Source organism: Lemur catta, chromosome 10 (genome assembly GCF_020740605.2).
Source record: "Lemur catta isolate mLemCat1 chromosome 10, mLemCat1.pri, whole genome shotgun sequence".
NCBI lineage: Eukaryota > Metazoa > Chordata > Mammalia > Primates > Lemuridae > Lemur > Lemur catta.
The window spans coordinates 63768333-63978583 of record NC_059137.1 but is presented as its reverse complement, the minus strand read 5'-3'; the positions used below and the strand labels follow the sequence as shown (position 1 = coordinate 63978583).

General features: G+C 42.3%; 2 protein-coding genes across 2 annotated transcripts; both read left to right on the top strand.

Moving 5' to 3' along the window:
• The first annotated feature begins 71894 nt into the window (after positions 1 to 71894).
• Positions 71895 to 175552, top strand: DMRT1 (doublesex and mab-3 related transcription factor 1). Its single transcript, XM_045562292.1, has 5 exons — positions 71895 to 72378; positions 76498 to 76678; positions 112060 to 112343; positions 131506 to 131650; positions 174433 to 175552. The coding sequence occupies exons 1-5, from the start codon at positions 72046 to 72048 to the stop codon at positions 174585 to 174587; spliced, it is 1098 nt and encodes a 365-aa protein (XP_045418248.1). The 5' UTR covers positions 71895 to 72045; the 3' UTR covers positions 174588 to 175552.
• A 7792-nt stretch (positions 175553 to 183344) lies between these two features.
• Positions 183345 to 197683, top strand: DMRT3 (doublesex and mab-3 related transcription factor 3). Its single transcript, XM_045562333.1, has 2 exons — positions 183345 to 184170; positions 195994 to 197683. The coding sequence occupies exons 1-2, from the start codon at positions 183708 to 183710 to the stop codon at positions 196956 to 196958; spliced, it is 1428 nt and encodes a 475-aa protein (XP_045418289.1). The 5' UTR covers positions 183345 to 183707; the 3' UTR covers positions 196959 to 197683.
• The last annotated feature ends 12568 nt before the right edge of the window (positions 197684 to 210251 follow it).

Here is a 210251-nt window from a genome sequence, read left to right as displayed (position 1 = left end):
CTGTGACAGGAGGCTTGGGCAAGGTCCCCAAGTGAGGCTGGTATAGGGCTGGGGACTCCTGATCTTATTTTCCAGCTTAATAGAAGGCTGAGCCTTGAGGTGACAGTGAGCCAATTTCCCAGAAACCTTGCCCTGGAAGTTGAGCAGGAGAAGGCTGGAATCCACCCCAAGACAACAGGAATGGAGCAGTGGGACCTTTGAGAGTGTGATGTTCAGAAAGCAAAACCAACAACTTGCCTTGCCACTATTACAACTAAACTGAAGACTAAACCTCTCAACCTTTCACTTACACAGGTGGGGAGTTGAGGGAGATGCTCCTGGAGAAATTCACTGGAAACCCTCTACCTAACACTGGTCCCAAAATAAATGAAGTGTTGAGCCCTTTCCTATAAGTTATCAATACTCTGAAGACAGTTTTATCCCTGATGTTTGTAATACTGAAATACTGCAGATACATGACAATCCCTGCAGATGGAATCAGGTAAGAAAACTGCTATTTCTCCCTCAAAAGGAAATAATGAACGACCAGCCATAACCTTTCTCTGAACCCTGGTATGTCCTTTTTTGGAGAGCCTGCTGCAAGTAGAAATACTTTTATGGTGCTTTTGTGCAAGCTTCTCCCTTCACAGCATTTGTAAGAACTTTGAAAGGGCTAGGGGAAATGCAAATTTCAAGGCTGCCCTGAGGATTCTGATTCTTTACCTCTGGGGACCTTGCACGGTTAACAAGCATCTCAGATGTTTCTCAATGTGTCCTTTGGTCCACACTGAGGAGTTGTTACTCCCAAATTATGAGACAATATACATTCTGTTTTTTTTCTAAACAAGTAGGCAGGATGAAGGAACGGTCTCAAAACAAGAAATATTATATATTATCTCTAATGTATCAGGAGCTTGTCTTTTGCTGTTGATCAAGACACTAAATTCTGACCTACAGAGAACAGGAAAAAGAAGATACCACACAGTCTTTGTGTGTTGTTTATCCATGTTCAGTGGCATTTCTGGATATCCTGAAGTACTTTCTAGAAGGCTAGGATCCATTTTACTGTGCTTATAGGGAACAGAGGGGCAGCTTAGTACAAGTTGACAGCAGCTGAGCAGGCAGGGGGCTCTTGGAGTATTTTCCCAAGTTAATCTTCCTTCCCCACTTCCTCGTGGAGCTGGACTGTTAATGCTCAGGAAAAAGGCCATGAACCATTGCTTTGGCTTTGGAATAAAGATAGTTTTCCATTTTCTTTTTTACAAAAAGCATAATTTTTTTAAAGCCCTGGGCCTTAGCCAGTAACTATTTAATTCTACTTTCTGCATAAGGAAATTACTAATCATATGTTTACTCTGCTCTTACTCAGCATGGCTATAATTTAAAAGCCAGCTGACTATAAAAGCATAGTTAAGGTACACTTTGTTGAATATTATTACCACAAAAGGATGTGGCTGACCCACTGGCTGTGATGTTCCAAAGCTGCAACACTCAAGCTCCCAGCTCGCTCAGGCCACTGGCTATTCCCTAGGGGTGGAACTGCACAACTGCACTCAGCCCTCAAAGTGTGAAAGACAGAATTAAAGCTTATAACAGCATCCTTGAGTACCTATCCTGAAATCTGGTAAGGATTTTACAAAGAAGCTAGAAAACAAAATACCATTTTTTTAAAGTGGGTGCATGCCTATCAAGAAATGTCTGTATTAGAGGATATCTGAGGAGGAACTGGCATCTTAGGAACCCTACTGCCTCTCCGGTAAGACCTTTGATGGTTTAATAGCCCAGAGGACAGGAAATCTATCCCTCGTTTTCAGGTAGTGGAAGCTGCATACAAAATATTCCTGTTCCTAAGACCAAACACCATAATATTAAAAGTTTTACACTTGTTCCCCATTCCCCAACCAAGAAGGAACCAGTTTACCTACCCTTAGAACCACCTGGAGGGGTGAGGCTCTGTGATTGAGAGGAAGAGAAAATACCTGAGCTGCAGATGGCCAGAAGCTGCTCTGCCTCTAGTGGTGCCAGGCAGCTTCCTGCTGTGTAAAGGCGAGTGGTAGGAGAGCAAGTGCCAGCTGGGCAGGCCACTTATTTCTCATGTCAGGTAGCAGAGAGGCTCCACCATGGTCCAGTCTACTCTGGTAGGAAGTACTGCATGTGCTTAAATAAAACAGGAAATAAAATATTCATTAACTAGGTTGAGTCCCTGGGAGTTCAGAGAGCTCACCCACCCCCAACCCTGCCTAAAATATGTCACCCTCCAGAAAAAGCTTCCTGTCACAAGTCAGGATCAAACTAGGATCAAATTTTGTGCTTGAGTTTGTAACACCATCTGCCAGGACAGAGAAGTTCCGGTGCCTGGCTGATAAATACTGGTTGAATGGATGAGTGTAACAAAATAACTGAAGTATGGAGTTGGAAGTCAGGAGAGTGTTCCCCTGAGGGTGGGGGAAGAGAGATTTGGGAGGAGGCCAAAGGGCTGGTGAGCTCCTGGTCATGGCCGATTTCTTGGCCTATGGGGTAGGTGCACTGTGACATTCATTCTGTGACCATTCACTAGGCCATACACTCATGATCTGTGTGCTTTTCCGTATGTATATTAACTTCAACTTTTTTAACTTTAAAAAAGTAGAAAAAGTTTGATCAAGAAAGATCTTGGGGCTGGGTGCAATGGCTTACGCCTGTAATCCCAGCATTTGGGAGGCCAAGGAGGGAGGATCGCTCGAGGCCAGGAGTTCCAGACCAGCCTGTGCAACATAGCAAAACCCCACCTACATAATGTATTTTAAAATTAGCCAGTCCAAGAGCAAGGTGCCAGTGGAGGGGGAGGGTGGTAATTAGCCGGGCATGCACCTGTAGTCCCAGCTACTCAGGACACTGAGGAAGGAGGATCACTTTAGCCTGGAGTTCAAAGCTGCAGTGAGCTGTGAGCTGTGATCAAGCCACTACACTCTAGCCTAGGTGACAGAGCAAGACCCTGTTTCTAAAAAAAAAAAAAAAAAAAACTCTCGGGAGGGAGGGTATGGATCAAACAGATAAGGAATGAATATAAAAACTGAAGATTCCAGGCTCTGTTTTCTGAATGTTAATACACAGGTTTGCACATGATGACAAACTCATAACCTTGACTAGTAGTTATCAGGGCTGTTCTCAGATACCCCAGTTCTTTTTCTGGGCACAAGACAGGATGTACTTCTTGCCCACTTTTGAAGTTAGATTTGGCCACGTGACTTGTTTCTCCATGAAATATTAGTGGAAGTGATGTGTCAGTTGCACACAATGACAGTGGTCATTCTGCATGCTCATGCCAAGGTCTGAGAGACAGAGGCATCTGTGAGGGAAAGCCACAGGGGCCCACAGGACCAGGATCCTCCTGCCTAAAGGCACATAGAGTATGTCCACAGCTCTGAGGTCAGAGGCTGAGCTGACATGAATAAAAATAGGGAGAAGACATTGGTGTTTCTCTGGGAAAGGCAGCAACTTGTTTGTATTATCTCTTGTCTATAAATCAATCTCTGAGAGACAAGACTCACTTTCAGTAAGTGCCCTGGCTGAGACTGATTGATGGAAGGCCTTGAATGACCAAAGGCACATTAATGAAGTTCCTCAGATGCTTCATTCAATCATTGTCAGAATGTATGGCCACATATATTAATATAACCAAATAACCAAAAGCTTGCTGTCTGTCTTATAAACCATGCCATAGATTCTGGTCTGTATAGTATTTTAAAAGGTAGAATACTTTTACTTACCCTTATGTGTCAGAGTTTAGGGACTGAGGAGGATAATCATGTTACAAGTGATAAGAGCACAACAGTCTTGGATTCAGGAATTTTTTTTGGCAGATTCCTGTCTGCTTCTAATCCATTCTAAAATTAGGGGAGCCAAACATTGCCATTTCCCACCAGTAAGTCTTCTAAAGATTATCTTCCAATGATCTGTACATACAATTACTCTACATGTAGAGGAGTTTTATCCAGATATCAACATGATGAATGTTAACTGTTACAGATGATTCACCCCATCTGGGTGGGTAGATAGGGTATTATCCAAAGCCTATGGAAATATACGTAGTCACTCTTCTTGACTTTGCTTCACCCTCCTGTTCATTTGATGCCTAATAAAGAACGACTTTCACTTCTTCTTGTGCTCATTCTCTGGTTTCTACCAAGATATTAAACACATTTTGTATCACTGAAGACCAATGACAGATATTCAGCTTGGGGCAATGCAAGTGAAGAAAGTATCTGCAGGGACTTACTTTATCTGAAGGTGAAAGTTGCTTCTAATAATTCTCCAAGGAGTGCATCTTTCTAAATGGGCATGTCAGTTATTTATGGCCACAGTAGTGCTACGTAACAAACAGCTCTCGGAGCCTCAGTGGCATGCAGCAATAAGCATTTATTGCTCACGTGTCTGGGTGCCCATCAAAGTGGCTCTGTTGACCTTGGCCAGCCCGACTCGCAGAAGTCAGCTCATCTAGGCTGACTTTGGTCAGGCCCCTGACTGAGGTGACTGAGCTCTCTGTTCCACATGACTCTAATCTTCCAGTGGGACAGCCCAAGCATGGTCTCATGGCCATAACAAAGATGTGAGAAAGCAAGTAGACAAGGATTTTTGAGGCTTGGGCTCAGAACTGTCACCCTGTCATTTCCTTGGCATTCTATCGGCCCAAGCAAGTCACAAGACCAGCCCAGATAAAGGAGATTGAGAAATGAATCCCTCAGTAGGAGGAACTGCAAAGCCACATCCAGAGCGTTTGGCTATAGAAGTAAAGGACTTGGAGGCATGAAATGCAATAAATCTATCATAGCGGGATTTTCCCTCAGTAATAGTTCTGGCCAGGATTTTGGAATTGCTCAAGAGACATACCTCTATTAACTCATGTTAACACCTGTAGGAAAGGGTGGGTACGGTAAACCTGGTCCCCCGTGAGGTTACCTGATGTTTGCAGAGCGTTTTCCATGGTGGACGGCTTAGGCACATTCTCGGCCACACCGCGATCATGGCTGTGACTGTCGCCATAGGGAGCCTGACTGGAGCATCTGCCGCAAAGCATCCAATGACTACAAACATAAGTGGGAGATAGAAAATGGTAGCTTATTGGAAATTACAGAGGCAGTAACCCAAAAACAGCCGTAAGAGAAAGCTGTCATAAAACAGTCTTGAGAGCCAGTTTCAAATGATGTTTTTGAGGAGGATGGGGTGAGTCCTGGCTGAGGGAAGAACTGGCTGTCTCCAGCCTGTTTTCACCAAGGAGCGTGAAGCCCAGAGCACTGGGGAAACTTGATCTCCACAGAGAGGGGACTGGCATGAGTCACGTTAGCGTCCTCTTGAGCTCTTAGCTGGTGAGCATTATTTTCACCACAAGCCATGCTACTTCCTGTGGCCAATAGGGAAAGGCTCCACAATTGTTTCTAAATTCTCGTCCGTGAAATTGCTATGAGGCAGTCTCACCAAGTAATTCTGGCTCAGTCTCTGGGCAGTTACCCAAAGATATTGCCTTTATCCTTTAAAACAAATCATTATGGATACATAATAGGTGCATCACACTTCCCCTTTGATGGCCGACCCCAGCCCAACCTGTCACAAGGGGGTTGGACACTGGCTGTGCACCTGAGTCACGGCTGGAGTGGAGAAGCTGGCAGAGAGGAGAGCTTTACCGCTCACTGACAAAGTTAAGGGAGATTTTCACTGCGTAAGGACATTCAACTCTTCTGGCTTGCTCTGGATTATACGCTGTATCCTGAATCTGCTACTCAAAAAACACTGAGGCATGTATTCCCTGGTCCCACGGGAAAGGTAGCACGTACTGCAGTCCTCACTTTGGTCAAGCATGAGAAGTGGCTTTTCAGGAGAACAGGTGGAACTGACAAGGACAGCAAGGACAAGAATTATGCTGCTTATCAGGCACTTTCTGACGCCTGCGGCCTGACCCTCCTTGTGCTCACAGAAGGAGGCTAAAACACCTGTGCTTTCTCCTTGCAGTCACTGAGACCAAGAGAGATGACTTCTCTCATCTGCTTTAGAAAAAGAGCCCAGGGCGGGAAAGGGGTCCCCACTGCAGCCAGCTCCCAATGCCATGGAGGTTGTCTTCTCTGTGCACAGGTTCCAGAATCACCAGGGCCAGGCTCATTGCTCCTTCGACACCCTTCTAGGGACACCATTTTCCCAACAACCAAAATGGCAAGCAGGACCAGCCTCATCTGCTGAGGTTGAGCGGTGGGTGCCTGACACAGTGGGGGTTGGAGCCTGTCCAGGAAGGTAAATTCTGCAGGTGGTTCACGGCAGGTTTCAGGGCAGTCACACAGCGGAAGGGCAGCTGTGCAGAAAGGGAGGAGACGAGTTCTGTGCTTCTCCAGGAGGAAGAGGGTCCAAGTGCTGAGGCCAAAACCCAACAGCTAGCACACAGCAGCATGAAAGGTTTAGTCAACTAAACAGATGTTCACTCAACTAAACAAACTCGGAATGAGCCCCACCGGTCCCCCTGTAGGGGCCTTGTTAGGGGGTGTGAGAGGGTGGGTGGGCAGCCTTCCCCCAGCCGCACCGAGCCCACTTCTGCCTCCAACCCTGCAGACCCCCTTCATTCCTCACTGTGGTCCAACCCAGGGGCTCCCCCTCTCGGCCAGTGGCGGGCACACCCAAGTGAGCCTGTCGCCTAATAACAAGGACATAATGGGTTACAAAAATCAGTGTAACTGAGTATTTAAAAAAAAAAAATGAATAAATCCAAAATCTTGATTGTATCACATATAGTAATAGTATCATTCCATGAAGCTGCAAGTATGTGTGTGTATGTACATATGTTCTGGGCCACAGAGTCCGCTGTATTTGTTACAGGGAGCAGGGCAGAAGTTTGCAATGTTTGCAAAGCCCAGGCCTAGAGCACACTGCCAGCAGATCCTCCAAAGTCCTCACCGCAAGGAACACTGGAAGGAGTCATCTTCAAGCACCCATTTTGACTCATTTTGAGTCAGGGACTTGGCGGAGGGGGAGGCACAAACGCAGGAAAAGATCCAGCCCCTGCCCATAAGGGGCTAATGAGAGGGTGACAAATAAGCCACGTGAGTAAAGAATAGCTAGTTACAGCACCGCAGGCCCCTGAGGCAGGCAGAGTCGGGGCGGTAGAAGTGCCATGGGGACAGACAGGGGCCTGGGAAGAAGGATCTCAAGCTTTGTCCAAAGGCTACAACAGCCACAAAAGTGCTGGAGAGGAGCAGGGGTGACCTCACAGCAGGCTGGGGCTGGACAGGACCTGTGGGCTAATGTTGTCACCACTTCATTTTTTTTTTTTTTTCCTGGTAGCCCCATGGCCTATAAAAGTTTCAAAGTTGGTAGCAAGTGACTCCCTTTGAAAGTTAGCCCACTTCTCTCTTTTTTCAATACTCCTTTTTAATTATGTTTGATTTTGCATGTGGTAAAATATATATATAACACGAACTTTGTCATTTTATTTATTTTAAATGTACAATTTAGTGGCATGAAGTACATCCACAATGTTGTATCTCACCGCTATCCATGTCCAAAAGTTTTTCATCACCCAAAAAAGAAACTCCATAACCATTAAGCAACGACTTTCCATTTCCCCCACCGCCAGCCCCACAATGGTAGCCTCAATTCTCCTTATTGTCTCCATGCATTTGCCTATTCTAGATCCCTCATGTAAGTGGAATCGTGCAATAGTTGCCTTTTTGTGTTTTGTCTGTGCTTTATTTCACTTAACATAATGTCTTCAAGGTTCATCCCCATCGTAGAATGTGTCAGAACTTCCTTCTTATGGCTGAATATTGCATTGTATCTATACGCCACCTTTCATTTATCTAGTCATCTGTTGATGGGCATTTGGGTTATCACTTTGTCATTTCACAATGAAGGAAATGAGGCTCTGACTGGCTCAGAATTAGCTCACTACTTAGTGGGAAGTATGATCAGAGAGACCAGGCCTCCTGCCTCCTAGGCCAAGACTACTGAGAGTAGTCTTAGCTTTGCCTTGACATCCTTTTATTAATATTTCACATTCTGGGCTCAGTGCGGGGGCTCATGCCTATAATCCCAACACTTTGGGCAGCTGAGGCAAGAAGACTGCATGAGCCCAGTAGTTCAAGACCAGCCTGGACAACAAAGTGAGATCCCATATCTACAAAATTTTTTTTAAAAATTACCTGGGTGTAGTGGTACATACCTGTAGTCCCAGCTACTCAGGAGGCTGAGGCAGGAGGATCGCTTAAGCCCAGGGTTAGAGGCTGCAGTGAGCTACAATGACGCCACTCCTTGTAGCCTGGGTGACACAGCAAGACCCTGTCTTTAATAAATAAATAAATAGCAAATAAATAAATAAATCACACTCTGCTCTGGTGAAAAATAACAACAAACTCTTATATAGAACTTAACTTCATGCCAGGCATTGTTCTGAGTGCTTTATATACATGGTAATTCATTTTCTCTTTGCCACAAACCTACAAAGTAGTTGCCATTACTATCCCCCTTTTGTAGATGAGGAAACAGAAGCATAGAGAGGTTAAGTAACCTGACCAAGGTCACACGGCTATTAAGTAACAAAGCCAAGCCTATCTGGCTCCAGAGTCCCTGCACTTAATCACTTCACCACACTGCCCTTCTTGTAGAAAGAAAAGCATTCTTTGCCAACATCATATTTTTAGTGGTAAGCAACTCAAATTCCAGATAGGAAATAAACTAAGGTACCCTTTACTTGGGATTAACTCAGAAAGGCATGTTTATTCCAGGGGAAAGGCTGCAAGTTGAGTTATACCTGCCTTTCACACAAACATCCACGGCCCCAAATTCTGCATGATGCTCGTGAGACAGTCTTTCCTCTGACCATGATGATACAGGAACAACAGAACACATGAAAATCCTTCAGGCCCAGAGTTAGTCCCCTGACACATTCTAGACCCTGCTTAACTAAAGACACTGATGGGGGATGCCCTTGCTTCTTAAAGCACAATCACTCAGTGTTCTGTGTGCCACTAGTCCCACACTCTGGCCTGCCATGACAACTATAAGTTACGGGTCAGCCAGTACCCTGCAAAACCCAGACGCGTCACGCAAGCACCCAAGAAGCCTGCCCTAATTACATTTAGGTCATGTGATGCATTGAATAGAAAGATGGAAACTTCTAGAGCTAAAGCCATAGAGAATCCACAGCTGCTTTCTCCAAGGCTGTTATACTTGGAAATGCAAGTGGTGAGGACATCCCTCCCACCCTAAGCAAGGGGAAAAGAGGAGGGAGGCCTCCGTCTCCTGTAAAACAAACAAGGACGCTTAATTTCCAGGCACTGTGGAGGAAATATATTATTAGAAAGTCTGAGCTAAGGGACTCCGCGTCCTTGCAGGGTGGCTGTCTGAGTTCTCCAGGTTGTGGTTTTAGCCAGCAAGTCTATAAGGACTTCAGTTGATCAGTCAACAAGAACAGAACTTATTTACCTGCCACGGGACCTCAGGCTGTAGCTTTGATAAGACCCTCTCAAGGTGCCCTTCCAAAGCAACCAGCTCACTTGTTTCTGCTGTTTCCTTTTATTTGGGAAAGGCTCGGACTGCTAAAACAGTAGGCAAGGTTCAAATGCACTGCTATTTTAATTTTCTCCTCAACCAGACCCATCAGTATTAACCGACATCTCCCACATGAGAAGGAAGGCACCACAGGACTGAGGGTGAGACACAGCGTGGGGTGGGGGTGGGGGTAGGGACTGTTCTCCCTGCCACAGATTGGAGACTTGCAGTTCCAGAACCATTCTCTGGTACTGAATAAGACACCTTCCAACCTCGGCTCTGTACGTAATACCTAGGATACCCCTTGTATTAGGTTCTTCAGAACAGAACCAACAGGGTATTTACAGGTATATGGAAAGTAATTTATTATGAGGGATTGGCTTATGCAATTAGTAAGGCCAGGAAGTCCCATGCTCTGCCATCTGTGAGCTGGAGAGCCATGAAAGCCAACAGTGTAGTTTTAGTCGAAACCCAAAGGCCTAGGAACCAGGGGTGCCAATGTCTGAGGGCAGGAGAAGATGGAGGTCCCAGTTCAAGCAGAGAGGAAATCCGCCCTTCCTGCACACTTTCGTTCTATCCAGGCCTGCTGCAGACTAGACGATGCTCGCCCACATTGGTGAGGGTGATCTTTGCTCAGTCTACCAGTTCAAATGCCAATCCCTTTCAGAAACACCCTCACAGATACACACAGAAATAATGTTTTAGCAGCTGAGCATCCCTTAGCCCAGTGAAGTTGACACAGAAAATTAACCATCACACTCCTCTTGCCTAGAAGTCTTCAGAGATGAGTGTCCTTAAGCACTAATGAAGCCTGGGAACCTGTCCAGAGCTAAGGCAAGAAAGGATCCATGCAAGTAGGAAACCAGCAAAACCCGCAGGCTACAGTACCCTGCAGACCCCAGCACAGTCACACCAACAAGCACCCAACAACCCTATCCTAGTTACACTCAGGTCATGTGGATCATTGACCAGGAAGAAAGAAACATCTAGAACAAAAGCCAGAGAGTATCACACAGCTGCTTTCTCCACGCCTATTATAGTTGGAAAAGCAAATGATGAGGAAATCACATGAGCTCACATGTGTGAAAGCACCTTGTAAACTTGCACAGGTACTGCGGAAGTATTAATGTTAGCTATTTTGCTAAGGGTAAGGTGACTGTTTCCTTGTGTTTAGGTTGTCCATTCCCAGTTTCACTCACTGGCATCCCTCCTCACAGCACACACACAGAAACAAGTGTCTTCCAAGTTACCTGTGAGCGTGAACAACAGCTGGGCCAATGGGTGACCAATTATGCTGTCGATGTTGATGTTCAGAATCGACTGTCCACTGCAGCACTGAGCCCGGGCAGGCTGCTCTGATGCGGAACAAAGGGGAGAAGGTTTTTCTGAGGAATCTGTAAGCTGTCTTTGTGGGTTGTGGAGATTAGGATCTGCCGTGAGGCGGCACCACCTGCTCCTCTCAAAGCTGGACTAACGGATCCCACCGCCCCTCTGGGTGGGCTGTATGATGTTCAAGGCTCATTCTCAGGACACACACTAGCTAGGTGGTTGCCAAGTCCTTGGTCCTCCCTCCTTAACAGCGACTGTGTCCACCCCCTTCTCCCACTGCTTCTACCTTACTTCAATGCACCGCCAGCCATCTCTTTCCTGGATTGCTGCAAGTTTGTCCAAACTGGTTTCCTCACCACCAGCCTTGTCCCCCTTCAGTGTGGTCATATTATTCCGTCAAACACCACTTGGCTCTGCTCACTTCCTCCTGGGTCCGGTATGACAAAGCTTCCTCCTTAATCTGGGGTCAGCCCCATCACACTCCTCCCACACCTCCCACTGAGCCAAACCGAACTGCCACAGGAATTCTTGACTTTAAGCCCTCATGTCACACAGTTTGTTACTCAGAACTTCTCCCCAGTATGTTCAACAAAGAGCTGAGGCTCCTTGCGTCCTCACATTTTTGAACATCAAACACTGGTCTCCTTTGCCAAGGAAATTCGTCTGCATGATTCAGAGAAGCACAGCCCCTACAGGGCTTACAGCAGATGGATGGCTTTATCCACACCTGTGGGTATACTGGTAGACAATTGGGATTGATCAGGACAATATACTCCTAACATATCCATCCATTTGGAAGAAGGGCGATCAATATGGAAATTAAATCCAGTTTAACACAGGACTAAAGAGGCAAAACACCAGCCTTCTCTGGAAGGTTCTGAGTTTTAGGGCAGGAAGGTGGTCTATTCTTGGCTTGGTGACCCCTCTTTCCCATTCTGTGGCTCACAGCCTCACTCTCTTTCTCATTTCTCTTTTGACCAAAAGCTTGACTCATGCTCTGCTGTTTCTTTTCACTAATGAAGCTTAAATGACCAGCAGTCATGGCACGAAAAATAGAATGCTTCAGGTTGGCTCCATGGCTCATGTAGCAATCCCAGCACTTTGGGAGGTGGAGGTGGGAGGGCTGCTGGAGACCAGAAGTTTGAGAACAGCCTGGGCAACAGAGCAAGACCCTGTATCTATGAAAAATAGAAAAATCAGCCAGGCGTGGTGGCATGTGCCTGTACTCCTAGCTACTGGGGAAGCTGAGACAAGAGGATCATTTGAGCTCAGGAGTTTGAGATTGCAGTGAGCTCTGATGATGCCACTGTACTCTAGCCAGGGTGAGAGAGACCCTGTCTCCAAAAAAAAAAAAAAAATACTTCAGACTTCATATGGTTATGATTAAAGTGAAAGATTCTTCATTTTTTGAAAGCATGTTCCAGACTACTTTGGAAATAGCAAGTGAGCCATGGTGACTCAGGTTGCAGTGAGCTGTGACGATGCCAGTGCAGCCTGGTGACAGAGACCCTGTCTCAAAAAAAAAAAAAAAAAAAAAAAAAAGAATACTTCAGACTTCATATGGTTATGATTAAAGTGAAAGATTCTTCATTTTTTGAAAGCATGTTCCAGACTACTTTGGAAATAGCAAGTGAGCAATGGTGACTCAGGTTGCAGTGAGCTGTGACGATGCCAGTGCAGCCTGGTGACAGAGACCCTGTCTCCAAAAAAAAAAAAAAAAAAAAAAGAATACTTCAGACTTCATATGGTTATGATTAAAGTGAAAGATTCTTCATTTTTTGAAAGCATGTTCCAGACTACTTTGGAAATAGCAAGTGAGCAATGGTGACTCAGGTTGCAGTGATGATGCCAGTGCAGCCTGGTGACAGAGCAAGACCTTGTATCTTTTTTTTTTTTTGAGACAGAGTCTCTCTGTTGCCCTATGTCTTAAAAAAAAAAAAAAACCAATTTAATGAAGTCTTTGCTTTTTGCACAATTGATACATATATCACTGCTCTTTTTCCCTTTCCATTTTTTTCATTCTTTAATTCCTCCTTCATGTTTTGCAGTAAAGTATAAAACATTTATAGTTTGTGTATATATTTAATAGTTGCACATATCTAATGTAAAAGACTGCAGGATCCTTATCAGTACATACCCTTTTCTTAATTTAAAAGAATGAAGGAAGCAAGAAGTGAAAACCATACTCAGCAGATCCAGGCCAGGAGAACGGTCTGCCCTGTGGCACTCTGCCACCTAGTGTCTACATCTGGATACTGCACTCTCCTTGGTATCCCATAGTGTGTGAGAGGGATGGAGCCCTTCCTCTTTTCCACCATATGGCCACTACCATTATGATTGACCCCAAAGCTCTGCAATGGAGAACAAGCACCACCATGCTACTCGGGGGGGAAATCCAGGAGCTCTGGAACCAGACAAACCTAACTTAGACTCCTAGCTTCCTCCGTTTACTAGCTGAGACTTTGGGCAAGTGACTTTACCTTTTTAAGCCTTCGTTTCTACATCTGTAGAATGTGGATAATAATGATGCTTGCCTCTGGATTCATGATCACTGAACTTCTAGAAAGCCAATAGATTAAATGAAATATCATAAAGTGCCTGCAAATCATAGATCAATGAATGCCTCATGAACAAATGAAAGAGTGGAATTAACTGACTGAATACACTTGGAAAGCATCTTAGGCCATTAGTTCAACTTCCTTCCCAATGCCTAAGTCTCCTCTTCTGAGGAGCCCAGTACGGTGAGAAGCAGGAATAGTGGTTGCTAAGGTGAGGCTATCTTTCCGGAGTTGCAGGTCAACATTCACAAAGATAAGAAATTGATTAGCTTAGCTGAGTTTGGGGTGGCCTCTGTCCAGACAACTGACCAGGGGTCTGCTATGTGAGTTAAGGGGACCAAGAAGAGGTTGGTCCTCGTGAACTGGATTGACATTCTGGGAGGTGTTTATTACACCACATGAGGGCCTGAACCAAGTAGCAGTGGCAACAGGCTGTTGATGGGAGAAACCCTTCTGTGCCATAGAATTAGGTCTTAGAAGTGAACTGCTGTGAGGGCTAAGAATGCCCCTATCTCTAGATTCTAGACATTGAACTTCGAGAAAGCCAAATGGATGTGGACTGATTTATCTCATCCATTTGCCTCTAAAGAATCAACTGGTGCAAGTATCTCTTTTATTCCCACTTTAAATATGAGAAAATTTGGCCGGGCACGGTGGCTCACGCCTGTAATCCTAGCACTCTGGGAGGCCGAGGTGGGCGGATCGCTGGAGCTCAGGAGTTCGAGACCAGCCTGAGCAAGAGTGAGACCCCGTCTCTACTAAAAGTAGAAAGAAATTATCTGGCCAACTAAAAAAATATATAGAAAAAATTAGCTGGGCATGGTGGCGCATCCCTGTAGTCCCAGCTACTCAGGAGGCTGAGGCAGGAGGATCGCTTAAGCCCAGGAGTTTGAGGTTGCTGTGAGCTAGGCTGACGCCATGGCACTCACTCTAGCCAGGCATTCATACATACATACATAAATGAATAAAGTAATGAATGAAAATGAATAAATTAATGAATTAATAAATGAATAAATTAATAAATGAACAAATGAATGATTAAATAAATGAATAAATTAATAAATGAATGAATAAATTAATTAATTAATCAACAAATTAATAGATTAATAAATGAACGAATAAACGAATAAATTAATAAATTATTTAATAAATGAATAAATACAAAAATGGATGAACACATGAATAAAGTAATAAATGAATACATGAATTAATAAATGCATAAATTAATAAATGAATTAATGCATGAATGCATAAATTAATTAATTAATGCATAAATGCATAAATTAATAAATGAATAAATGCATAAGTGAATAAATACATAAATGAATATGCAAATGAATGAATATGGAAATAAATGAACGGATATATAAATTAATAAATGATTGAATACATAAATACACACAAATGAATAAATACATAAATGATCAAATACATGAATACATAAAACATGAATAAATTAATAAATGAATGAATACATGAATTAACAAATGAATAAATACATAAATGGATAAATGAATGAATGAACAAATAAATGAATGAATGAATGAATGAATACATGAATGAATGAATACATGAATAATAAAACCAAAACCCAGAGAAGTTAGATTCCTTGGCGGATGTTGCAGAACTACTTTGCTCTGAGCCAGAACCCAGGTCGTCCACGCTCTGGTTGAGGTGTGCTTCCACGACAGCACCATAGCCAGGCAAAAGGCAGCCTCCAGGGGAAACCTGGCTTCCAGGACAACCCTGTGAAGGCCTGACGGTCTGGCCAGGAGGCATCTTCCAGAGACGACCCCTTAGGCAGTGAGTGTGTGTTTCTCTGCTCTCTAATCCTTGATGACTGCACCCCCACCCTTTTTAAAAAAAAATTGTCTTCTCTTTCCTATTAGCTTTTCGAACACATTTTAACTATAGGAAACACAATTAGAACAAAGCCTAACTTAAAAATTCTTTTCACAAAGAAATGAATACCTCATAGGGTCATTTATAATCTTTTTCTCTGTTTTTTAAAGTTTTTAAAAAGCAATACAACATTTTAAAAATAGTACATTATTATAGAAGCTATATGTGCCCTGTAAATTATTATCAGAAAATCAGTGTGGCAGACAGACTCCATGGTTATTCCCATCATCTGGGCCCTTTGGTGTTCATGCCTTTGTGATGGCTTCTACCGATACAACACGGCGAAGGTGATAGCATGCAATCATGTTACATAAGATTGTAACACCTGTCTTACGAGGAGACTTCCTTGTTGGCTTTGAGGAAATAAGTGGTCATACTGGGAAGACCACAGGCAAGGAGATGAGGGTGGCTTCTGGCTGACAGCCAGCAAGAAAGAGGCCTTCAGTCTGACAACCCACAAAAACCCAGTGCTGCTAACAACCGTATGAGCAAGGCACTGGGATCCTTCCCTGCTCCAGCCCAGGTGAGCCACAGCCCCAATCACCACCTTGATTGCGGCCTTGAGCAGATACAGCTGAGCTGTGCCTAGACCTACAGAAACTGTAGGATAATAAATGTGTGTTGTTTTAAGCCACGATGTTTATGGTGATATTGTTATGTTACAATAGATAACTAATCCAATTAGATAATATTATAAAATACAAAAAAATTTTATATTCTCACTACCCAGAGAATACCATGGTTAACAGCTTCGTGCATATCCTTCTGGGTAAAGTTAGTATGTTGTCATTGAAAAAATAATAGTTAAATGGAAGCACATAGGTCAAAAAAGGAAAGTTCCTCCCTCTCCTCCTTTACCTTGTCCTCTCCTCCCACTCCCCCTGGGAAAACCACTGTTAACAATTTGGTGTGTTTTTCTAATTTTCATAGAAATGTGTGTATACCTATAACAATATAGATAATACATAAACTACACATTTGTAGTATACATATACAGAATGCACACATGTAGAAGTACACTTTACATATTTTTAAGTACACATGCATAGTTTAAAAAAAATTGGATCACTTTATTTTATTACATACCAGCTACTCGTATGAAAAACCTAGAAGTCACCTCTGTTTTTGTCTTTCTCTTACCCCCTACATCAAAGTCACCAGTAAATTCCATTGTCTCCGTCTTTGAAACAACACAAGCCTGCCTAACCACTTGTCACCACTCTCTACTATTTCCATAAGCCATGCTACCAACCCCTCTCGCCTGTAGCATCGGGCTCTTCTCCTGTCCTAAGTGGTCTCCTGCTTTGTCCTTACCCCCTGCAGCCTCTTCTCCACACAGCAGCCAAGCCTAATACGTTAAGACCTGGGTCAGACCACGTCACTCCCCAGCTTAGAACCCACCAAGGGTTCCTACCCCATGTGAAATAAAAATTATAGGTCTTCCCACCCCTGCCAAACCTTCACTTCCATTGGATGATTTAAGAACAGTCAATAAAAGTACCAAAGTTCACAATGAATGGTGAGGTTGAAGGATATATTTAAAAAAAGAAAAGTCAAATTGGTACTAACTGATCAACACTATGGTGCTCACACGGCAATAATATTCTCCAGGGATTAGGGAGTTTGGGGAGGGGGGTAAACTCACAACTAATGGTCAGAGACACGGTGAGCATTGTAGATGGGAAGGGCATGACTCTAAACCTCACTTGGGTGAGGCAAAGACATAAAATGTAACCAGAAGATATTTGCACTTCAGTGTTTATTGCAGCATTATTCACAACGGCTAAAATATGGAATCAGCTTAAGTGTTTATCAAGAGACAAATGGACAAAAAAGATGTGGTGTATGTACACAATGGAATAGTATTTAGCCAGTAAAAAGAAGGAAATTTTGTCATTTGCAGAAACATGGATCCATCTGGAGGAAATTATTTTAAGCGAAATAAACCAGGCACAGAAAGACAAATATTACATGTTTACACTCATATATGGGACCTAAAAAAAATTGATCTCAAGGAGGTAGTGAATAGAATGGTGGCTACTAGAGATTGGTAAGGGTGGTGGGAAGGGGTAATGAAGAGGTGTTGGTGAAGGGGTAATTCTGTTAAACAGAAGGAAAAAGTTCTAGTATTCAATAGTGCAATAGGGCAACTATAGTTAACAATAATTTTTTATATTTCAGAATAGCTAGAAGTTTTCAAATGTTCCCAACATAAGGCAATGATAAATGTTTCTGGTGAATCATGTCCCAATTACCTTGATTTGATCATTATATGCTATATGCTTGTATCAAAATATAACAGGTACTCCATGAATATGTACAATTATTATATATCAATAAAAAATTTTAAAAAAAAAAGAAAAGATGGAACTATTTTAAAGTGAGAGTTTTCAAACATGTTGAGCCTTCTAGCTCCCTGTACTCCAAACAGATACCAGCATCTGCGGTATGGCTGGGCCTTGACTTGTATTCTCTTTATTAACATTTGGATGCTGATTACAGCTGCATACATAGGGGAAAACTGCTGAAAGCCTGACGTTAGCCAGAATATCTGATCACTTTTACTTTGTACCACCCCAGAAGACTTTTTTCTAATCTCTTAAGAGTTTATTGAAACCCACGAAGACTTTCTTTATCAGGAGGTCTATACCTACACCGTGGGCATTCTCGCTGTCTAAGGGTGGAATGTCCTTCGTAAGACTACCAGTCATGGCTGCCTGGATTAGAATCCTTCCATGGCCCATAAAATGAAGTTTAATCTCCTGGCCGTGGCATACGTAGCCCTCGATATTCACCTGCCTACGCAGCCTTATTTTCCTTTGTTACTCACTCACCACTTCCCCCCGCTATGCCCTCCTCGCAGCCTTTGCACAGGCCCTTCCCTCTCCTTTTTACATATTCAAATTCTACTTACTACCTCAAAACCATTCACATCCTAACCCAAATATTCACCATGTGCTATACTTTGACTATGTGCCTCCCCAAAATTCTTTTTTTTTTTTTTTTGACACTTAGGTCTCTGATCCCTTGGAATTAATTTTTGTGTATGGTATAAGGAAGGGGTCCAACTTCATTCATTTGCGTATGAATATCCAGTTGTCTCAGCACTATTTGTCCCACATCTTTTATTTATTTATATTTATTTTTAATTTATTGATTTATTTTTTTAGAGACAGGGTCTTGCTCTGTCGCCAAGGCTAGAATACAGCAGTAGGATCATAGGTCCCTGCAGCCTTGAACTCCTGGGCTCAAGCAATCCTCCCACTTCAGCCTCCTGAGTAGCTGGGACTACAGGTGCATGTCACCATACCTGGCTAATTTTTAATTTTTTTTAAGAGATGGAGTCTCACTATGTTGCCCAGACTGGTAACTCCTAGCCTCAAGCGATCTTCCCACCTCAGCCTCCCAAAGTGCTGGAATTACAGCATGAGCCACCACACCCAGCCTCCCCGCCACGTTCTCTGGCTGGAAACTTAATCCTCAATGCTACAGTGTTGAGAGGTAGGACCCTTAAGAGGTGACTGGGTCATGAGGGGGATTAATGTTCTTATCATGGGACTGGGTTTGTTACTGTGGGAGTGGATTCCTCATAAAAGGATGAGTTCAGCCCCTTCCTTTCTTGCATGTGCATGCTCTCTTGCCTTTCTGCCTTCCACCATGGGATGATGCAGCAACAAGGCTCTGGCCAGAAACAGGCCCCTTGACCTTGGACTTTCCACCCTCCAAAACTATAACAGATAAATCTCTGATCTTCCCAAATTTCCCAGTCTCAGGTATTTTGTTATAGTAGCACAAAATGGACTAAAACACCAGTCTACCACTAACCAACCGGAAAAAAAAAAGATCCAATTTGAATTTCACTTTAAACATGAACCCTCAATAATGAAGTAACCCCTCTGTCCCAGAACAATTTCACTTCTGTCTAGGATCACTTTTTCCTTTTTATTTGAGTTACTTCTGTAATACACTTATCCTTTTTACTGTTAACTACAATGTCATATAGACTGGGTATGATCTCTGAAATATTTCCATTAAAACAGTTTTATAGAAAAATAAATCCATCCTAGTACATATATCCATATTCCAGGTGGACTGTACTCTCTTGTTGGCCAAGGAGCAGTTATATTGCAAATGCTTTCAACTGACAAGAGCTCACATTGTACTATGAGATGAGAATGCTTTGCAATGTATGTTATGTCCTCTGCTGAAGTCTCTTTCTGGCAATTACTTATATTTTGGCAACTAGCTTTGGCCCATCAAGACTGAGAAACCGTTTGCAATTATAGTACTGAATCTGCTACAAAGAAACAAAGAAAATCAATCTGAATGTTCAAATGTAAATTTGACAGTGACTCTAGTTGTATATATATATAGAAATGGTTGAGAAAACAGGGGAAGGAGACCAACAGGCAATTATGGATTTCAGGCATTTTTAAGTGAATGGACAAGGCCCTACCAGTGTGCAATGCTGAGCTTTGATCTCCTCAAAGACTAGGCTATATAGACCACTTACAGGCTGATTTAAACAGCATTCCCAGATCCAGGAACACATCCTTCATGCAAAAGACTAATGCATATAAACTTTCATTTCTGTTTTGTTTCATTTTCCTTTATCAAATTATAAATTTCTTAAGATATGAATCTATTCTTGATTCACATACTGCCTTGAACACAACAGACAATGAGAAACAGTTTTTTGAACAATTGAATTCTACTAAATTACCTAGACAGAGCTCTTGCTATGGGTATGGTAGATGTTTAGGCACAGCTTTCTTTAAAAGCTTTCTCTTACTCACCCAGAATAATTCCCACAGCTTTTTTGTGTTATAACTACGGTCACAGTATAGCATACATATCTGTCTGTCTGTCTGTCTTCTTCACTGGTCTGATAGGGCAGAGCTGTGGACCAGTCAGAGTCCCTGGAGCAAACAGACGCCACATTCAAATCGGGAAATTCCAGAAAAACCTAATAAGGGACAACTCATAAACACAAAGGCTAGGTGTTGGAAAACCACAAGGAATCCTCCAGTACCCAGAGTTAATGAAGCCAAAAAGAGAGAGGCATCTGGAAAGAGCCTTCTTCCTTTGAAGGGCACAGGTAGCCAAAGACAATTATGCAGGGACAGAGCCAGGGGGATCAGTACCCTAATCTCACTCTCCTCTCACCCTCCAATCTCTGCCAGGGCTCCCTACTGGGAGTCAGAGGGCAAGGAGCCCATGGATGTGGTCCATACACTCACCTATGTGGGCAGAGGGCAGGGTGGACAGAGTGAAGAATGATCTGGACTGACAAATGGGAGCTATGCAGCGCAGTGTGTCCTACCCAATATTTATGTCCCTCATGCCTAGAACACTCCTCACTTAAGATTTATATCTAGTGCCCAGGAAAATCCTTGATATTAAGGGGAGGAAATGTAGTTATGCTTCATCCATATTGCCAGGTACTAGAAGATATAAACACAAATGTTAATAACCTTTTGGCTGGAAGGAGAGCATGAAGGATGAAAAGAGGAGGAAGAAGGAAAACTTTTTTGAGATAGGCATGTCTGATTAAGGAGACGTGTTTGCAGGGCTCCAAACCTCCTCTCTGGGGACTGAGTCAGGTGCTCCAAAGGTGAGGGTTGGTTTGGGTAACTCATCCTTCCTCAACCTTTCCTCAACTATCCTTGCATATCAAGATAAAGTGAATTTTGTTGGTTCCTGCATGCTAACCTAATTAATGGCAGTATCTGTCAGGATAGGATCATTTATGCTCTAGAAACAAAAATATAAAAATGTCAGTGGCATCTTCTGGGTATATAGTGAAAACGATTCAAATCAGGATCTGGAAGACATATTTGTATACTCATGTTCATAGCAGCATTATTTATAGTAGCCAAAGGTAAAAGCAATCCAAATGTCTATCAATAGAGGAATGGATAAACAAAATGTGGTATACACATAAATAGAGCATTATTCAACCTTAAAAAGGAAGCAATATACAGACACACACTACAATATGAATGAATTCTGAGGGTACTATGGTTAAGTGAAATAACCCAATCACAAAAAGACAAATACTACATGATTCCATTTATATGAGGTACCTAGAGTAGACAAATTCATAAATACATGAAGTAGAATGATGGTTGCCAGGGGCTAAGAAGAGTAGATATGGCAGAGTTATTGTTTAATAGGCACAGAGTTTCATTCTGCAAGTTGAAAACAGTTTTAGAGAATGATTGCACAAACCTGGGCACAGTGGCTCACACCGGTAATCCTAGCACTCTGGGAGGCCAAGGTGGGAGGATCACTTGAGCTCAGGAGTACGAGACCAGCCTGAGTGAGAGGGAGACCCCATCTCTGTAAAAAAATAGAAAAACTAACCAGGCATCATGGTGTACACCTGTAGTCCCAGCTACTCAGAGGTTGAGGGAGGAGGATCACTTGAGCCCAGGAGTTTGAGGTTGCAGTGTGCTACAATGATGCCACTACACTCTAGCTGTGGTGGCAAAGCCAGACTCTGTCTCAAAAAAAAAAAAAAGGAAAAAGAAAAAAAAAAAAAGAGAGAATGGTTGTACAACAATATGAATGTATTTAACACTACTGAACTGTACACTTAAAAATGGTTACGATAAATTTTATATTATGTGTATTGTGTATTTTACTGCAATTAAAATTTTTTTTTTTTTTTTTTTTTTAGAGACAAGGTCTCACTCTGTCACCCAAGCTGGAGTGCAGTGGCATCATGATCATAGCTCACTGCAACCTTGAATGCCTGGCTTTGGCAATTCTCTTGCCTCAGCCTCCTGAGTAGCTGAGACTACAGGCACACAGCATCACACCCAGCTAAATATTTTATTTTTTGTAGAGATGGGATCTTGCTATGTTGGCGGGCTGGTCTCAAACTCCTGGCCTCCAGTGATCCTTCCGCCTCAGCCTCCCAAAGTGCTGCGATTACAGGTGTGAGCCACTGCACCTGGCCTAAATTTTTTTAATTAAAAAAATTCAGTCACTTAAACCACAACAGTTTACTTCTTACTCCCCCTATATTTTCATTAAGGCTTGGCCAGGAGCTCTGCTCCTTATTAGCACTGTCCTCCCTCTGGACCCAGCTGATAGAGCAACTACCTTCAGGAACACTGCTGGTTACCGTGGCTGAGGAAACAGACGAAAGGTGAGCCTTTCCCACCTAAACCTGATAAGCTCAAGGTACCCACATGGACACGAGGTCAGAGACATGGGGGCAAGAAAACCAAGAACTAATGCAAATTTAAGAAGTCCAGAAAAAAATATGGGTATGGTTACTGGCACAAGAAGCTGACTAGAGAGGGGAGTGACATCAGTGGCCAATGATATTCATCTCCTCCCAAAAAGGGACCATGACAACAAATAAACAACTATATTTTAACTAGAGTGATTGAAGAAGTATACTGGAGAGCAGTGGAACAGAGAAATCCCTGGGGAGCATGGGTGCCCAGGACAGCACCATAGAGAAGAGAGTGAGGCATCCTGCATCTGCCACACCGTCTCCCCCACTGGGATTGGCTCAGAGCCAGGGGAACCTCTTATTATGGGAAAAGGGTAAGCTAGAGACCCTTGGTGTTTCCTATCACAGCAGTCATTGCTACAGCAGGGTCTCCCAGTGGAGACAGTTGTCAGGAGTCTGTGTGGCTGTACTGCCCCAGAGCAAGAATCCTCGTCGCAATCCCCCAACCTGGCAACCTACACTACTATAGCATGGCAACTCTTAAAACCCTAGATGCGGAGTATGTCCTTTCCTGAGGGCCAGAAGTCACTGACCCCCTCCATCCCTGAGGCCCTGCCATCATTCCACTATGTTCACACAGGTGCCTGTAGCACCAATACCCCAAATTCAGTGCCTGAAGCCTAGGTCCCAAGGAATGATGAAAATTCCAATGTCTGAACCCATGAAACACTTTACTTTTAGGGAAGCAGGAAGACCTGCATAGTGGGGAAGCCAAGTGCCTCAACAGCCCAGCCTATGGGTACCTACTCCTAGCACGACAGCTGGCTTGGAGGCCGACCCATCTTCCCAGAGAGAGCCTTACACAGCTGCCCAACTTGCATGCACCAGCCCCCAGCCCAATAGCCAGCCCAGAGGAAGTGACCTCGCCCCCCTAGAGAAAGCCCCACTGCACCCACATACACCTGACCCAAAAACCAACCTAGCACCCCCACCTCCAGCAAAACTGCACCACCATCATCATAAACTTCCATAGCCTAGCCCACTGAGACAACTGCAAACATCACAGATGAGGATTACAGCTGAAGAATCTGTGCAAACACCACATTACTGAGTCCACAAACAACCAAAGCCAATGCACCATTCCTAACCAACATCCTAGACTCCATTTACAGGGAATAGTCTCTTCCTACAAAAGCTACTTCATAAAACTGGAAAAAGTGACTGTTCCACTAGATATGTAGATATCAACATAGGGACATAAGAAACACGAAAAACCAAGAAAACATGATACACCCAAAGGAACACAATAAGACTCCAGTAACAGACCCCAAAGAAAAATATATTTACAAAATGCCTCAAAAGGAATTCCAAATAATGAGCTTAAAGAAACTCATCAAGATACAAGAGAATACAGACAAACAATTCAATGAAGCCAGGAAAACAATTTATGATCTGAATGAGAAATTCAACAAAGAGATAGGTACCCTAAAAAAGAACCAAAAGAAATCATGGAAGCTGAAGAATTTGATGAGTGAGATAAGACAACTGAGAGCTTCAACAGCAGCCTAGGTCAAGCACAAGAAGGAATTTCTGATCTTGAAGACAAGTCTTTTGAAATAACCCAATCAATGGGAAAAAAAGAAAAAGAAAAAAGAATGAAGAAAGCATAAGGGATTTACGGGATACCATTAAGTAAACAAATATTTGCATTATAGAAATCTCAGAGGGAGAGAAAAATGGAGAAAGGCCATAAAACCTATTTAAGAAAATAATAGTCAAAAACTTCTGAAGTCTTGGGAGAGTTATAGACATCTAGATTCAGGGAGCTCTAAAGTCCCCAATGAGATTCAACCCCCAAAAATCCTTTCTGAGGCAAATTATAATCAAACTGTCAAAAGTCAAACACAAAGGGAGGATTCTAAAAGCTGTAAGAGAAAAATGTCAAGTCATATATAGGAGAATCTCTGTTACACTACTGGCAGATTTTTCAGCAGAAACCTTGAAGACAAAGAGAATGGGATAATATATTCAAAATGCTGAAAAAGAAAAGAAAAAAAAAAAAGAAAAACTGTCAGCCAAGAATACTATGTCCAGCAAAACTATCCTTCAGAAATGAAGGCAGCATTGAGATCTTCCCAGACAAAAACTGAGAGAATTCACCACCATTAGGCTGGTCTTACAAGAAAATGCTTAAGTGAGTACTACAACTAGAAACAAAAGGACAATAACTACTTTCATGAAAACATATGAAAGTATAAAAATTATCAGTGTAGAAAATTCCATAATCATACTCAGAATACCTCAGTGTTGTAGTGGTGTTTCATAAATGTTTCAATCCTCTAGTATGAGGGTTTAAAGTCAAAAAGATAAAAAATGTCAACAGCTATAATTAGTCCCTAAGGATCATACAAAAGATAAATATGTAAATTAAGGCAACCAAAATACAAATTGTGTGTGTAGTGGTGGATTTCTCTCCAACCAAAGTTAAGTTGTTATCAGCTTAAAATAGTTTACTATAACTACAAGACTCTTTATGTTAGCCCCATGGTAACCACAAAGAAAGAAATTACAGCATAGGTACAACTGGGAATGAGAAAGGAAACAAAGCTTAGCACTATGGAAAATCATCAAACCACATAGGAAATCAAGAAATAAAGGAATAAAGGATCTCTAAAACACCCAGAAAACAATTAATAAAATGGTAGGAATAAGTCCTTACCTATCAATGATAATCCTGAAGGAAAATTGATTAAAATTCTATTAAAAGATACAGAGTGGCTGAGTAGATTTTAAAAAACAAGACCCAACTGTATGCTACCTACAAGAGACTCACCTCACTGTTAAAGACAAACAGACTGAAAGTGAAGGGATGGAAAAAGATATTCCATGCAAACAGAAACCAAAAGTGAGCAAGAGTAGCAATACTTGTATCAGATAAAATGGACTTTAAGTCAAAAACTGCAAAAATAGACAAAGAAGGCCATTTTATAATGATAAAGGGATCAATTCAACAAGAGGATATAAAAATTATAAATATATATGTACCCAACACCAAAGCATTCAAATATATAAAGCAAATATTATTAGACCTAAAGGAGAGACAGACTACAATACAATAGTAAGGAACTTCAACATGCCACTTTAAAGAATGTACAGATCATCCAGACAGAAAATCAACAACAACAACAAAAAAAATAGGACTTAAACTACACCATAGACTGAAAGAACCTAGCAGACATTTACAGAACATTCAATCCAGCAGCTGCAGAGTACACACTCTTCTCAAATGCATATGCAACATTCTCCAGGATAGATCATGTTATGCCACAAAACAAGTGTTAACAAATTCAAGAAGAGAGATCATATCAAGTATCTTTTTGAACCACAATGGTATAAAACTATAAATGAACAACAAGGAAAACTTCAGAAACGCTACAAATAAATGGAAATTAAGCAACATTCTCCTAAATAACCAATGGGCCAATGAAGTAATTAAAAGGGAAATTTAAAATTCTTTGAGACAAATGAGAATGGAAACACATCATACCAAAACCTATGGGACACAGTAAAAACAGTACTAAGAGAGGGAAGATCATAGCAATAAGTTCATATATCAAAAAAGGAGAAAGATTCTAATAAGTGACCTAACTAGACACCTCAAGGAACTAGAAAACAAGAAAAAGCTAAACCCAAAATTGGTAGAAGGAAATAATGGAACTCAGAGAAGAAACAAACAAAATGTAGACTAAAAAAACAATTCTAGGCCAGGCATGGTGGCTCACACCTGTAATCCCAGCACTTTGGGAGGCCAAAGTGGGAGAATTGCTTGAAATCAGGAGTTTGAGACCAGCCTGGGCAACATAGCAAGACTCTATCCCTAAAAAAAATTTAAAAATTAGCAGAGCAAGACCCTGTCCCCCACTCCGCAAAAAAAACATGAACAGACCAATAATTACTGAGGAAATCTGAAGTCATCTGTCAAAAAAAAAAAAAAAAAAGGAAAGAAGGAGGGGAAGGGAAGGGAGAGGAGGGAGAAGGAGAGGGGAAAGGGAGGAGAAGGAGAAGAAAAGTCCAGGACCCGATGGCTTCACGGCTGAATTCTACTGTACATTTAAAGGAGAATTAATAACAATTCTCCTCAAACTATTCCAAAAATTTGAAGAGGGGGGAGTACTTCCAAACTCATTTTACAAGGTCAGTGTTACCATGATTCCAAAACAGACAAGGACAAAACAAAAAAGAAAACTACAGGCCAATATCCCTGATGAACATAGATGCAAAAATTCTCAACAAGATACTAGCAAATGGAATTCAATAGTACCATAAAAAGATCAATCACTGTGACCAAGTGAGATTAATCCCAGGGATGCAAGATGGTTCAACATACTCAAATCAGTAAATGTGATACATCACATTAATAAAAAGACAAAAATCATATGATCACTTCAACAAAGAAATAGCATTTGATAAAATCTGCCATCCCTTCATGTTAAAAACTCTCAAAAAATTAGGTATAGAAGGTATGTACCTCAAAACAATAAAGGCTGTATGTAATAAACCCATAGCTAACATCATACTGAATAGGGAAAAGATGAAAGTTTTTCCTCTAAAATCAGGAACAAGACAAGGATGCTCACTTTTATCACTTCCAGCCAATATAGTACTGGAAGTCCTAACCAGAGCAATTAGACAAGAGAAAGAAATAAAATGCATACAAACTGGAAAGGGCGAATTAAAATGTTCCCTGTTAGTAGATGACATGATCTTATGTATAAAAAATCCTAGACTCCACCAAAAGCTGTTACAACAAACAAATTCAGTAAAGTTATAGGATACAAAATCCAATGTACAAAAATCAGTAGCATTTCTATATGCCAGTTAGTGAACTATCTCCAAAAGAAATCAAGAAAACAATTCTATTTACAACACCTACAAAAAAAGATTCCTAAGAATAAACTTAATCAAGGTGAAACATTTCTACACTGAAAACTATAAAACACTGATGAAAGAAATGGAAGATGACACAAATAAATTGAAAGATATCCCATATTCATGGATTAGAATAATTCATATTGTTAAAATGGCCACACTACCCAAAGTCATCTTCAGATTCAATGCAATATCTATCAAAATATCAATTATATTCTTCACAGAAATAGAAAAAAACAATCTTAAAATTCACATGGAGCCACAAAAGACCCCAAGTAGCCAAAGTGATCCTGAGCAAAAATAACACAGCTAGAGGTTTCACGTTACTTCAAATTATACTACAAAGCTATAGTGACTAAAACACAGCACAGTGCTAGCATAAAAACAGACACATACAACAGTGGAACAGAATAGAGAGCCCAGAAATAATTTCACACACCTACAGCCTGTTGATTTTTGACAAAGGTGTCAAGAACACACATTGAGGAAAAGACAGTCTCTTCAATATATGGTGCTGGGAAAATTGGACATCTGTATGCAGAAGAATGAAACTAGACCCCTACCTCTCACCTTATACTAAAATCAACTCAAAATGGATTGAAGACGTAAGTCTAAAACACAACCCTGTAAAACTACTAGAAGAAAACATATGGGACATGCCTTACAAACTTCAGGTAGGCAAGGATTTTTTAAAAGCACAGGCAACAAAGGCAAAAATAGACAAATTGGATTACATTAAACTAAAAAGCTTCTACAAAGCAAACAATTAACAGAGTGAAGAGACAACCTACTGAATGGAATAAATATTTACAAAAATCTACATTTGGCAAGGAATTAATATCCATAATATATAAGGAACTTAAATAGCTCAATAGCAAAAAATCTCAAATAAGCTGATTAAAAAAAATAGGCAAAAGACCTTAGTAGATATTTCTCAATAAAAGACAAATGACCTAATGAGTGCGCTGTGCATCGTCTGGGGAATGGACACACTTGAAGCTCTGACTCAGGGGGGTAGGGGGCACGGGCAATATACATAACCTAAACTTTTGTACCCCCATAATATGCTGAAATAAAAAAAAAAAAAAAGAGGCAAAGACCAGAGATATGCAGCCACAAGCCAAGAAACCCTTGAGGCTACCAGAAGCTGGAAAAGGAAAGGACAGATTCTTATTTAAAGCCTTTGGAAAGAGGAGAGGTGGCCTGCCACACCTTGATTTCATACTTCTGGCCTCCAGAACTGTGAGAGAATAAATTTGTGTTGTTTTAAGTCATTAAAAAAAAAAAAAAAAAAAAAACACCAAGCAAGCAAAACAAAATACAATCAATCCTCAATTAAAAAAAAAAAAGACAAATAACCGAAGGCACGTGAAAAAATGTTCAACATCACTAACCAACATGGAAATGCAAATCAAAACCACAATGATACCAACTCACTCCAATTAGAATGGCTATTAACAAAAAGGCAAAAGAAAACAGGTGTCAGCAAGTGTCTCACGATTTTACAGGTATTCTAGTGGGTTGGGAAAAGTGGGAAGAGGACTTAAGACAGTAGTGATGGCTCCACAATAACCAAGGATTCCAAAGAAATTAGGCAAGGTAGATGCATCAGTATAGCCATTATCTTGACCCAGAAAGACAACTTCACTCTCTTCAAAGGTCACGCTGGCTCTTCCCCTTCGGAAGGTGCCCTGGAATCTGCCATGGAATTAGAAGAGAAAAGGTCTTTGTAATCAGGAAGCAAAAGACCTTAGTAGATCCCAGAAAGAGGCAGCTAGCTTTCTGGATAGATGTACTTCTTCCACTCAAGTGAATTTGATCAATGAGGCTGTAAGTTTGATGTGATTCTTGAAACACAATAAATACTTGGCTTTGCATCCCTGAGTTCCTCCAATCACACTCTGCTGACAAGTCTGTCTCCTTCTCCATCTCTGGATTTCTCTATCTGGAATGCCTGCCTCTCATTTGGCTACTCTATCGTGCTTTCTGAAGCAGATCTTACTCCAGATGTGATGTCACCACTTAGTAAGTACTCAGTAGATATGTAGTGGGCAAATAAATGGATGAACAGACACTGTGAGGGGCTGCAGTCCAGCCAGGATGCTAAGGTAGGTGTACCTGCTCCCTGGCTCATTGCACACACTCTGCAGGCCAGGGCACAGGGCCTAATGCGGGAAGGCTGCTGAGACTGGCATCTTGGCACCACACTGCATGATGCTGGCTTCTCACTTGTTTTCTGTTGCTGAGCATTTTGCACAGTAAAAAGCCTAATACCACAGTGCTATCCTGACCCCTAAAAGTCACAGGGAAAGCAGTTGTCAGTGCTGTTACTGCTGCTGCAAGACTTTTCTGAGTCCAAGAGTAATTAACACAATTTCTATTGTCCTTCTCAATCTGCTCTCACGCCTAACAACCTGATAAGGTATCAGCTGAAGCCCATTTTTCAAAATCCTAAATCTTGTTCTCCTAATCTCATTCACGTTATAATTCAAGGATTTAGCTGAAGGCAGGGAATAAGGCCCACTCAATACAGTGTGGTCTCTCCTAAGTGACTGTTTTAGTTTGCTAGGGCTGTTGTAACACATTACCATAAACCAAGTGGTTTAAAACAACAGACATTTATTTCTATTTAGTTCTAGAGGCCAGAAATCTGAAATCAAAGTGTTGGCAGGACCACGCTTTCTGTGAAGACTCTAGAGGAGGATTCCTTTTCCTTCTATCTTCCAGTGGTTGCCAGCAATCCTTGGCATTTCTCGTTTGTAGATGCATCACTCCATCTGTGCCTCCATCTTTACCTGGCTGTCTTCTCTCTGCATCTGGGTCTTCATACGGCCTTCTCTTTGTGTGTGTATGTGCGTGTGTGTGTGTGTGTGTGTGTGTGTGTCCACATTTCTCTCTTCTTATAAGGGTATCAGGCATTGAATAAGAGCCCTCTCTAATTCAGTATGACTTCACTTTAATTTGACTAATTGCCATTGCAAAGACCCTATTTCCAAACTAGGCCACATTCTGAGGTTCCAGGTAAACATGAATTTTAGGGGTGCACCAGTCAACCCAGGACACTGTGGGAGTTGGGGACATGTTCCAAAGTGGCTGGCCTCTCTGAGCATACCTTCTGCTTAGCCTCTGGTCAGTAATGATAATAGTTGAGCACTTACTCTGGGCCAGGCGTTATGCAGTTTTACACGCAGTAGCTCACTGCAGTGTCACAAAAATCCTAAAAGGCTGTACTCTCATCATCCTCATCTGACAAAGGACACTAAAGGCTCTGAGAAATGAACTACAGAGGGCCTTCCCAGAGGTGAACCAGACCACCTCTGACCCACAGTTTTGTCTGTTTTTGTTGTTTTTAGAGACAGGATATCGCTCTGTTGCCCAGGCTAGAGTGCAGTGGTGTGATCATAGCTCACAACAACCTCAAACTCCTGGGTCCAAGTGATCCTCCTGCCCCAGCCTCCCAAGTAGCTGGGACTACAGGTGTAGCCTGGCTAATTTTTTAAATTTTTTTTTGTAGAGACAGGGGTCTCACTCTGTTGCCCAGGCTGGTCTTGAACTCCTGGCCTCAAGTGATCCTTCTGCCTCAGCCTCCCAAAATGTTGGGATTACAAATGGGAGCCATGATGCCTGGCCTGTGCCTATATTTTTAACCTGAATGCTCTGCTGCTTGCAGGGTAGACTAGGATATTGGAGCATTTAGGGCTGGACAAGGTTTGCCTTTTTCTGCTTATTTTGCTTTGTGTATTTTTAAGAAATGTAAAATTGGCCGGGAGCAGTGGCTCACACCTGTAATCCTAGCACTCTGGGAGGCTGAGGCGGGTGGATCCTTTGAGCTAAGGAGTTCAAGACCAGCCTGAGCAAGAGTCAAACCCTGTCTCTACTAAAAACAGAAAGAAATTATATGGACAACTAAAAATATATATAGAAAAAATTAGCCGGGCATGGTGGCACATGCTTGTAGTCCCAGCTATTCGGGAGGCTGAGGCAGGAGGATTGCTTCAGCCCAGGAGTTTGACATGGCACTCTAGCCTGGGCAACAGAGTGAGATACTGTCTCAAAAAAAAAAAAAAAAAAAAGAAATGTAAAATTATGGTATATGGGGAAACACTACATTAATGTCCACATTTTTTAAAATAATAAAACAAAAATATTTGAAAAGCAAATTAACCAGGATAATTTTAACTGTGTAGCAATGAGAAAACAAAAGCGTACCTATAAATAACAGTACAAATCTCTTTAAATCAGTCACACACAGAAAATGTAAACCAAGTCCCAAGGTTAGATAAGATTTGGGTTTTTTTCCCAAAAGCAATGAGCACCATGTAGAGAACACACCAGATCTACCTTTTCCTCAATTGTGAGAGCAGCCAACCTCTGATTTCTGCTTTCAGGAGCAGTCAGGAGGAACCAACAATCCTGGCACAAACAAAATCCTGTCCAACTGTGAGCGTCTGAGATGCCTCTTCCATGGGGTGCTTCCCTCCCAGCTGCGCCCTGTGGGCCTGCTCAAGTTCTACCCAGAGAGAATGAACAGCTGGGTATTTTAAAGGAACCACATTCCCTATTATCACTTCTCTCTCACCTGCAGGGTAAGCTATAGCTTCCTACCACACTCTAGGGACAATGGCACTTTGGCCCTGGGGCCAGCCAAACTCAGCTGTAGTCATTCATTCCATAATATTTACTGAGGGCCTACTAAGCACTGGATAAGGATGGCATGGAGGCCCCACAGTGAACAAAACGGACAAGTCCCCCTCTTCATGGAGTTTATGTTCCATCGGGGAGACAGATATTAAACACATGAGCTGACTTCAGACAGCGCTAAGTACCAAGAAGCTGGTGATACAGGATGACGCGACAGACGATGACCTCTGGGTGGGCAACTCAAGTTGGGTGGTCAAGATGAGCCTCTTTAAGGAGATGGTGTTGGAGCTGAATTATAAGAAGGTAAGCCTTTGTGAGGCTGAAGCAGGGCCTTAAGAGACACAAAACTGAGTTCATGGATCCTTCTGGCCTGCCCAGACCTTGGGGCCGGACAGATCCTGGCAAGTAAATGGACTTCTACTGCTAGTAATCAATGCCCTGCTATACCTCACAATCAATATGGTTAAAGCAATGTTCTTTGACAGAAGTGTCAATTAAATACAAAGATTTATTTATAAAGATCTTGCTCTGACTGTAGAATAAATGTGTGCAAATAGTTGGATGTAATTTTAATTGTTCAATATTGGGAAACAATGCACTTCATCAAGGCAGGGGAGGTACATTCCTTTGGGAACAACTTCTACCTCAATTTACAATTTAAAAAGGGAGCTAGGAAGGTTATTTTATTTAAGCCACAGGCCACTTCTGTCATTCTTCTGCGATGGTTACAGTAAGCCCATTAAACTATATCAAATGATAATATTAAACACTTTAGTATCATTTCAGATATGTTTCAAAGAAAAAGTCTTAAAGTACTATCTTCAATTAAATTATATTTCCTCATAGGAATATATTTTATATAACTATCAATCTTGGCAACCAAATCATTCCCATTTTCATCCTATATGTGATAATTATTTGCATAAATATATAATTTTTGAATTAAATTGAATATTTAATTTTTATTATTTGCAAAAGTGTATTTAAAGAATAACTACGTCTCTCTATCATATAGTCCATCTGAGTTAAGCTCCCCCCCCCCCCGCAGCCTGGGGAAAGTCTTCGGGTTCCAGGCAGTGGCTGAGCAGAGTTCACACAGCTGGGGTACCCGTGGGGTGATGTCTGTCCTGTGTTGTGTTGGGGTAGGGATGGGTGACCCACCCCTTCTGCAAAAGGCTGGCTTACGTGTGGACTCGCTGGACATCACAGGGGACATCACCAATGGCAGATACAGAGGTTGGCTCTGTCAACATCCATTCTGATCACCTTCTAGCTTCCTTCTGAACTATGGAGTCTGGAAAGCTAAATTCCTTGCTTAGCGTCCTCTGCAGCCAGGATACAGGCATGTAATGTGGTTCTGGGTGCTCCCTGGAGGATGTCCTCCAGGAGTCCTGAGCTGGAAGTGAGCAACGCGAGGCAGCAGCCATATATACACAGGGGAGTGAGATCTTCTGGCAGACACACTGGCTGTCACAGCTGGTCCTTCTGCAGCAGCTGTGGCAGAGTCTTGGGCATCCAGTCCCTAATTTCACCAGTGCCAAAAAGTGGGAAGCAGCAGCAGTGTTTCCACTAGAATCATAAGGCAGTGGTTTACAAACTTCACTGTATATCAGAATCACCTGGAAAACGTGTTAAAACAGATTGCTGGGCCCCACCCCCAGAGTCTCTCATTCAGGTCTGCGGTATGGCCTAAGAATTTGCACCACTACACGCTCCCAGGTGGTGCTGATGCTGCTGGTCGAGGAACACACTTTGGGAACTACACTTTTCTCCTGGCTCCACTGTTTGTGGCTGCACTGTTCTTCTGTGTAACTTTGGTAAGCCCCTTTCTGCTTAAACTAACTTGAGTGAATTCTACTGTCTGCAATTAAGAACCTTGGTCTGATCCACATAAGATCCTTGGTCTTATGTACTGATGCTCTCTACTCATCCTTGTCATTCTCTACTAAATCTTCCTCTTGTCTTTAATGGGATCCCCATGCCAGTGCCCTATCCCTGGCCTTGTTTCTTAGAGGAGTCACATAACTCATGCTGACACAAACCCTGTCCTACCAGATGTTCTTCCATTTCACAATCATATCTAAATAATCCCCCCTGCCCCCTGCTTTGCAACAACAGGGCTAGGGTCTATTGCCATAAAGGCAAAATTGTCTTGGATTTAGTACTGAAGTAGCATCACAGAAGAAACAGCGAAAAAGCCTCTTTACCTACCAAAGGTGGGGCGGGGGGGAGTCAGGTGCCAGATGCCTCCTTCCTACCAGTTTTTAAAGATTTAATCCTTTCTTTTTCCTTTTTTGGTAAAATACCTTAATGTGAAATTTAAAATCAAAATGATCCAAAAGAGCCCTCTTTGAAGGTTATGAGAGTGTATCAGATTGATAAAATGACATCTTGCTAGACATGCCTTATTTAAAAAAACTGGTTTAAAGATATTATTTACCCAATGAACCATAAGGGCTCAAAAGAAAAAAACCCAAACACAATAACAGTCCCTCAGGTAAATGCTCCTTCAGACAGTTTTTAAAATGTGTATCATTTACTTGATAAAGCATAGCAGCCTATTGAGAAAGGAGTTATGGTCTGCTGCATAAATAGGCATTTGGACAGCTTTAAAAATGCACACTCTTTACACCCAAATGTCGAGTGAAAATCCCAATGGAAAGTGGCTATTATAAGCAAAGAGCAACCACTTTTCAAAACCAAGAGGTGAACTGGCCAAATGGTTCTTTAAAACTTTCCTTCTCCAAGAGCTGCATAAACATCTACTTATCTACTTATTTAAATGACCACTTGTCACTTCTGGGTGGGGTCACTGCCCAGTAAGAGGGAATGACCCCCCAGAGCTCAGAACAGCTCAGCCTTCTCAGCCTCCTCCGCTCCTCAGAATCACGTGGGGAGCCTTTCCAGGCCCTGCTCAGAGGGGCTGGGACAGTGATTGCTTTAAAAGCCGCCCAGGTGATTCTGATGTGTAGTCAGGGATGAGGCTAGAGAATGTGAAGCCCAGAAAGGCCAAGTGACTTGCCCAAGATCACACAGTAACCCTGAGGGAGAAGCCAGGTGTCAGGACCCCCTGTTTCCACTTTTACCGCTATGCCACCTTCTCTCCTTTCCTTTCAGAGTTGCTTTTATGGATTTTCTTTTAATACAATTTCATGCTTCCTTTCATTGTATCTATATTTAAAGTATGTTAATAGTTTACAGTAGTTATACATTACCAAACATTTAGAAAACACAAGCAGAAAAAACGTATTTCCATTCCCTAAATACCAGTTCAATTAGGACTTTTTTATATTCCCTGAGATCCTGTTTTCTTCTATACATATCTTCCCTATTTATGAGCTTATATATTTTTAAATTTTATGCCAAGTTTCTACTTTATTATAAAGTCTCTGTTGGGTTTATATTAATTTTAAAAGTAATAGATGTTTGCTGAAATTTCAAGGAATGCAGAGATGCATGGGATTTGAAATGAAAGGTCCTAAACTCCCCCCATTCCAGTTTCTAGGGGAAATTTCTTTTCTATACGTATTTTGAAATGGGATTGTATGATTGGTGCAGTTCTGCAGAATTTTTTCCTTTTTCTACTTAAAAGAATGCCCTGAGCATCTTTCTGTGTCAGTACATACTGATTTACCTCACTCATAGTATGGCACTGAATGGATAATCCATACTTCATAAACATTTAGAAGACTTTTCTATCACAAACAAATATATGAACAACCAACCAACCAAGTAAGTCTCTGGGCTTGTTAGCTCAGGCTACGATCCAGTCCCTGCTGCCCTGAGAGGGGTGCCTCCCTAATGCCAGCCTCCTAGTGCACACTCTGTACTCTGAAGACGACAGGGATAGGGAGGAATCCTGTCATTGACTCCCCGACCCAGCGTAAAAAAAACAGCCCACAGAGAGCGACACTGATAATTCACCTCATATCCAAGGCAACTCAAAGAACAGGGAGGCCAAGTCCAGGACGCGCCTGATCTAAATGTGCTTTTTGAAATCCCCAAAGCTGCCATAATTCAAGGACTTCAGGTCTGCTGTGCAGACTAACCTTTGTTTCCCTGGTTCCCTGCTCCTGCTGCCAGCTCAGGAATGGGAGGCAAAATGTAGATAGAGCCATTCTGCTATAGCAACACAGGTGTTTTGTTTTGTTTTTAAACAAGAAGGAAGAAAAGGAAATGGAAGGTCATTGCCAGAAGAGTGAATTTTGCAAAAAGCAGTTTAGCAATGTTTCAGGAGCCTTAGGTATGTTCTTGAACCTTGGACCCAGAGATGCTATCTTAGGCAACATAGCCCAAGAAAATAATCAGATTTGCCTGGAGGCAAACCACCAGGGTGTGAATCCTGAATCCACTGTTTACTAGCCTGTGACTGTGGACAAGTTACCTTTCAGTGCCTATTTCTTCATCTCTAAAATGAGAATAATACCTAGACCTCCACATTGGGCTGTTGTGAAGACTGAGTGAATTAATCAATGTCAGCCACTTGGAAAAGAACCTGGAAAGCTTTGTAAACGCTGGCTATTACCATTTGCAACAGCAAAAATTGAGAGGGAACTGGTCAAATAAATGATGGGATGCTATTGTGGCCATGAAAAATCATCATGGGAAAATTATTAGATATTCCTGGAACTGCAAGATTATGAGCATTTTTATATTTTTACATATTTTATGAGGTTTCATACAATAAGGATCAATTACTTTTATAATCAGGAATAGTTTAGTTTGTCATAAAAACAAGTATCTTGGGATATATATGTACCTTTGGTTCTCCGTATCTATGGGTTCCAAATCAGTGGATTCAACCAACTGCAGATTGAAAATATTCAGGGGGAAAAAAAGAATAGTTGCGTCTGTTCTTGTCATTATTCCCTAAAAAACAGTGTTACAACTATTTACATAGCATTTATGTTATATTAGGTATTATATATGTAGATATGTTATATTAGGTATTATAAGTAATCTAGAGATGATTTAAAGTATATGGAATGATGTATGTACGTTATATGCAAATACTACACCCTTTTATATCAGCGACTTGAGCATCCATGGATTTTGTATCCTAGGCCTGGAACCAATCCCCATGCATACTGAGGGATGACTACTACTTCCTTTCACGCTAATCTTTTTCTCCCCACAAGTCAATGTCATCCCAGTCAAGGGTTATAGTTGTTTCTGGCTCTCTGGGTCTTTCCAGATGTGTTCCCCCATCACTGCTGCCCCCACCTCTCCATTCTTAACTCCTCTCCTCTCCCCTATATGTGGCTTCTTCTCAGGATAGGATTCTGTGCACTTAATATGGCTGAACTGTAAAAGGCTGTTATGGCATAAAGCAGTATGCTTGCCACTAGTATATGTGTTTTACCAGGGAACAAAGACAAAGGATGGAATTCCTAACACTGGCATTTTAGGTAACAAGACAATGGAGGAAGCTGTGGAATAACCAGGAAAGAAAATGGTTTCCTGATGCCCCTGAAATCAAAGCCTGTTGGTTCATTAGGTTGATTCATTCATTCTGGCTCAGCTAAAAAACCACTCACAGTTCAAAGTGAGAAAATCCTTGTCTTCTGAAAGGTAGAAACCTTGATAAAATGAATAGAAATGAATAAACCAAGTCGGAGGCAGGGTAGAAGAGGGTTGTAGAAAGAGCTAGTTCATCCAGGAGAGAGTTTCACTCTTTGTCATATAAGATAGGTTTTCAACGAGCCTTTAGGGTGCCAAGAAGGAGTCCCAGAGGAATGTGCCAATTCCTTAGTGAGGGTGAGAAAAACCAATAATGACCTCCAAGAACTAGACACGCCTGACTTTCTGCCCACCATGGGTAGAAGAAAAAAATGAATGTCCTTCTGAGTTCAGAGGGCGCTGTTCAGGGAAAAGGAAATGATTAGAATTTACATCTGAGCCCAGGTTTGTAACAAAGAAATTGCTTCATAATTTAAAAATTATTCATTCCCGCCTATGCTGTGGGCTCATCCTAGGAAGTAGCAAGTCAACTGTATCCAATGAAGGATTAAAGATAATAAATAAAAGAGTAGCAATTAATTGTGCATCCTGATTTAACAGCCTGGGGTGCCTGGGTCATGCTAGAGTGGCTTATCAAATTTAGCTCCATTATGACTGTCTTATATTTCAATTGATGTTTGTGCTCCCATCTGAAGGCACTTGTACCACAAGGCTTTTCAGAGAGAAAAGAATTTAAACATATAGATTGTTATAGGATTCTATCATTCTTATAGCGTGAGGCAAAAGTGTTGAAAATGGCAGTTTAATGAGTCATGCAAAGCGGCTCAGTATTCAGAGTCACTGATTCAATTATTTTTCCCCTACCAGAGGCCATTCCAGGCAGAGAGATATGGCTCTTTTCTAGATGTTTTGGTTCTGACTCACCCTTTTTATACTTCTTGCCCATTTTCTGGCTTTTTAAAAAAGCAAAGGCAACGCAGCGGCCAAAACCTGAGGCCTCTGATAACCAGAATCATTGTCAGAGCCAAACAAGAAAAATAAATAAATGACGACGGTGAAGGGATGGGCACGGGGGACCTTAAATGCAGTGCCCACACGAATGCACCCCTTCATACTCTGATTGCCAGGGCAGAATCTGGAGGGGGGTGCTGGAAAGGGCCCTCGCTGAAATGCGGTAAGAATCTACTCCTTTCTGGCCTTGTCTTTGTCCTTGGCCCAAGACCTTTGAAGGTGCCCTCAACAGCCCCAGCAGGCAAAGGTTTCTCTGCTCGGACGACAAATCTAATTTTAACAGTGCACTAATTCTTTCATTTGCTGCCCTACATGTTTTCATCCTCAGGCCATAATTTTACCTGCCAACTCGGGTAATAGCCTTTAATAGGAAAAAGGCTTTGAAAGGTTATACTGTACTGGATTTTGTGCTGAGACTTTGTACTTTCACTGTTGAGTCCTCAGAAGGGAGATTTTATCATGCCAGCCAAGTGTCAGTCACCCCAAAGGGGCACCTCCTTACAGTGCTTTGGGAGGGAAGGGTCGTTGTATCTGACCAACAAACTGCTTGACCACTGCTCCTCAGGCGATGCTTTCTTCCCTCCGGGTGTGAGTGGGCCAGAAGGGCTGGAGAATGTCTCCCTTGTGTCTGCCTCTCATCTCCCTCTGTAACATCACTGCAAACTGTTATGCAGGAATATTAGACCTAAGCCAGGCATAGTGGCTCACACCTGTAAGCCCACCTAGTACTTTGAGAGGCTGAGGTGGGAGGATTGCATGAGGCCAGGAATTCGAGACCAGCCTAGGCAACACATGAGACCCTGCCTCTTAAAAAGAAAAAAAAATTAAGAAATAAAAATATAGCATAAAATTGAACCAGAATATGACTTTTCCCATAATGCAAAGGTATAGCTTTCAAGAAAGAAAAGGAACAAAATTTAAAGTAACTGCTATGTATTGTACCACATAAAAGTCAGATGAAAAAATGAAAAACCTCTAAAAATACAAACATGCTTAAATTCAGTTCTAACTCCCTCCAGCAGCATTACATGGGGTAGCACAATCTGTCTATAACACACCATGGTTGGGCAAGGCCAGGCAATTCAAGGTCTCCAGAAACTCCATGAGCTTTAATAACTGGATTTTAGGAAACCTTTGTAATTTGTAGTTTGGCAATTTTTGGCACTCAAGCCCACAACCACAAATTGGTTTCATATTGATATCATGCATTTGTGTGCTTAATTTTCTTCATATTTCCAAAGGCACAGTCACATATTTTTGGGCTCCCTAATTCATTAGATATACAGCAGGCATAGATATTGTATTAGTTTGCTAAGGCTTCATACAGACTGGGTGCCTTACACAACAGAAACTTATTGTCTCACAGTTCTGGAGGCTAGAAGTCCAAGATCAAGGTGTCATCAGGGTTGGTTCCTTCTGAGGGCTGTGAGGGAAGGAAGGAACTGTTCCAGGCCTCTCCCCTAGCTTCTAATGGTTTGCTGGCCGTCTTTGCTGTTCCTTGATTTGTAGAAGTGTCACTCTGATCTTCGCTTTCATCTTCACATGGTGTTCTCCCTGTGTGCATGTCTGTGCCCAAATTTTCCCTTGTTTATAAGGACACCAGGCATATTGGATTGGGGCTCCACCCTACTCCAATATGACCTCATCTTAACTAACTATAGCTACAAGGACCCCACTTCCAAATATGGTCACTTTCAGAGGCACTGGGGGTTAGGACTTCAAAACATAAATTCTTGCAGGATAAAATTCAACCAATAAAGAAAAAACGTTTTCTCTTTATTTTAGGGAAAAATGGTTAGGTGTCTCATTGAGGTGTGCCTACATGAACCTGGCCTTTGTCAAACACAAAACTAATTTATAAATAAAGAAAAATAATATTGGACTTGTTTAAAAAAAAACACCAAAAAACTCTAAATACTAACTAGCTGAGTGACCTTGGGTGAATCACTTGTCTGGGTTCTGTTTTCTTACCTATAAAAATGAAAGATTTGGGATAATCTCTAAAGTCTTTTCTAGTATTAAAAATTAAAGGCCAAACAGCACAGAGGAGAATTTATATTAACAATAAAATGCAAAATATAGTTTTACAGTGGGCTTATGGTCATATAATAAAGGCATATCCAAAAGGGTAAAAAATAACTGCTGAGACAAACAGACCTGCGTCTGCAGGTATCATTCACACACAGTTACTCAGCAAGTAATCTTAAGTAGTCAAGGACTTCTGGTGCACACAATTACTCAGTGAGTAATCCTAAATATTCGAGGACTTCTGGTTCCTATGATGGACACATTTGCTCCCCTGCACTCTTTGACATTGCTACCATGTGGGTTAAGCAGCCCCAGGGTGACCATGGTCAGAAATAACAACTAAATCAAAGTTAATCATAAATACATAGGTGATTTCTCAAGATAGGCAGTCAGCTCTCTCACAGGGTGTAAATACTAAATATTTATGTATTCCACTGCTGAAAACCACATTTTCTTATAAGTCACAAAATGAGTTCCCCAATAAAATTGTTCTCTAAAACAATACTATTCACAGGACCACAAAAATATCAGCACCTCCAGCAGCATTATTTTAATCACCTAACAGATTATGGGCAGACTGCAGAAACCACTCCTTACTGCACCCTTTCATTTTTTAAGAAAAGCACTGTGAGATTGCCTTGGTTTCCTTAGTTTTCAATGCTGAGTACAGATCAATGCTCACTAGCTTCAGAGTGTTATTCTTCCTGCCTCTGTGACAATAGTGTTCTAGATTTTAGCCTTTTATAAATAAATATAATCTCAGATGGGGAGAAACATAAAGACTAGATTCCTATGAATTTCTTGCAAAGTTAGAGAATTTCTCTAACTTTGCTGCTCATTTACGTCATTAAAATGCCAACAAGCCAAATCCTCCAGCTACAAATGAACTTTTTAAAGAGGAACAAAGTCTATCTCAACTAAATCAAATCAATAACAGTTGGAGCCAGTAACAGTCAAGTCACTTGTTTAACACGTTAACTGCCATGTGAGTTGTATTTAACTCACGCTAGTTTTGAGCCCAGGGCCTCATGAAGTATATGTAACTCACATATCCCTACCTTGGGAGCCTTGTGAACTATTTTTCAAGTTGCATATAACTCACCAACAGAAAATGATAAAAAAAAAAAAAACCCAAAATTTTCATTAAATTAGAAGGGATCATTTTGCTTTCTAAATTTTTATTCTACTTTCATAATATAACACTGTGGCCCCAAGAAAAAAAATTTTTTTCCTAGTGTGGCAGTTAATGTGTTTATAGAAGACAGTTTCACAATAAGCACATATTGCCATTTGGGGATGTTTGTTAAGAGGACATACTTTTCATAGGGAAAATGGTTAAGTAAATTATTGAAGATCCACTTGATGGAACTGTACATATTCATTTTAAATGATGGCTTTGAATTCTACATAATGACACAAATGAAGTCTATTAATAATGTCAAGGAAAAAAAGCAGAATGATAAATGTGTTCTTAAAAATTTATGTATAACGATTAACAACAAAGTCCCACACTTTTGCCAGGCCTGCATGATCTGGCCCTCTATCCAGCTCTCTGACCACATCTCCGCCCTCCTTCCTGGTCTCCCAGTGTGCCTTAGCCACCCAAGACCTCTTTTAGTGCTGCATACACACCCAGCTTGTTTGTACCACAGGGCCTTTGCACTGAAATGGCCTTCTCTCTCTCTTCACATTCTAGCTCCTTCCTAGCAGTTTGAGTCACAATTCAACATTACGTCCTCACGAGGCTTTCCCTGAGTGCCTGATCTAAAGACCTCAAGCCTCCTTATCACTTTGTTCAATTTTCTCCACAGTGCTAGTGAATGGCTGAAATTATCCTTATTTCACTTATCTATTCATTTGTTTTCTTGTTTGCTCTATGATATCAGGAGCTTTGATAATTGTTTACTATTAGATCTCCAGATCCCAAAATAAAAGTTGGTAAGTTAATACCTGTTCTATGAATAAATTAAAATATGTGTAAGAAAAAAGAAGGCAATACATCAAACTGCCAGCACTTTCTACAAAGGTACTGGGGTTAAGGGTGAATTTTTTTCTTTTTTATTTCCTATGCTTTCTATAATACTATTCTCTTTTATAATGGAAAAAAAAAAAGAAATTGTTGACTTTCTAAAATGCCCATATGAACATAAAAAGGACAGTCCTACTGTATACTCTATGAAAAATTCACAATTTGCTAATTTGGTCAACCAACTCCATAGATCCCAAAGAAAGTAAGAATGTTTGCATCTGCTTTTTAAAACTCTAGATCTAATTCAAAGATAAATTGATCACATTAAGTATTCAGGAGTATTTTATTTTTTCTCTTTCTTCTGGATAACAGTACAATAAAAGTTGAGTTTAGATGGTTCATGCAATATGAATCAATCTTTCTGTAAATACCATAGTGCTATGGTCTGAATGTTGCCCAAAATTCATGCATTGAAGCTTAATTGCCAATGTGACAGTATTAAGAGGTGGGGCTTTTATTAATAGGAGGTAATTAAGTCATGAGGACAGAGTCCTCATGGGTGGGATTAGAGCCCTAATAAAGGGCTTGGGGGAGAGGTTTCATTTTCTTCCACCTTTCCACAATGTGAAGACATAGCATACTTTCACTTATTCATAGAACCGATATTAACTGACCCTTGTCAAACACTAAACCTGCCAGTGTCTTAATCTTGGACTTACCAGGCTCCAGAAGTGTGAGAAATAAATTTCTTTTGTTTATAAATTACCCAGTCTGTGATTTTATATTTTATTGTAGCAGCACAAGTAAGCTAAGACACATGGGTTCATACCTGCAAAGCATTCAAGCTTTTTTCTTGAAAAGTGCTTAGTTAGCATATCAGTTGTAAATAGTTTGCTTTGATTTAAAAGCAAATCTAACCTCATTAAATAAAGATCACATAAAAGTGCTAACCACAATGTAGGTGAAATGAGTGCATATATTTGGTAAAATGGACTGCAGATATACATAGAAATGTCTGGAATCCATAAACTTTGGCCAGAAAATGCTGGCTGGGTTGGAAGATAAGAAGAAAAAAAATGTATTTAAATATTCAATGGATCTTTTGATAAGGATTTTCCTGGTTTTGTAGTTAAACTGGGGGGGGGGGGTATGGAAAGGAAAGAACAGAACAGAAAGAAAGAAACAAAGAACAGAAAGTCCTCAAATCCAAAAAAGACTATGACAAATGGAAGTCCCTCAAAATGAATGACCTGTTTATGCCACCTACTGGATCCTTGCTGCACTGCTTAGTCATGTGGGAATCTCCTCTGACAATCCACAAATCCCCCAGTCCTTTTTTTTTTTTTTTTGAGACAGTCTCACTCTGTTGCCCAGGCTAGAGTGAGTGCCATGGCGTCAGCCTAGCTCACAGCAACCTCAAACTCCTGGACTCAAGCAATCCTCCTGCCTCAGCCTCCCGAGTAGCTGGGACTACAGGCATGTGCCACCATGCCCGGCTAATTTTTTCTACATATATTTTTAGCTGTCCATATAATTTCTTTCTGTTTTTAGTAGAGACAGGGTCTTGCTCTTGCTCAGGCTGGTCTCGAACTCCTGAGCTCAAACAATCCGCCGGCCTCGGCCTCCCAGAGTGCTAGGATTACAGGCGTGAGCCACCACGCCCGGCCCCCCCAGTCCTTTTAATCTCCAACTGGACTTCCTTTCTTCCTTAAAGGTATGGAACTATAATATTAACTGATGTTCACTGGGCACAGATTCTGGTTTTATTAGTAAAAAGGACCTTCTGAGAACCAAATCATTCTGCAAGTCTGTGCTCAAGGCTCCTCCTCTGCAAAGTCCTACCGGACCGTACCCAGGCACAGGATCAGCCCCTCCTGCTTCTTGGTTGACAGCACACTCAACCTTGTGATGTGAGGGCTGGTGTGTCTGTCTTCCCCCTAGTGTGTAAGTACCTGGGGGCACAATGCTTCCTCCCACCTGCTTTGTACCTGGAGTGTCCTGAGGATGGTCCTAATTCAGCCAGACCTTGTTCAAGTGCTATAACTCATTTTATCCTCATAATAACCCTATGAGTAGATGTTATCAACCCTATTTCAGAGATGAGGAGACCAAGGCATGGAAAGGTGACTTGTCCAAGGCCACCAAGGTAGGAAGTGGCAGACCAGTCTTCAAACGAAGTAATGTAGCTCCATGGCCTGTGTCCTTTGTTGCTATTCTTTTAGCCACACAATGAAAACTGAGGTGTCTTATGTGCTTCATTTGTTAAACTGACTCCGTGTTCACTTGTCATAGAAGGCCATCATGCTGGCTGGGCTTTAGCACTGCCCTCCAGGTCCCCTGTCCCTCTTCTCTGCTCTGGGTCCTGGGAGTCTGGCCTCTGTGGACCACATCAAAAGGCCCTTGCCCTCTGGCTTCAGTTTGGGTATGGTCAATGGGAGGTGCCCCTACAAGTCGGAGGGCAGGAAAAGAACAAGGAAGGGATACTTCTTTCCCTGGTTTTCTCCTTGCTGGGTGGCCAGAGGTTGGCTGCAGGTCTCTCCTAAAGCCACAGCCTCTTCCAGGAGGCTCTCTCCAAAGCTTCAGCTCCTCTTTTGGGTTCCTCTGACTGTTCCTCCCCTTGCACCTATAGGTGTAGCGTGGTAACGGCTATGTTGCCAGCTTCACGGTGCTTCACCATCCCATACTGGTTTCCCTTAACCCTCCTCATACCTCTGTAAATTGTCCCTTTATTAAATTCCCTGTTACCCACTTGAGGGTACCATCTACCTCCTGTCAGTAGCCTGACTGATAGAGCCTCCAAATACTTTACCTACCTGCTGAAACTCCTCTTCCCTGATGAAATCCCACCATTCAGTTTTTGGGGGTTATGGTTATGCGTTTCCAGGTATCCTCTGTTGAAAGGCAAATGCTAGGAATCCCAATAATAACAAGTATTCATCAGATTGCCTTCCAACCCTGATCCAAAACAAATAAGTATTATAGTGAGGAATAGGAACAAGGGAGTGGGCCAGGATGTGGAAGGGGGGAATGAAAGATGAGATGGCCCCAAGGACAAACTTTGCAGAGATACTAAGGAAAGTGTCAGAGAAAGCTATCTCCTGCGGTGGCTATAGTTTGGGTACTGGGTGGGGGACAGAGATGAGTAGGACTCACAGCTCTGCTACTTAACAGCTGAGAGCACTTAACCTCTCAGAGCCTCTTAATTTATAAAAGGTGAACTATAATAGTATATGCTTCACAGGGTTGTCATGAGGAGTAAATGAACAATGCAAGCCAAATGCTTATCGCACTGTCAGGCAATGTTCAGTAAACATTAGCAGTTATGGATACCATCAGGGAAGAGTTTGTGTTCCCAGGGTTTTGTGAGGCTTAGCTGAAACTACTCTGCAATCAGTGAGCCATGGGAGGGCCACTGAGGGAAGGCAAGCGGGGCCTGGAAAGCAGGGGCTCTGAAGTCAGTGAGGCCTGGATTTAGATCTTGGTTCTGTCAATTCATAGTTACATGACCTTAGGCTAAGTTTTACTTAAAGTTTCCTCATCCATGAAATGGAGGTGACTGCACTATCTCACAGCATTTTTATGACGTTAAATGAGATAGCAGAATGACCATGGCATAAGAGATACTCAATTTTATTTTTTTAAACCAAGATGATGTTAGACAGTAATAGATACACAGATAGACAGGGATATCTATATACATGGAGAGAGAAATGGAGAGAGAGAGAGGGAGATTGACTTATTTTAAAATTTGGCTAATGCAACGGTGGGGGCTGGCAAGTCTTACATCTGTAGGACAGGCTGACAAGGCTGGAAACTCAGGCAGGATTTCTTTGTTAGAGTCCTTAGGCAGAATTCCTTCTTCTGGAAACCTTATTTGCTCTTAAGGCCTTCAACTGACTGGATGAGACCCACTCACATTATTGGGGGTAATCTACTTAAAATAAACTGATGGTAAATATTAGCGGCATCTACAAAAACCTTCATGGCAACATCTAGGTTAGTGTTTGACCAAACAACAGGGCACCATAGCCTAGCCAGACTGACACATAAAATTAACCATCACCATGACAATTTGGGTTCCATTTAGTACAGTCCTTTAAAGACTGTAAGATAATGCAGCGCTACAGTTTGTGTATCTGTTTTCTTTCTTTGTTTTTCCTTTAGGCCATGAATTCTCAACAGGATGAAAAGTAAAATTTGGTTCCTGGGGGCCAAAAAATCCTACATATTACAATGGTGTGTGGCCCTCCAAAGTTAAATCCTACCTGACAAAATCTTGTTCTTTAATATTAAATTTCTCTCATTAGGGAGAAATCAAATAATATATATATTATACATTTCATAATATTTTATTTAACCTTAATTAATTAGTTTAAATGTATTAAATTAACACATTTTCTCCTGAGGGGATGTGTTATAGACCACACATTTGTCTCCCCTCAAAATTCACATGTTAAAATCCTAAACTAGGAGTGGGAAACCTGAGGCCTTAAGCCCACATGTGGTTCTTAAGTGCAGCCTTTTGACTGAATCTAAATTTTACAGAAGAAATCCTTTTATTTTTATTAATATTTTTGTTCTTTTATGTTTTTATTTTTAACATGAATGTATTTAAAATACCAATGAATAAAAGTAAATTTCAAAGAAATAATCCTCCCAGAATGATGGGCACAATTAGAGCATCAGTAAGCCATAAGGGCTAAATTGACAGCTGCTCCTCTCATGATTTAGTTCAAACTTCCCCTGCCTGACTGGCACCACCACCGCACAAGGCTGGCTGGCGAGAGTTTATGGGGGTCGAGTATGCCAGTGTGTTATCAGCTTTTGAAACTGGTGCACTGTGTTTCTGTTTGAAGCAGAATTTGTGAAAAGTTGCACAGCTTGACGGTATTTTTTAATCCTGTCTGCTTAACAACCCATCGTAAGACAAAAGACCAAGAGAATGCTGAAGGAAGAAAACAGATTTTTTAATGAGGATTGGGAATTGCAATATTATCTTGTTAGTGCTAAAGATAAGATGATTTGCTTGCTTTGTGATACTGCAATATCAACATTAAAGAAATTCAATGCTCATCAGCATTATAACACCCATAAGGACCATAAATATTTTAAATTAGAGGGAGAGGCATGAAAGGTTGTACTACAGAAATTAAAAGATGAAAAGCAAAAGCAAAGACAATCCTTTCAAGCAGCAATAAGACCTGGAAATAATGCCACTGAAGCAACTTATAAAGTAGCTTATACACTTGGGAAAAAAAGGGAAGCCCTTCAATGATGTAGAAATTGTGAAAGAATGCACTGTTGAATTTATAGGATGCTTACTTAGACCCCAATAACGTTTCAAAGTATGAACAACTGCCTCTTTCAAGGAGAACCATAACTGATTGGCAGCATGAATTAGCCAACTTAACAGAACTGCAGGCAATACTTCAAAAGGAAAATACATATTATTCAATAGCTTTGGATGAATCGACTGACACTACTGACTCAGTGCAGGTTCTATACTTCAGTTAGGTCATAAAAGATTTTCTTTGCCATGAAGAGTTACTCGCTTTGGGCACTCTTGCGAACAGAACTTTCAAGATAAATGTTGTGAACTGAATTTGGTCACTTTAGTGAGTGTATGTACAGACGGTGCACCTTCTATGACACGAAAACATGAAGGGTTTATTGCACAGACTAAAAAAGTCTTAACAAATCCAGATGCTCTCATTTTTTTTCACTGTATTGTGCATCAGCAAAATCTCTGTGCTAAAGCTATTTTAAGTGATACTTTGCAACAAGTTATAAGTATTGCACCAATGCAACAGGGTCGTCAGTTTCCTTAACATGCTAAAGTTGAACATTCAGGGTGGGTTATTGGTATCATTCTAAAGTATATTGGCTATGGCAGGAACAGGTGTTTGCCAAACTTCTCTCTCTGCAAGAACAGATAAATTTTGTGAAGAACAGAATCAACAATGTGAATTACTGAAAGAAGATTTCTACAGGAATGTAGCATTTCTGTGTGATATCATGTCAAATCAAAATGACTTGAATATTTCTTTGCAAGGTAAAACTAAGTCTATGTATGATATGTGTCAAAAAATACAAGCATTTTGAAAAAAAACCTGTGTTTTTTCAAAACACTTCTTCAAAAGCAAATTTCAGATGAATATTTTCCCCAGTTAGTAAAGATCATTGGCGAGCAGGGCAATATATGTGAATCATCTAAAGAATACCCAGTTGTTATAGATCTATTAATTGGAGATTACAATGAAAGGTTCACTGACATTGAGAATCATGACATCACACTCAAATTAGCATTTCTGCCTCACCTAGTTGATATCACCAAGGCACCTAAAGAACTACAGATGGAATTGATCGAGCTCTCAGTAGATGACATTTTAAAGTCATTGTTTGATGCTAAGAAAGATCCAAGTGAAATATGGAAAAATGAAGTAGAATACTCACGACTTTGGCAACATGCCCGAAAAATGCTTTCTTGCTTTTCAACCACTTATTGCTGTGAATCTACATTCTCCTACCTAACCCAAATCAAGACACCCTTAAGGTCACAAATGACTGATACCCAGCTAGAGCATCAACTGAAAGTGCAGACTTCCATGCTGTAACCAAATATTCAAATGCTTTCCAAGAAAAAGCAGACTTAACAAAGTCATTAAAAGGTTAGTTAACTTTAAAATTAACACATAGTTTTCATTTTTTGAAATTTAGTACATAGTTAGATTTTTTTCCAAATGTACATTTTTAAGCATATATAATTGAAGTTTCTTAAATGCAGCCTTCTTTGATTACAGTTAAATTAATGTGGCCTTCCAACATGAAAAGGTTCCCCACTCCTGTCCTAAACCTTACAAAAAAGATGAGAAACACTGCTTTAGGGCCTCTTGCAGAACGTATTTAAACTATCTCTAGCAACAAAAGGAAAGGTACAGCATACTGTTTTTCATTGTCTATGCTGGTTTTTCAATGCTATTTGCTGTTCCACCTTTAATTTTATGAATGATGAGAGGAGTTAGTGTTCTTTGATTTAGCCAGTCTTCAAAAAAATGTGTCCATTAAGTTGTAGTAACTCAATATTAAAAGTAATTTCCGTAGAAATTTGTTCTGTTGTCAATAGCTGTAGCACTAACACTACATTACTCAATTTCTGACAGCAAAACCAACACACTCCACAGCAGCACCTTAGTTCATTCCACCCAGAAGAACCTTATTACAGTTCCCAAGCCTCTGTCCTATTCAAAATGCCATTTATTTTGAGAGACTGTTAGTTATTTCTGTTAGGTGTCCAACAAGCTGCCAGACTGCTGCCTGAAATAAAACTACTCGTTTCTGGGGACCTTTCAAAGTTTCCTTTTAAACACAATTTACTTAAACAACCTCCATCGCTATTGCTCTTTAAAATGTGACCTGGGCAGGGAAACTCAGAGCCTTGGCATCTTTATCCTGAAAGTGGGAATAATGATGCCAGCCTGCCCAACTCCAGGAAAACAACCAGAAAGCCACAAAATGCCACCAAGTATTACTATAATGAAACAAAAGCTTCAGTATTTTCTGCAAGTAAGTTTATTACTAATGAGAAACTTCACACAGGCTGTTCCCTCAGCTGTTTGTTCCTCTGCACACTCTTGGCCTGACTAACGTGGGCCCAACCTTCAGGTCTCTGCACAGAGCTCCTTCCTCAGAGAAACCTTCTCTGATGCTCTCTGATCCCGTTTACTATCAACCTCTGGTTATAATCTCTTACCACACTCTTTAATGAACTTTCATTCCTAACAATCCTCACAATCTGTACGTATAAATTTATTTCTGTGATTATTTGTAAAATGTCTCTGCTCCTGGAATGGAAGCTCCATAGGGCCAGGCCCTCCTCCCATGCCCATCGCTGTAGCCCTGGTGTCCAGCACAGGGCCTGACACTCAGTAGGTGATCAACAAATAGTTATTAAAAGTGAATAATTATGTCTGTCCCTTCTAAGACTTAACCACCCTCAAATTTGAAGAGAAAAATCATTGATTTATTTTCTGTTCCTAATTTCCCCCAAAGACTCTTTTTTCTTTAAAAAAAAAAATTGAGGAAAGCAAACTGCAGCAAGTTCACACATTGCTGCATCTTCCGATCAAACTTTTAGAGACTTAAATCAGTGGAAAAGTGATACTCAAGAAACTGCCCTCCACATAATAATTTGCAAATGTTGGGACAGAGTTTCTGGAAGCCCCTCCCTTGAATGACACTTGAGTGACCTGCCTCCTGACAACCTGTCCCTTTCTCTGGGCCTGCAGAGGAACCCACCTGGGCATGGGTTTCCTGAGCATCTCTTCCTGTTGTTTTTTGTTTGTTGTTTCGTTTTTTAAGAGACAGGGTCTCTCTCTGTCACCCATGCTAGAGTGCAGCGGCCTCATCATAGCTCACTGCAACCCTGAACTCCTCAAGCAATCCTCCTGCCTCAGCCTCCTGACTAACTGGGACTACAGGCATGCACCACCATTCCCAGCTAATTTTTCTATAATTTGTAGAGACAGGATCTCACGATTTTGCCACACAGATCTTGAACTCCTGACCTTAAGAAAAATCTCCCACCTCAGCCTCCCCAAATGCTGGGATTATAGGAATGAGACACTGCACCCAACCTTCTTCTTGTTCTTGAATCTTGCTGGTCCTCCATTTCTTCCCTATTCTGTATTAAAGCTCTCCTATCTTAGGTATGCTGTATCTCACAGGGGAATGAATTTGGCATCAGTGCAAAATTAAAATATGATAATCAAATCCATTTTCATGTGATATGTTATCCCTTGGGAAAAGCATGGACATTCATTCAATCATTATTTATGATTAAGCAATCAATCTGCATACAATATGATGGCTATTGAAGAAAATGTAAACCACACCAGACCAATCTGGCTCACCTTTTATGTAACAAAGTTATGAGTTGTTTTTCAGTTGCCATGGACTCCCAGGTTGAAGGTCAAGTAACCTGAGCATGCCCAGATGAAGCAGGCATGCCACCATGGGTGGAACCTAAGTGCTCAAACTAAGGAGCAGTGGCTAAATTAAGAGGCAGACACCTCATGGCAGTATCCATGGTCCAATCAGACTGAGCTCTGACATCACTCCCCAGCAGGATCCATTCAGATCATGCCTCTCAGCATCACCTCACTGCAAGATCCAATCAGATCATGCCTCATAAAACCCTATTCTTAGAGTACCGTATGCTTATGAAACCCAAGCCAGCCCGCAGCTTAGAAAGACAGATCTGAGCATTTTTCTCCTGTCTCCTTGCCAGTCCACTCAGAATAAAACTGTTCTTTCCTCAAAAGTTGGTGCCATAGTATTGGCTTCTATGTGCATCAAGCAACAAGCCCAATGATTGCTTGGTTACCCAAAGACTTATAAAAATGTGGTTTCTGGTTGATTTCCATTTCCAACAAAATGGCAGGATACACTGAACGACTTTCCACAACAAAAGATCTGGAAATTATAGCTAAATATTATAAATATCCTATAAATACATAGTTGGTCTCATAAGAAGATAAGGGAAATGCCCAGAGGCCAAAAACAAAGACACAGCTTAAAAACTGAAGGTAAGAGAATGCGCACTTTGGGTACCCTAGTGTGGGTTACACCCGTTTTAGTGACCAAAGGGTTTGAGTTTTAAGGGCCTCACAGGGCCAGGAGACAAAGCCTTTGACTTCTAAAAACTGAGTTAGAAGTGACTACCAACACAAAGCTGGGGCTTTCAAAGGGATACATCCTACTTGAAAGAGTTAACTAGAAAATCATACCCATTGGCCAAGAAAGATAAAAAAGAAGCTTGTCTGTGTGGGCCTCAGCTTTGGATGCACGGGACAGGACATGGGGAAGACATCTTCCATGAGAATTTGTAAACATAAATCAGTCCTCACATAGTTCTGGGGTTGGAAGTTACACTACCTGTGAGCATTGGGATCCCCCATGCAGAGATAGTAACATCAAAAGGTGGTTCTGGCTGTTAACACCCTTGGGGGTGGCTGGCAGACACAAATGCAAAACATTTCTGAAGGGATATATACACAACCCAGGTTGCTCTTCCCACAGATAAAGCCCCACAGACTGTGAGCCCAGAAGCCCAAATTTCAAAATGCATGCCAAAGTAAGACATGATTCCAGCCATCTTGGAGTTTATAATCATTTAGAAAGACAAGGCACACATTCACATCCAATGAAATGTTATGCTAAGATGAATTTCACCAAGGTCTTTGCAAAGCTAATGCTTCATCCCAAAACATATGACTCTCAAAGGCAGAAATTTCATGTACCATAGAGAGTTGGTGAAGAAAATTTCTGTATAGACAAGAGCTTCTCTATGCCCCTAAAAATCACTTCAAACTTGCGATCCCACAACCAGCTCCCAGTGACTAGCTAAGAATCAGCAGGCTTGTGCTTAAGCAATCAGATGAGGCTCACAGAATTCTGGAGCCAGATGTTTAAGTATAACCCACCATGGAGTAAGTCTATCAGAGCGACTGAGCATGGGATCTTGATTCAGACTGCCTGGTTATAATACTTACTTCACCACTTTGCATAGCCTCTCAGTGCCTCAATTTATCTGTCTTTAACACAATGATAGTAACAGTGCATACTTCACAGGTTGGGTGTGATGATTATGCAAGATTCATTCATTTAAACAGTTTAGGCTAGGCATGGTGGCTTATGCCTGTAATCCTAACACTTTGGGAGGCTGAGATGGGAGGATCCCTTGAGGCCTGGAGTTTGAGACCAATCTGAGCAAGACCCTATTTCTACAAGAAGTAGAAAAATTAGCTGGGTGTAGTGGTATGCACCTGTAGTTCTTGCTGAAGTGGGAGGATTGCTTGAGGCTGGAACATTGCAGCGATCTCTGATTATACCACTGCATTCTAGCCTGGGCAACAGAGACAGACCCTGTCTCAAAACAAACAAACAAACAAACAAGACCAACAATTCAGCCAAGTGCCAATCCAATAAATGTTAGCTACTATTATTCTCATTATAAACTGATTACCAGATTTGAATTATTTCTCATCAGATAATACACACAAGTATTACCTCAAAAACCATTCTGAAAGCTAGTTCTAAAACAACAACACATAAATGTTGCCTCCTAAAGGAAGCAACTTACCTTCCTCTCTACAACTGTACATCTGGCAAAACAAGGTCTTTCCCTGGGTTAGGCAAAGAGTTCCTGGCTATAATATCCCAAAACATAATATATAACAGAAGAAACTGGATAAATTAGACTTGATCAAAATTCAAAACTTTTACATTTCCAAAGATATTAAGAAAATGAAAAGACAAGCCACAGACTGGGAGAAAATATTTGCAAATCATGTGTCTGACAAAGCTGTGATCCCCAACCCCCAGGCCACAGCCTGGTACCGCTCTGTGGCCTGTTAGGAAATAGGCCACACATTACCGCTTGAGCTCTGTATCCCCCACCCGGGGCTATGGGAGAAATTGTCTTCCATGAAACTGGTCCCTGGTGCCAAAAAGGCTGGGGACTGCTGTGATAAAGGACTTACGTCCAGAATAAGAACTCTTAAAGCTCAATAATAAAGAAGATAACACCATTTTAAAATGAGCAAATGATTTAAATAGATATTTTACCAAAGAAGGTATAGCAATAATAAGCACATAAAAAGATGTTCAACATCATTAGTCAATAGGCAAATGCTCAATTAAAAGCACAATGAGATACACTTCACAACCACTTGGATCACTGTAATAAAAAAACACAGGAAATAATAAGTGTTGTGGAGGATGTAGAGAAACCAGATCCCTCATACATTGCTGGTGGGAATGTAAAATGGTGTAGCCATTTTGGAAAACAATTTGGTAGTTTCTTAAAAATTAAACATAAAATTACCATATAAGCTAGCCACTCCAAAGTATCCATCCAAGAGAAATGAAAACATATGCCTTTAAAAAGACTTGTACATGAATTTTCGTAGCCGCATCATTCATAATAAAAGGTAGAGGCAATCCAAATGTCTACTGACAGGTTAATAAATAAACAAAATGTGGTATTCCACATTAGAATGGATGAACCACAAAACGATTATATTAAGTGAAAGAAAGCAGGTTCAAAAGACTCCATATTGCATGATTCCATTTTTATGAAATGTCCAAGACAGATAAATCTATAGAAATCTACAGAGACAGAAAGTAGATTAGTGGCTGCCTTAGGCTGGTGGTAGATATGATCAGTGACTATAAATGGACATAAGGGATCTGTCTGGGGTGATGAAAATGTTCTAAGACTGGACTACAGGGATGCTTGTACAACTTCTATGTTTACTAACAATTATTCAAGTGTATGCTTGAAACAGGTGAATTTTATGATTTATAAATTACATCTTAATAAAGTTATTTTTAAAAATTGCCCTGTTAGCCTGGGCATGGTGGCTTATGCCTGTAATCCCAGCACCGTGGGAGGCTGGGATGGGAGGATCACTTGAGCCCAGGAGTTTGAGGTTGCAGTGAGCTATGATCATGCCACTACACTCCAGCCTGGGTGACAGAAAGGGACCCGGCCTCTCAAAAAAAAAAAAAAAAAAAATTGCCATGTTAGCTTGTGAATTTTTGCCTGGGTTTTTAACAATTAAAGCAAATTTAAAAATCCTGTGTTTTTTGATGATGGTTCACTTTGCATTGTAAAATACAGAGGAAACCTTGTCTGTGGAAAATGGGAAAAACAAAATCAAGTATAAAAAATATTGATCTAGACAAAATAAAATTCAAGGAAAAATCATTAAAAGTGATGAGAGACATTTCACTGAAAAAATATAATCATGAGTCTTTATGACCCCAATAGCAGGACTTCAAATCATATAGGTCAAAACCCAGTTAATACAAGAGATGAAATTAACAGATCTGTGTTCATGGGGACACTTTAACATGCTTGTCTCAGAAATCAAACAATCAAGTAGGTATAAAGTCAAGATGTGAAGCATCTGAAAACACAATGAGCCTGACCATTTATATCTGTGTACAAATAAAACCAAACCTACCAGAGACAACAGTCTTTTTAAACTGCCATAGACAATACTCCCAAATTGATCGTGTCTTAAGTCACATAGAAAAACTCAAAAAATTCTAAATATCAGAATTTATTCTTAGGAAAATAAAACTATATGCATTTTGCTGTTGCCAGAAAGTCCACAGAATTCACTTGGAAAATCCCCTGCCTCAAGTCTCCATGGTTTTGATTTGCCAAATAAAGTCAGTACTTATGTGTGTGATTACATTTAGTCCCCACTTCTGCTAAGAAAGCTAAGAATTTAAAATCTCAATGTACTACTTACTTTCCCTTTCTTCAGTTTTTAGATTCTATTTTACCTCATTCCTGTACAGTTAGGAAAAAGGTTTTTTCACTTATATTCCCTGGGCAATTCTGCCCCATTCCAAGTGTTTCTCTTACCCTTTTTTTTTTTTTTTAAATTTCTCTTAAGCTTTATTTCCTTCTTTTCCTACCTATGCCCGTTAATTACCAATATTAGTGAAGTTTCACTCTGAATACATGACCATCTCCCTAGGGACCTTCCTCCTTGACTCCTATTCTTCCTGGCTTGGCTATTTTCACCAGTCAGGAAATGGACCTAGCTGGTTCCTCTGTCCTTTGCTTACTGGTTCTTGACTGTTTACCATGTGCCAGGCACTTGCGTTAGGCTCTAAGGAGACAGTGGTGAATAAAACACACTGGCTTTTACAGGGCTTTAGGTGAAGGTAAGAAATGCTAACAGCCAACTTGCAGGTAGAAAAGTTGGAGTTGAAGATCCACGGGGGGGGGGGGGTTGGTTTGTTTTTGCCTTCTTGTGGATTTCCTGAATTGAACTGTGTAATCTCTCCCTCTCTAGGATTGATATGATCCTTCTCCAGTTTTTCCTTCTTCAAATGTCCCTTGTTATCTATTTTCCTAGTTTCCTGTTGGCTTGTTTCTTAGTCTGATGAATCATACTCTAACGCCTACGCTTCTTCCTTCACCCCCAACCAGCCCAGGTTTAAACACTGAAAAGAAAAACAAAAACCACAGGCTAATGCTATTGATTTTTTTTTTTAGCTTTCAGCTTCTGCTACAGAATGATAAAGAGGGCTAAGATGTTGTTTTTGAATCTAGCTACAGAACCAGCAAATATTTTAAAGTCATTGATGGGGCTTAGGTGTAGATGCCTTACCCAGCAAAATAACTGGCAGGGAGTAGAACATGTATTCTGCACTCTGTTAGCAGAAGGGTTGTCACCATTGCCCAATCTATGGTGAGAATTTAGTCTACATTCCAATGAGAATTTTTCAATCCAGGAACTGTCCCTGGGATGTGCAACAGGGGTATCCCGTCGGGCTGGAGGAGAGCAGATCTGCAGAGCAGCGTGTTCGCTGTGCTAGCACAGTGCCTTCCTGCCCAAGTACATCGGAACTGGGACTTTTAGGAATGAAACATTGAGATACTGACTATGCAATCTGCAAAACCACCTAAACTGCTTGCAAAAGAACGATGTTTTGTTTTTTTATTTTTTTCCCCAAGCAAAGCCTTAAATATGGCAGAAACAAACTTAAAATTTTATTGATGAGAAAGAGCCTTCTGGAGTGCTATAAATGGTTTATATCATAATCTGGGTGGCAGTTTCATGGGCACATACAAATGTAAAAACTCATGGAGGTGAATACTTGAGATTCTTGCACTTTGTGTTAAACTTCATTATAAAAATGTTAAAATAGAGGTGGATGGTGGTGATGGTTGTACAACCATGTGAATGTATTTCATACCACTTAAAAATGGTTAAAATGGAAATTTTTGTGTATATTTTACCACAATAAAAAACTAAAATGCACATACTTGAATATAGCTCACTACCATATATTAAGGGATGCTACTTAACTAACCCTAATGATGGAAATATATTCTTATAAGCAGATTGAAAAGCCACCTCTCTGCCTGGAGAATCTGCTTTGGCTCTTCACTCATTTTTCCAAGTTGCTTCCTTCCCAAGGTCTGTAATCTTTACTAGAAAATGGAAGAATATTTGATCGTGCAGCTCCTGTCTGGACCTCCTCAATGACCCTCACCTGACCCAACCCTCACATTCTCCCCTGCATGCAGCGACTTCCAGGGTTGGGGGAAGCTGAACAAAGGCCTAGGGTTCAAGGGGAGGGCAGGGTGCAAGCAGGGCAAAGAGAGAAGGAGTATCTTGCTCTCCTCCTATCTCTGGCTTCCCCTCACCTCTCCTCCCCCAGCCAGAGACAGGAGGCAAACTATAGACTTTTAGTCAGGAAAGAGATCCTAGGTCACCAAGTTCCACCTCCTCCTTTTCATTTCATTTTTTAATGAGGCAAACAAAGGATAGAGAGGTAAAGGGGCTTTTCCAAGGTCATGAAGCCAGTTGGGGGTTGAGCCAGGACTAAAGTTCAGGCCCTCTGATGCCCAGTGCTGTGCAAGACCTGCACCTTGTGTGCAGTCTTGTCTCTGCTTCTCCTGACTCCTTCCACCCCTTCTTCCTCCTCTAGCCTGCCTTCCTGCCAGAACATTTTTTACAACTTTATTGAAGTTTAATTCACGTTATAAAATTTACATTCAAAGTATATGATTCTACAGGTTTTAGTGCACTGAGTATTATACAAATCACATCAATTTAAAAACATTTTCATCACCCCAAAAAGAAACTCTGTACCCATTAGCAGTCACTTCCCATATTCCCCCAACCTCCCCAGCCCTAGGAAACCATCGATTTATAGATTTGCCTTTTCTGCACATTTCAAATTAGTGGAATCATACAACAGGTGGTCCTTTATGATTGGCTTTTCTCACATTAGCATTATGTCCTCAAGGTTCATCCATGCTATAGCTCCCCAGGTCATTCAGCTGTTCTTGTCAAGGTAAGTGGAACAAAGGGGCAGGGAGAAGGAGGAGGAGAATTCTGAGGCTACAATATCCAGCACAATGAGATGACGGTGAGAATTAATTCCCTCCTACCTACCACATACCTAAGCAATCTATTTCTGTTCATTATCTCATTTAATTTAATAATCATAGTCTAGGAGCAGCACCAACCCAATTCAGATGTGAAAATCCAAAGAGGAATTCAATCGCTTTTCCAACGGAATGCAGTCCTTAAGGAGCAGAACAGGTTTGGAATTCAAGTTTGTCTGGCTCAAAAGCCATTGTCTTTTCTTTCATTAGCCTGGGCCACCTCTGAAATTGGCAGATTCTAACAGTGGGTGTTTCACATCCACAGGTGGTGAGGACTTCTGGTTAATCTAAAAAAGTGGTGATCACTGTGCTTTAAAACCATTTTACTTCAACATCCTTACTTTCCTCACTGCAGTACTATTTCTAAGAGCAAAGGAAGAACAAGACCTACATGACCAATGTAGAAGACCAGATAAAGTGTGACATATCCATGTGGGGGATTCAGCTGTAAAACAAATTGAGGAAGATCCTTACGGACTGATAGAGTATAATCTCAATTTACACAGTGAACAAGAGCCATGTGCAGAGCATAGTGTATACTATTCTGCCATTTGTACTAAAAACTGTATGGGGGGGAGAGTGGAGAGGAAACATGCACATAAACATTTGCTTGTGAATGCATACAATAACTCTGCAAGAAATCTCAGAAAATGTAAAACCTAGTTGCCTCTGTGTAGAACTGGGTGACTGGAGAAAGTGGTGGGAGGAATTTCACTCTTTAGCTTTCTGAACCTTTTAACTTCTGAACTATGTAAATGTACTACCTATTCAAAAATATACACAATACATATTTAAAAGCCCACTAATGCATCCAACAAATATTAATGAACCCCTTTGGCATAACAGGTCCTGGTCTAGGTGCTGGGAATACAGCTAGGAACAAGACCAAACAGAAAAGATGGAAAAGACTTTTGTACACTTCACATCCCCTTGTTACTGTATGTCCGAAAGACCAGCTCAAAAGACAGCTCCCCCAACACCAGTCATAACTCCTCTATGAACAGACATCTTCCTCTTCTCCCTGATTTTCTACAGCACTTAGAGTCTGCACCACACTTAACAACTACTTACCGGTCCCTTTGTGTTGTTTACTGTGGCTTCAAGATGCTCAATGTAGGCCCGGGCGCAGTGGCTCATGCCTGTAATCCTAGCACTCTGGGAGGTAGAGGCGGGCAGATCGTTTGAGGTCAGGAGTTTGAGACCAGCCTGAGCAAGAGTGAGACCCCCGTCTCTCCTAAAAATAGAAAGAAATTAGCTGGACAACTAAAAATATACAGAAAAAAAATTAGCCGGGCGTGGTGGTGCATGCCTGTAGTCCCAGCTACTCAGGAGGCTGAGGCAGAAGGACTGCTTGAGCCCAGGAGTTTGAGGTTGCTGTGAGCTAGGCTGACGCCACGGCACTCTATTCCGCGCAACAGAGTGAGACTCTGTCTCAAAAAAAAAAAAAAAAAAGATGCTCACTGTAGATCACCCTCATTTAGATGTTAAGATGCTATCACCCTTCACACAAAGACTGTCTGAGATAGTCCCAGGACCTGTACCCCACCCTCTCTGTTCCCACTTCCCAAAGGTCTCCTTGATCTGAGTGACAAGAGAGCAACAAGGCCTTTTCAGAACTTGGTAAGAATGTGAGCATGGGTCCAACTCCTGCTCTTCCCCCTTTTTTTCGATTAGGCACAAGTCACTCAACCTCTGTGTACCTCAGATTCAACTACAAAGTGGGGATAATGACAGGACCTATGTCAAGGGCTGTTGTGATAAATTAACATAGAAAGCACACATAATAGTATTGGACACATAGAAAACAATATGTGAATTTTGTTAATTACTGCTATTATCTTAAGTCATTCCTTCCCTACCTGCCACCCTCTGCCCCTCAGGCTCAGTGAAATGTAACTTTTCTTCCTTTCTGGAATATATCATGCACTTGCATGCATCCATACCTTTATCCTCCCGCTGAGCTGAAATAGGTGTTCTTGCCTTCCCTTCTGCCTGGTGAGGATGGGCTTCCTGCTTAACTCTCCTCTCTTCCAGGCAAAATTAGCTGCTCCCTCCCCAGAGTGCCCTTGTCCTTAAAACACTTTCCAGAAGAACAGTTTATTTACAGGCAGGCCCTCTGGTAATCTTGAACACTGCAGTGGCAGGGTCTGTGTCATGTTCATCCTTTAACCCAGCAGCCAGCATGGACTTTGAGCAGAAGGCAAAGACAGGACCACCATTTTAGACCAAGCCTGCCCTATACAACACTTTGGATTTAATCACAAGGGAAATGCAAATCAAAACCACAATGAGGTATCACTTAACTCCAGTGAGAATGGCTTTTATCAAAAAGTCCCTGTGGCTCACGCCTGTAATCCGAGTACTCTGGGAGGCCAAGGCAGGTGGATTGCTCGAGGTCAGGAGTTCAAGACCAGCCTGAGCAAGAGCGAGACCCCGTCTCTACTAAAAATAGAAACAAATTAGCTGGCCAACTAAAATATATATATAGAAAAAAAAAATTAGCTGGGCTTGGTGGCACATGCCTGTAGTCCCAGCTACTCGGGAGCCTGAGGTAGTAGGATCACTTAAGCCCAGGAGTTTGAGGTTGCTGTGAGCTAGGCTGACGCCACGGCACGCACTGTAGCCCAGGCAACAAAGCTAGACTCTGTCTCAAAAAAAAAAAAAAAAAAAAAAGTCCCAAAACAATAAACGTTGGTGTGGATGCAGAGAGGCAGGAACACTCATACACTGCTGGTGGGACTGCAAACTAGTACAACCTCTGTGGAAAGTAATATGGAGATAACTCAGAGAGATACAAGTAGAACTATCATTTGATCCAGCAATCCCATTACTGGGCATCTACCCAAAGAACAAAAGACACTCTATAAAAAAGACATCTGCATTAAAATGTTTATAGCAGCACAATTCACAATTGCAAAGATGTGGAAACAACCTAAGTGCCCATTAATACATGAGTGGATTAATAAAATGTGGTTTATGTATACCATGGAGTTCTATTCAGCCACAAAAAACAACGGTGATCTAGCACCTCTTGTACTATCCTGGACAGAGCTGGAGCCCATTCTGCTAAGTATTACAAGAATGGAAAAACAAGCTCCACCTGTACTCACCATCAAATTGGTACTAATTGATCAACACTTAAATATGCACATATGGTAGTAACTAACATTCATCAGATGTTGGGCAGGTGGGAGGGGGAGCAAGGGCTGGGCATATTCACACCTAATGGGTGCAGTGCGTACTGTCTCGGGGACGGACACGCTGGAAGCTCTGACTCAGGAGGAGCAAAGGCAATATATGTAACCTAAACATTTGTACTCCAGTAATATTCTCAAATTAAAAAAAAGTAAAAGGAGGAAAAAAAATAAACACAAAGAACTTACTGTCCCCAAAGATGATGCATTCCATATATTTAAATGGAAAAATGTACATTTATGTGAATGTAAGGATACCCGCACTGAAATAACACAATAAAGTTTCTGTGCTCAGATAGAAAAAAAAAAAAAACACTTTGGACATACCTGTAATGTGTTAACTCATTTTAACGTATCTTCATTTTTAAAAAAATCATACTAGAAGTCTCAAAAAAATGGAAGTCTACAGCAGGAGTCACATACTTTTTACGTAAAGCACCTGAAATTAATATTTTAGGATGTGTGGGCCATATGGTCTCTGATGCAACTACTGAACACAGCCCTTGTGCCTTCAAAGGAGGTAAACAGTACAGGAATGGGATGGGTGTGGTAGTGTTCCAATAAAACTTTATGGACACTTTTTATTGGAAGTTCATACTATTGTCGTGTGACAAAATATTCTTTTTAATTATCTTTCAACAATTAAAATATGTAAAACTCATTCTTAACTTGCAGGCCATAAAAACACATGAGGGAGACTGGATTTGCCACAAGGGTGCGTGGCTTGGGGTATAAACAGTCCACTTCTATGAGGCCTTGGAGAAATGGTGTTTCTGAGAACCTTTAAAAGCAGGATTGCCAGATTTAGCAAAAAAAAAAAAAAAAAAAAAAAATACAGAACACCCAGATAAATTTTGAATTTCAGATAAACAAGGAATACTTTTTTTTTGGGTTTTAATATGTTCCATGCAATATTTATTTTATCTGATACCTGTAATTCAAAGATTCTAGTAGCCTCTAGGTGTGACGATTTCAATCTCACCCTCCACCCCCACCCCCTTACTCCCACCCCCACTTCTCCTCCCCCACCCCCACCCCCACCCCCCTTAGAGTTAACTATATTCCCTCTGGGAGATACCTTTGGCCTCACCGTGTGCGTGGTAAGGCACCGACACTCCCCGTCCATCTCCCGGGAGGAGGCCAGGTCGCGCTCCCGACGCTGCCCGCGTGGGAGGAAGATGGCGCCAGTCACGTGGGGCGGGCCTAAGGGCGGCGTTTAAATGGCGGCTGCCCCGGGCCTCTTGGCTGTGGGCGGGGGAAGCCCCAGCTGAGAGTGCTGCTTCTTGGGGCTCCCAAGAAGAGGACTAGGAGGTTGTACTTTGTAGGCCAGAGCCTGTTGATCGTGGCACTCTTTGATTATTTCCTCTGTGATTGTTTCTTCTGTTGTTTCCAGCTTTTAATAGTATTTGTAAATAGTAATAAAAATACTCCGGCCTTGTCTCAGTAAGGCTCCTGGAAACAAAGGAAGGATTTTTTATTCCTCTTGAGTCTGTTAAAGTAGGAAGAATACTCACACTAAGGACAGAATAAGACAGCTAAGAATGTTGGGGGATGGGGAACAGGGCACACCAGGGATGAAAATGTCAAAAGACAGGAGTTGGGACTACATGAATGTCCCCACCATTAAACCTAGTCCCTTCTTGGAAGATCTAATTCTAAATTGTCGAGCACTCTGGGGGACCGAGGTGGGAGGATGACTTGAGCTCAGGAGTTCAAGACCAGCCAGCCTGAGCAACAGCAGATTGTCTCTACTAAAAATAGAAAAAAAATTAGCTGGGCAACTACAAATAGAAAAAATTAGCTGAGTGTGGTGGTGCTAGCCTGTAATCCCAGCTACTGGGGAGGCTGAGGCAGGAGGATCGCCAGGGGTTTAAGGTTGCTGTGAGCTAGGCTGATGCTATGGCACTCTAGCCTGGGCAACAGAGCGAGACTCTGTTCCAAAATATAAATAAATAAGTAAATAAAATAATGATTCTAATTTGTGTTAGTTTACCACCTGTTTTTGATAGGGTTCATTAACCCAAACACTGCTCTCCTGAGAGCCTGCTTCTTGCGGAAGCGTGTCACCCTGCTCCAGTCCTCAATGTTTTTCTGTTCTAAGCTCAGCATGTTTAATGTCACCCTTGGCAATGAATCCTGCACTAACTCTCAAAACCTCTTGAACTGAATTGTTACTGAGTTTTTTTCTGCGGGGAAATATTTAACTCGTTTTGTTTTCCAAGGGCCAGGAACATGCTTTATATCAGTGTGCCTGAAGTGGGGTACTTTTGGCCCTTCAAATCACAGCAGACAACTGTGACAACAATCATATAATCAATTCAGGTAATATTTATCAATAGTAGTATAGAATTATATGAGCAAATATAATTGATTTTTGGGGTCATTTTTTAGTTGTAGTTGGTTTTTAAGTAACTTGTGTTAATAATTAACAGTGATTTTAGTTATCCTAACTCTAGGCATCAAATAGCATACCCATCCTCATTATTTTGCTTCTTGGCTTATCATTCTTTCTTCTATAATTAGGTGAATTTTTGTTTTTATAATGTGTCTCTAAAACTCAGTGTAGTTTTCTCTTGTTAGTTGGTAAAGTGAAAAGCTGACAAGGCCTTCTTTGGAGAAACAAAAAAAGCTTGCTAAAATACATAACAGCCAAAATATACCCATTTACTTAAGGTTTCAATTTTTAAACTTTGAATCAGTCACAAAATATTAATTTTACTATTCCCAGCTCTCTACCCTATGTAAGTGGCCTATGGTAAAAATACAGGTACACTTACATTGTTATTTATCCTGGCAGAATCAACATTGCTAGTCTGTCTGTCTTATTTTTAATTTTGTTAGCAAGCTGAGAAGTCAGCAAGATAGTGGCTATTGAACCCAATAGGGGGTATATCTGAGCACTTTTGGTAATATACATTGTAGTTTCTAATTCATCCTGAAACTCTTAAATGAAATTTTATTTCAGGATTTGTTTTCACTGTTTCCTCTGTTCCTTTAAATCTCTTACAGCAGAAGGTATAGCAAAACTCTTGAGATAGGCTCAAGTTATCAGAGCATCAATTGTATAAGAAAGTATTTAAATAGTAATTTTGGATGGGTTATTAAAATAAAAAATCAATCATCTGTATTTTTAAATGGTCAGTTAAAATAAAGCATTTGTAAGTTAAAATATAAAATAGCAATTTGAAATTTGTCTGCTCCTCACAAATATCAAACAGTAAATGTATATTGTTATTTTTTCCCCATAAGTTCAACTTTGTAAAATAAAGAAGAAATTTTTTTAAAGAGATTGGGTCTTGCTTTATTACCTAGGCTAGAATGCAAAGGCACCATCACAGCTCACTGCACTCGAGTAATCCCCTACTTCAGCTTCCTGCGTAGATAGGACTACAGATGTGCCCCACCATGCCTGGCTAATTTTAAAATTGTTGTAGAGATGGGGTCTCACTGTGATGGCCAGGCTAGTTATGAACTCCTAGCCTCAAGTCATTCTCCCGCCTTGGCCTTCCAAAGCACAAATAAATATTTTTTTTTTAAAGATTTCTTCTTTTTTTTTTTTTTTTTTGAGACAGAGTCTCACTTTGTTGCCCAGGCTAGAGTCAGTGCCGTGGCGTCAGCCTAGCTCATAGCAACCTCAAACTCCTGGCCTTAAGCGATCCTACTGCCTCAACCTCCCGCGTAGCTGGGACTACAGGCATGTGCCACCATGCCCGGCTAATTTTTTTTCTATATATATTTTTAGTTGTCCAGATAATTTTTATTTCTATTTTTAGTAGAGACGAGGTCTCGCTCAGGCTGGTCTCGAACTCCTGACCTTGAGCGATCCACCCGCCTCGGCCTCCCAGAGGGCTAGGATTACAGGCGTGAGCCACCGCGCCCGGCCTAAAGATTTCTTCTTGAAGTTTTAAGGAATTGATTCTACAAGTGAAATATATGATGATAAGCCATTTCTTTTTCTTTAGGTTAATGGAAGTCAGTCTACTGATAATTTCAAAATAGCAATTAATGCCGAAAAGTGATCTAAATTATGTTCAAAATACATTTCTTAATTTCTCTGAGTTATGAGAGTTTTCTCTGGACCACTTTAACTTGCATCATGTTCAGTGATTTTTCTGGATAACAAAATTTTTCTTTTATATGTCAGAACTTTTATATTTTAACAATTTTTATGGGGAAAAAAATCTAAAATATGTATACTCAGAGAGTAATAAACCAAAGGTGATTTAATCTTTTGATGGTAACCCACAGGGGCATTACTTGTGAAAATCAATCATTGTACAGTTTTATAAATTAACGGTGACCCTTGCCCTGAGTAACACAGACCAGGCTTCCCTGCTTTTATGGCTGTGCTGTCTCCTCATCCTCCCCTTTGCTAGTCTGACAGTGTGCTGTTTATGAGGTGCCACCTTATTGTAACCTCTGTCTTCATAAGAGCCTGAAACTAGCTCCTGGTGCTCAGGTAATATCAGGATGATGTGCTTTGTGACAGTGTTTTCGACCTAGATGCTTTCTCATTTACTTCCAGTTCCCAAGTTGGGCTCCTAAATACTGACCTTGTTGGGAACACTTTACTTGGGAAGAACTAGCAGAATGCTCAGATCCTAAAACTTTCCTCCTAGCTCGCTTCATCTTCAATCTCTGATTCAAAATTCCTTTTACAGAATTCTAAAACAATAATGGTTCATACTTGGATAGTCCTTATTCTCCCACAGGCACTGTTTTAAGCCCTTTGTATACATCAATCCCTGCATCTTCACAATAATTCTTAGGCACAAAGAAGGTAAGTGACTGGCCCACAGGGATGTAGCTGGTAAGTGTGGTAAGAGGCAAAGCTGGGACTCCAACACAGGCAGCCTGATTGCAAAGCCTATATTCCTACCTGCCACGATATATGGGATTCTGGCTGTTGTCCTCTGAGCTTATGAAACTTGAATGCATAGAGGAAGGTGTCTGGTAATTAGGTTTCACTGCTGCGACCTCAGGCATAGCCATCTTCCTAAACAACAAGGTCCCTGCCAGCATTTTCTGCTTTCAAATTTTTCCTGTTCCTCCAGTCTGAACTACAGTCGACATCAGCTACCAACAATGATCAAGCATTCTCTTTGTGGCACGCACCTTTCTGGTATGTTATAAACTTCTTAGATCCTTATGATATTGCCCCATGAAAAGACAAGAAGGCTCAAAGATGCTAAGTGGTCTGTTCTAATCACACAGTGATTGGCAGAACCCACACTTTCATTCCTCAAACACCTCAAGGACAAAAAGCTTCCATCATTTTCCATTTGCCTATAGGATAGAAGCCAAATTTCTCACTGGCAGGCAAGGTGCCTTGCTATCTTTCCAACCTTATCTCCCGCTGGGCTCCAGCTTGACTCCTCTGTTCCAGACTGGCATGTCTGTGCCCTCTCCCACAACCCGCAGGCTCACTCCCAGCACCCAGCCTTCCATCCGTTGTTCCCACAACTTACAATGTCTTGTTTTCTCCTTTCTGCCTACTCAAATCCTGTTCAGGATAGTTCAGTCTTCCATCTCACACACGGTGCTGCTTCAGGCCCTACCAGTCCCACTTGTCCCTTCTCCCTACTGTGTGACCCGGTGACTGGGGCCTTGATCACACATAGCTGCACTCTTCACCATCAGTTCAGGCCAGCTGACTCAGGGCAGCACATCTGACACAGGCAGCTGAATGTTTTGACTCATATAGCATCTCACTTTGTGTATATGGCCAGAGACACCACAGAGAATTTTCCCTGATGCTCTAAGACCTGGGGCAAAAACAGCCTTCCATGGACAAAATGCAATTTAGATGGAATTTATCATCAGTGCCTTCTAATATAGCCTCCTCTCCTCACAGGCTCTTCCAACATGTGGGGAAACTTGTCTATGTATATGTTCCCTGCTGCCTGTCGGCTGCTTTCTCTCTCTTCTTTCTAATATGGAAATAATAACAAGAACAACAGATATATTACTTTGTGCCAGATACTTTTCTAAGTACTTCCCAAGTATTAACTAGTTTAGTCTTTCTAGGAACACTTTGAGGTAGGCATTAGCATTACTTTCCCTTTTACCCTCACAGGGACTGAGTCACAGAGGGTTAAGTAACTTGCCTAAGGTCACACAACCGGGATTCAAGGCTAAACATTTAATACCATACTGCATCATTGCCAATAAAATAATGTATTAGTTTTTCTTTAATAGTGAAAGTAATGCCTGCTAAGTATTTTTTTTTTTTAAAGCAGACAATAAACACAGTAGAAGGAGAGTATTATCTGTAATCCTATCACAGGGAAAATTAAATAACCTACTCAAGCAGCTATAAAAATGCACTAGTTTGTAGTTCAACAATGGAACCATACTGTACATCATGGATACTTTTCTTTTTGTCTTTTAATTCAAAATTTTAAACAGCTTCATTGAAGTATAATTTATATATCATAAAATTCAGTTATTTTAACTATTCAGATAATTTTACTAAATTTAGAGTTTTGCAGCCATTACTATTAATATAAAATAATTTTAGATCGTTTCATTACTGCACACAGATGTTTTATACCCATTTGTACTTACACCCAGGTCCCACCCCTAGCCCCTCACAAGTGTTAATCTATTTTCTTTCTATATTGATTTGCTTCTTCTGGACATTTCTTATAAATGGGATCACGTAATAGGCAGTCTTTTGAATCTGGCTTCTTTCACATAGGATAACGTCTTCAAGGTTCACCCATGCTGTAACGTTTATCAGTACTTCATACCTTTTGATGGCAGAATAATATGCCATTGTATGGCTATACCACATTTTATTTACTCATTCACCTGTTGATGGACATTTGGATTGTTTCAAGTGAATAGTGCTATTAGGAATTTTAATGTGTAAGTCTCCACGTGGACATATGTTTTCATTACTCTGAGGTAGATACCTAGGCATGGAATTGTTGTGTCATATGGTAAGTTTTGCAAAATGGCTATACAATTTTACATTCCCACCAGCAGTACATGAGAGTTCTAGTTTCTCCACATCTTAGCAAACACTTGCTATTGTCTATCTTTTTGATTATAGCTATTCTAGTGAGTGTGAAGGAATGCTTCATTGTGGTTTTGATTTGTATTTCCCTAATGTCTAGTGATACTGAGCATCTTTCCATGTGCTTATTGGCCATTTGAATGTTTTCTTTGGTGAGATGTCTATTCAAATCTTTTGCCCATTTTTTCTTTTCTTTGTTTTTTTTTAAATCAGAGATGGGGTCTTGCTATATTGTCCAGTCTGGTCTCAAACTCCTGGCCCCAAGTGATCCTCCCATCTTGGTCTCCCAAAATGCTGGGATTACAGGCATGAGCTACCATGCCTGGACACCGTTTTTCAATTGGGTTATTTGTCTTTTTATTATTAAATTATAAGAGTCCTTTATATATTCTGGATACAAGTCCTGTATCAGACATATGATTTCCAAGTATTTTCTCACAGTCTGTCGCTTGTCTTTTCACCTTTGTAATGGTGTCTTTTGATGCATAAAAGTTTCAAATTTTGATGAAATCTAATTTATCAATTTTTCCCCTTTTATCTCTTGTGCATTTGATGTCATATCTAAGAAGTCTTTGCCTAACCCTTACATGTTTTAGAACTATTCCCCTCCCCCCACACTCATGAGTATGTCTTGGCCATATTTCTAAGTCAATAAATACAGATCTTCATCATTGTCTTTATGGCCTTCATTTCTAGAAAGTAGAGAGGGAAGAAAGGAGACAACAGGGCCAGGCTACTCAAAATATCCATCACAACTCTGTTCATTCTTGAGGCCTTCCTATCTCCCTTTTCTTCTCCTGTCTGGTACCTCCTGTGTGTGTTGTGAATAAAAATTTTACTAGGCTATTAACTTCATCACAACATTTTATGTTTCAATACCTTGGTCACATAGATTTCTAGATCCAAATTTTCTGTAGGCTCAAATCCCTCTTTCATAGGTCTAGTGATGGGATGCTTAGAAGGAACATACATTCCCCTGTCATTTGGGATGTGACAGCTGCTTCTTCCTGCATCTATTTCATTCTCTAAAACTGGGCATTGGGAATGAGTCAGCTCCAGCTTATGTATTAAAATGTAAATATGGGCCGGGCGCGGTGGCTCACGCCTGTAATCCTAGCACTCTGGGAGGCCGAGGCAGGTGCATTGCTCGAGGTCAGGAGTTCAAGACCTGCCTCAGCAAGAGCGAGACCCGTCTCTACTAAAAATAGAAAGAAATTATCTGGCCAACTAAAATATATATATATAGAAAACAATTAGCTGGGCATGGTGGCGCATGCCTGTAGTCCCAGCTACTAGGGAGGATGAGGCAGGAGGATCGCTTAAGCCCAGGAGTTTGAGGTTGCTATGAGCTAGGCTGATGCCACGGCAATCACTCTAGCCCGGGCAACACAGCAAGACTCTGTCTCAAAAAAAAAAAAAGAATGTAAATATGGAAAAAGAAAATAAATAGTGGATAATAGCAACTGGCATGTGTGTTTTAATGGAAGATTTTAAAGAAACGAGATATTCCTAGACAAAATAATGGCTATCATTGAAGAGGTTCCAGAATGGGATGTATGGCTGGATCCTGGCACCTGTCAAGATTAGAGCTTCACCGGCTTCGTGGGTAAAGTATGAGGTACTGTGTAAAGCTTGAAGCTCATTTAGGAAATAATTTTCAGAGAACACTAATGGGGAAAATCAACACAAAATCCAGAAAATCCAGGAAAGGGCCTGTGTGAGAGGGGCCTCAGAATTAGAAGTCAAAAGGCAGATTAGAAGATTTAAAAAAGAAAAAAATTCAGAGCTCAGTGCTGAGAACATCCAAATGCTGAACGAGAGGGCCACTAGAGAAGCATTTTGATAGAAGCCAAAAGGGGTGGTCACGTTCCTTTGGAGAACTAATCCCCTAGGTTTGGGACCCAGAATCTGGAGGGTGAACACTGGTGGAAAGCAAGACTCAATTCAAAGTGCATTAAGACCCAACTTGGGGTCTTTAACTTTTTTCACATGGAAAAGCCACAGCAGGACCCCCTGCTGTTTGCATGGAATATACTAGAAGACTAAGACTGGGAGAGACTAGCTGGAAACTACTGAAGATTCAGACTTGGAGGAAGAGCCAGGCTGCTGGGGGGGGGGGGACATGTGGGTGTGTAGGAAGAACAAGTCAGCAGGCCTTAGGGATGGATTTGCTGTGCAGGTGCAGAGAGCAGATGGACATGGCTAGGGTGGGCATTCAGGGTGGGAACTCTGGGAAAGGCTGTTAAGATGATCGAGTGGTTATTTTTTTTAGAGGTATAATTACATACAGTAAAATGTACAGATTTGAAGTGTAGGATGATTTTTGGTAAATGTCTACATCCGTTTAACCACCCCCCAAAAAACTTTTTAAAGTCTGAATTTCCCGTGCCTGCGGGGTCGTGAAGCTGCTTCAAAGACGAGAAGTTGTATGCACCAGAAGTGAGAAGCAACAAGGGCTGGAACTACAAATTGTGAAGTTATCTGGAGCCAGGAGGCAGAAATCTTGTGAGCAAATGAACACAGGTGCAGGAAAGGACAATTGGAGAACAGAAAGTCCCAACCTTTGATATTTTTGGAGCGCTTGAGCCCCACACAGAGAGTATTATTTGCCCATATAAATGCAGAGACTTCTCTCTTCTCAGGCTTTCAACCTCATACTTAATTTTCTTAAGAGAGAAATAAACCATTTTCTGAGTTGGCTGCTACCAAGATTTGCTCCATTGAACTTAGAGGATGTGCCTCTTTGCGGGGGGAGGAGAGCTAGAGGACCCCACAGGGTGGTTTGTACCACCTCCAAGCAGCATGCACAGCCCTGCTCTTGACCCGGGGAGCCCAGCCTCCTCGTGCAACATGCTTTGGCAACCCGGCCTCTGCGCCTTGGAGAGCTGAGGGGTCACACCATCCCCCCCCCAGCCGCTCTACACTTCTCGGTGCGCTTGCAGCGACTCTGCAGCAACGCTCTGGGCGCGCTTGCAATCCGTGCAAGCTTGCACGCGGCTGGAGCGCGGTGGCCCGAGTTAGGGGGCGGTGGGCGTGGCCGCGCTTCCTCGCGCCCTCTCCCGCCCCGGCAGTCCCGGGAACGTTCTGAAAAGTATCCAAAAGTTCTGCTCCGCGCGCGCGCGCGCCAAAAGAAAAAAGAAAAAAGGCACAAACATCTCCCCTCCCCCCTACTACTCCAGGCGTGGGGTGTCCCGACCTCGCCATTCTGGCTGCACCGCCGGCTGCAGCACACACGCGTCCTGCGCCGCCTCTCCGGGAAGCTAGCCGTCGGTTGGGTTCTTCCCTCGCAGCCGTCTCCAGACGGTAGAGGTGAACGGAGAGTCCTTGCACTTCTCTCTGGGGCACCATGCCCAACGACGAAGCATTCAGCAAGGCTTCCGCACCGTCGGAGGCCCCGCACGCCCCCGGGGCACCGCCGCAGGGCAAGGCTGGGGGCTTCGGCAAAGCGGCCGGAGGTTCGGGTGCCGGGGGCAGCGGCAGCGGAGGAGGCTCCGGCTCCGGGGCGTCGGGGCTGGGCTCGGGGAGCCAGAAGTCCCCGCGGCTGCCCAAGTGCGCGCGCTGCAGGAACCACGGCTACGCGTCGCCGCTGAAGGGCCACAAGCGCTTCTGCATGTGGCGGGACTGCCAGTGCAAGAAGTGCAACCTGATTGCCGAGAGACAGCGCGTGATGGCCGCGCAGGTGAGTGCGGGAGCCTGGGAACCTGGGTTCAGCCTCAAGCTTTTTGGATCAAGTCGCTATGTCATGGCTGTAGCCACGCGGGGCCTGGGGGCTGGAGGGACTCGGCGGTGTTCATCGTCTGCCGCGGCGCGCTCGGGGTCCGGGACTCCCAGCCATGCGACGACGCCACGCTCTGAGGGCGGGGAGACGTGTCCGTAGACTTGCCCGCCAAGCAAAGTTGCGGGGTGCCCTCCTCTTGGGGTTCCCCACGATCTCTGATCCCGCTTCCCAGCAGAGTTGTGGGGTTCGCCTCTGGGGGAGTTTTTGGGATCTCTAACTCCGCGTCTCAGCAGAGAGTTGCTGGGGTTCCCTCTGCTCAAGGGTCCCTGGGATTCCTGACCCCGCTCTCGGAGCACGGAGTTGCGGGGTTCGCCCCTATGGGCATCTCCGGCATCCCCGAGTCCGCTCTCCAGCAGATAGTTGGGGCGTCACTCTATTGGGGGAGTCTTCACTATCTGCGATCTCTCCAAGGTGGGGGGTGCGGGCTTCGCCTCTAAGGGAATAAATCCCCGGCATGTCTGAGCTCTCGCTCCTAGCAGGGAGTTGCGGGGTTCGCTCTGCTTGCGGGGGGGGGGGGGTCCCAACGGTCTCCTATCCCGCCCTCCGAGCTAAGTATTTGATTTCCTCGGGCGTCCCCGGGCGTCCCCACGATCCCTGACTCTGCCTCCCCGCTGAGTTGCGCTTACGGAGTTTCCTGGAGGGTGCACGAGCGAGCCGCTGGGTGGGGTGGAAGGGAGACTTGGCCTGGGCCGCGGCTTACCTGGATAACGGTTGGGAAGCCTTATTTGCTTTTCTAGAAAATTGTCTGCAATGGACGCCCGCGTGGCGTGGTCTTCCCTTGTGCGCTTGGCGCACTTTTGTGTTCGCCGCCACTGGATCGAGCTGAGCGCCTCAGCCATTTTGAGGACTGGACATTTGCCGTGCCCGTCCAAGTTCCTCAAGGGCAGATCGTTTTGAATATATTTTAAAGCTTGCTTAAGAATCTTTAGAAACATACGCAGGGGTAAAACGCGCGCGCTGGTTTGGGATTCTGACGGTCGTTCACGGCTTTTTAAAAAAAGCTTCCTAAGTAGGCTAGTAATTTTGCATTTTAACGGAATAATGTCGTTAGTATCCTAAGACGATGTTTAGAAGACAGTAATGTACATTCTTCCCAGCTAAAAAGTTGTGTCATTTTTCTAAGGCAGGTTATTTAAAAAGAAAAGATACCAAAGAAATATTTGCTAATGGTGTGCTACTTTTGATTAAGAACGTACAAATATCTTCCATTGAACACGACTGCTTAAATGCCTAAAGAAAGATCAAATGCTTTTTATGTATATCGGATTTTTTAAAATGTGCTTTAAACTAAATATTTTGGCTGCACAGGTTGTGAGTGCAGTCATGAAGATAGATTTTTTTTTTTCTTGGTATCTTCATAGATTTTGTTTTTTAGCTTAATCTATGGTGGCTGCAAAAAGCACACCGTGTGTAACATTAAAATGCATCACAATAAGCTTGCTGAAAAAAACTTACGGACTTTTAGATTACACTTTTGTGTAGGAAAAGATTCTGAATATTTAGTCGTTGGCTTAAACATTTAGTGTGAAGGGTATGCTCCTCAAAATGTAATAAAAATAATTCCCCTAGTAGGGAAATTAATTTTTAATAAACTTTGTTAGTGGAGGGACTAATTTTGAGGTGGCTGTTTGCTATGTTAAAAGCAAAAGCAAGTCAAGGTTACTTTTAGAATGTGAAACTTCAGTGTTTAACACACCATAAGGCTTTTACTTCTTTTTAGTCATTCTAAAATAGTTTGAAATTGGTCTTAGGTATTAAAATATATACATATTAAAATATTTTAAAATGATTGCATTTTTAATCATTTGTCACCCCTTCCCTATTTAAATGACATTTCCTAAGTAATCTTCAGAGATGCTTGTAAAGATGTCCTTAGTTCACGGAATAGATATCCGTGCATTTTGGGTTGTAAGTGTGCATTGAACACACTTCAGAGATTTGCAGAGTTTTTTAAACTTCTGGTCAGTTATTGATACCATTTCTAAACTTCTTGGTTAATAGTAGAAAATACAAGATTTAAGCTTAATCATTGAATTTTAATAATTGATTATTTAAAGTTAATTTTTCTAAGAAGAAGACTTTTTTTGGTTATGAGTAAAAGTTCCAAATTAATCAGCTTTCTATGTTTGGACTACAGTTTTCTTTTTCTTTTTTGAGACAGAGTCTCACTTTGTTGCCCGGCTAGAGTGAGTGCCGTGGCGTCAGCCTAGCTCACAGCAACCTCAAACTCCTGGGCTTCAGCGATCCTCCTGCCTCAGCCTCCTGAGTAGCTGGGACTACAGGCATGTGCCACCATGCCTGGCTAATTTTTTGTATATATATATTTTTTTTTAGTTGGCCAGATAATTTGTTTCTATTTTTAGTAGAGACGGGGGTCTCACTCTTGCTCAGGCTGGTCTCGAACTCCTGACCTTGAGCGATCCACCTGCCTCGGCCTCCCAGAGTGCTAGGATTACAGGTGTGAGCCACCGCGCCCGGCCTGTTTTCTTGAAACAATATATAAATTATAGGTGTGTTTTTAACATTTTGATTTCACGTTTTGGCTTGTGTCTGGGCTTCTGAGGTACAGGACAGGTACTTTTACTTTCTGCTTTCATAATCACCAGTACTGTAGTCAATTTCGAAAGAAAATCTCTTTTTTTTTTTTGTTACATGTAGTAAGCAAAAATACAATTTATGTTCTTTAAACCTCTTTTTTCAACCTTTAACAATGTTATTTAAAAGAAGATAAATTGAAGAGGGACCATGAGGAGTTTCTTAGGTAGATCAGATCCTCTCCAGTCCCCAGTTCTGGCTCTCCCTCCCTCCTGCCTGGAATGTCACACACCTGTCCTCTCCCTTTGCCATCCAGGGACTTCAACACCAAATTCCTTCCCCTCACTGCCTCTCCACATACTCTCTCCCACTCTGGGAAACAGGGCTCCATAGGCTTTCCTAAGCACCCCCTGCCTTACTTGCTCACCCTGTTCCAGATTGTTCCACCCCTTCATCCTTGCTGGTCCAAGTCCTACTCATCCTGTTCTTCGATGCTCTGTTCAAATACTACCTCTGGCTGATTCCTACATTTTAAAGATATTTCCATCTGAATTTCTTCTGTAGGATTGGTATATACATCTCTTATGGTGTTTATTACATTTTGTCTTGGGTTGTAGTTGCATGTTTGCTTGCCTATTTCTCCTTTTAAACAGTAATTTAGGATCTAATCTAATCTCACTGCTCCCTGTTCTTAGTACCATGGTCTTTTACATGCTTGGGGAATGAGGAGTGATCCCATTCTCCTTCTTTCCTAATCTATAATCTATCAATGCTTGTGACTTTTTCTACTCTTCAGATTGAACTCCTGCTTGGCTGACTCTACAGTTTTACCGGCTCTTCCCTAGCCAACCTTATTTCCTGATGCTCTACACACTCATTTGTTTAACAAGTTTTCCTTTCCTTTCTTTTCCTTTCCTTTCCCCTTTCCCCTTCCCCCTTCCCCCTTCCCCCTTCCCCCTTCCCCCTTCCCCCTTTCCTTTCCTTTCCTTTCCTTTCCTTTCCTTTCCTTTCCTTTCCTTTCCTTTCCTTTCCTTTCCCTCAAACTCATGCACTCAAGCGATCCTCCTGCCTCAGCTTCCCAAGTAGCTAGGACTACAGGTGCATGCCACCACATCCAGCTACTTTTCTATTTTTTTTATTTTTTAAAGATGGGGTCTTGCTCTGTTGTCCAGGTTGGTCTCAAACTCCTGGAGTCAATCAATCCTCCTGCCTCAGCCTCCTAAAGTGCTAGGGTTATAGGTGTGAGCCACCATACTGGGTTGAGCACCTACTGTGGGCCAAGTACTCTGGCTCTAAACCTTTTTTCAGCTTTGACTGCACATCATAGTTACCTGGGTGGCTTTAAAAGAAATTGGAGATTTGCAGACCTCACCCCTAGAGCTAGTGAATCACAGTATCAGGGTGGGCGGGGCTTTCTGTGGCTTTGGTAAAGCTGTGCACGTGATTCTGAAGTGCTGGAGGATGACCTGTTGTCCTGTCTTCCAGGTGGCCCTGAGGAGGCAGCAGGCCCAGGAGGAAGAATTGGGCATCAGCCACCCCATCCCGCTGCCCAGTGCAGCCGAGATACTTGTCAAGAGAGAGAACAATGGCAGCAACCCATGCCTCATGACCGAGAACAGCAGCCCCTCTCAGCCACCGGCCAATACCCCGACCACTGCAGCTTCAGGTAACCTGGGGGGCTTGGGGTTCACATCTAGATCAGGCATGAGGGAAGAAGAAGAGCTGCATCTGCATGAGCCATGTATAACATGCAGGGCTTAGAGGATTTTCTTAAAGGGCTTTCCCTCTGAAGGTCTGTTTTTGGCTGCCTCACAAAGGAGGTGGCCATGAATTCTAGAGATGGAGGTTGAACAGCTTCCTTTTCCTGTTGATAATTAGTCGAGAGTGAATCTGGACAGAGTCAGAATCACACAATGTCAGAGAGAAGTGAGATTATTCCAGTTTTATCTGGGTCCACCCTTCCATTTTTTGGGTCATCTTGATGGAAGCTAAAGATCCTGGTGTGCTAGAACTGGAAGTTGACTTCTCCAGCCAGGACTGCATCCATTTGGGGAAAGTGTCTGAAAAGGCTGAATCCTGGGTGTCAAATTTGAATGAGCGCTGGGAAGTGACAGAGGAAGGCATACCACATTGGCTTGAGTTCTCTCCTGGGTGCTAAGCACTGTCCCAGGGACTGTATGTGTGCTAATTCATCTCGTTTCATTCTCAGAGTAACTCTGTAAGGTAGGAGTTATGAATTCTTCTTTACACGTGTGAAAACTGAGGTAGAGGAAGTTAAATGACCAGCCAAGTTTACTGAACTACAAAGTATCTGAATCAGTCCATCTGCCTCCAGAGCTCAGTGTGCTTACTGCACTGGGTCTCCAAATTACCTGGAGAATCACAGTGGTCTAGGGCTACGCTGTCCGATATGGAAGTGGCTAGCCACAGGTGACTGTTTAAATATAAATTGATTACAGTGAAATCAAATGAAAGCATTCATTTCCTCTGTTGTACCAGCCACGTTTCGCATGCTTGATAGCCACGTTATAGCTAAGGGCTACCATATTGGATAATCATCTCTGTCTCTCAGAAAGTTTCATTTGATGACAGGAGCTCTAGGACATCCACCAAATGAAGATCTGTACAATCTGTTGTTTCTGGCAATTAAATACACATGCTTTGATTCATAGAATATCTGTAAAGGCTGCTAAGCTCCATGAAATACAGTTTTGCAGTGTGGTTACCACCTTGACTAAGCTTTTAGGAATTACTCAGTTTCCTGGGCTTACCCACTTGGCTAAAGTTGCTCAACTGCATGTCATTAGCTAGTCTTGCAATTTTGGACAAGTCACTTAAGCTCTCTGGGCCTTTCGTTTCCTCTTCTCAAAAATAAGGGAGAGGGTTCCTGAGAGTCTTGAAGACCGGAATCTTGGCCATTATAAAGAAAGAGGGTAAGCAGGCACCAAAGAAAGTAGGTACGTCTGTGTGTGTTGTTGGAGCTATGGATACAATAATTAACAGAAGGCAAGGTACTCTTCTTTTTTCTTTTTTGGATTAGTTGCTCATAGTGTATGTTTACAACAGTTTCCAGACTTTGCTTTTCGTTGGAAGGAAGGAGTATATCTATCAGAAATAGGATCTTTACACTTAGGGATTTTAAGATGTGTCGAAGGCTTAGTGACCAAATGATAAGGGTGGCTTGAGCTGTAGGGCTGAGATTAGAACTGTGGATGTGTCACATGAGTAAAGAGGGGGTCCCAGTGCTAGCTTTTACATAGGGGAGTAACTCATTTGAATATTCACACACATCTTATGAGGTAGGAATTACTTTCACCATTTACAGATAAGGAAACCAAGGTTTAGTAAGTGGTAGGGAAACTACCGCAGAAAAAAGTTGTGCTGAGGTGGGTTCATTCCAGGCCTGTCTGTCCCCAGAGCCCTCGGATTTTCCATCCTGCTTGCCTGGGAGGAGAGGCTGAGGGGTCAGTTGCCATGGTTCCTTAGGGAATGGACAGTTTTGATTGCTTAGAGCCTGTGGTCTAATCTTCAGAGGGATTTAGGGCTAATGGGCAAATAGAAACAATGTTAGGGGCAAAATTCTTTGCCATTCCGCCTTGGCTCAGAAGGCTGCAGACACTGGTTTTCAGGGGAGGTAAACTGGAAAAGGCCCATGAGGGGTCAGTGTCAATGCTGGGCATTGTATAGGGCACCAGGGGTGGACTCAGGGTCTTGCCTGACGTCCTTCAGTCCACTTTGGTGGAAGGGATGTGGTATCATGTCACAGTTTGATTGTATGCCCCAAGATAGTGCAGCTTTAGAGTAGGACTTCAGGCTCCACAGAGTTCAGAATGACAAAGAAGTTCTCCCAGGGGATTGCAGAGTGGCCAGAGCATTGATAGGGAAAGTTACAAAAAGAAGCAGCCAGGGGAGCAAGACAGAGGGTTCAGGGTCAAGGAGGATGTAACCAGATTCCCTTCTTTGTCTCTGGAGCCAACAGCCCTTGGAGTCATTCTGGAGTCCTGAACCAGCACTCAAAGGCAAGGGGAATGTGGAAGCCAAGAGTGTGTTGTGCTCATTTGCTCTGGGAGGCTTTGCCTTCCAAAGGAAGATGGGCTGTCCCCCAGCCAGCTATTGTCTGTGGGGCAGGAGCCACAGATCAGCGTTGTTCACAGGACTTCTGTTCAACCTCCTGGGTGGGGATTGAGACCATCCCGACTGAGTTAGGATGCGAACAAGAGGGAGACAGAAGTGCCAGGAGAATGAAAATACACAAAGAGAGAGAGAAAGAGGGAGGGAGGGACAGTGGAGGAGAGAGAGAAAACCACAAACTGACCAAAGAGAGTCCCGAAACTTATATGCAGCAGGTGGAGCCCAGCTTCTTTAGATAGCCTGCTAACAAATGTATAGCTTATATTAATTTTTCAGAGGTTGAATTTATTTCAAATGACATTTTAATTTATGCAAGTGAATGGTAAATATTTATAGTAGAGTACAAAGCATATTCAGTGAAAGATAATTGTTCTTCCCAGCCCAGCCTGCAGTTCTCTTCGTTATTCCAGGATTACTTGCTGCATATACAGGCTTGTGTGTCTCTTTATTCTTCTCATATACGTGTAATATTCACATATTTAATATAAAGAGAATGTATTGCTCCCATTCATAGAATTTGCTTTTTTCCCCCGCTATAATACAGCTTGGAATTTTTAGTAGCCTAGAATTCCACTATATAGAGGTGGAAGGCCAGGATTTGAAATTATTTAGTGAGATGTGAAAGTTGTAGGAGTTGCCTACCAACCTGGCTCACCTGGGGGCAAGTTGCCGACTGTTTCCTTCTAATCTTTCCTAATATCTGATGTCTGGTGTCCACTAGGCCAGCAGGGTGGTGAAATTTAGTAGAATTTTTATGTCCTTGAACTTTCTTAGTTATCTTCTTTTGGCTCCTAAAAGTGCCAAAAGTGAGAGTGAGAAATGCTCAAGAATTATTGCTGAGATTATCGGCAGAATTGTAAGGACACTTAGAAGGAAATTGGGTTTACCAAGCTGTTTGTTTCATTTATTGAAGAACTGACCCTCTGAATAGGATATGTAAGTTAGAGGAAAGTCTCTACAATGCTTAACCAAAGGTAGGTTAAAATGGACCAAAAGATTGAACAATATTCCTCAAATAATGGGCATAAAAGATTTTTGTTGTTTTCTTCTATGATTGTGGGTGTTATGTGGAAAGAAACAGCCTTTTGAAGAAATTCTCTGTTCATTGCTGTTTCGTGTACTAGCAGGATTAGATGTTAGCAGTTACACTGTTGATTAGCAAAGTTTCTTTTCAGCCGTTTTTGGAGACTTCAAAAAAAATGAGATGAGTGTTTTTGGCTGCAAATGATAATAAATTAATAATAATTTCAGCATTTTCTCTATGGTTTCTTTTTTTTGAGACAGGGTTTTGCTCTGTCATCCAGGCTAGAGTGCAGTGGCATCATCATAGCTCATTGCAGCCTCCAACTCCTGGACTCAGTCCTCCTGCCTCAGCCTCCCTAGCAGTTGAGACTACAGGCACACACGACTGTGCCTGGTTAATTTTTTTGTGTGTAGATATGGGGTCTCGCTATTGCCTAGGCTGGTTTCGAACTATTGGCCTCCAGCCATCCTCCTGCTTCAGCCTCCCAAATTACTGGGATTATAGGCGTGAGCCACTAGGCCTAGCCTCATTTAAACAATTTTTATCATAAATTGTACTTTTTTATTTCAAAAATTATCAGATGCCTTTTTTTTTTAATCTCAGGCATTCTTTGTAAATTTGGGCTCCTCTCTGTTTTATTTTATATTCTACTTTTACTTCAACCTCCTGTGTGCCCTGTGTAGAATACTGTCTTACCCAGTACTTACGCTAAGGTCTGCACAGTTCTTTGCCTCCTTTTCTATGCAGAAAGTGTCAGATGAAGGCTTGCATTGTAGGTAACTTGGTGCTGCATGTGTGCCCTTTGTAAGGACCTGAATGTTATCTCCTTCGGGGCCCTCCCTTCTGGAGCACCCTGGACTTCCATCCACACTCACATTCACCCTCCCCCGGCTCAGACTACCTCCAGCCTTCTCGGGCCTCCTCTGGCAGCTCCAGCCTCTCCTGTGGCCCATGGCCCGGTTTTAGTGCCTTTCACTGATGAGTCAGGTTTGTTCCAAATATTGGAGGGGCCCCTCCCTCACTTCTCTTCTGTAGCAGTATTTCCGCTTGGAGAGCATGCAGTGAAAGAGAGCACATGTCAGTAGCGGAGCACATTTCATTGTATGTCTGAGAGTTTAAATGCTTTATAAACGTGAAATTTGGTCTTTCAAAATGGAGTAGTGTCCCTATTCAGGAGTTGTCATGAGTAAGAGATATGGCTGATGAATTAACAAGTGATGATATTGAGTTATTTAAATCAAAAACAAATTTTTAGGGCAGTTTTGGGTTTACAGAAAAATTGAATGGAAGGTATAGAGATTTCGCACATACCCCCTGCCCCCATACATGCGTAGCCTCCCCCTGTGTCAACATCCCCCACCAGGGTGGTACATTGATTAGAATTGGTGAACCCACACTGACAGATCATCATCACCCAGAGTCCATAGCCTACAGTAGGGGTCACTCTTGTTGATGTACTTTTGATGAGCCTGGACAAATGTATAATGACACGTTCTTGTCATTATGGTATCATGTAGAGTATTTCCACTGCCCTAGAAATCCTCTGTGGGGTTATTTAAATTTAAAATGACATTTCAGTTTTTATCTTTCCTAACATTATAAAGAAGGAAGCACTTCATTCAAATGAACAATAAAAATATTTTAGATAAATTCAATTGGGAATTTATTGTTGAAAGATTCTGGCCACTTAGGTGAGCTCCGTTTTGTTTTAGACAGAGCTCTCAATTACAAGTAGAACAGGAGATGATATTAAGTTTTCAAAAGTCTTCAAATAAAAACATTCCCAAATTTTACTTTCAGAGTCAAAGAAATTTCCAGGATTTTCAGTAAAACAAAACTCCTAAATCAAAGCAATAGTTGGAAGCTTGGATGAAAGAAAATATTTCAGATTAATGGGAGTGATTTTTTTTTTTTTTTGAGACAGGGTCTCCCTGTTGCCCAGGCTGGTGTTGAATTCTTGGCCTCAAACGATCCTGCCATGTCAGCCTCCCAAAGTGCTAGGATTTCAGGCATGAGCCACCACACTGGGCCCGGGGCTAATTGTTTTGATGGCCTGTTGTTTTAAATAGTGTCTTAGTCAATTTTTGTTTATTTCAAGGGCAGTGTTTGCTTACGTGTCAAATATAGCAGTTTAATTGGCCTAGTAGAAATTCTCCATGAATAAGTATTTTAGTAAAGCAATCATAGCAACAACATACACAGAAAGTAACCTGGGCTACCTTTGGCTAGAAAGGAAATTTAGAAGATATCTAGAGCAGTAAAAAAATGTAAATATAGGGTTTAAAAAGTCACAGATAAGTTTTGTAACAGCATATGTAAAACAGAGACAAATATTTGATTGGTTTACATTTGCATCTCCTTTGTGAAAATAAAATCTTAAGGGCAAGGATTGCATTTTATTCATCTGCGTATAGTACAGTACCTACTTTATGGTTGGGGGTCAATAAATCTTTGCTAAATGAATCAATAAATGATGGATAAATTTGAAGTTGTCTTAAAACAGTAGATAAGTGATTGTGAACCTACCTGCAGACATCAGAGAGTAAGAGAGTAAAATCATTGATGTTCAATTTGTATTTTTGTTTTACAGTATTTTATAAAAATATATCTGAATTTTTAAAATAGTTAAAAATTCAAGTGTAATTTCTTAACAGCCTAAGATGTAATTCATATACCATGTAATTCATTGTTTAAAGTGTACAATTCAGTGTTTTTAAGTAAATTCACAGGGTTGTGCAACAATCACCAAAATCTGGTTTTGGAACATTTTTATCTCCTCCTAAAAGAAACCTTCTACCCATTAGCAGTCACTCCCCGTGTGCTCCCCACTCCGGCTCCAGGTAAACACTATTATATTTTCTGTCTCTGCAAATTTGCCTATTCTGGACATTTCATATGTTGGTACATTTCATATAACTGGAATGATAGATAAGATGCGTGACCTTTTGTGTCTTGCCTCTATAACTTAGCCTGATGCTCGCTAGGTTCATCTATGTTGTAGTGTGTATTTCTAAGTATTATTATTCCTTTTTATTACTAAATAGTCCATTATATAGACCTACCACATTTTGTTTGTCTGTTCATTAGCTGGTGGTATGTGAGTGCTTTACACTTTTTGGCTATTGTGAGTAATGCTGCTGTGAACATTTGTGCATAAGTTCTTCTATGAACATATGTTTCATTCTCTTGGGTATACCAAAGAGTAAAATTGCTGAGTCTTTTGGTAACCCTATGCTTAACTTTTTAAGGAATTGCCAGACTGTTTTCCAAAGAGGCTGCACAATTTAAATTCCCACCAACAGTAAATGAGGATTACAGAAAATTCAAACAAGTCTTTTAAAATTGAAAGATAAGATGCCTTCATCTTGGCAAACACCACAGGTAGTTACAACGTGGTGAGAGTCTCTTTGACGACGAGAAGTTTAGACTGTGAAGGATTTTCTAAGTTTGCATTTCATTATTACTAGAAATAAGTTAATATTTAGTTTTAAAAAAATCTCTTTTATCTCATTATCACGTATAGTTTGTAGTGAGAGGAACAGTGACTGCAGGAGTAAAACAATTCATGAAGGGACCTGGGATTGGGCTTTCTTCGTTGTAGCTGTATTATTGGCTGATGGAAATACTGGTATTTTTAGGAAGGGCTAAAGCAACTTTTCAGACCTCAGGTGACATGTATTTCCTAAGAATGAGGGAGCAGGAGTTCTGTCCTAGTACCTTGGCAAGAAAAAATTTTATCTGTGAATTTCAAAAATTGGAAGACCACCATCACTCTTCCAGAGAGTGAGTAAAAACCTGAGAGTGAGGGCAATTCACAGAGACTTGCAGAATTTACTGCCCAGAGCTGGCTGTAGCATTGAGAACTTTTATAAATGGTGACACTAGGTTTTGTCCTTGTGTGGTGCAGCCTTGCATCTGCTCCCGTAGGAAACTTTTAGAATGTCAAAAAGCTCATTTGTGTCTGGTTTTCACTTGCCTGCTCATCAGTGTCCCCTTGGAGTCTTTGACTGACATATTCCTGGTTGTCTGTTGGTTTGGGGATGCTGTCCCGTTGACCACCCCATAGACACTCTTTGGGTCTTATGGATGCCTTTCTGTCCCATCTGTTGTTTTAAAAAACTTAAAACTGTCTCTTACTATGGTAAAATATACATAACTTAAAATTTACCATTTTAACCATTTTTTAAGTGCACAGTTCCGTGGCATTAAAGTATATTCGCGTTGTTGTAGTGCAACCATCACCACCATCCATCTCCAGAACTGCCTGAACTGAAACTCTGTACCCATTAAATGGTCACTCCTCATTTGCCCCCTCATTCCCTAGCTTTTGGCCCAGGACAGTCTCTTCTGCCAGCCCAGCTTTCTTCAAAGCTTCCTGGCCTTTGAAATCACCTGTGGACTGATATGAGCAAAGATGGTTCCTTTTATCTCTGTGAGCATCCTTTTCTCTCTTTCTTCTCCCAGACCCCACATTTTTACTGTATTGCTGACTTCTCTCTTTGTTGTATATGCTGGTCTCGTCGGTGCTTCTGGGGTAACGGGGACTCTGAAGTCTCTGGAAGGACTGAGGTTAATAGGGAAGAGGTGCAGGGGAATGTAAACTAACATCTCATGCAGGGTACTATAAATTCTCTGTTGCACAAGCTCGACTCTGGACCTAGGAGTGCTCTCAGTGGTACCATGACGCAGAGAGTACAGCGTAGGGGTGCCTGCGGGGCTCTAGCTGCTGTCTCACTGCTTCCTGACCTCTTGGGGTTCCTTTTTGCAGTTGTCATAAGCCAACTATGAAAGTGCATATCAGCATTTCTGTCTCAGCCTGAAGGTGTCTTACTTTTCACCTGATTAAAAAAAAATTTAATCCAAAGTGAGAAACTTTTTGAGTGCCGTGTGAAAATTCACAGAAATATTAATATCTGTTGCTGACCCAAATTACATTTCAAACCAAGTTTACTCTAGTCTCTTACATCTGTAGGCAAACTTCACAATTGCTAATCTGGTTTTATTGTAAGTATGTTCAGATAACACTGAACATACTTTCCAGAAGAAATGCACAAGAAACTCTTAAAGTAGACTATAAATGGTGGCTTGTTGTCAAAAGAAAATACTGATTCAGTATTATAGTAATAGCATTTTCTGAAGTTTATGGGCAGTAAGAGTTCTTAGTGCTGCTTCAGCCATCCAATGTCAGTTCAATTCAATGTATACCAACAGATCACTTTCAGTATTGATTTCAGTATTTACAACACAACTTATTTTTGCACCACTCCTTAACTCTGGTCTCGAGGTTTTAAGTTTTATCTAAAATATATAGAATATGTATTAATTCAGTGAAGCAGATTGGATTCATCAAATACAAATAAATGTTTGCTGAACTGCATTGAATCCATCTCTGCTGATGAGTCTGTTGTGTGAGCAAGATGACCTCCCTTCCTCCTTCCCTTTCTTCTGTTTTACCATTTTATTTATTCATTCATTTCAACAAATATTCATTGTGTGGCTGCATTGGGCCAGATCTTATTCTAGGTACAGGGTATATAGCAGTGCATAAAACATCTGTCTCTCATGCATCTTATATTTGCAGGGTGGAGGAGACAGCTGATGAACAAGTACATCAGTAAATAAACAAAATATTTTCAGAAAGTGGTGTTATGAAGAAAAACAAAGTGATATGATGGATGTGACTAAGGGGACAGCGGCTGTTTGAAATAGGGTGGTCAAAGAAAGAGATTAAATTGGAGCTCGTCCTGAATGATAATGAGCCATTCCTGTAAGATTTGGGGGAAGAACATTCCAGGTGGAAGGAGCAGCAAGCTTAGGCCACTGAAAACAGGCAGGTGGCTGATGTGCTGGAGTGCTGTGAGCACGGGGTGACATCAATAGGGCTGTGTCTCCTAGGGCTTGTAGGTCATGGGAAGAGTTGGGATTTTACAATGAGTGCCATGGTATGTCATTGGAGTGTCGAAGCGGTAAATGGCGTGATCTGGTTTATTTTGTTGAAAGAGCCCTCTGCTGCCATGTGGAGTGTGGTTTGAAGGGAGTCCAGTGAGAGCAGAGATGGATGCAAAGGCTGTGCCATCGTCCAGGCAAAGGGGATTGCTGCTTGGACTGTGGGGAGTGGCTACAGAGATGGAAAGGAGGGGTGGGACAAGAAGTCTATTTTGGAGGTAAATTTATGTGTAATTTTGTCAGTGACGGTCCCTTCTGAGAGCAGCTGCCACAGCATTGCCAGTACTAGGTTGTCGTTGGGGTTTTACCAGCTAAAGGTGAGGAGCCGTCTGTCAGAGTGGTCAGCAAAATAATGGCCCCCAAAAGAAGCCTGTGTTTCCCTGGAGCTTGTCAATATGTTACCTTACGTGGCAGAAGGGACTTGGCACATGAGATGCAGTCAAGGATCTAGAGATGAGGAGATGGGCTTGGCCTTCCCAGGTGGGCCCAGTCTAAGGGCATGAATCCTTAACAGTGGGGGGTGTTTTCCCGGCTGCCTCCAGAGGTGCCATGACAGGAGATGAAGCAGTTTCTAAGCTGCAGAGACTTGAACTGCTGTTGTTGGCTTTGAAGGTGGAGGAAGGGAGCCCCTGAACCAAAGAATATGAGAAGTCTGTAGAGGCTTAGAACAGCCCCCAGCTAATAGCAAGGAAATGGGACCTCAGGCTTCCAGATGCTGACAATTTGATTGAGCAAAGAAACGGTCTCCCCTAGAGCCACCAGAAAGGAATGCAGTCCTGCAGACACCTTTAGAGACACCCTTCTCAGACTTTGGACCCACAGAACTGGAAGATAATGAATTTGTGTTGTTTAAGCCACTCAGTTTTTGGTAATTTGTTAACACAGTGAAAGATAACTAATGCAACTGGTTTAGTTTATAATGCACATTTCCCTTGTTAGTGAGGTTGAACTTCTTTTCATATGTTTGAGGCCCTTAGTATTTTATTCTGTGAACCATCTGTGCATGTCCTTTGTCCATTTCTCTATTGAGCCCTCCCCTCGACATTGGAGAGTTCCTTACTTCTTATGGGGATTGACTCTGATATAAGTTGTGGTCTTCCCCCCACTACTTGATATTTCAAGCTGTGTAACTATATGAGACTGGCTGGGAGCAGACACAAAGCTGAGGAGAGCCCCAGGACTGAGTCCTGGTCACCACACTCTTTGGAGGACAAGCAGAGGAGCAGAAGCCTGTGGCTCTTCTAGTTCCTATTACTAGGCCATTGGCCAGGCCACATGAAAATGGCTGCAGAATGGCTAAGCCAGTGTGTTCTTTGTATTCTTCCAACTTCAACTCCTCAGTTCAGTTTTAGCCATAAGCAGGAGGTCTCAGGTTAAGCTAAAGGCCCCAATGACCAAACCATTTCACGGTCATGGTCTAGAAGTTTCATTGTTATTATTCATTGCTTAATAAACTATGGTATAACCATGACTTAGGAATGGGAGAAAAGACTACAGAGTCAGATAGTCTGGTTTCTGGAGATGAATCTTATTCTTACCAATATGGTCAGTTTGCATGAAATTAGAATGCATGTTACTCTTCAACTATCTCAAAGTCATTTTACTCTCCACATTGATGTGGAACGAGTGTTATCATTATTACTGTGTGGCGATGCCAGGGTTCCCCGGAGAGAATGGTATGTGGTAGTGGAAGCTTGATCAAAGGTCTGCATGATTGAAGACACCAGCAAAAAGAGGTGTGCTGTTATCTTGATAATTTTATATTTGGGAGGAAGCTCCACCTCTTTGAAAAGACCTAAGATCTAGAGTCAAAAAGCTTGTTATGGTTTCTTGCCACTTTTCTGATTTGAGGCAGTTCATTTCATTTTTTTGTCTATTTCTTCATTTGTGAAATGGATAAAATACTATCTGTCTGGTGTATCTTGAAGAGTTTTTATAGTGCTCATCTTTTTCATGAGATAATTATGGTGCTTAATTTTTTCATAAAATACAAGATATTTATGAGAAAGTTATTTGTAAACTGATGAAGTACGTAAATAGGTCATAGAACTCATGTTTCAGACAGTAATAGAAGGAGCAGATGAATGAGCCTGGATGTGATCTACCCTGTAGCCATAAACTGGGTTTTGCGAAAATGAAGCTGATGAACTTCATTGGTCTGATACACTAAGAATTCCATCATTGGGTGAGGGTTATGTAACGCGTCACATTTCCCTATACCTCCAGCTGCCAGGAATCCCAGCAGTACATCTTAATGCTCAAACATAGTAAATGTATTATGCCCTCATGTTAGAATATACGTCTTCTTTCTTCTTTTTGTGACCTTGCTTTTCTTTTTCTGTTTTGTTGACTTTACTGATAGATGTCTTCAGTATTAGCCATCTGTTATCCATTCTAAAGAGCGGGGAGTGTTACATAACCACACAGATGCTCAGGACTCTGACATTGGGAAACTTCCTTCAGCAAAATAGGTAACACACCATCGATACGCATTTAGAAGCCATCAGGACATGCATATCAGATTAAGAAATGGGGGGCGTCAGCACTGACCTGTTGGGGAGCAAAGGAATGTCCCAAGATTTCAGACACTCTGACATTGCCACCTTCAAGAAGATATGTGGGAAAGCTGAACTAGGTGTGTCTCACTCTTGCCCACTGTGAAAGGGACTCATTTGCCTGGTGATGAGAATAGTATTTTTAAGTGTCTAGTTTTACAGATTTTCCTTTTCAAAAACACTCCCAAACCCATGTTTATCTGAAAATAAACAGTGTCAGATTTTTCATTAGGGACAAAATGGAAAGCAAGAAAAGAGTCTCAAGGACACTGTTTGGCTAATACACTGATGCCAGGTACAGTGGATGGGTAAGGAATTAACAAGAATAAGAAACGTGTGTATATTGTGCATAATTACCCATTAGCAAGTTTGAGACCTACGTGAGACTGTCCCACAGCATCCCACCCCAGGAGTCGCTATCTTATAGAGCTCCAAGCATTCTACTTGATGAGGGTGGCGTTAGCACTCTCTCCCTTATCACTCGCCCTCTCAATTTTTATCTGGAAGATGGAATTATGAGTTACAGGAGAAAAGGAGTAAGAGGCACATCAAAGAATTTTTTTTGTGGCTTTGAATAAGGGCCCTTATTGGTCTAGGGTTGTTAGCTTTGGGTGTGCTGTTTTCATCATGAAGCACCTGGGGTTTGTTTTTCTCTAAAAGATGTAGATAAACTAGAGAGAATCCAGGGAAGGGCAACAAAAATGATGTATGGCTTGGAGAGAAGGAGAATAACAGTCTATAAATATTTGAAAGGTAATATAAAAGAGGGAGAGAGATTATTTACAGCAGTGGAGAGGAGTTTGACAGGGAACAAAAGCTTGCATCTAGGAGCAGTGGGAAATTGGGTAGGACTGAAAAAAAAACAAAAAACAAAGTGTAATAAGGGTGATTAAGCAAAGAAATGTAATTGTCACATTTGTGTGTGTTGCCAGGAGCCAGAATGGCAGGAAGAAGGGGCGTTTGTTATCAAATTGAGGATCCAGGCAGACCTGTGAATTGTGTTTTCCTAGTTCCTCTCTGTGAGGTTAGGAGAGCAGGCAGTGCTTTATTCTTGCCCCGTAAGCATGTAGTTTGCTTAATTTCCAACTCTTTGGCGTTAACATTGTCATAGGTGCTGGTAATAATTATAATCCCCACAAGCCGTCATTTACTGAGTGTCTGCCTTGTGATGGGTATTGTCTTAGCTGCTTTGTTATTTATATTCTTGTCTAATCTTTACAGCAGCTCTGTAAATAGGAACTATTTTTTCCAACTATAAGGAAATTGAGGTTCGGTAACTTGCGCAAGAGCCCAGGAATATTGAATGATGGAGTTGGGATTCAAACCCAGGTCTGTGACCCACAGCTCCCTCTCGTGCCCTGCCTTGGGCGCCACTACCCTGTCCTTGCAATCGTGATAACAGAAATTGGGACTCACTGGGTGGCCAGGTAAACAGTTTGTATCCAGGTACAGGGGTAACTAAAATAGTTAATGTCCAGAGCTCCCTTTGCTTTCTTTATCTCTCTTTTTTCCCTTTCTTGAGATATATTTTGTCAACATTACTAAGTGCTGTGTTATTAATATATTACATTTTCTTATTCTGTAAATTCAGTTACACCATAGGCTTTTCATCTTCCTCGTAGTTGTGTAGTCATCTATATAATCTTCTTTAGGAAAGAAAAAGTTTTATAAGGCAGTTGTTATCCTGGATCTTACATGCTAGTTGTAATGGGGATCCCTTTGCTGTATTCTGTGCTTTCCTTGGCTTTCTGTCTCTGAAATTTATAACATCCAATGTATTGATGATTGCTATGGAAAATAACAAAACGCACAGAATTCATTACTCAGAATAAAAGCAAAGAGCTGGGTGTCTGGGTTTTCATGTCGTTGCAAAAAGTTACCACACCTGGAATCAAAAGGCCTGGGTTTAATTCAAACTCTAGCTACTGCTCTAGAGTCTGCTAGCAGACTCTAAGCACTGCCAGCCAGCTCCTCTGTCTGGGGGAATCGTAGTCCCTGGTTTCTCAACTTCATAGGGTTATTGTGGGTAGCAACTGAAAGAATATATGTAAAATGCTGTTTATGGATTACAGAGTGTTATGTATAAATATATAAATTATATAAATGGAAGATATTAAGGTTAAAAGTTAGCATCATTTGTATTAGCAGCTCTTTCTTAGTGTCGCTCCTCTTGTAAAAATCCCATATATTTAGGAATGGCTGAACTTTTAGGGAAGTTGACATTATTCAAAGGGCAGTATCTATTTATTAGGGGCAGAACAGAAAGTGCCCAGTGAGTTTTAACGATATTCTGCTAACACCACAGTCTTTGTCCCTTCCTCGCCTTTAACTATGGTGGTATGCCATGAAAACCATGCTTAATCTAGTCAGAGGTGGATGACATGGAAATCCAAAACCTGGCTCAAGGCCCTGGCATTTTTCATCTACACTTTTCAATTTGCCAGTCCTGCTTGCTGGTCTCTGTAGGAATTGCTTTCCCTTTGGAGTTGTGTGCCTTTTTAAAATGAAAGAGCTTTTTTGATTGCTGCCTCTGTGCTGTTGCTCCCAGTAGTAGTCCCTAGTGAATTCCTCTCCAGAGCCATCCCTAGATTCCTTTTACTGTAAACTGTAATGATTTCACTCTGGCCATATTTCTCCCAAGGTCTCCTATCTCAGTTACTTGTAAGGCTACTCCTCCCCTCTCTTGCTGTCTTTGATCTGTTATAATTGGCTTAAAACTCTATATTTAATCTGCAGTGACTTTGTTTCTCCTCCCTATTTTTGCTTTTTCAGTCTCTGAGAAGTTAATAATCTGTTTCTCATTATTTTCTAATTTTTCTTAAGTTGTCACATTCTCTGTGGCGCTATTAATAGTCTTTTCTTCTTGTCTCCCCGTTTGCTTTATTTTAGCTATTATTGCAAATCTGCATTTTGTCTGTATTTTGTCTGGTGATAAACAAAGTCCTACACATTCTGTGGAACTGGTGGGCTCACTAGTTACAGATACAGCTGAACCCAGAGTATATATATATGATAATGAACCATGTATGTATATATGAACCCATGTATATATATATGATAATGTGAGAAAATGGCCCTGGGGGGCAAACAGTTGAGCACCCAGTTCGTATTGAATAAATGAATTTGAATAAGTGAATGAATTTGTTGAGTTTTCAGAGCTTTTTGCTCACAAGTTGACCTTTCTGGGGCAAACTACCGTGATTACTCAACCGGTAAGAAAGAAGAGCTCTGTTATCTCTTCTGTGGTTGACATTTTGGTGAATCCTTCCTGTGACAGCATCCATGATACTCTTGTCACTAAGCCAGCTCTTCAGCTCAGGAATCCTGTCAGCCATAGCACTGAAGTCTCCTCTCAGAAGAGAAAGCTTTCTGCCACTTTTCTGGTCCCTGTGTGGTCCAGGAATGAACCCCTGGTGAGTCATGAGGCTCTGCCTAGTTTGTTCTTTAGTCTTAGGACCCCAAGTTGTTCATATTCTTTTTGACTTGTTACAGGCTTTTTAAACTTGAGTTCATGGTGGGCTTCAGGAGGTGTCTGAAGTCTTAAATCTGCACTTAGAGGATGGTCCAGCACTTTCATCTGATTGTTCGAAGACTCTGTGACATAGAAATATTAATATTAAGAACTGCTTTAAGTTTAAACCAATAGCCTTTTTCCAAAAAACACCATTTCTCATCTTGTTGTATTTCCTTCAACTCTCTGTGCTTATTTGCCTTTTTTAAATCAATTTCTGAATAAGTAGAAAGCAGAAATTCTATTATTTGGTGTACTTCTAAAAATTGCAGCTTTACTTGCTGGGTATGGTGGGTGGCTCGAACCTGTAATCCCAGCACTTTAGAAGGCTGAGGCGGGAGGTTCACTTGAGGCCAGGAAGTAGAGGCCAACGTGGAAAACATAGCTAGACCCTGTCTTTACAAAAACACAAAACAATTAAAACAATTAGTCGGGTATTGGGGTGCATACCTGTAGTCCCGGCTACTTGGGAGGCTGAGGCAGGAGGATCACCTGAGCCCAACAGTTCAAGGCTGCAGTGAGCCATGATTGTGCCACTGTACTCCAGCCTGGGTGACAGAGTGAGACCTTGTCTCAAAAAATAAAATAAAAAATAAAAAACCAGCTTCTGAGGTATAATTTATATATCATAAAATTCACTATCTTAAAGTGGTGTTTAATATATTTGCAGAGTTGGCCAGACAGCACAATAATCAAATTCTACTAATAAAACAAATTCACACCTCTCCCCTCAAAACTCATACCCTAGCCGGGTGCGGTGGCTCACGCCTGTAATCCTAGCACTCTGGGAGGCCACGGTGGGCAGATCGTTTGAGCTCAGGAGTTCGAGACCAGTCTGACCAAGAGCAAGACCCCATCTCTACTAAAAAAATAGAAAGCAATTAGCTGGACAACTAAAAATATATAGAAAAATATTAGCCGGGCATGGTGGCACATGCCTGTAGTCCCAGCTACTCGAGAGGCTGAGGCAGATCGCTTGAGCCCAGGAGTTTGAGGTTGCAGTGAGCAAGGCTGACGCCATGGCACTCTAGCCTGGGCAATAGAGTAAGACTCTGTCTCAAAAAAAAACAACAAAAAAAAAAACAAAACCCATACCCATTAGCAGTTACTCCCCATTTCCCCCTTCCAGCTTCTAGCAACCACTAACCTACTTTCTATCTGTATAGATTTGCCTATTCTGCACATTTCATATAAGTGGAATCATACAGTATGGGACCTCTTGTGTCTAACTTCTTTTACTTTGCATGTTTTTGAGGCTCATCCATGTTGTAGCATGTATCAGTACTTTATTGCTTTTTATTATTAATATTTCTTTGTATGAATATATAATACTTTGTTTATTCATAAGTTAATGGAGAATATTCATGGACAAGTTTCTGTTTAAATGTATGTTTTAGGCTGGGTGCGGTGGCTCATGCCTGTAATCCTAGCCCTCTGGGAGGCCGAGGCGGGTGGATCGCTCGAGGTCAGGAGTTCGAGACCAGCCTGAGCGAGACCCCGTCTCTACTGAAAATAGAAATAAATTATCTGGACAACTGAAAGTATATATAGAAAAAATTAGCCGGGCATGGTGGCACAGGCCTGTAGTCCCAGCTACTCAGGAGGCTGAGGCAGTAGGATCACTTAAGCCCAGGAGTTTGAGGTTGCTGTGAGCTAGGCTGACGCCACGGCACTCACTCTAGCCCGGGCAACAAAGTGAGACTCTGTCTCAAAAAATAAATAAATAAATAAATGTATGTTTTATTCTTTCAGGCATATACCTAAAAGTGGAATTGCTGGGTCATATGGTAACTCTGTGTTTGACATTTTGAGGGACTGTTTTTCAAAAGTGGCTGTACTATTTTACATTTCTACTAGCAATGGAAATGGAGGGCTCAATAATTTCTTCTCCTCCATGGCAACACTTGTTATCTACCTTTTTGATTATAGCCATCTATATTAGTGTTCTCTAGATAGACAGAACCAAAACATATATATATAGAGAGAGAGAGAGGAGAGAAAGAGTTTGTTAAGGGAATTGGCTCACACGGTGATTATAGAGACTGAGAAGTCCTATAACAGGCTGTCTGCAAGCTGCAGACCCTGGGTTGCTGGTAGCAGCTCAATCCAAGTCCCAAAGCCTCAGAACCATGAAGCTGATGGTGTAACTTTCAGTTGAGGTTATAGGGAGGCCTGAGAACCCAGGAGGTCTCTGGTGTAGGTCCTGGAGTCCAGCAGCTGGAGTTCTGATGTCCAAGGCGGGCAGGGGAAGGAGTGTGTGTCCCAGCTGCAGGAGAGAGGGGAAATTGCCTTTTGGGTCTATCCAGGCCACCAGCAGATTGGATGGTGCCCACCTACATTGAGGGCAGACCTGCCCCACTCAGTCCACTGACTCACGCCAGTCTCTTCTGGAAATACCTTCACAGTCAACTCGACACCTAAAACTCACCATTACATCATCCTAGTGGGTGTGAAGTGGTGTCACATTGTGGTTTGATTTGCCTTTCACTGTTGGCTAATGATATTGAGCGTTCTCATGTGTTCATTGGCCATATGTATATTTTCTTTGGAGAAAATTGCTATTCAAATCCTTTGCCCATTTTTAAGTTGAGGCCTTTTTTTGTCTTTTTATTTTTGAGTTTTTAAACAATTCTGTAAACATTTAATGTCTCAGGAATGGCTATGTCCTATGAGGGAGGATTGGTACCAGGTTCTGTGCTATGTGCTTTAACGTATGCCAACTTGTTCAGGCAAACTGAGCAAGTGAAATAAAGGAGAGGGAGCACATTGGCTTGGCAGTGGAAAAGGCAAAGTGAAAGGCGGCAGGAACCTGTTAATAAATGGGGGAATGGCTAGGTGCAATGGCTCACATCTGTAATCCCAGCACTTTGGGAGGTTGAGGCTGGAGGATTGCTTGAGGCCAGGGGTTCAAGACTAGCCTGGACAACTTACTGAGATCCCATCTCTACAAAAAATAAAAAAATTAGCCGGGTGCGGTGGTGCATGTTTGTAGTCCTGACCTCGCTACTTGGAAGGCTGAGACAAGAGGATAGCTTGAGCCTAGGAGTTCCCAGGAGTTCAAGGTTAGAGTGATGTATTATCGTGCCACTGTACTCCAGCCTGGGTGACAGAGCAAGACCTTGTCTCTAAATAAATAAATACATAAATAAATAGATGGAGAATGACCTTCTAATGCCTTTTTTTTTTTTTTTTTTTGAGACAGAGTCTCACTTTGTTGCCCGGGCTAGAATGAGTGCCATGGCGTCAGCCTAGCTCATAGCAACCTCAAACTCCTGGGCTTAAGCGATCCTACTGCCTCAGCCTCCCGAGTAGCTGGGACTATAGGCATGTGCCACCATCCCCGGCTAATTTTTTCTATATATATTTTTAGTTGTCCAGGTAATTTTTTATTTCTATTTTTAGTAGAGACGGGGTCTCGCTCAGGCTGGTCTCGAACTCCTGGCCTCGAGCGATCCACCCGCCTCGGCCTCCCAGAGTGCTAGGATTACAGGCGTGAGCCACCGCGCCCGGCCTAATGCCTTTTAAATACTGTAAAAGAACAAGAGAATAAGTTCACCTTCTGGGACTCACAAAAAGTTATTCAATTATTAGGAGGAAAGAAATGTCATAGGAAGTGGGCATATTTATCCTGGAGGTGGCAAATACCTAAAAGTTTACTAGGAAGTAAACTATTCTTACACAGTATGGTGACCATGCATTTTCTATTTCTCTAAGATTAAATGAGGAAACAAGTGTAAAATGTAGTCCTCCTGATAGCTGAGAGTTTAGCATTGGCTCCCTCAGCTTTGAATAGGGGATAGAGTCTGATCTCTCCTTGAGTGTTTATTTGATTCTATCTGAAGGTAATGCATGGGTAAAATGAACCAGTCTTGAAGTTTTTTTCCAGTCTTGAAGATTCCACAACTTCTGCTTAGTGGATAAGAATACCAGGATCATTTGAGTAGTTTTTCAGAAAGATCTTAAACCCTACATCTAACCTTTATATATTTGAGATATTATAGATTGGGTCCATTTTTAAATCCAGATGTCGGTCTTGCTTTGTTTGGCCCTTAGTGTCATTTTCACAGCCCTTTGTTAACCTTTTTTACATAAGTTCTTTTTTATTACACACAATCTGAATGTATCCAGTGAGTGTGTGTGACACACACAAGCCTTAAACACATCTGTGCGTGCTAAACAGACATTCTTGTTAATGATGGCAGCTGCCCATAGACTCCCTGTTCCTAATGACCAAAAGCACCATGATGCCAAAAAGCAATTTGTAACAAAGCTGCATCCCTTTAGTCAAATCTTGGCGGGTTAATTTCCTGAGTGAAGTTTCAGCATACATTCCTTCTATGGACACAGAGGGAACTTCCTTCTCGGCTGTCTGTCTTGGCCTCCCTTTCTCTCTTTCCTGGGATTCACAACCCTTTGTTTTTATAACTGAGCAAACCAACAACTTAATCTTAAGACATGTGTGGCTGTAGGAGCCTGTGCTTTTCTGTCGTTCAGATAATGACCCTTGCCTCATTGTTAGTTTAAAAAAGTATATCTTTATTCTCTTCCCTTTCAAACCAGTATTGTTTCTGTGGTGGAATAAACCTTGAGAATCACAGGGGAGGTGAGTGTTGCTGCAGTTACAGGTGATACCAGGTGCTGCCCACAGACTTTGCAAACTCCTTTGCCACAGACAGGGCTCCCTTTATGCCTGGGCCGGGGGATTTTAGTCTGTCTTCCTCCAACACAAGCGTACTACTGTACCCTGTGCCCCGACAGAGATTTTCGTAGGTCCTAGATCTACTCTGAGTACTCTCAAATAGTTCTTACACTTGTGGCCTTTTTGTGAAGTGCGATTTCTGAAAGCGTGTTAGGTTTCCATTGATCCAGATGTACAAAACCTGTACAACACAGATCACTAGATGAGGAAAATAAATATAGGTGTGAGGCAGGTATGACGATAGTTGTTGGCCAGTTAGATAGCTTCTGTCATGCTCTTTGTTTCTTGGTTGCCATAGTAACATTTTAGTTGACAAGCCCAGCATCACTCTTGGTAATCATTTCTTCCAGTTAAGATTTGGTTTTCTTTCCAGTTAAGATTTGGAGATATGTGTGTCTGTACATAGGTGTGTGTGTCATGTGCACATCTACATAGAGACAGTCACATCACAAGTTGCCAAAGCCTTTAGGACCTTTCAGCTGTTGGAACATAGCTGCCTCTGCCACAATTTAAAAGCCAGAAGCCTCTGACTCCAGCCAACAAAAGGGTGACACTTGTGATTGGCAGAGCCACATCACATGCCTGGCTGGGACTTAGAGTCCCAGCCCCTGCGTTGGAAAGCCAGGAATTGTCACAATATGACATTTTTTGCTATGCCCACCTATCCCTGTGGTTAGTGATATGTTGGATGGAATAGTTAGCTGTGAGGACACAAGTGAGAGTTGGCTGACAGGTCATCTTACGTGATTCAGAGCAGCTTACATACACCATATGAGAATAGTACAACACAGTTGGGTTGGCAGCAGCTGGCAAATGAGGCTGTAGTTGCAAAGTGCAGAGCTAACGAAGGAGCCAGAGTTGGAGGGAGCTGCTTCAAGGATACGTCAGAAGAGCTACAGTCAGGAGCTCTGGACCATTGTGAAGTGTGTTGGGACCAAACCACAACTCTGAGCATGCCTGACATTCCCCACTGAGGAGGAGAAAGCCCTGACCATCAGTCTGTCCCTGGAGCTTGGGAACTCGACCTCTGTGTTTGACACACTTTCATGTCAGTGCTTAAGTAGTACTCATTTATATTCTTTTCTAGAAAACTGTCAGGTTGACTCCTTGCCAGTAGCAACTTGTCAGAGCAAATTTTTAAAAAATATATATATTTTTGAGACAGGGCCTCATTCTCTCACCCAAGCTGGAGTACAGTGGTATCATCATAGCCCACTGCAGCCTCAAACTGGTGGGCTCAAGTGATCCTCCTGCCTCAGCCTCCCAAGTAGCCGAGACTACAGGTATGAGTCACCACACCCAGCTAATTTTTCTATTTTTTGTGGAGATAGGGTCTTGGTATGTTTCCCAGGCTGGTCTTGAATTCCTGGCCTTGAGTGATCCTTCTGCCTCCCACCTTGGCCTCCCAAAGCACTGGGGTTACAGGTGTGAGCCACTGTGCCCAGCCAGATGTCTTGTAACTGACCATGCTCATCAGTTATGTCTCAGTGGCTCTCTTTTCCCTTTCTGACACAAGCTTGGTGGACACAAGTGTGAAGCCTCAGACCTGGGGGCCTGAGCTGTGCTCCCATTGCCAGTTACACACGTGTCCTTAGACTTGCCACTTGGACTTCTCTGAGTGTTCAGAGAAGGGATAAAATTACCTCGAAGGCCTTCCCTGGGGTCATATTCTGCGAAAAGCTATTAGGTTTAATTCTCTCTGGTTCACCTTACCTGACTTTAGTAAAAATGATGGTTGAAAGGATGCATGAGTTTTTATTTGTAGAATCACCTTTTAGTATCAGAGTAGTTTTATTCCAAAGACAAGGAAGAACAGACGGAAAAGTAAAGACTTTAGGGGGACCACACAAAAATTGAGTGGCCTCATTTTCAGAAGCATACAGTCCTTTGGGCTGTCTTTGAGCCCTGTGATATCGTCGAGGTCCATCACACGTGGGGTGCAGTGGGGGTTCTGAAGGAGGCGATGGCAGAGGAGACAAAGAAATGCCAGTGAGTGGCTGAGCACTCACTGCCCATGTGTATGTGTGGCCAGCAACCCTGACCCCCCTTTTCTTTCCCTCCTAATGTTGAAAGGAGAGCTACATGTAAAGCTACACTTTGGGATGTGGCACTGGATGTTGGTTCTAGAATTAATATTTTAAATCCACAGTGAATCCCCAAATCTCATTTTAATCATAATTTGGACATAATTTCTCCTCCCACTCAAAAAAAAAAAAAAAGCACTAAATATAGGAGCATATATATTGAATTTAAGATTTAAAGTTTCACTCTGTCTCTGTTCTCTTTCCTGTCTCCACCTTTTCCCAGTAGTAATCTTTAAAAAGGACGATACACTTAAACAGCAAAATCAAAGAGAAGGGAGTATAAAGGGCTCCAGATAATTCTCAGTTTGGGTTATCAGCTCCCACATAATGGAGAGTCGATTATTTTTCCTTTATTTTAGGGGAGGTAAAACTCCATTGAGGTGAGAAAGGTATGTCTGGAAGAGATCTGAAATATTCCTGATTCTGGATACGTGTGCTTGTAAAATGATCTGTTGGACAATACCATTAAAGTAGTAAAGGTCAGAAAAGCTTCCTTCACAAATGTGGTCAGATGGAGCAGTTAGCTATTACAGCGTGCCACCCTTAAGGTCATAGACCAAGCTAGGAGAAATAATTATGCATGGTAATGGGCAATTACAGATAATGGCCTTCCGGGGGTGGCAGAAAATACACAGCCCCACAGTCTTGCCTGGAATGAACATTGAATAGCACATTAACTTTATAGCAAGCTAAAAGTTCAGCCCTGGACCTGCAGCAACCCCCCAAATAAATAAAATCTCTGTTTTACTCAAGGAAAGCACCCTAGTGGCCACATTTCTCAGAAGCAGAATTGAATAGAGGAGCAGGTGGGGCTGGGGGAGACAGAATTTTGCAAAGGGAAAGAATGGTGAACTCTATTCCACCTGGCTGCGTTTATCGCACTAAGTAGAGGTGGTTCCTGGCTCGCAGGGGGTGCACAGTAAGCGTTTGTTGCTTTCCTGGCGCTAGGTTTGTGTTTGACGTTTAAAATAGCCCTGTCATGATTGCCTCGTGGGAGAAACACATTGTTCCCGCATTTCCTGATTATGACTTTAGGGAGTGCTATCACACCGACTGCACTCAAGGCTACTGTCTGACCTCAGAGACGGCCAGGAGCAAAGGATTCTGCTCCTTTCCAAGTTCAGTTGCATTTGGGAAGCCTTGCCAGGTGCAGGCCACCCCTCCTGCAGGACCCTAATGAGCATTTGGAGCAAGGGGAAGTTTTTGCCCTAGAATTATTTGGTGGCTGTCTTGCTTGATAGCAGAAAATATTATCACTGCAATAATTGCTGACATTTATTCAGTACTTACCGCTGTGGCAGAGCCTTTCTAAGTACAAGTATCCTCTCATTTCATCCTCAATAGTAGTATTGTTTTCATTTTATGTATAGATGCTGGAACATGCAAACATTAAGTAACTTATCCCGTGGTCACATGGCAGTAGATCCCAGACCTGATCAAGCAGTTTGACTTGGGAGCCAGTGCTCTCCACTCCTGGTTTTGCTGCCTGGTTGTACTGTGTAGTTGTTAACGCCTGTTTCATTGAAAGAAATGTTTCAGGCTTCAGGATACAGCCAGAGATGCCTAGTTGGGACTTCATAGCTGACTACTATATATATAACTCAGAGAGCCAGCTCAGAATGAGACACTAGGCTCTAAATGCTCTGAAATCAATCCTCTTAGAAAGAGAGGAGCCTGTAAGACAGAAGTTCTCAAACTTTTTGGTTGCAGAACCTTTTACAGTCTTAAAAATTATTGAGGACCTCCAGAGCTTTTGTTTATATAGACTATAGCTATTGATATATTAGAAATTAAATTGAGAAATGAAAAAATACTTAGTAATTCCTTTAAAATAATAATAAATCCATTACTTGTTCCCACAAGTAACCTGTTTTAGTGAAAAATTATATATTTTTCTAAAACAAAAAAAAGTTAATAAGAGTGGCATTGTTTTACATTTTTGCAACTCTCTTTTATGTTGAATTTATAAGATGCAGCTGGGTTTGCATAGCTGCTGCTTCAGTCAGTCTGTTGTTTTGATTGAAATACATGAAGAAAATTCAGCTTCACATAGGTAAAGTGGGAACAAGGAGAGAGGTATTTTAATAGCCTTTTCAGGTAACTGTGACTATTCTTTGATACTAGACCAGAACTTGACAAGTGGTAATTTCTTAAAGATTAATTGTAGTGTGGAAGCTGAAACCATGCTAATGAACTTTTTGTACCCTGTTTAATTAAAATCTGTTGGTCTGTCTTGCATTTTGAATGGTTGTTTTATCTGCATGACCGTAATGTCATGCATCATGCATCGGTCATTTGGAAGATACTACTTCACTGAGTTATGCTGATCTCCCAAATGTTGACATATTTCATTACAATGTATCAGAAAATCCCATTTATTACTGTCACTACCGATCTCGTCAGATGAGTCTTTGTGTTTGAGAGACTGTCAAGCACATAAGCAGTGGCCATAAATTTTCCTAAATTCTGAATTTTTCTTGAAAGCTCAAATTTTGACAATAAATACTGTTGGTTGTTTTCCTTGAAGTGACAGGCTTTGTTTCTTTTTTTAAAAAAAAGTCTGCCAAATACCTGAGTCTCAATAACCACAATTTTGTCATCATTGTTTCAAGGCTACGGTATTCCTTTAAGAAAAAGCAGTGAGGGTGGTTCTTAAACAATTGTCCAAGTGCTCTTTAGCATAGAAGTGCTTTATGAGTCCTTCCCATTGAGTCACACAATTTAAAAAAAGATGTGCGTGTATTCAGGTAGCGGTTTAATCAAGTGACTTTTTTTCAGTTGCATCAAGAATATCTTAAGCAAGATTTAAAAGGAATTTAAAAAGTTGTTTAATGTCTTGCTTCATAGTGATGAGGAGTACAAGACTATTAGTGCAGGGTCGTGCTGAGCACCAGCAGTCTTCCCCTCCGCTTATTTCTGCATCAGCTGTGCAAACGTCAACACAGTGGAAAAGGCAAATCACATTTTCACATTATTGTGAAAATACTTTTGACCTCATAGGCCCTCAGAAAGGAGTTGTGGACTGCCTCCAACCACACTTTGCCAGCTGCCGCAGTGAGATGTAAGGGTGTGACTTCGTGACGTCAGAGCACCAATCTGATGGGTTTCAAGCAGTTAAACCTGCTGCGTGCGGGGGCCTGCCTGGGAGTGAACTGCTCTGAGGCCTGGGTCCCCTCACCAGGGGCTCTTGTGTAGAGTGGTCTGGGGGTGGCAGCCCCCCTTACCCCCAGGCGCTCCTATATTGCCAAGGTTGAGAGCTCCTGGTTTAGAGGCAGGTTCTAGTATGTTCTCGGGGAGCCCTCCAATCCTTCTCAGCAATTGGATAAGTTATTGTTCATGACAACCTGAAACATTTTATAAGACAAATGCCTGATTGAAAACTGGCAATATTAAATTGAACTGGTATAATCTTGAGTTGAACAAAAGCTGTATGAAACAATATAATGAGGTATGATTGGTTTTTTTGTCTCTTCACATTTATGTGGGGTTCTACTCTTTCACTTCAGACCACCTTCTGAGACCTGCAGGAAAAAGGCAAACATCTATGATCTTATTTTTTAAAGAAATTTATGAAAGCAGGACCTAAAATCTAAATCTGCATGGTGCTGGCCATGAACAAGCTTAAACATGTGTCCTTGATGTCTCTCTATTCAGTTCCCTTCATGCCCTAAATAAAGACCCTGACAAATTAAGTCTTTACTTTTTTTTTTTTTTTAAGATACGGTCTCACTCTGTTGCCCACGCTGGAGTGCCGTGGTGTGATCCTAGCTCACTGCAGCCTTGAACTCCTGGGCTCAAGTGATCCTCCGGCCTCAGTCTCTCAAGTAGCTGGGACTACAGGTGCCTGCCACTGTGCCCAGCTAATTTTCCTGTTTTTTGTAGTCTGGATCTTGCTTTGTTGCCCCGGCTGGTCTCGAACTCCTGGCCTCAAATGATCCTCTTGCTTCAGCCTCCCCAAGTGCTGGAATTACAGGCATGAGCCACTGTGCCTGGCCTGGCCCCTGTGTTTTAAGTTGTCTGATAACAGTTCAGAGCAGACCTTTTCTGTGGAGACCTAAATACATTTACAGTCAGTCAGAAATCCTTCTAATTTAAAACACCCCCAGTTTAAGGAATATTAAAAAGGTTCAGGAAGGGACTCTCTATAAGATCTCTTAGAATATGGCACTTGATGGAAAAAACCATGCTAGGAATCTTGCCTTTCTTCTCTCACCCACCCTCAAACTCAGGCCTTGACACTGGCCTGTTTGTGGCACTGCCTGCTCCTCCAGTCTGCCGGGAGGTGTTGACAGAGTCCCAGACTGTCTTGGTATCTTACCAATGATAGGACATTCTGAATTGGCCCAAAGAGAGAAAATCTCTTTTTTGGCCATGAGATAGGTTTTCATGGCCATGAGCCATTTTCTAGGAGGGTCAGAGGAATGGCATTTTCTCCAAATCTGACTCGCTGTAGGATTAACAGTTTGCCTGGGCGACCCAGGGAAATTCTGAGACACAGGCACAGGAGTGGAAGAAGAAGAGAGCAGGAGTCAGGGAAGGGAGAGGCAGAAACCCATGGCAGGCGGACGTGGGATGCCATAGCACTAGCATGCAGCTGAGCCCCTGCCTTCCATGCCAATCTTTCCAGGCCCAGTTAGGTTTTCCTGGGGTTTGGGGTAATCCCAAATTCCATACTACCATGCCTGCAGCACTCCATTCTCATCCTGCCACGGACCCTGTGCTCCACCTGCTCTGGTCTGAGGGCTGTTCTCTTAAATTTACTTGTGCCCCCAAACTTTTTTGCTGTTTCCTCTTTCCTTAACTCATTCTTCGTGCACCCAGGACCTTCTCTTGCTTAAAGGTCTCTTCTACCGTGAAACCTTTTCTGATCCCTTGAGTTCTCCTTTGCACTCTCCATCACCACAAGAGAGTAAGCTCTTTGAGGCCAGGGATTGCCTGAACTTATTCTTTCCTTTCTCCCAGCAGTTGGGGAGTCTCTGCACAGGGGATGGGCTGTGACTCACTGGGCTTTCTGGCAGCCCCAGGGCAGCCCATTTCAAATCAAGAATCAAGACGTGCTTACCTTGAAGCCATGTGTTTGCTTTTCCTAGGGTTGTGTTTTCCCCATCTTCTCCCTGTCTCCTGCTTGATTTGTTTGATCTGATTGTACACTCCCATGTGTGTTCTTTCTCTCTCTCCCTGTCATCAGATCCCCTGTGCATAGCTGGCCATCTACCCCACGTTGATGCTCCACACCCCTTTGAACCAGACGTGCTCCTGTCTTTAAAAGCTTCAGGCTCACTTTGTTATGAAAAGCCTTCACCCTAAGAAGAAAGAGAAACTGACAGATTCATCCAGGACCAAATTACATTAAAAAACAAAACCAGAAAACCCTCGCTGGGAAAAAGGAGAAATAGGCTCCTACCACATTTTATGTGTTGCATTACAAGAGGAACATTAGTGAGCCACCATCAGCAGAACTTAGACTTTGAAAGTTGGAATGAATTTTTCTCTCCCCTCCAAATTCTTCTTGTGTTTTCCCATAGTGTTGGTCAGTCTCTTCTGTGTGTGTGTTTTGGAATCTCCCTCTTGCTAATGAACCCACGGGATCATGGGCCACATCCTCTGTCTGTGCCCCCAGGTTCTGAACCAATTGCTTTGCACACAATAGGTGCTCAGTAAAGGTTTATTGCTTTGGCCATGAGCTGTTTTTCCAACAGGCACAGGTGGTGGTTTGTGGTGATCTCCCTTACCTGTCATCACAGTTGCCAGTGAGTGGTGTGGAACAGTAGGTACACCACTGCCTCATTTAGATAAAACTTTGGATTATCTCAGAAAACTGACCCATTCCTTTGGTCACGATGGCAATGTTTTCTTTTTGATATTGTATGAGTGCTTAGAGGGCCCAGGGGCTGGCTCAACTCCTTTCCTGTGTATGTCTCTCTAGGTTCTCTCCCTTGTAAGGGGAGAGTCCTGAGGCCTCCACTTGGATGACTCCGTTTTTCCCAAATGTAGGAAATTAGCCTGGACACAAGGTTGCCCCACAGAAGATGCTAAAAACAGGGCAGCTGAGTTAGTCTTCTTGCTCCAGTGAGGAGCATCCCAGTGCCATCTCCAGAGTCCATGAAATGTTACCAAATGACAGTCTTTGTCTAAGGCATTAACTTTTTAAAAACTGGGGAAAATGACTTGTACTTTTTCAGTATTTTCTGAGCACTCAGCACAACATATTAGTTGATGACAGATAATTTTGACATCTAAGACTTAACTGGTGAATAACTTTGCCTGACTGGTAACTCTTAAAGCTCAGAAGCTGAGTAGGACAAGTGCATGCAAGGTATGGGTTACAAAGACAAAACCTGATATATAAAAATTAGTCATTGACATGAGATCATTGTGAATCATAATTAGTCATGATTTGTAAATGGTAAATTATGGTTTTATTTGTGATCTTCTTTTACTTCATATAGGAAGCTGGGATTTGGTTTTGCCATCGAAGAGAGTACAGGTTTGAACACAAAGGACTCAAAGTGCAACAACTTTGGGAATCATGACACTAGAGAAGAGGGGAGAAAGTCTTCACCTACCTTAAAATGAATTACTGGTTAACTGCTATTAATATGCCATGGGCCTGGAGACCAGCATATAACACTCCAAGATCAATAAGGGTATTTATCACGTGTAGGTATTGATCTTTCATGACGGAGTGAATCATATTTCACAGTGCATATGTTAGTGCAAAAAAAAAGTAGCAGAGGGATTGTGAAGCCCTATCAAAGAACTGGATGTTCCGGAGGTAAATGCACAGAGCCACAAATATCGTACAAGTAATAGAATAAGAAATGATGGCATTTGCAGGCAGCATCTCTGCAGGCATGACCGAGGGGAGACAGTGAGTTTTTCCAGATGTCTGCTTCTTCAGTTCCTGCTGCCCTTTCTAGCTGTTGAATCCAGTCCTGATGTTCTTCCTTATTGCACAGATTAGGCCTATATACCATAATAACAACACTCAGCATCTAACTTCATATTTCCATTTGTATCTTGGCAGAGGATCTACAAGTTGATAATTCTGTAAAGGACTAGTGGTTTCCACATTGTCTTGGGAACAATGCTGTTGTGCTTTCTGTGACTGTTAGTATCATCATTAAGCAATTTTGGCCAATTTGTAGAGAATTTCCAGCGCACTCAAGATGCCTCCTTTCCAGTGTACTTCTGTAGTCTTTATACTTAGCCATGTTGGCCATGCAGTTTTATAAAGGTCCTTGTAACGGTACACTTGAGGGTTGGGACTGGCAGGAGAAACTCACATTCAGACCAAGGAACCTGATAGATATTGGTACGTTCAGCTCGCAGTTACAGAGCCAACTGTCAGTTCTTACTGTGATTTTTTTTTTTTTGTGCATGTGATTCAAAATGGGCATGGCTGGGATATACAAACCACTTTTTGAAGATTAGGTATATATAAATATGCACAGACACATGTGTATACACACACATGTTGTATAGTTGGTTTATATATTTTGTGGCTTATAAGTTGGAAATTTTACTTTCCCATTTATCACCAATTAATAAGGGACACTTAACCCGATGTACCAGTTTTGCTGACATCACAGGGTTGAAGAGAATGTCGCAAGCTCCTCTGGGGAGTTCTGCCACGATCCCTGCTGTAACAGAGTTGGAGAGGGCGTACTCTGCTCGTGTTCCTACTCCCCGTTACTCTGGGTGAGGAGGTGTATGTTCCTTCTCAGGCTGGAGTGAGTATGGCATGATTGCTCAGCAGCTGAACAAGGGGCAAAAGGGAAGCTGGGTGGTTTTCCTGGTCTCTGGATGACAGTTATTCAAAAGTGCAACTTGGTTGTTTGAAGGGAATTCATACAACACCACACGTGCCAGTGAGTTTCATCAGATTCCTTCCATTACCATAGCCTTCCTGTGCAAACCCATAATGACCTCCTCTTGCCTGGAGTATTCAAAGGGCCTATCTATTCCCCTTGCCTCCTTATTCTCCTAGATCTGTCTTTATATTTGGATCAGATTAATTTTCCTAAACATTTTTATGTTATTCACTTGCTCTGCAAACCTTCATTGATTTCCCTGGAGGAAAAACCAGAGCTTCTTGGCCTGGCATTGCCATTCAAGTCCTTCCGCAACTGACCCAATGTAATTTCCATTCCCATTCATCGTTATCTCTTAATGTGAACTCTGCACTCCAGCCAGGCTCATCTAGTCACTGTCCCTGGAGCATGTCTTGTCCCTTTCCTCCTTTGTGACTCTGTTGACCTTCACGACTCTGTTGATACTCTCCTCTTTGTAGTGTTTACCCACCACCATCTAAGTGACTGCCATCCTGGCTCATAACTCACCGAGGCCTTTGCTGACACTCTGTTATACAGAATCGTTTGGTGACATCTACCTATCTTGTCATTGTGGCACTTAGATTATTTTGTAGGTTTCTTGGTCTGTGCTTAGTTTTGCCAAATAGACTGTAGATTCTTAAGAAGAAATGAAACATTTGAAGTATAATATTTCTTTTTGCCTTTGACAACAGCTACAGTGAAGCTTTGGACATAGTTGTTCTGATAACAAATGAATGAATCAAATATAAAATATAACTTAAGTTCAAGAATAAGTTATTTTTACGTTACCTGCTTCTCCAGATTGTCCAGAAACCTTATGAGGAATACTAAAGTTTGACTCTACAGTGTTGTACCTAACTGAGTGCCTGGCAAATAGTAGGTGCCTAATAAGTGTTTGCCAAGTAGAATAAGTGCTTGAATAGATTAATTAAGTTTTTGTGATTAGAATAATGAAGAAAACCTGGATCTAAGCCGTGAATATCAGAACCATTTGGCATCAACATAGATATGGTACGCGCAGCTTGTGATCTGAGTTCTACAGTGATTTCGGTAGAAGCCCAACTTCTTTATACAATGGAATTTATTTGTGTACTCTTATTTGATAGAACTGTCACAATAATGCAGTCAGGGGCATGGGCTGGTATCACATGTTTTTAGGGATAATGTATGGAGCAGTTGCTTTAAATCTTTAGAGTGAACCAGTGGTTGTCAACCTTTGGAACGCATCAGAATCTCCTGAGAGCTTGTTAAAAACTCAGATTACTGGTCTCCACCTTCAGAATATCAGATTTAGTGGGTCTGAGGTAGGGCCCAAGAATTTGCATTTCTACAGGTTCCCAGGTGATGCTGATGCTGCTGATTCAGGAGCCACACCTTGCTAACCACTGGATTAGACACATGTAGTTTGATGGACATTTATTTCAACCTGGGGGAATTTCTATGTACTAGTAGAATGCACTTAAGGGCTGGGCATCATAAAGCTGTTTCTAACATTGACCAAAAGTGTTAATTTGCAACTTTAACATACAGACATTGGCGGTTTATAAACATAGTACGTTTTAAAATCTCACTTTTTAAGAATGCTTAAACATTTTAAGAATATAAAATTGGTAGGTATCTATTCTTATAAAGCTCAAATGGTTTTATTATTTAAATGCTTGTATGAAACAACTTTTCCAGCATGTGTCTGATATTTATTCTTAAAAGTCAGTATAATTTGAAAGAGGAAATAAAATATGGGTAAGTGGAAAAGTGATGGTGTTAACTAATTACAGTCAGCTGTAGCAAAACAAATCATTGCTTTGACCTGACATAGCGTTTTATTTGAGCTTTACTGTTCAGTTTATTGAAGCCATTCTCTTGTTACCTTGAGAGTTATTGCTGCCATCATTTTGGTGCTTGATAAACTGAGGCTGATTAAGGTTCTGCTGCAGAAACTCAGGAATCTGTGCTGTGCCCTGATCCTGGAACGCTGGAGTCTTTGTGTCTCTATTTAATTCTTTGCCTGTTAGTGTATTTTGCTTTCTTTATTAGAAACTTTACTTTCAAAGGGCAGGCCCTAAGGAGTATTCAGTGTTTTCCACTGCAGGGACAGGAGTAAGCATCTAGAATGCCTTCCTAAAATCATACAGGAATGAACCACATTCTCATTGCTTATTCCTGGGAGGGTAGGAATGTGTCATTCATTCTTTCTCTGATTTAGATGTCTATGTAATTTATCAATTTTAAGAAACTTGTATTGTTTTTGCTGTCAAATTAACAATGGAGGTAGAACACTGAAAATAAAAGAATTAGATACTGAGAACTACCAGTTATGCCACCAAATTGGTGTTTAGAATAAGAGAAAGGACCAGTAGAGAAGGGCAGGAGGAGAGGATGAACATGTACCCTCTCCAGACTCTCTGAGTTGGGAGAGTGGAGTAATGAAGCTGGCGTGCCCATCTCCCTGGCTGGGAAGTGGAAGAGAGAAAAAAGGAGAGAATAAAATAAATAGTGGCTTGGCAGTGCATTTACAGGAGCTTAAGATGGGTGGGTTTAGTATCCTTTCAGAGAAAAGAGACTCTGGTGCTGACTTTAAAATGATGCTTTAATAATGTATTTTGTTGTAGCCTTCACCCAGACTTCCAGAGCTTGCACTTTAGTTATGCCCTCCCTCGCATGTTTTCTCTTTCTCCTTCCGCACACTCAGCCAGTGGACACTCTCTGATGGGCCTCCTCGGGCCATGCTTTATGCTGGAATTTTCTTCATGAGTCCCCCCTCTCCCTGTCTAGGGATGCTTAAACCTTCTCTGTGTTTTAAAAGTGAAAGAACAAGGTCTTATGACTCCCTGGAACTTTTATTTTTAACTTACATTATTTTTTATGCCAAGAGATTTGAAATATTCATTGATCCCTTGGGCAAATATTTACCACCCTGCGTGTGTACCACCCCATGTCTGGCAGTGTGCTGAGCACAGGGGATACAGGGTGCCTTCTTGCTGGGTCTCACATCCCGGTGGGAGAGAAGGCCATTCACTGGATTCATCTCTTGTGATCCTTGTTGCTTGCTTGCTTGTTGCTGGCTTGCAAGGCCGGCTTATGCTCCTTCCATGCTAAAACTACAGGCCCTAAGGACCTCGTTGTCTGTTGGCCTTTTCCAGAATTAAGTTTTCTTGATCTCCTAGCAGCAGTTGACAGCTCAGCCTGCCTTCTCCTCGATCCAGGTCAGCTTTGGCCTCTGTGACATTGAGTTCTCCCCGATTCTGGCCTGGGCTGTCTTTTCTCCCATAACAGCTCCCCCCTTACCTCCCCAGATGCAGCTAGTGCCTCTGGTGGTGACTCCTGGGTCTTGGCTTCCAGCCTCAGCCTCTCCCATGGGCACAGGCTCCAAGTTCTCTCCCTCATCTGTTCCTCCACCTGTGTGCCCCGCCTGTCCTCTGCCACACCAGTCTTCTGCTCTGTGCACCCTCCATCCCCCACATCTTCATTCCTGACAGTCCCCAGCCCTCCAGTTCTGGTGAGTCTCATCCCACACATTGTCCCCAAAACATGCCCCTCTCATACTTTCGCAGGCTTCTGAGGTCTCTCCGTGAACTACTTCCGTGGCTCCCTAGCGGGTCTCCCTGCCTGTGTGCTCTCCCTCCTTCACTTATCTTAAGGATTGCCGTTGGATAAATCTCCCCAAGCACAGCTCTGGCGTGTAACCTCCTGCTCAGAACTCCTCAGTGGTTCCTGCTACCTCCCCAAGAGAGTCCAGAGAGCTGGACGGAGCCCCCTCAGCTCGCCCTAGCCACCTTTCAGACGGGACCTCTTCTTCCCTTTTCACACCTGGCTCTTCAGGCTCACTGTCCCGCCTGTGACTCCACACTCTCCCCCACTTTCCTGCTTCCATGCCTTTGTCCTTGCTGCCCCTATCTCCTTGCTCTCCTTTGCTCATTTTTCACCTATTTCCTGCTTCTCTTTTAAGGTGTGAGTCGGATGCAGTTTATTTCATGAATTCCTTTCCTAGACTGCCAAGTCATTGCTCCTTCCTCTGATTTCCATGAGAGTTCACGGGTACTCCTGGGTGATGATGAGTGATGGTGGTACTTGTAATCCCTTTGTACCTTTCACCCTCCACTGAGGACTCCTTGGGCAGGACAGCCTGAGACCGTGCAGCCATCTCAGGCAGCACAACGAGCTCTTAGAACATTGCGTAGTTAAATTTCCATTGGGTGGATGACTTAGGAGTTCATTCAGTTTATCAGAATTGACTATAACAGTTTAAAGTCTATGCCGGGGGGTGGCAAACTGCAGCCTTTGGGCCAAATCAGCCCGCTACCTGTTTTTGTGAATAAAGTTTTATTGCAATTCAAGCATACTGCAGCAGAGACTGAATGGTCCACAAAACCTAAAATAGTTACCAAACTGACCTTTTATAGAAGTTTATCTACCTCTGGACCATACCATTGTCCAGACTACTGAAGGATACAGTATCAGCTGTGGAAGGAAGTTAAGGAAACAATGTTTGCTTAAACTCTTAACCTCTTGCTTTTGACTTTCTGACATATCTATGTGGCTGCCATAGTTATGGTGCTAAGATATTTATTTTATTTAAAGTACAATTGATTTTGTAAGAATGCAGTCAAAGTAGATTTGCTCTTCAGTTTCTTGATATTAGCATAGGAATTTCTGGATAGAAGTTACATTGTCAGGTTTTATGTAATTAAAATCACTTCTAAAATGTTTTTGGTAATCTCAGTAAACATAATCAGCTGTGCCCCCAGAGTGAAGCTAACCTTAGAAACCCTCCTTTGGCCGGGCACGGTGGCTCACACCTGTAATCCTAGCACTCTGGGAGGCCGAGGCGGGTGGATCACTCGAGGTCAGGAGTTCGAGACCAGCCTGAGCAAGAGTGAGACCCCCCCCCACCCCCGTCTCTACTAAAAATAGAAAGAAATTATCTGGCCAACTAAATATATATATATACAAAAAATTAGCCGGGCATGGTGGCGCATGCCTGTAGTCCCAGCTACTAGGGAGGCTGAGGCAGTAGGATCGCTTGAGCCCAGGAGTCTGAGGTTGCTGTGAGCTAGGCTGATGCCACGGCATTTACTCTAGCCCGGGCAACAGAGCGGCCACAGAAGCAGCAGCAGCAGCAGCAGATGGTGCTGCCTTTGCTCATTCAGGTACTTTGCTCTGCAGATCTGGACAAGGCAGGTGATGCGTTGCCACGGTTTACAGGCAAAGTTTTGTGGACCCCCACATTAATAACATGTTGTCTTTTTCTTTTTTCTTTTTTAGAGGGACGCATGGTCATCCAGGATATTCCTGCTGTCACCAGCAGAGGGCATGTGGAGAACGCACCTGACCTGGTTTCAGACTCCACCTACTATAGCAGCTTTTACCAGCCGTCTCTGTTCCCTTACTACAACAATCTGTACAACTATCCACAGTACTCCATGGCCTTGGCTGCTGATTCCTCTTCTGGGGATGTGGGAATTCCCCTCGGAGGATCCCCTGTGAAGAATAGCCTTCGGAGCCTCCCATCACCGTATATGCCTGGCCAGGCAGGAAACCAGTGGCAGGTATGATACTACCAGAGAGTGAAGTGGATATGTGAAAACCACATGCACATATGCACACACACATGTGCACACAGGTGACGTACGCATACGTACACACATCTGTGCGTGCCCAGTGAAGCACACATATGTAGGCACAGTATGCAAAATGTGTAAAGGATTTTTACTTTGCTAGTAATGCCATTTAATCCTAGAGGTTGGCTGCAAGGAATTGTAAAGAAATATGCATATATTTATTTTGTTTTTCAAGCTTTATCTCCTTTTTTTCAATGTTATTTTGCACAAATACCCAGTTGGCCAGAGTCAGATTCAGAAATAGCTTGCCGGTTGAGACCCCACCTCCTCCAGCTTTGTCCACCACTTTTCTTGAGCAGTTTAAAAAATGCCGGGTGCAGCCTTCTAGGTGCCAGTAATCTTCGTGACGAATTTGCACCTTGGGAAGGAAAAGTGTTATAATGCGTATGTATGTTTGCGTGGAAGAAAGATAAGAAAAGGAATTAGGTTACTGTGAGCTGGACCTAATGTGGCTGCACTTTTAGCTGGGAATGGAGGTCAGTCTTTCATACTCTTAAGTATGTATTTTTAAAATAGTATGCAATCAGGAGCTTTTAATATTTGGGGTAAAACAAAGCATTTTGCTTTATCAGAAAAGGGCGTTTATCTAGAGCTGTTCTGCTTCCTCAGTTGTAGCCATTTCCATCATACCAGTATATTCGCAGCAGATTCAAGGCACCAAAAGCATTCAGAGGCTTCATTACCATGTTTACATTGTGGGAATGGGTACACCTGAGAGGTTAGACTCAACGCTTCCAAGCCCCCTTCCAGCTGAAAAATGTTATGATTTTGCTAAAACTGTTCTCATTTTGGATGCATTTACCATGCTTAGTCTTCCTCAGCTGGCATTTGATTCCAAGACAATGCAACATATTTATTTGGGAGTTTAGTGCTAGTGTTTGACCTTTCTTTCTTTTTTGTTTTCCCAGCTTTATTGAGGTGTAACTGATAAAAATTGTATGTATTTAAGGTATACAACGTGATGATTTGATATATATGTACCTTCTGTAATGAGTACCACAATCAAGCTAATTAACAAATACATCTGTCACCTCACATAGTACCGTTTTTGTGTGTGGTGATAACACTTAAGATCTAGCCTCTTTTATGATACAGTATTAACTATAGTCATCATTATGTACCTTAGATTCCCAGAACTTACTCATCTTAGAACTGAAAGTTTGTACCCTCTGATCAACATCTCCCCATTCCCCCACCCTCCAGCCCCTGCCAGCCACTGTTCTCTCTGATTGTGTGAGTTTGACTTTCTTAGAAATCCTTGACTTTCTTAAGCCCGCATCAAAAATGTGAACTGAAATTTTCCTCTGAGCCAGTCTTTTCCACTTTGCCTCTGCTTTTTAGGTGTGGGGAAGTTGTTAATAGTCAAGTTATCCCACTTTTTCTATTCTCTTGCTACCCTCAGGGATCTGACTTCTTGGGCTTATTAAAATATCAGTTTTAAACCCCCTGGCTTACAAATTTTCCAAAGTTTCCATACGTTTTATTTTTAGAGTCATACTTTTTTTGAAGGGAACTTAAAGTATGTTGGTATTAAAATTAATCTGGTGGCTCGCACCTTTAATCCCAGAATTTTGGGAGGCTGAGGCAGGAGGATTGCTTGAGGCCAGGAGTTCAAGACCAGCCTAGGCAACATAGGAAGACCTTGTCTCTACAAAAAATAAAAATATTTTAAAAATAATTTTTAAAAATAGAATTGAGAGGTGATAGGTATGTAAAGAAAATGTGATGATTTATGGAACTTTAAGCTGGGTCTCTTCATACCTGTGGATTTTGGGCTTTGGGCAGGATTGAGATCGACTGCTATTGGAGACTCTCTGCCCTTCAGGGAGAAAGAAGTATCTCACAGTTTTTAAAAAATGGCTTTATCCTGCAGACTCCTGGGAACCAGGGGCTGCTATTGGAGTGTCCTGCTTTTTGGGCTGCTTCTAGGCTTTGAGGATAAAGTAGCTGGGAGGGTCTGTGAACTTGTTGGCATAGGTGATAAAAGATGAGAAAGAAAAATCTAAGTATTTTTCTGAAAGAAAAGTAGCCAGCGCAGTATCAACTTTATAGCAGTCAGAAATCTGCTAAATTAATTGACCCTCCCATTTTGTCAAAACTTTTCAGATGGCAGATGATGCCTGACGTATTACTGTTTATTCTTGCTATACCTGGAAAACCTGGGAAAGGTATGGCAGGTCTTGGATTTCCCTGGACGTCTCTTACCAAGGTCCACCCTCCCAGGAACAGCCCAAGGAGACCGGCTTTCTTGAGCAGCACCATTGCTGGTCTTGGAGGGCTGCCTCAGCTGCCGTGCCCAGGAGAACTTCCCCTGGGGGCAAGTTCTGCTAAGAGAGAAGCTCAACTCAGATAGTGTCTACCTACTAACACTGTGGGCGGGGGGGAGGGGGGGGTATGTTGGCTAACTTTCTTAGTCCTGTGGGGGTTGTGCGGTTTTGATGCTTAGCCTCTTCCCTGAGACTCACTAGACTAGAGAGAGGCATCACTGGTTAGAGCCCTAGGAGAGACACTCAGGCATCATTTAATACATGAGTTTGTTTTCCCAGCGGCCTGGGCTTAAGCCGCTTTATTTCCTAGACAGTCACTGTCAGTGATATATCTCATATAACAAATTATTTGTCTCTCACTGTGGTTGACTCCCTTTCTTAGTAAAGAATAACATCAGAAATGAGAGCTATCGTAGACTGAGCAATTAATGCCGTAGGAGGCAAATGATACTGTCCTTTTTATAGGTGAGTACATTGAGTCTCAGAGGCTGACTTAGCCAGCGTCACACAACCACCAAGTGGGAGGGCCAGGGTTCAAGTCCGTTTCTGTCTGGCTCTAACGTGTGTGCCTCAACACTGCCTGGTTATCACCGGGTCTGCAGCAAACTCAGGGCTATGGAAACCGTGTCCCAGGCGCCCTCTGTGAGCTGACACCCCTGGGGAATGTGCAGAAAGTCTCTGCAGGTGAAGCTTAACTGTAGTATCAATTAAGTACCAATACTGAGGCTCTGTTTAGTTCTTTAGGGCTTGGAAATTCTTTTGTTTTCCATTGGGGATCTTCTTGTAACTCTGTTCTGATTTTCTGTCTTCACTTGTGGAGATGAGAAATACGCGGAAACTTCTACAACAGTGCTAATGCATGTGGCTGAGGATAGAGCCCTGATGCTTTCCTGAAATATGCAATCTCGGCATGTCTGCAGTGTGTGTGTGTGTGTGTGTGTGTGTGTGTGTGTGTGTGTGTGTGTGTGTGTGTAGCATAAAAAATGATCCTAACGGTTTGGATGAGGGGGCTCCATCATATAACCTCTCTGACATTTTATGAGTCTGTGGATTAATCTTGTAACCAAATGTGAACACAAGCTTGACTTACAGTTTTTTAGTCATGCCCACTAAAATTAGTTCTATTGGAATTAAAGTCTTAATTACAAGTACAAAAGGCAACATAGATGTAATCCATCAATTTGCAAAATGGACGGTAAAAATCAGTATAGTGCCTTTCAAAGCTGAAATGGACCTTAAAGAGTTCCAGTCCACCCCCATTCTGCTTCAGAGAAAACAAGTCCAGAGCTGAAGGGATTTGCCCAGCACCACAGCTAGCTGGTGACCGGGTGGATTAGGGGAACAACAGAGTATGCTTTAAGGAACATGGGTTCTGGCACTGGAAGATCCGTGTTCGAACTTGCAGTTTAACTCTAATCCTGAGCAAAATACTTAACTCTTTGAATCTCTGTTTTCTTCCCCATAAAGTGGGTGTAGTACTGTCTTCACTGAACTGTTGCATGAATACATAAAGCAGTGTGATAACTGAAGTGAGATGATGAGTGTATATGGGGGTTTATGTGTAAACCAGAAGTGCTATGCTGATATTAACTGCAATGAATTTATTTTGGTTATCATTATTGCTACTTAACCCCGCTTTCAAAAAATCTATTTAATTCTTCCCCATTTGTTCATATGTATTTTAGTTATCTACTTTGAATCCCCTTCATAACAAGCTAGGATATAAATAATTCACATTTTATTTATTGTTAAAAAACTGACACATGAATATGGACCAAGTATGAATGTATACGGAAAGATTTCTGTATCATTGGGGAAGAATTTGATCTATCTAGGAAATAAAACATAATGCATAAGGATTATAATGGTGGAAAATGTGTTCATTAAGAAATTGATGTTATAAAGAAATATTCACTAAATAGTGAAAAAAAACCTACAGATAATACTTTTAGCTAATGTTGACGGGAGAGGAACTGGAACACTCACTTTTTAACCAGAGTTGTTTATAGCGAAGGTGTCTGGAACAGGGATGTGGGGTGGGAGAGCCTTTTCCTAACCTTGCTCTTTCTGCTCTTCCTGGAAGGCAGCCTGACTCTGCTCTGTGGACAATGCCTTGCCCCTCCTGGTGGCAGCTTCCCAGGGGAGAGTAGGGTGGGGACTTTTCTAGCTCTTTATGGAAGATGCCCCACAGCTGCATCTGGAGAGCACCTGTGCTATTCTCTCCCGTGGTCTAAAACTGGCTCAACATCCAGGGCCAGAATCTGAGGCTGAGTCTCCTCCATCTACTTTCTTGCTGCTGTTGTTAAGACCTGGCTTTCCTCCTGACATTGTGAGTTGGAGCCAACTTTTTATAAGTTATCCTGCTAGGATACAAAATACTTGATTTGGGATACAAAAATCTTTTTTTCTCTCTTGATTCTGATCCACATATGCGTAGTATGACATTTTTTCTTCCAATCCGTGAACATGGAATATCTTTTTGTTTATTTATGTCTTTTTCACAGGGTCTCCGACTCTGTTGCCCGGGCTGCAGTGGGAGTGCAGTGGCCCCGCTATCATAGTCACTATAACCTTGAACTCTTGGGCTCAAGTGATCCTCCTGCCTAAGCCTCCTGAGTATTCATCAGTGTTATATGATTTTTAGTGTAGAGATCTTTCATCTCCTTGGTAAATTTATTCCTAAGTATTATTTTTGTAGCTATTGTAAATGGGATTGTCTTCTTGATATCTTTTTGAGATAGTTCACTATTAATGTGTAGGGATGGTATTGACTTTTATATACTGATTTTTGTGTCCTGTGGGATAACTGCTTTCTGATCTATATTAGAATGAAGAAAGAAAAGATTCAAATAATTATTCAAAAAAATTAAAAGAAAAAGTTAAAAGAAAAGAATCAAAAAGATTTGTATCAGAAATAAGAAAGGAATCAAGACCTCCTTTCTGATTCCTAGGAAAAAACCTGACTCTAATGGAAATCATCATAACTTTTTTAAACTAGAATTCTTAGAAATGAGTACAGAAAGGGTATTGGATTATTTGCATAAAGAATCCATTGACTCTGTTGTACAGTTGAGACTTACTGCAAGTCTCCCTATAAAATCAAGTGAGCCACAGTTACCAAACACCTACTAAGTGCAAAACCTGATTAAAAAAAATACACAATCTCCTTGTCAACATTCCAGAATCCCAAGGTTCTTTTGTCTAAATGCCCTGCACGCTCAGAGCTGCTTTAATCGCTTTTGGTCTGTCTCCAGCCTGTGGAGATTTGTGGCCCAATCATAGATTCCTGTCCTGTTGTGAAACAGGAATAACATTTGTGACACTGGAACAAACTCAGGATGAATGGCTGGTTCCGCTGACCAGCAGCTCAATTTCACTTCTGCATTTAATTGCCTGCAAAAGCTGTTTATTGCCTTGTGCACTCCTCCACGGCAACATTATCTCTTAAATAAACATGTTGTACCAGGTTGACAAGGGAGAGGTGCATATCAAGTGAGCAGAAATAAATATGGGAGGACTCTGAGCTGTACCTAGGATCTCTTTTCAGTCCCTCTCGCAAGCGCCCTGTTGATTGCTTTTGCGAAGCTTGTGCCACCAGATATATAGACTTACATTCCAGCCATAGTTACGGTGTGGTCTAATGACAATGTTAGTGATTTCATTCCTTCTGGGCTATTTTGGTCTCCATGATGTGTTTCATGATATGATTGCCCATTGGCAATTATGCACCTCGTTGGAATGTATTCATATGTTAAATTAACATGCATGGAGGGCCTACTATTTGCTAAGGATTGACTACTGAATAAAACAGACAAAAACTGAGAAAAGCAAGTCTTGAGAGAAGGTTGCTATTATCACGTAGAAAAGGAGAAAGGAAGTTGGGGATCACCTAAGTAGTAGTCCTGTGTTTGAAACTGAGGGACAGGTAGGAAGGAAACCACCTTCTGCTGTCTGAGGCTTGGAGCACAGAAAGATGCACTTTCTTGTGAGCACTCTTGGGATGGCGCTCTAGTACCTTCTGCCTGCAGGGGCCAGAGGGTTGGACAGGGCACCCGGAAAAGCCACTGCCTTTTCACTGCTTACATGCCAGTCTGCCAGTGTAATGAGCTACCAGACAGGACCTTGTATTCACACTGCCTCCTCTTTTTTTGTTTTTGTTTTTTTTTTAAAGAGACAGGGTGTCGCTTTGTTGCCCAGGCTGGAGTGCCCTGGCACAATGATAGCTCACTGTAACCTTGAACTGTTGGGCTCAGGTGCTCCTCCTGCCTCAGCCTTCTGATTATTCAGGACTACAGATACCAGCTAATGTTTAAAATTTTTTATAGATTCTAGGTCTCACCATGTTGCCCAGTCTGGTCTTGAACTCCTGGTCTGAAGTGATCCTCCCCACTTGGCCTCCCAAAGTGTTGAGATTACAGGCGTGATTACATACTCATGTATGTATATATTCATCCCCTCCTCCCCGCTTCTTTGAACTTTTTTTAAAAAAATAAAAGGATGATCCTGTTAGATCATGGGATTTTTTTTGTTTTTGCAAATGCTGTTACTCAGTAATATAAAAAGTTGGCACCCACTATCTCCCACCTCCTATGCTCCCCCTTCTTTTGTTTTTTTTTTTTGAGATGGGACTTTCTATGTTGCCCAGGCTGGAGTACCATAACTATTCACAGCTGTAATCATAGCACACTACAGCCCTGAACTCCTGGGCTCAAGCCATCCTCCTGCCTTAGCCTCCCAAGTATCTGGGACCAGAGATCTGTACCACTGTGCCTGCCTCCCCCATCTTCTTTTTTATGGCAGCCCTGTGAACACCCTCATGATAGTCCAGCATCTTGGGGGACTCCTTCACAATGCACCCCAAGTAGGTCTTGCCATCTGGTACACAGTGAGGATGTAATGATTGGGCCTGCCAGGTCAGTAGGCCAGCCTTAGAGAATTTTCTGTTTAAAGAAACTCAACTCTAAAGTCATGGTAGACCATAGAAAGTTGAAAGCCAGTGACATGGAAGGTGTGAGGGTCTAGGAGGCGGGGGGCATTCCATTGCCTCTACTGAAAACTTGCTCTTAAATTGCCCATCGTGTGTTAGCCATGCCTATAATGTTCTCGTCCGAAACATAATTCCTCATTAGTTCCTCTCTTTTAAAGAGAAATAATAAACTCAATTATCTTGAGCCTTTACAACATATTCTTACTCCTGCAGGGAGAAAAGCTTCCATCCCCCAGATGGCCCTGCAGGGAGCAGCACAGTAGTCTTTGGGCCATCCTGTCACTGCTCCCAAGCCTTGCAGCCTGGATGAGTACAGTCCTGGCTTTCTGTTTTCACACTGTCACTTTACCTACATGCGCCTTCGCTAAGGAATTGCTATGTTGTCTCATTTTAGCTGATGACAAGTGATGATCCCAACAGTCATCTGATTTTTATTACACCTTTCCTTTAAGGAATTGCTGTTTTGTTTCACAGATGATGAAAGCTTAATGACTTGCACGCTTTCGGTCTCTCAGTGAAGGCAGCTGTTGTAAGAATTGGTGCCTGTGATGACAGTGTTTTTGGTGGCTCTGTGTGTGGAACCACAGCTCAGCAAGGGTGGTGGTGGGCATTTTAGATGCTGAACCCAGACAGATGGTAAGACATGGGCTGAGGAAGATCTTCAGTAGTGCACGGTGGAGACATTTTTGCGGAGTATTTTGGTTAAAAACATGTGGATTCCAGAAGAAATTAAAACTGGCCTCTGGAAACCTGAGGCACTAGGGAACAGGCAGCTCTGACTCAGAGTATATCTAGAAGGAGCTCAGCCCTGGACAAGCGTAAGGGCTTATTTTCTCAGCCTGGTTGAAGTGGTCCAGTGGCATCCCAGGAAATCCAGATAGAGTGTAACCTGAGCTTTTCAGGAACCACTGGGGGACTTGCGTAAATCTTGGGCTGTCCTACAGATTAATCTCCATTCTTACATGAGTTCAATTTGATCTGGACTGAGTTGGAAACCCTCATAAGGTGTTGATGTACCCCAGAGACTACTCCACAATTGAATTGGAGGCAGAAGTATATTATCAGTCTTTTGCGAGTTTGTTACATTACCTATTCTCTGACACAAAGCATCAGGTTAGTAAATAATACAGTCCTTTCGGGATTCTATAATCCCCTTGGAAATTAGATAATTAGATCACAATTTTTGAAAGCTTTAAGATTCAATTTGGTTGGGCTAGTAGCCAAAATCGTATCCATTTATGTTTACCCTTTTAGCTTACTTTTTTCCTGTTAAGTAGATGTGAATATGATATAAAATTAGTTGCTTTTCAGAATGTTTAAGTACATGGATAAGTGATTCTCAAATTTCTTGGGAGTCCATATTTCTGTGTTCTGTTAAATGTTCCTCATTATTTGAATAAACATGAAAATCAAAGGAATTCATAACAGACAGGTTTGCCCTGTTTTTTAAATACCATATTAGAAATATGATAGAAAAATAAAAAGAATAGGGTTACAAAAACATTGCCACCATGTTAGAGTGTGCATAAGATACTCCCTCATTCACGCATTCGTTGATCATTCTTACGCAGTGCTGCTCTGTGCCCGCACTGGGCTAGACTCTCAAGTACTGGCTCACAGGGGAGTAGCTAAGGAAGAAGAAACAAAGGACACAGATAATTCTGTTATCACTATTGCAATCAGAGTTTGGGGGTTTCCTGGGAGAGCTGTGATGCCTTATGGAAAGATGGGCCCTGTGCGTAGCATTCCAAAAGGCAGGGTGGAGAGAAGTATTTTATCACTGCTATTGTTGAGAATTGCCATGTGTGGTGATAATTAAAAGCAGATTGACTTAGTGGGCTTTGTTTTCTAAAAATTCTCTGCAGAGAATGAGCCCTCCTACTACTGCCTGTATCCAGGATGGGTTGCTTTCAGTGCTCCCTCCTTGGCGTACCATTAGCCTTGTGGCATTACCATAGAGCTGCACAGCCTCCTGGGAAGGGGTTCATAAGTAGATTGAGAAACAGGGGGAAAGGTATTATATTCTTTTATTTGTTTTACACTTTTTAAAAAAAAATCACATTCCTTCTCATAAACATTGTTTTTTGGCAATTTTCACTTATTACTAACTAATTCTGGGAGAAGGAAGGCAGATCTCATAATTCCATGTTTTGAGCATTCATATAAAACCAAAATATGTGAAGGCATGAATTTCTCTCCCTCCTTCCTGTGCGTGTGTGCTGGTGTCAGTGTTGGATTGTGAGTTGGTTTTTCAACTTTTTTTAAATTTGAAAAGAAGAAAAATTTCAGAGAATGGACTTTTCTTTCAAGTATTAAACAAAATATTTATATATGAATTCACACTTAATGGGTACAATGCACAGTATCTGGGGGGTGGACACACTTACAACTTTGACTCAAACGGTATAAAAGTAATTTATGTAATCAAAATGTTTGTACCCCCGTAATATTCTGAAATAAAAAAGTTTATGTACTTAAAATAATATTTGAAATATGTAATGGGATGGGTTTTCTTGTATGAGAGTTACATTTGGTAGCAAACCCAGAAGAGGAGTGCTTGAGTGTGACCACTCACCCTCCCATTGATGGCCCTCGAAAAACACAGTGGTCCCAGGAGGGAAGGGGACGGTGCCAGCAAGAGTATTGTTGAGCAGCCTTATCGTGCTGGACGCTTGGTATCTCATGCCCTTTCATCCTTAAACACCGCCGTGTCAGGGAGTGTTAGTGCCCTTTAGTGGGTGAGGAAACTGAACCTTAGATGAAGTAACTTGCCAGTACCACACTGGGGGTGCTGAAGTGTGAACTGGGTCTGCGTGACTGCGTAGGTCACATTATTCCCGTGATCTCTCTTGTATAACACCTTGCAATTCTGGAGAAGCACTAAGCATGCTGGCTCTCAAGCATGGTTCTATGTCTTCGCGGACACATACACACACTTTACGGGTAACATGTTGCTTTTAGTCATTCTTGTGTCGTTTTGATTACTTAGAGGTAGACTCTCTCCGTCATGGTCTTAGAGTGGGAAGGGCCTTTTCATGCCACCCGCAAGTTGGGTGTGTCCATCAGAGGTCACCAGCCTGTGTTCAGATCTTGAATACCAGTTTGGGTAAAGTATGTGAGTGTGCGCATGTGCTTACACTTAGAAGGTGGCCTCAGACAGTCTCACCTTGCCCTTCCGACAGGCTATCGTGTTCAGCGCTCGTAAGATACCCTTCACACTGCTGATTTATGCTAAAAGTATCCTAATGTTTCTGACAGCTCATGTGTGACATGAATATAATCCATATTTCTTAGTGCAGCTAATCCAAGTAGCTTATTTCCCTATATTGCTGATGGGGCTATATCTCTTGATGTCACAGCCGTGGAGATTGTGATGGTAACATATTGTTTCTGGGTCACTAGTTTTGTCTAAAACAGTAGGTTGGAACAGAGTAGCAAAGGTTAATTACATTTGTCCATCATGGTGGGAACAGATATGGGTGCCTCTGATATTTCTGGTTAGAAGATCAAAGTTCCTGAATATGCGGTTATGGACTTCTTTTCTCATTTTCAAACTATCAAAAAAAAAGTTTCTCATTTGCTTTAGAAGCAGAGAGACATGAAGAGTTGTTAAAAGCTAAAGGCAGCGAGTTGGTCTTTATAGTAAGCATGTATCTTTATTTAAAACTGGAAAGCTGGCTTGATTTAATAGAGAAATACCATGAGCTTCTGAGGTGACTTGCTTTGACTCTTGCCTTCCCAGTTAATCCCTTGTGAGCAGAACCAGGTTATCTGATCTCTCTGAGCAGTTTCTTCCTGTGTTAATGATTATTAAATTATGAGGACTAAATGAGATAATACAATAATACGTCTCTATAGTATCTCTCAATCCATGCTCATTTTCTTCCTCTGAAATTCCATTAGTCCCATAGTCAGTATCCAACAGTTTCTCAGGAAAATTGCATTAAGAACGTCACCACGACAAGCCACTCTGCCAGTCTTAGGAGGTGTTCTATAGTGCTTTCGGAGACTGGCCATTTTAGAAAGTGGAGAGTCCTAGGTCTTGATCGTTATTAACCAAATACTCAAAATAAAAACTTTTTCATGTCCTTTTCTTCCAGCTATTTTACTGAAGCTCTGTTTCCTGTTGGCTGTTACGTAAATGATACTTGAATTTTTGCGTGGCTGTACATGAGTTCAGTTGGTAAATCAGGGTCTGTAACTAGATTTGTGAATCAGACAGATATAAATTTTTGACCCAGGAGTTAGAAAATCTAGCATAGTTTTGTAAAGATGAGGAAGGCATTGAGCTAGTTCTGGCCAGACATTGTTCCAAATTGACTGTCCCTCTGTCTTTTGTGAACCCCCTGAAATGCACCAGGCCTTTTCCAGGTTTTAGGAAAAGGAAACCTTTTCAAATGTGGCTTTTTCCTATTACTGTGTCCCTCTTTTTAAAGGTAGTTGCCTCCATTTACTTGATTTATACATCAGTGACTTCAAAACATTTTAATGGAAACCTACAGTAAGAAACTATATTCCAGTATATACAAAAAATGAAAAGTTTCATAAGCAGCTCTTACCCGTATTGTATGTGGGTAAGTGATTCTCAGTTTTTTATTCCCTTTTATTCTATTCTATTCCATTCTGTTCATTTCCATACCATTCTTTTAAAAAATATGCTGACTGCAGGCTGAATTATTTGAGGGCCCTGTAAAGGGTAGCACCCCTGCATTTTGGAAAATAGGGTCTTGGGAAATACTTTTGTTCTGTCAGTACCACTAATGCAGATGGTGAAAACAACTGAGCAACACAAGTTAAAAAAATTAATTTGGCTTTTGTAAAATGGAGAAATATTCACATCTTGCATTTTTGATAAAGGCAAAGACGAATGGACCACTAATAAATACAGGTGTAATCCTGACATCCTGTGGGGTTTCTGTCCTTAACGCTTATTCAAGGCTGGTGTGAATTCCTGTTCCATGGCCTCTCCAGGATTTCTAGGAATTGGGGGTGGCCTTGCTTTTTGTTCTTATGGTCAGTTTTGGTTCTGGTCTTCCAAATGACTTTTTTATTTTTCCATGGTCCATCTTATGGCTGTATTTTCAGTTTTTAATTTACTCTGATATCAGTCCAAACTTTCCTTCAGTTTTTTTTGAAAAGCCCTACCCACACACATTTTCTTTTGTTTTTGCATGTGTCAAAAACCTTCTAAAGCTTTGGGAAACTTGGAGTTTACAACTTAAAACATCTTAGGTGTATCACTTCTTAAGTGACTTCTTTCTGCCATACTGTGTGACCATCCTCTTTCTCCCCTGGCCTCCCTACTCTGTGTTTCCCTTTCTACCCCATCTGGGGAGGAGGCACCTCCTTTGCATTTTTGGACAAAGGGCTCTTAGGTTCTTCGGGGTCCAGTGTGGAGCCTCACCCTCAGCACAGCACCTTCTCCCTTGACAAGTAGAAGGAGCCCCCTGCGCTTTGCGGCGTTGCTCACAAGGGCTGGAGTCCTCACAGAGGCCTTTCTCTTTGTCTTTCTCCTTTCCTCTTCCTCCCTAGGGTGGGGAGTAGAAGGCATTCCACAGCGTGACCACCTAAGAGAGAGAAGGCAAGGTGAGCGCGGTGGAGAACAGTAGTCTGCAGAGGACTGGGAGCCATGGGAAAAGAAGGCAAAGGGGTGGGTTTTAGCAGTAAGGAATCTGCCTGCTTCGTGTGGCTCGGCGTTTGGCCTGTTGGTGTTTCAGTACTCTCTGAAAGGTGTACATACAAGCAACCATTTTAGCCCATATGTTAAAAATAATTCTTTCCAGCTGTGAAGTGTGGAATGCCAGAGAATGAATGAGGTGTATATTTCAGGAGGCAAATGAGGCTTTCGGGTGAAGCACCTTGCACAGGTACGGTCCGTGGGCTGGGACAGCTCACAGTGTGTGTGTGGTTAGGTGAGTGGGAACTGACATCCCATGCAGACGGTTTGAAAAGAAGAGTCTGTTAAAACTAAAGACACCATGTAATGAGGGCAAAAGTCTGTCCCAATCTTCACTCTGAGCATCTCCGGGGGACCTAGAATTCCATATAAAGGCTTACGCCAGATATGGCTTTTGCAATTTAAAAGACTGCAAGCCACATATCAGCCAGGCACAGTGGCTCACACCTGTATTCCCAGCACTCTGGGAGATGGGAGGACCACTTTAGTTCAGGAGTTCAAGACCAGCCTGAGCAAGAGCAAGACCCTGTCTCTAGTAAAAATAGAAAAATTAGCCAAGTGTGGTGGTTAGCACCTGTAGTCCCAGCTACTCTGGAGGCTGAGGCAGGAGGATCGCTTGAGCCCACGAGTTTGAGGTTGCAGTGAGCTATGATGACACCACTGCACTCCAGCCTGGGAGACAGAGGGAGACTCTGTCTCAAAAAAAAAAACAAAAAACAAAAAACTGTAAGCCACATATCAGTGCCAAGGGCATCTCTACCCTATTTGTTTAAATATCAGAGTTTGCAATTAGGAGTGTTACCCTATAGAATAATTCTTCTCATGAAGACTGTTCCCTTTCTTATGTCAATTCCAATTTTATGCAGCTAAACCATGGTTAGTAAACAACTAGACCACAAATTTCTTTTAACCATTCACCTGGATGGAGTATTCAGTTTGATATAATACCAGACAGTCTTCCTAATCTGAAGTGATAATAGACAACCAATGAACGTGTTTAGAAATTTTTTTTTAAAAAGAAGGTCAAATATTTTTATGTATATATTGTTACTATAAAATAGGGTGGCTGAAGTGTATAAAAGGAAATCTATGGTTCAGAATTATTATGATGCATACTCTGAACAATTTAATAAAACAAAACCCCAACCCATTAGGTTCCTTCAGGGGTTAATATTCATACCGTAAGCATTCTCTGTCGCCCAGCTCTTATCTGTGGGTCATATTCTGGTTCAGAGACTTGGGGTGGGTAATAACATATAAAACATGCCTCTTGCTTGCCAGCTACCACTGCTAATAATAATGGTAGTCATAATTCACTGAAATCCTGTGTTTTTAGGTTTTGCTTGGTTTATTTGTTTAACTTAAAGGAATGAAGATAAAACCTTTGGAAGAAACAAGGTGCAGTTGCATAAAGGGAAAAATATATGTCCCTTTAACAGAACTGAACAGTTCCTTGGCTTTGTTTGCCACTTCTGTCCCTCAGGACTTCGCTTTTTTCTTTTAGCTGGAGGCAAGGGCTGGACACAAGGGGGATGTTAGGTTAGTTTAAAGCAAGGCCTCTTGGCTTGGCACCGTTGAGATCTTGGCCCAGGTAGTTCTTTGTTGTCCGGGGACTGCCCTGTGCAGTGTAGGACAGGTGGCAGCATTTCTGGCCTCTACCCACTGGATGCCAGCAGCACTGCTGCCACCCCACCCCTACCCCTACCACCCATTGGGACAAGTGTCTCCAGATGTCCCTAAATGTCCCATGGTGCAGCAGTCACCAACCTTTTTGGCACCAGGGACTGGTTTCATGGAATACGATTTTTCCATGGATGGGGTGGGGGGTGGGGATGGTTTCAGGACAACTAAGCGCATTGCATTTATCATGCAAACCTCTCTACTAATGATAATCTGCATTTGCAGCCGCTCCCCAGCACTAGCGTCACAGCCTCAGCTCCACCTCAGATCATCAGGCATTAATTAGATTCTCATAAGGAGGCAACCTAGGTCCCTGCATGCGCCGTTCACAGTAGGGTTCTTGATCCTGTGAGAATGTGATACCACCCTGCTGTGACAGGGGGCCAAGCTTAAGTGGTGATGAGAGAGAAGGGGAGCTGTCAATACAGATGAAGCTTCTCTCACTCCCTGCCTGCCATTTGCCTCCTGCTGTGCGGCCCAGTGCCTAGCAGGCCACAGAGGGTGGTGGATCCGTACCAGTCCTGACCTGGGGGTTGGGGACCACAGCTTTGGAGGACCAGATTGCCCCCCAGTTGAGAACTACTGGTTTAAAGTAAAACAGCGAGTTTCAAAGCCATCATTATTTTCCCATTTTGTCTGAGCCAAAAGTACCAGGATTGTGATTTTTTTCCCCTCAATTTAAAAGAGAGCAGGAAGTGATTTAGACTTGGAAATCACATGCTGCCATGCCTTTGTCTGGGTGAATTGCCATTCAGTTTTAACTTCATGTTTCAGAGGTTTACATAACGCACTTAGAAACATAGGGTGTCCTTCTTTCTCATGTGCAGGTTGTCACATGAGTGGTTATTTGTGAATTATTCTTTGTTGGGGGGGCGCGGATATAGCTGAAGTGATTGATGACCTCACTAAACTCATATTTTAGTAACCTCATGTGTAGTCTGACTTTTTGTATCTTTTTCTTCTTTTGCTGGAAGTCTTTTATAGCTCAGTGATTTTGAGAATTCATTAGGGATATATTAGAGTACAAATAATTCAACTCTATTTCCAGTATTTCCAAATTATCTTTATAATTTGATGCTTTCTGAAAACATAGAAAAGGGAGTAAGGGGGAAAATAAGCATATACATAGATTTGAATTGTTTATTTTCCAGTAAGCTTTAGTTAAAAAAAAATTAACTGCTTACCTGAATCTTTTTTCAAATAATATATATGTTGGGATTGGCAGTGTTTGAACAGTCTATTTGTCAGACTTAATCTTTTGCATTTTTTAGTTAATATGAGGGAGGTTGGGATCTCGTACTTCCCAGGTCTGTGGAAGATATGTTGGAAATTGTAGCACTTGTTCTTAATCTTGGTGTCATATTAGAATTACCTGGGAGCTTTGAAAAGATCTAAGGCCCAGGCCACATGTCCCAGACCTGTTAAATCAGATTCTGTAGGAGTGGTTTGCAGTCATTATAACTGGGTCCCCGCCTCCCCCTTATTTCAGTGGGAGTGAAGGTTGAGAACCAGTGCATATTTTTATAAATAAAGTTTTTTTGGAACATAACCATGTCTATTCATTTACTTATTGCCTAGAGATCCTATGGCTTGCAAAGCCTAAAATACTTATTTTGACCATTTACAACAAAAAATTTGCTGACCTCAGCTATAGGCTCATGGTGAACATTTTTCAAACATTTTGAAAAGCAGGTTTGTATAAACTTCCATGGTAAAAAAAAAAAAAAAATCCAGCATTTTGCAGAGCCTGCAGGTTCAAACCCTGTCAGTTTTCTTGTACACAGGGAAAACTGAAAAGCATTTTCCTTGAAGAACTGACTTGCAGATATTGTTAAACCTGAAGGAGATGTGACTAACTCAGCACTCAGACCGGGGAGGCTCCGTTATTTATATTAGGCATTCTGTACTTAAAAGTCGGCACCTTGCTTTAAATTCAATGTTCATTACTCAGACTGTGTAATTGACTTGAGGGAAATCTACGGAGGCAGAAATGGCTCTTCAATTCAAAGTGTGCCTGAGTTTGTTATTACCACTGCAGCAATTCTAGATGGTTCTCGTAATTCTCGCAGACCCCTGAGTGGAGAATCTTTATGTAAAAAAAGAAAAATAATGAAAAGTAAAAATTGCTATTTACGTATTTCTACCTTTCTTTAATTCAGGGGGAGACTTGATGGTTACAAACAATTGGGGAAAAGGGGTTTTTTTTTATTTGTTTGTTTAGAAGATCCTCCTTTTAATCTGGGCTCCTAGAGGAGCTAAGGATGAGAGACAGGATCATTTGTTCTGGCCCCTTGTCACCAGAGCCAGGTTTGAGGCCCAGCAGAATCAGTGTCTACCCCAGACTTACTGCTTCGGAATCTGCATTTTGACAGGCCCCCTGGCCATTTGTGTTCACACTGATCGTGATGGGAGCGCTGGTCTAACTGGGTCTACGCAGTAAGCTGCTACCACCGATCGCCCCTTCCCTCTTACATGATTTCACGGCTCCTCAATGGGCTCTCTCACAGGGCAGTAGCCAGTGGTTCCCCTTTGGCCATTTTCTAAGTACAGCTTCTTTGACCTCTTATTTAGTAAAGATTTATGTGATGGTAGAAAATGAAAAAGGGGTGATTGACCTAGAAGAGATGCTAGTTCCTGTACTTCAGAAAGACAAACTAGAAAGATAAATAAGAAAGGATAAAGGAAACTTGCCCAGATAAACTTCACTAGAAAGGAAAAAATGACCTGTAATGGAATCTTCTTTGTTTCTCCAAGAGGAAATCATCCACCCATCAGAGGATAGATTGGAGCTGGGGAGCAGTAGGATGATCAAAAGTGAATCCTTTAAGTTTCTCTAAATATATATAGAAATCAGGACTTAGGCCTTTCCAAAAACCAAGCAATGCCATAATAGTCAAAGTGCACTTAGGCCAGTGGTTACTTGGGAAATTGTCCAGAATTTAGATGTTCATAGAGAATCTTGAGAAAGCCCAGGACCTCGTTTTACCTTACCAGGGTGTCAAGTTAGCACTATTTTCTTTATCAAGTAGCATTCAAAACATTTGATTGAAAGGCATAATTGTGAAATTATTCCTTAATCCTGGACAGAATTGGTTTATCTCGAACATTCCCTAAGACTCACTTCTATTTAAAAGTGAATACCCTCTAAATTTAAGTTGTTAAAGACATTATGAATAATTGAAGTCTTGCTCTGTTCATGTCATGAAGATATGATCATGAGTGGAATGCTTGGTGTGTATTCCAGGGTCCACGTAAGACACAGCTCGGGATGTTGAGGGAAGTGGGCCCTTACACAGTCAGCAGCAGGGCCAGGAAGGTGGAAGTGGGGGCCCCTCCTAAGCCATCGGGTCACATCTCCTTGGCTTTGAATAAGAGGTTAAGAAGCTACAGGGAACTAACTGCTCCTTTCATAAAAGCTGCCCCATGGTTCCAAAGGAAGGGTCTGGCTGCCAGAAAAACAAATGACTGCCAAGCCCACGTGCAGCTGCTGGAGGGACAGCTGTGCTTCCCTGCTGCCTTCCCCATCTCACTCCATGTATCCAGTTAGCAGAATCTAGATCCTGTACTTCTGTCCCCTGCTATAGAAGGAGGTAGGAATGGGTGCTGAGTGACAGGATCCAGCACGACATAGTGCTAATGACAACAGCTTACCATTACACATGGTTTGCATGTTGCTTTTTTCAGTCTTTTAAAAATATTCTCTTTATATGAACACTGTAAAGTATCCAAGGTATAAGATGCCAGTTTTACACAAGGAAACATGGGAAGAGGTTCAACAACTTGCTCCTGGTCAAAGATGCTAGTCAGTGTTACGGGAGATTGTGTTGGCACCTAACCAGCACTGTCCCCTCTCTCGTACCCTGTCTTCCTTCTGTAGTACTGGTTAGTCTAGTACCATGTCACCAGAGGAAATTTTAGGGGTGCTTTAGAAGAGACCCCAAGATAGAAAGAGCACCTTCAAGACACACAGCAATAGTATTTCTTTTCTTTTTTTTTGAGACAGAGTCTTGCTCTGTTGCCCGGGCTAGAGTGAGTGCCGTGGCGTCAGCCTAGCTCACAGCAACCTTAAACTCCTGGGCTTAAGCGATCCTACTGCCTCAGCCTCCTCAGTAGCTGGGACTACAGGCATGCGCCACCATGCCCGGCTAATTTTTTCTATATATATATTTAGTTGGCCAGATAATTTCTTTCCTATTTTTTAGTAGAGACGGGGTCTTGCTCTTGCTCAGGCTGGTCTCGAACTCCTGACCTCAAGTGATCCACTCTCGGCCTCCCAGAGTGCTAGGATTACAGGTGTGAGCCACCGCGCCCAGGCAGCAATAGTATTTCTAAGGCCCAGTGCACTAGAGGAACATACTTGTGGTAGAAGATACCCAACTTTAATAGGCTATTTTCTAAATTTACAAAAATAGACAATTCTTGTAATAATGGTAAAATGGAACTTTGGTCTCAATGCATTTCTTCTTTTTTCTCAAGCAGATGAAGAACCCGGAGAACCGCCACGCAGTGAGTTCCCAGTACAGGATGCATTCCTACTATCCGCCGCCCTCCTACCTGGGCCAGAGCATGTCCCAGATCTTCACTTTTGAGGATGGTACCTCCTACTCGGAAGCCAAGGCGAGCAGTAGGTGTCTGGTCACACAGACTGGATTTGGGGTGGTGAGAGGATGCATATCCAATACTGGGTCATTAGTCCTCTTTAAAGGTTTATCTGTTAGGAGCCATTGTAAAATTTATCACTGTCTGAAACTTAGGTAAGTATCCTTTATTTATTTATAGAGTGATTTTGCTTTGCTTGATTCCTAATACCGTGTATTTCACTTTTTGGATACCTAGCATGACAACAGTAGGATGAGAGACTCCCATTCGGAAGCTGAAAATGTATTTTCTGAAGGATCAATGTGAAATACAGGGGCACTTTAAATGTGTTTCAAGTCCTGCTATTTTTTGTGAAGTGAATTTCTGTATATTGAAAACTCATTTCCCAAAGATTTTCATTTTAAAATTGAAGGTGTATTTATCTTTTGGGGGAAAAATAAAATAACATAATAAAACATTTTTGAATACAATAGATCTCGGAGTTTATGCAGTAGCAATGCAAATAACTCTGATATAATGGCTTTAAAATAAAAAATGACTGTTTAATGAACCAAAGCACTTTGAAATACACAGTTCCTCAACTTCAATTTTAACCTTCTCCCCAACATTTACACTGAGATGATAGGCAGGTGTTTTATGGCTGCTGTGTTTCCAGATCCTGTGTTTAAGTTCTTTATATTTAAGCATCATCTTTTGATTTAGGAAAATGAGAAGCAAGTGTTAATACAATCGAGGCAGTAGATGGAAATCAGAGAAACAGATCTAGTGGAACTTACCCTGTGTTAAATAAAAAGAGGAGCTGATTTTCTAAATAACTTGACTCTTAAGAGAACTTGTTTCTTGACAAAGCAAATGTTTAGAGAAAGAGAATCAAAATCATGCATTGATTTCCAGATTCAGAACCATAAAGTCTAAAAAAGCTGGGAAAGTACTACCTTATTTATCATGCTAAAATAAAATAAAATAAAGGACTCCTGTTAATGTGGAATATATAGGTCATGGGACCTATATAGTTTGAACTGTAGAGAGACTGAAGTACACATTGTTGATTCCATTTTCACTTTTATTAACAATCACTTTCTGTTCTGAGTGGATAAGAACAACTCTGTTTTATAAATGTTAGTAATATATAGAAGCCCATATGGTCCTCCTTCCATATTGCCTTGGAGTCTACATATTTATCTGGAGTATAAGCTCCTTAAGGATGGAGAACACATTTTATATACCTTTTTACCTGCTGTGATGCCTTTTATTTGTTATTTGTTAGTTGAGTGTATAAATGAATGAATGAATGAATCTGGTATTATTTTTAAGTGAGTTTGCCCTGTAAGGGAACACAGGCATACAAGCTCAGATTCCTAACCTATTATTTGTCTAATGGAGCCAGCGCACAATTTTGGAATGAAGCAGTTAAAGGAACATTTGCTCATACAGAAAATTAGGAATGAAACCCACTTTCAGGAAGAAATTGCCTGAGCTGCTTACTCCAGGAATAATGGAATATTTTTAGAAGCACTGGCATTCTTGAGACAAAGGTATAAATTCAGAGCAGGGCAGTAAGACAAAAATATAAGAGGATTTATTAGAACAGAGAGGAGAGGATTTGGAGAGGAGCAGTAGGGATTTGAATGCATAGTGGAAAAGGAAGCACTCAGAAGGAAAGAGGTTACAGTTGAGGGAAGAAAAGACCAGCTGTACCAGTGTTCACAGGGAAAGACTGGGTGAATAACTACAACTTCTTAGAACTTACCTGACGATGTGTGCCTTCGAAAGAGTAGTGTGGGAGGAGATCCCAGGCTCAACTTCCTGACACTCCTGTAACTCACCAGTAATTAATCGGGAGATTCACACTTCAGAAATGAGAGAGTTAGCCAGGAAGAACTATGGTGAAACCTCAATACTGTCTACTTTGGAATTATCATGGAGGTGTATGAATTAATAGAAAATCCAAATCCCAGCTAAGTTTTTAAAGGAATGAGGCTTTATGACTTCCAAATGTGTGCTATGTTGGTTTTTTTTTTTTTTTTTTAAAGAGACAAGGTCACACTCTGTTGCCAAGGCTGGAATGCCATGGCGACCATAGCTCACTGCATTCTCAAACACCTCGGCCTCCAGAGTAGCTAGGACTGCAGGCGCCCACCACCACACCTGGCGGATTTTTTATTTTTTTAGAAAAGGGGTCTTGCTGTGTTGCCCAGGCTGGTTTCAAACTCCTATCTTTAAGCAATCCTCCCACTTTCGTCTCCCAAATAGCTGAAATTACAGGCATGAGCCACTGTGTCTGGCCTATCTTGGGGATTTTCATGTTGGATGAAATTTTTAGAAAGCAAGTGGGAAGGGAAAGGAAAAACTGTGTTTGGAGCTCTGTAAACACCCCAGAGGTCATCTCACAGGACATTGGGTCCTGAACTTTATCACCTGCATTGACACAGTGGGGAGCTCTTTGGGGGCATGTTAGGCTACTCTGGTAAGTTGGGCTGAGGCTAGGGACAGGATGCAGTGGGTGGGAATGAGGACATAAGTATATCTGTGCAAAGCTGGCAAAGGCTGGCTGATGACCTGTTAACGTTTAGCAGATCCATGATTAAGTTACAATTTTTAAATAGGATATTATTACTCTAATTGGGGACTTCTAAATGATTTAAAAACAGTTTTCAGTAGGTTTAATATTTTATTTAAAATTTTATTTAAGTATAAATTTGTCCATTAAATGCATGTTTCTTTAGTTTCTGTAAAGATAAATTTAAGCTTAGCATGTTTACCATCTAAAAAAAAATAAGTCCAGGTTCAGTATTTTCTTTTGAGTTTGCTGAAGACTGCAACATGAAAATAAAATGTAGAGGGGAAAAGAATCGGGGAAAGTTTTCCTTTTGCCATGTTGCTACTATATAATGTTTTTCTTTCTGTAATAAAAAAGAGTAGGAGCTATTCCTTCTTATTTCTTTATACTGAAAAAGGTTAGGGGGGTAGATTGGAGAGATGGGGGGAACATGTAGGACTTTCTAAGCTATCGCAGACACTTTGGATTTTTGGGTTTTATTTCAAGGGAGATGGGAAGCCATTGGAGGGTTTTCAAGCACAAGGTAACATGTGGTCTTACGGTTTTAAATGATCACTCTTGATGATTTAAGAATAGAACGTAGGGAGGCAAGGGCAGAAGCATGATACTGGTTGGAAGGTGATGGCAGTGATTCTGGCAAAGGAGGACAGTCAGGGGAGGAGCATGGTGGTGATCACAGGTGGTCAGATCCTGGAGATATTTTAAAGACAGAAACCACAAGATTTGTGATGAGTTTGATATGTGATAGGAAAAGTGAAGGTTGACTCCATAATTTTTTACCTGACCAAGTAGAGGATTGGAGTTTCCATTTATTGAGGTAAAGACAACTATGGGAAAAGTAGGTTTGTGAGGATTAGGAGTTAACTTTGCATGTTTGAGATGCTCATGAGTCATCTCAATGGATTGTCAAGCAGGAGTTGGATGTATAAAGTCTGAAGTTGAGGGGAAATTTGCCTGCTGGAAATTAAAGTTGGGAGTTCAGTGCATCGGTGTTACGTGAACTAAGTATGATGAGGTCACCCAGAGAAATGAATGTAGATGGAGAATAAAGAACTAAGGACCAAGCCCTGGAGACCTCCAGTGTTTAGAGCTCTGTAGATGAGGAGGACCAGAGAAGGAGAGAGGAAGGAAGAGCAGCCTGTGAAGTGGAAAAACTGCAAGTGAGTGGTGTTTTGGAAGCCAAGTTAAAAGTATTTCAATGAACAGAGCCAAACAACGCTGATAGGTCAAATGAGATGAGGACTGGAATTGACCGTGGGCTGTTGCAAGGCAGAAATGATCAGTGACCTTGCTGAGTGGCCACTTGGGTGGGGAGGTGGGAGACAACGCCTTATAGGAGTGCAAGGGAGAGAAGAATTGGGGCAGTGAGTACAGATGACTCTTCAAAGAGTTTTGCTATCAGGGGTATAGTGATGGGCACAGTAACCAAAGGGGAGATGAGTTCAAGGAAGGGCCTTGGCTCTTTTGTTTTAAAGAAGGGAGATATTGTAATAGGTTTGTGTGCTGATGGGACTGATGCAGTAGAGGGAAAATTTGCTGATACGGAACGTGCATGGGGCACAGTTGCTGTAGCAGCATCCCTGAGTACACAAGACAGGGTGGGATCTAGGGCAGGGGTCTCCAGCGTAGGGGCCACAGACTGGTGTGGGTCTAACATGCTTTAAAAGTCACTGGTCTAAGAGGAGAAATAAGTAAAGGAATTGAGGGGAGACAGAAACTTCATAGGAATTTGACAGAGCAGTTTTTCCTGTTGAGTCTAATAAAATATTGGGGCTTGTATTTTCTGTCTTTCATTTTTCCAGTAGTGCATTTTTTTATTGACGTAAAAATCACCTAACAAAATTAACCGCTAACCATAATTAAAATGTCAATTTTAGCGGCATTTAGTATATTCACAAAATTGGGCAACCATCACCTCTATCTAATTCCACGGCGTTTTCATCACCCCAAGAGGAAACCGGCTACCCATTAAGCAGTCACTTCCCATTCTCTCTTTCCCTAGTCCTAGCCCCCTGGTAACTGCTAATCTGCTTTGTGTCTGTGTGGATTTGCCTATTCTGGATTTTTCATATAAATGGAATCATATAATATGTGGCCTTTTGTGTCCGACTTCTTTCACTTAGCCTTATGTTTTCATGGTTCATCTGCATTGTCGCATGGATCAATACTTCATTCCTTTTTATGACTGAATATCATTCCATAGTATGGATATACCACATTTTGTTTATCCATTTATCAGTTGATGGACGTTTGTGTTGTCTGTACTATTTGGCTATTGTAAAGAGTGCCGCTGTGAATATTTGTGTACAAGTCTTTGGGTGAAAGCCTGTTTTCCCTTTTTCTGGGCGTATACTTAGGAATGAAATTGCTGGGTCATATGGTAATTCTATATTTAATTTTTTGAGGAATACCGTTTTCCACAGCAGTTGCATCATTTTATATTCTCACTATAATGTATAAGGATTCCAATTTCTCCACATCCTTGCCAACATTTGTTTTCCATTAAAAAAAAAAAATCGGCTCCAGTAATTCTTTTTTTCTTTTTTCTTTCTTTTTTTTTTTTTTGAGACAGAGTCTTGCTTTGTCTCCTGGGCCAGAGTGCAGTGGCCGTCATCATAGCTCACTGTAAACTCAAACTCCTGGGCTTGAGCCATCCTCCTGCCTCAGCCTCCCAAGTAGCTGGGAGTATAAGTGTGCACCATCATGCCCAGCTAATTAGTAATTCATTTCTTTTGTCATTTACAAAAGCATCAGACCATGATGGGTTGGAAACTGAAAAAAAAAAAAAAAAAAAAAAAAAAAACCAACAGATTTCTCCCCACAGATAGTTTGAAAGTCACTTATCTAGTGCCCAGGAGGAGGGTTGGCTTATGTAAGAGTGTGGTCACTTCATAGTAACAGATGCGAGCTGTTCAGAAGTGGTAGTGGGAACATGCTGGAAATGATGCCTCGTCAGCTGGTGATGAAGAGGCTGATCTCCACAGCAGTGCCTGTTTTAACAGATGCACAGTTGTCTGCAGGTGGGTGGCATTTCATAACTGTGAATAGGCATCTTTCCCTGCATGTTGGGTGCTTGAGTATAAGTTCTTGGAGTATATGGCTGGTTAACAGCTACAAAAAGGTTTAGGTTTAAAATGGTGCCATTGAACATAATTAGATCCTTTTGTCTATTTATTTTGTGATCTCAGTTTAAAAGTTAGAAATGGTGCCTTGTTTCTTTTGGTTCTTTGGCTTCTTCTGACTCAGAGCCAGTGGAAGGCTCCCTCGCAATCTCAGCCTTCCTTCACATTAAGCCAGTACTCTTTCCAGGAGAAGGAAACATTTCCAGGTGTTTCTACAGATCACGAAGTGTTCATGTATTCTTCATTAATGCACACAGGATGTCAGCAGCTCTGTGAAGCAGGTGCAGAGCTTTTGCATTTTACCCAAAGGTCAGGTGGCAAGGGCCAGTAGAAGGGCCCCTCTGAGTTGAAGGCCTCGTGTTCCTCTGGGATGTGGAGCAGCTTGCAGAGAGGCCTGTGTGCTCCCAAGCATGGCTTTTTGTCCATTCAGCACTTGCAGTGTTGTGGACCAGTGAGTCTAGAAGTGCCTGATTTCCCTGATACCATATGCTTCTGCACAGTTGTCATGACCATATGCAAAATGGTTACATTTTCACCCCAGAGAATGGACTTGCTTAATGTAGCACATTAGAGTTGGACTTTTAGGAAAAGGTCACATTGCTGAACCTCTTCCTTTTGCAGGTGAGAACAGTGAGGTTCTGCTCTCTGTTGGGAGCACCCTCAGAGCTCCCTGCTCATGATCCAGAATGCCACAGCTGCCTTTTATGTGAGGTGAGGTGACATTCTGTGGAAAGTGGCTGCGTGGGTTGGTAGAACGTTCTGTGCTTAGACTCTGAATGGACCCATGACTCAGTAGCCCTGTAGCATTAGGAGTACCACACACTTCTCTGGAAGCCTCGGTTTCCTCACCTGTTAAAAGAAGGCTGAGGTTATTGGTTCTGAGGAGACCATACCGATGTTGTGAGGATGAAATGCTGTCCAATGTGTAAACAAGCTGAATAAATTACAAAATGCAATAAGCGATGACAGGCATTCTCATGACTCTCCACCCTTCCTTCCTGCAAGGGCTGTGTTGGTATTTCAGGCAGTGCTTGTAAGGGTGAAAGATGTTCTGGAAATGGTTTAGTGTCTGGCTAAGACAGGAAGGAGAGCAGGCCAAGAAATCTGAGGGCTGCTTTCTCTCTCTGTGTGTGTGTGTGTGTGTGTGTGTGTGTGTGTTCGTTCTACCCTGAGTTGTATGGCAAGCCTGTAGGAGAGTAAAACATTGACCCTTGTCTGTGCTTGGTCTAAGGAAAGCCAAATGTGTTTTATGCAACATTTAGAAAATGTTGAGTTTAATTTAAACTTGGCATTTTAGGAAATGACTTATCATTTGCTAAATTTCAAAGAAAAGAGCACTCAGCTGGTAAACCTATTTTCCTGGTGTGACCTTTTAATTCTCAGCTTTATCTTTGAGCAGAAAGTAAGTGGGGCATTCAGTGGCAACAAGGCCAGTGCGTAGAAGGAAGTGGATTTCGCCCGGGAGAGGAGGTCTGGCTCAGATCCTCAGCTCTGGCCCCAACAGTGAGATAGTTGCTCACTTAATCTCTTAAAGCTTCAGTTTCCCTCAACTGGAAAGTTGAAAACAATAATAACAGATTTATCTACTGTTATATGTGCATCGCATAAGGAATTATGTTAAAGCATGGCATAATCTGTCAACTCTCCTAGTCGCATATGAAGACTGGTTGCCATGGGTTACCTATCTTTCTAGTTCACCAGGTGCCTGGCCGTGGGCTGTACAAATGAAAATGATTACTGTCATTAAGGAGGGCTAAGCATGTGTGTATTGTGCTTCTTGGAATTAGCTAGACATCATGGTCTGCTGAGTGGGAAAGATGGAGCATACTAGTTTTAAGCATATAATAAACATTTGGAAGTGGCAGCTTTAAAGGTTTATTTTTAATATATCACACATGTGATATGTTTGCCAAGTAAAACACACTGGTGCTTTACAGAGAATGTAAAGGAAAACAGCCAGGAGGAGCGTATGAGGACACCGGCACAGGTCCCTTTATACCAAAAGAATGGGATAGAAGTAAGGTGATGAGGACAAGCAGGGTTCTGTCGTTTCTTCAAATCCTTTTTTTTTTTCCCCTCCAGGGAAAGAGCACTTCCCAAAGCAAACTGTGGGCAAGATTGAGAGCTGTGGGCCCCTAACATGTCCTCTGTGTAAAACTCTGCCATCTGACAAGGGCCCCACCAGGCTGCAGTCTGGGAATGGCAGGCACTTCCCAGGGGCCCACCCCAGCGAGGTCAGGCTCACTCATGTAAGGACAAGGGTCATTCACTGCAGCACTTGAGCAAGAATGATCAGGGTATGTTCTCGCACACGGAGGATCCGCTTTGTGTTCCTCCAGGTGCCTGGCATCGCGCTGTGTTCTGAGAGGGCTCCTTGGATGGTTCACGGGTTCTTGAATGAGTAAGAAACAAACTGTTGGATCCTTTCTGCTCGTGTTTCATTGACGGGGAGTTAGACATTCTAGTAAAGCACTCAGTGAAACAAATCAGACACAAGCAAACATGGGGCACAGCCCCCAGGCCACAGACATCCTGGGTTTAAACCATGTAGACTCTTCTCTTTGTAAAACTCAAATTTTAAGGACTTAATTCTTTACGTGTGACTGGTTTTCCATTAAGAACACAGCCCTGCAAGAGAGTTGGGAGGCGCTTAATCAATAGTCACACTTGACAGAGACGGTGGGGGTGCATGCAGAATGCTGTGGCTTCATCTCAGCCTTGTTGCTAGTGTTTAAGGGAAGGCGTGAGAACTCAGATCTCTGAATTACTAATACTTTCCTGGGTGTTCTTTATGTTGGTATGTCCTGCATTTTTCTTTTCCTTTCCTTTTTCCTTTCCTTACAAACACTGGTGTAGCTCCTCCAGTGTCTACGGGGACAGTGTTCTGTACATTTTATGGGTATTCAATTCTCTTAATATTATGCCCATTTTACAGATGAGGACACTGAGGCTAGAGACAATGCCTGTGAGGCAGGGGTGCTGTTTCCACCTGGCAGGTGGAGGAACGGAGGCTTGGTGATGATGTAGTTTGTCTAAGCCTTCACTGGGCTACGGTTTGGCACTCTCCTGTTTGGAATGTTTTTGCAGAAATGATGGCGGTGACTGAGGGTTCAGAGTATACTTGGAAATGTTCTGTCTGCTGGTGCTAGAAGCATGAATGCAGTCGTACTTCTTTGGCTGTAATGATAAAATTCCAAAACTTGCTCCATTAGCACAAGCCTCATGCAGAAACGCTCCCATGTAGGGGTGTTCTAGATGTTAGGGTCACAGTAAAAACCTCAAAAACAGCCTTAAACCCACTAGCATATCAGGTGTGGTATTTCTCTTTACATTGCTATTCCCAGTGCTCAATGTAAACTTTAGGACACCTTTATGACTTGGTGAGCACAGTAAAGTCACTTTTTTTTTTTTGCTTTTTTTCTGATTTTAATGAGAATATGTCCAATATTTCAACATTAGATACCATATGTGTTATATGTTTCTAATAGGAAAATTTTTTATTTCAGGATATTATGGGGGTACAAACGTTATGGTTACCTTGCTTTTGTGCAGTTTGAGTCAAGTAAAGTCATTTTTAATTTTGTGCTTATATTTGAATTTTCTTTTTAACAGAAGAGAGTCAAGTGGAAGCATTACTGTTTCATGAGAGCAGACATTATAAAATTAAGTAACTAGTTACTAGCTCTGAAATTATAAGTGCAAATAGGTATACAGTCAACTATTTTTTAAAAATAGTTACTCTTTTTTTCCCCCTGTGGGCATAAGCTGCTAAGTGGTCACATATTCTACATGTTATTTTATTATTAAATTAGTGTGAGTAAAAGGGCTGCTAATTTTCCCCAGATAATTTTATTATTTTACTCTGTACCTAGTCTGTCAGTGGCTTATCATGAGATTGCTTTTACATCTTTAACTTACTCTTTAAAAGCCATAAATTCAGTATACAGAGCAACTATGCAGAGGTGTTCATTTTGGCTAAGGATTACATTAGCCAAGACACAAGGGGAGAGAGAGCTAGCTCTGGAAACGACATTTTTAGGAATTCCTTAATGTTCTGACATAACCAGGTTCATTACAAGAAAACACTGGCTGCCCGTGTTTTCAATGCTAGCGTTATCCTCATGGGATTCAGGTGTGAAAGTGAGTCTCCCACCTGCCTGCTCTGTGGTGAGACCCTAGTCTTTTGTGGGCACATTACACATGATCAAGTTTGCCAGTTTCTGCTGTTCATTCAGGATCTGTATTTAAAAATCCTGGAGAGCCAGCTTCCACGGGGCCTTCCTTGGATGTGACAGTAGCCACTGGGGTTAGAGCATCCAGCATCATCACCCATAAGATTTCTTCATTTGAATCTGACTCGAATCCACTGAGCCTTAGCGGGTTTTCTCCGTGCATGGTGTGGAGTAAGTCAGGAGTTTATTTTCCCTGCTTGGCTCTTCAGAGGCGCGGCCCAGGCCAAGTACAACTTGAATAACCTTCAGGAAAGCTGTGCTGTCCTTCTGTCGGCCGCTGTCTTTGAAAATTGCCTCCAGAGTTAGTGAGCAGGAACAGTTAAGATTTACAAACAATGATGAAGCTTGTCATGCATCTTTCACCATTCATCATCCAGGTGCCGTGCCTGGGCGGTGAAGTGTTCTTCATAAAAACCAGCTCAGTGTGAAATACACCTCGCTGCAATGTTTACTGCTCTGAAGCTCGTCAGCGGCCCTTTATAGTAAATCCAGATTGCGATGTGACATTACAGTATATCATTGCCCGGCGCGGTGGGGTTTACACTAGGAATGAGTGCAGTGCACACCAGATGAGGTGTCCAAATTGAGTTATGTCAGAATTTGGCTGTTATATGGGGATAGCTTTTGTTTTCTGAACACTGAAAGTTAGCTTTATATGTATTTATATTTATATATAGGCATATACTTCCCATCTCACACATATACACAGGGTATACAATATATGCTGAGGTCAGGTTCCAAATGGGCTTCTGGTATAAAGAATGGTGACCAGATTTTATGTACCTTCCAAACTGTTGTTCCTTGAAATTGGCATAAAGGGAATCTTTGGGGGGAACTAGAGTAGATGGTTACTTAATTGTAGAAGTAGGTTTGATTTTGCTGTGTGTAAAATGATCGCATTTACTATCCTTTCTTACAAAAACTCGGAACGCTTTCTCCTGGGATTATTGTGGTACCCTGGAACGATCCCTTAGATACGAGGGCAAAGAGAAGAAACCCCGTACAGCTGTTGCCACCCGTTGTTGAGCACCTTACCCATCCTGTCGAGCACATCCACATGGGGAGGTCTCTGAAGTCAGTTGCTTATTTATTATTTTTTTAGTGGGTATCAAACTCTTAATGCTGCCTGGTGTTATCTTGAAAGATGCTGCTTCCAAGAGATTTATAGTGTTTTAGCTCGAATCTGCAAAATAAAAGAGCACACTGAATTTATTGCATGATCAGGTTTATTTACATTCCCCCTAAAAGCACTGATATTAAAAATGAGCTCCATAAAAAATAATATTTGGAGATAACAGCAGCCTCTGCAGTCCCATGAAGGATTGTTAGGAGAATCATTTTTGTGGTCTTTACCTACCTGGCACCACATTGAATTCTGGGTCTCTCCCCCATTTACACCTGCATGACGATGTAAGGTTAAAGGTTTCCTCCTCTCTTTAAATGCAGAGGTAAATATAGCCCTCCTGGCTATGTGCTCTGCTCCTTTCTGGGTATGTTTCCTCTTAGTTGCAATGTCTTACTCGAGATTGATTAATGGTGCCACATCTGAGCTCCCTAAAGCAGCATAGGAAACAATTGCAGGTGCATGATGCTGGCCTCTAGGGGCAGTAGAGGAGCCAGAAGCCTTCCATTGGCTTTCACTCCTGGGGAAGGAGAGAATAGCTCAAAATCAGCCCAGTGCCCGCTTTTGCCCAGGTGGTTGGCCCCACAGGAGCAATCATTCCATTAAGATTTCAAAATAAAACACAGGACACCCCATGTTTACATTTCAGATAAACAACAATAAAATGTTTAGTATAAGCATGTTCTGAATATTTTATTATATTATTTGTTGTTTCTGAAATTTAAATTTAATTTGGCACCCTGAATTTTTATTTGCTAAATCTGACAACCTTGTACTTCATCCGTGTCTTCTCTGAACCACCTAGGGTAGAAGGTAAAACTGGAAAGTGGACAAAGGAGAATGGTACCTTCTTTAAGTATTTTCATCAATTTTAATGGTTGTTTCATTTTTATTTATGCAATAATAGGACCAGAGGCGGTGCTGATCACGCTTGGAATGGTTTCCTATTTGGGTTAAAGCCATTTCCTGGGTTTCTCCGTGAAAAGTTTCTGGATTGTAATTTAGCCTTGAACGTGTTATTGTGTTGTTTCTTCTTCTGTTTAGATAATTCATAGGTCCTGAAAGGTCAAAAGAATCTTATTTCTTCCCTCATATTTTATAGGTTAGACACATTAGTATAACAGCAAATGACGTTAATCTCCTGCTGCTCAGAATGAAAATGAAAATTTATACTTCTCATGCATGTTGTTCAGTTGTCCCCCTGTAGTTTTGCCAGGCCTAACAGTGACTCTTGACGTTCTCCTGCAGGGCCAGTTCCTCAGCGTCTCTTTCCTTAATCCACTCGAGCATAGACTGATGGCTCAGTCAGTAAACAAGTAAGAAATTCATTGAGTGCCAATTACATGTCTGTGGGCCTAACATTATGCTCCAGGAGATGAACCACAGCAGAGGCGTGGCTGCACGGATCCCTAAATGTCAGCAGAGTCTTAGGGACACATCCCCTCCTGTCCCATCTGCAGAAGAACAGCCTTGCCTTTAAGCCTCTGTAGGGTGTGGAATTGAGTAGCTATGTGTCCAGCTGTCTTGATCTTATTCAAGACTTGATGGAAGTCTTCCCCATAAACCTAAGGGAGAGCTTCCTTTTTAAGTTAGAGAAACCAGGATTAGAGTTAGACTCTGTGGATAAATGCTCCAAATATGCAGCCTTTTCCAGGCCCACTTTACCTTTGTTGCTTCCGTGGCTATAGGGGTAGGATGGAGCTTAATTTATTTGCTTGTTTATAAGAGCTTTGTTGAGATACAATTTACATACCGTAAAATTCACCCTTTTAAAATGTATAATTCTGTGGTTTTTAGTATATTGACAAAGTTGTGCAGCCATCACCACTATCTGATTCTGGAACATCTCCATTACCCAAAAAGGGACCCCCATATCCATTAGCTGTCAGTCCCCATTCTGCCTCCCTCCCACCCCCTGGCAAGTGCTAGTCTACTTTCTGTCTCTATGGATTTGCCTGTTCTGGACTTTTTATATAAAAGGAATCATATGATATGTGGTGTTTGGTGTCTGATTTCTTTCATTTAGCATAATGTTTTCAAGGTCCATCCACGTTGTAGCATGCATCAGAGCATCGTTCCTTTTTGTGGCTGAATAACATTCCATTGCACGGAGACGCTTGGTTTATTTTAAGTTCAAAGACTATTGCAGGATCTAGAAAAACTGTTAAACCACAAGATTTTCAAAGTGAAATGTGTATTGTATCTCATTTCATTAAGTCTTCAGGTTTTTCAACTCAACACATGAATGTCTGGAATGAGGACAACCTACTGTATGCAGTGAGAGGAATGTGTGTATGGATGTAGAGCAAGCCAGGTTGTGTTATTTTTCTGTTTCATGCTAATACTATTTGTATTAGTCTGCTCAGGCCATCCTAACAAAATGCCACAGACTAGGTGGCTTGTTTACAACAGGAATTTATTTTCTCACAGTTTTGGAGGCTGGAAGTCCAAGGTCAAGGTGCTGTCAGGGTTGGCTTCTGGTTAGGCCTCTCTCGTGGATTGTAAACCCCTGTCTTCTCACTGTGTCCTCACTTGGTCTTTCCTCTGTGTCCATGTGGAGAGAGAGAGAGGGAGCAAATGCAAGTTCTGGTTGCTCTTATAAGGACACTAGTCCTATCTGACTATGACTTCATTAAACCCCAATTATCTCCCTACAGACCCTATCTCCAAATGCAGTTACATTGCAGGCTGAAGCTTCAACAGTTTTGGTTGGGACAAAATTCAGTCTCTTACGTCTGCTCTTGGTTCTTGGGAAATGGGAGAAAGATGCTGAGAGTTGGTGGGTGAATGTGTGCAGAAGGAATGGAGTATGTTTCCTAGTCTCACTGCCCCTTGTCTGGTCTTTGCTGACCTCTTACCTCCAAGCTCCCTGACATGCGGAGCCTGGCCCTAGTTGGGCTTTTATCTGCAGGTCGCATCCTTAGAGCTGGGGGTGGTTCGCAGACGTGGAGAACTCAACAGTCACGCACACTCCACTCAACTGGAACACTTCTTTTCCAGATTGTTGCTCTTATCTTCTTCATTTCCCCCCCTAGAATTTGGTTTCATTTTTGTTCCTACTTCTGAATTTTGCAAAAGAATTTCTATGTTCTGCATAACCTTAAGCAACTTAACTCTGATGTAATGCTAAAGTGGGAGTCTTTGCCAGTTTTTCTGGCCATATGGCAGGGAATTTGGGCCTCCACAGGTAGGGACATGGATGAGAGAGCAATGCCTTGTATGATGAACCAATGCAAAGGTAACGTCATAGTAAAGTTATCATGGTAAACATTCATGAGCTATCTTATGTCTGTTGTGGATCAGCCAAATATGAAAAATAATCTTATTCTATGAAACATTTTGACATAGATTGTTTTCTTCATTCCTAACAACAGTCTTGCTAGATCATGAGAGGCTTTTTCCTCCTGACACCAGCCGATTCTCACACCAACTGGGCATCCTACAGTTGAATTCAATTCTGATACTAACTTTCTGAAGTTAGCCCAGACCCCACAGATAAAGGGCTCAGTTCCACAAAACTGTCCCCATTTCAGGCACCAGCCAAAACTGGAGTGCACAAGCTATTCACTTTTCTGCTTGGCTGACTTCAAATGAGGGGGGGTTCCTACAACCCCCTAGAGGTTTGATAATTCTCTAGAATGACTCACAGAACTCCGAAAGTGCTTTACATACTATTACTGGTTTTTTATAAAGGATACAACTCAGGAACAGCCAAATGGAAGACAGGCGTAGAGCAAGGCATGGGAGCGGGGGTGGCGGTACACAGAGCCCCCACACCCTCTGAGAGTTCCAGGCTTCTCATCAAGGCTTGGTCCTTCTGGCCACCAGCCCCCATCCTGAAGCCATCTAGGGGCCCACCAGGAGTCACCTCATTAGGACAGAAGAGGCTCCTATCACACTGTACCACTTAGGTCCCAAGGATTTCGGGAGCTCTGTGCCAGGAACCAGGAACAGATCAAATATCTTTCTGTGATACCACAGGTAGGTAGAGCAAAAATCATTGACCCTATTCAGTGACAAGCCAATTGCTGAGTGGAGAGAATAGGTAACGTAGCTGGGAGTGAAGTTGGATGACCTTATCTTTCCTGACTTGGGTGTCCTTCTGGGACACTTTTCAACCTCAGGCTGTCCTGCCAGTGTTAGAACTCTTGTCTTCAGCTTGATGTCTTAGACCTGCACCATCCAATACAGCAGCTACCAGCCACACGGGTATTTAAATTGTAGTTAGTTACAATCATGAATCTAGTTCCTCTGTCACATGAGCCCCATTTCAAATGCTCAGTGGCCCCATGTGCCTAGTGACTACCATATTGGATAGTGCAGAAATAGAACATTTCCATCATCATAGAAAGTTCTATTTGACAGCTTTTTTGGATTTTTACAGTGACAAGAAGGGGCAGTGCAGTGTTTAAACCCGAGAACAAAGGAGTGGCACAAGTACCATATATTCAACGAACACCATTTACAAGTCTAACTTTTGTGGGAGCATCAACCCTTGTTCAAATAACCTGTCAGGTTGAGGGGGTGTTACTGATGGAGCCGTTGAGTGAATGCTGACAAATATTAGCTGATCCTTAGACCTATCCTGTGATGCACACTTTTTTTCTTAAATAGCAAATGGAAGTGAGTTACTAAACTAGAACTTGGTTGATCTCAGTCCAAAAGTGGTACAGGGTGGAGAACTTGTCTGACCGGCTTGGGGATTTGGCAAGGATTGCTTATATTAAAACCAAGAGGGGGAAAGTGGCATTCATCCCTCATCAGATACATGATTTATACATACTTTCTCCCATTCCATGGGTTGTCTTTTTGCTGTCCATGTGTCCTTTGATGCACAAAAGTTTTTAATTATGATGAAGTCTAATTTGTCCTGTTTTTTCATCTGTTGCCTGTGCTTTTGGTCTCATATCTAAGAAATCATTGCCAAATACAGCATCATGAAGCTTTTCCTCAATGTTGTCTTCTATCAGTTTTATGGTTTTGGCTCTTCCATTTAATCTAGGTCTTTGAACAATTTTCAGTCAATTTTTGTATATAGTGTAAGGTAAGGGTCCAACTTTATTCTTTTGTACGTGGATAGCCAGTTTCCCCAGCACCATTTGTTAAACAGATTCTCCTTTCCCTGTTGAATGGACTTGGCACCAAGTGGGGAAAGTGGCAGAAGGGTTAAAATTTGACACTTTCCATGGCCTTTTTCTGTGAGCCTCAGAGAATATCAGACATTGAATGTAGAATCCGAAGCACAAGCCTGTCACTTGCCAGTTGATGATTCATCCAGATCTGTGTGGTGATCTCTGGTGAATATTTTCTCCATCATCTTTTACTTTTGTTGACTTGTCTCTCGCCGCTGTCTCAATTACTGTGTCTTTTCTCCGCTCCTTACAGTTCTGAAATAAAGGCAAATGGTATAACAAGAAAAGGGAATCCTTCCAGCATCAGGATTTATGGGAGAGCAGCGAGAATAGTAGTGCATGTAGAAGACTGTGGCTAGAAAATTTTCCATTTTTCTAACTCAAAATGATGGATTTTTCTACTTGAAAATGACAAATGTTAATTTTTATACCTCATTATTAAGGGTAGTATCTGTAGCTGCTTATATGCAAGAGATGGCAGAACCTCCTTCAGTGAGCTCCAGGGGAAAAGCCTACTATCCTTTGGTGTCCTGTGGGAATATTCCTAAGGAAACAACAGACTGCCAGAGCTATGAGCAGATAAGCAAAGAGGGGCCCATGATAATGCCTGTCTGGTTGCAGCCTGAGATTGTCAATCACCTCTTAATGTTTACAGAAGTGAAAAGTCAATGTGTAGTTGTTTTAATTTGACACACTCTTGGGTTGAGAGAGTGTAATCGCTGGAGGGGACAGTTAAGTGGCTGTGCTCCTTGTCAGCTTGTCTGGGTCTGACTCCAGTGCTAAGCACTTTTCTGATGAGCAATAGATTGGGTTAAATACCAGCATAATTGCTTGCTTCCGCGTACCAGTCTTGCAGTGCCTTGTACTACATTTCTATCAGCACTTGCCTGAGGCTGTGAGGGTTTATGCTGCAAAGAGAGTCCGTATGTTCATTTTCATGAATCAATGTCGGTTTTTGAAAAGCAGTTGTTACAGCGCTAAGTGGACTGTAATAAATTACACCCCCTCCAGACCCATTGGAGTAAATCAGACCTGTTTATATCCATCCAAGTGATCTTTTGAGTATAAATGACTTTTTGTTTACTTATCAAACCAAATGTTTGTCTCTAGGAAATGGAGGTAAATGATTTGTTCATTTTTTTTTTTTTTATCCCGTGAATAGCACTTTGGTGCTGTTAAACCAGAGAGGAAATTCTGTGTATTGTTAGGTAGAAAAGTGCTGCCCCAACCCCCACCCCCTGTACCTGAAATTGTCCCAAAGACATTTTCAAGACTGGATACACTTTATGGGTGTCAGCCTGTCTCTACCCACTACTGAATATGTGGCAACAATGCATAGAGCTCTAAAAAGAGAGCACTGTTTTTGTTCCAGTCATTTCTAAGCAAAGAAACTACATTTTGGAAAGTGTGTTTCTCAGTCTTTGGATTGCTTGGCTCTACTTCTTTATGAAGGATGTGTGCTGCTTGATTTATTTACTTTGGGAGTTGAGAGAGAACAAATTAGACTGACCAGCAGTCTGACCCTTCTTGGTAGGGACATAGATGTCACAGAGTTTGATTGTGGTGTCTCTGTTAGTATGAAATACCTGTTTCACATTTAATACTAGTTGAACTGTCTCAAGATTTTCTTTTCTTTTTTTGCTGCTGCTGCTGCTGCTTTTTTCTTTTTTTTTTGAAAGGGCTGTTGTCTTCTTCCACTTAGCTTTTTCCACAAGGCTTGCTGGGCCATATTAACAGTGTCTCCCTCAATGAAGTGCTAATAATCACTTTTTCTCACTGTGCTAAGCATACATACCATACAGTTTGCCATTTTAACCATTTTTAAGTGTACAATTCAGTGGCGTTAAATACACTCACAATGTTGTGTAACCATTACTGCTATCTATTTGCAGAACTACTTCATCATCCCAAACGGAAACTCCTCACCTGTGGAGCAGTAACTCCCCATTTGCCACTTCCTCTAGCCCCTGGTAATCTCTCTTCTACTTTCTGTCTCTATGAATTTGTCCATTTTGGATATCTCACATAAATGGAATTATAATATTTATCCTTTTGCATCTGGTTTATTTCAGTTAGTGTAATGCTTTCAGGGTTTATCCATGTTGCTACATGTATTAGAACTTCATTCCTCTTTATGGATGAATAACATTGCATTGTATGTATACACCTCATTTTGTTTATCCGTTCTTCTGTTGATGGGCACTTGGTTTCCACCTTTTGGCTATTGTGAAATAAAGCTGCTGTCAGTGTGGGTGTACAAGTATCTGTTTGAGTCCCTATTTTCTGTTCTTCTGGGTATATACATAGGAGTAGAATTGCTGTGTCATATGGTACTTTTTTAGTTAACTTTTTGCAGCACTGCCATACTGGTTTCCACTGGATTTTACATTCCAATTAGCAGTGGTTCCAATTTGATGAAGTCCAAGTTATCCATTTTTTTATTTTGTTGCCTGTGCTGTTGATGTCATATTTAAGAAACCACTACCAAATCCAAGATCATGAAGATTTCTCCAGTTTCTTCTAAGAGTTTTAGAGTTATAGTTCTTAAATTAAGGTTTTTGACCCATTTTAAGTTGATTTTTATATATAGTGTAATGGTCCAACTCCATTCTTTGGCACGTGGATATCCCATTTTCCCAGCACCATTTATAGAAAAGACTCCTTTCCCCAGTGGGTGGTCTTAGCGCCCTTTTTGCCAATCAGTTGATCATCTATGTAAAGGTTTATACTGTAGCTTTGTGGTTAGTTTTGAAATCAGAAAGTGTGATTTCTCCAGCTTTGTTCTTCCTTTTCAAGATTATTTTGGCTATTTGGGGTCCCTTAGAATTCCATATGAATTTTACAATGAGTTTTTCCATTTCTGCAAAAAACAGATTTTGAAATTTTGATAGAAATTGATCTGTACCTTTGAGAACTGCTGTCATCTTAGCAATATTAAGACTTCCAATCCATGAATAAGGGATGTCTTTCCATTTATTTAAGTCTTTTAAAATTTCTTTCAGCATTGTTTTATAGTTTTCTATGTCTGTCACCTCCTTGGTTAAATGTATAAATCAGTATTATTTTTGGTACTGTTGTAAATGAAATTGTTTTCTTAACTTGCTTTTAGGATAATAGTGCACAGAAATACAACTGATATTTGTGTGTTGATTTTGTATTCTGCAGCTGTGCTAAATTTATTACCTTTATCAGTTTTTTTGTAGAGTCTTTAGGATTTTCTACATATAAGTTTATGTCCTCTGTAAACAAAGGTCATTCTGTTTCTTCCTTTCCAATTTGGATGTTATTCTTTCTTTCCTATTTGGTCTGGCTGGAATTTCCAGTACTGTGTTGAATAGAGGTGGCAAAAGTGGGCATCCTCATTTTGCTCCTGATTGTTTCACCATTGAGTATGATGGTAGCTGTGGGTTTTCATATATGGCCTTTATCATGTTGAACACTAATGGCCTTATTTCCTTGTTTTAAGGCAATCATGGATCTGGGAGAGGCATGTGGTAGGGTTGTCAACTACAGGCTTGTCTTCTAACCCACCCCTTTCTCTCAGTGGTTGAGTTGAGTAGCCCCACCCCACAGCATTCTAGGGCTACGTCCAGTGCACCAGTGACACCCCATTCATCCCATGTGCATCCTTTCCCCTAAGAATACTCTTCGTTTACATGAGTACTGGATCCTGTCTAGCCCCTGCTCATCTAATGTCTGTCCTGGATAGTTCAGCTTCCTCCTTTTGAGGTGCTCTGACCACAGTGCCTGTCCTCTGCTCCAGGGACCTCTCACCAGGCCACAAAGGACCTCCTTTTAACTGTCTGTTCATTTCCTATTGCACCAAATGCTGGGAACAATCTTTTTTTGATGGCAAGAAGTCTCTTTCCAGAAGAAGCCAGGAACAATCTTAACTTCCTACCTGTTGCTCCCAACTTCCTTCATTCGTGAAGTCCTCTTCTTTAAGTAGCCAACTCCTGTATCAGGATGTTTTCCAAAATGAATGACAAGAACAGGTTTAATTTTCCCTGGTTGGTCTTGTTGTTTTGAAATATGAAGCTTCCCCACACATGCTGAAAATATTTTGTTCCATTCTCCATTATATATTCTTTCTCTTCTTTTGTTCTCTGGACTTTATTATTTCTTTTTGGCACCTAATGCAGACTACAGCTGCCTAAAGAAGGCTTTGCATTATTCTCTGTTTAACCCCTATTTCAGTGCTTCATGCAAGGTTATTTTTATCATTATTTTTACCAAAAGCAATATGAGCTCATTGGTGAAAAAAATGTAGAAATATATAAAATAGAACTAGAAGTTTTATAATGAAGTTTTATAATTCCTTTCATACAGATATTACATATTTTGTTTTCCCTCCTTCCCCTGTGTCTGTTATAATACCCAATAATACTTATAAGAGTGGATATTATACTGGTATAGTAAACACAGACATAGAGGCCAGTGGACAAATAAAATGCAGTATAATACATTTAATGAAATATTAGCTTTAAAAAGGAAGGAAATTCTGACATGTTATTTACAACATGGGTGAACCTTGAGGACATTATGCTAAGTGAAATATGCCATTCACAAAAAGACACTGTTATGATTCCACTTATGTGAGACACTGAGAATAATCAAAATCTTAGAGACAGAGAGTAGAATAGTGGTTGCTGGGCACTGGGGGAAGGAGAGAATAAAGAGGTTTTTTGTTTGTTTTATGGGTACAGAGTTTCAGTTTGGGAAGATACAAGAGTTCCAGAGATGGTGATGGTTATACAACAACATGACTGTATTTACTGCCATTGAACAAGGTTAAAAGTGGTTAAGAAGGTGTATTTTGTGTTATATGTATTTTACTACAATTTTAAAAGTAGGAAGAAAAGGAAAAAAGGTATGGATATTATATTTGTAGCAAATGTTTCTTTTGTTTCTATCAAAATTACCACATTTTTCTCTTTATTAATGTAGTAAGTCGCATTAGTGAATTTTCTCATGTGGAATCATTCTTGTCTTCCTGGAATAAATCCTACCTAGTGACAAGGCATTATCTTCTTGGTACATTGCTGGATTCCATTTACCTGTATTTATTGAGGACTTTTGTACTTATATCCATAAATGAGCTTAGCCTTCAATCTAGTTTGTGGAGTCTTTGTCATGTTTTTATATCCTGGCTATAATGAGCTTATGGGATAAAACAGAAGCCATTTGTCTTACTTTTTTCTCTAGGAAAGTTTAAGTGACGTAGGAATGATCACATCTTGATGTTTGAATGAAATTTCCCGTGAAACCATCCAGGCCTGGGTCCTTTTACAGATGGGGAGTAAATCTTTTGATTAACTTTTCAGTTTCTTTTATGCTAATCTTTTTAGGAGGCCAGTGCCTTATCCATTAGGCCACTGGGGCTTAATTTTTTTAAAATGAGCTTTCTTCCTCATTTTGGCAGTTTGTCTTTATTTGAAGAGAAATATCTGTTTTATTTCTATTTTTAAATTTAATGATACAAAATTGTAGTGGTGGTCTCTTAAATTTTTAAGAACACTATACCTGCTCTTCTGAGGGTACATACTTTCTCATGTTTACTGCTTTTCTTTTTGTATGTTTATTTTCATGCATTCATGTGTAGATTTTCCAAAGGTTTGTAGGTTTTATTGGTATTTTGTAGCACCATCATAGGAGTTTATTTGTTCTTGTATAGATTTTGGTTGATAAAACTTACAGTTGTTTTTTATTTTTATTTTTTAAAAGAAACAATAGGAATTTATTTGTCACAGTTTTGGAGGCTATGAAAGGTTTTTTTTTTTTAAAAGAGACTTTTGAAATTTTATATTTCTACGTTTTTCTTTCAGTGCCCACAAAAAATTAGATGTTTGAGATAACTGGCTCAAAGAAGTTACTCCCCCTCCCAAAGAATGTGGCAAATAAATGGCAGAGAGAATTTAAACCCAGATCTGACTTTAAACCTCCCCTTATTCCCCCACCTCCCCATAGTATTCTGCTTGGTGAGGTATAGAATGTGTGTGTGTCTTAGCTTGGGTTCTACGCAAAAGCAGAAGCAAAGACAACGAAGACTTGTGTGCAGGTAGCATATTAGATGGTAAATCCAAGGGACTAGAGTGAAGGATCAAGATAAGGAAGAAAAGCCAACATAAAGTTGTGAGAGCAATGGATGTTAGGTTTGGGACCCTCTGCAGAGCTGCTGGAAAGCCTCTCAAAGTTGCCCATGTGAGGGTAAAGCAGTATTTACCTCTATGGGCCCCATTTGACTGGGGAATTACACTCCTTACTTTGAGTTGCTACTATGTGCTTGAAGAGTGGTGCTAAGAGGAGCCTGGCACAGGAACTAAGTGATCCCTGGTCTACCCTTGATGCAGAATGCTGTCACATGGAGGTGAGGTGATGCTTCCACAGAGATGATGGCAAGAGCTGGACACCAGGGGCATCCAGTACAGTGTGTTCACAGGAGTTCATTAGGACTCGCATGTGACAGGACATTTACCCCACTGTTTTCCATGAAAGTGATGCACAGCTACCTAACACGTAGCTTACGTCCAGGATTTTGAGCGGCGTGAATCATTTTTATTTCCTTAAAGTCTGAAGGTCACGGAATGGCAGGTTATGTGGTCCATTGCCAGATGGACTTCCCTTTCCATTAGGAACATCAGCTGGGGCAAGGGGCAGGGACGACTGGTTGGAAGTAATAGGTTGAAGCTCTGCCAAAAGATTCCAGTTTACTGATGCAGTACTCCATTTTGGAGAGGATTTATTTTGGTAAGAAAAGCAGAAAAAGCACCATGGGAAAGAAGTTATTTTTACTTTTCTTAGCCAAAATATATTATTTAAAGAAAAGATGAATTTAAAGGTATTGGTGACCCTTTAGAGAATGTGGTTGGCTTTGGGGCTTAAGCACTGATTTTGGCCATATTATGTAATTCTCCTTTGTATTTGTTCGAGTGAGGCAGCATTGCATAATGGTTCAGAGTACTGAGTTGAGGGTCTCTCAGACCTGGGGTCTCACTTAGTGACCTCATGATCTTGGGCACATTTCTTCCCCTGTCTGACCCTTAGTTTCTTGACTGTAAGTTGGAGGTGATCATAAGCATTTCATTTAGTTCTTGTGTGGATCAAGTGGAGTAGTTTTGTAAAGGGCTTAACACTGCACCTGGCACATGAGTAGTGTTCAGTAAATTGTAATTGCTTCTGTTGGTTGTCCAGAAATTTCATGATTTCCTTAATTGTGTGTTCCTGATTGAGTCTGAGCCTGCCAAAATTTTTAGAAAGATTACAGTTGAAAGTATTCCAGTTAAGACCGATTCCAGGAAAGAAACAAAATGCTTAGCAGGGTTGAACTGTTGTCATTTCTCTTCCAACATTCTCACCCAAAAAGCACACAATACATACACAACTTCTTCTTATATTCGGCAGCCTCTGGTCCCTCCTTCCTTTGAGAGAAAACAATTTGATAAATAACATGGTAAAATAATATTGATTCGTATGTCTTAGTCCTCCTGATTATTTGCATTTTAAAAGGAGATCGGTATTTATTCTGAAGGAATGACTGTTTAATGGTGGAATTTCAGATATTTTGGTCCTTGGGTGGCAGGCACATTTTGAGGACAGACTCTCTTGCCCCCTATTTTCAAATCACTCGTTTGTAAGTAACAACCTGTTTTGTGTACATGGAGCCAAGCCTGATTCTTGGTTTTTGAAGTGCTTTATTCAAAATACTATATTTGTGCCCGTATGATAATGTCACATGCTTATAATAAAAGGCTATGTGTCATAAAATATTACTATTCTATGGTGTTTCAAACATAGACATTACAGTATATTTTTATTCTGGTTGTCAGTTGTTTGCTTTGGAAAGTACATGACCACTTACTAAGAAGATAATTAGTAAATCTAGTTGCCTAACGTGCACATCCCAAAATAGCTAATCTAAGGAAATGTCCAGACCTCTGTTGGATAAAGAGCTGCTGTATGAAAATTAATTGGAAATAATGAAATTTGCTGCAAGTTTTATCGAGTTAGATATTTTGCAAAATACCATTTTCAAAAATCAAAATAGTTTAAAGTGCTTCATCTTAACAACATAGCTAGACTCTATTTAATGTTTTTTTCTTTCGTAATAGTTTGCAGTCAGCCATTTTATACTTCCATCGAGATGAAACTTGCTACACAGCTATCTTTCATACTTTATCCATCTAGAAAGTACCTTTTAAATCAGAGACTTAAAAGAGCAGTCAGAAACAACTCTGGAAAACTGTCTTTTCAGAACATGTGTTTGAATGTACAGTTAAGACAATTTTATGTTTTTCTTAAATGAACAGAGCACTACTGTTTTTATTTTCTCTATAGTTCCTGACAAGTTGTTTTTTTTAAAAAATACACATTTTTTTTTACCATTTGTGATCTTGGTATAATACTGTGTTATGGCCTACTTTTCCCTCATTTTATTTAACATTGGCCTGCAGAGCTAAACTCTTGATGTATGTCATTCTAGACCTTTTGCTATGAAATCACATGCAGTTATGTGTCTCTGTAGAAATACATAGTTTGCTTGGCTTTTTAACATAAGTGGTATAGTGAACATATTGTACCTCAACCCTTTCGTTTTTTCAATTATCACTTGGTCTTAGAGATTTTACATGTTAGTATATGCAGATCTACTTTATTCTTTTTAACTGTCACATACTGTTCCACAGTTTGGATAGATCCTAGTGTATTGGTTATTTTCCTTATTTATTGACCATCATGTTTTGTTCTATTTTTTGATATGACAAACAAATGCTGCCCTCTCCTTTTGCAGATGTGCTGGTGTTTTTCTGGGGAGATACTAAGCAGGGGCATTTCAAAGAAAGCCTGCATGTTTGGTTGTGTGGAATACTGCCAAATGAACCCCAAACCTGGCTGGACCAGTTTACATTCCCAGCAGCCTTGTATTCCTGGCAATGTGGTGTTGTATCTGACATCTACATTTTTTTCTGTCTGGTGAGTGGAAAATGGAGTCTCATGGGGGCTTTTATTTCTATTCCATCAGAGCCAGAGTGGTCAGGAATATGCCTCATGCAGCACTGGGGCAGTGCCTAAGGTGCCAGGGAACTGGACCATTTTGTCTACTACTGCTCCCTCCTCTCCCTGCAAGAAAAGTACAAGAGGGGGGTTGCAGGTCACAAGACAAGCCCCAGCACAGTCCATCTCTGCCTAACAGCCACCTTGCACTGAATCCCAATCAATCTCCACGTAAAAATGCTGGCTGTAGTGCAAGCAGAGGTGCTGGGAAAGAGCCTAGTGATTTTCCTCTCTTGTAGCTGCTTTCTCATTCCTAGACGATCTAGTCTAATAGACAGCCTCCCTACCTGCTCCCCGTCAAAAAAAAAAAACAAAAACAAAAACAACAACAACAAAAAAAGCCAGAAAGGAGAAGAAGGTAATTCCACCTTGCTCTCCTGCTGACATGGCATGGGGACAGCTTTCCACTGTTGTCTCCTTTGTAGGAAAGGTTGGAGATATAGCCTTTCTGTGCTAATGGGAGTGTGATTCCTTCCAAGTCTGGTTACAGTAGGCAGTAGTTGGGATTCACACAAAAGAGCAATGTTTGACTCTCAGTGCTGCAAGGACTGGATTCGTAGACTGAGCCCATCAAGATGCCTAAGGAAGCTATAATGTTGGGAAATTCACTGTGCAGAGTTAGCTAATGATCCAGTTTCAACCAGGTTCCAGGTTTCAATCCAGGTTGTTACATGATTGGCGTTTGATTATGAGGTGGGGGCTGTCATTATGTCACTTGAAGCAGCTCCTCTGCAGTGGCTAAGGAGGAAGTGAACCTGTCGGTGGCCAAATACCAAGGATTGGAAAGAGCTTAGTCCACTATTGACAGAAAATGTTGATGTCTCTATTAAGGATAGAAAGGTCTTAATTTCTTGCTTTGGAAGTAATCACTTGATGCTAAATTACTCAACCCTTGCTTTGTACTCTATTAATTCTGACTTTGAGGAGGCACCAAACCTTCAGACCTTATGAAAAATGGAGATGTGAGAAGTCATAACACAATGATAGAATTTAAATTCTGGAATAGAAGTTAGAGGTCACTGAGCTTAACCTCTTCCCTGTGTTATAGATGTAGAAACGGAAGCCCCAAAGGTGCCTTGCCCAAAGGGACAGTGTAGTCCTTAAAGACAAATACTATCTGAATTTAAGATTTTATTACTGTACTACTAACCATTTCCTGTTGCTCGGGCTTTAGATTTGAGCAGAGCTGGGCTGTGTTAGCTTCATCGATCAGCAGGTTTCTCCCAGTAGCGGACCCGGGGTCAGCCCCTGCGGCATTTCTGAAAGTTAGATGTATCAGGGCCCTTGACGCCGCTGACCAGGAGGTGCTGGAGCTCACTCGGGTGAATCGGTTCATTTGTCATTGTCTCCACCCCGACTTCGTGGAAGGTCACACGAGGTGGAACGGGGTAATTACTTATCTTTGAAACACACCTGTGCGGATTTACAGGGAATTCAGTCCTCTGTGCTGCTCTGTGCTCTGGGAGGACGGTGGGGAGATTGAGACCGTGGGGCGGAGCCTACCCTGGAGCCAGCCCCCCTGGGTGGGATGTGTGCTGTGCCGAACACAGTTTTCCTCATCCTTATCTCAAATTGCATGAAGGGAAAAGCAGAGCTTTTACGTTAGGAAGGGTGTTTGTTTCCTTGTTCTCTCTTCTCTCTACAGGGACATGTAACTACTAGGAAAAATTAGATTCCTGGGACACTCTTTCTGACATCTCCGTGTCTGGTAGCTCTCAGACTCCCAGCTCCTGCAGTTTCATTTCAGACTCTCCAGACCAGAGGTTCTGAAGTCTCTGCAGCAGTCAGCGTCCTCCCCGTGGCCCCTTGCCACCCTCCCTGGGATGGACAGATCATCCCTCCTCTGTGCACTACTGTTTGGGGGCTCAGAAGGCTCTGCAGCAAGAGGTTGCTTTAAAAAGATAATGCAGGGTTCTACCAAGCAACTTCTGCTGTATTTTCTGAAACATTCAGAATCTGATAGGCAGTAAACAGACAAGGAGCCCCCAACAGTTCACTCCACCAAATCACATGATCCTTAAAGTCGCTTCTTTTTTAAAAAAATAAAAACCACTTTACTGAGGTATGATTGACATACAAAAAGCAGTACCTATTTAATGTGTACAACTTGGTGAGTTTGGAGATATGTACACACCCATGAAACCATCACCATGGCCAATGCTATAAACATATCTGTCACCTCCAAAAGTTTCCTCCTGCCCTCTTTATTTATGTATTACTTATTTCCTACTTTGTGATAAGAACACTTGACATAAGATCTACCCTCTTAGCAAATTTTTAAGTATACAGTATAGTACTGTTAACTGTAGGCACAATGCTGTTCAGTAGATCTCTAGGACTTGCTCATCTTGCATAACTGAAACTGTGTACCCTTTGAACACTTCCCCAGGTCCCCTTCCCCCAGCCCCTGGCAGCCACCATTATATTCTCTGCTGCTATGAGTTGGCCTAGGTTGCTTCCATGACTTGGCTGTTGTGAATAATGCTACAGCGAACATGGGCGTGCAAACGTCTCTTCAAGATCCTGATTTCAGTTCATTTGGATATATACCCATAAGTGGCATTCCTGAGCCATATGATAGTTCTATTCCTGAAGTTTCTTCTCCTTGGAAAGTGGATTTGAAAGATGGGGGAATTGGGCTCTCTCTGGCAGTTTCTTTATTCATTTTTAGAAAGCAAACCTGCAACTCAGGTGATGCCTTAGACTTCAGAGCTGTCTTTTTGCAGCAAAATCGTAGCTATCTAGAGAGGTACTTGGGCAACAACTGTGTGAATGTGAAGAAGAGGAAAGCTCATTGCAGAGGGCTCTGTGGGCCAGCAGCAAGCAGTGAGAGGAATAAAACCAGCCAGCCTGCTGCAGCATGTTGTGGCCTCTGGTGGACAGTCCCAGATTCAAGTCCTGAGTACAGATTCTGGCTCTGACACTCAGCAGTTGTGTGACCTTGGGCATGATAGTTACATTCTCTGAGCCTCGGTTTTTAAAATCTGTCAAATGAGGATATTAATATCCACCTTCCCAGAGGGTTTTTGTGAAGATGACAGGTAAAGCACAATGCCTGGAATACGATAGGGGCTCCATGAATGATGGCAATTATTATTAATAATTATGCTAATAAATAATATGGGCCAAACTTCATTTCACAAGCCTGCTTACCCAAGTCAGCACTTATGCCAACTCCTGACTTAGGCTAGTAATCTAGCCTTCCTAAGAACTCCTGTTTCATTTCTCTGACGTCTGCCAGCCTCCACTCATTAAAGACAGCAGTTCGCTCCTACAGTTCAAATAAAGAGCACAGTGCTTCCAGCAGTGACTGTTTTCTTTGGTTTCCTTTTGTCCTTCCTTTCTGCCTTTTTATATCACTTTTTGTTACTACAAAAATAATACATGTTTTTTCCCTGTAATTTGATAGTTTGTTTTGACATGGAAGTTTCTGACTGCTTTTTAAATAAATGGATGACCTTGGTTTTAGCATTATAAAAATTTCCCTCATTTAACTGCCAGGCACATTGATGTTAGCCAATGCTAATATTTGTGTTTTTTTCTTTTCTCTCAATTTTACATGCTTCTGTGTTACAACTAGTAATATTTCCTAATGGAAATAATTAAGAGTTCATTTTATTCAGTTTTCTGACAAATACTGAATTAGAATCTTAGAGCCTCAATGAAACACCTAGACAGCATGAGAGTTACTGTTAGCAGAAAAATTAATTTATTTTAGTGTATATTCTTCTTTAAATACCAGTCATTTTCTTTTTGGCCAAAAGGACTACATTCCACTTGAGCTCCTGGAAGGCAGAGTTAGGGAAGCTGATTATCAGTTTGAGATCATCTCACTGGTAAATTACTTTGAAGGGCTGTGACTCTCTGTCATAGGCTGGAGACACAGACCAGGCGTGGACAGTGTCTTGCTCACTGTGCAAGAATGTGTGTTTTCTGTACATTATGAAAATCTGATGTAGTAAAAGTGAAACTCGAGGATTTATCCACTTACTAGCAGTACATTCTGCATACTGAGTGGTATAGATGACATTTTAGAAACTTGTCCTGCCCCTAAATATGACATCTTTGCAATGTCTAGAATCCTCCTCTTTAAAATGAAAACGTCAGCTGGAGGGGGTTAGCAGCATGAAGCCTGCATGTACCTCTTGGGTGAATTAGTTTAATTGGATGCTTTTCTTCAAAGAGCTCCAAGCAGCGGTATACTTAGAGAATAGAACTGTTTCTGAAGCGGGTTGAGGGGAGGGGTAAGGTGTAATTTGGCAGAGGCGAGATCCTGGGAGTGGACCAGAGGGCAACAGGATACCCAAGAACAGAAAAGAAGTGCAGAGGCGAGTATGATGGAAAGGACCAGGCAAACACATCATAGAGAAAATGCTTCACCTTCCTCCGGATTTTGTTTCAGGGGTCCCTGGTGTATATTAGAAGCGCTTGCCGATTATCTGCTTTCTCATATGGGGAGGGACAGTCAGGGGAGGGGACTAGTGTCGATTGAATGTCTATTTTGAGCCAAAGGGCTTGGTATGCTGTATTTTTAATTACAATAGCCTTTAACATTGCTGTTTTCCTTTAATGGATGAGGAATTGAAGTTCAGAGCTGTTAAATGATTGCCCCGGGTCACGAGCCAGAATTTGATCCCAGGTGTGTCTGATCACAGGTGTTTTCCTTATGCAAACAGAGGCTTGTTTTATTCACAGCTTTATGCCCGTATCTAGAACAGTGCTGGGCACAGAACAGATGCTCAGGAAATATTAAGTAACCAAATTAGCACCACCCTGCCTTCTTTTATGCTTGACTTGTACCTAGTTCTGGAGACAGATTAAGAAATAAACAGTAGTCATCGTGTTCCGGAGAGTACTCAGCTCCTGAAGAGGTTTCTTCCAACACCTTGGACATGAAATAAAAATATTCTTAAATTTATACTTTAGAAGTTACGATGCAATCAAAAGGTCAGGCAGCACATAAACTTGAACCATACAATTTAAATAACACTTTTTATTCCCAGGAAGCTTGCAGATAACTGTGGAAAGCATTTCCACATGTAAATTGGCCACTTTTGAGATGAACTTTCTGAAATTAGCAGATTACTTAAGCTTGAAGGCGCTGAGGTTGCCATTTATTACGTGATTGCTCTTCGCCCTGAGCCTCGAGGGCAGCCAATAATGCAGTAAGTGCTGGACTTTCACTCTTGTTTTCAAATTAAAGATTTAATTACAGTCTTCACTGAAGATGAACGAAGTGTGAAAATACTTGATCTGCTCAGAGTATGGGATCGGGGAGGAGTGTGTGGGTTGGAGTCAGTGTCCGGACATTTAAATACTTTCAACAGTAGCATTAAAGGTGAAATTAATTATATTGTGACCAAATGCTGGCCTGTTAGTCAGAGTCAGTGAAATTTATGTTCTTCTTGTTGGTGATTTTTTAGAGCTGAAAGTTTTTTTTCCTTAGGAGATATTCTGATAGACTATAGACTATCTCCAAGATTTTGATGGCTTTGAAAGATACACATCTTTGAAATTTATAGAGACTTACTCTGTGGACTGGTACATGGTCATTTTGTATACAAATTTCTTCATGTGTGCTTGTGAAGTATGGATATTTGCTCATTGTTGGGTGCAGAGTTCTATATATGTCTGTTGAGTCAAGCTTATTTATTGTGTTGTTCATATCTTCCATCAATCAATAATAAAAGCAGTGTATCCAAAAACTATCTGACAGTCACCAATTACCTATGTTTTTAAGGTAGTAGCTTTAATATGCCTTATTTATTATGGAGAAAAAAGTGTCTGTATATCTTTTCAGCCTGGCTTCAGGCATTGTGATATTTCTGTTAGCATCCAGAGTGTAGTTACATCCATCCAAGGATTGAGTTTAGGGGCAGATTCAGGATGCCTTATGAACTCACAGTCATTGAGAAATGTTCTGTTTCGATTAAATGAGTTTTCTAAATCACGAAAACTTTCTCCTGCAATTACCAGAGGGTCCTGCCTTCCAACTTTCAATGACAGGCGTGTTTATTAAGTGGGTTCCCTTCTTTGTCACTTGCAGCATGCTGACCCTTTCTTGAAGCTTTAGGTTCATTGTCACATCTGTTGTACTCCTCTGCTGCTTCCTCAGGTGCTTCTGAGTTTTCCTCGCCCCTTCCTTCACGTGGGGCTGGCAGCTGTCACTTCTCTCATCATAGCTGCCTCTCCATCATTCTTTGTGTGCACACCCATCTAGTGTGCTGGTCATGATTGGTCTAGGAGACACATCAGCTGGCTTTGTCCCATGAGAGTTATCTTTCACTTTATTCATCAACTGCTACTTGTTGAGTGCTGGGCACATGTAAGCCTTTTAACTGGTGACCACCAAAGGGTTTTTAAAGATAAATGTGGACTGAGTGTGCTGGCTCATGCCTGTAGTTCCAGCACTTTGGGAGGCCAAGGCGGGAGGATTGCTTGAGCCCAGGAGTTCAACACCAACCTCATCTCAGCAAAAAATTTTTAAAAATTAGCTGGGCATGGTGGCACACACTTGTAATCCCAGCTACTCAGAAGGTTGAGGTAGGAGGATTGCATGAGCCCAGGAGTTTGAGGCTGCAGTGAGCTATGATTGATCATGCCACTGTACTCCAGCCTGGGCGACAGAGAGAGAGAGAGAGAGAGACAGAGAGAGAGACCCTGTCTCTAAAAACAAACAACAAACAACAAAAAAAGTAAATATGACTTGGACCCTACCCTGGTATGTAGGGGAGTAATTAGGTCTATAATGGAACAGGAAAGTGATAGTGGCACAAGAAAGGTACAGTACTCTGGGAATTAGAGAAGGGGGAGGTTGTTTCTACTTAAAAAGATTAGAGGAGGTTGACATTTGAGTTGGATTTTGAGGAAACAGCGGGACCAGCATGAACTTGTTGTCAAAAGCATGGGACTTAGGGGCCTGTGCTGGGATCTAGAGCAGGAGCAAGGGTAGAACTTGACTTAGGTGCAGGGAGAAGTCTGGAATCAGGTTGCTCCTCAAATGCCAGGACAAGAAGCTTGAACCTTTGCAGAAGCCACCAAAGGTGCTTATTTAGGAAAGATGTCAGAGACATGCTTTTGGAAGCATTATAGCAGCCACCTGGGTAAGGTGAAGCAGAGGGAGAAGGGACCGGATAGGGCACCAGAAGCTAGCAGAGTAGGTGAAAGGTGATGAGGTCTGGGATTTGGATAAGGGTGGGTGGGAGAGGGTAACTGGAAAGGAGGGAAATGCAGAGTTCAAGAGAGCAGGACTTAGCAGCTGCTTTAGATGTAGGAGGGAGGTGGGGTGATCTAAGATGATGCCCGAGGCTTGCAGCCTGAGCAGGCTGGTGAAGTGGGTGCACTCAAGACCCAGGAGACAGGGAGGGTCAGTTTGTTGTTGGAGAAGATGGTTAGGTTCAGTTTTAGACTCAGTGCATTTGCACCGCAGGAGTCTCATCCAGGTGAAGATGCCCATTAGATATTCAAAATACAGAAGTAGTGCTCAGTGAGAAGTAGGCAGGAGATATAAATTGTGAATTCATTTGCGAGGAGGTAGCATTTAAACTTTGTGTGACAAGAGAGGACAAGGCCAGCAGCTTGGAGAAAGTCTGTGCTTAGGGTTGGGTTAGAGAAGAGGTTGGGGCGGGGAGGGAGATGCTGGAGAGGGAAGGCACGTGGCCAGAGGACTGGGGAGGAGGGAGAGAGAACACAGGCACATGGGAGGGAAGGAAAGACCAGAGCAGGCCTTGGCTTTGGTGACCAGCAGGTCATGGGTGTGCTCAAGAAAACTTTTCTGGGAATGAGACAGCAGCCAGTTTGCCAGGCATTATGGATTGCAATGGGCAATGAGACTGACTCTTTAGTTAAATTTGATGATATCAAAATAAGAGAAAGGAGAGTAGGTCAGGATTAGGGGAGAGTGGGAAGGAGGGGAGGAAAAAATTGATACAAAAAAAATAAATCCCACATTTCATACCCATTACAATGGCTATTTTATTATTATTTTTATTTATTTATTTTTTGAGACAGAGTCTCACTCTGTCGCCCTGGGTAGACTGTTGTGGTGTCATCATAGCTCACTGCAACCTCAAACTCCTGGGCTCAAGCGATCCTCCTGCCTTAGTCTTCCAAGGAGCTGGGACTACAGGTGCTCACCACAACGGCTGGCTATTTTTTTTTTTTTTTTAAGCAGAGACAGGGTCTCGCTCTTGCTCAGGTTGGTCTCCTTGGTGAGCTCAAGCAATCTGTTTGCCTTGGCCTCCCAGAGTGCTAAGATTACAGGTGTAACCTCACCCAGCCACGATGGCTATTATTTAAAAAAAAAAAAAAAAAAAAAAACAACAGAAAATGACAAGTGTTGCTGAGGATGTGGGGAAGTTGGCACCCCTGAGCACTGTTGGTGGGAATGTAAAATGGTGCAGCAATTATGAAAAACTGTATGGAAGTTCCTTAAAAAACTTGAACATAGACCTACCATGTGATCCAGCAGTTCTGTCTCGGGGTATATACCCAAAAGAATTGAAAGCAGAATCTCGAGATATTTGTTACACCCATGTTCACAGCATTATTCACAATAGCCAAAAGGTGGATGTAACCCAGGTGATCAGTGGATGATAGATAAACAAAATGTGGTATGTCTTTAAAAGGAAGGAAATGCTGACCCATGCTACAACATGGATGAACCTTGAGGACATTATGTTAAATGAATAAGTCAGACATAAAAGGACAAATACTGTATGATTCCATTTATATGAGGTACCTAGAATAGTCAAAATCGTAGAGGCAGAGTGGGATGGTGGTTGCCAGGGGCTGCAGGGAGGAGAGGATAGAGAGTTACTGTTTAATGGGTACAGAGTTTTTGTTTTGGAAGATGAAAAAGTTCTGGAGGTGGATGGTGGTGATGGTTGCACAATATGAATGTACTTAATGCCACTGAACTCTACACTTAAAAAATGGTTAAAATGGTAAATTTTATGATATGTATATTTTACCACAATAAAAAATGCTAAGAATAAAAAACCCAGAAAACGAAATCCTGAAAGGGAAACCAATTTGTTGACCAGAGGAAGGAAGAATTAAATTAAAATTTGTCTCATGCTTTGGAAAACACCTGCCAATCTTGGTTTCTTTCCTTCAGTTCAGAGCCAAGCACAGTTGACCCAGCACCCGGAGGCCCGTCCAGGAGCTTCTCACCCAAAAAGACTGTAGGTGGTGGTTCTCAGAAGCCCCTAAAGAAAGGCTGCAGCTAAGTTTGGCTTCAAGTGAGCTGCAGTTGGGGAGAAAAGGGAAAACCTATTCTTGAAGGCAAATTAAAATACCTGTCAAAACATGAGCATGAGCTTTCCTCTCCTGAAACAATTAGAAATATCATAAACACTGGAGAGATTGCCCAGAGATTAAACCTCTTTGGGGTTGAGGTCCTTTCTTGAGGGGCTAATTGGACAGAAGTCATTTTAAACCACAAAATGTTTTAAGAAATATATATATTAAAATATTTTAGGAATTTGAGTCTTATACAAATATAGAAATAGTCTTTTGGAAAAATGTACAGTCTATGTTGTTATTTTCTTATTGCTTTTGAACTTTAACGTGAACCATTCCAAAACAGTGTGTGCTTGCTGCTGTAATCTGAACTTACCTTATCCATCCACCATGGCTGTGTTGCATTTAAGTGGTAAATTAATATGTGCAACTTTGAATAGGCATGTGTTCTCCTGTCTGGAAATGCCTGCAATTTTCTATCCTGATTGTTTTCAACTGGTATATGTTCTATTTAGATATGTCCTGGTGTTTGCTTCCTTCTTCTGTATTAGAGAAAAAATGTTAATAATTTACTAGTCTTAAATTTCCAGCAATGCTAGTTAGAAAGAAACAGTTGGCATAGGGTGTGATAAGCCAACACTGAAGATTTGCATCTTACATATAGCATCCACCAGAAATAGTACTTGCTTTTGGAAGAAGACAGAGTCTCCTGGTACTAAAGATAAAATAATTTGCCTCATGCAGTCCTCTTCCCAGCTACTAGCATATCATTTGGGCCACAATATTTATCTTCAAATTACAAACTGGAAATTCTACTTGAGAAATGGCTTGTGAACTTTCTCCCATATCTACTTAATTGCAGAGTGTCAGGATATTTTTAAATGAAAGACTTCCTAAAAATTATGTAGCTAAAGTTGTACATCTTAAATATACATATTTTGTTGAACAGTTTGTTTTATCAGAGATTATATAAATCCAAAGTGAAAGGCTTACTGCAGGCTTATGGATTAGATGTGAAGCTGAGCTCATTTGGGGCCCTAGGTTGAAGGCAGTATTCACGTCATTGTGACCAGCTACCCTGGCAGTGGTGGTGACTTCAAAGCTTTAATCCTTTTTCTTAGACTTATCAAGATGCCATCAAGGTAGGGGTTTCCATCATATCTTACCCTTTAAGGTTGAAGCATCTGTGATTCTTTCTTCTGCAAGGCTTGTTTAAAATTTTTTTACTACAGAAGATGTGGACAGAGTAAACCTAGTTTGTAGAATAGCAAGTGTCACAGTTGCTTTATGGGTTTGATTCCTTTTTTACCTGAGAAAAGAGCTTTCCCAGAATCAAGTGGCAAGTTTATTCCGGAGGCGACTTGTAGAGCATCTTCTTTGCCCAGTCTGCTTAGTTTCTGAGATAATCACGTGTGTTTGCATATGTAGTTGCATTTGCAATGTTTTCAGATGCAGTTGCACATTTGTGACCAACCCAGTCATAGCACAAGTACATGGACCTGAGCATTCATTTGCATTGCAGAGTCCCCAAGGAGCATGGCCCTGCATGCTCATTAAAAGCCTGGGTCTTTGGCCCCTGGCATAGGCTGAAGTCCTGGTTTCATCACTTGTCACAGTGTGTGTTTGATGCTGCTTTTCTGTTGGCCTCGGTGCCCAGGCTTTCCATAGCATCACTGTTTAGTAAATACAGGCGGAATTAAAACACACTTTAAAATCTGGGAACATTCGGGGATTTTTGAGTGTGTTGTCATTATTTTTTTCTTTCTCAACCAATGGTTAATAAAAATCCTATAATTTCTTGATTCTGTCTTACACAGTGGAGTATAGACACTAACTCAGAGTTCTTCCCTAGAGAAGAATATATTTATGCCACAGGAGAGAGAATAGAGAAAATAATGACTAACAACTGTGTAGAGCCTTATAGTTTACAAACTATTTTGTCTCGATCCTCAGAGTAACTTTGTGAGATAAGTAATGATAATCCTCCTTTTGCAATTCAGGAAATTGAAGTTAAAGGTATTTATTGAGGGGCCAGTGTCTGATGGCAGAGCTCGTGGTCTTTCTTTGACGATTCTCAGATGGCCACGGTTCCTGGCCACGGGTTAGGAGCTGGCTGAGGGTTAGCAGCCTAAGGGATCATCCGAAGTGAGAGGAGCTCGGTCTGGAGCAGGACTCCCCTCAGCCCTCCTACCCCATCAGTGCACTGAGTGTAGCGGGAAAATGATCTCCCAGAAAGGAGCCTCCTTTTCTGACTGCTGCCCCCTCAAGTTCAAGAGACATGAAGCAGGGTGGGGTGAGGAGGATGTAGATGGGGGAAGGGGGGGGGGACAAATGCTGGGAAGTGATGGTAGGGACAGGGCTTAGTTCAAACAGCCTCCCATGCTGAGATTCTGTAGTTGCCAGGCCACACGTGTGGGTGACCAAATGGGGAAACTGTGCACTACTATGGCTCCGTGCCTTATGCAGAACAGCCTAAGTGCTCTACTCTGTCCCCATTTTATAGATAAGGAAGCTGAGGCATGGAGGGATTAGGGACTTGTCCAAGATCTTCAGGCAGTAAGAGACAGAAGGTCTGCTTCCAGAACCCATACGCCTAACCACTCTGCTTTGTTGCATTTTGACCAAGGGACAGCTTCTCGTACCCCAGTGAGCCGTATTCTGGCAGGGTTCTAAGTACCTAGTAATTGCAGATTAGGAAATGATGAGTCCCTACTTCTTCTGGGATGTTGAAGCCCATGCTCAGTACTTTCCAGATTTCACAACTTTTCAGGACAAACTTGTGATGAAAAATACCACAGATTCCTCCTTCCTCCAAATACTAGTCTGAAGCAACCGTTTGCTTGATCATTGGGTAATAAAACTATCTTCTGTATGGTTTATAAAGCTTGTCCACAGACAGCTGCTGTTTGGATTTGATTTGATACTAGCCATCTTTTCACCACCCTCAAAAAAATGAAAAAAAAGCAGAGCTTATGTTAACAAAGGACCTGCTCAAGTGAAGAATGGGTTGTTTTGCCTCTTGCTCCCTTCTGAGAGGGTTTAGAAGAAATGTCAGTGAGAGGAAAGTTCCCGTAACTGGTGGTAACAGTTTGGGGGCAAGGGAGCAGTCAGGAGCATGGCCACCGCTGATGGGCAAGAGGTTTTTTGGGAGGTGAGGAGTACAGAGGTGCTTTTAAGGGTGCTGAGCCCTTATCAGGGCAGAGCCATGGAAATGTGGATGATTCATCTTTGAGACTCATGTGATTGTGGTGCCCCCTCTATGAAACATGCCGGGACTGTGGGGCCCAGCAGCTGCCATGCTGTGGTCCAGGAGAGTCTGTCAGCGTTGCTGTCGTGGGGGATAGAAAAGGAATGTCTGGCCCTGAGCTGTTCTGCTTGAGTCCCAGGTGGGGTGGGGGCTGAATGTGCCATTGTTCCGTTATTATTATGTGAATTGTGTATCTATGTGTTATACATGAAATTTAGAAGGAAAGAGGTACTGTTAATGTTGCACAAATATGTACTTTCTAGTCTCAGTTCAACTGGTTTTTAAAGTACACTGTTTCCCAGTGCTGGCAAAGGTTGTGATAGTTATATTAAGGAGGAAGCACTGGTAATTCACCTGTTTCCACCTACTGGAACTCTCATTTACCACAGATTGGTTCCTTCTCTCTACGATACATGCAAAGGGAGGGTAGCCCCCTTAGAAACTGGTGTTAGATTTTCCAACTGATAATTAAGATACGGTTTAAAGACAGCATAATCCTATGCTCCTCTCCACTCAGGGGGAAAAACACATTTAATTGTTTCAAAGATTATTACTTTTTTAGTGAGTTTATAGTAAATGGGGGGAGATTACTAAAGGGCTATTTTTTCTCAGCTTGTGGTTTCTAATTACATCAGTTACAGCTCAGCCTTCCTCTTAACTAGAGTGCAGGCATGAACTGGAAAAGAATGAGCTAATCCAGGATAGATCAGGTGGAATAAAGATCCCCATTCATATCTTTACCTTTTATCCCTTGTTCTGAGTGCCAGGAATTAATGCTGTTTGAAAGTACAAACTGAACCTGCCAAGCTTTGGACAGCTAAGATAATCCTAATTATTTTAAATGTTAGTGAGAAGGGCAGCAGTCCCACTCTGGAAAAGAGTTCTATTGTAAAACATTAAATATCTGCTAAGTGGTATTGATTGAACATGATTTTATTTCCAAACACTATGGTTATCATGAAGTGGAAGAATTTGTTGTTTAAGAAATTTTCATCAGCTTTTCATGAGACTCTTATTTAACGCCTGCAAACTCTAGGAAACCGAAGAGGCCAGCACTTTTGTCTTCCTTAGCAGTCAGCATCGAGGTGGAGAGTTGCTAACAATTGAAGAATGCCACTTGCATTTTATTTTTAAATGGTTTCTTAGTGGGGGTTTAATAGTATTTAACATATAGAGGAAGAAAAAATTGTTTTCAAGCATGAATATCCTATTTTCTCACATCACTGGAAGAGAATTATTCGTTCCAGTCCATTGACTTCCAACAGATCACTCAAGTTAAAAGTCAGGGGTCTTTGCAATGTCAAAAGATTTAGCACTTAGAGTGGTTTTTGTTTTGTTTTTCAGAGGGATTTTTCTTTTTGGCAGTATATAATATGTTTTCAAAAAGAATACTGATGGTTAGATGGCATCACCAAAATCATCTTAAAGTGTTTTTTTTTTTCCCCTCCTGCATTGGTAAGAATGATTATGTGTAAGGTTTTTGTTTGTTTTTAAATAATAATGAAAGAAATGCCCTATAGCTGCAGTAGACAAATAGGCTTCTTGAGAGAAAACAGATACTAGACTTGCTGGTTCAAACAAGGGTCAGCGTTGGAGGTTTACCTACCTTTCATTATAACACAAAAAAAGATCAGATGGGCAAGTTTTCCTTTTTTTCTTTTCCTTACTTTTCAATCTCTACTTCGGTTTCTAGAAGTCATTTCTTCCATTTCTGTAAATGCTGGAAGGCTATCAGTGATTATAGGGCAGCATAATCCTTAATTGTTTATTGCCTGTGAAGGCTTCCTGCTCCCGCTTCCCCCAGCACAAGAGCAGCGCACTATGCATCCTCACTGATGCAAATAGTGGTGTGTTGAGCATCTCAGGGCCAATTATTCTTTCTTTCTTTGGGGTTATTCCCAAGAGTGGAATTACCAGGTCAGAGAGGCCGAACAGTTTTATGGTTCTTATTACATGTCACTAGATTGCTGTCCAGAAAGATTGAGCCAATTTCTAGTGCTACCAATACTATCTGTTCCCCAATAGTGCCACAACACTAAGAGTTAGCATTTTTACATAATGATTAAGAGAAACCTTTGGGGTTGAAATTAGCCTTGTGCAGGACACCTTAGAATCAACTTAGAAAGCAAAAAGCATCATTTGGATTTTTAAATTTTGAATTGGTATAAAATAATTTGCAATGGTCAATTATTACTCTTCTCCCTTCCAAAAGCTTAAGGAAGCTGCATTAAAATGGAAATGGTACCTTGAGGGGACTATTTAAGGATGGTAGTAAAATAGATTTTGGACAATAGTCACTAAAGAAAAAAAAACACAAAATCTTTTTATGTACTTGGAACTTTTATGAGGTGCTATGCAAAATGAGTTAAACAGATACTGTCCCTAACTTCAACAGCCTATTATTCAAAGACAATGCTAAGCCTTGGACAAATGTCAAAATAACATTTAAATTTTGAGCGGAGAAACACTTTAAAAAATACAGGTGTTTTTCAAAGCAGGTTGAGTTCATTTGTTTACATCTTCTCTGGAGTGCAGTCATGCGTTAAGTATGCTTCCAGCCTCTCCAGTTGATAGTCAGTACAGGTAACCATATTCTGCATGTTTTTGCAGCCCCTAGTCATAAGAATACTTTCCAAGAAAATTCCCACTCTTTCCATTTTCAGTTTAGTCCCAAGTTGACAAAATGAGGAGGGGGCATCTCTTAGATCAGCTGCTAACTGCAGGCAGAAGGCAGGCCTAGGGCTCAGGGAGAACACTTACGTATTCCTTTCTAGCCTCTGCATCAGCCTGACAAAGGTCAGTTATTTTGCCTCCTTCAACTCACACAGGCATTGGGAAGGTTGGGTTCAGTGGCCTGTTCCTAAATGTGATGCCCAAGGATAGGTTGGTGCAAAGGCCAGAACATGCCAGAGAGTCAGGCTAACCAGTGCTGCACTGCCCTTGACAACTTCCTATGTAAAATGGGGAAAGGAATTCTCTCAGTGAATGGTCTGAGGGTAAAATACCTTATTAAAGTATGTGGCATACAGGTAGGAGTCAGTAGATGTTTACTGTCTTCCCTATAGCTTCTATACGTAGAAACTTCTGTTACTGGTTTGGGGTGGAGGTAGGCAGATTAACTTACAGACTATTCAGGAAGCTCTTATATCTCCAGATCTGTTTAGTAACAAGATCTCAGCACAAAATCTACTACTGCCTTTGGAGACTATTTCTCTGTACATGCATATAACAACCAGCTGTGTGTACACAAAATTCATAAATCACCTTGGATATTCAGAGAATTTTAAAGCCATATAACAATACAAATTTAGTAAGAAGCCTTTATGAGCTTTAAGATGAAAGCTTCAGATTTCCTAGATTCCCCGTTTTTTGGTTACTATATTTATATATTTACATGTACCTGTTTTTTGGCATCTATAAAGTAACAGTTAATGACTCCCTTTGAATTTTTTTTAAAAAATTTTATTCCCCCCTCTTCTTTTTAAAGCTTACAAACTCCTCTCTTGCTTTTTATTTAAGCTACTAAAGACTAAACAAATACCATCAATACAAAGTAATTGGTTGTCAGGAAATTGCCTAAATTGCTTTTCAAATTTATGCACTTGGTAAGTTTTCACATCATCTCTTTCCTTATTGGATATTGAGGTAGCTATACAAAAGTGTCCATCTGTCTGTCTGTCCATATGTCATTGGAGGAAGGGGGCTTTCTAGAATAATTTGGTCCAGTGGAGTGGTTAAAGGTCTGCTTCTTAAATCCCAGCACTGTTCTTTTATTTCTGTGTGGTTCCACTAGCTGCTGCAAACCTTTTCCAAACCCATAACAAGTGTAAATAGTGTTCTCTTGTAAAAAGGTCTCTTTTCAGGATGGTAATATACCTTATTAAATTCCAAACATAATAAGTATTGATGGCAAACACATCAGGACCCAGTACAGCTTCTACTATGATTTAGTTCTCTACAAATGACTTCAGCACTCAGCTCCCAATGCATTTTGCTAATTACATCATAGATTTCCCTATTGATGAACACAAGCTGAATTAACACAGGAGCACTAATGTACCCTTTCACCATTATTGTTGTACAAGAAGCCGTGGCAGATGCTGGCAGTTAGTTACACAAACATTAGTATTAACGATTGGCCATTTGGAATTGGTGACAAACTACTGCCCGGCAGAATCCTGAGGCTGAAACCAATCAGGAAGTTAATGAGGAGAGAAATTACCACTGCAGCTTCCCCTTAATTACATTCACACTAGGCAGGAAGGGAGTTCTGGGGGTGGATCTAAACTTGGCTAAGGTTAAGAAGGTCAGAGACCCTTTTGCTTAAATTTTGTATCTACTGTGGCTTGTAAGGTTGCAAAAATTGTTTAACGCATTATTACTTTTGCATTCTTCCTATTTAATGTAGATTTTCCAGTGAAGTTTTATGTTAATAGGTTTGCTTTCAAAAACTTTACCTGACTTCTATTTTCGTGTGGTATAATTCCATGTGTTTACTATTTGTGTTTTTAAAAAATTCCCTCTTGTTTACTGCTTTTTACTTTTTAAAAGTTATGTATGCTGACACTGCCTTCCCCTCATGTTTGTCCTTTCATAATCAAGAGAAATAATAGGAAAGTTGTATGCTATCCAACTTCACCTGCTGTATATTGAAAAAAGAAAAAAAAAACTAAGGTTACCTGTCAAATGGTGGAAATAGATGGGTGGAGTCTTGCCTAGGGGTAATTTGTTGGACAAATCACTTGACAAGTTACTTTAGCATCCTTCACATAAAGGGGAGGGACTCAGTGAAGGGTGGAAATAGTTTTCCCAAAGAGGGTGGAGCCAACTTTTTTGTCTTTTTAATGAACATTAAACTGGAACTGGGCTGCCTAGCTTTCCCCTTTAGTTATATAAATATACTGTGCAGAATACTTTTTTTATTCTAAAGAAGCTTGGGGTTGGGGGGAACGGTTTAATGAGTGTCTGTAAAAACACTTTCAACTCAGAATAGAAATGGTGAGTGCCACTTTCTTTGTTGGAACCTAATTGAATCCTGAGCGTAGAAAGACTAGCCACTTTTAACGTTCTCTTCTCCCTTTCTCTCCCCCCACTTCCCAGTATTCTCGCCTCCCAGCAGTCAAGATTCTGGCTTGGTTTCCCTCTCGAGCAACTCTCCCATTAGTAACGAGAGCACAAAGGGAGTGCTCGAGTGCGAGCCTGCGCCGGAGCCCGGCAGCTTCACGGTCACTCCCGTCATCGACGAGGACGAGTGAGCGGCGCCCGCTGCCGAGGGCGGTTCGCTTGGAATACCAGGCTTATTCCATTTTCCACGGGGTTTGTTAATAATATTTTGAGTTGACTCACGCCGACTTAACTGTTGAAAACGTGTTTGGTTTATACTCCTTAGAGTTTTCGTCCAAAGGCGAAAACACATTTGTAATAGTTTAGGGCCCATTGACTACCATCCGCAAGAATTAAGTGCTTTTTCACGGAGTTTAAATAACAGTATTCCTCATTTTTTTTTATGACACTGGTTTCACGTAGTTTTCAAGAAATAACAGGACACTTAAGTAAAGCCGTATGTGTGCATCTAAATGAGTCATAATTAGATGTTACTTTAGTTTTAAAATGAAATCTTAGGTGCCTTAGGGTTTTTTTTAAAAAAAAATTAGTATTTTAATAAAACTGCAAAAATATAAATTTAGTCAAGTACCTGACCTGTGAGAAGAAAAGAGCAGGCAAATTAGTGATTTTTAGAAATCTGCGGAAGATTAAAGTAAATGGATATGCTGTGTGTGTTACTGTGTGTGTAGCCTCACCACAAGCCCTCAATCCAAAACATGACTGAAATATACTCAGAAAAAAATTAAAGCCAGTAAGAATTGCTACTTTTCTGTACAGGGTAATTTGAATACACTACAATTTAAAGTAACCTCAGTGATGCCGAGTTCCTGGGTGTTGTTTCTAGAATGAGTTTGTCATACACATTCTTTCTACTACAGTTTAAAACGGATGCTATCTAGACTATTTTGTAACGTTAGGTTGTAATCTGATTTGGAAATAAGTACATCTTTAAAAGTTACTACAGATTCCTGAGTTCATTATTTTGTTAAAAATTGCTCATGAAGTACTTTCTTATGTAACAGAAGCCATCCTGAAATGAAACTAGTCTTAAAAAAATTCATTGTTCTGCATAGTTGCAGCTGTACCTGAAATAAAAATGTTATTGATGACTGAATTTTCTTGTGTGTATATTTGGTGAGCGGTATTAAACAAGAAAAAAGAAATTACTTGTATTTTCTTCGCTCTGTGCTTTGAAAACATCTATTTGATTTCACCCCCATCTGTTGTAATCAATAACCTGACCATCTTGTTTTTTATTAAATGCACTTACTCTTAATTTCATCCACCAGTGGTTTTAGAGAGAATAATGTGGAGTTACCTATATAGGTTTGACATTATAAATCACTTCTTGGGGCTGAATCGTATAGCGGTATCGATTGATCCTGATATATCACAGAAATTTACTGTCACTTCTGTTTTCAATTAAAGATACAATCAGTCAGATAATGACTTAATTGGATTTTACAGAAGATTGAGTTTTATTGCCCAGTGCTTTACGAGTTTAGTTAAGGAAGATCATTTTATCACACTTGTCAGGCTGCTGCTACTGCAGCCATGTGCCCTTCGGCGGCTGTAGCAGTAGCTATTGTGACGGAGGCGGCGGGAAGCTGCGGGGCGCGCGGGGAAGGGAACCGGGCCGCGGAGTCACTACCCCCGAGGCATTACTGGTGGCATTCTAGGAATGAAGATCCCTCATTCACCCGCGCGCTCGCAGGGACCCCTGCCCACTGTCCAGGCCTCTCCCCCCGCCCCCCATTTGAGTAATTCTGGCTTCTGAAGAACCAAGAGTCTTGCAGCTCCCGTCCCTCAGTAGGTGACCCCACCACACTAATTTTACCCAGTGGGGTGGGAGGGTTGTTGGAGAAGCAGGGCACGCCCCCTCAATGGGAGAACGCGCTATCCCAGCACTTGCCCCCTTCAGTGCCCCTGAACTTCTGGAAAGCGAGGCAGAGCCGGGGTAGGCGTACCAGCGTGCTCTCAACCTAGATTGAGCGCCCCTTGGGCCCCGGTGCTCCCCGCGGGCGTGGGCTGCGCAGGCCGGGCGCGTCCCGCCGCCTGCGCTCTGGGAACCAGGCTTGTTCAGTGGGTAGCATCCGCCTTTCAAAAAGGCGTGTAAGTCCACCTGCCTCGCCTGACGCCAAGTTTGGTGCAGCATCGGGCGGCTTCACGGAACCCTTGTCAGGGATCAGACTCAGGAAGGGCCACTCCCAGCGGGAGGGATGGGCCTCAGGACCTCAGCGGGCCCCGTAGGGCCGCAGGCTGACCGGAAGACCCTGACTTTTCTCTCTCGTCCCGTGCCCCCCCCCAAGACGCATCTATCTGGGACCTTCCTTGCACTTCCAATGTGGTGGAGCAAGGCTCATGTTTTATTTTTGACATCTAGGAGGAAGGTGCAAGACAGGCCCGAGGAAGGCCTGGCCCAGGGCTGTTACAGCGTTAAGAACTTAACACAATTCTGAACACGAGGTAGAGCACAGACAGTAAATCTTGACGGCTGGATTTTAACAGTATTTATTTATTTATTTATTTTTTGAGACAGAGGCTCGCTCTGTTGCCCGGGATAGAGTGAGTGCCGTGGCGTCAGCCTAGCTCACAGCAACCTCAAACTCCTGGGCTTAAGCGATCCTCCTGCCTCAGCCTCCCCAGTAGCTGGGACTACAGGCATGCGCCACCATGCCCAGCTAATTTTTTTTTCTATATATATTTTTAGTTGGCCAGATAATTTCTTTCTATTTTTAGTAGAGACGAGGTCTCGCTCTTGCTCAGGCTGGTCTCGAACTCCTGACCTCCAACGATCCACCCGCCTCGGCCTCCCAGAGTGCTAGGATTACAGGCGTGAGCCACCACGCCCGGCCTTAACAGTATTTTAATAAACACATTCGAGGGGCGGTCGGTTTCTCAAAGTTCTGCCCCCTTGATCGGAGGCCCGTAACAAGGAAGACCGCTTCCTCCCGCAGGCGGGATCCGTGGTGTGTGCAAGTGTGGGTGTGTCTGGCTTGGCGTGCGCGCCCGGCGGACTTATTCGGGCTGCCCCGACAGCTTTTACTGAGCTTTTGCAGGTGTTCCGCTGCTGTGGCTCGGGGAAACCGAGGCAGGCTCGCCAGGCCGCCTTCTCCTGGACGCTTGGCAAGCTCCCGCCACGCAAAGAGGAGCTGGAGGCAAGGGGAGCGCATGCCTTTCTCCAGGGCTACCGCCAGTTCCAGCAGTGGCTAGGGGCGCGAGTGACCTCCCCTCTTCAGCGGACGCAGCCCTTGCGCGGGACCCCATCCTACAAACAAGCCGCTGGGTTTACGCCTTCGCCCCGGGCCCCCTGGTTCTCACCCGTTAGTGTCCTGCAAACCCCGTGCTAGTGAACTGGGGCCCAGGAAGACCTTGGCGACACTTGCCTTCTCGCTACAACCATGGTCATACCCGCAATCTGCCCCCCCTCCACTATCCACGCACGGAGACCGCAATCCGGGACAGGGGTGGGAGCCAGACCCACCCAGTCTACACTGCTGTTTCCCTTGCACCTTTCAAAACAAGACTCTTGCCCACACATAAAAGCCGAGCGCCCCCCCTCCACGCTGCACTTGAACACTTAGCGCTGAACTGGTTTCCCACGTTCACAGATACTGCTCGGCATCTTGACGCTTTACGAGTCACATTTGCGGTGCCTTTTTAGGACGTGCCACGCGTTACAAAGAAACGCGAAAGGACGCCTGTCGAGGGGCTGGGGAGTATTCTTTGGCTTCCCTGGCTTGGCCCTATCCGCCCAGCTAGTTAGGTCGTGACTACCTGCCCGCGCGCCGCCGCCCCCCTGGGAAGTTTGCCTGGGAAGCTGGCGCGGGGCCCTGGTTCTCCCTTCGCCCTCGGCGCACACGCCGAGCGGGCCCAAGACCTGCAGCCTGCTCGGCCCTGCGCCTTTGAAACCGGCCGCTGCCAACGACTGTGCGACTCTCGCCTAAAGACGCCTCCTTACCCTCCCCCTCCAGCCGACCAGCCTCCTCACGGAAGCGCGGACGGGCTTTACTAAGCCACTTGTTTCAGTTAGTTCTTCCCCCTCACCCGCATCCCGCCCCCTCGGCCCAGGCAAACTTTTGGTCCAGTTCAAAGCCGCTGCCGAGCCGACTGGGGTGGGCGGGGCGTATCGGTGGGCGGGGCCCGAGCACTCCGGAAGTCGTCCTGCCCCAAGGTTCTTGGGCTGCGAAAGAGACGGGAGAATCTCGGCCTACATTCTTCCGGGGTGGGACACCCCGCAAGCCCCCCACCCCAAATCTCGTAGCTCCTCGGCCTTGCGGTGTAGCTCTCCCGCCTCGGTGTGGCCTCCTGGCGTCGAGTTCGCACCCACTTTCCCCGGGGTGCTGGCAGCGCCCCTTTTCGGCGCCATTTCCCCCATTATTCTTGAACCCCTGAAACCGAACGGGGGTTTCTTGCCCTGAAGCGCGCACAACCTCCCGCTTCCCTCGCGGGGGGGCTTAGTCCTAGGACAGCCGAGGAGAAGGCGGAAGGCGGGAGAGAGTGTTCTGGAAAAGTGGCTCGTCCTAGGAAGAAGTGCTCCAGCGCCCGAAGAGCGAACACGCTTGGGAAAAGAAACTTTCTTGACCTGCCCCTTGAATGTTGCTAAAATTACCTCAGCCATTTGTTTTTGTTTTAAAGTCGCAGGAGAGAGTATCTTAAAATTTAAAATCAGCGCTGCTCATTTTACCTTGGAGACATGTTTTTCCCTTTTGCTCGGACAGCGGACAGGGTCTGCGACCCTCTCCCTTCCAAACGCTGTGGGGACGCGACGGCGCCCTCAGCCCGCCCCACGCCCTCCTGCCCCTGGGGGGGTGTGTCTGGCCCGAGCGGACCGGCCGGCCGAGACGGCGGGAGCTCCCTGGGGGACCTGGGGTCGAAACGGGGAGTGAGCGGCTGCGCTCGGGGCCTCCCGGGGCCGGAGCCCGGCGGGGAAGCGCCCCGAGAGGAGACGCGCGCCTTCCCAGTTCCTTCGAAACTGCGGGGCTGAGGTCGCCGCTCGGTAGGCCCCCGGGGTGAAACGATGAAGCCATGCTGTAGCGCACCCTCATCCCACAAAAGGTGGGAGTGGGCGCGGTTTTGTGTCTCAGCTGGGCCTGAGGAATCTGCAGGGCGGGGAGTGCTGGGTCCCAGGCGTGACCTGCTGGTTTCGAAAGTTCGAGAACATGAAGAATGGAGCGGCATCTGCGCGGTCTGCAAAGGGCCAGCGAGGTCACAGACCGTTTTGCTCCCCAGTTTGCTCCAAATAGGCCTCGGCCCCTAGGGATCTGGAGCAGGCTTTCCCCCTGCGACCCGCCTCCTTGCCTTCCAAACTGGTGTGGGGACATGATCATTCAGGACCTTCCTTCTTGTTCACTGGTGTCCCCGGGTCCGCTCGACGCGGGTTCAGTTGCCCCCACGCCCACCCCGGCCCCACGCGGCCTCTGCCCTCCACCTCGCGCCCCAGAAGGGGGCTTCAGGGATCCTATGGGGGTATGCACGAGTCTGTCCCCAACCAACTGGAGAACAAGGACATTACTGCCAACTCAAATCTATTGCTGGTTTCCCCACTGCCATGCTAGACATACCCCACGCCCGTTTCAATTTGAAGCTGACCTAAAAGCCAGTTGGAGAGGCAACTGAGTGAGAGCTGAAGTTCCTGCTTAGAAGTTCAGACACAGGGAGAGGGGACACGTTGTCCTGCCTTTACAGAGCTTTCTGCACGCCCGGCCTCCCAGCGTTTGCCCATGCCAACGTCACCGTGGTCGCGATTAAAACAGCAAAGTAGGAACCCTGACTTTCCTTTCCACGAGAATCCAGCAAAGCAGAAAATTTCCTGTGTTATAACCCGGGACAGTACGAAACTGTACTCTTGATTAAGTGTTGGTTGGGATGAGGAGCAGCTACCCGGACTCTTAAGAGTTGGAGTCAGAACATCCTTTCTCAGCAAGGGCACCTGCATTCTGAGCTTTTAGATATACACACACCCTGCGATTTTATGTGTGCCGAGAAAGAACCATAAACGCACATTATTTTTCACCCTTTCACTATTATCTGCCACAATTCTACTCGGTTATTGTGGTTTGAAAACACACACACCCCACCCAGAGGCGAGCACGAGTGGATCTAGTTTAGTGAGGTTACATTTACTTGTCATCCTCCCCCCTCCCTTTCCAATTTCTTTGATGATTTTTCCCATAAGTGTATAAACTGCCGGGACTTAGTAGAAGCAGGCTGCTCCTCCTAAATGTGATTCGGACCATATGCTTTCTACATTCATTCCCGCTCCGGCTTTTCTTCTCCGTACTAACTGCTAACACGTTATAGTCACCTTGAAATTTCCTCTGCTATTTTCCAATTAAAAGCTTAATAGCCCTGGAAACGGAGTTCATGTGGTGAAGTTTACCATAGCCCCTTGTTCTGAAAGGCTTTCTGCTGGGATCCCATTATGTGCTTGAATAAACCCTTTCTGCAAACAGAAATGGGACTCGGGGTTGTCAGGTGTTGGGTTACAATAGACTTTGAGGCAGGGGACATTTTACCAACATAAATACAAACCTGTCCCTATAGGGAGATGTTGTCAAATACTGGGATATGGAAAACATTCCCATCAAATATGAGAAAAGGATTACTGCGCTATATCAAATGAGTATTTAGATCTCAGCCCCGATGTGCACCGGAGTGAAACGGGGCCCCCGGGACCAAATAATGCCAGACTGTTTGAGTGGCAACGAGATAGGGTGGCTAGGTGACCCAGGGAGGAAAGGGGGTCGCCTTGGTAGTGAGAACGCCCCTACAAACCTGGTACAGAGCCATGCTGCTTTCCTTTTAAATTTTTCTTTATTCTCAAATTCCTTATACTGCTCTGTTTCGCTGACCATTTGGAGAAATTGTAAGAAATTTTGCTTTGAAAAAAGTCCTTCGTCCCGTGTTCCTAGAGACTCTGAGATTTCAGCTCGAAAATTCCCAAATACGGTGTCATTCTAGGACCTCTATATATCTCTCATCACGTGAAGGGACTCGCTGCCAGCTCCCCACCTCTCAGCCTCTGGCCCACTGGGCTACAAATGACCTCCGCGTCTCGTCCTGAGAGCTTACGAAATTCCTTGCAGTTGTAGTGTTTTAGGGCTGTTTTCCTGAAGGCTGGAACGAGAGGCGGGATTAAGGTGGTGGGGGAAGGTGCAAGGCCGAGGGGTCCCTACCCGACGTGGCTTTAAAGGAAGGCCTCCCAGGGCCAGTACTCGGCATGCAAGGGCTTCCTGCCCACGCCCACCAGGTTAGCCTCCCACGATCCCCAACTCCCAGACGTGTATGAAACCGAATGGCTAAGGGCTTCAAGGGAAACGCACACAACCGCGTTTCCTTTTTAACCCTCCTCCCCTCGGTGAATCAAGGGTAGGCTGCTTGAACGCCTAGTGCTGCTTCACTTGAATTCACAACAAACACAGACAGACGTTTTCGGGTTGCTTCCTTAGTTCCAGGACCGTGCAGAGAAAACTGGCCTCCCCAGGAGACAAGGGCCTCTGTGCCCTGGAAGTGTCGGGCTAGCAGCGTACTCCTATAAACTCTCATCTAACATTCGATTAGCCCACATCACCAGGGGATGAGCTTAGTACACTCTCAAGAGAATACGGACAGACGGCTCTGGGATTGCCATCTCCCTCCCTCTCACAGAGCTACTGTGCTGCCCTGCTCCGACTGTATCCACTTGTTTTTGAGTTTTTGTTTGTTTGCTGATGGGGGAGGGGTGTTAGCCGTCCTGTGCATATGTAGTGGTAGTCTACATTCCAAAGCCGGAGACTGCAAACACGCCCTAACAATGCTGCGGCCTCAAGGCCTTATGTGGTCCTCCAGATCCACAAGTACGGCCCCTCCACCGAATCCAAACTTCACAGAACAAATCCTAAAATTTGAATTCGGTCAAAAGGCCTCACTCAAAGATCCAGAAGGCCACATGTGGTTCCAAGGCCACAGGTTCCCCACCCCTCCGTCCCGTCTTTGGGTGGCGTCTACGGGGTAAGAGGGGGAAAGTGGCCCCATTCCTTATGCATAACTAATAACAGTACGCGAAGATCTAAACTGGGGGACTCGAGACATCCGTTTGCCCCCAGTGCCTGCTAGGGGAGAGGGGGGATGATATCTGTTGGGGCGCTAATGTGGCTTCTGAGTTCGCTCTCTTTAAAGTTTAGACCCACCGCTCAAGCAAATCCTCTACCGGAGCACTTCCCTAGCCTTTCAGACCGTTTTTTATTAAAACATGGGAGAAAGACAGAAAAATAAAATTAGCCTGTAAAATGAGTAGTCATCCTTGGGTCAGCAGGTTTTCAGAAACATTCATTTTCTTCTACAGCAACAAAAGATAAAAAAAAATACGTCGCAAAAGGAAATCACGAAAAGAGCCAAAATTTTCCCGAATCAACATCACTCCCATCCCCCACTCCCAACCGAGTCCCGGGTGCACCCGCAACGCTCCGGTAGGGTCGGGTTCTCGGAGAGCCGAGTTTCTGCGGCCAATTGTCGGGATAAAAGCGGCCTTGGGCTCGGTGCGGCCAGATCAGGCCTGGAGGGAGGAGAGGAGAGCGGAGGGGAGCGGCCACCTCACTCGCTAACGGGCACCCCCACCCTCACCCCTGCTGGTCCTCCCCTTCTCCTCCCCAAGTGCACCGCCGCTCTCCGGAGCGCCGCAGTCTCTCCCGCGGCAGAGAGGGCTTGGAGGAAGGGGCCGTGAGCGCCCCCGCGAGAGTGGCCTGGCTGCAGGTGGCAAGGAAGGTGAAGTGCAGGGACCCGAGGGGCGCAAGGAAGGAGGAAGGCGTGGGGTGGGGAGTACAAGGAGACAGAGACCCCAGGGGTGGGGGTGGCGGTGGGAGGGAGGAGGGGTTGGGGGAGGGCGGCGGAGGAGGTGCTGGGTCCCGCCAGCGCGCGAGGGAGCTGCAGACGAGCTGGCTCAGACCTTAATCAGAGCTCTCGCCGGCTCCTTGCAGCCGCCGCAGCGCCTCGGCAAGGAAGGACGTGCCTACCCGGCTCCACGCCCAAAGCAGCGGCCGGCGGAGACGCCGCGGGCCTGGGGATTGGCCGGGTGCGAGTCGGGAGGCCGAGCCTGTGAGCACCCCGGGAGCTGGAGAGACGGCTGCTGCACCTCCAGACTCCTCGGAATACGCGCGGTCACCGGGGCTGCGGGACCCAGGGCCGCGCCGCCCGGAGGCCGCCCCTGCGCGGGCCGCGCAGCCCCGCCGTCCAGCGCCCCCTGGCCTCCTCCTGCTGCCAGCCCGCCAACTCATTCGGGAGCCCGGGGCATGAACGGCTACGGCTCCCCCTACCTGTACATGGGCGGCCCGGTGTCGCAGCCGCCGCGGGCGCCCCTGCAGCGCACGCCCAAGTGCGCGCGCTGCCGCAACCACGGCGTGCTTTCCTGGCTCAAGGGCCACAAGCGCTACTGCCGTTTCAAGGACTGCACCTGCGAGAAGTGCATCCTCATAATCGAGCGGCAGCGGGTCATGGCGGCGCAGGTGGCGCTGCGCCGGCAGCAGGCCAACGAGAGCCTGGAGAGCCTCATCCCCGACTCGCTGCGCGCTCTGCCCGGGCCCCCGCCGCCCGCGGACGGCACCGCCGCTCCGCAGCCGCCGCCGACCTCGCAGCAGTCTCAGCCGCCGCCGCCGCCGCCGCCGCGCCCCGCTGCGGAGTTGGCCGCGGCCGCCGCCCTGCGTTGGGCCACCGAGTCTCAGCCCGGGGCACTGCAGGCGCAGCTCGCCAAGCCAGGTAAGAGTGTCTGCGGTGTGGGACTTGGGCCGGGCGAGTGGGCAACTTTGGGGTGCCTGCTGCGGCTCTGCTTGGGAGGCCCGAAGGCAAGTTTTCGGGAAGCTGGCGTGGCTGGGCCTTCGTCCTCAACTTACTGGCCGGTGAGAAGCCGGCCTGAGTCTGGACTTAGCGCGAGTGGAACCCAGGCACCCGCCGGAGAGGTGCCTCCTGCGACCCAAAAGGCGGGACTGTGCGTCCGGATCGCTAGTTGCTTCTTCCAGGTTGAAGGGGAACATGCCAAATTTAGCGGGTAGATAAAGGGAGCGAGACAGAAGCAAATTAAAACCCATGCCCTCACAGTCACCACGGTGCGGCCGGGCTTTCCTGGCTGCAGGCTTTAGATAGCCTTGCATTTGTGGGTTGGAATGAGTACACGCAGGGAAGGAGCCAAGCTGGGCGTGCTTCTCTGCCCGGCCCAGGGGCATTGGAGCGAGGACAAGTATCTCCAACTTGGGGGAACTCATAGCCTTTCTAGTTTCGTTGTGTGACCTCCAGACTCTTCCAATTTGATGAAAGAAGTTCCATTGAGGAACAATAGTAAAAAGGTCCCGGAAGTCTCCTAGGTTGATATTGGGGACCTGATCGAGAATCTGGTTTGCCCAGAATCAACTCCTTTACAGAATCGCTTAGGTCCTTTAACCCCAAGCTGTCCTCAGCTGTCTTTGTGGTATAGAGAAATAAAAACAAAATTTGATCTACAGTGAGGAAGGCCATCTCTGGCAAGCCCTTTCCCTGGTCATAGGCGGGCTTGGGCCTCAGGCTGCTGAGCCTTCTGTTAGGAGCAAGGGCATTCTAGGCTCTTCTCCCCTCCCCTCCCCTCTTCTTTCCTCCTCTGCTGTGCTTTAAGAAGGATGGATCTGCTCTGAGCACAGGAGGTGGGCAGACCCCGTCCCCCATCCGTTTTTCTTCTGCAAGCCTCCTGAGTTTGGCAGTCCCAAGAGTTGAGTTTCTTAGTCTCTTTTCCTCCTGGGGAGTTTTTAGCCTGCGGTCCTGTCCAGCCTAAGAGCTACTTTGATGGCTTTTGAAATTCAATGGACATGTGTTTGGCATTTTTCTTTTACTGGGGCAAATGTACAAAGGGAAAAAAGCCCATCTTTTCAGGGAGAGGAGTATGTTGGAGTTAGGAGTGGGAAGGTCTAGAAAGCTCCTGTAAGTAGGACTGTGTTAGAGCTGGTGCCTACACCCACCCCCTAAAAAAGTATCCCTGGCTTCAGGGCACCATTGGGGCTGTTGTGTGGCACTGAGGATGTGATGGCAGACTCTGCTGGTTTTGTGGGGAGTTGATAGGCAGCCTGGTAGGTCCAGTTCTGCTGTCCTGTCTTCAGTGGTGCTCTTCAGGCCAGAAGCTCTGAGAACAACTGTGAGTGAAGAGCAGAACTGAGTATTTTAAAAACAGATGAGAGTTTGCTGAACATGGATTTCTGTTAATCTTTAATCCAAGGTAGCATTTCTCTGAGGAATGCCCCCCCCATTGTCTCTTTTGTCTCACCTCTTTATATTTATGGATTTGCCATAGAGGATTTGGAGGGGGAGAAAGAGGGACTTTTGTTTTTCTCCCTTAGGTTAGAACAGGTAACTAACTAGGAGAGTTTGGTCTCCGCTCTAGAAGTGGATCCGAGCCAATATCTTTTCTTAATGTTTCCATTTCCAGTTTCCCTAGTTGTGTTTCTTCCAGGACCAGGGCAGGAGTCTGAGTTAATGTCAGAGGTAGCATTTTACAGTGTGACCACCTGCCCAGCAGCACCCCTGTAATGGGGCATCAGGTTCTGTGGTGCTTGCCCAAGCGGGGATTCCTTTCATATCCTGAGCTCTTCAGACTATTTGGGATAGCCAAAGTTCATGGTTTCTAAAGAGTCACAAAACCAAAACAACCCCAGGAGAAGGAGGAGTGAGGAAGGGCAAGAAAGTGGAGTAGAAGCTGCTGCAGCAGCAGCAGCAGCAGGATACATGCTTTGGGAGAATACAAAAGAGAGAGGATTTCAACTGGACAAACTAGACCCTTGTGCTCTCTCTTTTACCTCCAACCAAGTATTCAGTGATAGCCTAAGCCTTCCAAATTGAAAGCAAGTCGTTGCAAAGGAGAATGGGATTTATCACAATGAAAGGTGAGAGTGATGACTTTGCGGGGACTGAGCCATCAGGGACCAACAGCTCAGTTTCCAGCCCATCACCCCACATACCTTGCACATCGATTTACACAACTTTTGTTTTCTTCTTTCAACTGATTTGACCCCATAATTCCATTCTTTGAAACAAAAAAAACCTGATGGAGATGTGGGAGGAGGGCAGGAATAGAACAGATTATTGTTTTCCATTAAGAAGAGGAGCATACAAATGGATCTGTTCTATGCAGTCTTGCAGGGAGAAATTCCATTTGGGGTTTAAGGTGGAGAAAACTGTTAAATGAGACTGCCTGTTGCTATATGCATTATACCTTTTTTGTAGTTGTTCTGATAATATGTTTGTATGTAATACACCATGGGTGTTTAGAAGCATATCAGATATTCCTGGATAAGTAGCTCACTGTATGTAGAGAGTAAGTGACGCTCTATTGGAATAGTAGGTCCACACATGTACACTAAGTACACAGACCATCGGGAATCTCTAAATATCTGCTGGCAAATCATGTAGATCTGTTTCTTTGTGAACTTTGATTTAAAAATGTGGTTGGTCTTTTTGCAGGGCAAAGGGCCTCTTTAGTACATAGCTGTGGAGAGATTTTTTTTTTCCCTTAAATACAAAAGCACATGGAGTCTTTTTCCTCTCCAATAATCTTTGAGAAAAGCACATGCCTTAATGAAGAATATGTTTGCTGGGCACCATTGGAGGAAAATCACCCAGTTCAGGGAGTGACACATAAATACTAAAACTCAAGTTTTGTAACTGGAAGAAATCTTCCTAAAATTCTGCTTCAGATTCTTTAAAGGAATGAAGGTAATTTTATCTAATGATACAGTATGTCGAACATTGTTTTCAGTGTATTGTGGTTTTAAGGAGAATTTTCATATTCTAATGATTATTCTAGCTATGGAGTGAAGTATTCTTTTTTCTTTTTGAATGTAGATTTCTCCTGCTTTTTTGATTACAATCTGTGATCAACCTGGAATTATTAGATTTTGATTGAAATCTAAAAATTCTAATTTAAGCTTATAGATATGTACACACACATATATACATACACATGCACACTATTGAATGAAATTATTCTCCTAAATTCCCTCTATATCGTCCTCATACTTCTCCCCATGAAAATAGCATAGGAAACATGAACATCTTTCAGCTGTTCCTGCATCTGAATCAGCAGTCTCAACCAGCCAAGCCAGCCTTTCAGGACCTAGACTCAAAAGCTGAGGGAAGTTAAGGGTCAAGGCCAAGGTGAAAAGCTGAAGTTACATTCCTGTTTTGTGACTCCCTTCCCCACCCCCAGCTTTTCCTCCAGGAGAGTGTCCTGGGTCAGTCACCTCAGGCTATGGGGCCCAGAGAGGAAAGATCTGTGGCTGTAGATTCTTCCTAGGTCTGCATCTGCTATCAAAATAAATATATACACAAATTCTTTTAAATGCTTTCAGAGGAAAAAGAAATCAAAAACATTTGGTTAGGAATAAGAGAGGACCAAGATCAGATAGGAAGAAAGTAAGATATTCTTTCGTGTTTATTTCTTCTGAAAGAGAATGAACGAGATAACTATAGGGAGAGAAATTAGGAGATTCTGGGAAACTGCCTTGATTTTAGTTTACTTCTTGCCCGGCAAGCCTAGCTTTTTATGCTTGCTCTGGGCTTTTTAGCTCCAGCTTGATTAGGTCCCGCTGGGTCTGCTTATTTTTTACTTTTACTTTTTTGTCCCCCAAAGAGAAGCGCCTGCAAGTGTAATGGGTATCAGAGAACACTCATGCAGGCCAGGATGGGAAACCCTCTGTAACTATAGACTAGGAGCAAACGAAAAAGCGGAAAAAACTTACAACCTACTTATGAAGTGTACCTGTTAATTTTAAAACGGGATCTGGTTTTAAGACGGCTTGATTGGAGGCAAGGGGCCTGACTAAAGAGTTGCTGTTTAAAAAATAAAACCTAATCAAATAAAAAGGAAAAAGCATACTGGCACTGCTGGTCTCTTCCAAGTCTTCCCCCTGGGCTGGCTCTTGGAGGTGGGACGCCACCAGGCATGGATCTTCCCGCTCTCGACCCTGCGGATTTGTGCGGTGCGGTGTGGACGGGGTGTGTGCGGGGTGGGGAGAGCAGCACTGGATGCGGGACAGGGACCCTGGCCGAGGTGGGCCCGGGGGCGGGGGAGGCTTTCCTCTCCCCGGGCCCAGGTACTGGACAGTCGTCCCCGTGTGCCGGCTCTGGGAGCTGCCGGGCGGCTCCTTCCTCGCTGGGTCTTGGCAACTCTGGAAGCTCCCGGCGGCGCACGGAGGAGGAGGCGCCGGCCACCTCCCGCCTCCCGCGCCTTTCCCGTGTCCCGCCTCTTGGGCCACCGCTCCCTCTCCGATTGTCCGGAGCTTTCCTACCCTCTCCTTTCAAAGGCAGGAGTCCTGGGGCAAGTTGCCAAATTTAGCAACAAACATGCAAACAAAAAACAGGATGCCAAATATTGCATGGAACATACTCATACTGAAAATTACTCATTATTTATCTGAAGTTCAAATTCAACTGGACATCCTGTTACTTTATCTGGCAACCCTCGGCCAAGGCTTCCCCACCCAGCTCCAGTAGCCCGCAGGACGACTCTTGGCTTGGGGGGTCGCTTGTGCTTGCCTCTCCGCTTCCTTCTCTCTGCAGAGCCCGAGCTGTCCAGGACGGGCGTCGGGGAGGCGTTGGTGTCCATCTCGTGGATCTGGGAACGGAGTTGGCAGGAAAAAAAAATGAGAGTGTGACCCACGTCTAGGAACCGTAGTTCCACTGCCACCCGGGAAAGAGTCCTCCTCCCCCCAACACGCTCCCTGGTGTTATAAATCTGGCAGATAGCTGTGCTCTCGACTTACACAACCAACTTTTCTTTTCCCTGATGGATGAACTCCCGGGTTTAAAAGATTACAGTAATCACAGGAGGACAGTGTAAATCGAATCTGATAGCAATAACTTTCGGAGAAGGTCAGGCTCAAGTGAAATGTTACCAAGCAACAGGCATTTTGTTTGCAAAATACAATCAAAGAGCATTGATGAGAAATTCTTTGCTGCAGCCAGTCAGCACTTTCTGCTAACAGCTTTACAGAGGGAAAGGGAGTAAATCTTCATAAATCAAAGTCCCTGGAGGACTTGGAGCCCCTTTCTGGAAATGTTGCACTTCTTCCTGACAGGGAGGAGGACAGAGCCCAGTAAAAATCCATTTGCCTGTCTGCCTGCCTGCTCTTTCCTCTTCTTCCTTTCTTCCTTCTTGCTTTCTTCCTCTCTTTCACCTTTTAACCTGTTGCTGCCCCTTAGCCATTAGCTGCTCAGGTCTTTGGACCCCCTTGTCTAGGCCTCTGTGGCTCTGATGGCATATACATGAGCGCTCATGGCAGAGGTGGAGGACTCAGTGGTAGAACAGCTGGTCATCACAGGTTCACCACCTTGGGATTGTGTCATGTCACTCCTAAGAGTCCCACATTGCTGTAGTGAGTCACCCCCTCTAGGGGCAATGCATACTACTGTTATTAGAAAGGAAACGAAAATAACTAGATGGATTTTCTTTTTATTTCTTTTGCAGTTTATAGTTAAACAGCTATGAAAAAGTACAATCAAGTGTCAAGTAACAGTAATGTATTATGAAAAAACTTAACACTCAGTACGTCAATTCTTTACAGAATCTCCAATCTCTTGATTACAATGACTAGTTAGACATAAATTTTACAAAGCTGGGATCAATGTTCTATTTTTTTCCACTGATTATTACTTTGTTTTTTTCAGTGTGTATATTTGTAGCACCCATAGTCTTTATATGTGAATGTTTACAATATTCCCTCCTGTGAAGACATCTTAGTCTGCCCAGCTGCTGTCCTTTGAGTTACTTGCTGTGTTTTTCTATAAAGTATGACCAACTGTGCAGATAACTTGGAATTTTGCAAAAGACTAGTTAATAAACTGTAAGCCTCTCAATGTCGAAGAGGCAATGCTTTGATCATCTCTGCATAATCTTATCTAGCACAGAACCTAGGTGCATAGTAAGGGTTTAAGGGTATTTGTTAAATGGATGAGTAGCCAGCTGCATTGTTGTTAAATACCAGATAAACATGTAGATTTACAGGTAATTTCCCCTCTGCTTCTTGAAAAGTGCTCCCTTCTGAGTCAAGAAAGAGATCAAAACTAAATTTTTGCAAGACATGCAAAGTCCAGATTTGCAGACCATATTTCCTTAAATCCAGCCCTTTCTATACCAATGTCTTCCCAAAATACTGGTCCCAAGGAACCATCCTGATTCCTTCATACATTATCAAGCTAGTGGTGTTAATGATTTTTAAAAAGCAAAGCATTCTTTTTTTTTGTTTTTTAACTTTTCACAAGTTGTCCCCCAGGAAGAAAAGGAGTTTTTCCAACAGAGATGCATTCCCTGGTATACTTCAGATTTTCATGATTCATCACTTTGTGAGAGAAAGATAACAACAGAAAGTGTAAAAAGCTTGTCTCCTGTTAGAATTCTGAAAAATGGTCTCTTCTGGAAGTCCCATCCTGCCTGGGCTCCCTCCCTGCCATTGCTATAAGATTTGTGTGTTTTGAAAACTACCCATCAGAGACCTATTATTTAGAGGTGTGTTCCCGAAAACTCAAGTGAACAGATGAGGACCTGACAGTCTATGTTTCAGAATGCATCATGTGAATGAAAAAAGTGTCCAGTGATTTTTGAGCTAGGAAATGTTCCTCTCTATGCCAATGCTTTTGTATTTTCATTCTGTATGTAAGACATATTTTGCTTTGATAGATATATTTAGATAGAATGGATAAAACCCACATCTAAGTCAGAAAGATTTTCCATTTTTATGTGTCAGAATGTTTCAGATATTGTGATATGATATCTCAAAATATTCTAAATGAATACATAGAATTTTTTATTGAGCTGTATTTTCATATGAAAAAAATCCTCTAAAGAAAGTTACATTTTTGTAAATTAATTTTATATTGGAAGTCCCTCTTGTGAGTGTTCATTCTCTCCTTAGTTCAAAGTCTTGTAGCAAAAAAGTCTTGTAGCTATCTTATGGCATATATATTTTGAAGTTGGTAGTACTGTTATCCACAGAAAAAATTTTCTTAATTGAATATCTAATTCTTTCAAAAATCTTTACCCTTTATTTCAGGGATGATTATGACTGTTTCTGCTCATGAAATAGGAAATTGGAGAATGAAGGTTTAGTAAGATTTAAAAAATATCTATACATTTAGCAATAGAAACAGCAGATTCTATCACTTTCAATAACTGGTTTGTAATATCAGATAAAATTTATTTTTCCCCCTTTTTGACCTTAGTAATTTTGACTTTTTGCACCTATATAATAGAGGTAAATTATTATCAGTTGAAATATATTCTTACTCTTTATGTTCTAGGAATTATGTCTCAGTTTCAAGAAGAGAGAGGGTAAAGTATTTCGGGAGTATTTCCTGTTTCATTTTGTTAGTTGGCGGTTTCACCTTTCTGCATTTAGAAAGGCCTTTGTGTTTTAAACCAACTTGAACAATTTGTAAAGTTCATTTAAGAAAAAATTTGGAGATGAAAAGAAACACCTGTTATTACATTACACTTTATCACTGGGCTCAAAACTCACCCTCTATAATTACTTGTGAAAGTCTGTATTTATAATAGAATAATTTACAATATGTTTAGGTAGAAAAATAACAACCGATTCTAGACACCATAGTGGCACAAAATTGTAGGGACTGTATATTCTGCCCTTCAGAAATTATTGTTGGGTGAGGAGTTATTCTTGGTTGCAAGGTCTAGTTTTGAAACCCCAACAACCTTGGATATCGATGGGGATTCTGCTCACCCAACATCCCTTAACAGGGTTTTATGTGCAGCTCAGGTGCATGAACCCCACAGGTGTGTCCCACTTGTTGCTTTTTTTTTTTAGTCATCTTCTGTCTTCCCTCTGAACACTGTATAAACAATGCTGAGCTCAGTTAGTTGGAATGCCCTGAATTTGTAGATTTGATTCCTGTAACATACTGTTAGCTTTTTTCACTTTTGGGGCCATAGACTGGACACTAGGTGGAGATGCCGATCAGCCCAGAAGCCTGTAGAGAGAGTGTAGTGATTCAGCACAATCTCTCACCACTTCTTGACAATTAACCAGAAGTGCATGTTGCACTGGGATGTCCCAGTAGCAGACGCAAAGGGTAACACAACAAAATGAGCCTTTCCAGTCTGGGGGTTCACAGTTTCTGTCTGTACTTCAGAACTTAGGAAAATAGGTATAAAAGTGGAATTTGGTATTGTCAGACTTATAATCCTGCCTTCCAGTGTCCAGTTGATTGGGACAGTATTTCTGTTGCACCTTGAAAAAACTCCATTTTTATAATGGTAGATTCTTTAGCTTAGTCAGAACTTCATTCCTCAGTTCCCCTTTAACTCTGGAGCCTAAAGTGTGCTGTGAAGAGTGAATTTGTTTGACAGACCTGAAAAAAATTTTCTGATATGTTTTCAGTGTTTGAAACTCATCCAAGGTGAGGAAAGTTTCCTTTTTAAAACACAAAGTTAGCTGGGTGCAGTGGGTCATGCCTGTAATCCCAGCAACTTGGGAGGCTGAGGCGGGAAGATCCCTTGAGCCCAGGAGTTCGAGATCAGTCTGGGCAACATAGCAAGAGCCCACCTCTAAAAAAAAAAATATATATATATACCAAGCTATTTTTAGGTTCTAACATTTTAAAATTAGCCGAGTTTTTAGCCTTCTGGCTGTGGTTACATATCCTTAGTTCTTAAGAAGAACTAGTTGTTTCTTGCTTAAAGAAAATCTCACCATCCTCTATATATGACAGTGTCATATTTTTTCTTATTTTGATAAAATATATACAACCCAAAGTTTACCATTTTAACCATTTTTAGGTGTGCAGTTCAGTAGCATTAAGTGCGTTCACAATGTTGTGCAGCCATCATCACTGTCCATCTCTAGAACGTTTTTATCGTTACAAACTGAAGCTCCATACCCATTAAACAACCCATTCCCCCTACGCCCAGCTCCTGGTAACCACCATTCTGTTTTCTGTCTCTGTGAATTTGCCCATTCTTGTATCTCATATATGTGGAATCATACCATATTTGTCCTTTTGTGTCTGGCTTACTTCACTTAGCATAATGTCCTCAAGGTTCATCCATATTGTAGCATGTGTCAGAATTTCATTCCTTTTAGAGGCTAGATTTTATTTATCATTTGTCCACATTTTATTTATCATTTGTCCCTCGATGGATGGACATTTGGGTTGCTTCTACCTTTGGCTACCGAGACAGTGCTGCAATGAACATTGGTGTACAATGTGCGTCATGTCTGATGCTTTGCAAATCCTGCCTGACCCTGTTTGCTTTTCCCCCGCACTATGCTGCTTATTTCCCCAACTCCATAATAAGGTCCACAGGGTAGGGGCAAGTGTTACACTTCCTGGTATTTTCCACCCTTTATTCTGTTTCTGTCAGTATCTTGCATATTTCAGGGATTGAGGTATTTGATGCTGATAATAGATAATGTAGGCTAAAGTTAAAAAAGAAAACTGTTTGGAGGTACATAGTATTTAAAATATTATTTTATGTCCATATTCACATAGGGAGGGTATTTGACTTGTTTTCCCAAGCTCCACTGAGGAGGGGCCAAAATCCAGTTGTGTGTTCACTTCAGTGCTGAGTCATCATAACTATCAGTGGCCACTCACTCTCAGGTGTTTAATAATAGAGTAACAGCCAAGAGGTATATATGGGGTCATAAGTCAGGAAAATTTAAATAGGTCTTGCTGATTGGAATGGGAATCTACAGAAGGTTTTTTGTTGCTGTTTTTCTCTTGTGGATCAAGGACACGGAGTTCAAATACCTATGTTAACTTGGGTGGGGGGTGGTGGTAAAAGCTGGCTCCCCTGTCCTAGGAAGTTGTAAGAGAGAGTATGTCAAGTTTCTCTTACAAAAATAGGTCTTTTGTGCATCCCAGAGTCATTATAGGAAGCAAAAATGGCTTCATAGGTATGGGCTGCAAATGAACCCCACATTGGAAACCTTATATATTTTGCATTGAAAAAAAGCCGTTTAAGTAAGAATTTGTATCAGATTCAAGATTGCAAGTTGCACTGATGTAATCTGAGAATATTTTTAAATGTATTTATGCTTGGCACATATTTAGTGCTTTGTGAAGAACCAAAGTTTTGTTTGCCAATTGTACTTGCGATACATCCCGTGCTAGAAGAATGTTCATAAATGGGCCTTTGTTTAAGGCTTCTAAAATAAACAACAACAAGTAGGAGGAGACGGTTTCTGGAAGCTGCTTTGATGAAATTTCACCGGCTGGCTATCTGCACATTATCAGGTGTACCCACAGAGAGGGTGACAATGAGGCTATTCAGGCAGGGTGGTAGAAAACACAGGCAACCCAATTGTTTACAACCCAACAACTGAGTTGTTAAGAATTTTTATCTTTACATCAGTTACCCTGGCTTTGAGTAGCCACAGCGAGTATGTGTTTTTAAAAAGGATAAAAATGCATTTTCATATAGTTTGCTAATAAAAACTGTGTTCCCTTGTTGTAAAGGTCTTTTAGAGTGTACAACTGTAAAACAAACCACTCTGACCTACTCCTTTCTGCCTGCATAGCACTGCAATACTACCAGCCCTTTTGAGGGTAATATCTGAGGTCAAAATATTCTTAGGTCAAAATGTCAAATTTGCAACTAGTTTACTTCATAGCAAGTCTCTGTTTTATTTGGGAAGCATTTTCTCCCCCTTCTTCTTCTTTTAATATAATTCAAAAAGTCCTTTACTAACAAAACAGTCATGTACCTCTTGCCACCCTGGTCCTGTAGTTGTGGGTGCATTTTTACACTGATGGATCATGTTCCCATGCAGTTTCACAAACCTTTTTCAGCCATGTTCTTGTTCCTCTCTAGCAACCTGTCCCACCATCCAGAATTCGCAGCTGGTTTTGTTTGCCCTCTAGTGCAAGTTACAGGCAACCAAGTTTGGAAATCCCTTGAGTGGCTTTTTATGAAATATTTCAATGTACAGAGGTGTCTTTCTTTCATATCGGCAATTGTATCAGCTAGTTATTGTACATGGTAATCTGATGACAATACTGACTGGGTTCACAAGACATTTAATACAAAATCAGCTTATGGGAAAATGGATTTAAAATATTTAAATTCCCTATATGTATCTGGTGCACCAGCTGGTGACATCCCTAGATTACAGTTGGGTACCTCATCTGCAGAAGATGAGCTAGAAGACAAGTCTGAGCTCATTTATGGCTTTTTCCTGGGCTTTTCCACGTGTCTCCTCCAGCCCCACAGAGGCTCCCTATTTAGATGTTACTTCTATGAAAGCCACGTCTTCCATGCTTATAGGTTCACGTAGCCGTTCTGTGTTTAAGGCAAGCTTCCTTGTACCACACAACATTCTCGGAAATCACTCTGATTTCTAGATCTTTATTTATAGGTTTTGTGTTTTTATTGCCACTTGCCAATAACATAGTTTTTTTTTGTTTTTTTTTTTTAAGGCATGCAGTATATTATAACCCACTGGGATGTATTTTCTCTTCCAAGAAGCCTGTGTACAGCTCTGTTTGGAGCACATCTGTTCCTCTTTATGCACACCAGGAAAGGATTAACCCAGCTGTTCTGTTTTTCAGATTTGACTGAAGAACGACTTGGGGACAGCAGCTCAGGAGACAATACAGAGGCGTTCAGCGACAAAGACACTGACCAGAGGAGCTCCCCAGATGTAGTTAAGAGTAAGAGCTGCTTCACCCCTGAGAGCCCCGAGATAGTGTCCGTGGATGAAGGGGGCTATGCTGTCCAGAAAAACGGAGGCAACCCCGAGAGCCATCCCGACAGCCCCAAGTACCACGCAGAGCAGAACCACCTCCTGATTGAGGGCCCGTCGGGGACTGTTTCTCTGCCCTTCAGCTTGAAAGCCAACAGGCCACCGCTGGAAGTGTTAAAAAAAATATTCCCCAACCAGAAGCCGACAGTGCTGGAGCTCATCCTCAAGGGCTGCGGCGGGGACCTGGTGAGTGCCGTGGAGGTCCTTCTGTCCAGCCGGTCTTCAGGCCCGGGAGCAGAGCGAACTGCTGCAGAACCCGAGAGTCTTGTGTTGCCCTCCAACGGGCACATCTTTGAACACACCCTGAGCTCCTACCCCATCTCCTCTTCCAAATGGTCTGTGGGGTCGGCCTTTCGGGTCCCAGACACGTTGAGGTTTTCTGCTGACTCTAGCAATGTGGTCCCCAATCCCCTGGCCGTGCCTCTGCAGCACCCTTTCCCGCAGCCACCCCGGTACCCGCTGATGCTGAGGAATACTTTGGCGAGAAACCAGTCGAGCCCCTTTTTGCCCAATGATGTCACCCTGTGGAACACCATGACGCTGCAGCAGCAGTATCAGCTGAGGTCCCAGTATGTCAGTCCTTTCCCCAGTAACTCTACCAGCGTCTTCCGGAGCTCGCCTGTCCTCCCCGCCCGTGCCACGGAAGACCCTCGGATCTCCCTCTCGGATGATGGGTGTCCAATTGTGTCAAAGCAGCCCATTTACACCGAGGACGACTTTGACGAGAGGTCTGACTCTTCAGACTCTAGAATACTCAACACATCATCTTAAAGTGATACCAGATGGGTGGTGGCCAAGTGACAATTTCTGTGCATTTGGACCCTGGGGCACCCGAGGAGAGGCCACCACTTGTGTATACCCTTTCCTTCTGTTTGACAAAGTGACTGTGCTTGATTCTATACATTAGCAATAAAAACATAACTTATTTAACTTCTTGCACTTCACTGGAAAATGCCAAATAGCTCTGCTCTGTGGCTTTAGTGCTGAATGTTTATTGTAAAAGAAAGTCTAATGCTAAGAATAGTCTTGGGAAGGCTAGACCCATGGAAGATTTATTTGGGGATGTAAAGCTGAAGGTCAGCCTTGCACCTAAACTCAATCTGGAATGTGAAATAAAATAGTATACTTGAATGCAGTTTTGTAAAAGAGGATTCCTCAGGATATGTGAAACCTAAAGGAAGTGGTTCAGTTGCAAATGGACTATAAACAGGGACATTATATTCTTATGCTAAAAATCCTTCTTGCATTTTAAAGAGAGATGCACTTAAGAATAAACTGCTCATATGCTTATTTAAGCTTGGACAGTTTTCAGAGACAAAACCCATTAAGAATTATATTCTTTTCACATGGCTGAATCGAAACATGTGTAATGTCAATGTAAAACCAATCACAGCTGTGAACTGCATGAAATGTATTGTGAAATGAACACAAGATTAAGCTTTGTCAGGTTAATGTAGCATGCTAAGAACTCTAGAAAAAATAAACTAAGGAGATGATCTTGGTTTATGTCATTACTACCTGTGGAAAGAGGACCTCTAAAAATAGAAACTTGATGTAAAAGCTACTTCCTGCTACGTGGGTCAGGAATCAAGGTATCACTTAAATGAGACATTCCTTGAGAAATAGGAGTGGCAAAGTTTAGGGCTGCGTTCAGAAAGACAGAATTTGTTTAAGAATAGAGTTAATTCATTCCCTCCATCCATTCAGTTCTTCAGCAGATACTTATTGAGTGCTACTGTGTGTAAGATAATGTGCTTTCTGTGTTATTGTCCAAGTTACCTATCCATGAGTCTAAGATAAGCAAGGATTATAATGGAGAAAACCAGGAAAAATAAAAAACCACCAACAATGTTCATTTGAACGTGGGAAGCAAGGACAGTGCTTAACACAGTACTTGACATAAATGAGAACTATTGCTCCTACTAAGTTAGTTCAGCAGCTTTGCATTCAGAATATAGACATGCATTCCCTCATTCTCACTTGGAGAAGATGCCATTCTGCTTTGAGGCAAAACATTGGAAATAAAGGCTTTGTTCCTTCATTTGAAAAGCATTCTTGGGGGTCCTATACACGGCAAACTTCTTGCTCAGATATTTTTTAAGAGAGAATTTTCAAAACTAATATTCAGCAATGCCCACACCACCCTCTTTTCTGTTTCCATTCTTCAAAGTGCTTGAAAGGTAAGATGACTGCTCAGGTCAAGTAATGAATGAACTTCTGAATGTGGAAGAGAAAGTAAGTAAGCAAATAAATAAAAGTCTCTACATGACAAGGATGCAGGGAGAGTTCCCAAATGCAGGAACAAGTTTTGAAGGGCTCTTTAGTCCTGGGAGGGAAAAAGACAAGTCCTCTCAGCTCGAGATACTCCCCATCCTTGGAAGTGTTCCCAGGGAAAGGGGGTGTTGAAAACAAAAGAATCTTCTCATTTTTATTTTATTCCATTGGGCACTTTTGAAATGAGAAATCTTGAGGGGGAAAATTCCTTATATTGGCTGGACTAATATGTATTTAGTTGACAGTTACATACCAGAGTGTTTAAATACGATTTATTAGGGTTATATATATGTATATATATATATTTATTAGAGTTATATTTAAACATTTATGTTAAGATAAGAAAGTGAGGGAGTGGAAAGGAGAATAATTTGCCCTGATTCTAAAAACACATGTCTAGGACATTTTATGTGACAGAGGTATGCTAATGTCTGGACCTACCTAGGACAAATGTACTATAAAAGGTATCTTCCTTACAAAAGTTTACCCACATTTATTTAATAAGCAACAATGATAATGTGCCACATAAGCCAAGATGCTACAAAGTCTGTCCCCAGATGTTACTACTTCAGGTTGAGCCACCCAAATTGAACAAAACTTCACTGATAGGGTATCCTTATAGCTTGATTTTGCTTACAAATCGTCAATATCATTGACCTCATTTTACAGCAGCCAGCAAAACAGAATTACCTGTAAGGCAGTTTATTTGTGGGCTAGTGCAGGCATGTTTGATCCTCAATATAATCTTCTGAAGAAAGAAATGTATGCTTCAGTGGGGTAAGTGTGGTCAGGGGTCAGAAATGAGAAATTGGTTGTTGAGATCTGACATCCTTCCAGCATTTGTTCCCTCTGCAGTCCCGATGGCTGTGCCCTGTCTGGTTAAAGTGGCAAAACCTCTTAGATTCTAACTCAGCTCTCAAAGACCATCCAGCCGCAGCATGTAGAATTCAGGGGAAATGAACGCTCATTTGCCTGTGGGCGCTTGGTTCCTCTTTCACATGAACCAAACACCCTGAGGAAAAGAGAAAAGCAGTCAACCAACTTCTGCTTGAATTCCATCTGTCACACAGGCAGCACATCTGGGTGCTTGGCTGAACACTTTCAGCTTTTATCAGCTGATGTTTGACCTGTTAGTCAATCCAGTCTTAGAGAAAGTTAATTCACATTAAACTGCAGTGCTTCTCTTCCCTTTCTGGTGAGGATCTGCCAACTCCTAGTCTTTGTGTAAATGCTTTGTTCATCTGAGATGCTTGTGAGTGTGAGTGGGTTAATCATGCTGTTCTAGAGCACTCTCTCTCAGAGTGGTCCCTGCACCCAGATGCTTGTCTCTAGTGTAGATTCCTGGGCCCGATTTGTTGAGTAAGAATCCCTGGTGGCCTAAGCAGTATATTTTAAATCATCCTCTCCAGGTAATTCGTAAACCCACTAAGATTTGGGAATGACCTCCCTTCATCACATCCGTGAATTTTCTTCTTAGATCTGTGCCAAGTAAAAGGGCTGAAGGACATAAAGGCTTTGTGCTGAGATTTCTAAATCCCCTGCACTCCCAGCTACTTTGCCATGGCAAGGGTAACCTTTAACATGTAAGCAGTCGTAGTACATACGCTAGATCTAGTTCAAATAATTTTGGCATTAACGTCAATTACTAGTTTGAGTACACATTTTGGATTTAAAATGCCTGTTTCTGGAAATGTCAGGTTGGTGAAGACCCAATAACAGCATCAATGTGCTACCCTTTCCCCAAGGGGAGGGCCAAGCTTTTTGGTGCTGCTGACCCTTCCTTTCCTGTTGCATGATTCCCAGTTTACATCTGGGAACAGGTTTTGTCCTGGAGCTTTGAATTTCAAGACATCTCAACACTCTTGATGGTGGGGGTGGGGGGAGTAGTTTTAGGGATGAATTGAGGAGCCAGGTATTTGTTAGGTATATGGCTGTGATTGCATTAATAGCAGAACAATCTGGAGAGGCAACAGAAACCAGGGAAAAGCAGTGATTCTAAACCACTGCTCCAGGCTAAGTTAAATCAACAGGCTTGTAAGAACATTTAAAATTTCTAAAAAGAAATAGGACTAGAGAAGGGGGTGAGAGGTGTATCAGGCACGTAGATGACCAGATTTGCTCTTTAGGGACTCAACTCCCAAGGTCCCCTGCTTGCCCTAAGGATAGATCAGGTGGGAGGTGGTGGGAGAGGGAGCATCTTGGGAACATTTGTTGGGTGCCCAGAAAACAGGCTCTGACTGCATTTGAACTGACATATTTGAAAAATGAACTTTATTTCTCTGCATACTGTTTCAGTGATTCATTCTTTATATGTGCATTTACTCAGCAGAAGTGAGTCGAAAATAAGATGGATGCTAAATTTATATGTTAATTTTAATATTGAAGCTATCCTATATTTGAAGAATAAGATCAATGCTTCAATTTCATTTCTTATGTGGTACTGAACGTTGTCATTACTGGCGAAAAATTGTTTACGAATGCATCCTCCCCAAATTCCAATCTTAGAGGGCAGAGGACTCTCAGAAGAGGCAATCTTACCTCGTGCTCATGCTCTAGTCAGGAGATATTCTTCAGTGTTCCCACAGTATCATTTACTATTTCAGTGTGAAGGGTAAATAGCAAGGGTAGTGGTTGTTCCTTAAATTACAATGGAGTTTATTTACTAATTGGATTCTGAGAGTTTTCTGGGGTTGTTAGGCTGGGTCAAGAATTTCATTTATCCCATGAGCAAAGCCACTGGACTTAACTAACCAAAAGTAAACTCAGCAGTTATTGAGAAAAATTATCCCTCCAGTGGACTTGAGTCACTGCTTGGTGGTTTTAGTCCACAACCTCACACTTACATTGCAGTTTAAATGAAAGACTCCGAAGGTCTGTGGAAAGTTCTTTGGAGAAAAAGAAGGAATTTCTGTCTCCTAGCTAAATATGGCAGAACCAGATATGTGATGGCTTCTGTGGAGGGAGGGCAGGTGAGTTTGGCAGGGGACCTTTCTCGGCCCCAGGGGCTGCTGTGGCTATGAGTAGGTGCTGTCTTCGCCAGCAGACTGCTGGCTCCCACACAGTGCCTGGCCTTCCTCATCGCTTCTGCCTGCAGGGAGCACCGGGTGACACAGGCCACTGTGGTGGTTGTGCATTTTGTGTGTTGCACCAAGGGGTCCAGCCAAGGGAGCAAGTGGGGGCTCAGATCCAGAGCGGGTGCCCTTGACAAAGTTTTCAGACCAGAAAAGGTACTGTTTTGGGAGAAGCCTTTTTCCACTTTGCACAAAGGTACACTAAAGTCTAGTACCCTTTCCTTTAAGGTACACCTTAAGGAAAGATAAGGAGAAAGAAAAAGAACGAATGAGTTGCAAAAGAACAGCTTGAGTATTGAAATAAATAGCTATGGAAGCCATTGATAAATAAATCTTTGTCACCCCATCGCCTTTGGCCTGTCCCCTTTGGGAAAATAGAAAGTTATTTTAGTTCACTTAGAGTTTCAAAAAATCTCACTCTCTGGATTTGAGGGAGGTAGGAGAACCAGCCTTTACTGAGCACCTACTATTGGCATCTGTTAGGTCAGCCCACCAGTCTGATCTGTTTGTCTCTAAGGCTTGTCTTAAACCAGCTCAGGCCACCAGCAACCAGGACGGCAGATATCATTTGGGGCTGCCTGAGTAGACAACAGCGTATGGGAAACAAAGCAGGTGAATGAATGAAAATGCCCGCAGCAAACACTGACTTATGCAGTTTCCTATCTTCAAGAGAGTGCTGTGAACCAGCCTGTCCGCATATCTTTAATACAGTAATATCGGAGATTCAGTGTAGACCCTGAATCTTCAAGAAATATTATCTCATGCAGCTTAGTATTAAAGATATATCTAGAGTTTTGAAAATTGGAATCATGCTCTGTATACCACTGTTTATACCCCCAGAGAAAATCATATTAATTCAACACAGATTTATTCAATTTAGCAATTCAAAGCACCTGTTAGGTATTATTTTAAAACCTCTAATAATCTAAATCCAATCCAAATGCAATTAATTTATTAAAAACCAATTCTATGAACATTCCCTCATTTTCCAAAAATGGTTTGGAGTTATGTGTGACGCAGGGACAGGTACTTCTCAATCACTAATTCTGTGCCAGTGGTCTAAGTGACTCAATATCTCTTCACTCATTTAATCCTCTCAACAACCACATGAGGTCGGTAGATTGCTATTCCCATTTGATAGATGAGGAAACAAAGAAGTAACTTGCCCAAGGTCAACTACCTGGAAGTGGTGGAGGTGGGCTTCAGTTTCAGCAGTCTGGATCCAGCTTATGGGCTTGGAGTTCACCAGGCTTTTTGGAGCTCCAGGCTTTTGCCCAGTCACCTGGCTTTCTCCTAGGCCTGGAGACTCCTCCATCACAGGTGGGAATTGCAGCCGTGGCTGTTGAGGGCAGCCCGTGGGGGCCTGAGAGGATGTGACTGTAGAATCCTGGACATAGGGGCAACCAGAACCCTCCCTGTCCATCAGCCAGTCAAGAACCACTGGCAGGACCCCGCCAGGCCGCCTAAATTAATGTTCTCCCTGGCTCTGCTGCCCCCTGGAGGTCAGTGGACGTAGATGGGTGAAATCAGCATTTTCCCTCTGCTAATAGCTAATCCCTTGACCAAATAGAAAGGGTGAGGCTATTTCAAAGGCATCTTTGCTGTATTCTCCCATCCAAGTACTAACCAGGCCTGACCCTGCTTAGCTTCCGAGATCAGATGAGATCGGGCACGTTCAGGGTGGTATAACCATAGACATCTTTGCTGTATTCTATTTCACTCAAATCCAAAGATCTCTCCCCCAGGACTGGTGTGACTACAGACGGCATTCACACACCCCAGCCCCACAGCACAGGACTCGGAGGGTATTCCTGAGAAGCCCCAGGCCATCGGCAGTGAACACACCCACCTAGTGAGTTTCTGTCTCACTGATGTATCTACGTGTCGATCACAGAGATTCCCAAGTAAGCTACAGTAAAATGGCTCCTGGATTAAACTCAAATGTATGCTCTCTATTGCCGCTAGGGAAGAAATGTAATTTTAAGTCACCACTTTATTAAAACTGCTAGACAAATAGTGGAAAGCCAGAAAGACCATTTCATCCAAAGTTCTCAAAGAGTAGTCTATGACTCACTGGATTTGGAATCCCCCAAGGTGTCTTTTAACAATCTAGATTCCAGATCTGCCCGTAAACCTCAATCAGAACCTCTGGTGGGGAGGGGGGTGTTGGCTATCCCTCTCCCTCCCAGGAATCCACAATCACAATGAGAAGTGCTGAAGTCCACTCTTGTCCAAGGAGCAGCCTTAGGAAGTCCAATCCAGATCTCCAGTGAGGGGAGAAAAAGACAAACCCACTAGTCATAATATTTGAAGCATATTGCTCATCTTTAAATTACCCACCCAGATGAATAAAATATACTCTCTCAGGGTAAAAGCACATTTGAATCTGTCCAAAACCTTTTAAAAGGCTCCTGGGGGGTTAATAGCAGTGTTCAGAGGCAACTAATAATGTTAATTAAATCATTCCCACAGGGGTTGGGGTGCGAGGACAATTATTTTTTCTTCACAGTTAGAGACTGGTTTGATCAATTAAAAGAAAAATTACCCAAAGAGAATTTTTAAATAAAACGTAGAGTGAGGCTGGGCGCAGTGGCTCACGCCTGTAATCCTAGCACTCTGGGAGGCAGAGGCGAGAGGATCATTTGAGCTCAGGAGTTCGAGATCAGCCTAAGCAAGAGTGAGACCTCGTCTCTACTAAAAAAAATGGAAAGATATTAGCTGGACAATTAAAAGTATACAGAAAAAATTAGCCTGGCATGGTGGCACATGCCTGTAGTCCCAGCTACTCGGGAGGCTGAGGGAGGAGGATCACTCAAGGTCAGGAGTTCGAGACCAGCCTGAGCAAGAGCAAGACTCCCATCTCTACTAAAAATAGAAAGCAATTAGCTGGACAACTAAAAATATATACAAAAAATTAGCCGGGCATGGTGGTGCATGCCTGTAGTCCCAGCTACTCGGGAGGGTGAGGCAGGAGGATTGCTTGAGCCCAGGAGTTTGAGGTTGCTGTGAGCTAGGCTGACGCCACCGCACTCAACTCTAGCCCGGGCAACAGAGTGAGACTCTGTCTCAAAAAGAACAAAACAAACAAACAAACAAACAAAAAAGTAGAGTGAGACCGAGTCAGTAAGCATTTTGCAATACAGGTAGAGGACCCGGTTACCTCACAGGGGCCTCCTTTGAGGCAGGAGGAGGAAGAGGGGACGGAAGGAGGCAGTGAAGACAAGAGTCTCTGGGGCAGAGCGGGGCTTCTAGCACGTTCAGTTGTGCAGTTCTGACCCTGTCCCACCGTGGGAATGACCTGTGCCACCATAAGGGTGTGTGTGTGGGGGGCGGGTGGCAGCATCTGGGATTTCTGCCTGGCTGCCCGGCCCGGCCAGCAGGACTCGCTTCCGCGGCTCCGCCTGGGAGCAGGGCAGACAAGGTGAGGTAGTTAAGTCTACGGGAAGGAGGGAGAACTGTGGCTTCTGAGCTGGCTTCCCTCTCCCGGAGGCTGGGGGGACCCCTGGAGCCACCTCAGCTTAGCGCCCCATCTTTGTTCCCCACTAGGACCCGCGGAGGAGACGAGCGCGCCTGCGCGCTGGGACCCCGGGCATCCGCGGCGGCCCTCCCGGCGGAGGCGGTAAAGGGCCCCACAGAAGCCGGCGGGCCTGCCGAGGGTCGCTCCCTCGGTGGGTGGAGCGGAGGGACGGGGAGGGTGAAATGCGTGCCTGTGCGGCCTTAAAGGGCTGCCACCTGGAGGCGACCAGGGAAGCCTGACCCATCAGCAGGTGCCGGTGGCTGCGGGTCCGGGTCCGGGGGAGAAGCTGCTCTGGAGGCGAGATTAGTGCTCCCTACACCGTCCCAGACGGTCATCCACGCTGCAGACCTTTGGGGACTTGCTCTGAGGTGGCCCCCAAAACCTTTGTTTTCCAGATTTCCTGGTTATTAGAGGCCAAAGAAAGAAGACAGATACAAGATAACAGTTAAACTTGAATTTCAGAGAAACAATGAATAATTTTTTTTTTAGTACAAGCATTTCCCAGGCAATATTTGTATAAGTACATATATATGTATCTATAAGTATTTGTAGAGTATAAGTATGACCAGGGATATTATATAAGTATAATATATAACACATAATATATATAATACCAACATATATAATATTTATACAGTATTGCCTGTTCATATTTATACTAAAAAACTTATTCATTCCTTATCTGAAATTCAGTTTCACTGGGCATCCAGTGTTTTTATTTGCTAAATCTGGTAACTCTACCGGGGGTAGTGGTAACATTTCTGTGGCCTGACTGGCTGTGGACATGGTCATATCCTTGCAGTTCAAGTAAACCAAAGAGCCAGGTGGTAGCTAGATGGGCTGAAGGTCTAATCCAGCCCTCAGATGAATTTTGTTTGGCCAGTTTAGGATTTTTGTTTTCCTTTTCAAATGATTGCCAACATTTAAAAATACGGAGATTTCATATATACACCAAGTTTTTAGGCTTTTCTGGAAAAAGTGGACGATCTGGCAATATCACATGGAAACACACTCGCTAGTGCTTGCCTTGGTCTCATTTGTGCCTGGTTATTGCAGCTGAATTTGGGACAGACCCATGTGGAGCAATTGGTTTCCTAAAATTTGCCCTAGAACAGGGAGTAACTTTTATTGGAGCTGAAATCCCTGAATGACTCTTGACACTGATCAGGGTGATCTAAGGTGTGAGGGCATTTTACCCCTCACCCTTGACTTCTGACCTGGTAACTTGCTCTGTCTTCATCAGGGTTAGATGTGACCTGGGATGAGTCCCTATCTTCTCCCTCATGGTCTCTATTTTCATCCCTAAAATGATGGGGCAACTGTCTATGTTTCCCAACTTTTTTTTGTACCACAAGTCCTGTTTTATCAACCTCATGCCACTGTGGATCCAATGTTTTGAAAGGTCTGTCTACCCAAGCAAATGACATATACTACAGCTTGTGAATTCTGACCAGCCTGAAAGCTAACTGGTGTCACGTGTATAAAACGTGTGTAAAATTCCCTCTAAAAGCAAAAACATTTTTGAGTTCATGCAACCTTACTGAAAATACTTTCAGGTCCCCCACTGCGATCTTTAGAGCCACTAAGGGCTGGGGGCCATATCAGTCAGGCTAGTCTTCCATGTTCTTAAGTTTGGCCTTTTGACTGAATACAGATTTTACAAAACAAATCCTTTTATTTTTATTAATATATATTTGTCTGTCTTTTACATTTTTAATTTTATTTTTAAAAGGAATGTATTTAAAATACCAAAGAATAAAATGAGTTTCAACAAAATAATCCCCCCAGATTGACTGGCAGAATTAGAACATTAGTTAAGCCATAAGGGCTAAATTGACAGCTGCTATGCTCATGATTTAGTTCTAACTTCCCCCACCTGACTGGCAATGTTACCACACAGGCTGGCTGATGAGAGTTTGTGGGGGTTGAGTACATCAGTCTGTTATCAGCTTTTGACATCAGTGCACTGTTTCTGTTTGAAGTGGAATTTGTGAATAGTTGCACAGTTGACAGTATTTTTTAATTCTGTCTGCTTAACAGCCCATCATGTCAAAGAAGACCAAGAGAACACTGAAGGAAGAAAACAGATTTTTTAATGAGAATTGGGAATTGCAATATTATCTTGTTTCTGCTAAAGATAAGGTAATTTGCTTGCTTTGTGACACTGCAATATCAACATTAAAGACATTCAATGCTTATCAGCATTCTAATACTCATAAGGACCACAAATATTTTAAATTGGAGAGGCACTAAAGGTTGTATTGTAGAAATTAAAAGATGAAAAACAAAAGCAAAGACAATTCTTTCAAGGAGTAATAAGATCTGGAAATAATGCCACTGAAGCAACTTATAAAGTAGCTTATATATTCAAGAAAAAAGGGAAGCCATTCAGTGATGTAGAAATTGTGAAAGAGTGCATTGTTGAAGTTGTAGAATGCTTAGACTCCAGCAACATTTCAAAGTACAAACAACTGCCTCTTTCAAGGAGAACCATAACTGATTGGCAACAGGAATTAGCCTTAAACTTAACCGAACAACTTCATGCCATACTTCAAACGGAAAATATATATTATTCAATTGCTTTGGATAAATCAACTGATACTACTGACTTGGCATAGGTTTTATACTTTATTTGGGTCATAACAGAAGATTTTCTTTGCTACAAAGAGTTACTCTCCAGGCACTCGTTTGTGAACAGAACAGGAGGAATAGATTTCTTCAACAACTTTCAAGATAAATGTCATGAAGTTGGACTGAATTTGGTAAATTTGGTGAGTGGATGTGCAGATGGTGTACCTTCCATGACAGGAAAACATGAAGAGTTTGTTGCACAGAAAAAGTATTAACAGATCCAGATGCTTTCATTTCTTTTCATTGTATCTTGCATCAGCAAAATCTCTGTGCTAAAGCTACTATTTTAAGTGACACTTTGCAACAAGTTATAAGTATTGTTAACTATATTTGTGCAAATGCAACAAGACATTGTCAGTTTTGTGACATGCTAAAGTTGAAGGATGAGGTGTGGGTTTGCAGTATCATTGTGAAGTACATTGGCTATCTCAGGGACAGGTTTTAGCCAAACTTTTATCTCTGTGAGAACAGATAGTTAAATTTTATGAAGAACAAATCAACACTGTGAATTATTTAAAGAAGATTTCTATAGGAATGCAGCATTTCTGTGTGATATCACATCAAATCAAAACAACTTGAATATTTCTTTGCAAGATAAAGCTAAGTTTATATATGATATGTGACAAAAAAATCCAAGCATTTTGAAAAAAAACTATCTATTTTCAAAACACTTCTTCTGCAAAAGCAAATTTCAGATTAACATTTTCCCCAGTTAGCAAAGCTCATTGATGAGCAGGATGATATATGCAAATCATTTGTACAATATGCAGCTGTTATAGACCTATTAATTGGAGAATACAACGAAAGGTTCACTAACTTCGAGAATCATGACATCACACTCAAATTAGCATTTCAGCCTCACCTAGTTGATATCACCAAGGCACCTAAAGAACTACAGAGGGAATTTATTGAGTTCTCAGTAGATAACACTTTAAAGTAATTTTTTTATATTAAGAAAGATCCAATTGAAATATGGAAAAATGCAGTAGAATACCCACACCTTTGGCAACATGCCCGAAAAATGCTTTCTTGCTTTTCAATTATTGCTGCTAATTTACATTCTCCTACCTAACTCAAATCAAGATACACTTAAGGTCACAAATGACTGATGCCATCTAGAGGACCAACTGCAAGTGTGGACCTCCATGCTGCAACCAAACATTCAAATGCTTTCCAACAAAAAGCAGACACAACAAAGTCATTAAAAGGTTAGCTAACTTTAAAATTAACAAATCATTGTCATGTTTTGAAATCATTAGGTACATAGTAGTTATATTTTTACTAAATAATGTACATTTTAAGCATATCTAATTGAAGTTTCTTGAATATGGCCTTATTTGATTACAGCTAAGTTAATGTGGCCTTCCAACATGAAAAGCTTCCCCACCTGGGTCTAGACTATGCTGCAGTAACAAACTCCAAAATTTCAGTGGTTTAACAAACAGAAGTTTATTTTCAGCCCATGCAAAATCTGCCACAGGTTTGGCCGCTCTCTAGGTAGCGACACAAGCATTCGGTTTCCTTCTCTACTGTGACTTGACCTTCTCAAAATGTGGCTTTCCTGGCACGTGTTAGGTTGCTGGAGGCTTTTTCAGGGCCTCACCTCTGCTCACGTTTCACTGGCGGGGTCCAGTCATTCGGCTTCACTTAAGGGCAAGGGGCTGGGAAGCAGAGTTTCTGCCTGCCTTGGAAGGAGTGGATAAAAGGGTATAGTGAACACTAAGAAGTGCCACCACAGGGACATGAGATGACCGATGGGACCCCTTGCAGTTCCAAAATCCTGCATTCTGTCATTCTTCAGAGTGGTCGTCTGATGTGGTCTGTAGATACCCTGGCTCACCCGTTATGTTGACTGACAGCCATCAAGCAGAACAGGTGCTGCAGACATACTGACCTTTAAGGGTTTCCAAGTCCATCCTTTTCTTCCTGATAATGACAGCTTACCTTTATTTTAACTCTTACTGTGTGCATGTATTGACTCCTTTATCTTCGCAACAGTCCTGCAAGGTAGGTACTTTTACCCCCCCCCATACTATTTATTTTTTTAAACAGGAACTGTTTCATAGATTTAAGGAACAGGCTCTGTCTTCATTTGAACTGACATTTGAAAAATGAACTTGATTATCACTTCACACTGTTTCAGTGATTCATTCTTTATATGTGCATTTCCCCAGCAGAAGTCACTGAGTCACTTCTTCAGGGTCATGCAGGTGGTTGGGGGACATCTGGACTCCCAGACTCCCCTCGAGAATTGGGTACAAGAGCTGGGCTCTTGATGGCTTTGCCATTGCTGACACTGAGTCACTAGGCTCAGGGCCTGTGATGTGCCTGGCTTTCAGGATCTCAGAGACCGTTCCATCAGGAGAGTTAAGAGTCGAAGATGAAACTATTAGTAGCATTAATTTGACCAGCTACAGTAACTTGGTTTCAACTGAATGTAAAAGGGATTCTATTTTCCCCTACAGGGAGCTTTAACTGTGGCTTGCTCTTTTTGTGGCTAGTGGCCTCCATTCTAGCCCACAGTTTCCAGCACCCTCTCCCAGCCCAGCCCCTAATTCAAATACGACATTT

Bases quoted from the DNA above. Each gene is read 5' to 3' on its own strand.
- DMRT1 (XM_045562292.1), top strand. From the start codon at position 72,046: ATGCCCAACGACGAAGCATTCAGCAAGGCTTCCGCACCGTCGGAGGCC. The intron at 76,679-112,059 runs GTAACCTGGGGG...TTTCTTTTTTAG, and splicing joins CCCGACCACTGCAGCTTCAG to AGGGACGCATGGTCATCCAG. The intron at 112,344-131,505 runs GTATGATACTAC...TTTCTCAAGCAG, and splicing joins AGGCAGGAAACCAGTGGCAG to ATGAAGAACCCGGAGAACCG.
- DMRT3 (XM_045562333.1), top strand. From the start codon at position 183,708: ATGAACGGCTACGGCTCCCCCTACCTGTACATGGGCGGCCCGGTGTCG. The intron at 184,171-195,993 runs GTAAGAGTGTCT...TCTGTTTTTCAG, and splicing joins GGCGCAGCTCGCCAAGCCAG to ATTTGACTGAAGAACGACTT.